The 281929-nt window shown below is 43.8% G+C and overlaps 1 protein-coding gene across 10 annotated transcripts; it reads right to left on the minus strand.

Moving 5' to 3' along the window:
* Nucleotides 1–137133: 137133 nt before the first annotated feature.
* Nucleotides 137134–235292, minus strand: BCL11A (BAF chromatin remodeling complex subunit BCL11A). 10 transcript variants are annotated; one of them, XM_032497597.1, is made up of 6 exons: nt 235170–235292; nt 234789–234895; nt 234148–234319; nt 227003–227332; nt 152627–152728; nt 142163–147389 (listed from the first exon to the last, which is right to left on the minus strand). In XM_032497597.1, exons 3-6 carry the CDS (start codon nt 234200–234202, stop codon nt 145369–145371), a joined length of 2508 nt encoding a protein of 835 aa, XP_032353488.1. In that variant the 5' UTR covers nt 234203–234319; nt 234789–234895; nt 235170–235292; the 3' UTR covers nt 142163–145368. The 10 variants fall into 10 exon arrangements, with proteins under 10 accessions (XP_006191386.1, XP_032353492.1, XP_032353490.1 ...); XM_006191324.2 differs by lacking the exons at nt 234789–234895; nt 235170–235292 and adding an exon at nt 137134–137645 and having other exon boundaries at nt 145647–147389; nt 234148–234764; XM_032497601.1 differs by lacking the exons at nt 234789–234895; nt 235170–235292 and adding an exon at nt 137134–137645 and having other exon boundaries at nt 145495–147389; nt 234148–234763.
* Between the last annotated feature and the right edge of the window lie 46637 nt (nt 235293–281929).

The following is a 281929-nucleotide window of genomic DNA, read 5'->3' on the forward strand; positions in this document are numbered from 1 at the left end:
GGTGACTGGGAGTCAGAGCTTGAGGCCCAGAGTAACTTTAAGTCTTAATTCCATCTCTGCTATATGGGTAGACAAAGGCCTGGTTGCTTTTTTGCAGGCTGACGCCAGGCTTGAATAAGAAAGTAAGGTAACTACAACCCTCTTCGCAGTCACTGCAGGCTGAGCCTATGCATGAGTTCTCTCATTACCTCCTCACTGTGTGGCCTAGCACACACAAGAAAACTCTGTTAGCATTTTTAAAAAGAAATCTTACCCAAAGACATAAATCTAGTTAAGTTACAAAGCTTGGAGTACAAACAACATCTGTATTAACAGTGTTTGTGCTTTAACCATTAAGTCAGTCTTCCATGGAAGACTTAAGGGGAAAGAATAGAAAGCACAGGAAACCCAACTACATTTGAATTTCAGATAAATGACAAATAATTGTTTAGTCTAAGTATGTCCCATGCAATATTCTGGGCATACATAAGTTAAAAGATTATTCGTTATTTGCCTAAAATTCAAATATAACTGGGTGTTTTGTACCTTACCTCGAACTCTACCTGGAGATCCGCTTTATGAATGTACTTGCAAAAAGGCAGAGTGCTACACAGGGTAAAGGTCTTTGGTTCTTAGTCTTCACTCATCTAACTGAGGATCTGCACTGCTCCAGGACATTCATATTCACAGCTATAGGATCCAGACAAGTGCCCAGCCCGAGCAGCTTTCCATGGCCCTTGTGGAGATCAGGTAAGCTCTAAGCAGAAAAGATACTTGGAGAAAGTTCACTGAGATTCAGAAAAAATATTAACCACCTATCTGTCCTCTTCCACCACCTCCAAACTCCCCTTCCCAATAGCTGGGGGATCTTTTCTAGAGCCTCTTTTCCTCCTTCCTCCACCCCTTCGATACTCAGATGGCAAGATCATCCCATGTGCCGAGTTTCTGGCCACTGTCTGCCAGTCTAGTCCTAGGGTCTGGGGAATGGTACTGTAGATACGGGCCCTGCCCTCAAGGTATCACACTGAGACTGAAAAGACAGGGTACAATTAAGTGTAGGAGCCCAATGAGACAGTTCCCACCTATTGGGCACCTTGTCCTCATCAGGCACTGTGCTAGTTACACTCCCTGAGATGATCTCATACAATGCACCCAGCACCTTGTCCAGGAATCGCAAGCATCCTGCAGCCTGTCTGAGCAGGTGGAAACCACCAGGGAGCTCCCACCCTGCTGTTAGAGGTGCCAGACGAGGCACTGGCTTCTCATTTAATGAATAATGAAAATCACCAATTTGAGTATATTAGGGTAAGAGGCCCTGCTCTTTTCCATTTCTTACTTTTCTCATACACATTGCCTTAAACTGATTAAGATGTTCACGCCTCAGGGACATTAAGAGTGCCAAACTGGACTGGGTCCCGAAACATGACCCCTGTCAGAACAAATGGCATGGCCAGGACAACAGCAGAAGATGTCTCTATGATCCTTCCTTTGTGCACAGAGGGGAAAAGACAGTGTCAGAGTTTCCTTTCCCTACTAAAGATCAGTGTTGCTACCAGCACAGTGGGCCACCACCTCCCAGATCACTTTCAGAGAGACTTTCACTTATGTCTGGTGAATGGCTGCCCTGCCCTAGGTGACAAATGCCCTCCTTTTGTTTCATTATGGATTCCTAACCTCTTCTCATTTTTCTCCATGATTCCAGTTGATAATAGTCATCAACTTTCTCTTGCTGTAGAAGAGGCCTTGGAGATAATGTAATCCCTTTGATTCATAAGCTGTTGAAGGAGACAATTCAACAAGGTTTTCCAATGTCTAAGGAAAACAGAGCAGAATCTAACAAGTTCAAAGAGGCCGTATTGCTCCCAGCTTCCCACACCACTTTTTCCAACTCAGCCTCAGGGTACACTGGAAGCATTGTGCCCAAGCTCTATTAATGGTATCAACACTGCCAGCCTTCCTAAGAACAGTTTCTGCTCATCTTTTCCCAACAAGTTACTCTCCCTTGTCCTGCTTCTCAGCCTGGCCTCACTCAGGCTTGGCTACCATGACTGCAATTCACCTCTCATGTAGGGAGTGCAATGGAACTCTTTGTAAGGTGAGCTGAAGCCAAGGGGCCAGAGAGCCGCCCACCTCAGATGCTGCTTATGTTGGGTTAGGCTTTGGAACGACCTAGTTTTATTATCCAGGAAATACGATCTTACCCCTTGGATAATTGGACCCAGAAATGAGAAAACAAGATCCTACTGGACCTGTATGTCCCACTCTTATCATCTTCTCTTCATTTTCTGGAATCAATCATTGCTTCCATACTAAACATTGTATCTGCTTTCAGTCCCAAAGTCTTCAGTGCTTCATAAGGGATGCTAAGTATAAGGGTTTTCTTGTTTCTCTTCTCTTGTTTCACTTGCTCTTTCAAGGTTTTCATTTTACACCACTAACTTGTGGCCAAAAGGACTGTTTCGTTGCTGTTTCTGTATTATCTGTTTGGGAGATTGTTTGTTTGTTGTGTTTTATTAGTTTTTAAGATATCCTAGGATCTTGGTTCCAGTATCTGACATTTGACCTCATTCTTAGCTTTTTGCTTCTAATACTTCCTTTTCATCACCTAGAATATTCCATCTTACCTTGGGCCTCTCTGAAATGCCTGTCTGTGTCCATATTCCTTCCCAAATCCCCCATTACTTCTCCCTTGATTGTGAGTTCCTAAATAAAAGGGTCAGTAAAAAATATTCCCCTCAAAATGAAATATATTCAACCAATTCCCCTTCACCACTTTTACGGTGAAACTCAACTTACAAATTATATAGTTTTTGGAATTTTTCTTTCAGACTTGAGGTCATGTCAATCACGTCTGTGCTCTTTACAGAGGGATGGCTGGTCTTGCCTCACAGTGACTTCCCATCTCTAATCCTGTTCCCAAAAACGTTTTCTCTCTGTCAGCTCACCACTGACTCTCTGCAAATCATCCTGTGATCTCTTGTAGAAAGGACATGATACACAAATAAATTTTAGTGTCCTATGTTTGGGGTTTATCACTGAAAACAGATTGATAAGTCAGAAAAAAATGATGTGTGTCTAGCACAAATATTTTATATATATATATAAAATGCTACATATATGGTGCATATGTCAATAGCCTTAAATCCAATATGATAATCTGCCAAATGAAACACAACTTCTGCCCAAACATCCAAAAATCTTCAAAATGAAACAAGTGTCTTGTGGATGATAAAGCTATTCAAAACCCTAATTGTACTTCATCCATGTGTACAGTTACATTCTGTTTGGTACTTTACCTCAGTAATCATCTCATATGTTGCTACTACCAGGGCTAACATTTACTGAGTGCTGTGTGCCAGCACTCTGTTAAGCATCATATATGCCTTAACTTTTTTTTTAATGTGTTTGGGGGGGTGGTAATTAGGTTTATTTATTTATTTGTTAATTTTTTAATGGAGGTACTGGGGATTGAACCCAGGATCTCTTGCATGCTAAGCAAGCACTCTACCACTGAGCTATACCCTCTCACCCTTGCCCTAACTTTTAATTCTCACCAAAATCCCATGACTTAACTCTTATTATCATTCCCATCTTACAGATGAAGAAACCAAGGCTTAAAGGAAATTGGTAACCTGACAAAAGTTCCCATAATTTGGCAAGTGACCGAGCGAGAACTAGAATTCAAGCTCGTCTAGTTCCAGAGCCCATCTCGGTGGCCACCCCCATGTACTCCTCTTCTTCAAGGATTCTAAGGAGGGTTACATTTTAAACCAACACACAAGTCAGGAGTTTGAGGTCCTCCCACCAGGCTGCTCACCATGAGACTGATCAGTCAGCACTGCTGTAGTAGGTCAAACTTTGCTCCCCATCTTTTATGGAGTATAAAGATGATTAATTGCTTACACAGGAATTGATCTAACCACTATTTTATGAAAAATGCAGGATTTCCACATCTTTAGAGGAACTTCTCAAAGAAATCTGAATCAGGGAACAAAGTAATTGAATTTTTCTGTCTTTCCTGGCATTTTTTAGCTACTGATTAATGTACAGTCTGAGGTGTTGGAAAGACTTAGGGAGATCAATAATAATATTAACCCTTATGAAAAGGTTTGCTATGAGAAGGGATTGTAGCTCAGGGTCTTCGATGGAAAACAGCCAAAGGTTAGAGTTGGTGGATGCCAGTGCTATTGGCAGGGGGTGGGGTGGGAGAAAAACTTTCATCCTACTGCCATCTTTAACATTTCCTCCAAACCCAAGCTCTCTCCTGGTCCAAGGTTGCTAATAATCCCCTCCTGTAACATGCTGAGATCAGGAGGAAGAGGCAACAGTAAGCAACGCAGCCAGGCAACAGTATCAGGTATAAATGGCCCTCCTTCATCACCCTCCCAGCCAGGCAGACTAATCGTCTACGAACCAGCTCTGTCCTAGTAAGAAGACCGCCTCTTGTCTCTCAGGCTGCAGTTGGTCATGAGGATTAACCCCTCCCACCCCTCACCCCCCGCCCCAGCATTCCCCCTCCTTCCAGCAGTCCTTTGGGCAGACATGACTGAGAAGAGTACCACAGGCGATGATGTCACAAAGAGAGGGGGCAGTGTGCCCTGTTAGACCATCTTTCACTCCAGTGGACTCGCCTTCACAGACAAATTGATTTGCAAAGGTTCAGGCTGCCAGCCTGGCCTGCTTTGCATACAGAATGCTCCCTGGTGACACAATAAAAAGTGGCCAGGCTAACAGAGGAGCACAGCGGGGTCTGGCCGGTTCAAAGTCCAAACTCCACACCCCCTCACCTCAGTCTGGTTTGAAAGGTCACTGTGTGTCTGGGAAAATAGTCGCAGGATACAATCCTTTATTAAAGGTCACTATTTTTCAACAGCACTTAACACACACTTACACACAAATTGAGACTGGAGAGGGGGGAAAAAACAGGGGCTGCATCGTATTGTATATTGTGCTTGCAAGATTTATGTCTTGTGGTCACCAGCAATAAATACACACTGCTTCAGTATTAAAGTTCACATTAATCCACTGATTCTCCCTCCCCTGGAAATCAGCCTCTTCTTTGCCAGGCAGACAGGGGCAAACAAGACTTTGTTCATCTCTTTTGTTCCTTCCCCGTCTTTCCCTTCCCTTGTTGCAAGTTTTTTAAATTTAGTTTTCTTCTTAATTATTGTGGATATTGTTATTATCACTGATGTTATTATCACTGATGTACCACAGAACTTCACTCTCAGTAGTTTCTTCTCTTGCACTGTGCAGGATGTGTGCCTAGCATTTGAATCCAAGACCACACGTACTCACCACGCCTGATACTCAAGTGTGCGTCTATGGATCTGTATGTGTCCCAGACCTGAGGAGGCAAAAGTCGAGTTCTCTTCTATGCTACTCGTGAAAATCCAGGGGAGCACTGTAGCTAAGCCAGTGGCCATAAAGCCATCAAGGAGACTGCTAGTCCTGCCTTTCCATTATGTTGTATATTTTGTTTGAGTAAATACTTCCGATAGAAGCAAAAATAGAAACTGTATTTTCCTCCAATAACAGACAGTTCATGTTTGGTTCCCAAAGAATGTTAACAATAGCAATCCCTGCATTCATAACAAAAGAGATTTTCAAAGAAGTCAGCCTGAGCTGTTAGATTAATTTAGGCAAGAATTGCAAAAGGAAATATTTAGGAGAAATTCTATGAATTTCAAATAGCCAGCAAAATATATAATGTTGAGGATTCCACTCTGCTCTGTAGCACATTTTTTTGCAAAGCTCTTGCTAGTGATAGATTTCTGAGCTATCAAAAGCACATTAATTTTTTCTGATTAAAACAGCTGTGAAAATATACAAGTGTAACTGTGAAAAATCCAGGGCTTATTGTAATACTTTAAGCAAAACAAGGATAAAAGATTTTTAAATACGGACTTGCCAAAAGTAAAATATCTAACACGGGAGAACTAATTCTGCGTGTGCTTCTAATATTTTGGCATAAATACTTTAATCCTCTTGTCCATCCCGTTGGCACCTCATCTACAGTTGACTTGTTAAGGGCGAGTTCCTTTGTAATGTCGTCAGCACCTCTCCATAGTTATTGACTGTGTTCTCATTAAAACAGCAAGATCACAAAACGGCAGAAGTGAGAAGAGGTGGGGAGGAAGCCCACTCCTCATTACAAAGGTATTCAGTAAGGGGAAAAAAACCTAAAGAAGAAATGATAAAACATGACAGAAGTGAAGCTGTCTGACAAGGAGGAGGGAGACTGGAGGAGCAGAAGGAGGGAGGAGGAAGAGGGAGGAAAAAGGGGAGGAGGAGAGAAGAAGGGGAGACTTCTGGAGGTTAGCAACTCTGTTTTTATGTTTCCATTTATTATAAAAATAGAAGGGATCACAAAGACCAAGTTCAAGTTGCTTACTGCGTTCACACAGAGTTATGCCATGTTACGGTCCATGGATGATGCTCACACACACTCACATCCACCCAAGGCTTGTCTTCTTCTCATTACTTAAAAATAAATCCTTTCTGGAGAAAGATGTCAGCTTCTCTTGCCCACACCCCTGATTTCGGCTTGACTAGTAATGATTTCACTGTGGACCTAGACTCTTCACTGCATGATCAACTGCCTTGAAAGGAGTGACCTCATGAATAAAGTCACTGTGTGATTCAAATGCACTAGGGGGAGAACATGCCTAACCACAACAAGGTGCCTTTTGAGAACCACCCAAAATTCAGCCCCCCAACTCTGAAGATAGTATAAAGACAGAGAAGAGAAGAGAGAAAAGAAAAAGAAAGAAAGGAGAGGAGAGGAGAGGAGAGGAAGAGAAAAGAAGCTCTTTCCTCTCCCCTCTGCAGGGATCATGCTATGTGCTGCAGTGACCCTCTGCCAGCTCCCAGCCAAATAGGAGTTCTGGGATTGGGGCACCAGGTCAGATAGTGAGGCTGCCAACCAAGAGCTCCTCATTCCCATTGTAGAGTCCAGACCCAGTATCCCCTTGATTCTGAGGCAATGACACAAATGCCACTACCCCTCAAAGCTGCTAGGAAGACTCTGCTGTCCCACTGTAAGTTTAAGTGCATGGGATTCCAACCTAGAGCCCCCAACATTTTCAAAGGCAATGCACTAATGCATAAAACATCTGGACTTGGCCAAGGCATTGAGTCCGGCTCCACAAATGAGGCTTTTAGGACAGCAGAGGATGAAGCGCCAGATTCTGAGGGGGTTTGGGAACTGCTGAGCTGGGATAGCCCCTCTCTCCCCTACTTTTGACTTGCTCTCCCTCCAGCCTCCACCTCTCCCCCTTCCCAGACAGGTGATTAATTCTAAGCTCTGAGAGAGTCTCTAAAAGGATGCATGTTCAGCTGCAGTGACACCCAGTGCTGGAGGAGAGAGGAACAAGCAGAGGCTTCTCTGCTGCCAGTTGTGGACAGAAGCCTGCAATCCCTGGTCAGGCTGTGGGTTCTAGTCCCTGGGCATCTGGACACTCTGACCCACCTAGGCTGGGGTACTGAGGGCCACAGTCTTGGGCTTGGTAATGCTCTGCATTCGAGAAGGGCACCCCATGTCTTTTTCCCAGCACAGTGGTGCCCTCAAGCCCTGGCCTCTTCCTCTACATCCTTGTTGAGCCTCCTGTCCAGGATCACTCCACCCACACCCATGTCTGTGTTCTATGCCACCCTCCCTTCTCTGTCCTGGGAAATCTGTGGTCAGGTACTGCCCATCAGGTACCTTCCAGGGAAATGTCACCTCTCACTTACTGTAAGAAGTGGACTTTTCCATGCACTACAAGTCCCTGTGATTGTTCTTTCAAGTGGACAGAGTCTTGCTCACACAAATGCCTCCCATGGCACAGCAGACAATCAGGCTGAAAAACTAGCATAACTTTTCTCCAAGGCTCATGGGTTGGGGACATTTTAGTTTTTCACTTTTGCAGGTCCCAGGTATTATTTTCTCACCCTTGCATTATTAAAGCCTGTGATGAGTGCATGCCTGTGTAAGTGTGTGTGTGTGTGTGTGTGTGTGTGTGTGTGTGTGTGCACGCGCAAATCACATCAAGGGCAATACTGATGGCAGTCATCCTTTGGTTACAGGGGTTGGGGGTCTCAGCTGCTCACAGACTTTGAAGACAGGCATCCAGAATGTTTTGGGTCAGTGCATCCAGAATATCAGCTCTATGTGGGCAAGGGCTTGGTCTCTTTTGTATACTGCTTGAGCCCCAGCACCTAGAACAGTGCTAGCTGTCACTTTATGCTCAAAAAATATTCACTGAAAAGTTTTACATGCTGCAGGATGTGAGACTGTAACTCAGTGGTTTCTGGCATTTCTTTTATTTTTCTCAGATTAAAAAGCAAAATCACCTGGGTCAGAGATCAACACACTCCTTCATGCTAATTGAGCCTTTCTTTTGTGGTCCTCTGAAAGGAAGACCAGACAAAAAGAATGCATGTATCTGTGCATGCACACACTTAAGTGCGTGCGTGTGCAAGTTTGCTGGGGGCAGGTAGCATCTATAGGTAGTTTTTTCCCTTTGTTACATCTGGTCCAATCCTTCTGCTTCTTCACTGCCCAGGTCGTGCACCTGAGCTCTGTTATAATAGCAATTACAATGCTTTCGACAGCCTTTATGAGTATAGTTGGGAAAGCAGCTATCACAGAAATTAGACAGTTTTGCCAACAACTCAGCTCTGAGGTGGTGGGAGCCCAGGCCGGGACAGGAGGAGTTAACCAAGATGAGTGGGGTGTTATGCAAAGCCCCAAATCCCTAAACTCCGCAAAGATCTTTGATGGCCATGATCAATAGATTCTCAGACCACAATGACATAACCTTGTCGGGGCTCAGCAAGGGTACAGCGGCTAAAAAGGCATGGGGAGGTGGAAAGGTGGGAGGAGCGGGAGACAGTGTGAACAGAAGGGGATAAAGAGCTCATGCCCTCCCCTCACCTGTACCCCCTAACACCTCCTTTCCACACCCACCCCTTCTTCAGCAGGCATCACACAGCATGTGATTGGTAATGGTTCTTTGGCCTTGTACAGCTTTTAAAATCCTTCAGCTGAAGCATCTCAGCTCCAATCGCTAGCAAAGCTTGAGCACCCTTGAGACCCTGGTGCAGATAATCATCATCCACTCAGTGACAAGAAGCTGAGCGCCGCTTCGGTACCAAGGAGACCAAATGTGGCAGGGCACCAAGGTGCCATCTTAGACGCATGGAGGCAGCCGCCACAGCACCCAGGGAGACGTGTGTGTAAGTGTGTGTGTGCGTGCACGCAAGTTGTTCCCCCTTCTCTTCTTCTAAATCATCTTCTTCTCCCTCTTTCCTCTCAGACTCCTCAGAGAATCCTTTCTCTAGAGGGATGCTGTTAACACAGTAGCTCTTAGCAGCCTTCCCGTTACCCAGCGCCTGCTGGACCAAATTGAATCCTGTAGTCAATACTGCTGGAAAGGAAAATGACATTAATTTGTGTAAAAGTGTAATCAAAAGGTGGTTGGGTGATTTTTCTTGCTTTCAGAGCAATGTGGGTTTGAGTTTATGATTATATAAAGAAAAGCCAGCCGGTCAGCAGCTTCCTGCCTTCCTCCCAGCACTTCCCAAGCGCTCTTTCTACCGTGTGACAGCATTATAGCTAATGGTGTTGCATTATGTATACAATACACTGTGGATGGTACAGCTGGCTAGGATGGTCCTGCAGACCAGGGTGCTGATGGGTATTTACATGCCGAAGGATGTTCGCTGTTGGCAAAGCTGAAAGGATGAAGAGAAAATATCTAGAAATAAAAGAAGACCCATCCCTAATACAGACAGAACTCAAACCCCCAGCAGCCTGGAACAGCGGGTGAATTTCCAGATTGTGAGGGCCCCTGCATTTATATTCCCTTTTCCACCTCAGGCCTTTGGCTCACATTTTCCATTCACAGAGCTCCCTGGCAAACTGAAGATGGTCTAAACAAGGAATACCACATCCCTTGCACATATTAAAAATAGCTCTCCAAATAGCCTGAAATATTTTCATTCCATTGTCAACTTTCCATCTCGCACCTTAACAAGGGACAGTCCGTAGAAGGGGACAGCTCTGGTCAACTGTCCTTTGCAGGTATGACTTTAAGACTGAGTGACCAGGCCTCAAGCTCCTTCCCAGAAGCAGATCAATTTTCCTATTAAGCAGTCATACAAAGGAGATGCAGGCGCTGGAGGTTTGTGAAAGGGAAGACGCTGTTCCGTTCCCGACTCTGTGAGGATAGAGGTGGGCATTGCATATGCAGCACTGCAATCCCCCAGGGGCGCATGAACATTAGGCACTGACCACTACACTGGAAGAGGTCACAGTAATGAAGCTGGGGGCCTGGGAGAGTGGAAAAGGAAACCATCTTTGTCCTGAAAGTATGGAAAGTTTGCCAGGAACCGAAGCAGAGGATTTTAGGATCCCAGAGAGCCTGACAAAAGAAAGTTACATCTTTAAACAGTTATTTAAGGGATTGGCCTTATGCAGGGGGGTCTGAGGAGGTGGCAGCCTGCATGTGAAACACCAGAGACAGCAGGGGTGGCCTCGGACCTCTCTTTCCTCAGTCATCACATACATACCCCAACAAGGAAAAGCTGTCCCTGTGGGCTGACCCAAATTTGAATTCTCTCAGTTGATTCATTCATTCAATAAAATGTATTGATTGTCTACTCTATGCTGCGTACTGTGCTAGGTCTTGGGGATACAACAGTGAACAAAACTAACAAAACTAACTGTCCCCATGGAAGTTACATTCTATCCCTCCACGAAGGATGGAGCCTTTAAAAAGACAACAAGAGATGTGAACAGTCTGAAGGGAGATAACTAAGATGTAAGTGATTAAGGTCTGTGTTCTCTATGGGATTTTCAGTGGAGGAGGGGAAAGGAGCACAGGACAGAGGTGAGAGGGAAGAAGGAAGTGAGAGGCCTGGGAGGAGTGGGTGGGGCATGGAAAGAGGGAGGAGAGTGCAAAAGCTAAAGGCACCAAGGCAAGATTTACCTACTTTGCAGTTTTGCTGAGGATTAGCACTGGTAATGAAATGGTGATCATGCAAATATCCACAGGGTTAAATGCCAAGATTCTGAGTTACTATTATATTTGTACGAGACAAGAAACTGGCAAAAAATCTTCTCTGTTTAGCTGCCAGTAAGCCTGGGTTCCAGAACCAGTTCTAAATGCAAAACTTCAGGTCTCTCCAATATTCAGACCAGTAGAGAAATGCCCCCTGGTCTCTATCAAGGCAACTGGCCTCCTCCTGCTTCCTCAGAGCTTCCTACAAATCTCTGTAATGACAGGCGTCCGAGCAGGTTAACCAGCACCCCATTCACTAAAAAAGATCCAGCAATTGGTTAAAAAAAATTATTAAAAAAAAAAAGTTATTTCCCTAAAATTCTGGTGTGCCATTCAAACTTATAGAAAAACTTTACCTCCATCCTCAACCACTGCAGCACCCAAGAAAGCCATGGATTTCACTCAAACCACATGCCATGCTTTCCCCTGGCATTCAGGATCATTCAGCCCTTGAGTCACAGAAAAGCTGCTTTGCATCTGAATCATCCTGAAGCTTGTGTCCAGCAGCCTCCTTGCTATCCTGCTATTTCTAGCCCTGACACAGAGTCACCATCTCTTTTCTCTGCCCTGATTCCTTTGATCCTCTACCTGCATCAAGACATAAACTTTGGCACTGCCCCCACTCTAGGAAGCCTCACTCTTTTCCTCAGTAGCAGGAATTTTTGTTGCCAATTTTCTTCTCTCATAAAAAGAAAGGAAAAAAAAAGCTTTCAAATTACTTCATAGGAATTAAGGAATTAAATAGCATCCCCCAAATAAATGGTGCATGCATGCACACACATACACACACACATTCACATGCAACCATCCCAAAACGACTGGCCTGAAAACTTGGCTATCCCACAGATGCCCCTTTCTACATAACTACATAAAAAGAGGTCAGGTCTCGGTCTGCAGCCTGAGCTCAGTCTGTGGTCTGCCCAGGGTCACTAAAATAAAAGAACATCCAGAGAGCTGAAAGAACCGAAGTCACTCAGCGTGCACACTGCCTAGGGGTGCCGAAACAAGGTTGAAAATACAACTTGGTACGTGACGGCTGTGTGGAATGTTAGATCGTGGCTGGCCCAGGGTGCTGAATGGCTCGCTGATGTATTGGGTACCGTTTGGCTATGCAGAGAATCTAGCTGACGAGAAAGACCCAAATACACAGAAAGGAAGAGAGACAAGGAGAAAGGTCTAGAATGAGACCAAGTGGTGGAGGGAGACTGGGTGAGTGACAATGAGACAAAGAGGCAGGGAAGACAAAGGCGGTGCCCTCTTTTCGTCGATGTTCCCAGAGATTAGAAATGAAACCACAATGAATAAATTGCTATCCTGGCTGGTGATGATGGAAACTCGTTTTTCCTTGAGGGGAGGGGAAGCAGATGATGCATTCTCTTCATCCAATTTTTAAATAGTCTGCAGGGAGCTGGGGGTGGAAGGTGGGGGGTGAAGTGCAGACCAGGGAAAACCACCACAGCAACAGGAGGAAGAAAAGACAGTGACCAGGCTGAGAACCGACTGTGAACGTTCCTGTGGCCATCGAATTGTTGTGGCATTATGACTCTGATTTCTCCCTGCCAATAATTTTTTTCTTTTCTCCCCCTAAACTTGTTCCCTTAGGCCCTGTTTTATTGAACCTTAGACAATAGTGACCTCAGCACAGAGACATATATCCAGGCAGCCTCAGCTTGAGGCAGGAGACCAGGACGCAAAGGGCAAAGGTTTGACCCTAAGAAAAATTTCTCATGGGGTCGGATCACACTGCCTGGCCAGAGGGATTATTTTTCCCCTGATTTTGTTTTCTCTCTTCAAGTGACTGATTTTCCCAGCCAAATCTTTGACTCCCATGCAAGAGGAGTGATGTTTGCATCTTCTGGGTTTGGGTGTAGTTGTCTGCCTGCTGCCATTTCCCATCGAGGCCACCACTTTTTTTTTTTTTTTTTTAAGCTACCATATCTCCAAGTCTCAGCCTGGTGATGTGGGTGTGGACTGCACCAGCTCCTGCCTCCCTGTACCTCCCACCTCCTCAGGGAATCCAGCATCTTTCAAACTGACGGGTTACACGTGGTCAATGGGAAGGCATTTGTTAGTTGCAAATGTTCAAATTAACACTTACTCCTGTCTCTAAGTCTGCAGGGAAAACCAAGTCTGACTACTAATTACAGCTTTGGGGGTGAAAATAAGCGGGAGTGTGGCAAGTTGAGACCTTGGTGCAGAAGAGGAACGTTTTTATTTGGTTGCAGCATTTTGACATTTGAGGCCCAAGAGCTGGAGAGAAGATCCTGGGGGCAGAAAGAAGTCTTATCCCACAAAAGCACAGTGTCTTCAGACATTGCCATTATACCCTGGGCCTCAGAGTTCCAGGGCTGTGTCATTCATCTTTGCAGGCTTTTGATGGTGGCAGAGGTGGGGAGGACATTGTCCCAGAGGCCAGTAGAAGGTCAGTGGAAGGCACAAGGACACTATCATGGCTGCCCAGCACAGCTGGTCCCTTTCTTCCCTCTGAGCCCAAAATTTTCTCCACTGCCCCAGACCTAAGCAGAATTTCCCAGCCTTGCCACCACCACCTATAAAGAGTTTTCTGACTACTCCAGCCCCTGCAATCTCTTGCCCTTTGTTTCACTGAAGCAATTTTTTTCACCACTCTTTTGCCAATGTAACTGTTTTGGAGAGTTGGCTAACTATTTATAATGCTCAGCCCTAATGATATTTTTTAATCCAGGAAATACTATCTCTAGTCTCAGGAAATTCTCAGACATTATACCCTCAATATCGCTTCTGCATCTTTTCCTCTATTTTCTTCTCTTGAGACTCCTATTAAACATTGATTTGTCCTCCATCTCGAGTTTTTTTTTGTTTTTTGTTTTTCATGTTTTACTTTTGATTAGGTCTTTATGCCACATTTTGGGACATCTCCTCAGCTCAGTCTTCCAGTTTCATAATTCTTTTTTTTTTTTTCTGTGTGCAATATGCTATTTGGTCTATTGTGTGGAGCTTAAAATACACCTGCAAATTCACTGATAGCTTTTCTTTCAAGAGGTGGGAGTCTAACTCCTCTCCCCTTAAGTTAGGGCTAGTTTTAATGACTCTCATCTAATGAACAGAATATGCTGGCAGTGACAGTGTGTAACCTCCCAAGACTTGGTCATAAAAAACATTGTGGCTTCCTTCCTCTATGTTTTCTCTCACTTGCTTTAAGAGAAGCCTGCTGCCATGTCATGAGGACACATCAAAATGCACTATGGAGAGGCACACGTGGGGAGGAATGGAGGCATCTGCCAATAGGCCAATGAAGGAGCCACCTTGGAAGCTGCCTGTCCAGCCTCCGTCAGGCCTTCAGATGACGGCAGATCTGGTTGACCTCTTCACTATGGCCTCAAGATAGACCTTGAACTAAAATCAACCAGCTAAGCCAGTCCTGAATTCCTGGCACAGAGAAACTGTGATAAAATAAATGTTTATTGTTTTAAGCTACTAAGTTTAACAACGATTTGTTAACTAATCCACTCACAGACTCAATTTTTCAATTCCAATAACTATTTCTTTATTCCTGAAGTTTCTAATTTTTCCATAAGCCACCTGTTCTTACTTCACTGCACTCTGTCTTTATTTCATTGTTTCTATGCCCTCTCATCTTCAAAAACATTCAGATTATTTATTCTAAAAGTTTTTTTTTAATTGTTCTATTATCTCCTTTCTTTGGATGTTGATTCAGCCATTTGCTGAGTTTGTTATTTGTCTTTCATGGTATTAGACTTCCTGGGCACTGTGTCATTTTTGTTTGTGAAATTATCTTTCATGAGAATCTCCTCCTATCAGTATCCAGAAAACCCAGGGCAGTCTTCAGGGGGATTTGATACTCAGGTTCAGGCTCCTCAGTTCAAAGCAGTCTGCTTACTGGCCCTGGCCCTGAGCATACAGCATGGTCCCAAGGTCCTGTCATGCTGGGTGGCACCTCTCAGGACCTGAGCCACAATCCCAGGCAGGAAAGCAGGGGTTTTGTGCTGCCTCTCCCCTATAATTAATGGGGAGAATGTGTTTCCAGGCCTCCCACTTTCAGGGTAACAGGGTTCCATCTTATGCCATTGATTAGCCAGTCCCAGTCCCAGTTCCCAGCTAAGGCCTCGAAACTTTAGTGTGACCCTGTATTAATTTATTTTATGGAAACCTTTCCATTTATGACCTGGAAATTTCCTCTCTTGATTTAAGCATAACTGGGTGCTTGTTAAATTTTTTTCCCCCATAATTTGTAAGTGTTCAAGGTAAAAAGGGGAAGCTTCAGCCTGTGGTCAATATATTTTGCTCTGTACCAGAAGTCTTACTTGCTAACCTTTCACATTTATTTTTCTTCTCTCCCCAGTCACACCTTAAGCTTCTAAAAGGCAGGGACAGGGTCATGCCCTTTTTTAACTTCTCCTCATTGGAGAGCAGAATGCCTTCAACATGGGAGCTGCTCTATAAATATTTGATTGACTGACAGGTGACAGGATGATGTGTTTGGAAGGAAAAGGAAATATAACTCCTCTCAAATTTCATTAGGATTTCTGACCCTTGGATTTGGAATCTTGCTAAGAAGGTGGTTCTTAAGCTTTTCTGGGTCATGGACACTTTAGACCCTCTCTGCAGAAATGTATGTATATGTATATGTCCAACACACAAACAAAATTCTGCCTTCTATTTCAGGAAACTAAGTAATTTAAAAAATTGATTCTAAAATATAAAAATGTTTCTTCTTTGTGTCCCTTAACAAAATTTCTTTTGGTGGTGTGAGTTATTTTGTTTCTTGCCACTTACCAAAGATCCTTTTTTTAATCTTTAGAAATCACCCTGCCCAGTATCTTCTATTGACAGACATGGAGGCTAAGGCCCTAAGAGCCTATGTGACTTGCCCAAGCAAATTGTGGTCTGGCCTCTGGCTAGATGCAGCTCTAGAACAGCTGTTTCCCACTGTCTAGACTGCTTCTCCTCATAACTTTGGGACTAGGTCCTCTCCTGTGTGGTAACACCACAAAAAAAGGTAGACCTAATCCTATCAATGATGGTATTGATCTGTTCCCAATATGGAGCCCATACTTCACCCTCCTTTACAAACATCCCATACCTGGCCTTTTGCTGTAGATGGCTAAAGTCAACCGGCACATCTGAAAATGGGACTTAACAAATCTCAGCCCCCTTAGCCAGTTCAGCTCATGTCATGCTCCCATCTGTCATTCAAGGTCAATTCAGCCAACATTTATTGATGCCTAGTATTTACCAGAAACTGCTCTCAACACTGAAAATACAGAAATGACCAAGGTCACGCAGGGCTCATTGGCTAATGGAATGATAGACATGTGGACACATAACTATAATAAAATGTAAATGCTGAACTAGGGGTATGCACAAAGTGGATATTCTTCTAAGAAATAAAATTACAGTTTATTTGAAAAAGTGGAAATTGTTTAAAGCACATCTTCAATTCACCATAGAATAGATCTAGAAATTATTAACAAAAATAATAACATTCTCAAAAATACCCTCAACTCCTTGAATTTTTTTTAATTCACTCATAAATAATTTCAGTTAAAGAGGAAAAAAAACCAGTGCAGTTCAGAACTATATAGAAAATGATAAACATGAACTTATGAGATGTTCTCAAATCTATAGTCAGAGGGCAAATATATAGCCTTAAATGTTTTCATCAATAACTAAAAGGGTAAATATACATAAACTAATATTTCAAATCACATGACTTAGAAAAAGTAAAGAAGAAATGATTGGCAAAAATAAAACAGCAATTAATGTATTAGAAAAAAAGAAAAGAATTGGGCTTAAAAATAAATTTAAGAGAATACAAATATCTAGAATTAGGAGTAAACAAGTATATAATCTACTGACATGAAAATACTTTTACTTATACAAGAATCTTATGTGCCCCAGTACAACAAATAAAAAATAAAATCTCTGTAAAATAGATAATTCTGTAAGAAAATGCAGATTACCAGAATTGTATCCAAAAGAAGTAGAAAAGTTAAACAAACAAATGCCACAGAAGAAATTGGAAAAGTCTGCCAAGGGATTAGACCCAGATGGTTTTATGGGCAAATTCTTTCAAATTTTCAAGAAATTGACTATTCTATTGCTATATAAAATGTTCCAGACCATATAATTTTTTGAAAGCTCCCTTGTTTATTGTGTGAAGTTAGTATAATGCCAATACAAAAATCTGACAAAGATAAAAACAGAACAATAAACAGTCTAACAAAACTTTGGCCAACCTCATATTAGTATAAGTAAAAAGATCAAAACATTTCAAGGGTGGGTTAAGTATGCTCATTATGCCCACTCTAGTTGAATTTTTTTTTCTAGACATTTATCCAATGCAGTAAGACAAGAAGAAATAAGAAAGGCAAACACTGAAAAGGAGACCAAATTAGCATTACTTGCATAAATTATAGTCACCAATCCAGAAAACTCAAGGTAGTAAATCACTGAAATAATTAACCACTTAACTATACAGTTACTATATATACATTATATATACACACACACATATATTTATAAAACAATAGCTTCTTAAAATACCAGCAATAACTACCCAGCAAATATAATGGGTAAAGGGTTCCATTTTCAATAGCAACAAAAACACAAACTATTTTGGAATAACTTTAACATGAAATGTGCAGGACCTTTATAAAATTAATGACACACTTTACAAAGACTCATAAAGAACAGCTGAGTATAGAAGGAGGTTATATATTGTGTCTGAAAGGTGAGATTTAATATTGGAAAGTTATGAACTCTCCCTGAGTTAATGGACTTTTACTCAAAATCACAATGGGAATTTGGGGAATCTGAAAAAAAATGGTTTTGAATTTCAAAAATTGTTTTGAAAAATCAAGAATAATGACAAGTTGAACTTCAGCTACCAAAACAAATTACAAATTTAGTAAATAAAACAATGCAGGACAGAACAGCAAGCACCAAAACAGGCCCAACCAAACAAGAAGTCAGTCTAGGAAATGTGTGACATTTCAAATGAACATGGAGGATAAAATCTTTAAGAAGCTACAATGAAGTATCACCTCACACCAGTCAGAATGGCCATCATTCAAAAGTCCACAAATAACAAATGCAGGAGAGGCTGTGGAGAAAAGGGAACTCTCCTACACTGCTGGTGGGAATGCAGTTTGGTGCAGCCACTATGGAAAACAGTGTGGAGATTCCTCAAAAGACTAGGAATAGACTTACCATATGACCCAGGAATCTTGCTCCTGGGCATATATCCAGAAGGAACCCTACTTCAGGATGACACCTGCACCCCAATGTTCATAGCAGCACTATTTACAATAGCCAAGACATGGAAACAGCCTAAATGTCCATCAACAGATGACTGGGTAAGGAACATGTGGTATATTTATACAATGGAATACTACTCAGCCATAAAAACCGACAACATAACGCCATTTACAGCAACATGGATGCTCCTGGAGAATGTCATTCTAAGTGAAGTAAGCCAGAAAGAGAAAGAAAAATACCATATGAGATTGCTCATATGTGGAATCTAAAAAACAAAAACAAAAACAAAAAAACAAAGCATAAATACAAAACAGAAATAGACTCATAGACATAGAATACAAACTTGTGGTTGCCAAGGGTGGGAAGGGATAGACGGGATTTCAAAATTGTAGAACAGATAAACAAGATTATACTGTATAGCACAGGGAAATATACACAAGATCTTACGGTAGCTCACAGAGAAAAAAATGTGACAATGAATATATATATGTTCATGTATAACTAAAAAATTGTGCTCTACACTGGAATTTGACACAACACTGTAAAACGATTATAAATCAATAAAAAAATGTTTAAAAAAAAAGAAGCAGTTGTAAGACAGCTGGGTGCCTATTTGAAATAAAATGTAAAATTCAACCCTTATCTTATATGGCATGCCAAAATTCCAAATGGTTTTTTAAACTACATTGTTCAAAAAATAATGAAAGAACAAAAATGGATATGAATGTTGACCTGATGGCGGGTACAGAAAACTTTTCTATGAATAAATTAGGAAGGGAGGAAGGAAAGGAAGGAGAAAGGAAGGGAGGGAGGAAATATTAATAGATTTAGCTACATTAAAGTTACTTCTAGAAATAAAAATGATATAAATAGACATTGAAGACAAATATTAACTTGATGAAAACATTTGCAACATGAAACAGAAAGAATTAATATTCTTACAATCAGCTCTTGTAACTCTATAAGAAAAACTAAAATGTCATTAAAGTGAGCAAATGAGATGGACAAGTAATTGACAAAAGGAAAAACACAGATAATACAGAAGTGTTTGAAATGTTTAACATCAATAATAACCAAAGAAATTCAAGTTAAATTAAAGCACTACATTTCATTTAATTTCAAAAACTGAAATACCGAAGGCTGGTGATGATATAGGGTAATGACATATATTCCATTGGCAGAGTTATAAATTAATACAACACTTCTGAGGAGCAACGTAGTAATATGTATTAAAAACTACACAAATATTTACCACTTTGACCCAGGATTTCCACCTCTCAAATTTTACCCTAAGAAAATGATCAAACTTGCTTACAAAGACATGCATACAAGAATATTCTTTGCAGTATTACTTCAATAGAGAAGAGTTTGAATCCTCTAAAATATGTAAGCAAGCCCTGATTAAGTGACTTACAGCATATCCACACACAAATTCATTAAAATTTTACCTATAGATTATCTAATGACACAAGAAAATGTCCAAGATACATTGCTAAAGAAAATATTACAAGACAGTATGCAGAATATAATCTTAGTGGTGTTTTAAAATTTTAATCATGAAATGTGTTATTTAATGTCTTTCTTGTTCACTCTCACACTGCTAGAACGTTCTCAGCCCTGGATGCACATTAGAATAGTCTGGAACACTTTTAAAAAATACCCTTGCCTGAGCGCCACTCAAAAAAATTAAAACAGAATTTCTGTGGCTGGTGTGTTTTGTTTTTTTTTTTTTTAATTTCTTCAAGTGATTCTAATGTGCAGCCAGTGTTAAAAACTACTGCTGTGTAGAGCAGGGATTCTCAACCTGGGCAGTTTTGCCCCCAGGGGACATTGGCAATATCTGGTGACATTTTGGTTGTCATCCCAACTTGGGAGTGAAGGATGCTACTGAGGTCTAGCAGGTAGGGGTCAGGTTTTATGGGTGGAATTTGTCCCTCCAAAATCGTAAGTTAAAGTCCCAACCCAGCATCTCAGAAAGTAACAGTATTTGGAGATAAGGTCATCCAAGGGATGATTAAGTTAAAATGAGGCCTTTAGGGTAGGCCTACATCCAACATGACTGATGTCCTTATAAGAAGAGAGATACCAGGGATGTGTGTGTGAACAGAAGGAAGGCCACCTGAGGACACAGGGAGAAGGCAGCCATCTGCAAGCCAAGGAGAGAGGCTTCAGGAGAAACCGACCTCAGTGACACCTTGTTCTTAGGAGTCCAGACTCCAGAACCATGAGAAAACAAATTTCTACTGCACAATCTCTAACTCTGCTATCTTGCTATGGCAGTCCAAGCAAACAGGAATGCTGCTATATATCATACAATGCACAGGACATTCTCCACAACAAAGAATTATCTGAACAAAAACATAAATAGTGCCAAGGTTGAGAAACTCTGCTCTAGAACCTAGCTTGGTGCCAAGTGTAGATAACCAATAAATATTTTCTTGAATGAGATATTTAACAGGTAAAAATCAGCAGGACTTGGTCATCAAATTGAATGGGAAAAGACAGTCACACTGAAGAGTCAAGGATGACAAACAGATTTCTGTTTGGGCTGACTAGGTGCATGGGAAAGGCAGAATTCAGCAGGACGGACAGGTTGGAGTAGGGAATCAGGTGGAAGTTGAGGGGGAGAGCTGGTGAAAGTGTTCAGAGGCCAGTCAGAAATAGGCTGTTGGAAATACAAACCAGGCATCACTGGACTACAGAGAGAGGTTCAGCTGCTGTGAGGAGACAAGGCTGCCCCAGAGGAACATCCAGGATGAGCAGAGTCCCAACAATGGAACCTTGAAGACCACTAATATTTAAAGGGCAGACAGGGGGAAAAGGAGCCTGCCCATCACATAAAGGAAGAAGAAAGAGGCCAATTAAGAACCTTCATCCAAGGGCAGCCATGGAAGATGTGACAGTTTTACTTGTCAACTTGGCTAGGCTGTGGTACCCAATTATTCAACCAAACACTTATCTAGGTGGTGTTGTGAAGGTGGTATGTGTGGTAATGTCAATCAGTTGACATTAAATAGAGTATCAACTTGGATAAAGTGAGCAAGACTCATCCAGTCAGTTGAAAGGCTTTAAGAGCTACACTGAGGTTTCCCTGAGGAAGTAGAAATTCTACCTCAAGACTACTGGAGCAGCTCCTGCCTGAGTTTCCAGCCTATCAGCCAGCTCTACAGATTTCAGATTTTCCAGTGCCTGTGATTGCATAAGCCAATTCCTTGTTTCTTCCCTAAAGAACCCTGACTGATACAGAAGCCGAGGAGGGGTCAGAACTGACAGATTCATTCTGCACCCATACACGCTGGCTTTGGTGTATATGAGTGAAAAAAAGAGGTCCCTCCACACGCAGAATGAGAACTCAGGAGGGGAGAAATTGAGAAAAGAGAGAAGAGGTCGGAGAGAGAAGGCACAGGAAGGTTTCGAAAATGTGTGTCTCCCTGTGGAAATGAGGAGGGGCCAGGATAGGGGAACATGGGCGGACCAGGTCAGGACAAAGGCACCCAGCTGTCCCACCCTACCCCTGCTACCATTTGTGGGCAGTCACCACACCTTCAGAGCTGCTTTAGGCCGTTTACACTCATTAACCCTTACCACAAACCTTCTGGGGGTAGTTTTCATCTTCATTTTACAAACATGGCAACTGCACCTGAGAGACACTAATTTCACTAGATCCTTCACAAGTACATAGGGAACCCAGATCCAGACTCAGTCCCCTCTGAGTCCACATTCTTGCTATTCACCACCAAGCTGTAACATTATAAGCCACTGAATGGGAACTTTAGGAATATGGAAAATGAAGTTCTAATGCTGATTCTGCCCTGACTGGCTGCAGGGCAACTACAGGTAGGTGGGGAGGGCTGGGAGTCAGACACCTGGGTCTGAATCTCAAGTCTGCCATTTATTGGTTGGGTGACCTTGGGCAGGTTTCTTACTCTCAACCTCATCTTTAAGACAAAGATTAATGATACCTACCTTTAAAAGGTTATATTTTCTGAGACAGTATACATAAAGCACATGGTAAGTGCTCAAGAAATGGGAGTTCCAGTTCATTCTCAATCTTTCTCAGTTTTCTCACCCATTGTACCTCCTTCTGGGGTTTGGGGCTGGTGGTCCAATGAGACAACAAATGCAAATGTCCTTGATAAATTTGGGGCCTCATTCTTATGGGAGGACAGGATGCAAACAGTGCACTTTATACAAAATTCAGCCATCAATGGTACAACCCTAGTAAGTCATGTAAACCACCTGTGCCTCAGTTTCCCTGTTTGAAATGCAGGCATAGTGAACATTTAGGCTTATGAGGACAAATGAGTGCAATCTATAATTATTGTAAGTTGAATTTCAGGCCATATGGTTGTTCTGGACTTCTAAACAGCCAGCTGACATCCCCTGCTCCGCCTGCCAATATACACACCTCCCATATCCTATGAAAGAGCATCACCCCCCTCACATCAGCTCGTTTGTCTCCTGAAGGACACACTGGCTAGAACTCTACAGAATTTTCTTTTGTTCTTTCCTCTCCTGACTCCATGCACATCTCGTGCCTTGCTCTTCCTGTCATCTCTCCCAGAGTTGACATACGGCTGAGCCGATATCCTTCCTCTGTTTCCTTTCTTGTTACTTCATGTCCAGTAGTATTGCATAAAAGTGCTCAAAGGGAAGGGTCAAGCTCGGTTTCAAGCCTGAGGTCTGGGATTACATCAAATCTGTAACGTTTATCTGCCCTTGCCATCAGCCAAATACTTCCCAATTTAGGTCTCACTCACATCAAGAGAAGACTGAACTGTCTGGGCTACAGCATGCCCTGCTCTCGCCTCCATTTTTCTTACTTAATTCCAAGGGTACAGCTCTCAAACCCACTTAGGCCCGTGTAATGGTCACAGACAGCATGGCTACTTGGGGCCAGGCAGCATTTCTACCTAAGGCAGCTGCAGGGGCTGTCATGAGAGTGAACAGACCACCTCTGTAGGGCTGGAGGGAGGAAGGACCACACAAAGGGAATTTTGTTTCAATTCAGTAAGAAGTCAATTTGAGCCCCACTTTCAAAGTGCCTCACTGTTCATGCGCCTTGGGCACACAGTGTACATTATTATTACCTGACAGAACTCCCCCATTATACCATGCACAGCCCTAACCTGGGGGTGGGGGATACTGACTTGCCCCAAACACCAGCATCCTTGTGGGATTCCACCTTAGGGGATAACCCCTGCCAGCAGATGTGGTGTCTTCCTTTTCTTTTGCCTCTCTGTGCATAAATTCATTTTATTGCCACTATCTACAAGGAATAATTGGGTACATCCCCAGTGCCTAGGGCAGTGCCTGAAACCCAAGAGACACTTTATACATATTTGTGTAGTGAACAAACACATGGATGATGCACAAATAAAAAGTTCAAGTGGGGGTTAGAAGGGAAAACAGAGTTTGGGGTTTGGTTTGGTTTGGTTTCATTTTTGCATTTAAATGAAAGAGGAGAAGAAAGAACTATAATTTGGGTTCCAAATTAGAAGGCAACTAGGCCCAGGAAAAAGTAAATCATTTGTTTGACCATTTGGAGTCCTAGTGGTAGACCAGCAGGTATCCGCCATTGACAGCTCAAGGCTTGGCTCTAGACATCTTCTGGGTCCAAGAAGTTTCATCTACCACATTGGGGGCATCTCCCCTGTGGACTCTGCGCCTCACCTCTGCCTTGTTTTGCTTGTCCTGCTCCATGTACACAACTTGAATGAGGTTGCTTAACCCTGACAGATTTCTCCAGGGAGCAATTAGAGTCTTTAAGATCTTACCTATGCTTCATCAAAAGTCTTCAGATTAAATAGTTACTTAAAATGTTCCCAGGGCCTAAGACATTAAGATTTAAAGGAAATAACTGACTGCTTTTTTCCATGCCAAATCAGACCGTTGTTTAACATGGTGAGAGCTACCACTGAGGTTACTGAAGTAGAAAAAAGGGGTCATATGTTGTTGAGGAAATGGAACTTAGTGGGGAAATTAAAACCAAGACAGGCTCAGGGATCAAATGAGTCGATGTGATGTCTTCAAGAATCAGATTTTGCAGGAGTTCTGCAGCCCAAAAGTCAGACCTAAACTGGCCTCTGAGACTTCCACAGCACCTCTGTACTGCATCTCATCTCGCCAAATAGTCAGGATGGAGCTGCCAGGAAAATGCACGCCTGAGCAGGAGGCTTCATGGAGGGGAGGCCCTGGCCTGCCTTGAAGGATGGGAGTGGGGATGGGGGGAGCAGAAGACAAAGAATAATGCTGTGTACAAGAGGGTGAGAGGCAGCAGGGCCCAAGTGAGGCTAGAAGCTTGTTTTGAAGCAGAAGATGAAGTTCTCCTTTCTGATCATGCCCCACCCTGCAGAGAGAATCTTGCCCTTTTGTAGGAAAGTGCTTTGGGAAACACCAATGTCATCTTTGTCTGAGTTATGTGGGGAATTCATTATTGAGTCATCTTGGAGTTCTGGCTCATGATAGTGATTCCAATTTATTAAACATTTATTCAAAATTCCTAAATGGGATTGGGTCAGATCCCAAAATGGAGATGGATGTCATCCCCTTCAAACCTAAAATGTATCAACCCAGGACAGGAAGTGGCTTTCTAAGTGGGCAGGGAAAGACCAACTCATCTGTTTGGTGTCCAGCTCAGGATAAGTGAAAAACATCCCTGGGTTCCTCTGAGCACTTATGGGCTTCTGTTTACCAGAACTTTCTCAGAGAGAATTCTTCACTCTTCTGAGGTGGGAGTTTATGCAGGCATCAGGATAACTCAGTAATTAGGTCCCCACACAAACCAAATGCAGATAATTTTTTGCTTTCCCCATCATTTCCCATGAAGGCCTTTTTCTCTTGGCAGGGTGGGGTACTGTCAGAAAGACCAAAGTGACATAAGCTCATCTTGGGCTCCTTCCAATTCCCTGGTAGCTGCTTCCATGTTCATGAGGACCCCACACCCAGCATGCCCCCTGCCGTGCCTTAGTGGACACTGCCGTCCTCGGTGATTACTCCACGGCAGAGGCCACCTTCCAGGGCACTGGTCTTCCCAGGAGACCAATAAGGTCATCTAGGTCTTCCATTCTAAATAAGATTCTAAATTTCTAAAAGGACCTTCTGTAGACATTGCCTGCAGACACCACTGGTCATATCTTTACCAATCCTTTCTATATTTGAAGAAATTCCCATGATATCAGCCCTGCCTCCACCATGTGGTCACAATTCAAACTCCCAGCTTCTTTTTAAACTGAGATGCAGGCCTGTGACCTAGCTCTGTCATTATACACATCCACATAAGATGATGTTCTAGAAATGAGGAAGTCAGCAACACAAGGAACCAGGTTCTGTCAAGGGAGTCCCTTCAGCTAACCCCAGTAGCAGCAGAGCATCAGGCCTTAGGGCACCAGGTCCAGTTCTAGACACAGAAGTTGCCCTAATGCTGGAGGCAGCAGGGCATGCAGTAGAGATGATGGGTTCCTTGCACTGAGTTCTCAACAGGTGCAATGGTGGTTTCATCTTCAGACTAATTTTACAGTGTGGTTGGGGCATTTTTCCTGGAATCTGCTGAACCTTGAACCTGCTTCTGCCTCAACTCCCAATGATTTCAGGGAGGTTGGGGTGGGGGAACAAAATATCATTTAATAAATCCATTTTCTTCTTGAAACAGTCAGAGTGGTTTCTGTTGTCTGCAACCAAGTACACTAACAATGAGCATTTCAGAAGCTGAGGGGGACAAGAGCCTAGGGGCACACAACCCTTTGATACTTGTCTATGCTCTGTGGGGGTGCTCTCTTCTGCTGGTGACAGGGTAGAGGAAAGGAGTCAACACTTACTGAGGATATAGGGAACTAATTCTTTCAATGCAAGGCAACCTTATAAGGTAAGGCAATCCTTCCTTTGAATCAGTGATGTGTGAAGATGTAAGTTCCTTTGACACCCACCTGAAGCTATGTAACACAGAAGAGCTTCAAAATGTGACCTTTGGCTAAGTTAAGCTTCAATGATCTCCCTTTCCCTCTCTTCCCAAGTCCTTGCTAAATCTTTACTTCATTCCTTTCTAGACTCCCAGTTACCTTCTGTCTCAAATCCCTCTCTCCCACCAAACTCAGTCAAACTTGCCATCAACCACTTGGAAGTATAACAACTAAAAATAGCTTAGAATATTATCCTTTGCCAGAAGTATTCACATGACACAGGAATCAAAGCCTTTGGACTAAAAGAACAAGATTTCCTGGTGAAATTCCAAGCATCAGCCCAGTCAATAAAGGAAATTTGTATTTGACTTGCTTCCATTTTTATTTATTGGTTTGTTTTTGCAATGAAGACTTCCTAGGGTGACTACAAAGCCATTATAGAGGAAGGAAGGATTCTAACATTTATTAAAAGGTCCCATGCCTGATGCTTTTTCCAACAGTGTCACACCAATCCCTCGCCCTCACCATTCAGCTATACCAACCAACTCGTAGCTCCTCCAACATGCCGAGCACTCACCATCCTCAGGTCTTCATATTCACTAGTCCTTCTGCCTACAGCACTCTTTGCTCAGATACCTGCAAGGCTTACTCCCTTACTATCTTGAGGTCTCTGCTAAAGTATCCTTAATTACAAGCACCTTCTCTGACCACCTGCCCCTAAAACCCCCTTACTCCAGGTATTCTTACTCCCCCTTACTGCTTTACAAGTTTTCCAAATCACTGATCACCATATGACATACTTACTTATTAACTTACTGTCTAGTTCCCTACCCCACCACCACCACCAGGATGTAAGTTCAATAAAGGCAAGGATTTTATCTTTTATCTTTCTTCCACACCTAGAATAACCACTGGCATATATTAAGTGCTCAATAAAATTTTTGAATGAATTAAATTCATACAGAATGATGTAAACCTTATTCTCATTTTCAAAAAAAAATAGTATTGTTCAGAAAAATTAAATGAATTGCTCAAGGTCTCCCAGATAATCCACAGTGAAGTCTGCACCCAAGCCTAACTCTGTATGCAACAAAGAACACCATGCTAGGCAGGTTACTCACGGAAATTAAAGACAGGATCAAGGTGTACTCTCTTAGTTCCTCAATGACTTTGCAACCCCTTCCTTATATTTCCTAAGGTAACACTGGTTACTTCATCTGATAAACCTTCACATCTAAGTGGATTAACACAATAAAAGAGTCTGACACTCGTATTCCCGATAGGAATGGTCTCCAAATGGTGAATCAGGAACCCCAGACTCTTTCTAACTTGTGGGTCTACCATCTTTATCACATGGCTAATAAGACAGCCCTGAGAATCAATTCCACTCCAGCCAGCCTGAAGGAGAAAAGAGCATGATGATCAATTTTGTGCACAGGACGGCCAGGGGAGTGGGGATGGGGATTTCTGCTCACACTCAGTCACATGACTAACCCAACTGCAAAGGAGTCTGAGAAATGCACTGTGGTTATGAGCCCAGGAAGAGGAGAAAAGAGTTATTATGACCAATTACCAGACTTAAAAAGGTCCAAATGTCATCTTCTATTAGTAATTCAGGTTTTAGAGTGCCCAACCGCTGAGTGGGGAGGCTCCATGCAAAGTGGTGAACCACCTAGAATTCAGGCAGTCTCAGGTTCAAATCCCAGGCCCACCACTAGCCATGTGCTTGAACTTAGTAAGGTTACTTAGCTCTCTAAGTTTTAAGTTCCTTAACTATAAAATGAGAACAGTAATAGCAGCTACTTCATCAGGTTGCAGAGAGGAAAAGCTGACATAATTCTTGATGGGTATGCAGCACAGTCCTGATACATGGCTATTATTAGGGGGAGGCTATTACTATTGTTCAGAAGAGGGGTCTCCAGCTTCTCCCAGTACTTTTACTTCCAAGTGAGCCAACGGTCCAGAGAGCCATTCTAGGTCTCAAAGCTTAAACGAGCAAGCTTTGTCCCCACTTGACAAGTGACCTGTGAGTCCTCTCTGTTGCATCCTATTGATGGTTTCTGACAAATCCCCCAGTATCAGCTTGCATAAGTAAGTTTGAAATGCCCTTTCCATTAACAGAGGAGCTCTGCTATTAACTAATTACACTTTGGCTTTTTCTGCATTTGCCACTGTGCCAGGAAGAAGAGGCCGAGTATGAAGTGGCCTCTAGCGTGGAGAGAAGGCTTGTGTAGATTGGGATGGGTTGTGGGCTGGGGTGGGTGTGAGGCTGCTGTTTTCTCTCCTTTCCTTCCTACAAATCCGGTTGTTGGGAGAGAGGCCTGCTGAAAAGAGGACCCCTGGAGGAGTTGCTCCAAATTTCCCAAAGGAGTTAGGGAAACTCAGAGTTTCAGAAAAATACAGATGTTGCAAAAAAATTAAATGAACTGCTCAAGGTCACCCAGCAAATACAAGGTTTGATTGTGGCGGGGTTCTTATGGCAAATGCCTGGTCTCAGACACTAGAGCCCTACTGCTGGGGCTAACGCCGTGCCCAGCATCTGCAGGAGTGGTCTGCCCATCCCATCTTCTGCTGTGCCTTCCTCCATGCTGATTTAAAAAAAAAAAAAAAGCCTCGATTTCAGAATGAGCCAGCTGTGAGTTCAAATTCCAGCTCTGCCACTTAGGCAATTTGTATAACCTCTTTGAATCTCAGGTTCCCTACACGTAAAGTGAAAATCTCTCTCTCAAGAGGAAACCACAAGAACTAACTGCGAAAAAGGGTGACTCAAAGTAGATACCAAGTAAATGCTAGTAGGTATGAATTTCCTACTCTAACCCCTACCCTGAGGTCTCTCTTACGGCTGTAGGCCTTGATGTCAACAACCTGTCACCAACCTGTCACCAACCTCGCATGGTGAGAGGCAATTATCTCTGTTACTCTGATGGGGTAGGCCCAACAGAAACCCATTTAATGAGGTCTGAAGAGTCTCTTGGGGGACAGCTCCTCCTGAGTTAAAGAGTTAAAAATTATGAGCTTCACCCAACTGAAAGCCTTTGACACAGAAAAGGATAGGGATTTTGAGTTGGAGTCACTCAAAGTTTCCCTATTCCAGCTGCATGGACAGGTATCTAGGTCCTGGACATAGAAAGTAACTAAAATGTAAAGAACTGTGCTCCATTTCCAGTTAGGATGCAGAAAATCACAAGGGATTGTTGCTACCATACCAACAATGAACACGACAGATAAGCCACAAATCACAGTTGTTTAAAAACCATCAGAGAGCTGAAGACGCAAAGAAGGGGAAATGAACTCAATTTCAGAAAGTAATGATTCCTTCCTGGCAAGAAGAGAGCCATGATGTTTTCATCACTGGTAAAGAAACAGAAAGAGGAATCTGACATGGATGAGGGTAAGGAGAAACCGCCAAACTTTTGACAAACTTAAAGCAGTGAGGGATTGGCATGACAAACTTCCAGTAATGAGTGGGTTGGCACAAAAGATTACGACCCTGAGGACCCCAGCCAGGCTGTGAATCTGAACCTACCCACCAATGCACTTCCATTGCTCTCCTCTAGACCCAGAGGTAGTATGCTGAAGGCTGGCGCGTAGGTCAAGAGGGCTGAGACAGATCCTCATGAGGTACCCAGGGCCTTCACCAAGTGCAAGGCTGAAGCTGAGGGTGCGGCAGGAGACCTGAGAAAAGTCCCTGAGGCACTCTGGGCCTCTAGCAAATACACTGCAGACATTCTCCAAAAGATGTGGGTGGGACATCTGGGTGGAGAAAGAATTCTCAAGACACAGAAAGCTGGGGGTAAAACTGGAAAGCAAAGAGAATACTCTCCATATTTATATTTTTCATTTCTAAATCATAAAAAACTTTCTGAAATCTCACCGGTGCTCAGATCACAAACCCTGCTAAACAGAGTCTTGATTCTTTCCTCAAAATTGTTTTAAGGCAGTGGCAAAATTAATCTAGCTTCAGCTGCAATCAAGCCCGGACTCAGCTGAACTACAGATGAGACTGACTCATCCCCCAGCACATGCCTTCAGAAAAAAAAGATGATCCCTTTTTCTGGAGGTAACTATTAGTTACTTAGTCTCTACTGTTACTCTACACAAAATGCCCCATACATCAAGATATATAAAAGGTGCAAAGAAGCAAGAAAATGTTACCCAAGAGAAAACAGTCAATTGAATCAGATCCAGAGATGGCCCAGGTAGGGACTTTAAAATAACAATGATAAATATTTTAAAGAAGTTAGTGGAAAAAAATGTATGCATGAACAGATTAGCAATTTCAGAAGCAAAAAGGAAACTATAAAAAAGACCCAAATGAAAATAAAAGAAATGAAAAATACGATATCAAAAATGAATTTATTTAATGGATTCAGCATCAAACTTGATGTAGAGGGAGGGCATAGCTCAATTGGTAGAGTGCATGCTTAGCATATACAAGGTCCTGGGTTCAATTCGCAGTATTTCCATTAAGTAAATAAATAAATAAACTCAATTGCCCCCCTCTCAAAAAAATAAAATAAAATATTATTTAAAACCTTGATAGAGCAGAGGAACAGATTAATGCACTTGAAGGCAAATCAACAGAAATTATCCAAAACAAAAACAAGGAGTAAAATAAGGAGAAAAAAGAAAAAAGAACTGTGGAATAACAAATGGTCTAGAATACATGTAATTGGAGTTCTAGAAAGAAAAGAGAAAGATAATAGGGTAAATATATTTTTTATTATTTTTTAAAGAAATAAGAGCCAAGTACTTTCCAAAATAAACCCACTGATCCAAGAAGCTCAATGATTCCAAGAAGGATAAATGCAAAGAAAATCACACCTAGACATGTCATAGTTAAACTGCTAAGGCTCAAAGACAAAGAGAAATTTCATAAAAGTAGCCAGAGGAAAAAAGATACATTACTTACAGGGAACAACAATGAGAATGAGGCCAGAGAACTGGAACAACTTCTTCAAAGTGCTGAAAGGAAAAAAGGGGAAAAAAAAAACCCTATCAACTTATTGTTTCATGTGCTGCAAAAACAGAGGCAACATACAGACGTTCTGAGAGAGACAAAAACAGAATTTGTCTCCAGCAGACCAGTACTATAAGAAATGTCCCCCTCAAAATGTTTTATATATACATTTTTTATTTACTTTTATATATATATTGTATATATATTTATGTATGTGTACAATACATCTTTTTCTGCATATGTATGTATGTGTATGCGTGTCTCTATATGGAAAAAGAGATCTATATACTTATATATGTAAGTATATGGAGAGATACAGATATTTCTCTAGATAGATAGATAGAAGTTATTTATACACTTCCGTATGTATTCTCTCTATATATATATGTATGTATATATGCACCTCTGTAAAAAAAAAAAGCTACTGACTTTTTAAAACACTATAAATAATAACATTAATAATAATGATAAACTATGGGATTTATAGCATAATAGAAGTAAAACGTGGGAAAATAAAAGTATAAAGGGCAAAAAGCAGGTAAACAGATCACTGCTATAAGGCTCTTACATTGTTCATAATGTATAAATGTATTTTAAGGTAGATTGTGATCATTTAAAGATACATAGTTTAATTTCTAAAGAGCATATTTTGTAAAAATTACACAAAAAAATGTAGCTAAAAAGCCAATAGAGAAGATGAAACAGAAAACTAAAAAATACTTGATTCATCCAAAAGAATACAGAAAAAAAAGAAGCAAGAAACAAAGAACATATGGTAGAAATACCAAAATGGTAGACTTAAACTCAATCATACATTTAGTTACATTAAATATAAATAGATTGAACACACCAACTGTAACGCATAAATTGTCAGACTGGATAAAAATGTAAGGCTTACCTATATGTTATTTTAAAGTAACATGTTAAATATAAAGACACAGATAGACTGAAAGGAAGAGTAGAAAAAGATATTCTCTGTAAACATTAAGCATAAGAAAACTAGTGTGCTATACTAAAATCAGACAAAGCGGATTTAAGACAAAATGTATTAACAGAGATAAAGAGAGTATTTCATAACTATAAATGGGGTCAATTCACCAGGAACACTTAATAATCCCAAATGTGTATACACTCACAACAGGGTTTAAATTCACAACGCACTAATTAACAGAACTAAAGAGAAAAGATAAAGTACACATTTATAGGCAAAGATTTTAATACCCTTCTCTCAGTTACTAATATAAAAAATAAACCAAAAAATTCAGTAAATATATAGGAGTTGAATATCACTTTTAAACAGTATGATATAATTGATATTTATAAAACACTGTTCCCCAAACCTACAAATATTCATTAATTTCCAAGTGCACCTAAAATACTCACCAAGAAAGACTACATGGTGCAACATAAAACAAATCTGAAAAATTTATCAAAGGCTCAAAATCATATCAAAGTATCAAAATAATATTCTCTGATTACAATAGAAATTAGTTAATTACCAATTACAAAAAGATAACAGAAAATATTGAAATATTTCAAAATTTAAATACTTTTTATCAAAGTATAATTGACTTACAACATTAGTTTCAGGTGTACAATATAGTTATGATATATTTATATATTACAAAATGATCACATTAATTCTAGTTACTATTTGTCACTAAAGTTATTACAATATTATAGATTATATTCACTATGCTGTACACTGCATCCCCAAGACATATTTATTTTATAACAGGAATTTTGTACCTCTTCACCTATTTCATTTATTCCCCCACCTCCTCCCTTCTGGCAACCACCAGTTTGTTTTCTGTATCTATGAGCTATTTCTGTTTTGTTATATTTGTTCATTTGTTTTGTTTCTTTAGGTTCCACACATAAGTGAAATCATACAATATTTGTCAGTCTCTGTCTGACTTATTTCACTTAGCATAATACCCTCTAGGTCCACCCATGATGTCACAAAAGACAAGATTTCATTCTCTTTTATGGCTGAGTAATATTCCTGTGTGTGTGTGTGTGTGTGTATAGAACATTTTATTTATCCATTCATCTATTGATGGACATTTAGGTTGTTCCATATCTTGGCGATTGCAAATAATGCTGCAATGAACCTCGGGGTGCATAAATCTTTTCAAATTATTACTTTCATTTTCTTTGGATAAATATCCAGAAGTGGAATTGCTTGATTATATCTAAGTTCTATTTTAATTTTTTGAGGAACTTCCATACTACTTTCCATAGTGATTGCATTAATTAACATTCCCACCTATAGCGCATGAGGGTTCCCTTTTCTCTGCATCATTGCCAACACTTTTTTCTTCTTGTGTTTTTGATCATAGCCATTTCTGACAGATGTGAGGTGGTATCTCATTGTGGTTTTCATTTGCATTTCCCTAATGACTAGTGATGTTGAGCATGAATTCATGTGCCTATTGGCCATCCATATGTCTTTGGAGAAACATCTGTTCAGGTCCTCTGCTCAATTTTTAATCAGATTGTTTATTTGTTTGTTTTCGATACTAAGTTGTATGAGTTCTTTATCTACTTTGGATACTAACCTTTATTGGATATAACATTTGCAAATATTGTCTCCCATTCAGTAGGTTATCTTTTAATTTTGTTGATGGTTTCCTTCATTTGCAAAAGCTTTTTAGTTTGACGTAGTCCTATTTGTTCATTTTTGTTTTTGTTACCCTAGCCTGAGAAGACAGATCATATGTATGTATCATATATATATATAGCTAAAACCAATGTCAAAGAGCTAACTGCCTATGTTTTCTTCTAGGAGTTTAATGGTTTCAGATCTTACATTTAAGTCTTTAATCCATTTTGAGTTTATTTTTGTATATGGTGTGAGAAAGTGAGCTATTTCTATTCATTTACATATAGCTGTCCAGTTTTCCTAACACCATTTATTGAATACTATCTTTTCCTCATTTTATGTTCCTGCCTTCTTTGTTGTAAATTAATTGACCATATAAATGTGGGTTTACTTCTGGGTTCTCTATTCTATTCCATTGATCTATGTGTCTGTTTTTGTGCCAGTACCATACTATTTTGATTACCATAGCTCTGTAGCACGGTTTGAGATCAGGAAGTATACCTCAAGCTTTGTTCTTCTTTCTCAAGATTGCTTTTGCTATTTGGGGTCTTTTGTGGTTTCATACAAATTTTAAGATTATTTGTTCTAGTTCTGTGAAAAATACCATGGGTACTTTAAGAGGGATTGCACTGAATCTGTAGATTGCTTTGTACAGTATGGATATTTTAACAATATTAATTCTTCCAAACCATGAGCATGGTATATCTTTCCATTTATTTGTGTTGCCTTCGACTTCTTTCATCAATGTCATAGCTTTCAGAGTACAGGTCTTTCATCTCTTTGGTGAGATTTATTCCTAGTTTTTTAAATTTTTTGATGTAATTGTATGTGGAATTTTTTTAATTTCTATTTCTGATAGTTTATTATTAGTGTATAGAAATGCAACAGATTTCTGTTTTTTACTTTTGTATCCTGCGACTTTACTGAATTCATTTATTAGTTTTAGCAGTTTTTGGTGGAGTCCTAAGGCTTTTCTTCATATAGTATCATGTCTTCTGCAAATAGGAACAGTTCTACTTCTTCCCTTCCAATTTGAATGGCCTTTTCTTTCTTTTCCTTGTCTTATTGCTGTGACTAGGACTCCCAATACTATGTTGAGTAAATGTGGTGAGAGTGGGCCTCCTTGTCTTGTTCTTGATCTTAGAGGAAGAGTTTTCAGCCTTTCACCATTGACTATAATGTTAACTGTGGGTTTGTCATATATAGCCTATATTATATTGAGCAATGTTCCCTCTGTACCCAGTTTGTTGAAAGTTTTTATCACAAATGGATGTTGAATTTTGTCAAATGCTTTTACACATTTATTGAGATGATATGATTTTTATGCTTCATTTCACATTGATTGATTTGCAGATGTTGAACCATCCTTGCATCCTTGGAATAAATCTTATTTGATCATGGTGTATGATCGTCTTAACGTATTGTTGAATTAGGTTTGCTAATATTTTGTTAAGGATTTTTGCATCTATATTCATCAGGGATATTGGCCTGTAATTTTTTTTTTTTTTTTGTAGTTTCTTTGCGCAATTTTGGTATCAGGGTAATGCTGGCCTTATAGAATGAGTTTAAAATGAGTTCTTTCCTCTTCAATTTTTTTGGAACAGTTCGAGAAAGATAGTTGTTAACTCTTCTTTATATGTTTGGTAGAATTCACCTACAAAGTCATCTGGTCCTGGACTTTACCTTGTTGAGAGATTTTTTTTTATTACTGATTCAATTTCGTTACTAGGATTGGTTTGTTTCAATTTTCTATTTCTTCCTGCCTCAATCTTGGAAGGTTATGTGTTTCCAGGAATTTATCCATTTCTGCCAGTTTGTCCAATTTGTTGGCATATAATTGATTATAGAAGTCTCTTATGATCCTTTGTATTTCTGTTGTATAGGTTGTAACTTTTCCTCTTTCATTTTTGATTTACTTTTTTGGGCTGTCTCTCTTTTTTTCTTGACAAGTCTCGCTAAAGGGTTATCATTTTTTTTCATCTTTTCAAAGAAGAAGCTCTTGTTTCAATGATACTTTTTTTTTTTTAGTCGGCATTTCATTTACTTCTACTATGGCCTCTATTATTTCCTTCCTTCTACTAACTTTTGGCCTTGTTCTTTTCCTAGTCCCTTTAGCTGTAAAGTTAAGCTATTTGAGATTTGCTTGTTTCTTCAGATAGGTCTGTATCTCTATGAACTTCCTTCTTAGAACTGCTTTTACTGTGTCCCATAGATTTTTGGAAGTTGTGTTTCCATTTTCATTCATCTCAAGGTATTTTTTCATTTACTCTTTGATTTCTTTGTTGACCCATTGGTTATTTAGCAACATGTTGTTTTTCAGTCACCATGTGTTTATGGTTTTTGTTTTCTTCCTGTAGTTGATTTCTATTTTTATATCATTGTGGTTGGAAAAAATGCTTGATATGATTTCAACCTTCTTAAATTTATTGAGGCTTGTTTTGGGCCTAACATGTGATCTACTTGGAGAGTGTTCTATGTGCACTTGAAAAGTGTTTATTCTGCTGATTTGGGATGGAATGTTCTGTTACTCTTTATTAAGTTCATCTGGTCTAATGTCTCATTTAAGGCCAATATTTCCTTATTGATTTTCTGTTGGGATTATCTATCCATTTAAGTAAGTGAGGTATTAAAGTCCCCCAGTCTATGTGTGCCTTTAGATCTGAACTGAGTCTCCTGTAGGAAGTATATAAATATATGGGCCTTATTTTTTTATCCATTCAGCCACCATTTGTCTTTTGATTGGACCATCTAGTCCATTTATATTTAAAGTGATTATTGATAGATATGTACTTATTGCCATTTTGCTAATTGTTTTCTGGTGTTTTTGTAGTTCTTCTCTGTTCCTTTCTTCTTCTCTTGGTCTCTTCCCATGTGGTTTGATAATTTTCTTTAGTGTTATATTTGGGTTTCTTTCTCTTTGTGTATCTACTGTAGGTTTTTGGTTTGTGCTTCATATATATTAATCTCTCTATATATAACAGTTCATTTTAAGCTGATAATCACTTAAGTCTGATGCATTCTAAAAGCATTACATTTTTACTTTCCCCCATAAACACATTTTGTCTTTGATGTCACATTTTACTTCTTTTTATTTTGTGTATCCCTTAATTATTTATTGTAGTTATAGTTGGTTTTGTTTTTTTTTTACTAACTTTGTCTTTTTATCTTTATACCAACTTTTTAAGTGACTGATTAACTGCTTTTACTATATATTTGCCTTTACCAGTGAGATTTTTTTCTTTCATACGTTTTCTCATTTCTAGTTGTGGCCTTTTCTTTTCTGCTTAAAGAAGACCCTTTAACATATCTTGTAAGGCCAGATTAGTGGTAATAACCCTTTTCGTTTTTGCTTGTCTGAGAAACTCTTTATATCCCCTTCAATTTGAATGATAACTTTGCCAGGTAGAATATTCTTGGTTGTAAGTTTTTTCCTTTCAGTACTTTAAATATATCCCACCACTCTCTTCTGGCCTACAAAGTTTCTGCTAAAAAATCTGCTGATACTACTGTGGGAGTTCCCTGGTATGTGACTAGTTGTTTTTCTCTTGCTGCCTTTAAAATTCTTTCATTATCTTCAACTTTGCCATTTTCACTATGGTTTGTCTTGGTGTGGATCTCTCTGGGTTCATCTTTTGAGGGGTTCTCTATACTTCATAGACCTAGATCTTTGTTTCTTTATCCAGGTTAGGGAATTTTTTAGCCATTATTTCTTCAAATTAGTTTTCTAACCCCTCTTCTTTCTCTTCTACCTCTGAGACCCCTATAATGAGAACATTAGTACACTTGATGTTATCATCCCAGAGGTCCCTTAAACTATCCTCACTTTTTAAAACTATTTTCTCCTTTTGCTTTTCTGATTGAGTGATCTCCACTATTTTGTCTTCCATGTCATTGATCCATTCTTCTGTATCACCTAATCTGCCATTGATTTGCTCTTGTGTATTTTTCACTTCAGTTATTGCATTCTTCAGCTCTGACTGGTTCTCTCTTATATTTTCTAACTCTTTGTTGAAGTTCTCACTGTGTTCCTCCATTCTTCAAACAAGTTCAGTAAGTATCTTTATGACTATTACTTTGAACTCTTTTCAGGTAGATTCCTTATCTCAGTTTCATTAGGGTTTTTTCTAGGGTTTTGTTTTGTTGTTTTCTTTGGAACATATTTCTCTGTCTCCTCATTTTGTTTACCTCTCTGTGACTGCATGTGACTTTGGCAGAGCAGCTATAGCCACAGCAGGAATGAGCTAGGGAGTCCTAGGGATCACCCTGCTAGGGCTGCCCTGGCAGGACAGCTGGAGATGGAGCAAGAGTGGGCCAGGGGGTCCTGGTGTGCACCACAATGGGGTTGCCTTGGTGGGATGGCTAAAGTTGGTGTGGGCCAGGGGCCTGTGATATGCTGGAGAAGCTATGGCAGGATGGCTAAAGCACTTTGACTATGTTCCTGCCCATGTTATCAAGGTGGAGGGGGAATGCAAACAATGGTTCTCTCTAGTGTCTCTGACCCCAGAGAGAGTTCTAGCAGTTCCCCACCCAACTGGCAGGTGCTCTAGGATTAGTAAGTGGATTACCTTCATGTATAGTACAGATGCCCTTTAAACTGATGATTTTTCTCTGTGTCCTAGGGTAGGTGAGTCCTTGTGCAGGCCCCTCAATATTATTCCTCTCTCTGTAGGCCATCATGTTACAGGTGGGGTTCCCATCAGTATCATATCTCCATCTCTCCTATCCATCTCTATGTGGTCCCTATATTGTTTACTGTGTAGAATGTATTCAATCAGCCCTCAATTATTCTTCCTGAGGAACTGCTCTATATACAAATGTAAATTTGGTATGTCTATTGGAGGAAGTGAGCTCAGGATCTTCCTATGTGGCCATCTTGAACCAAATATCCACTTCTAAATGACCCATAACTCAAAGAAGAAATCATAAGGAAAACTGGAAAAATATCTCTAATTGAATAATAAAGAAAACACAACAAACTTTGTGGGATGATGATAAAGCTGAGCTTAGAGAACAATTTAGAACTTTAAATGCTTATATTGGAAAAGAAAGAATTAAATCAAAGACCTAAATTTCTACCTTAAGAAGCAAGAAGAAAAGCAAATTAAAACCAACATTAGGTAGAAGGGAGAAAATACTAAAATTAACAGCAGAAATAAACAAAATAGAAAATAGGCAAACATTTTAAAAGTTAAAAATTGAACATTTGAAAAAATTAATAAAACTCATAAATCCTTAGCAAAACTGGTCATGAAAAAGAAAACACAAAATACCAAGGAGTAAAAGGGGAGATATTATTGAAAATCTTACATATATTAAAAGAACAATAAGGGAATATTATAAACAAATGGATGGCAAAATATCAACAACTAACATAAAATTGAAAAATTCCTTGAAAAATAAAACCTACCAGAACTGAAATAAAGAGAAACAGAAATTCTAAATGATACCCCCATGCTCTTGGAATGGAAGAATCAATATTGTTAAAATGGTCACACTGCCCAAGGCAATCTACAGATTTAATGCAATCCCTATCAAATTACCCAGGACATATTTCACAGAACTAGAACAAATCATAATAAAATTTATATGGAGCCATCAAAGACCTAGAATTGCCAAAGCACTACTGAAGAGAAAGAAAGAGGCTGGAGGAATAACTCTCCCAGACTTCAGACAATACTATACAGTTACAGTCATCAAGACAGCATGGTATTGGTACAAAAACAGACATATGGACCGATGAAACAGAATAGAGAGCCCAGAAATGAACCCACAAACTTTTGGTCAACTAATCTTCAACAAAGGAGGCAAGAATATACAATGGAATAAAGATAGTCTCTTCAGCAAATGGTGTTGGGAGAACTGAACAGCAGCATGTAAAACAATGAAGCTAGAACACTCCCTTACATCACACACAAAAATAAACTCAAAATGGATCAAAGACTTAAACATAAGACAAGATATAATAAACCTCCTAGAAGAAAATATAGGCAAAACATTATCTGACATACATCTCAAAAATTTTCACCTAGAAGAAATAAAAGCAAGAATAAACAAATGGGCCCTAATGAAACTTACAAGCTTCTGCACAGCAAAGGAAACCATAAGTAAAACAAAAAGACAACCTACGTAATGGGAAAAAGTTTTTGCAAATGAAACTGACAAAGGCTTGATCTCCAGAATATATAAGCAGCTCATACAACTCAATAAGAAGAAAATAAACAACCCAATCCAAAAATGGGCAGAAGACCTAAACAAGCAATTCACCAAGGAAGACATACAAATGACCAATAGACACATGAAAAAATGCTCAATATCACTAATTATCAGAGAAATACAAATCAAAACTACAATGAGATATCACCTCACACCAGTCAGAATGGCCATCATTCAAAAGTCCACAAATGACAAATGCTGGAGAGGCTGTGGAGAAAAGGGAACTCTCCTACACTGCTGGTGGGAATGCAGTTTGGTACAGCCACTGTGGAAAACAGTATGGAGATTCCTCAAAAGACTAGGAATAGACTTACCATATGACCCAGGAATCCCGCTTCTGGGCTTATATCCAGAAGGAACCCTACTTCAGGATGACACCTGCACCCCAATGTTCATAGCAGCACTATTTACAATAGCCAAGACATGGAAACAGCCGAAATGTCCATCAACAGATGACTGGGTAAAGAACATGTGGTATATTTATACAATGGAATACTACTCAGCCATGAAAACTGACAACATAACACCATTTGCAGCAACATGGATGCTCCTGGAGAATGTCATTCTAAGTGAAGTAAGCCAGAAAGAGAAAGAAAAATACCATATGAGATCGCTCATATGTGGAATCTAAAAAAACAAACAAACAAACAAACAAAGCATAAATACAGAACAGAAATAGATTCATAGACATAGAATATAGACTTGTGGTTGCCAAGGGGGTGGGGGGGTGGGAAGAGATAGAATGGAATTTCAAAATTGTAGAATAGATAAACAAGATTATACTGTATAGCACAGTGAAATATATACAAGATCTTATGGTAGCTCACAGAGAAAGGAATGTGACAATGAATATATGTATGTTCATGTATAATTGAAAAATTGTGCTCTACACTGGAATTTGACACATTGTAAAATGATTATAAATCAATAAAAAATGTTGAAAAAAAAAAAGAGAGAAACAGAAATTCTAAATGGTCCTTTGTCTATTAAAGAAATTACACTGATAAAAAAAAAACACCTACCAACAAAGAAACCTCCAGACCCAGATGGCTTCCCCAATTAATTATGTAAATATTTAAAGAAGAATTAATGCCAATCTTACATAAGCACCTTAGACAAGCAAGGTGCAAAATTTTTGCAGAGAGAACTTAAAAAGATAAATAAATGGACAGATACCATGCTTATAAATTGAAAGACAAAATATTGTTAAATGTCCATTCTGTCTAATGAAACCATAGATGCAATGCCATCCTAGTAAAAAATTCCAGCAGGTCTTTTTGAAAAGTTCACAAGCAAACTCTTAAAGTTATATGGTCAAAGAATATGCAAAATATTTGGAAAAGAACAGCAAATTTGGAGGACTTATACTACCTAATTTCAAGCTTTATTATAAAGTTATAGTTTGATATTGATATAAAAATAGGCAAATGATTCTATCAAATTGTGACTTTATTCATACTCACAGGCTGGTGGATCAGTTTACATCAGAGACCTGAAGATTCTCATTCACCCCAATGAGACTGCTCACTTTACTTTAATTCCCAAGCCACCACCTTCCCCCACCTCACTTATTATATTACCTCTTTTACCCAACTGATGACTACTAAAACTCATACCTGCTATGTCTTGTATATACACATACTATTATTTTTCAATTATGTATTTTCCAGAATGTATGTAGACACTCATTATTCAAATACAAATTCACCTAAAGGTATTACTGAGTTCACAGTATCTTCTCAAACAGTAAATACCAAAAGTAGAACTTCTATTTAGAGTGTCGATTATTTTTAATTAATAATTTAAATAGGGTTTTGTATACCTCAATAGATAAGTAAAGTCAGACAGACCTGGATTCAAATTCTGGCTTTGCAACTTCCTAGTTGTATGACCTTTGGAAAGTTAATCATCCCTCTGTCTTTCCATTTCTCATCTGAAGAGATGGGGATAATGGTGGGTTCACCAGGGGATTAAAGAACGATATCGAAGTTCTAACAGTGCATGACACATAGTAAGTGCTCAGCAAATATTACAGTTATTCAGTAGAGACTATAAGGTATTCCAAAAAAAAAAAAAAAAGAAAGAAAAGAAGAAGAAGAAGTCCAAAACTTGAAGTCAAAAAACCTAGTTCTGCTCCTATGTTCCCATGTTCCCACTTCTGTGATTTGAATATGTTCTTTTAAATCTTGGATCTCTATTTCCTTACATGCAAAATGAGAATGTTGAGTCTAGTTGTATTAGTGATATCTCACAACCATTGAGCAACTTCTCCATCAGTCAGTAAGAAGATGCCCAAGATGGAAATGTTTATCCTACCATCAACACAATCTAAACACAATCCAAACTGCAGTAAAATGCCAATAAACAGCAGGACTGAGGGCACCATGGCTGCCACTCCCTGCCAGTGGCACAGAGGAGAAATGATGCAGGAAAACATCTGACAAACTGAGAGCTTGGGCTAAGGATAATCTCTTTCCTCAGGGCTGGCAAATGAATCAAATCCAAGCAAACAGGACTGTAGGCATAGGAGAGGAATGGGTCTTTCTGGTGTGTCTGCCTCTTTCCATTCTCGTTACTGCCACCTAAGGCAGGCCTTCAATGTCTTGCCTTGAGACTGTAGAGAAAGCTTTCTCAGCAATCACCCTGCTTCAGGCAATCTTTCCTCCATTCTATCCTAGGTAGCACAGCCAAAACTCTTTCCAATGTACACATGCTCTTTCATGCTCAAAGTCCTTCAGCGGTGCCTATCAACACTGGACTCATGCTACTCCTCCCACTCAGAATGCTTTCTAAAATCTACTGATCCTTGAAGGTCCAGCTCAATTCCTACTGCTTCCAGGAAGCTTCTCCTCATGGATTCTTGGATGAAGTAGAGAGTGCTCTCTCACTGGAGAATCTTAAGAATAGCTCAAGCACATGCCCATAAATCTTTATTGGTTCCCTACTTTTTACTGAATTAAAAAAAAAATACCTCAGACTAGCACTCAGTACAGTCTGCTACATAAGCCCCACCCAGATTTCCATCCCCATCCCACTATTCCACCACACATGGCCTAATTTCTAACCAATCCTGAGAATTCCCTGAACAAACCCACCTCTGTGTCTTTATGTATGTTCTCTCCACCTGGTATTCCTGCCCTCTGATTGTCAAAAAGGGACCCAGCCTTTGTTATTTCAAATGCTATATTAACTCCACTGCTTTCATTCTCCTTCCAGGCCCCTTAGCACCTTGTTTTTTCACTTGGGACTCTTAAATTAAATCTTCTTGGTATTTTAGTTAAAGGTACACTTTGGAAGGAGCATAAGGCCATTGAGGACAGATGCCTCTTTGTACCTTGTGCTCCCTGGATCAGCACTGTCCATGCATATCATCGGGCTGAGGGATTATTGGGTGAGGGACAGTGGAAGGTCCATGTCTTGGCGGTTGTACTAGATATGCCAGCATCAGGTGGGAAGTCAGACAGAATGGCACCTAGAGTCCCTTCCAGTTCTAATCTTCCAGGAGCCCAAGAAGGCTCTAGGAGACCCCCAGAACTCTGCTTTTCCTGAATTCTTTTGGCCACTAGTCACCCAATTCAGCATGTGATTGAGCAGTTTTTTTGGTGTTGTTGTTTATACCCAATTTTTTTGTAAAGATAATACATTCACATAATTCAAAATATTTTTTGTAATCAAAAGTTACAAAGGACATCTCTTAACTGCCCCTTGTCACGTGACTGCTCATTTAACCACTTTTATTAGCTTTTTGTATCCTTCCAGATTTTCTTTATGCAAATGTAAATATATGTTCTTCTATTTTATTATACAAACAGGAGCTTGCATTAGGTGTTTTTTCAATTGACTTGGGAGTTAAATTTGCCTCGCCAGCTGCAGTGAAATTGCTGTGTGAGGTGTGTACCTTAAAGTTCCTCTATGTCCTACTATGCCTTGCTCAAGGCTGGGCACATACAAATGCTTAAATAAGTGCTTCTTGGTTGGCTGCCCTTCCACAACTTTCTCTGCCCTGCCTGGAGCTGAGAGCACGTGCTCCACCTACAGCTCCAATGTGTGAAGAGAAGCCCTGCATTCTCACTTCCTCTGACACATTTTTAGAGAATGGTCTGAGCCCCAGGGGGGTCAGTGCAAGTTTCATTCTGTGGTATGCCAAGCCTCTAGCCATCTTTCAATTTGGTGGAAGAGAAAGCACAATGGACTGGGAGTCAGAAGACTCTGAGTTAGCTGCAACTGTGTCCCCAAATGGCTGCACAACTCTGGTCGAGTCACCTGTCTTCTCCAAGCTTCACTTTTCAAGTGGCCTTCCAGCATCAAAGTGGTCAGAGTGTTCCAGCCTCGGCTCTGTGGATGTCATGTACTGTGGGTGGGACGGTGTGTTTGCACCCAGGAGTTTGTGGGAAGCACTTGGGGCACTTCCCCTTGACCTGTGTCTGCTGGCCTCCTGTTCTCAGCCATGATGATGCAGTCCTTACGGCAGTCACAAGACAGTGTGTGAGCATCTCAGGGCAACAGTTTCCTCCTCAGGACCATAGACAGCTGTCTACACAAACCAAGACTGAACTTTTTCTGGTAAGTTAAGAATGGCCTAAGTAAGGTTTCCACAGTTGTCCAGATACGGACACCAAGAAGCGTATGGGCACATCTGGGGAGGCCAAGCTACCCATCCATGCAGACTTCAAGGCCGGCACCCTTTTCTCTTGCACCCTCTGAGCAGGTGGCACCAGAATGGGGAACTGTGTGGTTCCCGAGAACCTTGCTGGGGAATTCCTCTCAATTCCTCTCTGCTCCACTGCTTTCCCCACCTGCCTCCATCTGCCTTTAGGGACAAGAGAGACCTGACCTAGAAGGGACCTCCAAGGCCATCTGGTCCACCTTCTCAGTCTACAGATTCAGAAACGGAGTCCAGAGAGAGGAAGTCACTCCCCCGGGGCTCACAGCTGCCTAAGAGGGAACAGTCTTCAATGATAAGCCACACAACCAGTCTCAGAATAAGCCATCCTGGGCTCCCTCCTGCCTTCCAGAGGCCTTGTCCCATGTCCACAGTGAGGCAGGTGCCACACCAAGGCTCTCCTCTCGGGGAACAGGGTGGGAAAGCATCTCAGAGGATGCAGCCAGGCAGACACTCCCCATGGTTTCCTGTTCTGGCAGGAACCCCAGTTGGTTGATTTGGTTCTCTGCACCAGTAGTGAAGGCTGGCTGGCTGCCTGCCTGCCTGTCTGTGGGGGTATAATGTTGGTTATAAACTTATCATGACTGTCATGAGTAGGAGACGCAAGGAGGAGAGTGAGCTGACAGTCTTGTCTTCAGCCAACCAGAGTTCAGACTGAAATTGGATGTCAGGCCTCAACTCAGACCAAAAAGCCATCACAAGGAGCCCTGTTCCTCGGAGCTCCTAGAATTTCCTCCCTCTGTTGAGTCATCCCACTTCTCTCTGCCTCTCTCTCCTTTGAAAAGCAGCTCAGGGCTGCCTCTTCCATGAAGCCTGACTACGACCCTGCCCACACCCCCCATACACACACTCAAGGTCTTCATCCTCTGAACTGGGCGCCCATGATGTGTCCTGGGCTGCTCCTTAGAATGTGCATATGCCTGCAATCGCCTGACCGAAGGCTGTGAGCATCCCCCACAGCGACTAGACCAGCAGAACACACAAAATGTGCACAGTAGTCACTTGCTGATCAGCTGATTCCAGTTCCTTTCACTGAAGGAAAGGGAAACCAACCCATGTGCCCAAACCAGCACCCCAGGCAGTGCCACAGAGAGGAGTACATGGTGACAAGTTGCCTCCAGGGTGCGAGGACCCGAAGTCAATGCATTTTGGCAGGCTCCACATTGCCTCATGGACCAGCTGCTGTGTAGCAGACTAGGACCTGTAAGTCCCACCTTCCATCCTCCCTCCAGTCATTGCAACACACACACGATGTCCTTGCATTTTCCCTCCTTTGCTACCCCTGAAGTCTCTTTTCACTCAATTCGTCCTGGAAGATGTTAGGACAGGTGTGATCCTGGGGCCCACAGGGACTTGAGTCATGCCCCAGTATACGTGCATTACCCATTAACAAACTCTCCTCCAGGGCCTCTTCCAGCTCTAGGAAAAGCCAATGAGAGCAGTTCTCCACGCTCGCTCTGAGAGGGCTCAGAGCAAGTAAAACCATAAATGGAGAAATAGCAGCAGTTAAAGCAAACACCACCATGTCGCTGGACCTCACAGAGACCCTTGCCGACATTGAGAAAGATCCTACAATTTCCAGGCTGTTCTGGGCAATAATAATCTGGGGATGAATTTAGTGCTTGATTCCTCTCTTCTTGTGATTTGTGGCTTGTGGTGCTCAAAATCCTTGATTCCAAAAAGTCATTTTTGCCTACCAGACAAAGTTTTAGAGCCAGGCAGCAGTGGCTTTCTCCAGCCTGCCCCCACCTGGCTCCAGCTTAAGGCAGAGGAAACCTCCTTAGCTAAGGGTCTCACAGTGACATTAATTCAGCCACATTCCACATGTGTAATATTGCTGAGTAGTAGTTAAGGCCATTATTTATGATGCAGAATTGCACATGTAATACATTGCAGATATGTTGGCATTGCCATGAGAAACTTAAATTGTCAATGTCCTTGTTTTGAGAGGTACAAATTTTACAGCTTTAACAATGTGTCACCAAATATTTCTTACATAGCTACTTCCATACCTGGTTCAAAGTGGCTGGTTATATTCAAATATAGAATTTCCCCTACCTGAATGTACCGAACAAATTTAAAATGGCCCTGTAATTTGCATCTAAGTTCTGGGTTTCTTACCATTGCCCTCGCTTCCTTTGTAACATTGAAATCAGACATTAACTGTGCTTGTGAAACAAAAACAAGGAGACCATCTCCATTGCAGAACAGAAAGTCATAGGCAAGCACCTGCATGTCTTTCTTTGTTGGTTGGGGGTGGGGTGAGGAGGAGAGATACTTCCATTTCCACGTCTCAACTTCAAGTCAGAGATTGGGGCACAGCAAAAAAAAAACAAAAACAAAAAACAAAAAACTACTTAGGAATAAACCTGACCAAGGAGGTGAATGAACTATACGCTGAGAACTAAAAGACATTGATAAAGGAAATTGAAGACCATTCAAAGAAATGGAAATGTATCCCATGTTCTTGGATTGGAAGATTAAACATTGTTAAAATGGCCATAGTGCCCAGGGCAATCTACAGATTTAATGCAATCCCTAACAATTACCCAGGACATTTTTCACAGAACTAGAACAAATAATCCTAAAATTTATATGGAACCATAAAAGCCCCAAAGTTGCCAAAGCAGTCCTGAGGAGAAAGAACAAAGCTGGAGGCATAACCCTCCCGACTTCAGACAATACTACAAAGCCACAGTAATCAAAACAGCATGATATTGGCACAAAAACAAACATATGAATCAATGGAACAGAATAGAGAACCCAGAAATAAACTCACACACCTATGATCAATCAATCTTAGACAAAGAAGGCAAGAATATACAACGGAGAAAAGACAGTCTCTTCAGAAAGTTTTATAAATATCTATCTATCTATATCTATATCTAATCTATATCTATATTTATATATATATGTATATATATATATATATTTATCTGAATCACTTTGCTGTACACAGAAACTAACACAACATTATAAATCAACTATACTTCAATAAAAAAAATTTCTTTTAAGTCAGAGATTCGGGGTTCCAACCTGTGTGTCCAGGGCTCCCACTCACCATTTCTGGGCTGTGATTGTCTGCTTTTGAAAACAGCTATACCACCAGTATGCTTCAGCACTGACAGAAGAGAACTATTCACAGTGACTAAGGCAAGTATACCTGATTATCACAAGCCTATCCCCTTTCTGAACTGTCGTTGATCTGGACACGGAATTCACCACCTTCTGGTGCCATGTTCCGTGGAGATGAGAATTCTAAATTCAAACCTGTTCCAGGTTGGTATGAAGATTCATGCATCAAGGCAGAAAAACAGGACATATTTAAGCAATTTATTAGCTTTATTTGTAACTTTAAAACATGTAGACACAGGACAGGTGGGCATCTGTTTCTACTCTTATAATATTCTTCTCTTGGCCATGGGCTGGCTTGCCATTTCCCAACACATACCCTTTGCTTCAGTCAGAACCACAATCGCACCAATTCACTGCCTCATCCTTAAACTATGCCACCTCCTCCCCAGCTTTGTTCTTCTCCATCTCTCAGCAGGACTGCTCACCACCTCATCCCTTCCAAATCCTTCCCAGCCTCCTGCAGCCCATCTCCTCTCTGAAGCTGCTGTAGATACCTTCCTTCCCTCAGAGACCTCCCCTCTCCCTGCACCCCTGTAGTGTTCCCAGCTATACCACCAGCCTTGCCCTGGGTAAAGTCTGTCTTAATCACCTGGTAACTTGTACTACTTGTTTCTCTACCCTTGCAGACATCTAGGAGGGCCCCAATCTCATTTGCCTGTGCATTACAAATAATTTCTAACAGAGTGTTGAGTTGAAAGTTGACACTCAGTGAATACTTGCCCTGTTTTGGAGGAAAAGTTGGCAGTTGCAAGCAAAATTTTAAATGCACTTGGCCTCTAACCTAGCATCCCCACTTCCAGGCATCTAACCTGTAGAAATACTTGATCATTCACACCAAGATGCTTGTTTAACAGAAACAGACTCACAGACATAGAATACAAACTTGTGGTTACCAGAGGGGAGGGGGGTGGGAAGGGACAGGCTGGGAGTTCAAGATTTATAGATACTAACAGGTATATATAGAATAGATAAACAAGTTTATACTGTATAGCACAGGGAAATATATACAAGATCTTGTAGTAGCTCACGGTGAAAAAGAATATGAAAACGAAGATATGTATCATTCACATATGACTGAAAAACTGTGCTGTACACCAAAAAATTGACACAACATTGTAAACTGACTATAACTCAATTTTTTAAAAAAGATGATTGTTAAGTGAGTTTATACATGGAAAGAGCTTAAAATGGGACCCTGCCCATAGTAAGCATACTGTTCAGGGTTAGTGGTAGCTGTTGTTGCTGCTACTGTTGTCAGAATGTTCCCTGCAATAGCAAAAATAGCAAAATCTGGAAACAGCAAATACCTGTTTATAATAGCAAAAATCTGGAAAGAAAACAAATGGCCACCAATAGGAGAATCATTAAATAATTGATGGTACATTGGTACGATTCTATGCAGATTTTTAAAAGGATGAAGTGGATTTATATATACTGACATGGGAAAATGTTCACATTTTTATTGTTTACCCAAACAAAAAAGCAAATTGTGGAACAACACGTATACTATGATTTTGGTTTTTTAAGTAAGAACTAAGTATATAATTGTGTGAATACATATCATATACATTCACAGGGTCAGCATAAACTCATAATTAAGAGCACAGATTCAGAACTCACACTGCTTGAGTATCAATCCTGGCTTCATCTCCTACTACCTATGTGGTCTTAAGCAAATTGTTCAACTTCTCAGTGCTTCAGTTTCTTCATCTGTCAAATGGAGAAAATAATACCTGCTTCATAGGACTCATGTATGGACTGAATGAGATCATATGGGTAAAGCACTTAGAATAGGGTCTGGCATATATTAAAAGTTAGTTGTCATCAATATTATTATCTGCAAGGGATAGGATACACATCAAACTGTTAACAGTGGTTTCCTCTGGAGAGAGATATTGGAGAAAAGGAAACATTCTGATTGTTTTCTGTTTTTGTTTTTGTTTTTTTACCACAAGCAGGTATAATTTACATAATATAAAGATGCAGCCTACTTGCTAATAGGTTGCAGGTTTGACTCATAAGGACAAACGCTACCTGAGATGTAGTGTGAGATGTCAGGATGCAGGACCACAAGCCACGGCTTCCCCATTTCTAAATCCTGATTCTAACTCCAACCCACAGCCAGAAAATAAAAAATAAAAGATGTTATCACCAGCTGCTGCCCCACACACACTCTGCCACCCCACAACGTTCTAAAAAATTGAGAACATCTGTTTGGGGGGCGGGGAGCATCAATTACTATTTTGAAGGGGAAGAAAGGGAACAGGAAGTAAATTCGGCAACCAATGTATTTTTATGCATACACTTTGACTGCCAAGGTAGGATCCAGTACTGCTTTAATAACCATCTTCCTGTGATAGAAGGTGAATCTAAGTACTACCTAGGACCACTGTCTCCACCTCACAAAACCCTCCTTCCTAGACACCTTCCTAGCTACCCCCAGTCTGCAGCATTCTTTACCTCCCCCAACTTGGAGAAATGCTTTGGCCTCCTGCCTCTCGGAAGCTCTCACTCTGGCAGCCCACATTGTGATTTGACATATGCGCCACCCAAAACCCAAGAACATTGAGACCAGAAGCCTCTACCTTGGGCTTCATTCATCTTCACCACTTCTTGGCACAACCTCCTTCTACTGTCCACACCATAAAATCCAAACTCCTTAGCCTGACCTCAAGGCCTCTCCCAGCCTAGCCCCACACTCCTTTTCCAGCCGCATCTCCTACAAATCCCTTACATGATCCTCTGTCTTTCTGAGGATGCAAGTGAAATCCCTGCCCTCCAGCTTGACCCTTTGCTTTCCACTTCTTTCTTTGGTGGACGCTATTCCTCTTATATTTACCATCTCTGTGCTGTTGTCAGCCTCTCGTCCCTTGCTCTTCACATACCCACATCTCACTATCCCTTCAGACCAACTTAATACCACATCCTGGTCCCTGATCAATGCATAATGATCTCTCTGCACTCTCTACTCTGCACCCTCATCTTGTGCTCAGCAAATAACTCAAATCACACTGGCTACCCTCTGGATGGGTAGAGCTTGTCTCCTTAGCCAGACTGCAAATTCCTGGAAGGGAGGACACCTGTCAAGATCTTTTCCTTTTTTACATTGGGCAGAAGAGTGGGGTAGAGGGAAGGTTGGGAATTGAGAGAAGGGGAGGTGGAAATCCTCCCCCAAAAGCTAAAGTGCAGTTTAATTTAGTAGAGAAATTTCCATTGACAGCTTGCTAACTTCACATGGCAACCTTTTCTTATTTGTCTTTTTGTTCATTTAGAAGGCTAAGAAAGGGGGAAAAAACTGTTAAAAATAAAATCCAAATCTTTCAGTTCTGATAAGATGAATTTTCTCAAATGCCAATAATTCCACATGGCTTGTCTAAAATTAGATAGAGAGAAGTGACCAGGATTTTTAATGGATTGGCTTCCATAGTAGATGCAAGATAGTCAAAATTTATTTAAATGACTTTCTTAGGGAATTGGAGCAGCAGGCAATGCATCAGATGCCAGAAGTCCATTTAAATATTATACTAAGGGAAAGGAATTTATTTGGTCAAGCTGCTAAAATGAACAGGCAGGGACAAAAATGCCCTGGAGAAGTGCTGGGTGTTTCATCTTGAATCCATTTGTAAAATAAACACATTTATTTACCAAGTTTAGTACTTTGACTATTTCCTGGAATCAGTATTTGCACAAATCTAGGCTGAGATGGCCAACTGGAATTAAGAAGTGACCAAGACTACAAAATTAATTTGACAATCCTCAATTTTCTTGTTTAGAAATACAAAACAAAATCCTAATCAAATTGGAAGTTTATACAATATTTCAGGCTACAGCTTGGAAATTGCCCCAGTGCACTGGCAAACAGCAGCCCTTAGCTCCTCCAGCCCCGATGTGCTTGCGATGATGGTCCAGGCTACAGCTGTTTATGAGCTTAAAATGCAAACATACCAACTCCTTTCTTCCGTAGGAAGAACTTGCATCCCCACTGACACCTACTGCTGTCTTACAGATGGGCCCAGCCCTGAGATTTCAAACATTCTGCAGGAAACACACTGACACACACCCTGCCCCACACTACCCAGACACTTTTTTAATTACTTTTCCAGTAGAATCCCAGGAAAGGTTCTGTTTAAATATCACCTGCACATGGCCAGGATATGACTGGTTTGACAATCTATAGCCTCTCTGGTCCTGCAGGGGTCCTCGTGGTAACTCTGCCCCCTGCCTACTTAATGACCCCTTATGGGCTTTAGATTGGGTGTTTGGTATCCTGAGTTTCCTGCGGCCAGCAGAGGCAGGAAGACCACACAGTATCAGACATAACATCCCACAAAATGCGGTATGGCACAACAGACCTACTCTACTGTGCTGGAAACTAGGGCTGGCCGGTGGGGGTATTGTTTAATGGCTTAGGAGTTCACCAGCCAGTGTGATTACTGCACGCCTCCCTCCTTGCCCCTGAGTAATGGAACTCCTGCAGGCAGGCCTGGCTCTTCCCCATAGCTCTCAAAGGTTTCCGAAGCCCGTTCTTCCCTTGCAAACTCTTTCGGCAATAGCCTGCCCTGCTCTCCCCATATTGTCAACAGTTCATGGCTGAAGCCTCGGCGGAATATCCCATCCAATTTCCTATTAAAGGGACATGAAAATAAACACACATATCGTATGTTGGTTTACATTTCCTGCACAGACCCAGCAGGGGCGACAGGAAAGACATTAAGGAAACTATTTCTAAAGCAATGGGCTACATTTTAGCAAGAATACTCTCACTGACCCTAAAAGGAAAGCCATTCAGATGGCTAAAATCCCATATAATTCTTTGAAAACGTTCTTGAACATTCCCATTTTAATTTCCAAAATCAATATGGCTTGCTGGTGTGCCATGCTCAATGACAACAATTCATATTGATGGGGAGGGAGGTATGAACATTTTTCTACTGAATGGAGAATTTGGTTATTTTTAAGGACATTATTCCAAGAGAGAAAAAGGTCTTAAGTCCACTGCACCTGACAGAATATTGTTTTGTTCCTAGAAGGCTGGTTTCTCTTGACATCTCTGCCCTCATTAAAAGAAAGCATATCACAGTTGTCACCTTTATGCTTTCAGTCATGCGGTTTCAAGACTCAAAACAGAATGTTGTCGTTTATTTTTCTTCCAAAGAAAAGGAAACTTGCTTGCATGCAAGCTCAATGCCAAAAATCTGAGACAACATTCCTGTCACACCTCTCCAGTTCAGAGCACCTGGCAAGTCTGAGTTAGTGAGGTGTCTGAATTAGAAAACAGTGAAGGTGATTTTATCTCTTTCAAGTGAACTCACTATTAATAATCACTGGCCATTAGCACACTGAAATCGTATGTAAGTGGTGCTACTAAAGTGCTAGAAAACAGTTTGTTCTCAGATAGATAACCAGTCCCTCCTGCAGTCTTGTTCACGCTGTTACTCTGCTCAGCAAATCCTCTCCTCGTGGATCGTGCAAACATGAGTGCCAGGTGCCCTGCCAGGAAAGCGCACACACAATCCAAAGCCACCTTGCGAGAACAATGCATCTTCAACAAGGGAGTCATTTTACCACACCTAAGAACTCAGAAAAACAAATTAAAAATAAAGGAGGCATGATTTGTAGTACCACTGCCTCTCTCAGCAGTGGTCTTCCTGTAGTGGGGGACAAAATGTTAGTTCCACACTCCAGCCATCAGGAGATACCTGACAGCTCCTTCCACTAAACTTCCCTCCACATCCTGCTCCACACTAGCCTGCCTTGCTGCCCTAATTCTTCCCCTTCTCGCACTCCCAGGCTTCTTGCTGTGATGAGAGAAGAGTGAAGAAGTGTGGAGTGACTGGGTCCGGGGCTCTTTCCGGTCTCATCTACTTATACTCCTCTCTCGTAGTACCCCTGTGCCACTGAACCTGGGCTCATTACCTTTGCGGGCATGTTTGATCAACTCTACTCTATCCTTAAAGAGAAATGTCCTCTTCTCTGGCTCTTCCTTGAAGACCTGTGTGTTTTCTCATCTCAAAAGGAAAAACTGAAAGACTGAGCTCAGAGTATGGGGCTACAGGACAAAAGAGATTACTAGACTGCTTTGGGGCCAGACCTTCAGCCACAAGGGCTAGAGGAGCGCTGTGACCCATGCTGGGCGCAGATTTCAGCAGAAACAGGCGTTCTTCATAAAAGCATGGGGCCAAAGCCCTGAGGAAATCAATAGGATGCCTTTGCGAAGCGTGCCCACTCTGAATATCTCCCTTGAGCCTGATCTAAAAGGTGATGTTTAGGATCTGGTTAAACAGCTTTCCAACTCATCATAACTAACTGAATGAGCAAATAAGTGGGAATTTGGAACATAGGAAGCTGAGATGACACACACAAATGTCAAGTCCCCAAATGACTGTGGGTCAACTATATGCACATCAAGACATTTTCATAAACCAAGAAGAGTTACAATTGACCAAAATCTTTTACCCTTTCTACACTTGCATATATCACAACTGCTAATATCTAGCACCATTATTAGGGGTGATTGAATTTGATGTTGTATGTACGATAAGATTCACGCTCCAAAGATATTAAGACCCACTGTCAGACAAATCCATCTTTCTCAGCTCTGATAAAAAGCTCAGTTGGGTGACTGGCTCAAGGGTCATGCAACTTCCCACCCCACCCCCAATACAAAAAAGAGTGAAATCACACTTCTGGGGGCCCTGAGATAGAGGATGGCATACAGAATTGCAAGCTAAAGTTTAAAGTTTTCTGATTTCATTTAAAATTAATGCAAATTTTGAATTCAAGTTTATAATGTAATAAGAATCGTTCCATGAATTACCTTTGCTTCAGAATTACTTCAGCAAAATAAAAACTACCACATTTATCCTACAGCCCCAAGGTTTGGCCAGCATACACCACCTCACCCCACAGACCCCAGCTTGAGAAGAAAAGCAACAAGGGAACTAAAGTACAATTCTGAATCTTTGAAAGAGAAGTGAAAACAATGCTTACCAAAGTAGGGGGAGACCAGAAAAAGGATACTGATTTTATTTTTTCCATAACCATTTTCCATAGCCACTGCTAGAAAATGATTAAAGTATTATGTTGGCTTGTCATGAGGTTTCACACTGAACTATGCTCATTTGGCACATGAAAAGTTTTCTTCCCTAGGGACCTTCAGGACTTGGCTTAGGAAGAGGCTCTGAGAACACCTTAAGAACTTCATATATATAAGCCAAACTCCTTAATCCCTTAATATACCTAAATTCTGATGAAGTCACTGAAGGTGTCAGAGCAAGACGTAAAATCCTCAAGAAACTATCATCAATTTAGCATTTCCAGTTCACATGGAGACATTAATTTCACTTATCAAAGAGAAGTACAGAAAGTCATTCATTATGAAAAGCAGAAACCCAAAATGAAGAATATTATGGGTTGGTCTCAGCTAGGTTTCCCTGAATTTATTACCTTAGAAAGTTCAACACAGATCTAAGTCTTGCACCCAAGATGGTAGCTAGTGGGAAGTAGCATCTGGGAGCAAATCCACAAGGTCAAGGTGAATCACCAAGGACAAGGTGGCCTCTTCACTGAGTCCCAGATGTGAAAACCCCTCAACATGAAGGAAGAAAGAAGAATCATCTGGGGAAAGCATGTTAAGGAAATCATGTGTGTAGCTACAAGACCACTTTAGATTTTAATATTATTCTTAGATAATTTAACATATGATGGAATGAGACCAGGAGGGAAACAGGAAGTAAGGAGGTCAGGGAGAAGGAATCGGTACTAGTGGGAAGGATGCAAGCCCAGAAGACAGAGAACAGAAAACACAGGAAGAGGCGAGATGGTGAGGATAGAGAAGGGCAGCTACCAAAATCCTGTACTCAGGAGGCATGCTTGTGCCATTTGGAGGAATAACTTTAATTCGTTTTGTCTTTTTCTTACTGTTTCAGAACATCTGTGGCTTAAACAGACAAACTTCTCATTTGCAAGGAGGAAAAGAGATCTCACTTTCAACTCACATAACTTAAATTTGGCTCTGACTTTAAAAGTTAACCAATTTGGGGGAAAGTTAACCAATTTGGGGGAAAAAATAGCCTAAGCCTGGAGTTTCAGAAGACAGACCTTAAATTTGATCTGTAGTTCAATCTACCTTTCTTGCAATGAAACAGCAATTAATATATTTCCATCTTGTGCCATGATTAAATTTGGGGGAAGACTCTACAAAAGCAGGATTATACCTAGGGAAAGTTACTGATTACAGTCAATGGATTTACCTGATTAGAGTCAGGGACACTGTTTTCTCTCTCTCACCCCAAAGTCAGACATCAAAGGAACCTCTCTCTCTGTCTCTCTCTCCTTCTACACCTCTATTACACATACACACACACACACACACACGAGCACATATACACTCTACCTCACCCTCTCTCACTCCAAATGTATTCCCGCTGGTAGAGAATACCAAAATCTCTTTTATCCAAGCTCCACCATCTTTCTTCCTCATAATCTTAGAGCCAAGTGTGTGACACACCAATTCAATTCTCACTTGTTGGGTCAAGAACACGGCTAATACATAGATTTAATTTAAAGAGCTTCTGGGTTGTTAAAATTTCAGGATTCAAAAAACTGAACTTTACTTAGAGGGGTTTTTTTTTCCCTCCAACTTCTTGATAAAGATACAACAAAATGGCCAAAAGGTAGGTAGACAATGGAGAACAGGTCCAGAAGGCTGGAAAATCCTCTGCTCTTGAATAATTGAAAACAGAGGCCCTTCTTTCTACGAACGCTCCACAATTAGAGAGTAGGTTGCCTGAAAAGATCTGAGTACTGGTCAGAGAACTCCAAATTCCAAGGGGGAGAAATCCCTTGAATAAAGAGCTCAACAAGAGATCCTCATTTACTTAAATTGTAAAGACACCAAAAACATGAAAATCTGCCTGCCAGTCCTGCTCTCATTCACTTGAGCCCACTGCATGAATGTGCTTGGATGCAGAAAATAAAAATGGCCCTGCAGTCCCTTGAAAAACTTTCCTTAATCTTGATGTTACTTTAAAGCCATCATAAATCACACAACCTGCCAATCTTGCCATGTTTTATAAACTGTGGGGAGAAGTAGAGCATTTCTGGCCCAACGATCTCCCAGTAACAAATGCCAGTTCTAAAGCTGCGGCATTTCCTCAATACTGCCTGATCTCTTAAACAAGGCTCTACAAATATATTAACTGTCATATTCTCAATTTCTTTTTTACAATGGGAAGCGATATCCTCTTAAGACTAGTACAATGGAGCCGTGGGCAGTGGCTGTCTGGGGACTGAAAAAAAAATACCCAATTGTGGTGGGCAAGGCTTTCCTGCCCACTAGTTACCACCCTTAATTAACTATGGGTTCCTATGGGTTCCCTGTTCCCTGTTCCCTAAAAGATCCCCCAAGGTCACACCCCACTAGCTCACCAGGTTCCCGCTCCATCCCAACCTGCCCCTGCAACTCGTTGCCATCCACATGGGTGCCAAAAGCAACCCCCACGGGGTAATACTCTGCATGGCCTTCAGTATCCATCGAAAAGGCTGAACCCAGGCAAGCCCAGGGCCTGGCTTGCCTTCAGGAAATTCCGGGCTGTCTGCAGCAGCTGTGGTTCGAGTAGTACAACAAATTCACTTACTGAATGACAACAGCTTTATTGGCAAGCCAATTCAATTAAAGCCCCTGCATCCAACAAAGTCTCCGGCAGCCCTCTCTGCATAAAGAACATGGAATCATGCCTGCGTTTCCCTGAGTGCCCTCAGCCCTCGCTGTCCCTCCACATTGGGGAGAGAGGGATGAATGAATTAGACACGGATGATGGTAATTAATGGCTGGCTGTCAGAGAGTCATTTTGGAGGCTCCGCCGTTGAAGGCTTCATATTAAAGACCGAATCCCAGCCCAGACTGACCTGGACGGGCTAGAAGTCTCTTTCTAAATGGTAGGAGTGTCACAGGCACCTGAGGCAGGAAGGGAGGGGGAGGCAGGGGAAGGTAAAAGAGAGTTGGAGGGAAAATAGAGAAGCAAACCATCAGGCTGCTTGCACTGATCAATGCTTCTTACACTATTGATATATAAATAATATGTTCATTTTTCATTTTTACAAAATACGTCCTTTAGGCTACCATTACGGCAAACTTACTTGGGAGCTCTGACACGAGCTTATTAGGAGGAGGAAAGGGAGGGCTGACTGCAGAGTTATAAACAAAACACATTTTCTTATAAAATATACATAGCAGATCATTTTTGCCCTCAGTAACAAAGATAAAAATCAGGTTTTCAGATCCCTAGCACAGTCTTGCCAACCAATCCTTCGACACTAGGAGAGAAGGGGGCAAGGGGAGGAAGAATATCAGAGAAGGCAGGAAGGGAAAGGAAAAAATGAACAAATCCGCTCCAACTGGCTCATTTACATGGAGATGGGCAGCTCTCACTTTGCCTGTCGCCAGTGCCACCAACAGAGCCAAGTCAGGTTAACCACCTAGCAGGAGATAACTTAGGTCAACTGGGCTTAATTATTCCTGATGGTAACAGGTTACTATATGCACTGTTTGGAGCAAAAACAAAAGACAGACATTGAGGGGCCAAACTGATTGTTCTCCAACAATGGCAGTCGGGTGAAAAACCAGGCTCCTGGTTTGTTACATCTGTCTAAATCCTAGTCTTAGAGGTCACAGGGCCTGAGTTGCCACCCACGAAATGTGGGAAATTCTGTAACTGCACCAGGATGAGTCTCTGGTCTCACTGTCAGAAAAAGAGGGGAGAGTTCCAGGTGGGAAATTTCATCTAGGGAATTTGTTTCTCTGCTCGTGGCAATCCTCCAGAATGTTTGCCTAGGACCTGACTTCAAAATTCCAAGTTCAGAGAAAATGCTGACTCCACCAGGAAGCCTCTCCAGATTCTCTCAGTAAGAATAAATTATTCTCTCTGCTACACTCCCATAGAACCCTGAATGTGCCTCCATCATGGTCTTTAATTCATTCTTCTTTATGACATAGTTTGCTGTCCCTGTGTGTGCCTTCCTCAATAGACAAGGGCTTCCTGAGGGTTAGGATCTGGGCTTTATATATAACTGGCACTCTGTAAATCTAAGTGGACTTGAATGAAAGGCCCTTAGGAAATGGATATGATTTGATAAAACCTCAGTCTTGAAGAATTATGTGGGGCCTTGTTATGACCCTACAGGCATCAAGATTTCACTGCTGTTTTCCTCACTAAGCCACCAAATTGGTTGCCCACTTTAATTAGAACAGAGGCCAGATGTCTGGCCAGCTCAGCTAGAGCCGGAAGAGCTAGCAAGCTGGTGGAGTGTCCCAGGTGGGGGCTTGAGAGGCTGGCTTCATGTGGTTGGGTCACCTTCCCTTGCATACTTCCTTCCCTCTTGCTTGACTCCCCTTACCCCCCCCCCTTCACCACCCCATCCTGAGGGCAGCTGTCCCTTTTATCAGCAAAAGCCCTTTCCTGACAACACATCTGTCCAGCACAATGTTTCACCCTGTCCAGTGATTCGGTTACCCGAGGCATATGCATCCTTGATCAGTGCAAGGGCATGAAACATTTGTGTCTGTAAAGAGCTGGCAGAGGCAGAATATCTCCTTTCAGAAGCCTACTATCCGCTATGAATGAAATCTAATATTTAAAGGGCGTGACACCCCGTTCATACTAGATTTCATTAATCAGTGTTTTCATGGAAAGGATAAATCCTTTATGCATGCCTTTTTCCTGATTTTTCCCCCATTTAAGAAATGCAATGCTTATTTTTCTTCCCAGCTATTAGCTCACAGAGACCCACTACCATGAACCCTGCTTCCCTGTCTTCCAAAACTCACCCTTTCACATTCACACTGAGGAGATGAAGTTCAGTCAAGAAAAGAGAGGTAGAAAGAGAGAAAAGTGTTCTAGTTCGTTTTAAGCATGTTTCATTAAATAAAACCACTGCAACCCTTGCGGAAAAAAAGAGAGAGAGACTGTCGCTGCAATTATAAGCCTGCACTTGGCATGTGAGTGACCAATACATTCAATGCCTCAGGAATATTAAGAAAGAGATCACAGCCTTCATTTGGACACTCACTAAGGACTATATACTGACATTGAACATGATAAGAATGGCATTGCTGTGAAAGCCAAAAAATCCACACCTTTAGGTGAAGTTCGGATAAACAGGAGTCTCTGGTATCCTCTCTGAGGGATGCTGACCAAAGAATATCCTAATTTTTTTTTTCACCCTTTCACATAGCCTCTTATGTATTTGCATATCTCATCAAAATTGCCATGCCAGCACCAACATATTTAATCACGTTGCTGAGAACAGAAGTCTAACAACAGCCCGGACCTCTGAATGAACCAGAGGTAATTTCAGGTGTCTAAACACCTATGATTGTGTTAATACCTTAATGCTGCATGTTCCTTTCAATTTATGGAGTAGTGAAGACCCAACAAATTGTTAAATAATGCCCCATTTCCCCATTAGCTTCAAATGTAATTCCCACTGTTGAGTAAATATCTTGGTTCCTGAATGACACTTTTTAAAAAATGCAACGAATCACACAAATATGGGAAAACAATATGCACAAAGATGCCCATCACATTATGCTTTATAACAGTGGGAAATTGGAAGCAGTCAAAATGGTAACAATAGGTAAATGGTTAAGTAAATTACAATGGACCATCATGCAGCCATTAGGAGGATAAAGACTATATAGTAACATGGAAAAATGCAAGTCACACATGCTAAGTGGGAAAGGGACTGGAAATTGTATTGCACTGTGGTCACAACTAGATAAAAGCACATGTATAAGAAAAGACTGGAAGGGAATAAACAAAAATAGTAATTGTGTCAGGGATTATGAGTGATTATTTTCCCTTATCTTTAATTCTCAAACTATCAGTAATGCTATGCGTCTTTTATAATTTAAAAAAAAATGGAAAACCCAGCCACTTTTTAAGAACTATTATTTTTTAAAGTAGCTATAATTCTGAAACAAAGAACAGTAATAGGCAAAATATTCTAACTATATGAAACCTGAATTAAGATGCTCCATGTGGAAACAGCAGCCCTAGCAGGATAAATATCACCCTACACTGCTGCTCGCACCCCTAACACACATCTCAGGGAGCCTTCCCTTCTGTAGACTTTCCTACTGACTCAGATCGACAGGCCTCTTTATGGACATTTTCACTCCACCTGAACAGTTTATTTCAGTATAGTCATTGGCTGGGAGGAAGCAGCAGCAGCTGACACTGAGGGCTGTGATGTCAGAAGCCTGCTTAACCACAGATGCTGGCGCCCAGGTGGCTGGCTGTTGGGGTTGTCAGCTGCAATGAGGTTGCTCATGGGTGGACACTGAATGGCCACACAAGAGAGAAAAGAGTCTGGGAAGAGTGAGCCTAGCAGTTTAGAACAAACCTGAAGCTCCTCAGGTCTGTTGAATAAGATCCCAGGATACTGATACAACTTGCAGCTTTTGGCCTTGAATCTGCTGGGTGTGATCTTTGAAGAATTAAAAAGAATGAGACTAGAAGCATCAGAACGCTGGCAGGCACCAATTTTACTTCTTTGCTCTAAACAGCACCCCTTACAGTTCCAGTGGATTATGCCCACTTCTTGACCAGAATTCATTCCCAAACTACTGCCTTCCAGACCTCACGGAAAAGAGTATACCTAAAATTTATCTCATAGGCAGCTGGTAATAATCTTTAGGCATTAAGTAATAATACTAAACCTGTGCATTATACAAAGAGACCGTGGATAACCAAAAGCTCATCTAGCAAGGTGTCCTACTCACTTGGCAACACTTCTTGTACTTCACATTAGATCATACAGGTCACACGTCTCTGAATCAAAAACCTACCTTTTCCGTAGTCTTGGGTGAGTAGGACTTATGTTCCCATATGAGCTATTAATGCTAATCCTTTTTAGAGACAATGGCTTCCCTTTAGGATTTGGCCTCTTGCCACGACACTTTTGATAACGTTATCAACCCCAGTGTATTAAAATATCCAAATTCAAGCTTGTAAGCATCAACTGTCCAACACTGACTTGTCCGTAAGTCTAAACCCCAAAACTAGCTCGTTAGGCTGTTACAGCTACTTTTATATGCAATCTGAGTACAAGACGTATCACATTCAGTTTGGAAGCCAGATCTTACAAAGCATGAAATCTTTTAACACACCGTAGGAGTGCACAAAACAATTATAATAAGTATTGCACATATTTTAAAATACGATTCTTTTGCTGGCCTTCCTCCTCATCTCAGTGCTTTTGGTCTCACTTCTCTGGTCAATTTACTAAGTCGTTTCAGCTGTGTTCTGCCCAAGGAAATGGAAGGAAGAATTTAGGTCTTCCTTTGGGTGCAAACCCTAGATATAGCACCTGAGTTAAGAGAGAGAGGCTGAGGCAAGCAACAGGCATCTCCCTAGAAGAGTGATGAGAGGTTTTAATGTGAGGCAAGACAGTTCCCATACATTTGCTTGGCATGAGCAGAATTTAAGCACTTACAGTAGTTTCTGAAACCAGCACAAAGGACATTTTCTCATACCACACATTGACCTGTACCACATGTTCAGTAACATTCCCCTTAGACTCTCAAGTTTTCACAAGTCTTTGCCTGAAACCTAAATCTACAGTTAAATCAAGTACCACCTTCTCCCTACAGGAACTTCACCACAAGTGAAGGGTCAAGGCAAAGGTTACTGCTGAAAGGACGCATGGAGTTGGAAGGATGCTTGGGGACTCTTTAGTCTAGTGGTGGCCATCAAATCACCAGAAGAGCCTGGAACCCAGCCAGTGGGACTGAAAGCCACCCAGACACAAACACACACACACACACACACACACACACACACACATACACACATACACACACATACACACATACACACGACTCTGTCACAAGTGGCCCAAGCATGGCACTTTAAGAAACAAGGATGTAGTTCAATATCCTCTGAGGCTCAGAGTAGTTTTCCAAGACACATAACCCATTGGCAGCCAAGTTGGGAGCAGTGTTCAGGTCTGTAGACTTTGCCACATCTTACTGCCCCAAGGAGCTAAAGGAAAAGCAATTGCAACTGAAGGCCAGGCAGGATAGGGAAGCACTACTCTCCCCAGTGGATACCAACATGTGCTGTGGAGTTTGGTACCTGGAGCAGGCTCTTTGTGCTAAGGGGTCTTAATGTCACCTTTAATGATGTCTGTGGCTAACCTTCCCCACAGAAGCCACAGCAACAAAACTTTTTTCCAGGCACCTGCATCTGAACTACTATCTAGACAGAACTGGTCATCTGGGGCTGGTTTAGCAGAATCAGAAAATCTAGTGGGCTTCACCAAGTGCCAGCCATGTATCCACGAGCAAGTCACTGCTCTCTCTCAGGGTTCCGTTTGCCTACCTAAAAATCAAGCCTAATGACTACCCTGCCTAGTTTTTGATTTGTTGTGAGAATCAAATGAGATCATGAGGTGTCCTCTGAAAATTAAAATTTTCTGGAAGCATAAGGTCCTATCTAGTATTCTCATACTCCTTATGGATCTTGTGCAAAAATAGAAGAAATAGACTCTCTTCTACAAGAATGGGATAGGACAGAGCTTCCCCCAAACCACCAGAATTGCTCATATTTTCTAGAAAGCCTGTGGGCTATAGCCATTCTACACAGTGTCAACACAGGTAGAAACGTTGAAGCCTTTAGAAGTTACTTGGGATGCATTCAGACTTGGACCCCATGGCTTTGTTGATGTCCTACAGCCAAGACCCACAGCCACAGAACTAGCATTTACCTGGTCCACTTAGCTTCAGTCAGAGCCAACAGTCCTAATGATTCTGGGGTCCTTCCATGGCTCTCCTCCCCAGTTATCTAAACACATGGTCCTGAAGGCACTTCCTGTGCCTACTACATCAGCACTCACAAACGCATTCCATGCAGGATTCCAACTAATCAATTTTCTGCCTACATTTGCATGTTTAAAATGAGGAAAATATTTTAGACCTCTGGTTTTTTAATTCCAGATGGATTCTGTTTGTAAAAACCCACAAGTCCCTTCAGGGGCCATTGAGAGGTGGAGGAAGGTGAGGGGTGGGGCTTCTGTGAAGTCTTTGGGGCCCCAACTTCCTCTTCAAGTAGAGCAGCTGCTCTTCTACCTAATTGGGCTTCCACAGAAGGCTTCCTTTTGTTCATTTTTTTAAAAAGTCATGAAAACTAGTCATCTAATCCAGTCCCCTGGTTTACAGGTGAGGAAATCACATTGGTGAAAGGTTAACTGATTTGCCAACTTCTTCCCTTTGCCACTTGCCCAGGCTGGAGAATGGTGGGAAATTCTGATTCCAGTGGAAGGGTTTCTTGCCAGGGTCTTCGAGACCTATGCAGGCTCCTACCTGTGGCAGCAGCTGGGAGTGGCTTCTCCTGTCTGTCCCCACATCTGGAAGCTTCCAGCAGCAGCCACCTCCAGTTCCATCTCATCAGTGCCTCCCTAGGGCCTCTCCTGGGGCACTCCAGTTAATACCCATGATGACATCCCCAGAGTTCATTGTCTTTTCCACCTGCTTGTCTGGCCCTCTGGTTTCTGGGTAGCACCACCTTTACAGAATCAGCTCTTCTCTAAGACCTCTGTCAAAGGACAGTTCTCAAAAAACAAAAACAAAAAAACTTATTAACGACTCTGTGAAGTGACTCCAGGAAAGCAAGTCCACATAGAGAACCCTGGTGTTACATTTAGTTGCCCTCTCAGGGACCAGGCCTGCTGGCTCTCCTTAGCGCAGGATATGTTCTCAGGTCTCCAAAGCTGTCCTCCCAAGGGTTGTAGAGGAAAACTTTCTGCTCTTTCTGGAAAATAGCCAAACTCATAGCTGAGGGCCTTGGCAAAGCTTCAAGTTGTTCTTCACGAGCTCCCACCATAATGCCCAGAGACACAGATGAAGACTGACTCCCTAGTTATCTAAATACATGGTACTGAAGCTGTAAGAGGTGACACTGGTTAGGACCTTAAACAATAGCTTGGCCATTGTGCATGGTGCTGGGGTGTTTAGATACAGGAAACTTTCAAAAACTCCTTCCTTATTTACTCCCGGCCAGCTCCCTGGTCTACTCTACCCTCACCTCACTCCGCCAGTTACAGAATGAATAGCCAAGAGAAGGTTAAGAGGTGTGCAGGCCAAGCTTTATTCCATGGAGCAAACTGCATCTAATACATGATGAAACATTCCCGGGTGTTGGCATCAGTGGCTTCCCTGGTACTCAAGTACCAAACCCAAGGACCTGACTCACAAAGGAGGGCATGGTGATCCAGATTCAACAGGATAATGTTCACCTTACAGAGTGTGATGTCTTAATACCCAGCAGGTGTTAATAGGTGTTTTCTTTTTGTAAGAGATCCCTGAACCAGGATTCTGGGGGTTGGGGGGATGACTGATTCTAGGTCTGAGGCCAAAAAGTACAGCGTGATTTTTTCCTTCTATATATGAATTTGTTCTTAGAATCTCCCTCCTTCCAAACTGTATGCATCGTTTCCCAAACATGTTGATCACACAAATACATACATACGTACATACATGAACATACAGACAAATATACGCAGCCTTTTTTTCAAAGTGACATCTTTTGGGTTTAGGGTTCCTCAGGACACATTTGGAAAACACTGCCTCAGAGCAAAGTTCCCCCTTTCTATTCACGTCTATTATGGTAGCTACACTGTAGCATTTGATTTCCAGGAAGACATTTATTTGAAAAGCTTATTTAAAGCAAATAAACCATATTTTTCATTGATCTAATATTTACATACAATCTGCTTTATACAGCCACATTCATTAACCCAGCCCATTAAGGCCCAAACAGCACTGTGAAGGAAGCAAGACAAGTAATAAAGAAGGATTTTCCCCAGGTCCCACTCTACAAACATCCACCCCCATCATTCCAGCCTCTGTCTGGCTACTTCAATGTCCACATTAGTAAACTGAGGCAAGGGGGCGCTGAGGGTAACTTTTCTTAGAACAACAAGGCATAGGATCTGGGCTTCCACTTTGTGGTTTACTGTTGAATTGGTAAATTATGTTAGCAGGCTCAATTTCTGCAGCCTGCTTGTTCTTTTACTTTCTGCATCCAGCGCAACCCAGGGGAGAGACACAGAAGACGAGGGCTCATGTAGGGGAGAAAGGGGAAGGAGCACGAGGGTTCACCCTTCTTCCCCCTCCCAAAGTGGAAACAATTCATCCTCACCCCCGTGGAAAAGGGTCAGCCTTTGACACCTCACATTATAGACAAGACCAAAGAGGTAGCCCTAAATGCTAAAAGAAACTTTCAGGAAGAAGGGCAGCTTGCAGTGGGCCCCTCCTCCTAACCATCCTGCCTCAGCAGACCACAGACCAGACACAGCTTTCTGGCCCATGAAGGAATTGAAGGGACAGAGCCCCATCTCAGTGTTCACCTTGCACTAACTTCTCCTGCTCTGACATGGAACTCCAGGGACAGGAAGGAGAGCCCCTCTGATAAGAGCTCCAGAGGTGATGCTCTGATCCAAAACCCAGTAAAAGCGACAATGACATCACCATCCTCATCAAATGGTAAAACAGCACCACTTATTAAGCATTTTCCCAGCCACACTAGACACTTTCCATGAATTATCTCACTCCTTATAGCAAACTAGCAAACATTTCCTCAAACACAGGTAGGAGGGTTCCATCAATTCATTGTGGTAAAGAATGCAGAGCATCGCTCTGCTATGACTCATGTCAATAAGTAGTAGAGGAAGTGGATCCCTACAGCTGGGAGTCATCCCCCCTGCCCCACCCTTCACCCCACCATGGTCCCTGCACTAAACACTCGAAGACCAGCAACATGAAGCCTCAACAGAACAAGAGGAAGGTGGGAGGGAAGAAGGAGGAGCAGGGCTGGGGCGGGGATGGTGAACTTGTGGGTTGTGCAATGGTCATGCCCAGATACTAAAGTTGACTAATAAGAAATAAGATAATTATACAGATGATACATTATGCATTTTCATATTAGTATTTAGACAGTATTGAAGTTTACACAGTTAAAATAGAAATTTACTCCTCACTTCCTCTCCTGCTACTGTTAGCAGCTCAGTGGGTGCCCTTCTGGATTTTCCATATATATGCATGTAAACAATATTGGCCTAGACAGGCTCAGAAGTCCTGCCTTCAAGATCGTGGTAGAAAAGAATGACTAGGGAACATTTCCAGAAAAGATAAAAAGGGTCAGAAATCAGTGTCACCACTTCATCCCTAATCATGGCTCCAAGGGATCTACCTCTGATCAGATTTCCTGGAAACAGACTCTACCAGAGATCTGGGTGCAGAGCAAACTGGGGCACACGCTTGGAAACAACACCTCGAAAAGAAAGGGAGGGAACAGAAATGGACAGGTGGGAGAGCTGAAGGGCTGAACAGTGTGATGCAGCTGTCACAAAGGCTTCAGCCAATCCCGTGGGGAGCTCGGGAGTTGAGATCCCTTCTGATCTGCCCCAAGTGAAAGCAAGGGAGCCAGGCTTTCCTGCTCTCAAGTAACTAATAACTGGATGCAGGGAGCCCCTGAGAGAGGGAGTAAGATTGGGCAAGGTAGCTTCCTTCCAACCAAGGGCTGGTGCCAGAGAGAGTACAGTTAGGAATCAGCAGTAGCCAACAGCCTCTTGGTCTTGAAGGTGGCAGGGGACTGGGGAGTCCACCACAGCATATGTTCTACGAGACCCTCAGATGTTCTAAAACATTCTCCTCTAGAAAGGATGGAGAGTAAGTAGGAAGGAAAAAAAACCTGTTGAGTGAATAGATAAGAGAATGCCACAGCCCAAATTTTGACACAGCTCCTGGATTTAAAATGCCAAGTCTCATGCCTAATGTTTCCACAATTTCCAAGAATACTGCACTATGCCATATGCTGGGCAACAACACACACCGGACCTCAACTACAGTTGCCAATAAGAAATGTCTAGGATGACATTTCCCTCCCTTTTGGCCCAGAGCACTGAATTCCACTGGACAAATTTCACCTATGTGTTTGGAAATGGGAAAAAAAAAAAAAGCCAAAAAAACCACACCTCTTTTCTTCATGAACAATAATTAAAAAAAAAAAAACTCTAAAAGAGGAGATAGGGCAATGCAAGGCTTTCTTGGAAACCTCATTGCTGCACCAGAAGCAAATACCCTGGGACACAAATTCATAGTCATGTCCCACCCCTAGTAGCCCTTCGGCAACACATAAGCCTAGAGCTTCTGGTGATCCTGCTCATCTGGTCTGTTTTCATTCCTTCTAGGCTCAGCAAGGACACCCAAGCCCCCTGAGGGCAGGACCAGCTCCAGCACAAAGCTGGGACCCCAGGCACCTGAACAGTGTTTTGAGTCCAACTACATCAGCCTTGGTATTCTTTGGGTGATACTGTGTCAGAAGTGTCATCTTGATTACATTTTCCTGCAAACACTCATAATGAATAACAAATAGCCCTTCCTAAACCAGGTCTAGGCAGCATGCTTCCCTATGAAACCCTCCGAAGTTCCTTCAGGTGGGATTTCTACCCAGTAAGAAGTGTCCAAAACTGTCACAACTAGTGTCAAAATAACACAACTATTATCAGTATTCAAGGTAAAAATAGCAAGTAAATGTACCCCTGGGTCTCAGGCTCATGGTCTATAAAGTAGGTAAGCTGCTTGCCTGCGCTGAACTTGGAAGAACAGATCAGGGAATAGACAGCATCCCATTTGGCTCTTGGGAAGACAGACTCTACGAATAAAAGGTAGAACTAACTGATCGACTTTGTAGCATGACCTTATCCATCAGTTTTAGAACTTGAGAGATTTCAATTGTGATGACACAACCACCACTGAACAAATCATCGCATGCATTAATTCAGCTATAAAGGCTTCTTTCCCCATGAGTTCATATCAATACAAAACTGCTTTTCAGCCTTTAGGAAGAGATAGTCAAGGAAGGTTTAATATTTAGGGATTTATCTTTAAACATTTTTTATCCACTTTTTTACAAAGATTGGCAGAGCACCTGACCAACTCTCCCCTTAACCGTGATTCACAGGACAATACTAAAAAAAAAAAAAAAAATAGGGTGTCCCAGACACCCCTGACTGATTTCTCCTGCAGGAATCTTACCTTCAAAGGGGACAAGAGCAGGCTCTATTCTGTAGTAGCTAACACGTGCTAGGCACCCACTTGGGCTAGACACTGTCGGAAGCCATCTGGCATTAAATCCTCACAACAATCCCAACTTACTACTGTTACCCCAATTTTCAGATGAAAAAGTTGAAGCACAGAGAAGTTAAGTGACCTGGTAGTCAGTGCCAGAGCAATGATTCAGATGTCTGTGCACCTAAATTCAATGCTAGCTTGCCTCCAGAATGGAAGCATCTTCCAAGAAGTGCTTTTACCTTTCAACCCTTTGGTTGTCTTTACTTTCCAAATTCCCTTTGAGACAGGTGGAATCAAGACTACCTATTTCATGGAGACACCAGACCTACATGACTTAATTGAATCACAGAATTAATCAGTGATTGGACACAGACTGAAACTTAATCCAACACATAGCACAGATCTTTACAATTAACCAAGAAGACAAAAAACCCACAGGGTCAAGTCTGTTCCTGGTCAGTAGACACTTGGACCCACATGCTGGACAAGTGTGAGAGGTGATTGCTAAGCTCAGCCCTATCAGAGCTCCAAAGCACATTGCCTCCTCTGTCTAATTCATCTTAGGCAAAGCTTTGAACCCATCTGAGCATTGCTCCCTTCTAGGAGCAATGACATGAGTCAATATATTTCAAGGACAAAACAATAATAAACATTTTCACTATCCTTAATCATTTCCAAAACATCTCAAATGCATCATCTCCTTTAGTCTTCCTAACAACACTACGAAGGAAGGAAGTTTTGTAGTATTCATTTTAGAGATGGAGAAACTGAAGACCACAAAGTTTGTGATCTATCCAGTCCCATACATACATAGCTCAGTCTTGATGTCTCATCCTGAGCTTTCTCTGCTATGCTCTTTCAGTTGTGTTCTGCTTCAAGGTCCAGCAGTTGAAGGCCAAAGTCAAAGAGATGGCTGGGGAAATCTGGACCTGCCATCAAACCAGGGATCGTTCATCCCCAACACCTCAATGTATCACTGCCAAATAAAAAAGAATGTTGGTTTCCATTATTTAACCAAATAAGATCCATGCCATGAACATTTCAACTGTTACTCACAGTTGGTGAGTCACAAAAGGACATTGTCCACATTTTTAATCTGTTCTGCTGGACTCCCAGCCTACTGGTGAGAACTTTGAGGGACCCCAAGATGCCAGTAGTCAACTTGTGCAATTCAAATATTTTGTGATAAAAAACTGAACTACTCTAATAATGTCGTTGTCTGGTTTTTTTTTTTTTTTTTTTATTAAAACACAACTGGCCGCCAAAACCTAATGGTTCTTTATATTATCAGGTCATTTATTCCTCCAGCAACCCTGTAAGGCACATACAATTGTTATCCCCATCTTACAAACAAGAAAACTGAGGCACAGAGAGACTGAGTAACCAGCTAGTCAGTGTTAGAGCTGTAATTCAGGACTCTGGTCTGGTGGACTCTGGAATGCTCAATTAGATAGAATTTCTTCAGTAGCAATTCTCTTCTAGGATTTGATTCGAGGATTTGGGGACAGAAGTGTTTTGCTTTGCTTTTTAAGTTTCACTGTTTATTGAGAGTTTATCAACATATCTTATCACTATAGTTTCACTCTTTTGGCTCATAAGGAGACCTCTCCTTATCCCAATTAAAATAGAAATCTTGGAAGGGGCAATGTCTAAAACCCTTATGAGTTGTCAAGTAGTAGAAAATAGGAGAAATAAGAAAAGATATAGCCTCTGGAGAGATTTGGCATGACAAAAGGAAGAGAAAGACTAGGTAGGAGAGTTGGAAGTTTTCCAAAAACAGACATCACCTCTATTCTCTCCCACAGCTCTTTACCACATTGCACATACCTCTATGAATGAACATTCTACTTACCAAATAGGAAAACATAGAAGCTGTAAGGATGACTGAGTCTAAAGACCCAGGACCTGACTCTTCCCCTCCAAGCCAGGCAAGTTGCTGTTCTTCTCTACTCCTGGCCTCCACAAGATTGTCCCCTACCTTTGATGTAAGGATGTGTCACCATGGCTCCAGTGGCAACTCTCCTGATCTTAGATGGCCAGGCCCAATTTTGCAGCCCATCCTTCAACCAGACCTGGTCCTCCTGGAGACCTCACAAAGAGGGCATCCCATTTTCAGATGCTGCTGCTGCTGCCAATTGCCAATTACTTCTTTTTCTACATCTTGGTAGTTTATTTTATTCGGCTATCTTACTTCCTTGTATGTGAGCCACTCGAATACTTTTTTGAACAAGGCAAAATGTTAGTAAGTATAAAAGTAAATAAGGCTCCTGAACAGCCAATAAGATGGCGGAAGTGGAGAAGACCTGCGCCAATTACTGGACATGCCTTATCAGCAGCTGATGCAGCTGCACAGTACACGACAGCATTCGAGGTGGAAATGAGACCTGCGGAGAAAGCAGCATGGCTGTGGAAACGCCTGCAAAAGCCGAAAAGGAGGCACAGCCCACAGAGACACAGCGGTGGTGAACGCATATCCGTGGGTCATATCATCCTGCCCGAGAGGGTGGGCAGCATGGTAGGCGTCTACAACTGCAAGACTTTCAACCAGGTAAACATCAAGCCTGAGACGGTGGGCCACTACCTGGGCGAGCTCTCAATCACCTACAAGCCTGTGAAACACGAGCAGCAAGCCAGGGGCAGTAGGGTGGGGGAGTGGGCACTCATGCCTCCTGCTTCAAACCTCAAGTAGCCTGCTGGGCCAACAAAGCCAGACTTCTCTTTAAAAAAAAAGTTAAGTAAATAAGTAAGTCACACCACACCCCTAATAAAGGCAGAAGTAATAACAGCAATAATTACAACAACAACCATGTATGAAGTGCTTCTGCACTTTACATACCTATTGCATTTCATCTTCTCAACATGCCTTTAAGGAAAGTATATTTTACAGATGGGAAAACTGAGGCTCAAATGCATTAATTAACGTGCCCACACTAATCAAAAAGTAGCAATGCCCAGCTCCACCTGCAGGTGTGTTTTTCTTCAAAGCCCAGGCTCTTTACTAGTATCCTAGACTCGACTCTACAACCAGGCAGGCTTTGCTTAAAGGAATTGATTTATTTCTTTGTTTTTCCCAGAGTTTTTGCTAAATTGACATATTGCTGTTGTTAAAAGTTCAACCAACTACAAAGTTTGAGAGAAGAGTCTCCATAAGACTGCACTTATTTTGGATACTAGCTGCAAGTTCAGGTGTGTCCAAGATCAGCCTTGCTTCAGACAGGCTGGCTACAAATTTAGAGGTCCCTACAAACACCCTCAGATTCAATAATTTAGTAGAGTGACTCACAGAGCTCAGGAAAACGCTACACTTGCAATGACAGTTTTGTTATAGTGAAAGGATACAAATTTAAATCAGCCACAGGAAGAGATGCATAGGGCAGAGTCCAGGAGGAATTTCAAAGCTTGCAGTTTACCTCTCCCACGGAGTCATGGACAGTGTGACCTCTTCCCAGACTCAGTGTGTGACAGTACTGTCATCTAGGGAGGCTCACTCAAGGCTTTAGTGTCCACAGTTTTTATTGGGGTCCAATCACCTACTGCCCACATGGTTGACCTTTAGTCTCCAGCCCTCCCTGGCGCTTCAGGCCAATACCTTTAGTCTCTACTTCCTCTCAAGGTTAGATCGGATATGGCAAGTCCCAAAGCCCCACCGTAAATCACACTGTTAGGCCATCCAGTGGCAAAAGCCCCCAGACAAAGACATTCCTATCAGACAGGACATTCCAGGGGCCTAGAGATCACCCCCCAGCAGCTGAGGGCAAAGGCTAGGCTTCTCTTTAGGTAAGGTTAATTCTTCAGTACTCAGCTGCACATATCATACCAAAGTACCCTGACAAAGACGAAGGTAGAAAAGGATGATAGATAGATAGATAGATAGATAGATAGATAGATAGATAGATAGATAGATAGATAGATACATACCTACATACATACATAGATACATAGATACATAGATACATAGATACAGAGAGAGAGAGAGAGAGAGAGAGAGAGAGATAGAGAGATAAAATCTATAATTTCAATTGTGGAGTCTCAAAATAAACTTTAAAAGAGCACATGACCTAGTACCAGGGTTCAGGTAGGTAACACTCTGTTCCTATTTTATTCGTGGTGTCTAGAGATGTTCACTCCCTTGCCCAAGGTCTCCTGGTGGTGTGGACAGAAACAGCGTCTCACATCCTCTGATTTCTACTAAAATCATCATTCCCCTCCACCATGATGCCATATACTCCCCTCCCTTCCCACTGGCCTTACCTGACATTTCCCACCTAGGGTTAAGGAGTCCACATGTCTCTCAAGAGACAACATGCTCAAAGTGCCCACCTTCCCATGCCCCTCTGAAGACCTGGAAGGAACACACAGTGATCCACTCCCATCCAGATTCACAGCTGCTGAGGCCTGCGGGCTCATGTCAAGAGCTCTGGGGATCCACATTCAGCCAGAGCATCTGGAAAAGAGCCCCTGCTCCAGGATTCCAGGTGTGGTCACAGTAGGATATTTTCTGCTAAGACCCAGCCCAGCCATGCCAGCAGCACCCATGTGGGGCCATGACCACACTAAGGACAAGAAGAAGAATTAAGTTTCTCCTCTGCCCTAACAAGCACCTTTAGATCTCTGGGCCTCTCTTTTATCCCTCTTAAGGCTTAGAAGGCTGCTCTGAGTACCATCCAGCAACCAGCCCCAGAGCATTACCAGGGAGCTTTTAGAAATGCAGATTTTCCAACCCCACCCCAAGACTGCTGCATTCGGATTCTGCACATTTAACAAGATCTCAGGTGACTCACCTGAACATTAAGGTTTGAGATACACCAGCTGAGACACTCTTCAGGTCCTTCCCAAGACCTAAATTCTGAGATTCTCAAAAGGCAGCTCATGGATCAATTTCCAGACCTCAGGGTTGAGATGCCTCTTGGAACTCAGGGAATTCAAGCTTCTAATCAGGAGTGGTCAGAAACAAAGTCACAGAAGGCGTCTGTGAAACCCAAGCCCTTGGACAGGCAACATGGGGACCGAGTAGCAGGCGGAGGAGATGGCTCATTTTTTCCATAGGCATGCTGCGTGTGCCAGCTGAGGTCTTTAATGTAAACCCTCCTGTGCTCCGACCTAAACAATGAGTGTAATTATGGGCTCACTTACCCCCTTCAGATGCAGGGCTCAGGGTCGGCCCTCCACAGGGTCCTGCAGGAGGTCCTGTTTCTGAGTCAGGGGGGCCTCTGGTTAACCAGAGCAGACCCAACTCCAAGGGGCAAAGTTGACATACCAACATAATTACACGTAGGTTGACCATATTTACTGCAACTCTGTTGTTCTAGAATTTCAAACAAAGATTGAACCCTAGGAAAACACACCACTAAAGAGAAGCAGATTGTCCTGAGTGATTTATTGAAAAACAAAAGCAAGGGGAAGAAAGAGAAGAGGATTATCAGAGACTCGCACATACTTCCCTTTCCCCTGCCTGGTTTAAGGAGAACACGCAGTGACCACTGCTTTCCCACCCTCTCCAACGGAAAGGGCTCAAAACACTGACATTTTGCTCTTTCTGAGGCATGTTTTCACGTGGCCACATCAAACCCTGTAAACTCATTTAGACTCATCAGAAGAAAGCAGGCTGCAGCACAGTCAAGGCAGAGATCTCCCCTCTTCCCTTGACTCACTTCATTCTCCTCGCACAACCTCCTACAGGACATACACCTACATCTCATACAGATCTGTTTCAAATGAACAGAAAATCAACCAAGGCTGGAATCTGGCTGTAGAGAAGTCAGAACAGCAGGTCAGGCATGTGACTGGCCTTTGACTCTGGGAGGTTACTGATAGGAAGGCTTTGAATAGCTGCCAGCACTATATGGCCTCAGCTCTGTCCCGTGCAAATACATGACTGTTATGGAAAGCAGTCGTATTTCCAATGCACAGTTCAGAGCTTGCATGGACCCAGCAATGACAGGAGGGGACAGCTTGGAAATCTGCATAGTTAAGAAATAACACCTCCCCTGCCCCAAATTAAAACCTCCATATATGCAATTTAGGTGACTCTGACAGATCAGGGCCAGAGGGATCTCAGGGTACTTACTTTTAGTTGCCACCCTCTTAGGGACTAAAATGGTCTTGTGTTGAAGTCCTAATCCCCAATGTGACTGTATTTGGAGACAGGGCCTTTAGGGAGGTAATTAAAGTTAAATGAGGTCATAAAGGTAGGGCACTAATCTGATAGGATTGGTGTCCTTCTAAGAAGAATAACAGACAAGAGATCTCTTTCTCTTCACATACATGCAGGGCAGAGACCATGCGAGGACACAGTAAGAAGGCATCTACAATCCAGGAAGAGAGGTCTCGTCTGAAATGAACTCTGATAACACCTTCATCTTGGACTTCCAGCCTCCAGAACTATGAGAAAACAAATTTATGTTCTTTAGGCCCCCCAGCCTGTTGCATTATGGCAGCCCTAGTGAACTAATACACACCCTCATCCCCATCCCAAAACACACACACACACAATTACAACTACAACTCCTCAGCCAAGGAAGGTTTATCAAGTGCCTACCATGTGCTTGGCAAAACGAATAGTATATAGGCTTCCTCTCCTCAGAGAGCTTACAACACCTTTTGACGAGACAAGATCAACCACGAAAAACAAATTGGAACAACACAAGAAGGGATTTGGCCAAAGCTCTAAACTACTTCTTGGGTGGAGCAGCGCAGCTAAAACACCACTGTGTAATGAGGTCACCAGGCAGGAAGCAGAGCAAGACTCATTCACTGTAAAGATAGTTACTAGAAGTTTCTTTGTTTTCTTATTTAAGTTGCTTTTAAAAAATATTTTGTTTAGAAACTTCCCAAACTTTCATCCTTGCCCATCAAGAAGAAGGAATGGGTTTCCTTGCCAAAGTTCCAGAGCAGGGTCTTGAAACTCCTAATTCCCAAGTCCCATCAAGGTGGTGGTTTGCCCTGTCTCACTGCCTGGAGTTCAGCAGGGGTGACATGCTCCCAGGCCAGGTGGTGCTATACAAAGATGAAGAAACAGCAAGTGATTGGGCTAATTACCCTATTTACACACACTCATAAAATTGTGAAAGAACCTTTTTCAAAACTACAGATGTTGCTACTGTTAAAACGTCAGAAAAAGAACACAGAATCAGGATAGAACTCAGGTCCAGATGGGCACAGAGGTTAAGTTCTGCTGCATGGAAAATTCCAAACTTGGCCAGTTAGAAACTCTATGGGCTTAATTCCCTCTCTAATCCTGCACTGTTCCTAGTGACACCACTTGAAATCTCCAACCCTGAGCAAAGAACAGGGTCTGATGTCAGAAGCCCTAAGACAGAATATGGACACCTACAACAAGTGACACCCCCAGTGGGATAGGGCACCCAGCATTGTTCTGGGCAGGGAAAGATCAAGTGGGATTGTTCACAAATTCACCAGAGATTAATGCTGCAACTTTGACTTGGGCTGGACATGTAGCTCAGACAAAGAAGGGAGGCAGGGTATGCAAGAAAAGCAATAGAAAAGGTCCTAGACATTTACCAAATTATCTGCAAAAACAGCAAATTTCTTTTTTGTGGGCTTCATCCTCCCCTACTTTGATTCTATGGATCCATCAGTCAAACACAGTTACATACCTCTTGCCAAAGAACTGGTCTTATAACCAGGGTTGAGCTAATCAGTTTCCCCATCCCTCTGACTGGCCCAAGGATTGGCACTGGACTGAGTAGGGAAATCAGGAGCCACCCCGAAGAAGAAGAATGATTTTCTGCTCTGGTCACATGAACCAATAAACATCACACATGTCCTTTCTTCTCAAGCTGGTCCCAGTGGTGCTTCTGTTACTTACAACCAGAGGACTTGTGACTAACACAGGAAGCATGTGGACTCTCACCAATTGCATTCTGGTTTGTATCAGATTCCCATTCTGGGTTAAGGTCCTAAAGGACACCCTAGTGGAAGAGGAGTCCTTGGCTGCAGGGTGATGAAACAGCAAGGAGGGGAATTCCTGCTGCTGGTTACAGTGACATTGTCCAAGGCATCATGAAGAAACAGTTGTGGGGAACAGGTCCAGTGTGCCACCCAGCAAGGTTGGTATTCCAGTTCAGGGGCACTCCATGAACAGAGCCAATGACACCAGAGAACTCCATGAACCTGTCCACTGGGAGCCACCATACCTCTCCCAGCCACCTGCCTGCCAGTAGAGCTGGTAGGAGAAGCCACAACTCCTCAGCACCTCCAGCAATCCCTAAAAAGGAGTTCAATATGGCAGTCAAGAGCATGAGATCTGCATCAGGGACACCTGTGTTTTAATTCTACTCCTTACCAGCTGTGGGACCTTGATTAAACAACAAACCACATGGAACCCTCCTACATTGTTGGTGGGAATGTAGTGAGACTTTTTTAAGTTACATTTTTTTTTTTGGTGGGGGGAGGTAATTATGCTTACTTATTTATTTATTTTTAGAGGAAGTACTGGGGAGTGTACCCAGGACCTCATGCATGCTAAGCATGCTCTACCACTTGAGCTATATTCCCTCCCCCTGGTGGGAATGTAGTTTGGTGCAGCCATTATGGAAAACAGTTTGGAGACTCCTCAAAAAAACTAAAAATAGACCTACTATATGATCCAGCAATCTCACTTCTGGGCATACATCCAGAGGGAACTCTAATTCTAAAAGATACATGCACCCTAGTTCATAGCAGCACTATATACAATAGCCAAAACACAGAAACCACCTAAATGTCCATCAACAGAGGACTGGATAAAGAAGCTGTGAGATTATACACACACACAAACACACACACACACACACACACACACACACACACACACACACACAATGGAATACTACTTAGCCATAAAAAAGAATAAAACATAATGCAGCAACATGGATGGATCTGGAGATCATCATTTTAAGTGAAATAAGCCAGAAAGAAAAAGAAAAATAACATATGATATCACTCATACGTGGAATCTTAAAAAAAGAAAAAGAAGAAGAAGACACTAATGAACTTATCTACAAAATTGAAACAGACTCACAAACATGGTAAACAAACTTATGATTACGGGGTTGGGGGGAAAGGGAGTGGGAAGAGATGAATTGGGAGTTTGAGATTTGCAATATTAACTACTATAATATAATTATAATATTAACTACTATAATATAAAATAGATTTAAAAACAAATTTCTTCTGTATAGCACAGGGAGCTATATTCAATATCTTGTAGTAACCTATAATGAAGAAGAATATGAAAACCAATATATGTACGTATATGTATGACTGAAACATTATGCTGTACACCAGAAATTGAGACATTGAAATTGACTATACTTCAGTTTTTTAAAAAGCCACATGAACCTCTCTTTACTCATCTGTATGATGGGAATGACAGAATCTAGTCCATAGGATTGTTGTGAGAGTTAAATGTGGTCATGTATGTTAAGCACTTAGCATGGTACCAGGCACAGCTGGAATTATTACCATCATTATTGTGGCCGTTATTATTAGGAAATGCTCTTAAAATGGTTCCTGTGAAATAAGTCAGGATCTGACCTTATAAAATCAAAAAGTGCATTCTCACTGGGAAATAGCTAGCAGCTCCTTCCAACCTAGAGTGGCAAATTCCAGGCTTGGGTCTATTTCTTGCCTTTGTATCATTTCACATTTATTTTTTGATTTATGAAAAAACATCCATCATTTTCTAAGGAAAGCCTCCAGACACATGAACAGAAATGATAAAAATGCACAACAAAAACAAATAAAACCATTCAGCATGGCTAACAAGTCAGGCATTTGGGCCCCAGTTGGGTAGATAAATCCAGAGCTGGGCTCGGCACTGGGACCCAGAGGTCAAGAGGCTGGGACTTAGCTGAAGGAATTAAAGAAAGGAGATTCTGAAGCTTCAACTAACAGCCTACCTCAAGTCTACCAAGAGCCTAAGAGCAAATTTTATAGAGACAGCCCCCCAAAGGGTCTCCAAAAAGCCAGTCCAGTAAACCATGAGGCAGCTGCCCTGTTGATTAGCTGGGGGATGTTTTCAGGGAGCCACAGACGTCTAAATCTATGCCAAGAACCCCTTTTACCTACAATTCCCACTTCCACGAGGGATGGGCAATCTTGGGGAAGGACACTCAGTTAAGAGATTTGGGGCTCCTTAGGGAATGTGTCAGGGTCACCCCTCTGTACTCATCTCCTTAGTCCAGAGACATTGCTCTACAGGGACTCTCTCTGGAGAATTTGCTTTGGGACCCAACATTTCTAGCTTCCAATATAGATATTTAATTCTTGCTCTAGACTGAGAACGTGTAAGAGGAAAAGTGAAAACAGAAGCCCAGTAGAGGCAGGGAGGGATGCTTGTGGTGTGCGGTGGAGACAGGGCCCTTACCAGCAGAGCACTGGTGTCGTCGCATAATCTGGGAAGGGTTCCTGATGGGTAACCGGACTCCCCAGAGTGTCACACTGAACAGGCTCTGCAAGATGCCTTCCTGAGCCCAGTCTGAGGGGGTTCTCAGGTATGGGTTGTCCTGGCCATTTCTGACTAAACAAGGGGCTTATTCATAGGCTGCCAGAAGGCCAGTGAGATGGCCTAGTGTGAAAACAGTGCCCAGCAGGGCTGCTCAATCCTGGATAACATCTGGCAGAGCCATCAGCTCTCCTCTTGGAATATCTGGCTGTGAGAAGGAAGCCATTTTCAGCAAGTAATGGTAGACGCAGGAGAACAGAAAAGTGTAACTGAATCACTCCAACTACCCAGTGCTGGAGTGGACAGTACCCCTGTTGGTAGAACCTGTCAATAACTACATGATTAATGGAGCCTCTGTCAACAGCAACCATGCTTGCTGAGCACGACTTTGTGCCTGTTAGGCCCTTGCACACCTGACCTCACTGAACCTTCACAAGGACCCTGTGGGGTCAGTACTATTGTTGTCATCATTTTGCAGATGGGGAAACTGAGGCTAGGGAGGCGACACAGCCGATAAACAGCAGAGCTGGAATTTGAACTGGACAGTTTGATTATGGAACGTCAGATTTCATTCACAAGATGATTCATCCTCCTGTTAAAACCCATGTGGCCGCAAGTGGTGTTCTGGTTCTCACTGAAGCATGCTCTCTGGCGGCTCTGAAGATTTTCTGTTTTCCTCACCTTCTTGTGTCCTTGCAATAATCCCCCGTCTCCTAAACTGATGGGATTATGTCATAGTTCTTTAAACTGGAGGCATCTAACTTAATAATAAAGTTTCTAAAAGGTGGCTTGTGGGAACAGCAGAGAATGGCAAGTCCTTAAAGAAGGTTAACTGGCCCCCATTTGCCCATCTGAGCCTTAAAGGAGGAAATACAACCTAAAGCATTCAGCACAGACAGCCCAGTACTGGTGACACCTTCAAAGTAACCTTGACTTATTAACCTCCTTCTTCTGGCCATCATAAAGAGCCTTCACTGAAGCCAACTAAATTCTTGGTCTAGACCAGGGGTCAGCAAACCATGCCACCTGTTTTGTAGGTAAAGTTTTACTAGAACACAGCCACGCTAATTTGTTTACATGGTGTCTATGGCTGCTTTCTCTCAACAACTGCAGAGCTGAGTGGCTGTGACAGAGGCCTCATGGCCTCAAAAGCCTAAAAGATTTGTCATCTGGCCCTTTATAGAAAAGGTTTGCCAACCTCTGGTCTAGACGGACCACCAGGCAAGGAGGACACCCCATCACAAGTAGGGACTCTGCTCAGCCCAACAGATTTGCTCCCCAAGAAACCCATGCCAGTGACTCAAGCCACAGAAAATATGTGCCATGAATTTCAACATCAATCAAGCAAATCAGCAGATATGTAGTGAGCATGGCTGTGGGCCTGTCCCTAAGACTTCCATGAGCTGATGTGGGGCTGGACTGGACAGGGGCCTGGGGAGGAGGCCAGTAATAAGGTGGGAAAAGGGTCAAGCTGGTGGGATTCCAGGCTCCTCTTTCTACCAGAACACTTCTGCTTATTCTTTTTACATGTTTTAGTTTCCACTTAAGACTTTATTTGAACAAAGAGTTCTGTTGCATTTTTTTTAAAAACTCAATCAACAAGTACTTCTTCAGCTTCTACTATCTGTCCAACACAAAGGTGAGTTCTAGTATGGGGGTAGGAAGAGGAAGGAGAAACCATGATCCCTGCCCCTCCTCCTCCACAGCTTAGCCCAGTAGTAAGAACACACAGGGGGTGCACATAAATAGAGAACAACATAGAAAAACAAGAATCAGGCAGTACAGATCAGAAATGCTTTTGAAGTTTGGATTATGAAGAAAGTCAGACTTGAAATGAAGCTGTAAAGGATGGAAGGAGGAAGGAGGGGAGGGCAGAGCCAGGGGGTGGATGGGAGGACTGGGGATGAAGACTCCTCCCTGCCACCAGGTGAGGAGCTGGGCTCTACTAACCAGCTTTCTGGAGAAGGGAAGAGCTGCATTAGTCACTACTCAGGAGACCAGGAAGATGTGGGGGCTGCCCTCTAAAAGGAAAGCTTCTAATTTACTCCAAGGGGGCTCCAGGTGGGCGTGACACAGTTAGAGGAGGAAAGTTTCCAGCCAGGCACAAAGGAAGGACACAAAAGACTTTCTGTAGCCTCAAAGCAAGATTTGCAAAGACTCGACAAGACGTTTTTCCAGAAAACGAACAGACTTGGCTGTTGATCCTGAGCCCTCCAAACTGCGGCAGCCAACAAGCCTTGAGTCACACGTGTAGACTCTACCCTGTGACAAAAGACCCCCAAAAGCCAGTTCTTGGACCCCTGTTTAGTATCTTTCATGTTCATGCAAAGGACCATCACCTGCTGAAGGAGAAAGAAGGGAAGGAGAGGATCTACCACAGGATGGTCAGAGCTCTTCCCCAGAGCAGCCCCTCCACAGTACCAAGTGAAGGTGGATTTCTCCCCAGGGCCCAGAGAGACAGTCTGTCCCCAGGGAACTCGGTTTGGAGCTCTAGGGAAAACCGTGTATTTTCAAGGTCTCTGTGGGCACAGCCCTGATGTACTGGGGCTGGGAGATCAGACTGTTTACATTCACAAGCAAAACCGAAGTTAGAACTCACCCCCTAACTCAGCCAAAAAGAGACAGCAGGGCAAGGAAGTCTCACAGAGTAACGGTGAGGTGGCTTAAGAATACGGATGAACAAGAACAGACAAGAACAGTTTCTTGTGTTAAACATTGAGTTTCCAGTGTTACAGATTCTGCCCATTTCCCCCTTTTAAAACAGCTTTAGAATGCGCACACATTTATATTTTCTAGTTTGTGTAGATGAGACTAAGGCAAAATAAAAGGGAATACACTAACCACTAAAACCATCCTCATTTTCATGGTGAGGTGGCAAAAAGGACCTGAGGCTCATTCTGCCCTGTACTGTGTAATAAATATCTCCTCTCCTAACAGGCAGGGCCAGTTTCTCATGACCAGTCAGCCAGACCCTCCTCCATAGAGAAAAACTTAATCTTCACATCTCTGCTGATAGCTCATGAGTTTGGGGCTGCCGGCCTCAGGGGAAAATGTCTGAGAGATGGAGAGTGAGACAGATCCCTGACAACCTGGTGAGGCCCCTATCCAGCCATACCTGCAACCTACGTTCCTCTGCACTCCCAGGTACATGAGCCAACAATTCCCCTTTTATGTTTATGACTAGTTTGAGCTGAGTTTCTGTCACTTGCAAACCCAAGAAGCCTGCCTGCAAATCCCAGCCAAGATGTTCACCTTAGGTGAAGCCCCTTTGAAGCACCTGAAGCTAACTGTTTTTGAACACCAAGCCCCTTGCTACATTTGAACATTGGCCACCCGAGAACACAAACTTATGGTGCACTTGAGCACAGCAAGTACTTCATCTCTCAGTGCCCACCCCTGCCTCTCTTTTCCAGCCCCCCTGGGTCTGGCCAGTCAGTCTCCGAACCATGCCAATCCCATCCCACTCCCCGGGGCCCACTTCAACCCCTCACTCCAGTGCCTCTCCCCACCCATCTTTGTTACAAGCAGCTCACCACAGAAAGAAAAGGAGCACCCCCATCCCTTCAAAAAAGAATAACTACCATGAATTGTGCACCAAAGGAAACCATGCCCACTTTGATAAATGCCCGGCAACTGCCACTTGGTAATGGTTGTCCTGCCCTGTTGGTTGGGACACTCGAGTTTCTGACATTTACAGAGGAAAGGCAGGCAGGTCCCAGTGCCCAGAACATGAGGCAATGGACCCCACACACAAAGCAGAGACACAGCAGGTTATTCTCTGAGACTTTAGTTCCCTATGGTTATGCTAGGAATCATGTAGTGTTACTGACCACCCAAGCTTTGCCAAAGACCAGTCATCCTGAACATGGCCAAGTCTTAACAATGATGAACAGCACTGTGGGGAGGAATTCCAGACTGGATTGGAGTAATAATAAAACAAAAACAGTACAATAGGCAGCATGTCGAAAGTCTCATCACATTCTAGAAACGGCACTAAGCATTTGACATGCATTATCTCATTTAAGCCCCACAACAGGCCGATGCAGTAGGAACTAATTGTTGTCCCCGTTAAATAGATGTGGCTCTTAAGGCTCGGAGAGAATGTGGGACTTGTCCAAGGTCACTTAGGTGACCACGGGGGCTTGCAGTCAGACTTCAGAATCCAAGCTCCTCAACGAGCCTCAGGGATATTAAAGAACTGAGCCCCGCTCAGAATCTTCCCTTAACTATCTCCACAATGCAGGCAAGAATGACAGCCTTGCTTCCTCCTGGGATTCCTGAGTCTGTGGGAATGACCTGAAGAAACAGAAAGTTCTCTAAAATCCTGGGTCTAATGACTATTTAGACAATCCAGTCCCAGGCGATGTTGCAGAGGGTGGCCTGTCTGCCTCACTCCTGTCATCCTCGGAAGATGCCAGTGATGTGGGTGGGAGATTTCATAAAATGGCTGTCACCTGGGGGCGAATGTTCAGCTCCACGTTAAGTCCCTTCTCCCCAGCTGGCCTGCAGACCCTGGCGGGCAGCACAGTCCCCCAGGGCTTGGGGTCCTTGGAACAGACATTCTTGAGCTTACTCCCTTCACCATCTCCAAGCCTTGCTTTCTTATCTATGAACCAGGAATGGTAATGGTACCTATTATGGAGGGAGGTGCTAAGGGGAGGTTCATCTCTTTGAAAATCATGAAATACCTTAGTTATTGAAAATTAATAATAATATACAACCCATCAGCACCTTAAAAGATAAAATGTTGTAACTGTCACTGCCCTTGTTACCCCCTCCATACCATTCCTCTTCCTCCCTTACCAGAGGTAAGCATTCCTTGAATCTAATATAGAGCCAGAGTTGGCAAACTTTTTTTGAAAAGGGCCATATAAGTGAGTATTTTGAACTTTGTGGGCCATATGATCCCAGTCACAAGTATTCAACCAGGCCCATGGAGCACAAAGGCAGCAGTGAGTGTGGTGGTGTTCCAAAAAGCTTTATTTGTGAACAGTGAAATTTGAATTCCATGTGATTTTCAGGTGTCATAAAATAGTTTTTCTTTTGATTTTTAATCATCTTTTTTCTTACATATTTTACAGCTTTGAGATATAACAGAACTTTTATCAACTATTGAAAAATGCAAAAACCATTCTTAGTTCATAAGCAATACAAAAAGCAGGTGTCAGGCTGGACATGGCCAGTGTACGTAGTTTTGCCAATCCCTGGTCTATATTCCCATGCACTTTTGTAATGCAACTCCATGTGGGTATGTCTAAACAGAGAGTTGTTTGGTGTGTCTTAACATTTCATGTAAATGGTACATTTGCTTCCACAACTGGTCACTCTTTTTTTAAAGTTGTTTGCTAAGATTTATCTGAGTCGTTACATGTAACTTTACTTTATTCTTTTTCACTGTGGTATAGCATTTCACTGTATGAATTTACCACAACTTATTTATAAGATTTCACTACGTGGATTTAACACAACTTATTTGTCTTGATGGACATTCAGGCTGTTCTCTTGTTTCACTATTACAAATAATGCTGCAGAAGCACCCTAACATTCCTCGCCCACGCCTGTGCCCCAGATTTTCTCTAGGGTTGCTCCTCGAAGTAGAATTTCCTGGTCGTGGGGTGTTTGTTAATCATGATCACATAAAGTTAGGATGGTAAAGAACTCAGCACAACACTAGACACCGACAAAGTGTCCAATCACTGGTTGCCCACGTTCCTCTGGATCCCCCTGAAATACTAGGTAGAGGACTTAACAGTAATTTTTAAAGTATTTTTAAGTGTGTTTTAAAAAATACTTCTTAACTTAATTCAAAAAGACTATCATGGGCAGAATGTGTGGGACAAACAATGGGAATTGTGAGCGATCAAGGAGGGAAACAGTCAGGTGGGTCAGATTTACCAGGAATGGCTTTTTTAAAAGCAGGGTTTGAAGCTGGGAAGGACACAGGGAGATGGATGCCTATGAAGAAGGTGATGACAAAGTAGCTCAGAGTCAGGAACGGGCAGGGTGTGTGCAGGGGGAATCCAGGAGCCCAGTCTGGCTGGGGCACAGGAGCTGCATGGGAGAGGAGAGAGAGAGAAATTTTGCAAAGTCCTTTTGAGGGGCTTTGAATGCCACACAGAGGGTATGGGGCTTGACTTTCTGGGCAGTGAAGGTCCAGAAAAGCCAGTCCCTCTGAGAAGGATGAGAGCTTCCTGCTGGGGGGTTAGCTCAGCCTGTCCTGTTCAGTGGAGGCTTGAGAGCAGATGAAGCCAAGCCAGATGCAAGGTCAGGGCACTGGATCCAACAATGGCAACCTCAAGGCTCAAAGTGACTCTTTAGAACTAGCCTGTATGAGCAGGTTTGGGGTCCAGTGCTACCAACACTCAATAGCTAGACTGGACCTTTAGAGAGTCTATAAGTGAGACACTTGGGCTGAGTGAGGCCCAGTGCTGCAGGTGCTTCCATTCACCATAATACAGCAGCACACACCCTCAAGTCAGTCCTGGCTGGGGTATGCTCACTCCCCATGTGTCAATGCTCTCTCTTCCCCAGTGTCCTGGTGATGTAGACCTACTCCCACATCCAGATCCGTTAGGGTCTCAAGTATGTTGAGTCTGTGGCTTATCGCCTTGCTATCTTAGGCAGATCACTTAACCTCTCTGAGCTTATTTGATGACCGTGCCTTCACTCACTCAACTGTTGTAAACATCAAGAGACAGTCCACACTGAGTCACTGTAAGTAGGATAAGGTCCTGCAGACCAGGGCCACCATCACATCTGTTGTGCTCACAGAACAGAAGTTGCCATGTGAACACTGGGAGTATAACCAGCTATGAAATCTGAAAGGATGTGATCAAGCCATGAGCAAGAATGACACTCCATTTAGAACACAAGCTCAAGCCACAGGTACCCCGGACAGCTGGGACCCTAGGTCTCATCACCACTTCCCTCTCATTGCCATGAGGACATTTGGAGAGTTGGTGACAATTGTTAAAGTTGTTACATCCAGAATTTACCATCACACTGCTTGGCACTTGGGCAGGACACCTCTTCTCTCTAGATTTGTTGTGAATGGCTCAGAAATACAGCCTAAAAGTTATCTCTGGATCTTTTCCCAGGTAGGAGCTAGAATCCTGAATGACAGTGGTTCCAAATGGTTTTCCCCACACCCCAAGCATTCACAAGATGAACCACTGGGGTGGAGGAAGAAAATATTAGAGCTTCTATGTACAGTTTTTCTAATACATAATTGCATTACCTTTCTATTGATGCCAAAACAAGTTTCCACAAACTCAGCAGCTTGAAACAACACTAATGTATGATCTCACAGTTTCTGTAGGTCAGAAGTCCAATTGAACTTGATTGGGTCCTCTGTTTAGTTTCTCACTAGGCCAACACCAAGGTCTGGGCAAGGCCACATTCCTTACTGAAAGCCCTGGGGAAGGATCCTTTTCTAAGTTGATTCAGGTTGCTGGCAGAATTCAGTTCCTTGTGGCTGTAGGCCTGATGTCACTGTTTCCTTGCTGGCGGTCAGCTAGGAGCCAGCTGTCTCATTCCTAGAGGCTACTTGCATTGCTATTCATGCTTCCTATGGGGAATCCTCCAGCCACCGTGGACTGAGTCCTTCTCACACTTCAAATTGCTCTGACCTCCAATTTTGTCACATCTCTCTGACTGCAGTCAGAGAAAGTTCTCAGGGATTATACTGGGTACACCTGAATATTCCAGAATAATCTCTCTATTCTAAAGTCCTTAACCTTAAGGACATCTGCAAAGTCCTTTTTGGGGGGGGGGCATTTTTTAAAAAACAATTTTATTGTGGTATAAATTCTATACAGTAAACTACAGATATTTCAGATGTACAATTTGATAAATTTGCAAAGTCCCTTTTGCCATGTAAGGTCACATGTTCATGCTTTCCACGGATTAGGGCATGGACACCTTTGGAGAACACACACCCTACCACAGTAATAAAGAAAATAAGCTTTACTAATATTTGACAGACAGATTGCTGCTGTGTGACAAAGGATCAGTGTCACATATGGCACTGGAGATGTCTTGATGGAAAGGTGGAAATCCCATAAAGAGGGATTGACAGTGACACCCTCACTTGTTTGTTTGCTGTAGCACTTTGGGGCAAATTAAAATTTATGCCTCCACAGAGGCTGGGATTCAGAAAGGAGAGCTCCAGTTCCCTTCTTCCACTTAGGCTTATGTATCTTCCGTATCTTTTGTAGCTGTTACAGCCCAGGTTTTGAAAAATCAAACCTAGAACCAGACTTTTGACTCACTATGTCACAAAGCATTACACTGAGATGCTCAAAAACAGTGAGCCTACCCAACCCCATTGCTCTCACTAAAAATATCATTACTGATAATATGTCTTAGAACAAAAAGATTTTTGTATTGTTAATAGATTAAAAATCACTATTTTTAAACATTTATTTCATCTGTATTAATTCTTAAGCTTTTATTTAGGGGTTTGTTTCTAAATATATGCAAACTGTGGATACAAAAGTGTGCGTATACATGAATTTAAATACATACATACATATATATACATATACATACATACATACATGTGTTCTGTGTACATTCTCAAAGATGTTTTTACTGATAAAGTTGCTAAAGCAGGGTTTGGAAGACAAAACGCCAAATCACAAGACAGAGACCACGCTGGGGTCAACACAAACCTTCTGGAATTATTTCAAAGTTCTTCAAACTCCCTAAATATGCTGCTTTTCAAAATATTTGGGGTTTGGGTTGTGGTTGATTTTTTTCAGGCAATTCGGAGAGTTTATTTTCCAAGTAGCCCCTCCCTTGGGCTCTTGTTTAGGCCCAAGTGTGGTAAGAAAAGAAAAGTTTTCTTTCAGGTACCATTTCCTAAGGTGCAAACTGAGAGATGGGGTCTGGGCCTCCTGGTTGTCTGTGTTCCGGGGTCCGGCGGGAGGCAAGAGCTCTGTATGGCCGTGCCGGGGGGCTTCCTGTACAAGACTTTACACATTTGCAGTCCCATCAATCCAACACCTATGGGACAGGAAGCCAGCAAGGTTTGTGGAGTCAGATAGCCAAATAAAAAGGGATCACTTTTTACCTTCCTGAAGTTAATTAATGCTGAACCAAGCAGGCCAAGTACAAAACCGATGAGGCTTTCTCTGAACGAAGACTCCACATTTTATCCACAAAGCCAAATAAACCTGACCCTGGGACTCCCACAAATGCAGGGCAGGCCTAGCTGGGAGGTACAGAGGAACTAACACTTTTCCCTTCACACTCCTTCTGGTGTTTCCCTTCTGGGTTTTATTTTTATTCATTTTTCCAGTTTATAAAACACACTCACCGATGGGCCCTTGGGGCACATGTGGAAAAGCTTAAAAGACACAAGTACAAAAACAGACTGACTTAGAGTCAAGAACGAAAAACATAAGAATTCTCCTCCATCTCGCCCCCACCCCTATTCCTGCCCCAGTTGCAGTCTGGGCCTTCCCCTCCCATATTTCCTGAAAGGGCCATAAACCTGGGCTTTTTCAGAAGGAAAAGGAGGTGGGTGTCAGAACTATTCTCTAATATCTCCATCCAAGTCTTGCTCTGGAGCCTGGTGTTGTAGCCCAAGGCGGTTTGGCAAAGAGGTTGCTTGAACAAGGAGTTCAGGCCTCAGCAATGGGCAGTGGGGCCTCTTCAACTGGTTCCAGGCCCTGGACAGCCTCCAGGACATCCAGGTCACTTCCAAGATCTCCAGGATCCAGACCCTGTGCGTACTGATTGGGAGCTCCAATTTCCCACACCAGGAAGGGAAAGAAAGACTATATTCTTTGAGAGCTGCCTAAAGAAGGTGCTTTCAAAGGCGCACTCATCTTTCCCTTTCAAAAAGGAGTGCTGGTGAAATTATTTTAATCTGCTCTGTTAACAGCTGACAGACAAGTTGAAGGGTGGGGAAAAAATAAAAAGGAGGCCAGATACTATTCCAACACAGACAGGCAGTGCCACTCAATCATTCTCTCTTTCATTAAACATGTATTTATTGAGCATTTACTAGATGCCAGAGGATAGATTCATCTGTAGATGGAACAGGCTTCCCCCTGCTCCTGTAGCTCTTACAGTTTAGTGGGAAAGATGGACATTAAGCAAATTATCATACCAAATACCTAAGTAACTTCAGTTGGGCCTCATGCAATGGAGAAAAAGTACCAAGCTCTATGAATGTGCATCTTGCAACACTGACTTTGTCTGTGGGTCAGGGAAGGCCCCCTCAGAGGACAGGTATTTAAGTGGAACCCAAAGGAAGGATGCGGGGGTAGCCAAGTGATACACAGGAGAAGCGCCATGGAAGCTGGAACCGCGGAGGAGACTGAGGGGCCCGCTGCCCCCTCAAAGAGCAAAGAGCATGAGATGTAGTGAGAAAGGTGGAGTCACAGAGGCCAAACTCTCAGGATGCAGTTTTGTTCAAAGTTCAGTAAGCATACTGACATGATCTGATACACATGTCTAGAAAGATCACACTGACTAAGGAACCACCGCCCATACCTGAGGATTCTCCTTGTCCCTGGAGCAGAGAAACACGGTTTGAAAAGCGCCCACCTGGGACGTTATGATCATAGTCTTCAGTCCCCTCAGTGCTTGACTTCTGTGATAAGAAGTTTGCTGAGACTCTTGGGCACATTGGACACAGAGAGGGTATAGAAAGAAGAGACAGGAATCTGGGGCAGCAGGGAGATGAAGCACACCTAACTTAGCAGCAAATCCTAGACAGGGTAGTCAGGGAAGAATTGGGAGTGACTCTGGGGAGACATTCTCTTCCTCGGGGGTCCAGCCGGCATCAACGGGATTTCCCTCCATCGGCCAACACTGCCTTCTGCCAGGCCATCCAGACTCCTCCACCACGAAAGATTAAAAGAAGATAAGGCTGTCCCATGGCATCTTAGTCAAGTAACAAAGCATGACCACTATCAGGACACTTTTTTCCCCTGAGGTCTGTGAACACATCCTTCTTGAGGCAAAGGAGAACAAGCAAAACCAAGCCATGTGCAAACCTCTGGGCGCACTCATCTGGAAATGTCATGGAGGACCAGGACCCTTGAATCCTCCTCCCGCCAGAAGAGGAATTCTCTGGAAGGACACCTTTTTCCGGTGCCTGTTGTGCTGTGGTATTTTCACAGGAAAGGGAAGTGGGGCCTCTGCATGTATTGGCTACATGGCCCAGGTCCCCCCAAAGTGAACATCCCACGTGTATCCTGCTCTGGCTTTCTTTACAAATACAGGGTTGGGGAGGCAGTCTTCTGTGATTTATTAATCCTGCTTCCACCCTTTATCCAGTGCATGAATAAATGAAAGAGAAGGTATACTCAGCTGAAAAAAGAAAAAAGAAGGGAATAAGAGACACCCCCGACCCTGGCCAAAACTTGAAAAAATAGGCCATTTTCCCAAAAAGCCATTGCATAGGTTAAAGTCACCCCAGGGAATGTTTAACTTGCTCCTTGGTCATTTATTTGAGCTTTAGGCCACTCCTGGGCTGTGGTGCTTAATGGAAAGAGTATTTACCTTAGCAACTACAGCAAACTGGGGATCCAGCAGGCATGCTGGGAGGAGATAAAATACCTTCACAAAGGAGGCCATCAGCTAAGAAAATGTCAGCCTTCCTATTTGGGGATGCCATCAAGGGATCTTTTAAAAATATTTTTCTGTTAATGATGGCTGAGGGTGGAGAAAGAGAGGGAGAAAGAAAAGGCAAACTCAAGTTTCCCTTCTATTTTTCACCACCACCCCCACTTCCCCTCCTCCTCCTCCTCCTTCTCCTCCTCTTCTTCCTCCTCTGTTGAATAGTATGCAAGCAGGTATGGCAGATGGCGTAAAAAGGGGTCATTTGGGAAAGGGACTTTAGAAAGCAATGCCTTTCTCACTGCCATCTTATTGCCAGTAGTCACTGGCACGCACATATGAAGCTCCCTATAATATCCCAGAGGTCATTTCCCCCACAAGCCAAATGGTAAAAGGTATCCACATGTATGCTCTTGAAACTCCCCATATCAAATTCTCCAATTCCCACATGTAAATAGATGACATTTTACTTGCCTGTGTCTGAGATCAGGTCCACAGCACGTGGACACACATGCAGGCACACACACACACATATACACACAAGACGCACACCAGACAGCCCTCCTGTTTTCAGGAGCACAAGAGGGCATCTACTATTTAGCTGCAGCCAATTGGACCAGATGACACAGCTGACTTGGAGTATTAGGGCCCAACCATGAAAAGAGAAGCAATGGACATTACCTTCTGGGCAGCTCCAGTGAGCTTTCTGTCTAGTGCCTTAGCTGAAAGCCAATGGCTAAGTCCTCCATCTTTTCATGGGGAGGCTCTATAACCAATGGGAAAAGGGGATGGAGAGAATAGTGGGGTATGAGGGGGAGTGGTGGGTGAGGAGGGAAAGACATAAAAGCACAGAGGGCAGCTACCATCCGGGAATCTGACTGCAAGCTCTGGGAAGGAGGAGCAAGCCAGCACCTCACTCTCCCCCCATGCATCATTTGAAACATCACCATTTCAAAAGCAGTGTTATCCAGTTCAGTGTTGGCAACAGAGTGGACATTTGTGCTCTTAGGACTAGATTAGCAAGTACAGTCTCTTGTTTGTTAGGACAGCCTAAGATGCAGTAACCCAAAATGCAGTGACTTAACTCCACAGAAATTTATCTCCTGCTCCTGTAAGACCTTGGGAGGGTGCTCTGGTCTGCGAGAAGCTCTCTCCCACACAGTCTTTCAAAGGCCTAGGCTACTTCTGTCGTGTGGTTCTGCCATGCTCTGGAGCTTCATTCCTCTAGGGCTGGTGGAAGAGGAAAAGGATATGGGACAGTCATGGCCTGGAAGTGGCACACACCACATCCACTCACGTTCCACTGGTGAGAAACTGTCACATCTCCACTGAGATGCAAGAAAGGGACAGAGAAATGCAGCATCTTCTCAGCGACAGCTCTACAGTGTGCAAGGGGAGACAGCTACCTCTTCCACAGTAACTCGGAATTCAGTATACTGCGATGCTCTCAGGAAAGATCTTGACATACACATAATGAGTTCAGTTCACTTTATTTCTAGTTTCTACTTAAGGTTAAGTAGGTGATCGAGGAAGAAGATCAGGTAACTTCCTTTGATTTGATTTGATTTTTTTCCACATGGGATAGTTTTTATTTTTAATTGAAGTATAGCTGATCTACAATGTTATGTTAGTTTCTGGTGTACGGCAAAGTGATTCAGTTATACATATTCTTTTTCACATTCTTTTCCACTATGTTTTATTACAGGATACTGAATATAGTTCCCTGTGCTATACAGTAGGGCCTTGTTGTATATCTATTTTTTATATAGTAGTTTCTATCTACTAATCCCAGACTCCTAATTTATCCATCCCCAACCCCTTTCCCCTTTGGTAACCATAAATTTGTATCATATTTTAGATTCAACATATAAGTGATATCACATGGATCTTTCTTTCTCTTTCTGGCCTCCTTCACTTAGAATGACAATCTCCAGGTCCATCCATGTTGCTGCAAATGGCATTATTCCATTCTTTTTTATGGCTGAGTAGTAGTTCATTGTCTATATATATCACATCCTCTTTATCCATTCATCTGTCAATGGACATTTAGGTTGCTTCTATGTCTTGGCTATTGTAAATAGTGCTGCTATGAACATTGGGGTGCATGTATTTTTTGAATTAGAGTTCCCTCTGGATATATGCTTAGGAGTGGGATTGCTGGATCATATGGTAACTCTATTTTTAGTTTTTTAAAGACCCTCCATGCTGTTTTCCATAGTGACTGTGCCCATTTACATTCCCACCAACAGTGTAGGAAGATTCCCTTTTCTCCACACTCTCTCCAGCACTTGTTATTTGTAGACTTTTTAATGATGGCCACTCTGACCAGTGTGAGATGGTACCTCACCAGTGTGAGATGGTACCTCATTGTAGTTTTGATTCACATTTCTCTGATAATTAGTGATGCTGAGCTTATTTTCATGTGCTTATTGGCCGTCTGTATGTCTTCTTTGGAGAAATGTCTATTTGGATCTTCTGCTCAGTTTTGATTGGATTATTAGGTTTTTTGTTATTGAGTTGTATAAGCTGTTTGTATATTTTAAAAATTAAGCCCTGGTGAGTCACATCATTTGTAAATTTGTAAATAGTCTTCCCAGCCTGTAGGTTGTTTTCCTCTAGAAATTTTAGAGTATCTGGTCTTACATTTCAGTCTTTGGTCCATTTTTAGTTTATTTTTGTGTATGGCATTAGAGAATGTTCAAATTTTGTTCGTTTGCATGTAGCTGTCCAGTTTTCCCAGCACCACTTATTGAAGAGACTATCTTTTCTCCATTGTATATTCTTATCTCCTTTGTTGTAGATTAATTGACCATAGATGCATGGGTTTATTTATGGACTTTCTATCCTGTATCACCTAGCTACATGTCTGTTTTGGGGACAGTACCATACTGTTTTGATTACTGTAGTAATTACTGTAGCTTTGTAGTACAGCCTGAAGTCAAGGAGCATGATTCCTCTAGCTCTGTTCTTCTCAAGATTGTTTTGGCTATTCAGGCTCTTTTATGTTTCCATACATATTAAAAAATTTTTGTTCCAGTTCTGTGAAAACTGACAGATATTGCACTGAATCTATATAACACCTTAGCACTATGCATGGCCCTTCTTTTAAAGTCATTTTATCTGATATTAGTATTGCTACCCAACTTTCCTGCCATTTCTGTTTACATGAAATATCTCTTTCCATCCCCTCACTGTCAATCTACATGTGTCCTTTGCCCTGAAGTGGGTCTCTTGCAGGTAACATATTGTACGCCTTTGTTATATTATCCAATCTGCTACTCTATGACTTTTGATGGGAGCATTTAGTCCATTGACATTTAAGGTAATTATTGATAGATGTGTATTTACTGTGATTTTAAACTTTGTCTTCCAGTTGATTTTGTATTTCTTCTCTGTTCCTTTCATTTTCTTTTTGTTTTTCCTTTTGTGGTTTGATGATCTTCTTTTGTATTATCCTTGAGTTCTCTTCTTTTTGGTTTTTGTGATTCTACTGAATGTTTTTGATTTTTGGTTACCCTGTTTTTCAAGGATGTTTACTCATTACTATATCTACTTGCTTTAGACTGCTAGTCATGTAGACTCAAACACATTCTAAAAAAACCTCTTTTACATCTTCATTTTTATCCTTTTGCTGTTCATTGTAGTTATCATTGCTTTCACAAATTTTTTAATTTAATCTGTGTACTGGCTTATTTAAGTGTTTTACTTTCCAATTGTAATTTTTTCCTTTCCTATAGATTCTTGCTTCTTTTCTATTCAGAGAAGATCTTTCAATATTTCTTTTAGGATAGGTTTAGTATTGCTGTATTCTTTTAGTTTTTGCCTGTCTGAGAAATTCTTTATCTCTCCTTCTATTCTAAATGATAATTGCTCAGTACAGTATCCTAGATGGCAGGTTTTTACCTTTCAGGACTTTGACTATATCTCACCACTCCCTTCTGGCCAGCAACTTTCTGTAGAGAAATCAGCTGATAGTCTTATGGGAGTTCCCTTGTAATTAACTCTTTATTTTTCTCTTGCTGCTTTAGAATCCTCTCTTTAACTTTTGCCATTTTAATTGTGATATGTCTTAATGTAGGTCTGTTTTTCATCTTGTTTGGGACCCTCTGTGCTTCCTGTACCTGGATATCTATTTCCTTATTTAGGTTTGGGAAGCTTTCAACCATAATTTTTTCAAATACATTTTCAATCCTCTTTCCTCTTTCTTCTCCTTCTGGGATCCCTATTATGCATAGATTGTGATGCTTTATATTATCCCATGGGACTCATATATTGTTTTCATTTGACTTTTTGTCTGCTGTTCTGATTGGGTGATTTCCATTATTCTATCTTCAAGATCACTTATTCATTCTTCTGCATTAACCAGTTGCTATTTATTGCTTTTAGCTCAGCTTTTGTCTCAGCAAATGTGTTTTCTAATTTTAATTGGCTCCTCTTTTATAGTTTCTAGTTCCTTTTTACAGTAGTCTGCATTTCTATCAATAGCCTTTCTTAATTCCTTCAGTATTTTCATTACCTCTTTGAACTTAGGATCTGGTAGACTGGAGATGTCTGTTTCATTGTTTGTTCTTTCAAAGGAATTCTCTTGATTCTTAATTGGGAGTGGTTCCTCTGCTTCTTCATTTTACTTATATTTCTCTGACTCTATGAATTAGGAGAAACAGTTATCTACTGTGCTCTTGAAGGGTTTATTTTTATGTGGGAATGTCCCTGTGTAACATCTATGAGTTTAATATTTTTGGTCTGAGGGCTATTCTCAGTATGGATGCCTGCCACATCTTCCCTCAGTGTTGATTGGCTGGTATCCCCTTGATAGGGGGTGTGATTGTTGTGCTGACCGCAGTCTGCACTGGATGTTGAGGAGAGCCTTCTCTTTGCTCTGTGGTTGTCACTGCCTTCTCGGGGGCAGGGTCTACTCCCCAGTACATGCCCCCAGATCTGTTTCTGAACTGTGATTCAGTTAGGCAGGACTGGAGTGCTCCTGCTGGGAGAGGAGCCACTGCATATTCCTCTGCAAAAGCTGTGCACTGGGAAGTGCACTCTGCAGTGCTGCCTGTCACCTATTGTGCTGGCTCATAAAGTACAGTTTTTGGCACTGCCCTGCCTCAACCAAAGAAATTCAAGAACTGTGTCCCTAGGGCACTGTGCTCATAAAGTCACTAGTGTAGATCCATAGGTGCAGAACTGCTGAGGTCAGGCAGCAGGATTGTCATAGTAGTACACCTGGACCTGCCCTGGGAGCTACTGAGTCAGCCCAGACCCGGCCCCACCTCCAAGTGTGCATACCTGCAGAGCCCACAGTGGGACCCACCCCAGCCACAGAAGAACCAGTAATCCACTCAAGATGTCCCACAGGCACTAAGTTTACAAAGTCATCTATGGTGCGTAAATCTGAGGATAGCCTAGCATCTGATGGGACACTCAGATTTCAGCCCCACTTAACGAAGTCATGGGGCCCCTGGTGATCGGCTTGGATTTCAGCCCCACTTCCACATGCGAGCAACCTGCTGTCTCTTGTACACTCCCTAAACTCATAGAGGCACAGCTGCGCCCATTGTAAGCACTTTGAGAACAAGTCTGCTATGGTAGTCCTCACGCCTCCTTTCACTCACTCACATTAACAATGGGGCTTCAATGGTGGACCCAAGCTCCTTTCTGCACACACTTGTGATTGCAGCCTGGAGCACACTCCAACCCCTTCAGGCTGTCTCTGCACAACCAACCCCAGTCCTCTTCCCAGGTCTGTCCTCTGAAGCCCAAGTTGCAGCACCCAGCCCCCCAGAGCACCAGCAGATGCATGTCTCAGGCTGGGGGATGTAGTGAGGTGGCCATGGGCCCTCTGTGTTGGTCTCTCTCTACTCTGCCTGCCACAGACTGGCTGCTGCGCTCTCCTTTGACCCTCTGAAACTCTCTTTCTGTCCCAGCTGATCTCCCTGCTGGTGAAGGGCCTTCCCAGGGTGAGGGAACCTTTCTTCTTTTACAGCTCCTTCCCAGGGGGTCAGGTCCCATCCGAATTCCTTTTTTTTTTTTTTTTTTTCATCCTACCCAATTACATGGTGATCTTTCTTGTAATTTTGGTTTTATGAAATCTGCCAGCATTCAGCAGGTATCCTGTGAGAATTGTTCCTCATGTAAATGTATTTTTGATGTATTTGTGGAAGCAGGTCAGCTTCACATCTGTCTATTCTACAATCTTGACCCAAAGTACCTGATTTGACTTGGCTTGGTTTGATTTGATTTGATTGGCTGATTAGTACATGAGCTGCCCACCCCACCTCAGGATGGACTAAGTATGAAGATCTTCATCGGTTCCAATGTCAGAAAAGGGTGTAGTCTGAGTGTTTCAATGACTGCAGGGTTCTCTTCCACCTTGTCCTTGACTGCTTTATTAGTCCTCTCCCCTGTCTCCTCCACCTCCACCATAATTCAGCCCACATACCAGCCACATCCAACTCTTTCTGTCCCAAGCCCACTGTGTTCTGTAATGCCTTTGCATCTTGCACACTCTTCCTTCTGTATACAATGCCCTTTCCTCTCTGCTGTGCCTGGCAAACTTCCACACACTATTCCAGGTGCAGTTCAAATGTCCCCTGTTCCCCTCTTTCTCCGTAACCCAAAGAGCATGCATCCATTAAAGCACATTGCTCTCTGTCAGGTGTGTCTGTCTTCAGTTAGACCAGCAGTTCTCAACCGGAGGTGATTTTATCCCCCAGGGGACAATGTTTGGAGACACTTTTATTGTCACAACTGAGGGTGAAGTGGGGGGAGAGGGAGCTACTGGCATCTAGTGGGTAGAGGCCAGGAATGCTGCTAAACATCCTACAATGCACAAGATGACCCCTGACAACAAAGAATTTTCTGGGCCAAAATGTCAATAGGGCAGATGTTGAGAAATCCTGAATTAGATGTGAGTTCCTCAAGGCAAGGACATTCCATACCTTTGGAATCCCCTTCACAATGTCACAGTGCTACATAATATACACAGTAAGTTCACTATAAATGTTAAATGGAAGGAGAGGCAGATACACAGATCAGCATCAGAGTAGACAGTGTAGACTGAAGAACAGCAAAACTAGGCTTATCTCCTGAACTGTCCTTGGCATGTAAAGAATCTCCAAACCCAAAGCTCCTGTGGTCTGAGAACAATTGGCCAAACTGCAGGAGCTGCCAAAAAGAGACCCCAGGAGAGCAAGGATGCTTCCTGGAGGTGACCTCTAAATTAGGCATTTGGCACAATACATGAGACAATATTTTAATACACAGTTCAAACTGATGTTTTGGGGTTTTCTGGGTTTTTTCTGCAACTCATATTCTGCTAATTGATTTGTATATCAATGTAAATAATTTGCTGGCTGAACTTGTTTGTTTTGCCTTATGCATCTTCACGCCCTTTAGTCCCTAGGAACCCTGAGGGACAAAGTGTTATATAAACTGGTTAAAAAGTGTATATTTAGCAATAACATATTTTTTTTAAACCAGACTTATTTAATTGTGGTTTGCCTGCTGCTACTCAGGAAAGAACTAAGTAGGTGATTATTGGACTCAGCCTGATGTCATTCCCAGGGTGTCCCCTCTCCCAGGCCCTGTAGAACTCTCAGACAGAAAAGCAGTAACTGCAGTGCACACCTGCAGCATGGGGGTAATCCCTCCCCTTTCCCCTTTTCGTCCCACGGACCCCAGCTGTCCCTCTTCTGTCACCAAATGGGTTTCAGAGGGCAGCCCCTGCCCACTGGCTACCCCGTGACTGTGGCCCAGGAACTCTTACAGATGCAAATTCAAGAGATCTGAAAAGCTCGCCTCCTGTGTGCACCCCAAATGACACCAGTGAAATCTTCAGGCTTTTGACAAGCATGGTCAGCTGAGTCCAGTTCAGGCCAATTCCAAAAATTTTTATTGAACAAAAGCTCTGTACCAGACACTGTTCCAGAAGCTGGAGACTTAAAGGGAAATAAAGAACAGAACTCTTGTAGGGGCGAGGGGGTGATACAGGCATGTTGACAAACAATTGCAGGGCTGTGTGTAAGTGCAGTGAGAGCAGTCAGTTTGCTGGGCTAAGTGAACAGAGCCTAGCCCTGGCCATGCCCATCAGAGGAGCATGGTGGCTAACAAAGGGAGAAGGGAAGGGGAGGGCAGTGCTGACCTACAGCCTTAACTAAGTCCCCAGGCTTAGGTTCCTGACAACTTTGATGACAGCCCTGCACATGGTCTGCCCCCTTGGACTTCAGGGGAGGAAGCTTCCTTCATACAAACCCCCATGATTTCATTTCACAGGAGGGGGTGGGGATGGATGGCTAAGTCAGGCCTATCAGGAGTTGAGCCCGCTGGGGCCTGGGGGTCTCATGCAGACTAAACATTTAAAACCCTGAACTCCCACAGATGTCAGTCTGGCTGGACGGCACAGTCGGACACCTCCGAAAGGCCGTCCACTCTCTGTCTGAGAATAAACAGGACCACGAACTGTTGGAATTTGTGCATGTGTGTGTGTGAGTGTGTGTGTGTGTGTGTGTGTGTGGTTTTTTTCTTTAAGGAAAGAAAGAAAATGGCATTTCCTTAACCCAGAGGTCAGAGGCTCAGCCCTTCCCACCTCAGCCCACACACACACATCAATTCCCTCAGCCCCACGAGTGACTGCAGAAGACAGACTTTCCCAGGACTCTGTTGCTCCTCACTCGCACCCATCCAAATGCTATCAGTGCCCCTGATCCTTCTCTTCCATGAAGACCGACCCTCACATGTCTGGCTGCCAGGACCTCATCCCTCCAGGAGTTATTATCTCAATGTTTCGGATTTGTTCAAAATCATACAGCTTGAGTTACGAGCTGCAATGACCATCACTGATTGTGCCTGGAGCCATGGTCTGTCTCTGCAACGTTACTCTGGATGGGATGGCCTTGGGAAAGTGGAGGGCTAAAAGTTTCCATGTGAGGCTAAAAAACTGGCCTCTTTAGTCCCTGCTGTGGCCTCCTTCTGTAGAGCTGCTGTCCAGAGGAGCCAGTGTGACTTTTACATGGACTTTTCCACATGACCACCCCAGTCCCAAAGAAATTACTGCATTAGTAATCCTTTGTACGCCCACATTACTCTCAGGTAAGGAGTAGAGGTCTGACAAACACGGACCCGGAGGACCCCGGATCCAGTAGCTCAAACCCCACCCTGCAAATGTCTGTCAGTCTATCCTATAGTTTCTTCCTCTTATTGCCACACAGCCACATCCACCTTGGCCCCAACCCAGTGCTCTCTCCTTCTCCACCTCCCCTTCCCCCAAAGGAGATGCTAGCCTGTGACAGCTTGGGAAGTTCAGGGGGGGCTCCTGTGATGCCTCCTTCTACTCAGTACCACCAGAATATCCTCAGTGAAGGTCTTAATTATAATGAAGGTTGAGTTCATTTTCAAACTTCCTGGAATTCAGAGGAGCCAGTGTGCACATCTTTAATTTAATTACTATTTATTATTTATCATCCCTTCATAGCCTAGGAGCTTTGAGCCTTTAAAGAATTAGACATGTGTACCACTCAGATCTGCAACCCAAAGTATAACAGATTAATCATTGGCCTTCTCCCTTTAAAAAAAAAAATTTTTTAATGTCTTTATCATTCCTGATTCTCCCGAAAATGTATTTACCCTGAATTAACCTTACAGAAAAAAATCCCTCCCCCAGGGAGCAAGACGAGGGCAGGTATATTAACAGTCAACTCAGAGCCAACCTTTAACCCCCAGCTCTTTCATCAGAAGATTGACCATATATTAAGCAAAAGGGCCAGACCGAGGGCAGCTGCAGCCGCCTTTGGCCTCTCGTCCTTATCACAGATCAGATGCCTCTTCTCCCAGGCTGGCTTCAGTCCAGAAGCTCAGCTTAGCCAGCGCAGACAGTTCCCCGTGTCCAGGGTGACTGCAGAATCTCCCGTTGCCTTCAAAAGCGGGACCATCACCAACACCCCAGACAGTAAAGCCAGCAAGGGCACTTGCTTTGTGTTAGGGAGAGAGGCTATGGGGAGGACAGACAAACATTTATGGGATGAGGTTGGAGCTGTTGGATCCTGGATCCTCCAGGTCAGTATTTATCAGATCTCTACCCTTTAACTGAGAGAAACGTGGGTATGTAAAGGATTGCTAATGTAGTGGAAGTGTGTAATTCATTTAAGGTTGGAGGAATTACATAGACAAATACATATAAATTAGCAACAGTCCTAAACTGCTCTTCACATAGGTGATGAAGCAGTCACACCCTCAAGGAGATATTAGGGCTCAGGGAAGATTGCCACACTTTCCTAATCCTCTCTCCCCAAAACATCTTTCTCGTCTTTCAATCTGATGCCTAACACCTCTTCTGTACGTTGGAAAGTATTTTATTCCATGATTGGAACCAAGGCTATAAAATGCCCCCAAGGTAACCCACGGCCTTTAGTTCATGCCTTCTCGGCCCAGATGATGTCTAGATCTGATCCCTGAAGAACTTCCAGGGGGAGGGTCAGAGGGCATGGAGGCAGTAACCTCTGATGGGGAGAGTCTGGTGCTTGACAGGCCTAGATTGAAATCCTGGCTTCACCCTGTACTAGCTGTGTGATCTTGGCTCAGTTAACGTCTCTGAAGGCCAGTTTCTCCATGTGTAAAATATGTAACTCACCAGTTTATCATAAAAAGTAAAGGTGATGGCCTAAGTAAAGTGCCTGGCACAGAGATGGTCAATTTTCTTCTGTCTCTTACAGACAGGAAACTTCCCAAAATGGGGGGGGGGGGGGACAAATAAAATGATACTTTACTTGTTTCCCCACTGAGCCCAGAACAAATATTAACTCCCCTGAGACATAAATAGGAATTCATTAGTAAAATAAGCTAATTAACCAGGGGAAGCCACACATTCGTAGAAGGCATGTGTGACATCACACTTTGATCTATACCTTATACTAGAGGTTAACAGATTTTTCCTGTGAAGGTAGTAAATATTTCTGGTTTTGAGGGTCACTCTCTGTCACAACTACTCAACTCTGCCATTGAAAGCAGCCACTGACATACGCAGTCATCGATCCTTTAAAGAACCAGCGTGGCTGAGTTCCAGTAAAACAAAAGCAGGCGGTGCTCTGGGTTTGGCCCCCAGGTTGTAGTTTGCCAACTCCTGTTCTATACCATCGAGTCCCTCATTCTGTGACTTCTTTTGAATATCACAGGGCCACCTCTGAAGAGCCTGTCATCTTCCAAACTAGAGTTTCAAAGAGGACCAAAGTCCTGGGCACGTTCACCAGTTTGTCAAGCCCTCCAGACTGCCACTGGGCAGCCTATGGGTGAGTGAGTCAAACCTCGTTAGGGTTTTTGGTGACTACTACTAATAGTCGGGAAAATATGGTTAAGTCCCAACCCCAGCCATGGAAAGCTGGGTTTAGCTTCTCCAAGGAAGAATCATAGGTTAGGGAGGCAAACAATATGCAGAGTGTTTTGTTTTGTTCCCTTCTCCTCCACTACCTCAGTGCATATTAAAACTAAGCCAGGAGACGGAGCAGGTACCATCGCTTCATTTTACAGATCAAAAAACTGGGCAGGAATAAGATTTACCGGCCCAAGATTTTATGACTAATTGTGGCTAACTAGTGTCAGAACCAGAGATGAAATCCAGTTCTTGGTTCTCTCTACCATATCACAATATCTCCCCCTGACCAATTTTTCCTGCTTTGTCCTTGATTTTTTAGGACATTCAAAATTGGCAGTGAACAGATATTTCCCACACTAAAAGGGACTGAATTTTCTAACAAATAAGGAAGTTCATATATATAGGAACTAATGGCTTGCTATGTGTGATTTGTGATGTCTTGGGCATAATTGCAAAGATTATATCTCATTTTGAAGCACAACCTCTGCAGCCTGGAAGCAGGGCTTGGGAGATAAGGGCAGGGGACAGGATGGGGTGGAGAGAGGGAAGGGACAAGTCTGGGACTTTTCTACATGGTGTCACTGTTCCCCCAAATGGTTCCTGGCATCTCGTTTCCTTATCCAAGCAGATCCTGAAGCAGGTGAAACTGACCTTGATCCATTTAAGAACAGCTCTTAAAACATCAGCTGGTCTAAACAGGGCATTGAGCCTTCATGCCCATCCTGGGGGTACCCACTTGGCTTCTGCATGGATTCTTCCCACCACAATGCACTGAGGAGAGGAGAATCCTTCAGTTCCCCCCAAAAAAGGAAATAGTGATTTGATCAGCAGTATTGATTGATCAAAGAATTTAAGCCTCATTCTTGTTCCCTTTCCCTCTCCAAATGCCCATCTCAAAACTCTGCCTTTGCCCCCACGGATTTATGTATAAACTGCCTCTAACTCTTTGAAATAAGGGCTAGATTTAAATCTTAGGAAATGAATAATGACTAACACAGATTGAGAGCCAAAGCCATGCCAGGCACTTTGCGTGAAATAACTCATCAATGCTCACAGTCACTTCACAGCTGAGTGATTATTATCCCCATTTTCAAGATGAGGAAGGAAGGACCTCAGGGGAGGTACAGCTTCAAGTGACACTTGGGATTTGAACCCAGGTCTTTGTGCCTCTGAAGTCTTCCTGCCTTGCTGATCTGTGCTTATTAATGGAGTTGTCTCTCATTCATAAAGCTCCTACAACATTTCACTGGGAAACTGCTATTTCTGGTGGCTCTTCTTCCCTCTGTCTGATCTTCAAACCTCTCTCTGGTCTGAAAGGTGAAGGGAGAAAGCAACTATAATATCTGCCCACATTGCCTCTTTTTATAAAGCATCCGGGGGGAAACCCAGAGACTCTGGACACAGAGAGGTATGTTACTGCACCATCCCAGCTAGGGCCTCATCTAGAGCAGGAGTGCTTATGCAGGGACCATAGTGATAGGGACAGAAGTCCACGGGGGCTTAGGTGAAGATCAAAGCCAGAGGTGAACTCTGGTCCACAAGGTGAATGGTAGGCCATTAGCCCACACTCCCCTGTTCCCCCCAGTTCCCCGCCGCCGCCCCCCCCCCCCATTACCAGAGCAGGGCAGAAGACAGCCCCAGAACCCAGAGCCGTAATCATCGCTCTCTGGGGCTGTTTTGAATGCGTCTGACTGCCCAGGTTTCATTCATCTCCTTTGAGGTTTCGGGAGATGACCTGACCCCAGGGCTGCAGACCCGAGGCACACCTTCAAGGTCGTGGGTACGAAATATAACACCACTCCCTCCCCTTGGCCTCCAGTCAATCCCAAGGCCTCAGACAGCCCACAGGAGCCCAGAAGGGGGATGCAGACAAGCCTGGCCAGTGAGAGAAGGGAGCACATGACCCTCCAGGGCTTCTCATGCCACCACATAAAAAAGCCCACGTGACAGGTCAAATTTCATTCATTTCATCTGGTTTACAGAAAGCAAGTCTGAGGGTTTGGGCAGGAAGACAACACAGAGGAAGGTCCCTTAGGTACAGAAACCCAGACAGCCTGTGTGTACAGAGGGGAGGGGGTGACACACTGTTTGACAAAGGTGTCATGTGATATTAAACATGGTCTCAGACCTGCGAACACTGACCTTCGCCCCATTCATCCCCACCCCCTTCTCCCCCCAGATCCCCCCCATTTCAAATCTGAAATGTAGATTTGGCTTGAATACAAAATACCTTCCACAGACCAGAACTGAACGTTTGCACACCCGACTGCATTGAAATGATACAATGCTGGGGTCAGAGTAACACAAAATACTAGGACCACTAGACATAACACAGACTCTTTATTTCTAAACACCATTCTAGCAGTTGGCAGCCCCCAACCCCCACCCTCAACCCCAGGCTCAAATGTAAGAGAATTTTCACTTTATCTCCCTGGGCTTGTTTTGCCTTCACTTTCATTATTCATTCAATGTCTTGGTGCTTTCTTTTTGCTTTTATTAAAAAAAAATCGGGACCTGATCTGGAGCTTTGGCCAGCCTTTTGAAAACAGCCCCAGTGCATGGAGGGGAAGGCATCTTCAGAAAGGGTGTGGAAATCTGTTTGCAACTTTCTAGAGTGTAACTCTAAACCACAGGGAAGAATATCCTTCCGCCCTGTGCAGCTCAAAAATTTAACAAACCACAACTGCCTTTCCCACTCAGTGGCAAGATATCCTCTCCAGCTGAAAAACTGGATTCTAAAGAGAAGGACTTATAGGAAGATTAATCACAAAGCGAGTATTTTCTCTTATTTTCTCCAAAACACTCACCTTGGAGTTCTGAGTGTCTGTGTGTGTGTGTGTGTGTGTGTGTGTGTGTGTGTGTGTAGACGTGTATGCATGAGTACATATTTGTGCAAGTATATATAAGTGAGTAAGTACACAGAGTGAATTTTGTGTGTGCAAGTGTGTATACATGTGGATACGTGTGTGTGTGAATGTGTATGTGTGGGAGTGTATGTAAGTGTATGTGTATACGTGTTGTGTGTTCACATATGTGAGATTACAAGTGAGTGTGGGAATGTACAAGAGTTCATGTTTGTGCCAGTGAGTATGTGAGTGAGAGTGCAAGCGTGTGTTTCAGTATGTGTGTTAGTGTATGTGTGTGTCTGGGTTTATAATGGAGTTTTAGCCCAACATCTGACTAGTCAGCTGGACTAGGGGTCTACTGGCTCCCCCTGGAATCTGGCCTCTTCCCCTTGCTCCTTCGGCGAGGTTGGGGTTGAAGTATCTGGAGATGTGTCATGGCCACAGGCCAAAGAAACACAAAGCAGTGAGCACTCTAGGGAGCCAGCTGTGTTGTTGAAGACATGCTGACATTTGTGGACTTGACCTGGAGTCCCCGGAAAAGCCTACCTCAGAAGGGAAAGCCTATCACAAGATGGGGCCACGCCCCAGGAGGAAGCAGTGGAGCGGGCGGGACTCAGCACAACTGTTGGCTTGCCAGTTCCTCGTTGGTCTATCTGCCAACTAAGTGTACGGGAACTCCTTCAGGAAAAGACCGCCCCTGAATCAGGGGAAGGATGTAGGCATAAAGCCTCCTGCATTTCTACATTTGTAGGGCAAGAGACTGATACATCCAGACTGATTCAGCCTCCTAAAACCCTCCTTATTCCACCTCTACCCAAGTATTTCCTCTATCCCTCCCTGGTCCCCAGCACTCTACCAACCAAGTGACAAAGGACTCTGGAATTAAATTTTCCCTTTTCCCCATAAATTTATGCTCTTCACTACCCCCTTATATTTCTAATCTCCTAAATTCATTTAATTATGTCCAGAGTAATTAAACTTGTTATCAGGGGGCATCTGGAAGGAAAGTTAATACATTTTAATTTGACTTATACAATGAATATTTGATCCCACATACAGTGTGGCGGGAGGTGCTTGTACACACACATTCTTGCATAATATGCTCCTGGGGCTCACGGGTTGCAGGAGGTTTTCAGGGTGGGAGCTGGGAGGATTCACCCAGACATGCTAGGAGACCGTAAACACCACAGTGTGGACAAGGCTTCAGGTGAGAAGGGATTAGTGGGGAGCATTAAAACTGGGTGGGGTGGGGCTTTTTGCATTTCAAACACTCTCTGGACAAAACAAAGTCCCTGAGATTTAAATGAGACAAAGATCTTCCTTACTAAGAACTGAGGATTTGTATTTCCGTTTAAAAGCAGAAGGGGGTGGGGCTAAAAAATAAAAAAATAAAAAGAGTTGGTTTATATTGAGCCTCCCTCCCAAATTGAATTTTTCATGGGGCTCTTTTCCTGAACCAGCCTGGCAGGGGTAGGTGGGCCAAAGCAGAGATCCCCACATTCCCCTCCTGAAAAGAGGGTGAGATGAAGTACCTGCTCACCATAAGTATACACCGTGTCTGTCTACACACGTGCCAGGCCAGCCCACACCCCTTGTAAACCAAGAGGAATGAGTCCGCATGACTTAGGATGAACCGTGAGGCTGGAGGCACCAGGTCTTGCTGACACTTAACAGGCTGTGTGACATTGAGCAAATCCCTTCTTTACCAGCTCCCTGTGACCAGCTAGCCTCGGTTTTGTTACCTGTGACATGCAGAGCTGAACAAGAAGGTTGCCCAAGTCCCCTCTAGCCAGGACATTAGCTGATTCCATACCTTCTTGCTTCAGACCTCCCCCGGAGAACGTGCCTCCTGGTGAGAAAGGGTTGTTGGCCAAGATCTGCTGGCAGTAGAGTTCCCCAGCAAGGGACATTAATCCACATGAGGACAGTTAGCATAACTGAAATTTAATCAAATAAATGGCTAAAACTTAATTGTTAAGTGGGAGCCTGCCTCTGCCATCTGACAGATGGCACACTCCCTAATCCTACACTTAACTGCACTGCTGCACTGAGGGACAGGGTGGGGCCCAAGCAGTTCCTGCTCACCTCCCAGTCGGCCCCAGACCACTCATGCTCACACACTGGTGAGGCCGCTCATTCCCAGAAGGCCCCATGATGCTAACATGCCAGACAAAGTGTGTTAACTATCTGAGGGGGCAAGAGATAGACTCATGGTAAGAGAACACACCTCCCTGGAAACAGATGTCCCGATTCCATAACACAAACTGCGGTATCACATCCCCAAAATACAAGCCCTCCCATAAATCATTCAGGGGAGCCTGTTTCGTTTTCCTGTTCTGATGAAAGTGACCCGTTTGTGGGGCTCAAGGCCAAAAGTGCTGCCACACTTGAGCACCTCCACACTTCCCCACAGCTTACTGTAAAGGGGCTGACCAAAACCACGGCGGCTGGAACCACCTCCCCACCTGCCCTTTAGAAGCTGGCATTCCCCAGGGTTCTGTCCCTCCTCTTCTCCTGTGCCAGCCCAACCGAGCCCTCAAGGCCCATCCGTGCAAGCCTCCTTTCTCCCCACCTTCCCGGGATGATCCCCCAAATAGCTGGGAGCTAGGTCTCCTCTTTAAACATATTTTCACTGTATTTTCATTCATCAACTTTATTGAGGTGTGATTTTACATAAATAAAACTTTCACCAATTTTCAGTGTACAGTTCAATGAGTTCTGACAAACATACACAGTCATGTACCCACCATCACCATCATGCGTGGAACATGTATTGAACGTGTACATTGTCGCTCACCCCTCTGCAGTCAACCTCCTCTCCAGGCCCCCTGACTCTTGGCATCCTGTGATCTGTTTTCTATCACAATTGTTTTGTCTTTTCTAGAACTTCATTTATATGGAATCAGTCTGCATTCACTCTTTTCGTGTCTGGCCTCTTTCACTTAGCATAATGTTGTTGAGAGTCATCCCTATTGTTGCAGCCATCAAGGCTTCCACATTTTATTACTGAATAACATTCCACTGTGCAGCTACATCACAATTTGCCTATTCATTAGTTGATGGATATCCCAGTTGCTTCCAGTTTTTCACTATTATAAATAATGCTGCCATGAATACTGGACTACAAGTCTTGGTGTGAATGTGGGCTCTCATTTCTCTCGTTAGCAGAATAATTGCTGGGCCATAGGGTCAGTGTATCTTTAGCTTTATAAGAAAATGCCAAACTCTTTTCCAAAGTGACTGTACCATCTTGCATCCCTATGAATGAGAGTTCCGGTTGCTCCACATCTTTGCCAAATCTTGATATTTTCTGTCTTTTTAATTTTAGTCCTTTGAGAATGTGTGTAGTGGTATCTCCTTAATGGTTTTAATTTGCATTTCCCTAATGACTAATGATGTTAAGCATATTTCCATGTGTTTATTTACCACTTGCATGCCTCCTTTGGTGAAATGTCTGTTGTTCAAATCTTTTGCCCATTTTATTGGATTGTTTGTTTTCTCATTAAGTTGTAAGACTTCTTTATTTATTCCAGATGCAAGTTCTTAATCAGATACAAAGTATGCAATATTTTTTGCAAATATTTTCTCCCAGTCTCTGTCTTGTCTTTTCATTAAGTTAACAATGTCTTTCGAAGAGCAAAAGTTTTCAATTTTCTTTATGCTAAGTTTATCAATATTTTATTTTATAGTCTGGTCTGTGTGTATGTGGGGGTGTGTGTGTCCTATTTAAAAAGTATTTGTCTAACCCAAGGTCACATGGATTTTCTCCTGTTTTCTTTTATAGTTTTAGTTCCTACATTTAGATCTATGATCCATTTTGAGTTAATTTTTGTGTATGGTGTGAGACAGAAACTGAAGTTTTTTTTTTCTGCATATGGATTCTAATTACTCCAGTTCATTTGATAGAAAGATTATCTTTTCCTCATAACTGCCTTTGCATCTTTGTAAAAATTCAGCTGATCATATGTGTGTGGATCTATTTCTGGACTCTATTATTTTCTACTGATCCACATGTCTTATCCGTACACCAACACTACAATGTCTTGATTATTCTAACTTTACATTGAGTTTTAAAATCAGGTAGTATAAATTCTCCGACCTTGTATCTCTCTCTCAAAATTGTTTTGATTATCCGAGGTATTTGCATTTTTATATGAATTTTAGAATCAGTTTGTCAATTTTAACAAAAAACCTTGCTGGGATTTTGATTGAATGTGCACTGAATCTATTGATCCATTTATCTCCCCATTATGTTTTAAGCTCCTGGAGGACAAGGAACCTGTCTTAATTTCCCCATGTTTCCTGAGTGATGGTCATTTATCTGCCTCTCTATGAAAATGTGGCTATGACTGGGGGCAGAAAGGGCTGAAGGCAGAATGGAAGAAGGTAGACCTGAAGGAACACAGGCAAGGAAGGGTGTGGAGTCAAACACAGACATGGGGACAATGAATGGGAACTCTTGGGTGGTGTCAGGAGTGACTTTTGTCACTCCAGTGTGTCACTCTAGGATTGGTACAAGAAAGTGGTGAGTAGAAAGAAGGGAAGGTTTCTTTCATAACCTAGGTCTCACTGTGTTTCACAGTCAGGGAAAGTTCCAAGATGCTTACAACTTGGAAATTCTAGAGGGAGTAACTGGGGTTCCAGGAGGCTGGGATCTGGTGATCAATCACTGAGAAATAGAATAGAAGTTGATAGCATTTTTGTATGACTTCCCCTAGAAAGAGTTGGAAAGGTCCTAGAGATCATCTAATTCATGTTTTACAAGTGAGCAAAACAAGAAGTGGAGAGACTGACGTCATAGAGTTAAATAGTGAATTAGTAGCACAACTAGGACTAGAAAACAATGTAGGTCTTCTGTCCCCCAGGTCAGTGACCTTTCCACTATATCCCAGTCTCTCTCTTTTTTTGTCATTTGGGGGGGGGGGGGGCGGAGAACAATATATATCCTCTCCTGCCAACTAACAGAGCCAGAACTGGAGCTTTAAGAAGTTAATCAGTTAATCATCTCTAAGATGTTTTAGAAATTCAGAGGCTGGTCTACAGGTCTCCCCCTGATGCTTCCTCCCTTTCTGTCCACTCATCAGCAGGAGCCACTTTCAAGAAACCTTAGGGCCTTCTCCCCAGAATCCCTCCTGGGACCAAGCTCCCCTTCTCTGCCATTCACTTCAAATCAGCTTTGGCTTTCCCAGGTACTTTGGTGAAATAAGAAGGGCTCTGAACCAGAAGTCAGATCTGGTCTCTGGACCATCCGCTCCAAACTCACCAGACAATCACCAAACTTCTCCAAGCCACTGTTTTTCTCCTCTGTCAAATGAGGATGATAGCACCCACCCTATTTGCTTGAAGGCATTGGGGGAAAGAGTGAAAATAGAGTAAAAGTACCCTCAAATGTCTATAAAGTAGCATAAGTCTATGAGTGGAAGGTTTAAGGATGGAGATCATATGCCTTTTCAAAACCAAAAGATATGCTTTTTTCTGAAAACTCATTGCCAGAAGCTGGAATTACAAAGGAGGTTTAGGGGCATGCACACTCTCTTCTCTCATTTAAACTCCCTCTCCCCTGTAGGAGAACCTGATTCAGTCCTTTCATTCCAAATGTGTGTAGAGATTTGGGGGTTGTGGGGGGAGTGGACATCCCAACCCTCTGCTAATCGCTCCATCTCCCTCTCTCCTGGAAACAGGCCTTTCCCAGAGGTATTTGAGCTCACCTCAGTTACCATTTCCAAGTAACAGTGCTGCTCAAGCCTCAACTTGCAGCACCACCACTCCATCTCCCAAGTCAGTCAGGACACTTCCTGGCCCATCTCTTGAGAGGCCTCCAATTGTACCTCCGATTTGCCTCCTGAACAGCTGTCTCAGACAACCCAGGGATAAATCCCCCATAAGCCTGCTGTGCCTAAACTGAGGTTGTTCATTCACTGAGCAGAGTTTTAAGCACCCCTCCCCCAAGTATTATTGCATGGGGAAGAGCCATAATACCATCAGTGATATCTCCTTGATACCAAACAATGACGACTCTAAAAAATCCAAGACAAAACTCCATCTGGCTCCCAAAGACATGCTCCTGTTGCTTGCCTTTCTCTCCCCAGAAAGGAGGCCCCCATCTCTGCTGAGACTGAGCACTGGTCTTGTGGAACAGCCTTCTTCCCGGCGATGCAGGATTTGATTCCCATTCCTGGAAGGCCCTAAATTCAGTACGCCTGAAAGTGACCCTAGGCTTTGCTTATCTCTCTGGCTTGGAGCAATTTAATTACTAAATTTGGGTAATATCATTGTTTTTCTAACCACAAATGGCGTTAAAATGATCTATGTCACTAATGGATAGCTGGATCTCCCTCCAGCCACCTTCTCTCCCCAACCTCCTAACCACCCCTTCCCCACCAAGGAGAACCAAACTGTCTCATCTTCTAGTGAGAGTGCCACATTTCCATGCAAATTGAGTGTCCAGAGTGAATGGGGTGGGGGCGGTGCCCAGACTTCTCTTCAGTTGAGTTGCTGGAGTATTTGCATAATAAAATCCGTTAACTGCTTGGAATTAATCATTGCTGCTACCCTGGATGGCCTAAAGAACTATTTTCCAGGCCCTAGTCTGTGAAAACTCTGGGTGGCATTTGTAGGTAATGGAGCCTCTGTATATTTTTCTAATTATCATCACATTTTTCTATCTGTCTCCAAAAATGTGCCCCCAACCTAGAATATCATAAAATGTTGTAAGTTTCTTAGGATATTTTTATTATATGACAATCCTTAAGCACTCAGTAAATTACACCATGCATGGCTTTATGCATGAGGATTACCCTGGGATGAGTCTAGAGGTTTGCATGATAGTGGACAGAGTATAGGCTTGGTTTGGGTTTTCCTTCATGAATGATTTAGGGAAAGTCACACATCCTTCCTAAGCCTTGGTTTCCTCTGCTGTAAAAAGGGGATGTGGTAGGTTGCCTATTAAAATGGTCCCAATGCTCTGGCCTCCTGGTATCCACACCCTTTTGTAATACCCGCCCCCTTGAGTGTGGGCCAGACCTCGTGAGTTGCTTCTAACAAAAAGAATATGGCAAAGGTAATAGGATGTCAATTCTAAGATTAGATTACAAAAGACTGGGACTTTTCTCTTCCTCCTTTCCAACTTGCTTACTCTGGTGGAGCTGGCTGTCATGTTGTAAGCTGCCCTATAGAGGCCCACGTAGCAAGGAACTTCAGATGGTCTCCAGCCAACAGCCAGTGAGGAACCGAGGCCCCCAGTCCAACAAACCACAAGGAACCGAATCCTGCCAACAGGCACTGAGTGAGCTTGTCCAGCTGAACCTCAAGAAGACTGCAGGTCTGGCCTTACCTTGATTGCAGCCTGTGACAGACCCTCAGCCCAGCTAAGCTGCACCTGGATTCCTGACTCCTTGAAACTATGAGATAAAATGTGTGTAAGACATGCAAAGTGTTGGGGTGATCTGTTATGTAGCAATAGATAACTAATCCAGGGGCTCAAACCATGTAAGCTACTTCACAGAAATCCTTCCTCCTATGAGATAATAGGATTTTAAATAGTGAAACACCATACAGACTGTATATTATCATCTCTTTCCAACCCAATAAGTAAGTCATTTTTCTAAATGCTTTATTTGCTTTGTTTGAACAGCCAGAGGAAGTCCTGCTCTCCTCCAAATGTCCCCATTTGTGTATTTTCCAAGAGGTTTTATCCCTGTAACAATTTCCATGTCAGGGCTTGGGATTTGTTTTGTCTAGATTGTGGGCAGTCCCACCTCACAGAAGACAGTGGGTAGACAACGGTGAATTGAGAGTAACAGGAAGGCTGTCCCCACCAAACTATTCTTACCTGATCTTTGTCATGGACAAACTACTACCACTAACAAATAATATTGATAAGAATCATAACCATAACAACTACTACCATTTATTGAGCAACCACTATGTGTAAGGAACTCTGCAAACATTCTTTCAGATCCTCACCACAACCCTGAAAAAAAATTTAGAGGGTTTAAATCACTTGTTAGCAGTTAGAACATGTCAAAGTAGAGGTCAGAAGCACTCTTGTTGTTTGTATTTATTCCTTGTCTTTATATATGTGTACCTAAATAAACTATTTTTTAATAAAGTGAGAATTTGTATTGTAGCCTTTTTTCCCCACTTAACACTTTATCTTGAACATTCTTCTATGTCCTAAAATTGGGGGGGGGGGCAAACACTATTTTTAAAGGCAGTATAGTATTCCATTATCAAGCAGACTCATTCTCTCCTTATTATTCAGCATTTAGGCTGTTTCCAGGGGTTTTGCTATCATAAGTTATGCTGTGACAAGCATTCTTGTACATACATCTGTGATCACATCTCTGATTATTTCCTTAGGATAAAGCCCGAGAAGTGGGACTACAGGGTCAAATAAGCAGACGTTTTTAAGGCTCCTGATGCGTGTTGCCAAATTGCTTTCCCGAAAGGTTGTACCAATTCATATTCCCTCGGAGATAAACACTTGACTTTGAAAGCAAAGGGAGTTTCAAAATGTGAGATAAGCCGGCACCTTGTTTAAAGGAACAAGTCCTTAGGTTCCCTGCAAAGGCCCTCTGAAAACCCCTGTAAACCACTGGCTGAGGAAACACTGTTCCACCCTCCTGACCGGCTGGTTAAATTCCCAATGTCCCAGATGTCATTTTATTCACTGTTATAAGAGGGGATTGGGTGGGGTAAGAGGGGAAATGGAAGCATTTGCATGATAATAAACCTGAAACTTAATAATCATGCTTTTACAAAACGTGTATATGGTCCTTTCTTGAGGCAGCTTTTCCAGAATTGGATGATCTTCTCCAAGGGGATAAGGATATTTTTCTCTGCCAGATCTTAAGCTAGGGCATTGAAATTATTTCTATACACATACACAAAAAGGAGGGAGCCCAGGTGCAAATATTTAGTCACCCAAAGAGAGGAGAAAAGATACCTCAGTGGCATTAATTATCTAGATAGTACTTAAAGCCAAAAGAAGATTCAGAAAGAATTTTTTTGTTAAAATTCTCCACCCCAAATTGTAATGCGCTGACATAACTAAAGAATCATTGGCCTATTTTAACCTTTGAACATTCCCATTTGCTTCTGTAAACTGGGAGAGCAAAAGGAAAAGACTATTCACCAAGACAATGGGAAAGACGGTTATGGAAAAAAGACAGAAACAGAGAAAGGGGAAAGGCTATTTCAATTCTCTGCAGTTACTTGGGTTTTCAAACCATAGGCTAGGTCTTAAGAAATGGAAGACAGCTTCACATATAGGCTATGTAGGGCAGGGCCTGGCTGGTGTGGTTTTAAGAGGCCAAGATTTTGGTACTCTGCCATTCTTTGAAATGCCTTGCACTGGTCAGGGCAAGCCAACTGCTGTAGCAAACAACCCCAATATCAGTGACCTAACACAATAAAACAGTATTTCTCACCTATATCACAGTCTGATGCAGGTTATCCAGGCGGTAGCAGGTGAAGGAGGGTCTACCCCACACTGTCATTCAGGGACCCAAGGAAACGTTGAGTTAAACCAAGACCATATCATTCTCACCCATTTGACCAAAAAAATTTGAACTTTTTTTTACAATAACAACAAAAAATAACTGTATATGAATTGTGTGACTCAAATAGATTTTAAAAATTATAAAATGATTGCTCAGAGTTCTGTGCCCCTAGAGCATATAGAGAAGGAAGGCCCTAGTGAGAAAAGCCAGGAGTAGAAATAGAATTAAATAAAAGGGAAGAGACTTGAGGGAACCACTTACGGTGCTCTCCAACTCAAAAGGTTTAGGAGAAGGGAAAATGAGTCCAAGCCCCAAAAAGAAGTTGTCACATCCTACAAAGAGGACCTATTTGCCACAGGGAATGGGCTCTTTCAGACTCTTACACCAGTGTCAGAACACCCCCTCCAAGAATAAATCACCTAAATCAGGACATCTTGGATCCTGAGCATGAAACATCCATCCTCACCTCTTACAGCTTCTGCTTTCTTATGGTCACATGTTTCTTACTTAGCAGCCCAGTCACAGCATCAGTTTTGGAAGGGAGGTTACTCATCCCCAGGCCCAGGGTAAGGATTGGAGGGTATGTGAGAACCGGGGCAGAGACCTGGCCACAGTCCTATTGGACTCTACAGATCATGCCTCCTGCACTGAGCAAGTGAATGCTGGACGAGTAGGCTGTGCTGAGCAACAGGTGGTTTCAGGGACATTTGGTATAAGACCAATTAGACCAGGGCCAAACTAGGCTCTAGGATAGGAAGTGTCTTAGTCAAAAGGCCTGGGGACTGGGGGAAGAAGACATTTCATCACTTAAATTTGTCTAACAGAGCCCTGAAGAGACTTCCAGGGAATACAGTAATTGCCAAGAGAAGTTGGAGCTTTCTAGAATGTTTCTACATCTCTCAATGACACCCTCACTGGCCTTGGTTGAGCAGCACTTCACACTAGGTGGGTGGATGCTGTCCTCATCTGGACAGTCATCCTAGTTTTCCCAGGACTTTGCCAGTTTTAAAACTGTCTCAGTCTCAGGCAAACCAGCCTAGATGGTCACCCTAGTTCTTCTACACAACTTTGCTGACAACATCAACCAGGAGCTGTTTTACCTAAAAAGACAAGAGATTTGGGCTGAACCACTCACATCCTCACCTAGAGGAGTCCAGATAAGGGCAGATGAGGGCCAATGACTCCTGCACAAAGCAGCATTATCTATCCCCTGAGGAGGGGAGACTAGATTTAAACTTTGGCCTCCAGGCACAGACTTGGCAGGGAGCTTAGAGATTACCTAGTGCAACTGTCTTAGATGGCAAATAAGGAAATGGACATGGAGAAAGCTTAAGGAACTCACTGAAGCCTAGACAGTAGAACTGTCCAGGTCCAAAGCTTCTTTTGCAATCTGGCACTCTTTCCACCACACCACATAGTCCGTCACTAGAACACCCAAGCAACCGAATTAATGGGCCCCAAGAGATGAACATGGACATCACTCCCAAATCCTATGAGAAGTGTTCCCAATAGTCACCACCAGTGGCAAAGGAGAGGGTGGTGGCAGCAGACTTCCCTCGGGGGAAAATGTGGTGGCTAAGAGGCGACACCACACCACCTTGAGCCTCCTTGTCCATCTGGGGCTCCACTGCCAGCCTCCAACCTCTCTTGCCCATTTTCAGAGCCCCACACCACCCTGTACTCTCCTCCCATCCTAACTCTTCCAGTTATACAGGGCTGATAAAGAGGCAGAAAGAAGGGGACAGGATGGTCATGGGAAGCAATAAGTCAGTCACTAGAACCGCCTCCCTGAGAATCTCTTTTAATGTGTATTGGCAAATTTTGAGAAGCCAAATGAAATACGTTGCTCAGGTTGACTCCACAGAAACATCATTTCTGTTTTCAGAAATCAAGCCAGCATCCAAGCAACTACTTCTTCAACCAAAGAAGCACCTTCTCACAAGTGTCTTATTTTTAAAGGGAACAGGAAATGTTTTGATCACACACAGAAAGGAGTCTGTGTAGCTGGTAATATACGCCCCTTGGGAACACAGGGCTTTTAAAATCATTCCTTTTATGGCTTTTCCCATTATTATCTCAGATTGATTAAACCTCAGCCATGTAGAAGTACCTGTAGAAAGGTAATTCAGATTGGATATCATTTTAGGAAGAATGTGGAAATCATCATCAAAGAGTAATTAGTTTATGTTCTCACTCCTCCAAGCTCTCTTACTGGACTTAGAGACAGCACTATTAAGGCAGGTGGGAGTAACACAGTGCAGGTTACTTCCACCCTCTCCAATAGTGGGGGATTAAAAGGCCTCTTCAAGTAGATACATTTCAAACCAAAAGGCTATGACATTGGGAAGGTAAACCATCTATTCTGGTTTACCTTTGCATCTCACTGTCCCCCAAGACACACCCTGTTCTAACTCTCATCTCTGTTCTTTGTCTCTCCAAATCTTTTCTATGCTCTGAGATCCAGCCTAGGATCTTCCCAAGACATCTTGCCAAGCCTCTCCAACCCACATCATTCTCCCTTCTCTGAATTCATATAGCTCCTAAAGTTGTACTTAATTACAAAATGTGTTGTACTGTGTTTTGTTTCATGAGTTTAGTACATAGAATGTCCAATGTGAAGGCAGCATTTTAATGGGAAATTTTCAGTTAATACGTGTTGAATGAAAACTACAATGAGGTATCACTTCATACCAGTCAGAATGGCCACCATCAAAAAGTTCACAAACAATAAATGCTGGAGAGGGTGTGGAGAAAAGGAAAACTTCTCACACTGAATACGAGATTGGTGCAGCCATTATGGAAAACAGTATGGAGATTCCTTTAAAAAACTGAAAATAGGCTTACCCTATGATCCAGCAATCCCACTCCTGGGCATACATCTGGAGGAAACTCTAATTCAAAAAGATATACACATCCCAATGTTCACAGCAGCACTATTTACAATAGCCAAGGCATGAAAGCAACCTAAATGTCCACTGACAGATGACTGGATAAAGAAGATGTGGTGTATTTATACAATGGAATACTACTCAGCCATAAAAACGAATAAAATAATGCCATTTGCAGCAACATGGATGGACCTGGAGGTTATCATGCTAAGTAAGCCAGACAGAGAAAGACAAGTATCATATGATATCACTTACATGTGGAATCTAAAAAAAATGACAAATGAACTTATTTACAAAACTGAAACAGACTCACAGACATAGAAAACAAACTTACGGTTACCAGAGGGGAAAGGGGAGCGTGGAGAGATAAACTAGGAGTTTGGGATTTTCAGATACTATTATATGTAAAATAGACAAAACAACAAGGTCCTACTGTATAGCACAAGGAACCATATTCAATATCTTGTAATAGCCTATAATGAAAAAGAATATGAAAAGAAATATATATGTATGTTTAACTGAATTTCTATGAAGTACACCAGAAATTAACACAACATTGTAAACCAACTTCAATTTAAAAAAAATAAAAATTTGTTGAATGAATGAGTGAATAAGAGCAAGACTTTTAGAATCAGAAAGATCTGATCTTACCTCTTACTAGCTAGATGACGTTTATCAAGTCACTTTACAGGTTCAAGCCTCAGTTTCTTTATCTAGAAAATGGCAATAATACTACACAGCTCAGAGAAACAAATGAAACGTACAGAAGAGGTGCCCAAGAACAAGAGCATGCTCTTTACCTTCACCAAGTGCCCAGGGACTCGCCATTCATTTATTGATTGTCTAAGCCAGTTTGTATTCCAGAGTCTTCTTTTTCAAACAGTGTTCATGCTGAGACACGTCTACCATATTTTGATTAGGACAGCCTATCAATTGTGCAAAAGTTTCAAAAAACCAAGACTAAGTCTTGTAGCCAAAAGACATATGGAAGTTTTGGTGCAGGTGTGCTGATGTGCCTTCTTAGTTGAGAAGGAAAACTCCCAAAACTTATTGTTACAATTTGGAAAATGTTTGAGTCACCCGCCATGGCCCTAGTGTAGTTCACTATTGTTTCCCTCAAAACACCTCCTACTGTATCCTGCTCGTTCGTAACAGGTGCTCCGTTTGTGTTTGTAAACTGAATTACAGCCGTGGTTGCAAAGTGTTGGAAATTTAACTAGTTGGGGTGGGAAATGTTTTCAAAAGCCATTTAAATTCTTTGTGTTCTAAACTATATTTCAGCAAAGCAGAACTCCAAAAGATCACCCAAAGCTGCAGCCAAAACAGCCCTGGGCCAAGAATTGTTGAATGGCGTCCTTTAAACCCTGTCTCATAAATACTCCCAACCTAATGAACCCATGCCCCCAAACAGCCCCAGAACTGGTCTACTAACCCCAATACATGTTAAATTTATGATTTCTAAACAAGATAAAAGACCCGATTGGATTTATTTCCTTTAAAAAAAAAAAAAAGGCATTCCATTCCTGACCAAGCTGAGACCCTGAGCTGGTTTATTTGCTACTAGCACCTACTTGCCCGTCACTGAGACAAAATCTCCTTCTATTATTTCCCTGGCATTTTTAAGAGTCACCTTCCTTCCCCAACTGGCCTGGGAATTGCTCACCACGAATTGCTCACAGCAGTGACTCCTCAGCCATTTGCTGATTCTTCCTATGGCTATGCCAGGTGACTTCCTGCCTTGCCACCAAGTAGTGTTACCCGCAACGTTCTCCCTCCCAGGGAGAGTCACATCGAATCTTAAGAGTCAGAAGAACTTTGGAATTCAGCTACTCATTTTACAGATGAGAAAACTAAGGCCCAAGGAAGAAAAATGAACTGAAAAAGCAGGGACTAGAGCAAAGATGTCTTGGCCCCGAATCCAGTGTGGTGCCACCAGGCACCTGGCCTGAAGACGTCCTCAGCAGCCCCTCCCCCAGCACACATTCCAGTCAGATCACTGGTGAGGTCCAGGGAGGTCGCCTTCAGTGCTGTCAACTTAGCCTCCAAGCCGTCTGTCCAGAGAGGCTCCCCATGGCTGCCACCTTCCCACCCATCGCCCCTCAGACTCCAGTCCTGCCTCAGCCGACTTCCCCACATCTTGCCTTCTCAAGGTCAGACTCCCTGCTTCTGGAATAGTTAAAGTGAGATGGACACAACATGACAAATTAATCCCGCTGAGCAAAGGAGACTAACGACTCCTCCCGGATGATCTGCAAATATTAAAACAAAAGCCTTCTGAAGGAATGGCTTTGCCGTCCTGACCAGCACAGTAACAGTAAAAGAAGGCACTGGAACTCCGGGGGTGAGGGAGCGAGCTGACCTTTTAGGGGCAAGGAGTGGGAGAAGAAGTGGCCCAGAGGATGCAGGTGGTACGCAAATCCACCTGCTCTCTCAGCCGGAATCCATCACGGCAAAGCCCATTAACAATTCCTGGGAAATAAAAATAGTATCTGGCTAATAAAATAAAGTCTAACCTTTTTTCCCTCTGTGTCACTTGCTAGTGTCACTTGCTCATAGGTATCGCGAGTAGAGGCCCCACACCCGGCACTTCAGACCAGAGTTCCGGGCGCAAGCGGCTGCATCTGTCACCTCTGTTGGATGGCGCACACAATATCGCAACCCAAGATGGCGGCGGCGGACGGCGCGCAGAGACGCTGCGCCCGGAACCTCGCTCTGGGGCCGTGAGCAGCACAGCACGCCAGCCCCGCGAGAACTCCGCCCCTCCCGGCTGAGGAGCAGCCCCGCCCACGGCCTTCCCAAGACAGCATGTGCTCTAGAGCATCAGCTCACCTCTCCATTCTCTGATCAAAGAATAAAACTTTCCTTTGCTTTTGGTCCGAACTCGGTCTCATTCTGTTGACACCAGGCGGGAGGACACTTACGGGGACCCAACTCAGAAGGATCGGCAACAAATGGAATCACTGAGAACCCACACATCGGTATCATGAGCCCGATGCTCACACGTCTCCCTTTCAGGGAAGTGTCGTCCTCAGTTCCCATTACCTCACATGGCAAGGTTAGGACCAGCTCCAGCCTGAGCACATTAGCACTTTGAAGAGACACTCCCTGCCCTGCACTTACCCCATTGCATCCAACAGCCTCCTACCAAGCACCTAGCATGAGTCTAAACCCAGACTGGGCATGTCCAGAAAGGACAAGATTGAAAACCCCAAGAAAAGTCTGCAGGGTGGGTCCTCAGCCCTGCTTGTTGGCCTAACCAGTTTGTTCTGTGGCTCCAGCAAACCACTGGACTCCTCTGTGCGTCAGTTTAATCACTGGAGAAATGAGGCTGATGACAAAACCTGGGTAGCATGGGGACAAATGAGAAATTCCTCAACAAAGGTAAAAATATTTTTCAAAGGTAGGATCATCTCATTACTAGTAATAATACAATTACTTCCTTGCCCTCCTCCCAGACAAATACATTTATTTGGAATCCTTTCAGGAAACTCTCAGATTTATCAGGTAGTTTATATGAATTAGCCTCTCCTCCTGCTTAAATTATCTTGCAGTTAAGCCCAGCCTGTATTAATTGACTTTTTTATAAATAAGATAAAAAGGGAAGATTTGACCATGACTCAGGACTCAGAAAACTAAATCACTTGGCAAAAAAACTAATTCCAGTCATCTGCCTCCATTGCCAAGCAAATTCATGCTGAATAACCACCTGAGAGCAGGTCACAGCAAGACCCCAAGGTGTGGGGTCCTTTGCCCTGGTCTCAGAATGTAACTTCAAGTCCCTTAAGTTCCTTTGCTTTGTGTGTGCGTGTGTGCCTCTAAGAATGTGAAAAGGAATTGTTATATATATAATATATACACACATTGTATATAATGTATATATTTTTAAAGCATACATTGACTTTGCCTCATCTTTTTTCTTTTTTCCAAGTGCAAAACATAGTGATTCAATATTTTTATACATTACAAAATGATCACCACTCCTTTGCCTTTGAGGCCAGTTCTTAGGCTTCAAGTTCTTAAACCCCAGTGAAGACCAGAGGAAACTCTTGCCTGTACTCTGTTTTAGCTCAGTACTCACACCTCTTCTGCCCACAGACTTGAACCTTCAGGGTCTGACAGGTGGGGAGTTCAGCAGACAAGGGCTGTGATCATACCATCTGTGGCTTAAAAGCAAAAAAAAAAAAAAATAGGGAATTCTAAACAATCAAGGAATAATCATACAAATTAACAGGCCAGGCACAATTTAGAATCTGATTTCCCTGGCCAGGCTGAGCGCATGTTTGAAAGCCAGATATTCCACTTTTCCTAATGAGCAGTATCAGCAATACAAAACTTTCAGAATGATAAACTAACAGTACAAACTAACAGTAAAGAGCCCAGCCCCAGTAGGGCACAGTTTACCTGTCTTTGGTTTGTCCCCATAACTTGAAGCAGCCCCACTTCTTGCTCTTCCTTAATTCTCAGAAATTATTCAGAGGTGAGAATATAATTAGACGGAGCAGCAAGCACAAAACTGGATGATTTTCCCCAGTCTCCCCTCCAGCAGAATTCTTCCACCAAAGCAAATGGCTCTGAGGGCGCAGTTCATCTGGAAACCACTCATATCAGCCACCAGCTTTAAAATGGACATAAATATCAGGTCCATTTCACAGCCGCTTATCCCACTCTCAGGATAAAACACATAAATAACCTGGAAGTGGACACGTCTCCCACCCCAGAGAGGTGATCCCAGCACGGGGTCCAGGCACATCGTCTTGTATAAGTAAAAGAAAGTCAGTCCTTTTCTGGCTGAAACTGGCTGGGACATTTCCCTGAGGTAGCCTCAGCTGCCCCCACCGGCTGCAGTTCCCTGAGCAGAGCACTTACTTCCGGGCCCTTCCCCTTCCCTCTGCCCTCTTCCATTTCCATGCCCTTGTCTCTCCCACACTGTGCTTTCTCTGCTTGCCTTGTCTCCTCAGGTATTGCCTCTTATTTTGTTGTTTGTCCTTTTTGTATTATATCTGGGTTTTGTTTGCTTGATTTTATTTTAACATTTTTTATTATGGTAAAATACATGTAACAGAATATTTAATATTTATCATTTTAACCATATGTAAGTGTACAATTCAGCGGCATTAAGTGCATTCATAATGCTGTGTACCCATCACCACCATCCATCTCCAGAATTTGTTCATCCTCTCCAGTCTAAACTCTGCGCTCATGAGGGGAGGGTACAGCTCGGTGGCAGAGCACATGCTCAGCATGCATGAGGTCCTGGGTTCAATCCCCAGTACCTCCATTAAAAACTAAATAAATAAACAAACCTCATTACCCACCCCCCAAATAGAAAAAAAAAACTCTGCACTCATAAAACAACTCCCCTCTCCCCTCCCTCTAGCCCCTGGTAACTTGTATTCTGCTTTCTGTCTCTATGATTTTGCCTGTTTTGGTACCTTATATAAGGGGAATCACACAACATTTGTCCCTCTGTGACTGCCTTATTTCACTAAGGATAATATTTTCAAGTTCCATCCACATAGTCGTATGTGTCAAAATTTCATTTCTTTCTATGGCCTGAATAGTATTCCATTGTGTGTACATACCACATTTTGTTTATCAACTCATCTGGTAGTGAACACTTGGGTTGTTTCCACTTTTTAGCTATTGTAATGCTATGAACATGGGTGTACAGAAATCTGTTGTGAGTCCCTGCTTTCAATTCTTTTGGATATATGCATAGGAGTAGAATTGCTGGACCAAAGGGTAGCAGCCTAGCACTGATACTTCTCAAGTTTGCCCCGGGAGAGGCCACTGAACCAACTTACTGTCTTGGAGGGAGGAAGAAGCAGGGAACTTGAACTTGCCAGAGAAACAGTGGTCTATAGATCACATTTTATGCCATCTTCACACAGTACTAAAACGTCTACCCTGGCTTGATTTCTAACTAGCTGTGTGATCTCAAGAGAGCCTCCAAAACTGCTCCGAGCCTCAGTTTCCCAGTCAGTGAAATGGAAGTAACAGCACCTGTCCAGCTTGTATCATACCACAGTGCTGCTGTGGGAATCAAATGAGAGAACGCTTGTAAACTGTTTTGCGGGCCAATAATTACACAAATATATACAGTAGCAGTAATAAGAAAATGACTGGGAATTTAAACAGAATTAAAGCCCTCCATGAACTACTCATGCCTCCTCCAAAAACCTGAGGCTGCTTCCCGAACAATTCAGCACTATCATTTAAGCATCTCTCTCGAGTGCACAGGAATCATTCCTTCTGATCTCACGTGGCAGAGTCAAGATCCTAGGGCTCTCCCTCCTAAAGGAAGCACCTGGAGAGATGGATTCTCAAAGACCAAACGGGAAACTGACGCTATAGCCTAGATCTGAACTATTGGAAAAACATGAGCATCTTAATCCATACACTTGAAAACATTAATTAGCAATCCCATTCCTGCCCTTGCCTCAATCTCCTGCCCATCTGAAAGCACTTAGGTCAATCTGATGGTAATCTGAACTTTTGAGTCTCATGAAAAAATATTCTCTTTGCTTTTAAAAAATAGAAGAGACCTGGATCCCCAGGGGCCGTCCTGGTGACAACAAAATGAGTAAAATCCACCCTGAGAGAGGAAATTATCCCACCAAAGGTTTTATTGGCCCTTTGAAAGGGCCACTTGCATCTGGGTACCTCTACAGAGAATTATGTGAGGGCACCGTGCTTGCTCCAGGGAAAGCCACAAAGTGTGGGACAGGGACAGGTGGAGAGGTAAGATATTTAAATGTAATGCTCTAATTAATAAAGCCCTAGGAGACAAGCTCCTGTGTATGAAATAACCCGGGTTTAAAAACAAACCAACAAAAAAAACAAAACCTTTATTGAATAATGCAAAGTCGAGCTGCGGCCTTTGTAGCTGCATGACTGAAATACTTCCCTACATGCTTCCACTCCTTTTGCTCAATATGAGGTAAACCGGGCCCTACTCATAGCTGAGAGTGGAGTCTTCAAAATTCATTTACTGCACCCAGCCCTCTTTTCTGTTTTAGTTGAGTTTAGTTGAGTCTGTTGGCCCAGCCAAACCAAAACAGGCCCGTCTCTTCACCTGTTCAGACTTGGAGATTGATTGGACAGTTATTGTTTCATTCATTCACATTTAAGTGTTCCCTCAACCCAGTCTTTGCAGTGTAAGTGTTTTCTCTTCTGATTGTGTTATGAGAAGATTTTCATCTTATTAAAGGAACTTCAGGTGTTGGCAGGTTAGTAGGAGCAGAGTTAGTCCAAGAAGCCCCTGCAAACGCTGAAGGCTTACCCCGCCAGCCTTGAGGTCAGCAAGTTTAATCATCCAAGGTGGCCTGGGCACCCCTGCCTTCCTCCCCTGTCCTCCCATCGCTGTCTCCCTAACTTAAGCTGTCAAGGAGGTTGCCAGCAGCCTATTTCTGGAGAGGGCTAGGCAGAGGCAGACCACCCTTGTGTCCATAGCTTCTTCTAGGGCTTCAAACAACACTCTTCAGAGCAAATGTATCCCCTCAACAGACCCTCCATACCCCCACAGGCTGGATGCCTTTTCCCTCCCCAACCAACATCAAGGTAACCTCGACAGTATCTAAGGTAGTATTTAATGTAGTATGTAATGCTCTGACAACCTCCAATGTGTCCCTATGCGTCCTATGACATTTTTCCCTCTAATCACAAAGATTTGACTCTTCCCCCACCCCCCAAAAATAAATAAATGTTTGGAGGACGCTTTCTTTATTATACAAACCCTAAATGGTAGATGCAAAATGAGTGGCTCATGCAACAGATCAGAGCATGGGGTTGGCCATACTTCTCAAAAGGTAATGCCAATCATGACTCAGTAACTCTAGGGAGGGGCTGCAGGTTGTGTGTTTCTAACAGTCTCCCAAGTGATGCCCACACTCTGTGACAGCATTTTGATCCACTGATAGCACTTTGAATCTGGAGGGGAGAGAGATCTTCCTGAAGAGCCCCCAGGTAAGGAAGGTGGTGAGAGCAGGGGAGGGCTGAGGGCCAGTTTTCTCATCTGTTGAGCCCCACAGGAGTGGCCACCTGGAGAGATGTGGGGTACGACCTCTCAATATCAGCCTGAGAAGGAAGCATAATTCACCTACTTGGTGGGTAGGAGGAGTGGCAGGAAGTCCAAGTACAGGCTGTTTGTGCCACCCAAGGAAAGAGGAACTGACCTTTTTCTCATGGGGAAGTGCATCTTCTCTGCTCCAAACCACAGGCTCACATCATACTAGTTCAAGTGAAGTTCCTGCGATGACCACTGGGCGTGGACTTGGCTCTTCTGGCCCCCACCCACAGCAGCACCCCCACCCAACACCAACCAGCTTAGTTGGCCCTTTCAGCTGCCCTGCTGCAGAACCCAGGCTCCCCACCTAGGAGCACAGCCCCACTTGCCTTCCCATGCCAGTGTTGTGCCTATAAACCCAAGCCAGGAAAGAAAGCTGTGTACACTGACCCTTAAATTAGATCCTTGCAATTATCTCTCCATCCTTGCTAGCCCTGTGCTTCATCACTTTTTTTTTATAGCTAAAGTTACTCACCCTCCTTTTAAGTACATTGTGCAAAAGGCATAGGCCAACTTCTGATATATTCCCACAAGCAAAATTAAATACCAGTAACATGTGTTTTAGTGAATTGGGTCCCTCAATTTGCATCTTATAATAAGGATGTTATCATACTGGTTTATGGCTCAGCTCTTTAGTTTTTATCTCTCTGGGGCTAGATTCCCCCTCATGAGTTCAATATAAGTCTATGAACTAATGCAATTTTTAAGATGCTTTTCTTCTGTGTTAACATTAACACCCTTATGAGTAAAAAGGGTTTTGCTCCCCAAAGTGTACAGAATGTTTGCACTCACTGGAGGATGGGGCAGGGTATTAGCTTTAGTGGTATTCATGCTGCTCTTATGTGGAAGGAGTTGAGTCAGTAATCCGGTCTGCCACTGCAAAAAAGCCTTTTTCACCTCTTTGCACTGAGACATAATCTCTGGTGTGTTCATTCCCTTACATTTAGATTAATTATAAAACATTGTCACCAGAATATTAAAGTAATGTTTAATACACAGAAGGGAATAAGGTATTCTGGAAAATGCATAATTTCTCTATGATGATTTTGCCAGTTGCATGCAATATGATCTTTTGATTGCCAGCTATAGAAATATTGTGACTAAGCTTTCACTAGCTTTTTATTTTTGCAACCATCCTGTCATAGCACTTTGAAAACTGTAAGCTTGGCCCATCAAAAAAAAAAAAAAAAAAAAACAAGGGTGCCCATGCTAGAGAGTTCTCTCAGCTTGCTTCCTAAAGTGGGTGGTGAAAGGGAAGGGTGTGCAGTATACAGGGGCAGCTTCCACTTTACCAGTGCTAACATGGCTAGGGGGAGTGAGGGAGTGACCCCCACCCTCGGTACAAGCCCAACACACACACACACACACACACACACACACACACACACACACACACACACACTCTGTGTCCCTTGAAGGTGTCGACATTCCTAAATGGAAATCTTAAGTCCTCTCGCTTGCTTCAGATTTTCCAAGCTCTACTGCCACCACACACCCAGGAGGGATGGTCTGAGTCAACACAGAGCAGCAGCAAGTGGAATGTTCCTCGCTGGCAGGGGCTGAAATGGGACCGACTCTCCTCGGGGGAACCACTCCTGGGGATTGGTTACCTCAGCCATTTCCCTCTAGGTCACTGGGCTCAGTCCTTGGCTGTGTTGGTTAACAACCAAGTGTGGTTACCAGCGGAGGTCTCCTGTCCTTCGAGTTCTCACTTCTGGTCTCTGAAGATGAAACTTTTCCACTTCGATAATGATTTTTTTAAACAATCATGATAGCAGGAGTGACACTCCTGCCCACACTCCTTCCCGTGAGCACTCGCCACACAAGGTAGTTCCCTCTTCCTCTGTCACACCATCGAGAATGCTGGTAGCATTCTTGGAGCTTTTTAAAACAGGAATGAATTTTTAAAGATGTGTTCTATGTACCCATACCATCTCACAGCAACATGCCCAACACCTGTCATCTTGTTTCCGTTCTCTTTAAGTCTTCCTAAGCCTTTCTGACCCCCCACCCTCTGCTCTTCAAAAATATACTGGATGTATGTATGAAAAACTAAGCCCTCTCACCCCAAAAGTCTCAGAGTCTGGAGGCTTAATTACCTCTCCATTTGCAACAAGGAGGTCCCTTGGGTCAGAATTAAATGTGATTTCCAGTAGGAGAGGGGATAGGTTTACTCCGCTTCTGCCCATCCCACATCTGTTCTGTAGACACAATGACTCCTTAGGCCAGGAAAGGATAAACTAAGCTTCTCTAGCCCAGGTTTGTCATCTTGACCTTTAACTCCTGGAGAAGAAGGGTGGGAGCCCAGAGTGAATACAATTTCTGAAGAGAAGACTCTAGAAACCAGGGGATGATGACTATCAAAAATCAAAGCCCTAGATATATAAGTTTCTTCTGTATAACACAGGGAACTATATTCAATATTTTGTATTGTAATTCATTGTAACCTATAATGAAAAAGAATATGAAAACAAATATATGTATGTATATGTATGACTGAAACATTATGCTGTACACCAGAAATTGATGCATGATAACTGACTATACTTCAATTAAAAAAAAAAAAGATCAAAGCCCAACAATGTCCTTAAGATCTTCATAGTCATTACAGACAAGGCGTGTTTTCCCGTCTGGACGTGTGTGTACAGGTGGCACACACAGGGCATGAACATGCGTATGTTACAAACAGGTGTATACATAAGGAGTTAGAGGTGAAACTGCGCATATATACACACTTTCTGTACGGACAACGTAATTCTGACTGGCAGGGAAAATGGAAAGGGTGATTAAATGCAAACTATTACATTAACTACTATTGTATGGACACTTGGGTTTCCTAACCAAGTATACATGATTTTCCGTGATTATCCTTTTGCTGCACTGTGATTGAGCCCTGTGCTGACGTGGAAGAGGGGGTACCTAGCTGGAGAAGGGAGCTTTGTTCTCTGCTCCACAGATTGCCTCTCACAGAGGCCTTGCTTTCCTCCCTGTTTCCCATCCAGGTCTGGAGGGAACACTTCACTTTTTCAGTGATACTTTATTCTGTTTCAGTCGGAGGGGAGATACAGGCCATACTGGAAATATCAAAATGTTTTCACACCTCAGGGGCATGTTTCCATGTATGTTGAACCCCTTGGGAAGCTCCCAGCCATTCACTTTTCCTTAGCATGTATTTATGACCTCGACAATCCTCCTGAGGAGTGGGGCCAGTGCTGCAGCTTGTGGCTGTGGACAGGGCCTGGGGGGGGGGGGGGGGCTCCGGGAGAAACTCGATGGTGAAAGGGAGAATTTGCAACCCAGTGTCAAAAATTATTCTTTGTATGCCTTAAATGTCCTGATTTATGACACTGGAGAATAGTGGACCAGTCCTGCTTCCAGGAGGAACAGAATGATAGGCAGGGGACATGAGGCATGGAAGGAGAGCAGATGATATGACTGCAATACAAAAAAAACAAAGGTCTCTGTTTTTGAAATGTAAACTCCAAGAGAGGAAAGCCCCAGCCGGCTCAGCCTTACTTTATGCAGAGAACATTCTCTGATTCCGTGTAAATATGCTTGCTTACTTTCAGCTCATGAGACTTCATTATGAAATTCATCTAATGTTGTGGCCAAATGACAACAAAATCATATTATTACAGGACATAGCATGTATCAACAAGCATGCTGCAAAGGAAAAAGCAACACAATATAACTTTTACAAGTAGTCAAGAGAATAAAACAATTTATAAATCTTCCCCCCAGAAAAGGAAAGTCCTTGAAGCCACTGAACTAAGAAAACTCTTGTAGCTTTCTGTTCTTTTTCCAGTTCAGTTCCAGTTTATCACTGTGCTTGAGACTTGGTGGTTAAGTGTTAAATGCTTCATGAGACATGATGTTTTCCCTTTGTATTGTAAACACCGTCCATCTCTAGGGACTAACCGACCTGCTTGGGCCTCAAGGTCTTTATCTGCAGGCTCTTCATTGGGTGGGCTTCTGGCAACAGTCAACACATAAGGAAGAACTATTGTGGGCTTCCACAGGCAGTCTGGAATGGCTCTAGACTAGGGCAAATGGGGAATTTACATATACCATTGAAAAATGGGGCTGTTGTCTGCGTGAATATGATGAGGATGACTACATAGTTTGACCCAAAAACTATACTCAGAGCAGAGCCGTTCCTCTAGGAAATTGCCAACACTTTCAAGGATCACTTCCTACTGGTCTCTTGGTCTTTTTTGAGTTCCTCTCCAATCCGTTCTATACCATGCCACACTCTTCCTAAAACTTTTCTGTGCACATGATTTTGAAAAACTATTTATTGACTATAATACAATCTCCTTAAGCCTATCATGAAAGGCCCTCCATTATGTGGTTTCAAATTAGTTTCCAACCTTACCTTACACGATTTTCTTGGACAGCCCCTCTCTTCCTGCCTTACTGGTCTAGTCATTGCCCTCCGAGCACCCCAGGACTGCCTTGAACTGGTTTGCCCTCATCCTGTCTCTTTATCAGCTAAATTCTAGCCTGCCTTTGATGACCAACTAAAAGCCCAACATCTCTGCTGGTCCCAAAGAAACTATCTTCTTTCGCATTCCTACAGCTTGTGTCTCTCACCTCTGAAATAATCATACTGCATCTTTTACTTGCTCATTATCTGCTTATATGTTTATAGTCTTACTAGACGATAGACATTAGGACCAACTATAATCCTTTTGAAGACAGGAGTGGGGTCTTATGCTTCTTTATAGTTGCCCACAGTGCCTAGAACACCACCTCACACACTGTAGGTGGAGAAAACAAACTTAGCTTATGCCGATGTTCTGAGATAGGTCATAGGCCTGCACATAGAAGAAGTAAAGATTTCCTTGTCATGTTCCATTCAGATTAAATTACAGCCAGGTAATCAGTTACAAATTAGCTCAGAGGGTTGAAATACATGGACTTATCCCCTGAATAGGTCACTTATCTTTGATCACAGGATAAGAACTATGTTTTTATTAATACCCTCCTTCTAAATTATTTGCTGTTATTTTTTTTCTTTCACAAGAAAGACTGGGCCAGATGAAGAAACATCAATGTGTACTCATCCCCACCATTTGTAACAACTTTTAGGTGTGCATCCTACTGATAAAGTATAAAGAATAGCATTCCTGTTCATTGGGGAGCTCTGAAGCCCCTTGCCTGGGACTGCTGTCTGCTTTGGCAAAGTGAATTATATATTAGCATTTTAAAAGGCCCACTGTTCTCACCACATCAGCTTAACTAAGACTAGTTATTTAGTAGGATTCTAATTAATTTAATTCTCCACTGGTGGCCATTTCTGACAGGCAATGACTGTGTCTTTTACCTCTTTGCATCCCTTCCCCAGCACTTAACTCTGTAGGTTGCATATAGCAGGAACCTAATAAATATTTGTTGATTGAACAAATGAATGAGGCTTACTGCAATTGGAGAAGACACACGAGTGAATTCCTCAGCTATGCCTCACAGAATCAACCTAGTCCTCCCAGCTCCAAGGACAGACAAAAATGCAAGCCCCGTGGGACATAGTGACACTGGCCTTGTTCAGTATTTAACAGGACCAGAACACAGTAGGCAAAGCCACTTTGAGTATACTTCCTAGTCACTTTCATTAGCACTGTTGTCACTTTTTTTTATATGATATTCCCAACTTTGACATTACATATGGTGACAAAACTGTAGAATGAGATAGATCCTGGAGGTCAGTACACAGAGGTTAAGAGCCATATCATAGTGGCAGTACCAATTGTATAATGTTGGACAGGTCACTTAAGTGTCTGTAAGCTTCAGTAAAATGGGAATAATAATAGTGCCTACCCCACAAGATGGTTGTGAAGAAGAAATAAGGACATGCATAGAAAACTCTTATGGTTGTGCTTATCACCTTGTAAATTCTCAATAAACACTAGCCAATATTATTATTTCTACTTTAACCTACATTTTGCTGTTTACCAAGCTCTGGGCAATCTGCCAGCTGAAAATGAGAAGGGTTAGGTGTTCAATGAGAGGTCACATTTCGGACATGGCCTGGTCCTCAATCTCCAGGCAGCAGAAGATGTGTGGTGCTTTGCAACCCTTGGTGAGGTGCTCAAGGGCCTGTGGGACAGAGCTGTCCTCCAGGGCTACCCTTCAGCAGGGAGAGGGATAGTGAGGCACCTCCAACCTTAAGGCGTACTGAAGTGATAAAATCCACCCCAAGCACTGCAAATGTAATCATTTCCAAAATCTGAACATTTAAAAAACACGATGATAGCTTTAGATTCCAAACAAAAATCCCTGCAGCTTTTTTGTGTGTGACATAATCTTATAAAGAAAATGGGCCCACTAATTGAAAGCAAAGGAAAACCCGCTCTTAAGATGGACCACAACTCCACTTCTGCAGTCATCAAGACTGGATGTCAGTAACCCCCGCCCTTAATAGAGTCCAGAGCGTTCAGATGACTCATGCTGTTGTGACAATTGTACACTGCTGGGTAATAGGAGGTAGGAAGCGGGGTGTGTTCTTCCTTTTTCAGAGGGAGAAATGGGCCTTGAATGGCGTCAAGTAGAGAGAGAAGACGCCAGGTGGATGAGCAAGGCAAAGATAAAGCCAGGATTACAACCCTGGTTTGCCGGCTCAGAGACCAGCACCATTCACCAGCCTGCACCAAAAACGCCAGGAGTCCATCCCCAGCCCATCAGCCTGTCAGAGGGAAAAGAAAATGTACACTCAAAGAAGCTGAAAAATAAAAAGAACTCCATGAATAATGCCAAGTGGCTACAGGCAAATCCATACAAAGGGGACCCCTTTAAAAGAAAATCACTCGAGTTCCTGCATTCTGAGCTTTGGCTGAGTTTCTGAAGAGGAGTATTTACATTTTGGTTTTTCCCCTTCGTGTGGGGAAGCAGGCAACAGGTTACACCAGGCACTCTGAGATAGGGGCCTGAGCGCAACTCTCCACACATCCCAGACCCAAAGGAAGGTAGTCTCCACATCTCGTCCCTCTTGAAGACCTTGCTTTCGGTGTGTCTGAGAAGACAGGACACATCAGCAGGGAGAGAGAAGCAGAAGGGACAGTGGAAGTTGCCTGTTTGCATTACAGTTTCAGGAAATTCAGGGAACTATCACCAGGGAGGAAAAAAAATCAGGCAAATTACTTCCTCTCAGACTATCCTCAACAGGGATGTTTGATTTGCTGTTGCTCTGTGAGGCTTCCTGCTGGCCTGCTCCTATTTCAGGGATGACTTTGCCCGTGCAGGCTCGAAACAGCTGCTGCACGCAGCAACTGCAGCCCCATCAGGCCCCGAGACATTCAAAGTCAACCCATGTCCATTCAAAGACGTAAATGTGAGTCAAAGGATGGTTGGCAAGAAAAGGAACGGCAGCAGAAGAGCCGAGAGCGGCAGACCTCATGAAGGGTAAGGCAGAATTTGTACATCTCCCAACAGAGCCAGGAACCCCTGATCAAAGTGGAAAATGACTAAGATTTCATCTTGCACAGAAAAAGACTGTGCAGCCTACATAGCACATTAAGTGGAATAGTCCTCACAACCCGGACTTGCATACTGTTTTGACCAACATTCCCTTTAGTTCATTGCTATTTCACCATCTTTGAACTCAAAATTAAATAGCCCCAGTAACAGGATTCCGGGCATGCTATTGGCTACTTGGATTCTCTCTCTGACAGGATGTGATGAGGCCTCAAAATGCAAATTAAGTGGGCGTTTCTCTTAAATCCTGCCCGGAGAATGGAACAGATTGTGAGATCTATTTAAGACATTTGAGATGAATTTGGTTTGGTGAGTAGCTCTTTTTTATGCCCTTTTAACTTTAAAAGCTGTCTCCCAGCAATTCTTGCTCCCTAAGTTCATTTCTACCATTGGACGGGTGGATTAAAGGAGGAACCGTTCCAGACAGCGACCTAAATGTGGCCTGTCATCAGGATCCTGCTTGGAAATCCTTGAAATGTGGGACATGCTTACATGTTCCCCACTAGGACTGGCACCAAAACAAGCTTTTGATTTCATTCTTAAATCCTTCTGTAATGCACACTTTTTCTGCCATTCCTGTTTCTGAATTTAGTAGGTCACAAGGGAGAGATTTGCAGCTTGAATTCCTTTGCACAGGAGCTGGAGGCTTGGGTTCCAATTCTGGCTCAGCCACTAACTGCGTGGTTTCGAGCTTGGCTCGCACTTTTTTTTCAAGCTGTGTGATCTTAGGTCCTGCACGTAATCTTTGGGCCTCTGTTGCCCCGATCTTTAAAATAAATAATTGCTGTGGTTCCTTTCAAGCTGTCGTCTGTTCTTGTCCTGCCTAGATTCTAGAATCACTAGGAAAATTGATTCTATTACATCTATAAAAGTGCTCTATAAACCTTAAGTATTTCCTGGGAGCACTTTTTAAGATGTAAAACAAGGGGAAAGATAATGTGATTTAACAATAGGTATCTTAATTTACACTAAGATAGAAAGGGAAAGAACGTTTCCAGATTTTGCAGGAATTGAGATGTTCTTTGGCTTACTGTAACCCTGGGGGACTGCAAACTGAAAAGTGCTGTCTCTGCTAGGGAATCAAAGAAAAGGAACGTAACATTATTGTTTGTCCATTGGTTGAGAATTCAGGATGGATCCTTGAAGAAGGAAGGTGTGCTTGCAGCATTCCTTGTTTTTGAACTTCTAATTGAATTTCATACTGACTTCACAACCAATATGTTAATTCCTCAAATCTCTTCCCTCGCCTGATACCCAAAAAGGAGCCAAAGCTATGTGGCATGTAAGAAGAGAGACAACAACCTACAAAAAGCTTCAGTTCTGATCCTCTCGACAGCTACTTTCTGGGGACGCTGATCTCTAAAGTAAGAATTCTTCATAGCAATAAACATTAACACTGGGGGAAAATGCGCTAATATAAATAATCATCTTTAACATTAACCTCACTATCTAGCCCTCAAAAAAAAAAAAAAGGAAATCATGTCAGCATACACAAAACTTGAAAGATGTTCCTTACCACTCTAATAAAACACTCTTGAAAACTCCAAGCAGAAATGCACAGGAAGCATTCTGCCAAGGTTTGGGGCACTCAATTTGACCACGGTAGGATCCATGTTTGCTCTCCTTGCCTAAGATTTTTCTTTCCCACTGGTTTTGATACATTTATTTCTTCAGCACCACCAATATTCAATAGGCCAGGTGCTGAGTGCTGTAGGAGCATCTGAATCTCAGCCATCATGGACCCAGACATCTAACAGATCTTTTTGTTCAGTGTGACAATCTGGACAGACCACAAAATAAATGTTCATAGACCAGGCTTGGGAGGGTAGGAACAATGTCCCATATTTGGTCCCTACCCTCTGAGTACCCAGGACTGTCCTCTAATCCAAGCTCGGTGCATGCTGGGCAACCAATTAATCTCTCTGCAACTTGAAGTTTCACTCTCTGGAGAGGGCGCACTGAGGACCCCAGTCAGATTTGTCAGTCCCTTCTGCTGCTTCCACCATTCATGGACAACCACGACCTTGACATATCACACAGGGAGATGTCGACCCAATTCATCAATCTTGCATGGGTTTTCAAAAGTTCTAGCCCTAGCATAACACCATCATTTCATAATGAATTTCATAAATGAATTTTTATTTTCTCTCAACTAAAAATTGTATGGGGAAGATATGTTTGGGGGGTTTTTTGTTGTTTTTTACTTGTTTGTTTGTTTCAATGAAGGATCTTTTTTCTCCAAAAGGAAGAGGAAAAAGACACCCTTTACTCACTTCCTCTCTCTTTCCCAACCGCCCCAAAAATCCCATTTTAGAGATATCCATTTATTTACAAACTGACTCCAAGAAGAAATAAAACATGGAGGTGGATACACAGACAAGAAACAAAAGTGTAGTGAACACCAAGGCTGAAGTCGTTCCAAAACGCAGGACTGTTTGTTCTGTTTCAGTTGGGCCTCCCTTTTGAAGCACAGTCACTCTTTCTAGGTATTAGCAAGGAACTTAGCACGTTCAGGGAGGATGCTGTCACAGAATCACTAATGGTTTTAGGTTTCAGTAGCACAGAGGCAGAGCACGGGGCTGGGAGGGTTCCTCCAAGAAATAATCCTTGTCTGGAGGTCCCATCTCACCTAGGTGAGAGGAGGTCCCCAGAACTCATCCAGGTCACCTAGTCAACCAGGGTTATTTGTCACAGAAAAGCCATAGGGGAAAGGAGATGACAAGAAGGGATGCTTACTCCAAGCTCCCTCCTGCAGTGTACACAGCTGTTGGTAGGAAGAGACACTGTGTGCCCTTACTAACAGGGGGCATCCTTGATCTGTGTCTGGGAGCCATACATGTGTGTGTTCACGAACAACTGTGGCTTGTGTGCTGCCATAGGGAGAGACACTCCCTTTGACCAGTAAGGTACACGAACGCCTTGCTTCTTTGCTCTCCTCACTGATATGGCCTTGGGCAAGCCTTTAACCTTGGTGAGCCTCAGTCTCCTCATCCACAAAGTGGAAGTCTTGAGATCTGTCCCAGTGAGGATCAGATGAAATAATGCACATGAAAGCTACTGTATAAACTGTAAGGCAGCACACGACTGTGAGAAGTCATTAATTATGATGAACAAGCAGGAAAGAATCCAGATGCCAATTATTTTGCTTTCTCACTAGGCTAGGTAAATCTAGCCAGAGGGTGAGTGGGTAAGATTTTCCCCACTTACGTTCACAGCCAGTATGTAAATCTATAATACACAGGTGTCTGAGTTTTATTATTTATAAACCTATTTTAATATGCTATATTGTTTCCAGTTCTCTTCTGGATCTCCAGGCAATAGAAAACACCAAACTGAGAAAAGTTCCTTGCAAATTAACTGGGCCAGAAGGAATTTTTATCACTAGTTTGTAGACCTAACTTATTTGTGTCACTAATTTCTAAGGAATGGGGCACTGTTACGATTATGATAGTGTGTTCTGATATGAACTTCTTTCCTCCTATACTTTTTCCCCTTATAAAATCTGTCACAAATTTCCTGATATGAGTAATAAAGAAGTTTTATGTTTGTTTAGTTGTCTACATTCAGATATATTTGCTAAAGTTTTGGGAACCTAAAATTAGAATATTTAATAAGCAACTACTGACATTTATCACCTTCTCTGGGATTTACCACTAACCCAGTGACGTTATCTTTCTTGGGCTAAATTAAAAGACAAATTCAAATCCTGTATGGTAGCCACCAAAAGCATATATTTGAAAAACAGAATTCAGCATGCCATATTATGCATTATTTAATGGTATGCAAATTATAAGTCAGACAGTTAGGGAAACCACACTTCAGCATTAATAAACAGCAACACTACTACTACATTAATTATGATATTGCTATGATTTATTCCCAAGTTTTGCATTTTGATTCTCCTTGAAAATTTATGCCATCTGATAAGCAGTAACCTATTTCCCCTCTTACACCTCCTACTCATTCCTTAAATCTGTTCCTCCTTTCCACCCGATGGGTGTCTGCAGGTAACAGGTACAAAAATACAGTCCTAAGCAGTGGCATCGTCTCATCAGCATTAATAATTAAAGAACAAGCAAACACCACCTAAAGCTCCAACATTTATTGTGTCAATGTTAAGCACACTTTTTAAAAGACAACATAGAATGTATAGAAACAAGGGGTTTGGGGGACTCATGCTCATTTCCACAATACGGGGAATTAGGTTTGGCTGGTCTCAGCAGGGCCAGGACGGCACTCGGGGCAGTAATGGTCCACGGGCCCTCTATATGGGACTGATTCACGGTTCCAGTGTGGGTCTGTTTTTTTGTTTTTGCTTTTTATTAAAAAATATAAATAAAATGGCACTGCAGGCCCGGGCAGGAAGGACTCTGCAGGACTCTGTCTTCGCACAACGGCTTCTTGGAGGCTACTGTCAGAAAACATCACAAACTAGCAGGATGACAGACCACGCAGATGTCGGCTGGGCGGCACGCGTCCACCCCGCCCCTGGGGGCTTCAAATTTTCTCAGAACTTAAGGGCTCTCGAGCTTCCATCCGAAAACTGCCACACATCTTGAGCTCTCTGGGTACTACGCCGAATGGGGGTGTGTGAAGAACCTAGAAAGAGGTTGGAGACAGAGGAGGAGGAGAAAAAAAAAAGTACAGGTGTGACTTGGCCCAGTGATTTTTCTGTTCTCTAACTAGCTTCTTAAAATTGTAATTTAAAGCAAGCACAGGTTGAGCCACCGGCATCTTAAACACGATTTCAAACTCAATCTCCCGCCTCCCCCAAATCGCTGACTTCTGAGTGCCTTTCCCATGCCTCCCTCCCTGCCTTCCCCCAAAGGACCCAGACCCCCTCCCCGACCCATCATAGGATAGGCCTAATAAGCTGGGGACACACCTGGAAGGAAACACTTTCCCTTATGACTGAGAAAACTGAGTAGGAAACAGTCCTTTGGTTGAGGAGAACAGGGGAGGGAGGAGGGAAGGGGGACATTTCCTTAAAATAATAACAAAATTATAAAGAAACAAAAAAATCAAAATTGATGTAAAAGCAGCACAACGAAAACATGAAATGTCATCAAGTTCAACGTCAAAGCAGCCAACGATTTACAAGAGGCGAACAAATCTCTGAAGAGGAAACCAGAACTCAAAATAGTTGCTCCCAAATGGCACCAAAAACTGCCTGTAGTTTCTTTCAAACATGCAGTTTTCTTTTCTTTTTTTCTCTTTTGTAAGGGGGCAAGGCAGTGGTGAAGGGAAGAAGGGAGTGGTTATTTTCCTCCGGGGCTCCTCCCTTGCTGTGCACATTGACTTGAAGCAGCAGAACTGGGAGTCCGGACGTGCAGAGGAAGAGGGCTACCACTGTGGCATTCCAGGCCTCGTTGCCATGGCGACCCGAAGCAGGGGCCTGGGGCCTCCTCGCCCCTGACTTGGCGCTGCAGGAGGCCCAGGGTCTGGAGCTCAGCTGCTCTCTCGACTCCCCCCCTGAGCAGGGGAGACCTGGGCTGAGGGCCCTGCTGTGTCCAGGTGGGCTCTGGGGAATCCTGTTCCGGCCCAGCCCTAAGTCACTGTCGTTGAGGCCCCTTTAGCTGAAACCTCCATCAAGCCCCTTTGTTAGACCTGCTACCAATGTTTAAAGCCCTAATAAAGTATAGTTAGCATGGGCGTGTACCACGTCCATCGTTATTTAAAAGCACAGCCCTCTATGGGTTGAGGGGGGTGGGTCCTGCTTTAGAGGACAGACTTCGGGGAAATGGCTTAATTTCCCTTTTCTGCCAGCTCGTAAAGACGTGATAACTGCTCCCTTTATCACTTTACAGAAAGGAAAAACAGTATTTGGATCAACCATTGAGTTGTGTTCGGCCAAGTTTAGGTTCTTGAGAACAATGACCCACATGAACAATACAGGTCTCCTTTCCCATTTGTAAGGAGGCATTAATCGCACCCCATGATCATGGGATGACACTGGGAAACAGAGAGAGAGAGAGAAATAGACCCATCCCCCTAAAGGCTGATTCACTGGCCATGTGTTTTACTAAATGAAACAGCGGGCTACTGGGATAACAAGACAACAGCAAGCAAAAGTGCAGACCCAACCACCCACGTCTACAATTTGTAGTTAAAGCAACCCTGGAATAAATGCACATAATCCCAATTCCATCTATGTGTTCTGATGTCCATGTCTCTGAAAATGGGTTTATTTATTCCTAATTGGGAAAGTTGCAGGGCCTTAGGAGACACTTAGGAAAATTTGCTAAGTGTCTAATGCCTTTTAAAAGTTAACAGTCTTTTTAAAACAACATTTTTCCAAGCAGGTTTAAAGAGCACTGCCAATCTCATCCTCATACCAGCAAAATTCCCACACTTTCTTTTTTTTTTTAGTGGGTAGTTGTCTGAAAAAAAGAGCATAGGAATATGTACATTCTTGAACACCAGGCCCAGGGACAATGGAGTAACAGAATCATAATGAAAAACACACGATTACAACAGTCCTAAGAAATCATGTTTGTGTATGTAAGGAACAGGCGAGGGTTTTAAAGAAAATGAAAACGCTGTATTTCCTCCCTCACTCTCTGAGAGTAAAGTGTTTGAAGCAGGACAGGATGGGGCCTGAGGCTTCTCAACTCCTTTTCAGGACAGGGCCTGAGGCTTCTCAACTCCTTTTCAGGAAGGCCTGAAATATCCCAGTACCTTTTAACAAACTTTTAGTGTCTGTGAGTAAACCATCTCATTTCCTTATTTCTCCAAATGAAATGATATCTAACCCCCACTGCCACTTCCTTTCAAGTTCTCACTTCAAGCATTATAAATATATACAGTATGTACTTATTGCATATACAAGAATGGTATTTAAATAAACAGTTCCATCACAGAATGCCCTGGGAAAAACTCAACTACTTCACACTTCCTGCCATTGCTGGTACAAAGGAAGAACCAAGCATTCACCTCACTTCTTAGCAACCATTAAAATGTGTTAGTCTCAGTCCTTTTGTACGTCCTTAACAGAGAGAGGATAGTAAATGGTCTCAGGATGAAGGTGGTACGTGTACTGGAGAGGTTCTGGGTTAACATCTGTAAGAAATGGTATGACTGTATTCCTGTTTATTAAATTGTTCTTGAAGATAAAAGGGAACATTTTAGGCATCGGGAGTTCAAGTATGTAGAGACCATTGCATTCAGGGGTGTCCCATAAACTTGAGAATTTTGAAATGTGTTCGTGCCCTTAGTATTTCTTTATTTTAAAACTTCATCATGAATTCATCCTACTGTTCAAAATTTTTTTTTGTTATTTTACATTAAGATTTTTAATTTTAGGATTCAGATACAAGATGTCATTTATAAGTTATATTCATGTTGCCTAAGTTTTCAAGCTTCTGTTGTGCACGCAGCCTCAGGAATAATATTTTATAAGAGGGCTTCAATAAGTCAGGAGACTGAGAACCCTGAAGTACCTGTCTCCCAATAAATTTATTTAACTTTGGGACCATGTAAATCAAACCTAATCTGTGATTTATCACCAAATGTTTGCACCCCTCCCCATTCTCCATTTGATTTAAGGAATCTGAGCATACAAGCATACAGTATCCACTATTAATTCTGTCGGGATGCAAAACCTAATTACACTAAGAGCATCATATACTGAGAAATTAAAATGAATACTGTACATAAAACCTGCACAGTTGTACTCATTCTTCCTAAGAAAAGAGGAATAGAAACACACAGCGGTTTTATGGACATTTAATATGGTTGAGCAGAAGTCACTATGTCCGAAACGGCATGGCCACTGAAGAATATTTCTGTCTTAAACAGCATCCTGGACTCATCTGTGAAGTAACCTCATCTAAAACCTATATCCCCTCTCACTCCACTGCCAATTATCAGTTTCTGCAAGTGCCCCCTCATTCTATCCCAGCTCCTGTACAATGCTCTCCCAAATCCTCTCTTACTGAATTCCTGTCTGCCTCCACTCTGCCTCCCACCCAAATGGGCTTTAAAAAAATACACCTACTTTCTCTGTATTTTAGAACGATAAAACTATTCTTGCCTCAGATAAAAGACATTCCGTGAAAAGGCCACCTCACAAGGCACCAGGGCATAAGAACTGAGCAACAGAAATGCTACCACAAGACAACAGAATGGCTTTTGTTTTGGTTTTTACAAAAATAAGAACAATGTCGTATCCACTCACCTACACTGGAAACAGGGAGACAGTATCACAGAGGTATGTGATAAAGCAAATAGATGCTGCAACATGCAGTATTTATAAAACTGACAACACAGATTTTTAAGGAGGGTTTTTTTTAAAACAGACCTAACTAGCTTCTCAAAGATGTTGCTTCATTTCACACATCTGTTGGTTGGCCCAAAGATAACTGAAGGGTACCTCCACCCTCATTTGCTATCAGCGAGTTAGATCCTATAAAAACACTTAAAAGATTCGTCCCATCTAGGGTCCTTAGGATCTCAGAATCACAGAGCAAACCACCATGTATCTCAGGAAATCAGTGGCTGATTCCACAGATTTGGCCACATCTGGCTAAACTCCTGCTTTCTTCCCCCCCTCCTTTTTTTTTCTCTCTCTCTCTCTTTTGCCTGATGCTTTCATTTCTGGATTTTTGGATGGCGGGGATGGGGAGGGGGCGGTTATTTTTGGTATGAGGAAAGACTCACTCTGAAACAAAACAGCTGATTTAGAAAAAAAAAACTTTTTTGCATTATGTTCTAAGATAGGGTAGGGATGGGAGAACAGAAAAGAACTTTTACACAACAAGAACAGCAAAAAATCCAAAGGGAATAAAAGTTTAAGATGCTATTACCAGTAAGCTTTTCATTTGTATCTGAATGGATTACTGCTAAGAGATGGAGGGAAAGTTTTTAACATCAGACTGAAAACACTTTCCATTTCTTCAAAATTATTCTAGAACTATAAAGTCTAAAAACTATTTCCATTATTTGAGATATGTCTATTTTAATATACTACATACTTTATGTTCCTTTAGGTATAATACACGCATCAAAATGCCCATAGTAATAATCCTGAAAAAGACTGACTGGCCTTCTCTTAAAACCTGTTATTTTCTTGAAAGTAATTTACAGAGTGTGTCAAATGAGGACACAAGAAGCTTACATTGTGTACTTTAATTTTTTTTATTTTTTTCAATAAAGGGACAAAATGGGTGTATGAACAGGTTAATGCAGACAACTGCCAAAAAAACACAGACAGTGGTTTTTCCAATAGAACTTAACAAAGACCAGAAACAAATACAATAAAAAGCCAGGTTGTAATGACCTTTGGTCATCCAAATAAAAAAAAATAAAAACAAAGAAAAATAAAAGATCAAATTAAGTGCCTCTGTTTTGAACAGGGCACATAAGCAATAATAAATAGTGACTCCCATAGTAAAAGATAAAATTTCAAGTTACGACAAACAGCTTTCATTACAGGAATAGAAAAGGCCAATAACAAAATATTCTGCATTGCCATTTACAAAAAAGTATTGACTAAAGCGGGCTTTCTCTTTAATATGCTTTGCATATGAAATTCTTTCCAATCTAAATATAAAGCACCATTTAGTTTTTGGCAATGAAAAAAACTGCAAAACATTGGTGTTTTTTTTTTTTCCTTTTTTTTCTTTCTTTCTTTTACTGCATATGAAGGTAAGATGCTGGAATGTAGGGTGATAGAAGGAAAGGGACAAAAAGCACACTACATAACAAACCAACGTTATTAGCTTGCAGTACTGCATACAGTATGGCAGCAGGAAAAAGGAACGAAAAAGGATATGTACAACCCCTATGACAGCCATCCGTGTGACATTCTAGCAGGCTCCCCCAAACTGCCATTATATGGCTTCTCATCTGTACAATGTCACACTTTTTTGTTTCTCTCTCTTTTTTTTTTTTTTTTGAAGCATACAAATAATTTGCACTATATTATCCTGCCAAATTAAAAAAATATACTGTGGCAGCCTGTCTTTTTTTTTCCACTACCAAAAAAGGTACATTGATACCTTTTAAGAGAACAAGCAACAGTTAAAAATACAAGCTTCAATATAAATACTATAGTGCCTAACACTAGATGAACATTTAATTCAAATACCATTCTAGAAATACAGAAAAAAGACCATAAATGTGTTTTAGCATAGGAATCAACATGAGTGTGCATTTTCCTATATTTAAGTACTATATAATCTTAAACCTTTCCCCAATGTATGTTTTTTTACAACCTGAAGAGCGGTGTGTATCCAAGGCATAGAATTTCCACTACCATTTTAAAATGGATAACAAGTCTTGTAACACCACCAAGACAATGGAACCCTAAAATGCAGTTCCCCCCTAAACATAATGAAGTGTTTTTTTAAAAAATTTTTTCTTAACATTTATATTTAAAAAAGTTTTGTACAAAAAAATCCTTGCACTGTAGAAGCGAAAGCAATCATTCATTTCTATGTTAAGTGTATTCTGTTTTCCATTCACAGCGCTTGCAATGTTGAGTCCAAGTAAGTATTAGTCAAGTAAATGGCTGGCAAAGGTTTTTTTAGTTGTTTTTTTTTTTTAAATGCTCATCAATGAGATTGTGTTCAAATTATTTTTTTTTCAGCATTCTTGCAACTTTTCCCTTAAGTATAGACCTGTAAACTGGGAAAATTGTACAGTGCACTTAATTGTCCTATCTGAGCAGGTTTATTTTATACTCAACCTCTGTATCTCTGATTAGAGAAAAGATACAGATATTACAGGCAGAGTCAAGTGCTATTTGAACACCAACTGGGGCAGATGCTAGCTTAATAAAAAAGAAAAAATTAAAAAAATAAAATAAAAACAATGAATCCTCTTCCATGTTAACACAAATAGCACACAGTGTATGGAAAAGAAATGAAGTACAACTTTTAGGGAGCACAGACATATATACTGCTACTCTTAAAATTCTTTCTCTTTTTTAAGAATGTCACATTTAAACGCAAGTCTTAAGAATTCATAGTTAATCATCATTGTATCAATATTAGCTTATACACCTGTTCTAGTTTAAAATGGCAAATAGTACCATGTTGTGCTAATAAATCACATATTTTTTTCCTCTGTTACCCTCGGTCAAACCTTATTGTCAGTCTCTTCTCTTAAATATGCTATACGATCTTAAAGTTTATCATTTGATTGTCCGTTTGACAACCAAGTAGATCTGGATCTATTTCTTTTGGTGCCAGAATTTTTTTCAAAAGATGTTATTTAAAACAAGTTATCTTCATAAAATGAATTCCTTACTAACGTAATTAATCATGTTCCAGGGGTTTTGCACGTTGCACATTCAATTAAATCATCATTTAAAAAAAAATAAAACTTTGGGCAAAACAGCCCATTTCTTTTAAGCTCTCACCAGGAGCAAAATAGCTTTTATACTGGTATAATCAGTTTTGCTTACAAGATTAAACGAAAGGGAAAATGATGATTAACTAGGACATAATGGGTCATATTTTTAGGTAGCCATTGTTGTGAGAAACACAATATAGAATTATACGCTAGGTCCTAAGGTTTATTACCTCACCCAATGCTGAATTAAGCTACAAGTTTATAACAAGTAGAACCATCAATGTGGTTTTAATAGATCCAAGGCACTCATATTTTAAAACCAAATGATAGAATAAACTTGTTTTGTTTTTCTGTTAATTTGTCAATTCAAGGCCTTTTCTTCCTCTCCAATTGATACGCTTAACCCTTTAGAGACAGACATTTAGCTTGTAGAGATTTTCTTTCAGTGCCATCCATTCTGTCTATAGAGGGTTAATCCAAAGACTGTTTTTCCTCGTCACGTTATTAAAGAAAACTGTACATGATATGTATTACAGAATGTATGCAGCATGGTCTTTTTCTCTCTCTCTCTCTTTTTCTCTCAGAACGGAACTGGAAACAGCAACATGTTTTCTCAGCAACGAATTGGGGACAATTTAAAATAGCCATAACATACCATACATGCTGTCTAAGTTTAAAAAAAAAACATACACAACATGTAAATTATTGCACAAGAGAAAGGCTCAAAGTTTGCGTAAAATGCAATAGTATTGCCCCATACAGATCATGCATTCAAACGGTGAGAACATAAAGGAAAAAAAGAAAAAGAAAAAAGAAAAAGAAAAAAAAAAAAAAAACAGGTGTGCTGGTGACAAGCACTCTCATATATTCTTAGCTTCCGTTACTTCTGTTTGTTTGTTTGTTTAAGTCACATGGGACTAGAAAAAAATCCTATAGGGAGTGGGGCTGGAGGGCCATGGGGAAAAGGAGGGGGGTGGTGAAAAAAGGAGGTGTCAAGTGGGAGTGAGGGAGGGGTATTAATATACCTCTATTCAGTTTTTATATCATTATTCAACACTCGATCACTGTGCCATTTTTTCATGTGTTTCTCCAGGGTACTGTACACGCTAAAAGGCATCTTACAAATTTCACATTTGTAAACGTCCTTCCCCACCTGGCCATGCGTTTTCATGTGCCTGGTGAGCTTGCTACTCTGGGCACAGGCATAGTTGCACAGCTCGCATTTATAAGGCCTTTCGCCCGTGTGGCTTCTCCTGTGGACAGTGAGATTGCTACAGTTCTTGAAGACTTTCCCACAGTACTCACAAGTGTCGCTGCGTCTGCCCTCTTTTGAGCTGGGCCTGCCCGGGCCCGGACCACTAATATGGGGCGTGCTCCCTCCACTTCCCGTGCCGCTGCGCCCCGAGATCCCTCCGTCCAGCTCCCCGGGCGGCGTGGAGAAGCGCAAGCTCCCGTTCTCCGAGGAGTGTTCCGACGAGGAGGCGAAAGGCGATTGTCTGGAGTCTCCGAAGCTAAGGAAGGGATCTTTGAGCTGCCTAGAGGCCGCGTAGCCGGCAAGCCACTGCGAGTACACGTTCTCCGTGTTGGGCATCGCGGCCGGGGGCAGGTCGAACTCCTTCTCGAGCTTGATGCGCTTGGAGAAGGGGCTCAGCGAGCTGGGGCTGCCCAGCAGCAGCTTTTTGGACAGGCCCCCCGAGGCCGACTCGCCCGGGGAGCAGCCGCGGCCGTTAACAGTGCCATCGTCTATGCGGTCCGACTCGCCGGCCACCGAGTCTTCGTCGCAAGTGTCCCTGTGGCCCTCGGCCTCGGCCAGGTGGCCGCGCTTATGCTTCTCGCCCAGGACCTGGTGGAAGGCCTCGCTGAAGTGCTGCATGGAGCTGAGCACCATGCCCTGCATGACGTCGGGCAGGGCGCGGCCCTCGTCGCCCACGCCCACCACGGCGCCCCGCGAGCTGTTCTCGTGGTGGCGCGCCGCCTCCAGGCTCAGCCCGAAGCCGTAGTCCACCCTCTCGCTCTCTGTCAGCTCCTCCTCCTCCTCTTCCTCCTCTTCTTCCTCTTCCTCGTCGTCCTCCTCTTCCTCCTCGTCCCCGTTCTCCGGGATCAGGTTGGGGTCGTTCTCGCTCTTGAACTTGGCCACCACAGACTTGAGCGCGCTGCTGGCGCTGCCCACCAGGTCGCTGGTGCCGGGTTCCGGGGAGCTGGCGGTGGAGAGGCCGTCGTCGGACTTGACCGTCATGGGGGACGACTTGTGCATGTGCGTCTTCATGTGGCGCTTCAGCTTGCTGGCCTGCGTGCACGCGTGGTCGCACAGGTTGCACTTGTAGGGCTTCTCGCCTGTGTGGCTGCGCCGGTGCACCACCAAGTTGCTCTGAAATTTGAACGTCTTGCCGCAGAACTCGCATGACTTGGACTTGACCGGGGGCTGGGAGGGAGGAGGGGCGGATTGCAGAGGAGGGAGGGGGGGCGTCGCCAGGAAGGGCGGCTTGCTACCTGGCTGGAATGGTTGCAGTAACCTTTGCATAGGGCTGGGCCGGCCTGGGGACAGCGGTGGGCTAGACGTGTTCCCTGCCAGCTCTCTAAGTCTCCTAGAGAAATCCATGGCGGGAGGCTCCATAGCCATTGGATTCAACCGCAGCACCCTGTCAAAGGCACTCGGGTGATGGGTGGCCAGGGCCATCTCTTCCGCCCCCAGGCGCTCTATGCGGTGGGGGTCCAAGTGATGTCTTGGTGGTGGGCTAAACAGGGGGGGAGTGGGTGGAAAGCGCCCTTCTGCCAGGCCGGAAGCCTCTCTCGATACTGATCCTGGTATTCTTAGCAGGTTAAAGGGGTTATTGTCTGCAATATGAATCCCATGGAGAGGTGGCTGGGAAGGACATTCTGCACCTAGTCCTGAAGGGATACCAACCCGCGGGGTCAGGGGACTTCCGTGTTCGCTTTCTAAGTAGATTCTTAATCCATGAGTGTTCTGTGCGTGTTGCAAGAGAAACCATGCACTGGTGAATGGCTGTTTGCAAGTTGTACATGTGTAGCTGCTGGGCTCATCTTTACCTGCAAAATAATACAACACCAACATCAATGTTTAATCACCGACGAGGGCATCAGCAATTGCTTATTTATGTTCCACCTCCAGCCTTCCCTGCCTCCAGCCCTCCACCCCAAGGCCTGAAGCCCTCACTGACCTCATCCCCTGGCCTAGATGGTGCTGGCATATCTGGAGGTTGGTGCCCAGTAAGTATCTGTCATATCAGTCTCCCTGCCATTTGACACAGTTCTAAGAATTTTAAACCTAGTCTCTAAAGCAGAAAAATCTAGACCAATTCAAGTTTGAGGATAAGGGTCCCTACATTGAAACATCTTCTTAACTTTCCCTTCTTTCACCAGCTGTGGTTTGGGGCAGGCCACTCCATCTCTGTGCCTCTGTTTCCTCATCAGTTAAGTGAGGGACTTGGACATGTTGGCCTAATGGAAACTTTGCTGCTTCCTAAATCCCCCTGGGTGACAGAGGAACATTCCAAATGGGCAATCATTTCATAGAGATACCAAAAAAGAGAAGGTCAACTCAGTACAATTCTCTATGGCCCTAGAGATGCTTTTAATCTTAGCCTGAAACACACTAATTGTTGCTATTGTTAAAAAAGAGAAGGTACTCATGAAATAATTACATAAAAGACAGACTAGCAATATTCTCACATCCCAGCCGGTGTGAAAGTCAGTGAGTCCCAATTCTGGTTCCACAGCACCCCACAGGGACTCCCATTTTTATCTTAAGGGATGCTGCAAAAATCTCAAAAGAGAAGTTTAATTCAGATTTAACTAACAGGCTGTATCAAATCTTTAGGAGTTATGCCCCCCCCAGTCAAACAAATGCAAGTCTGGAGAAGTTAGGTGGAGTGTCTGGTGCCAACTTAAGCAGACACGGCATCCTAGTTTAAGAACAGTTAAAGCAGCCAGTATCATGATGGGCAGCAGGCAGAGAAATGCTACACTAGCCTCCTCCTCATTATTTTGAGAGGCTAACAACGTGAACCAAATTATACGACATCCTGTGCCCTCGGCTGAGCCTCAGCTCCAGTTGAGAAAGAAACAGAAAGATACAGTTCAGCTAGTCAACTCTCTGGCCAGTAGCCAAGACGTCTGGAGAGGGGCCCTGCTTAAGTCACATTATTTCTCTCTCACTGAAAAGAATCCGAGAATGGGAAATGCCGCTGTGGCAAGGAGGGGCCAGTTTGACTTCCCAATCATTCCTCTTTGGAGATAACTAAATTAAAAAACATACACAACCAGGGAGCAACTAACAGTTTTCCAGTCAACTCAGCATTAAAAAGGGTGCAAATGCTGGTGGCCAAAAGACTAGGATGAGAAAAATCACTAACTTCCCAGCAATTCCAAAAAGACACTGTATAAAACACAAATGAGAAATACACTTCAGCACCTCTTTTAAAAAAGTGGGGGAAGACGAGTTCCTTAAGGCCACAGCTAGTATTTGCCAGTAACCTTTGAAAAAGGAAAAAAATTCACCGTGGAGTTAAAGAGTGAGAATGAGAAATTAATCAATTGATGATTCCTCCATTTAGCAAGTCAGAAAGAAAAGCTGGCAGCGTCTTAACAGGAGCCCCAAACACTCCTGTTCCAAAACAAGCCAGCCTCACTCAAGCACTTGTCTGAATAATGGACTCCCTGCCCTGACCTTGTAATTTACTTTACAATGCATTTATAATCTCACTCAATATATCCCACTCCTGGGTAAATCTCTTTAACAAGATTAGATGATAAGATACCAAAATTAGGTTTCAAACATTTGCCTAATGTGGAGGAGAAAAAAAAGGCAGAAAGATTTTGAAAGAAAATGCTGACATTAGTATCACATTATCTGCCTATTTTTGTTTGCCTCCTCTCTTCAAAGGGAAATAAAAAGCATCATTGAGAGTATTTTCATAAATTTTTTTGTTGTTGTTGAACAATGACTTGGGTCCTAAATAGGCAAGAAAAAAACTATCTGGTTCCAACTACCGTGACCCTCTGTGGCTTTCTCCTTTGCCTCTCTAGAACTCTGTGTTATTATCATACATTTAGCCTGACAATCTGAATTGGGTAAGTAAAAAGGAGATTTGTCAGCTGAAGCAAGTCCTTAACACTTTCATCACTACAAATGCCTTTAAATCATATTTTACCTTATAATATTCTATTGAAGCCCAGGCCTGGACCCATAATTAGCGATGCTGGTTTTGCATGCACCATGAATGCAGCCATTGATAAATGCTGAAATCTCTAGCACTACATCAAGGATCTCATCTGTATCCTTTTCAAACAGACTTAAATGAGAAAAGTCCATTTTATTTTGCTGCCCTGAGCTTCCTAAAATTTTGTTTTCAGAGCCAGTTATATGATCATGCCACAATATGTTAACATTGTGCTGTTACCCTCCCCTCTCTCTCATACATCAGGTCAGAGAAAATGGCATTTTATCTTATAATGAGCACACAACATACAGTTTTCACTACCACATTTTAGTATTCCCATCAACTAGATATTCTAGATCATGAGGGCAGCTAGTGTAATCATAATGTCAATGAGAAGGGCTGTTACGATTGAGACTAAAGATTACATGGAAAGAACTGCTTTGAAACTGGTAATTATTACCAGTCCACTAATAGCAAATGATGCATTACGGTTTCACCATATAATCTGTATTTCACTCAGCTCATGCCAGTGCACCATATTATATTACAGTGCTCACAGATTCTAAATTCCTAAACTGCAGTCATCAATAAATGTGTTACTTGCCATAATTTGTGAAATTACTTTGTTCATAACATCTTTGATGGTTTAGAAAGACCAGAATTGATTTCCTGCGTGGCAAAATTAGGGCTACATTGATTTATTGACGTGTAAAATATAATAATATTCTTCATTTACTCTGATGAAAATCAACTTCTCAATTTGAGAGCCTCATTGGGCATTCGAGGGGATTGTTTTGATTTAGAGCAATAAACGGAGACCCAGCCCCAAGCACAGGAACTTGAGGCATCAAAACAGTTAAAATCAGCTATTAGCTCACCTACGGCTTTTACTTCATTTTATTGTATGGGAGGGAATGACCCCATTTCTAGTTTGTCACCAATGCTCAAGAGTCATGTGATCTAAGCCTGGAAGAGCAAGGTCTGATGCAGGACCCCTGCCTCTACTGTTTACTAGCTGGTGGCTCTGGGACAGTGATTTAATTTCTCTGAGGCTTAGGTTTCCTACCTGTAAAATGAAGGTAAAAAACAGTTCCTTAAAGAATTGTGAGGCTCAAATGACAAATGTATATAAAAGCTCTGCATAAACTATCAGGTCCAACACGAATGTGGGTTTTTTATTACACAAGGGCTTCCAGGGAAAAGACTGGAATGCAGAATCCAGGCCTCCCCAGGCCAAGAGGAGTTCTCAGTTAGGGGAAGGCAGGAGGGAGCAATTTTTTTAAGGCCCATGACCCTGGTGCACCCAGCAGGGAGGCCACAAAGCAAGTGCTAAATGCTCTGAAGGTCGAGGACAGCTGGTCGAGGCAGCTGAGTGGGGCCGGGGTCAGGTTTGCTAGAGAGCTTTTTGGAGCCCTACTACCCATTTCCACATACCTTGTTCTGGTCACTCCTAAATTGGTCCTGCCAGCATGGGTATCAGCGAACTAGGCTCCCTCCCACTGCTGGAAGTGGGAGAAAACAGGGGCTCCTAATCGGGCTCCTAGTGTCCCACCCCTCAAATCAAAACTCCCTGCCCTCAGGAGGATCGGGAAGAAGACAGAACTAAACTGTTTCCCAGGCAGCAGCCCTTGGCCACCTGGCTCCACCCTCCCCTCTACTGCCCTACTCCCTTCCTCCTTCCCTCCAAGGGTGGCTCTGTTCCCACAGCTGGTGTGAGCCCCAGGCACCCCCAGCGAAATGCGGAGAGCTCTCCCCACCCAGTCAGCATGTAGGGACTTGAAACCATGAGTCCACCCCCTAAACTCTGCAATCGGTGACCTAACCCAGGCTTTGGCCCAGCTTGGGGTTGGGGGGAGGAGAGGGGCAAAGGAGATGCTTTTAACCCCTGCACCACCCAGCCCTCAGGACTTGAGGGCTTGTGAAATTCACACAATAACTCTTTGTTACCTAGGATTACCTAGGAGTTAACAAAAATAAACAACGAGCTTTGAATTTGGTCTCAGGGAGCAGGCCCTGCCCTGCAGACACCATTCACCAGATGGTTGGGTCTAGTTTGTCTCCCATCCGAAAACGAGTCCCCTTTAAGGCCCCAACTCCAGCATCTTGCTCTTTATTATTCTCTTTCCATGATAATTTCCCTTCCTTTTTTTCTTTCCACAACAGGTTATTATTTTTTTTTCATTTACTTTCAAGATAAAAATATTTTCCTGAGATACAAATTAGATGTCACACTTCTTTTTTTCTTGAACCTGGTTTTTTTGTGTTTAGGGTGGAATCAACCCCACTGCCCCCTGCCCCCGGCCCCATTCAACTTTTTAGCTGTGCGTGACTCACGCCATTTATTCCTACAGAGAGAAGCAAACTGTATTACCTTCTAAAACAACATCTTTCAAAAACATTTTTATAAACATACAAATCTAAATTTCATAAAAAGCTCCCCACTATAAAGGTTGGCTTAGACAAGTAACTGGATGGTGGTAGTGATGGTGGGGGTGGGTGGGGGTGGTATCTTTGAATTTTAGCAACATTACTGTGCATTTTTCTCTAAATCTAGGAGAAAAACAAGTAGAAATTATGTATGTATGCACATATGTAATGTACCATGCATATATAAAAATACACCATGTTTAAATATACATGTTAAGTGCATATACAACATGCATAAGGACAGCTCTAGAGTAACTCTAAACTTGACTCCTTTTGGTTCTGGCCTCTGCTAAAGACGTATGCCATGCAATAAATTCAAAGTCCCAAACGAGGCCACGGGAGTGAATGTCCGACAATAAAATGGGCCTTGAACACACAGTGTATGCAGTCACCAGCCATGGAGCCACACAAGACCCTGGGGAGGAGACCTGCAGGGATGAGTTGTTATGGGCCCCATGCCTTCAGTAAGGAAAGAAAGAAAAGGGGAGGAGAAAAAAGCCACTTGGGGCAGAATGGACTAGGGGAGCAAGTGCCAAGTGAGTAATGGAATAATAAATATGCAGATGCCAATACATTTTGAAAGTAACTCCTTTCAGTACTTAAAAAGTAAGGGTAATTTCCAGAAACTCTCATCTCTACACATATAAACATTTGTAGAAGAAATAATGTTCAACTTACAAATACCCTGCGGGGCATATTCTGCACTCATCCCGGGCGTGGGGATTAGAGCTCCGTGTGCAGAACGAGGGGAGGAGAGGCCCCTCCAGTGCAGAAGTTTATCTGTGAAAGAAACCCAAAATCAAGCACTGAAGCTATAAACAACGTGCATCATAAACCACAGGATATCACATTTCAATTCCATTAAAATAGATTAACATCATTACAACAGCCTTGCAGATAGTTACCAGGCCCAAGGCCCTGTATCAAAAGAACAGTGGTGAGTTCTTTCCCACAGTTCTGTTTGGTTTTTAATTTTGGTTTTTTATGACAAAAGGGAAGGGGGGTTTATTCTAGGTATGGGGCAGTGGGGGGAGGGTTCTTCGGTTCATTTGTTTGTTTGTTATTCTTTGATTATTGTCTTATAAGAGATGTGTAAGCAGCAAGGGGAAAATTGATCGTATGTTGGGAAGGCTGGTAAAACAGGGGGATTTATCTGCAAGGCCAGTTTACATGCATATTTACTTTTCTTATAGACAAGTTCAAGCCAAAAACAACATGCTAACCAGAAATGAGTGGATTTGTGTATCATTTCTTCTAGAACAGAGTCCCGCTCTGCCTCCCCTGTCCCCCGCCCCCTCTTCCAACACTGTATTTATGACAGCACCTTCAATGATAGGGGAACCTTGGGCATTTCAGGACTTAGTTGGGCCACACTCTAGAATTCTGTCAATGGAGTACTCCACATAGACTTGGTTTCTTACAACACAAAGCAGTGGATGAAAAGATTAGGCCGGGGTTAAAATAACTTTGGCCAAGTCCTCACTGAAGGGTGAGGAATCCCACCACTCAAAGACAAGGAGAGACCCAGCATCCCCAAAATAGAAGCACCTAGAAAACGTGGCCCACCTTCTCCAGGCTGCACTCTGGTGAGGAAAAATGACTTCTCACACTAATAAACATAAATCTAGCAGTAAATCAAGCATTTCTAGCACTGAGATTTTTGTGAGAAAGGAAATATTTGGTTTGTGCAACCTGGGGATTATATGGCTTATGTGGTGAGTTCCTAGCTTTTCCAAGTCCACCTTGAGCTAACCAAGCATGTAGAGGTCAACCTGGAGACAGAGGGGAGGACAGATGGAGCAGGGACGCTCCGTGTGCTCTAGAGGCTTGGAGTCTGTGATGATTGGGGGAGGCGGGAGAGAAGAAAAACAGACTTTGATGGTGAGTAAACAGAGCGTGTTTTCCATTAGCTTAATACTAAGAGCACTTAGAAGAGTTGTTGTTATACTCTAGGATAGTAGGTCTCAAGTGTAAAATACATCCTGTTCTCCTTCGATAGATCACGCTGCCAAGAACAGCCAGGGCAGTCGGCACAAGGTTTCCTTTCATGAGGAGCCTGGTGGGTAACAATGGTGCGTTGCTCATGGAAGCTCTCACACACAGGCATAAATCTGTTGTTACCCGGCTGCACAGGGAGGCTGCCACAGAGACCCCGCCCAGCCCGAGACCATCTACAGAGGCATGTCCTCCTCTCTAATCCCAAGCAAAATGAACCAGCAAAAGTGGGAAGATTGGACGTAAAAAACAAGTATGTCTTCATGTGACTGCTTCTATGTACCATGAATTGAGAGGAGAGGGTAAAATTAACTACAGATTTAGTCATAGTGCTTTTCAACGAGAAATCTGAGAATCCATTTTTACACTTGTTCTTGCCTCACCTATTTAATAAGTTCGTTTGTCGCCAAGACTGAAATCCTTATCTTTGGAGATCCACACAACTGAGGTACTGTGACCCTGGCCTAAAAGCAACAAAGTACATGGACTCTCACAAGGGGAGAGTCTCATTTCAAATTCTCTGCCTCTTACTCTGGGAAGAGACCCTGACGTGCCTCAGAGAGACCTCTGGCAAGAAATGGGAGAACCGTTAACCTTGTCCAGCCTTGACCACTTGCATGCATCTCCTGTTGGCAAATTGGCCTACTAACCTACTGGCCTGAAGCAAGCTGAGCTTCTGGGGACAGCAGCCCTGCCCAGTCCGCCACAGCACTAGGTCATGGGGCAAGGCAAGGGCTCATCAAGGAGCGTATCTGAGTATCTGGTTACCATGATTTGGTTTTGGTTTTGGTTTTCGAGTTGTAAAAAACCAGAGATCATCAAGTCTGATGCCTTCATTTTACAGGTGGGGAAACTGAGAAATTAAGTGACTGGCCCACAGCCACACACTTTGTGGAGTTAACCACAAAGGGAAGACCAGAATTAGTCTCCTGACTCCTCGCCCAGTGCTCCTTCCTAGAATATCCATCTCTTTCCTTCTCTCTGCCATTCCTGCCCTGGTCTGTACTGCCCAAGAAGTGCCAGTGAGGAGAGGTCTCTTTCCCTTGACCCACACAGAGGAATGACCTCTCCTGGGGGAGAGTCCAGCCCAGAGGTGTTGAGTAGGCCTTTCAAATGGTCCAAATGAACTGACTTGGTTTCAAAATGTGAAAACAACACCTGATGTGCTTCCTAAGTCTCTTGGCTCACCCCCAATGTTTTCATCATCTACCTCTGCTTCCCCTGCAGAACCAGACAGCTAGAGAGAAACTATTCCTAACAGCCTAACAAGCCACTGACATTGTCTTCGTGAGACACTCACGCTTGCATTTCTCTTCCTCCAGGAAGAGTGTCAAAGCAAAGGCAAGAGGGACCTCAGCTGACTGCTGCCTCTCCCGCCGAACACGTCCCTGAACACGTTCGCGTTGGTAAGAAGAATCGACATTCCCACAGGAACTGGAAATGCTAAATTGTTAATAGCCTCCCTAGGGTTTAACTTCTTGCTATGATGCTTTCAATTATTTCATCACGGTTTAGGCAGAGTCGAGTCTCACAATTAATGCCTCTAAGCATCGCCCTCAACCAGCAGTTCTGCCCTTCCAGGCTGCCCCTGACTGAGGACCTCTTCTCCTCCCACTTGCATTTTCATTCTCCCCGGGGAGAGGTGGGCTCGGACAGCTGGCAGGGAGGCGGAAGGTCTGGCTATGCTCTCTTTATTTCCTTGGTGGTACGCTCAGGACAGTGGTTCTCAGAGGGCAGAGCCAGGCCCAGCATCAGCATCACCACCACCAGGGAGCCTGGGGGAAACGCGAAGTCTCAGGCCCCCCCTTAGTCTTCCTGAATCAAAAACTGGGTTTCGGGGGTGATGGGCAGGAATCTGTGTTTAGCAAGCCCTCCAGGTGATTCGTATGCACAGTCCAGTTTCATAAGCGCCACCTTAGGGTCAGGGGAGGCGTGGAAGCTGCAAGCTTTGATGTTCTCCTGGCAGAGGTCCACTGGCCAGGAGGCCGTCGTCCCTTCTGTCTGGGACTCACCTCCCATAGGATCAGAGCAAGCTTGGGAAATTCCTAAGGATCACTCCGTGTGGAACCCAAGATTCCACCCTCCCTCACTGACCAGGACAGGGAGCAGGAGCAGGCTCTCCATCAAACAGGGAACGCTCTTTGCATAACATTCAGACCAGTTTATGTCAGGCAGATGGTGTCCTCCCTGCTTCCACAAAAGCGGAAATGTTTGCGAATGCAGATGTGGCACGCTGCACGGACGCAGCAAGAATGGGACTCCTGCTTCCCTTTCTGGACTCTCAAAATGTGTTGCCCTCTTCTGAATTAATCTTTTCAAATGCCTGTACGCCTCTGATGAAAGGTGTTTTAACCTGTTTTGCTTCAGAAAGTTCCCTCCAGACCCAGCATTAGGGCCTCAGAAACCTAATAATGCAATGTTTCTTTATGGCTGAACAACAAAGTAATGAATCTTGTTTTTCAGGTCTTATTAAAAATCTGCAACAAATTGGGACTGGTTTGAATTGAACATTATGCATTGGTCACTTTACATTTCTATATGGCCTGGGACCAACTTTTGACTCAGATCTCTATAAGCCAGGTGGGATATCCTTGGAATTTAAGATCATTAAACTGAGTGTTAGGGTTCCTCAAGTACATCTTAAAGATTCCTTTATTAATGACATGCTATTTGTCTCTGAAACTAATCACTGAGTGTGTCATACAGCTACCAATAAACCGGCTACCAACCAATAAGTAGTACCGCTGATCTACAAATGTACTGAAACGGCTGAGCACAAAGCATCATTTCTGACACACTGAATGACTCCTCCGGGAGCCGGACTTTACCCGGAATGAAAATCTCTCTAGATGAGCACATAGACGTATAGATGTTTGCTGTTCACTAACATGTATATGTGCATTTGTGTATTTTTTCTCCTAAACATGTTTTTGGATAACTTCCCTATTCTTCCAAAGAGATGGGGCACAAAAGAAGAAAAACTGTCCTCAAGTGGATGGGTTACCCCGTGAAGCGTGACCTCCCACTCTCCTTGGGTCTTCAAGAAAAGAATGGATGACAGCTCACCATGATGGGGAGGGATCTCTATATTGGTGACAGGCCAAAACAAAGGGCCCTTACTGTCCCTTCCAGCTCCAAGATTCTCGGGTCCCCCCTACTCTCCAGCTAATAGCCAACTTACAGGCTACACTTAAAATGCATCCCTGAACAAACTAATTCCAATTCCGTCAATATTACTGGATCCAAATCACAAAAATAACAGTGCAGGTAGTCTAGGAAAAAGGCTTCTTTATCTAACTGGAAAGCATATCCACTGAATGTCCTTTAACTCTTGACCCTGTTTATAGGGTCAGATAGCAGCCCCCATCTTTCAGGTTCTGTGACTTATCAGAGTATCATGGAGTCAACATTAGCAACGCCTGTGTCTCGAGCTGTGTCAGTCTGAACTGAAATGTGCCAACTTTATCATCCCTCACAGACTTCTTAATTAACCTTCTGATATTGTCAAAATCTCATTCTCTTTTGTTCTAGAAATGAGCATTTACATGAGCATGTTTCCCATCACTATGCTTTTTTACTAGCTAAGATTTTACCAAATCGTGATGCTTTCTATAAATGAAAACAAGCAAGAATTCTACAGACATCACACTACAGAAATTTGTTGCTGAAACTTGTTCATGGCCCCCATCAATCACTCATTTTAAAACTCCTTTTTCTCCCCTTTTTCAACAAATTCTGTCATCTTGGAGCCTTGATTATCTAAATAGTATGTTACCAATTTCACCTTTTAAGAGTTCTCACCCTAGGCATCCTCTCTATGAGTGGGGAGAAGAGATGACATCTTTCATGCCCCTTTATCTATAAAAATGCAAAAAATGCAAGCCACCAATCTGTCAGGCCTAAACAAAATTTTCTGCAATCTGCGTCTTTAACATAAGCAAAGCATATAATTCAAAAAAAAAAAAAAAAAAGGAGCTTGCTTTTCTGAAGAATAAGTAAGCCAAAGACATTGTGTTCCATCTTTGTGTTGAAATGCAGATTTCCCACTAAAAGGCAAATCCTTCATTTCAAAAGGTTGAATAGGATGGTACTTAAAAAAAGAATTCCCGCTGGTTAAATTTAGGGTGTTGAAAAAAGTTCACTCCAATAATATTCTTTGGCTCTGGGCCCAAAGTATTTTCACTTGATCGTGAATTAGATAAATTTTTATTACATTTTAAGCTCTTGCCTTAGAATGGTGGAACTTCTTGAGGAGACTGGAAGGGCAGCTACATAAAAAGACAAATTGTCTTAGGATAGTTTTTTTTTTCCTTCGTTTAACTATGTATCTCACTATGCAAAACGTGTGTGCCCAGGATAAATTCCATTCATTCATTCTTTCACGCATTCATTCAACAACTATTTACAGAGTACTTATAATGCCCAAAGTAATGGACTAACCTCTGTGGGCAACCAAAGAAAACTCAGACACAGCCTTCCCTACAGGAGCCTTCGTCTAGTAGAGAAGACAGGCCTGGAAAGAAATGGCTCTGCCCCAAAGTATAAAGTGTGCCATAAGAGAGGTACAGATTAAATGCAATGGAAACTCAAAGGAAGACAAATTACTTCCATTTGGAAGGGAGAAGAGTGGCTTTAGGGAAGAGGTAACTTAGGAACTGGATCTGGAAAGCCAAGAGGAAGGTCTTTCTAGACAAAAGAAAAAGCAGGAATGGGTACCCAGAGAGAAGCAAAGCTCGAGGTGTACACAGAGCAAATGGGGCCCAATAGGTAGTACATTTAAATGAAAATATCGCACACCAATCCATTCGGTTGACAACAGAGCATACAGTCATCTAACTAAACCTTCTGAGGACTTCTGTGAAGTCTTCAGCTTTCACAGCTTCACATTTTCAAACATCACATTTTCTTTCAATAAGGGACACAGCCATGCGTACGCTGGTGAAACTATGAAAGTTCACCTGTCCTGCCCCACCCCACCCCGACCTGGATTGTTTGTCTCCCTGATGAATGGTGCATGGTCTGCTAAGGCAGAATTCACTGTGTTTTATTCCTCTGAGTCAGACAAACAAGTGTTGATAGCCATGTTCTCCCTTGCAATACTACTTCCCTGGCTTAAATAATCTATTTCAGATGTACTGTTGCCAGTTTAAGATGGGCTTGTACTTGCTGACACATTTTCAACAAATGACTATGCGAGAAAGGTGGAGATTTTCCTATACTGCTATGTCTCTTCAATCGTCAACTTGACCTTCCCTCCAAAATTCCCCACTTTCTTCTCTTCAAAGCCACAGGGAGGGCAGGGGTAACCTAACTCCTGCTCTGAGTCCTCACCAGAGGATTTCATGTGTGCGGTGGGGTGTGAGGGAGCATATGTGTGTGTGCACAGGCCTGCCTCCACCTGACGTCATTTTTCAGATTATTTGGGGGAATTTGGGAACTACTTTTAAAGAGGTCTTGCCCAATGCATTCATTCATGGGTCCCACTGAACCTCTCTCCAGGCTCCTTTCTTCCTTTGGGGTCTCATTCCTCTGCAGAGACTGTTAGAACAAAATCAGAAATTTTAGTTCTTCAATCCCAGCTCTGCCCATTCACCAGCTATGCCTGACCCTGAGTAAACCTCTTCCCCTTTCTGGCCCCACGTTTTCTCTCTTTAAAGAGAAGACTGGATGAGATGGGACCTCTCTCTCCCAGGCCAGTCTGAGTCTCCTTGAGACCAACTAGATCAAGGGCAGGAGTCTTGGTTGCAGTTAAGAGACCTACTATGGGCCATCCTAGAAGCTGGTCAGGATGAGCCTATGCCCCTTGTGACCTTGCAGGAATAAGAAGAAACCTACAGGCCAGTGTGGGCTGGGTCTGCTATCCAGGCTAATTCTTAGACTCAGAGTGTACGCCTGGTGGTAGATTTTGCAAAGCTCACCTGTCTGAGCTTCAAGGAGGAAACCAAGGTGGGTCCTGAGCCAAAAAGACTGAAGGTCAGAGAGAACCAGGAAGAAACTTCCCACAAACTCAGGCTAAATGTCAAGGGGAAAGGTCACTGCTGCCCGTGCCAGAAGGCTGGTGGCAAAGCTCGGCCTCATGCCAGAGCCTGGCACCCACTGGCACACAAGGGCACGCACAGGGCTCTAAGAAAAGCCAGAGTCCTCTCCCAGCCACCCCAAAGGAGGCAAGGCCCCAGAGTCCTGTGGTCCCTGCCTCAGCCAACTGAAGGGTTCCTGGAAAGCCGTGTGTAAACTGAATTTCTGTAAACTGAATCACATTTGCTAACGGACGTAATTTCAGGGATGTTTCATCACCCTTCCAGGCTCATCGAAAACTGGCAGGGCTTCTAACACTTTTACCTTTCAAGTGCTTCTTCCTCCACCCCCCTCCCCAACCTCTCTGTCAAGTAGTTAATGATCTGTAAACAAACACTTTAAATTCAGTGGGGGAGCTCACTATTTAAAGGAACCCCGTGGCGGAAACCTTTTGAAAAGTTAACAATCTTTCTGTAATGTGAAAAATCACCCTCTAATTTATCAGTTTCCATTGATGAGATTTTGATGTATCTTGGGCTTTCTTAAAATGGGGCTCAACCGCAGTACCCCCCCCCCGTGGTTAGAAGAAGGGGTGAAGAATGAAAGAAACTGAAGTCCTGAACACGTATTCACAGACCCCACTCACACCTCCCTACCCCAAGGAGAAAAGAAGGAAAGAATGGAGAGATCATAGCCCCAGACACCTGCAAAGCTTTGACAACTACACTTGAGTTCCTCCCGATCTAAGGATTCAGTGACTGGAGGAGAGTGGGATGAGTATCTTAACTGAGGGCAGAAAGGCATTTGAGCTGCAAAGGTGGACCCCAGGAGACTGACCATTTGCTCAGCAAACGTTTAATTCTGATAACACCAGCCAGGGCAGAGAAGGACTTCTCTATCAAAGCAAGCAGAACATGCAACTCCCAAATTACTCTGAAGAGGCCACCCCGAGCCTTTTTATCTGTCAACTCACAACAAACGTAATTTATGCCCCCATATCACCATTTTCATCAGTCTCAAGAAAATAACAGAATAGGCTTAAGAAAACCAAGCTTGGCACTTACAAGAAGACCCCTAATGTTTTCAGGCGTTCCTGGGCCTTGCGAAGGAGGAAGTCGGTGGGGTGGGGGCAGTGGTGCTGCTGGATGGGAGAGGCGTGGTTAGTAGATGTGAGCAGGCCCAGAGAGCTGGAACAAGTTTTTGGACTGCTGTGTGCAGCCCTTCAAAGGAAAACGGCCCAGAAGTATGGGTATCCCCAGGAAGGCCCTGTTAGGCCTCCAAGACTGGTCCTTCTTAAGAAACTACATCCCGGCCCGTGAAGGACTTTATCTTCTTCCCAAAGCCTTCTCCTCACATTCTGACTCCCAGTCACCCTGTGGGATGAGGGAAGGTGTTCTCTTCACCTGCCCAGGTGATGGAAGATCTCAGAGGCATCCTGCAGCAGGTAGTGAGGGCAGGGCTGGAACTCAGAGTCCTGCCCACCTTCTTGGGGACCAAGCTTTGCCCTCCTCACCGCTCACCTTGGAAGCCCTCCAGGTGGGCTGAGGCAGAGTGTCTGGGCATAGTCCTACAGCAGCTTATAGGTAACCACTTGCCTTCCTGGGACTATAAAGTGACGTGTGAGCGTCCGGAGAAGCGGGGGAGGCGCACGCTACAGGCCTAACACTCTGTGACCATCTTGGCCAAGAGATTCTTAGAACCAGAACTGGCCATTTTCCAGAATTAAAACCTATTATGTCTTATGGTTAATACAGAACTGCTCGGAAATTATGAGAACTAATTTAAGGCTTCAAAGCTCTACAAACTTAAAAAAAAAAAATGGTCTAGCAGGTCAGGCTCTGACATTTCTTCAGGAACAAAACTAGGCTGCCCTCTCGCCTGAGGTGAGATTGAATCAAGGAGAGCTCTGGGGCTGCGAGGCCAGGCCTCGTCCCACAGCAGCAAGTTCTTCTTTCAGAAACAGGCCTCTGCCCGCCCACAGGCTCCTCCAACTTCTGCTGCCGTCTGCTCAGTCCCTCAGCACCTTCCTCCTCTGAGCTCCTGCCTCGGCCCTAACCTCTCTGACAGAGCCCCACACAACAAAGGAGAGGCAGGCACAGCCTATTTACTGGAGGCCTATTTTCTTGGCTTCAGAGTTATTTTCCTGACATTTTACCCAATTTTGAATCCTTCATTTATCCCGCTGACCAACCTGGAAAGAATTTCCTGAATTAACAAGAGAGAGAGAGAAAGAGGGAGAGAGAGATGCCCACATGTATAATCTGCAGTCATTCATGAGGCCCCAGTCCAGCCACAGTGTGGGTGCTGCTGGCTGTTCTCAGGTTTACTAATTCTGTGGATTCAATGGGGGTAATACCCAAAGTTATCAGACACCTCCAAGCACCTCAAACCAAGAACGCACCATCCTTTCCACCCTCTGGGCAGGTCCACTGTGTCAGCTGGTGGAGCCCTGGCCTCTCTGGGCATGGGGGCCATAATCCCCTTTCCCCTCTACATAGGCATCAAGGAGGCCCCCACACTACAGGGGAGTCCCCAGGGTCGTTTCCTGTTCTGAATCTAAGGCTGCCTGGGAAATGAGTTACCAGTGACACTCTATTTCCATGCAGTCCCAGCCGTGAGACCGACCCAGAGCCACCCAGGTCAAGGTCCCTCAGGTCCACCAGGAACAGAGATGCTCCCCTCTCCCTAATAAGCCCCTCAGGCTGAAATCCTTTTGCTTTCAGAGCCTCAACTTTCAACTGCTGGGCAGAAAGCTCCTTCTGTCAGCAGCCCACAGATCTCCACCACCATCACACTCCAACCTTGTCAGGCGGTGGGGTGTGTGGACAGCAGGGCTGAAGTGGTTTCAAAGAGGCCGACCAGGCAAGAACCATCCTGTACTCCTGCCCCAGCTCTAACGCAATAAAATGTCTTTTATCAATGTAATTCAAGGCAAAGAGTCAAGGGTCTGTCACCATTTTAAAGAGGCTTATTACATGGCCACAAAAATTTGCCTCAGGCTCAAACCTGGCGTGTAAGGTATCAGCGTGGGACAGGTTCTTTTGATTTGATTTTATTTTCTTACAAAATCTGAAAATGAAACGCTTCTGTCCCTCCCTTCCACCAACCGTTTTTTGATTTATGGGGAGGAGGAAAGAAATCTGAAGTTGACAGGTTGGGACAACTCCACTCAGCTTTCTCACTCAAAAGCTGCTTTTGTTAAACCATACTTTGCATTTATGGCCTGCGGCTCTTGGCTGACACTGCGGCTCCTCCAGCGTGGAGCGGGCTGCGGACTTCCCCGGAGGAGGCCCCACCGAGATGCCCGCCCCCTGCACCCAGAGCGGAGGCAAGGAAGCTCAGGGGGCCGGGGGCAGCAAGGCCCCAGGTTAGACAAAGGCTGGGATGGGGAAAGATGTCCCACTCTCTGTCCCCAGCCTTACACTACATTTGGGTCCAGGGCTCCATGTGACCACCACCACTGGGTCCCCAACTAAAGTCCAAGCCTTTCGAGAACCAATACCATACTGTCCACCTCTCATCACCCAGCACCATTCTGGGCAAAGGGCCCCTCCATCAATACTCATAAATCAAGTGCTGTTCAGTGGACTTTTCTTCCTCGAGGGCAATTCTAAATGACCTGGCTGGAAGGAGCTGCCATGGACCCGGCAGTGACCAGGGGAGCTTTCCATTCCCGGAGTCACTGAGGTCTCTCTTGTAAATGATTCACTAACCAAGGTGCCTCCAGGTTAGCCTTGACCCAGGAGATGATTACAGCCCCTTGAAAGTGGCTGCTGGCCCATCGGTTCACTGTACAATTTTGACAACCTGTGATTGTATATTTATTCAATGGTCGTTATGGACAATCAGGTTAATAATTCACTTTCCAAACACTGTGTAATTATACAGTTAGAAGAGTTACAATAGATGTCAAATTTCCTTAAGTCTTCTCATGAATTGGTCCCAATTACCTAGTCTGGGTCCCTTTCCTCTCTCTCTCTCCTTTTTTTTTTAAAGTAATCTCCCACACTTTCCTCTATTCTCATCCCCCACCTACACCCCCATCTTTCTGTCCTGAGAGAAAGAACAGTGTGAAGTCCTTCAGTTCAAATAAACCTACTTAGAACATATAGTTTTGCTCCATTAAAAGGCTTAAAAATAAGGCTAGGAAGCTAGCCACGGAAGGTGCGTGGAAGGCTGGTTGGGTGACCTCATCTATCTCCCTGCCTCTGATGCAGGAAAATGCCTGCAGCAGCCCACACCTCATCCCCCAAGCTGCACCAGACCCTGGCACGGCCCGGTGGAGGCCCAGAGAAGAGACAGTGTGAAGCCTTCCAGAACAGGGCTTCCCAGCTGAATGACTGGCATGTCGCTGCCCAGCCAGAAGCCCAGGCCCCAGCCCAAGCCCAGGCCCCTGCCGCTGCTTGGGACGTGCAGGAGGATGTGAGGAGAGAAATACGTACACTCTGAAAACAGAAATGAGGCAGGGATTCCAGGAAAAGCAAAAACATTCAGAACTCTGCCCCCCCCCCCCCGTCTCCCAAGAGCCAAACCTGGCCCTTCACACCTCGGTTTTGTGATCATCACACACTTCACCTCACTCACCAAAAGCTATAACCTGTTTTCAAGGCTCAAAGCAATTTCTGCCCCTTAATAGGACAGTGTGGTCAGTTGACCCAGGTCACCCCAAGCTGCAGGGCCTGGCAGGGAAACCCACGCAAGGTGAAGAAACTTAGCACGGCCACTGAAGGAGAGGGACAACGGTGACAAGGGATGACTGCAGCAGAGGCAATATTTCTTCTCCTTTTCAATGGGTGGTGATCTTTTTTAAGTCATTTTTTTGGTTGCTCCAGCCCCTACATCTTTCTGCCACACGCTCGGGCACATACAACCTAGGGCTCCTATGTTACAAAAGTTCTTCCTCCTCCACCCCAACAGATAAGATTAATTTTCTAACAGATTCTCCCCTCCTCAAAAATTTTTATGTTATGCTGGGAGAGCCTTCTGAACACCACGGAGTTCTGGAATCATAAGAGCTCAGCATAAGAGTTCTTTGGGAATAGAACTGGGAAAAGCCCCGTAGAAAATTCTTGAACCCATGAAACCCATCTAGATAAAGAAAACATTTCCAGAACATCTAGTTGGTTCTAATCTTGGTGTCAAAATAATAAAAAAAAAAAAATGGGGATGGACTGTTTTCCAGCTGAGGACTTGCTATCACTTTCAGATCTACCATCCCGTCCCTCAGGGGTACTCCTGACATCCAGAGAGGAGGGCAGACCTGTCAAGGGGGGATTTCTTTAAGTTTAGAACATTTGGAATCATTCTAAGTAGAGAGTTTAGTTTGGTTGGAGCTTTTTTGTTATTTGTTCAGGTTGTGGTTTCTTTTCCTCCGTAAAAAAAAAAAAAAAAGAAAATTTGGAGCTGTATTTGTTTCCTGTTGGTGGTGAGGACAGAAGGAGGGTGTGTGGTGGAGGAGGTGTGTGGGGAGAAGGCTGATGGATGGAGCAGGGCCGAGAATATCCGGAATTGGAGAAAAGTGAGAAATGGAGCTTTTTCTTGGCTTCCAAACAGTTGTAATTTCTACTGCCACTGCTTAGATCCTGGGCACCAGGCAGAGAGTGGGAAAAGGGGCATGTGACAACTTTGCCACAAATCAGGATTTGGCATTTAAATCCACAGGAAGCAAGAAGAATAGAGGGACTTCTTATTTATAGATTTGCAGATGAATTGAATGAGATAACCAAAATGCACTTCTCATGTATCTGAAGGAGCAATTCCATTTTCAGACTTGGAAAGTTTCCCATAATTGAGTATCACCCGACCCTGGCAGCACAGCTGCATCCCAAGGTTAAGATCAGCTTCCTGAAAACCGGGCAGAAGGCTGCTGCTTCGGTGGTAGCTCAAGAATTCTACTTTGAAGGACAGGTTGGTACCACACTACATTTAACTGGATTCAGTTCATCTGATTATACAGTGCCTCGCTTTCTGGAATATGTAATCATCTCTTTCTGATGACATTTTAAATATCCAACTAGACAAATAATTGCAGCAATAATTGATAGCAGAGTCAAGCTGGAAGATCACTGATTGGCAGCATCCCCACCGAAACAAATCTTCTTCCTTTCAAACATTACAGGAATGATGCTTAAATCTAACTTTTGCTGATAAATGCTCAAAATCTGATTTACTGATAAAGGCATGGCAAGAAAACCTGCACTTCAGCCTGTGATTACTTTGTGAACTGTTTGAGAAGAATCAGGCAGCATGATTTATATTATTTTATTTCCCATGAATAACTGCAAGGATCGTGTAGGTGGTTTGGGGAGAATCAACGGGAACAAGAGAAGTGCTTCTCCTCATACTGCACTTCCTGAACAATGTCGGCCAACCCTCCAAGTTTAAAGCCCCTCCTCCTCTGATGTGCATCCCATGTAGAGAGATGGTTTTGACGGGGGACCCAGAAAAGAAGACACGCAAATGACTGGCTCCCCTCAGGGCTTTGAAAGCTGGTTTAAATCAATGCCTCAAGCCAGGACTTAAATTCCCCTGCCCTGTGCACAGAGCCCTGGACGGGGTCAGGAGGCCTGAGCTCAGACAGACCCCGAGGAATCTCAGGCAAGTCCCCGGGGACAGCTGTGGTCCTCTTCAGCCCCTAGTCGGTTTCTCCAAATCAACTGTTGTCTATGTCACATGCTTTGATTGTAATATTCAAGTTGTCACGGTTTGGGTCACTGCTTTCAACAACTCAGACCCTGTGGAATGCTGCAATGGTCAGAAATAACGCACAGAGGAGGCTTGTCTCCGGGAAACACCAAGTGAACGAGCTGGCACAGATTACAGTAAGGAAAATCTAAAACAGAAGATGTATCTGAATGTTCCGGCAAGCAACGAAGCCAAGAATTCAGGGATGGGGGGCCTGAGCATTTGCCAAAAGCGCTAGTGTGAAAATCTCTTTTCATCTCTTTCCCCCAATTTTTCCCATTTTTTCCCTATTTTCTTTTCTTCTTGTTGACCTTTCTTCCTTCTTTTTTTAGGGCAGGGGGAGCTTTTTTTCCCCTTGAAACTGAACCATTATAAGTGAATTCACCTCATAGCTTCTGTTAAAAATCAGGCGCTTGTTAGATGTAATGATTATCTGCGCCGTGACACTTAGCGCGTGTGAGGGGGCTTGTCGAACAGCTTTACTCTAATTTGGATCTCCTCCGTTAATTAGAAAGCCCTCAGAGTTTCTGCAAATGCAGGTCACTATCGACAGTGCGTGCTTTTGATGCTTCGCCTGTGACAGTTGTAGGGCTCTCCTTCAGGAGCTGGCAGGGTTGTCCAAACTATGACAGTGTCAGAAAAATTCAGTCACCAAGGCCGCTTCGCAGGAAGTTACGGGCAAGGTGACTGTCCACACAGCCTGTTTTCCCACCGCCAGCAAGCCTGATGAAATCTGCATTCACTCCAGCTGAAAATAGCTCAAATGTCACTCTTCTTTCCCCTGATCCCTCCTTCCTTCTCTCTTCCCATTTTTCTCCTGCTTTCCACCTGTCTCTCCTCTTTTCGTCCTCTCTACATCTCCCTTCTCTTACCTCCCTCCCTTTTCTTCTCCAACAGAGTCCTCTGCCATTCAAAACAGTCACACTCACCAGAAAGGGAAGTAGGTTTTATAGATAAACCAGGTTGCTTTTTATTGAAACAGCAGTGATTGTGGAACAGAAACTACATCCTCCCCCCCCCCCCCAATATTTCCTATTCTACTTTGCTGGTCAGCAGCTGCACCTGGTGAGGTGGAGGTCAAGTCTATACTTCCAGCATGGCGCATCTGTTTTTTCTTAAGAGAAGGAGGATCTTGTAGGGGAAGAAAAAAGGAAGAGGAAGGAAGGAAAGGTTAACAACTCAAACCAAAATGCATGTGGGGCTGAGGTCTTCTGCCCTTATCACCATGCAAAGTAAGAACTTTAGGAAGTCTCACTTAGGAATAGCTCGTTATGGGATATGTGCTGGGGCAGAAGGGGGAGTGTGTGTGTAAACCTGTGTTTATTTCAACAAGTTCATCCAAATTTCATCAAGTTCAAGCCAAAAAGAAATTCTCTGTGGCACTTACTTAAGACTTGGCCAAAAAAGAAACCCATATTTAAATATAAAAACATAAAAATTATTTGCACACCCTCACCACCACCACCAAGGGCCAGCCCTGGAAGAACAGCTATCTGTTGCCACCAGAGTTCCCATGTGGACTGGTCTCAGGCCAAAGCCCAATCCTCTAAGTAGACCCCATTCTTCACTTTTGGTCCTTGCACACAAATGCAGGAGGCTGGGGGTAATGGGAGCCTGGCCTTGCAGCTGACTTGTGAAATGCAATGGGATGGAACGCGGTAGGATGCCATAGGCCAGACTGATGCCTTCACACAAACCCAGAATGAGCTGAAGTCGCAGCAACCAGGCAGGGTGGAGCGAGGGAACCCCAGCAAGAATCCCAAGGCCATAGGGCCCCCCCCCATGCTAACCCCACTGGGGGTCCATGCTCCCCAACATCCTGCTGCTGTCAGCTGGGTCATCGGCCTCCAGACACCAGTCCCAGGAAAGTCCCTCGGTGCCTTTAAGTTAACTGAAAAACACCACCAACAACCACCAGAATCATTTAGATTCTGCCTGTGAGGAAAAATTAAGAAAAAACCTAGACCTGGGGAATAATGTGAAAAGTGTCAAAAACAAATCAAGTCATTTGAAAAGAAAAACCCTCCATCCAACGTCACAAAGCTGCCGCCATATTAGGTTCTGAGGAAGCTGTCCCAGCAACCTAGATATGAGAAACAACGTTTGCTCTTCTGAGGTGAGAAGTGAAGTTGTCTTTCACTCGGGACTGTCAAACATGGTCTATAAATATCAGCAGTGCCCTCTGTGAACAATGGGCTGAGCTCAACCCAGAGAGGGCAAGTGTTTCCCTAAGGTTACACAGCAATTCCAGGCCCCCTCCCCCCAGACAAACCCCTGTGCCCAACAGATGACTTTGTTTTCTCTTGGAAACACATATTGCTACATCAGATCCTCAAATTCAACAGGAGAGCTGGGGAATGAGACTGCACATTTTAGTATTTCTTTCCCCTATTCTCTTTCTCCAACTTCTGCTCTGGTTCTCTCCTTCCCTCTCCTCACCACCCCCTGCCCCCCACCACACACACACACACACACACATAAGATCTGTTTTGTATATTTAGGGATCTGTTTCCATATCTACTCAAAGTTTCTAACAGCATTGTTCTGTCAGTAGGTCAAGAGGAGTGGATAATGCCAAGCTGTTCTCCATTCTGAAATGGACTTGACTGAAAGGCCCGCAGGTCAAGACATCCTGGGGAGGTTGGTCCTGGGGCTTTCAAGGTCACTGCTCTGCAGGCAGACCATGGCTCATTTGCAGAGAACGCCTTGTGACTCGTGCTCTCTCCCACACATCAAACGAAGACACCAATCACAGCTCTACCAGCCTGCCTCGCCCCACCTCCAATTTGGGCACCGTGCCTTCCTCCCACACGATGAGAGAGAACACAGTGGCCAAATGCTGAGAGTCCACTTTAGGGACATATGTGTAGTAAAATACTGAAGTAAGTGAGAAATTCAAGAAACCTATGCTTAGACTACACATGCACGCTCGTGTGGGTGCTCTCACACACACACATTTTGCAGAGAAATGGGCAGTATGATAGATTAGCTGGTAGATCATTATCAGACACATGAAAGGCCCAACCCAACATCAGGACTGTGTCTGGACTTTCTTTCAGGAAGAACTTTACAGCATTAGATGGTTGACCAAGGCATCATGGTATGACAGAGAAGTAGCCCATAGACTCAAAATGACCACACCCCTTCGCGGAGCGGCATTTCTATTCAACGCCACTGTGAACGCCACTCACGGGCAGCCTGAGATGGTCCCCTGCCTCTCAAACCTGGCCCAGCATTGCTCCTTTCATGTCTTCGCCCCTTTCCCTGTTAACAGAAATGAAATCAAAACAAATTAATATTTAATTTTAAGATTACTATTCTATCAGAATCAAAAGGACTCAGGAAATTCAAAGCTCAGGGAAACGCCCCTCCCATAAATCTTACTTAACTATTCAGACATTGCAGAGTTCTGTGAACAGGGCATTGCCAGCCTCCGATCCGTCCCTGGTCCTGGGCCTCTGCCAACGGCCAGGAGGGGGAAAGCCAGGCTATACCTCTAAGGGTATGAAGTTATAACCTTTTCCCCACATAATGATCTACTTAATATAATATTTTGTTTTTAATCAGAGAAAGAGTAAAATAATTTGGTATCCCATAAAACTCCCTAACCTATATTTTGCAAGTCAATTAGGCAGTCCTTTTGCCTAATGTTAAGTTAACGTCAGCACATCCCATGTTGCACCTCCAGTCAGGTTTTCGGGTGTCTGCAGCCCACAACGCCATACACAGAGAGTAAGAAGAAAACTCAGTGGGGGCTGGGGAGATGGCGTGCAGTGGGCAGTGACTTATTCATCATCTGTATAGAAATTGGGAAATCATCTTCTCAAATGGAGATTATCTTCCCTTGGGATCCTTCTGGAGGGCTATAAATAATAGAACATACTAATCAACATTATATATTTAAAAATGAATACAGAATCAGATTAAGGAGAAACTAAATTACACCGTTATAAAACCCAAAGTGGAAAAAAAAAAGGCATGAAAAAGACGTCTTAGCCCATTCCCTTCAGTTTAGCCCTATTCTCTGGCAGCCAAACCTGCCTTAATAAAGGCATTCAAAGTAACCATTTTCTCACTCCCTGATTTATAAGCAACGGAATGCAAAAAGCAAGAGGCTTAATTTCAATGCAGTAATTTCCCCATCAACTGGTCTACCTAAGAAAGCTGCAGAAAAGTGAAGACTAGAAATTTATGAACGCTTTATGAGAAATCTGGATAAGAGAATTTGGTCTAAACATACGAGAGGAACATGGACATATGGCATAAACACAAGATAAGAATGTTTCTGACTCCAGCTTCCATTGACGTCTACCTCTAGGAGTCTATGACTCAGTTTTCCCATCTCTAAAATGGAGTCCCGTAAGCAATCTGAGGAAACGTCATCAAGATCAACTGAATGTTAAACCCTTAGCTAGAGCCCTCTCTCTGCTGTTACTTTTGACCTGGTATTAAAAACACAATAACGATACTTACAGCACATTCTCACTATGCAGAAACATTAGCATTACCCTGGGAGAGTCTGTCTCATTGGCTGTTAAAAGAGAACATTTCTTTCTTTCCTTCTAGGAACATGAGGAGTAAACTTGGCTATTTCATCAAAGCCTGTAAAAGACACCTGAGTCATCATTTAAACTGAACAATTTCTCCAAGAATTCAACCTGCGAGAGAGGGAAGAAGCCCATCTCTGCAGTGTGTCGGGAAACGCCATTGACTTCTCCCTGATTCCTCTCCTCTGTCCTTGGCAATCCAGTTACGATTTGACAGCATTTAAAGATGACAGTACTTGAGGTAATAGGACAATGCCATAACGGGATTACAGCAAATGTGAAAGAAAGGACACACGTAGGGACTGTCATTTAGGTAATGTCATCTATGATCAGTTTTTGTTTCGTTTTTTGCTGACACAGAAGTCAGTATCACTTATACAATTCAGTGTAAACCCTGTTATGGCTGTAAATAGTTCGCTTCTCCAGTGAAAGGAAACACATTGCAGGAGGGATTCAGTGAAACTTTCTAGCTTTGGCTGATGTGAAAATAATAACAAAAAATATTTTCAAACCAATAGCCAAAGATCAAAAACAGCCTGAAGTCCACACCACCCAAAATTATCTTCAAAGAAAGAAATAGAAGAAATTGCTGTTGGTCATAAACAACAGGTGACCAAAAGGTTGTAAAGGATGTCTTGGACTCCAATGAAACTGGTGTTTAGAGAGTTTGAGGAAGATAAAGTGGCAATACCTAACTACATTCACTTTGGGGAGCTGGCCAAAAGCTCCTTGTCAGTCACACCATTTCTCATTCCATTTCCTTTCTGTCATGTGGCCCACAGCACATCCAGATCCACATCATGCCAGTTTTTTGGAAGTCAGTTCTATCCTACTTTCTAATGAATTTCTGCCACTGTGAGCTCTTCCCCAAAGCCACCAAGTCTCCTAGAAGCTGTTACTCTTTTGCAGGGAACACACGGCTGCCCTGCCTGCTGCTCAAATGGCCTCCTGCTTGTCCGGGACAAGAAGCCATGCTGTACGCCGAGTGACCAACCACCTGTCTCAAAAGAAAATTCTGGCTAGAGAAGACAGTACCATGAAGGAGGCTGAAAAGATATTCTGACCATTTCAAACCCTAACAGAGGCTAGTTCTCCTCTAGAATATCCTGGGTTCACTAGGGCCTCTGTTTTCCTTTTGACTTTCTGTGCCTCCCTGGCTAATCTCATGAGCCCTAGTCCTCCTCCCCGCCCCCTCCCCAAATGCCTATCTACTCCTTTTATCCACTCTCCTCTTACATCATCCAGAAAAGTTTATTCGAATTCAGACTAGCTTTAAAAATCCCCAAAGTAGGAGGGTGCTATTATAGAGAGTTCATAAGGATATGAATTTTGGTGCCTGCCTTGTTTCATCACACACCATTTTAATGATAAAGGCCATCACGAAAAACTAACCAGGTCCTGAACAATTCCCCACATGGATGGTCTGGAGGAGAGGGACAATGGTCCTTTGTGGAACCCAAGAGCCTCCTGATTCCAAACTTCATTCCTGTCCGCTTCCCATTCATAATGTGGGTGAGATAAAAACCTTCCACGACTCTACATTAATAACAGACTAATTTGCTAGTCTCCTGCAATGTTTGGTTCCATTCTGCTTGTGAAAACCCTGCAGTCAACCACTCCATCCTCTAGAACGTATCTGTCAAAGGGAAGAACTCTACACGAAGGACGCTACAGAGAGAATTCCAGCAACCCGCCTCATCCTTTCTCTGGACAGAGTCCTCAGTTGATATTGTCCTAGAATGTTGCCTTTGTCCTGTGCTCAGAACACTGACAGCCTCCCATGGTCTACAGGCTATGGTCTGACATCTTTAGCCGCCATTCCTGAGCTCCACAATCCCACCCTGAATTTCTGCTCCAGGCTTAGCTCCCTTTACTCACCAAGGAAAATGCTCAAGAAAAACCCCTTCCATTCCCATGTCCTTTCAGGCTTTTCCTCTTCCTCTCTGACTTCCTGGAATCCTGTTCATACTTCAAGGCCCAGCTAAAGTTCTACTAGTCACCTTAGCACAAAGAATCAATCTCTTCCTTCCCCAACCTCAAGGACCACTCGTTTCCTGTACCACCCTGGGCTCATGCCCAGTCCTTACATCACTGGTTACCTCTCCATGCCTCCACTTAATTCCACATCTTCCCAATGTGCTTCTTAAATGCAGGGATGCTGTCTTCTATTTATTTTATTTCAAAGGACCCAGCATAGCATGTGATATATGATATATGTATATCCCAGGAACTCAACAAATAGTTATGGTTAAATGACTGATTTGCCTTCTTAAAAGGAAAGTTTTTTTCCCAAGTATCATTTCTGTTCATAATGGCGATTTTAACCATCTCTGTAGCCACAAACAGTTCCCTTCTGATATCTGCTTGAACTTCCAGATAAAAAAGGGCAAATGGTAGTAACCTGTTATGCTACACAAAGATTAGCATTAATATCCACCCTCTTTAAACAGCCACCCCACACCCTAAGAAGAGCAGAAGTGAAGTACATCTGCCCACCAGAGTGTGTGCCAGGTCGACTGAGCCTGGCTGTCAGTTACCAAAAAATAACATCTTCTTTATGGGAAACCTGACTTTAAAGGTTGTACAACCCTTTAGCTCTATTTCAACCTTGGTCAGCAGCAAAGAAGTTAGACCGAGCAGGAGCCCATCCTGAATGCAAAATGCTAAGCTCTAAAAAACATGTTTTTAATACTCTTTTGATTCCAGCACCACCCAAAAGGGCTTTGCTTTGATGCCAGAAAGCAGTAAACATAGACGTTCTTGGCCACTTTATCTACTGGGTGTGGTAAAGAGAAGTCCCCACAAAAACGGAGGCAGCAGCTAATGTACTATTACTTGAAATGCTGCCTGCAATTCTCCAGGCTGGGCTGACTGTTCATATCAAAGCACCCAGGGCACCCTCTCTCCACAAGAGCCAAGACCTGGAGTCAGACCGTGTGGCCAGGTGCGACTGAACACTACACACGCACAGAGGTTTTCCACGTAAGGACTCAAATCTACATAGCCTTAAAACCGAGCTGGGCTTAGAAAAGGCACTCCCCACAAGTCTCCCAAGTGAACGGGGAAAGTCCAGATATCAGGTGTATGCTGGCTACCTTGGAGAATGAATGAGAGACAACTTGGAGAGGAAGACAGATGTTAAAAACAAAAACTCTCACTTTACAGGAATTCACCAGACAGTCAGACAGTTGGGATCTCCACCCAAGGAGAAGATATATCAGTGAGTAAGACTGACTCAGGCATGTTCTCCCCTTTTATCTTTTAAAGCCCTCTGGAATTCTATGAAATAAATCCCCTCCCCTTACTGTCTCTTGCCTCACACGCTCGAAAGTGCTCACGCATTTCTCACACAAGTGCATGTGCTCTGCTCGTGGAGGAAGACATCATCTCAGTCTGCTTCTGCCTCTCTCACACTCATTACCAACTTCTAGGAAATCTCCTCAGAATCCAAAGAGCATTCTGAGTTCCCTGAAATGTACTTTGGTGCCCCATCAAAGACGTCTGGAGTCCTGAGGAGACGCAAACAGCTAAAGGCTAGAGATAAACAGACAGTCTTCCATGATGGTCCAAATCAAGTTGTTGCTTTTTATTTTTTAGCTTTATTGAGGCATAATTTACATACAATAAAATCACTCATTTTAAGCGTACAGTTTGATGAATTTTGCTAATTGTATACAGTTGCACAGCCTCCACCAAAATCAGATACAGGACATTTCCTTCACTCAAAAAAGTTTCCTCGGTGAAGTGGGGGGTAGGGTATAGCTCACTGGCAGAGCACATGCTTAGCATCCAGGAGGTCCTGGGTTCAACCTCCAGTGCCTCCACCACAAAAAGAAAAAAAGGAAAGAAAAGAAAAAAGTTTCCTCATGCCTCTTTGCAGTCAGTCTCCTCCCCTAATCCTCTGACCGCTTTTAATCACTGATTGACTTCCTACCACTACAGTTCTGATTTTTCTAGAATCTCATGTAAGTGGAATCATACAGCATTCAACTTTTTCTTGTTTTCTTTCCCTGAGCAGAATGATTTTGAGATTCCTCCATGTGGTTACGTGTATTACTATCTCATTCTTATATTGAACATTCCATTGTATGGCTGTACTGTGTTTTTCCATTCACTTACTGATTGGCATCTGGGTTGTTACCACTTTGTGCCTATTACAAACGATACTACAATGAACATTTGTGTATATGTGTTTGTATGAATGCAAGTCTTCATTACTCTTCAGTAAATATCTAGAGCAACCCAAGTTTTGAGAACAAAGTAAAGGCTTTGAGTTTGAGAGTCCAGGGAGCCCCCGTTTTGTCACCCTACAGCCTGCCCCACTTCCACCTCACTCCCTGAGCAGTTCAGCTCCAAAGGCTGTATCCCAGGCATCTGTTTGGCTCAATTAGCAAATGTCACCTTATTCCAAGCAGAAACCTCACTACTATTCTAATGAAGTGATGGGAAGTGACTCTAAAACGTCTTTTACAACGGGCATTCATTTGGACTGAGAGCCCTCTGGAGTCAGGGGTAACTCTTACATGTGGTGTTGTGAGCCCTAAGAGCCTCCCTAGGTCGGAGAAGCGGGTGTGGGCCTCCCCCATTAGCTGTGTAGTTGCACAGCAGCCAAGGGTCCTGGAGATACGTTCACCTTGCCAAGAGGCCTTGGGAAGTAAGACAACATCAAGGCCCTCCTCCGAGGGGCCCCCCAGCTGCTGCCCACTGATGTGGACAGCAGAGAATCCAGGGAAGACATGCAGAGCCCCGTCCTCCACCCTCCCTCCCCCTCACTGGCTATGACACAGCAGTGCTGGCGGACAACCCGAGAACAGGAAGCAGAAGGATCCATGGAGGAGCTGGAGCCTGGGGACCGGACCTGCAGTGGCCCCAGGTGGTGGCAGAAGCAGGCTCAAGGAAGACATGGGGAGTGGAGGGAAAGGGGACAAAAGTGGGGACTTGCCACCTTAAATAGAAAGACAACACTCCAGGGGAAAAAGCTGAAGAAACCAGGACAGAGACTGCTGCTGGCAACAAACAGACAGAGAAAGTGAAGCCCCATGACTGAGGTGCACCTACATTACTAAAGACACTTGAACAGCTCCTTACTCCTGGGACAAGAGATCTCCACAGACTGAGGAAGCGTGAGGCAGGGAAGAAGATGGCGCTGACAGGGTGGTGAGTGGTGCGGGAGCGTGGGGAGACGTGAGGCTGGGAGCTGGGAGTCCCGGCTTCTCATTTGTGCACTGCCACCACCTGCCCGGGTGACCGTGCCAGGTGTCGTCACCTCACAGTAAACACGGATGTGGGAATAAATTATCTTTAATTCTCTAATGTCTCTTAAATCTTGTGCCATTTTTTCAGAGATGGGAGCACAGGGAGGAGAGAGTAGAAATGGCCCAGGGCTGGTGGAGATGAAATATTGTAGAGGAAGAAGAGCATTCATTCCAATCACCTAGTCTCTGATTGGCAAAGCCAAACGAGGGGAGAGACACACTGGTTCTGTGATGACAAATACTCCTGGCTCACTCCTAATGTATCACCACCAAGCTTTATTTCTCCAGCTAGAATTTAAAAATTGTTTCATCTGTAAAATGGGAATAATAACAATATCCACCTCATAGGGTTGTTATGAAAGTAAAATGACTTAATATTTGTAGAGTACTTAGAACAGAGTAAATGCGTACATTTTATCATGGAATAAAACACATGCCTCCTGGTATTTATTAAGTCACACCTCAGCAGCAATGAGGTCATCAGCCCCTTTCCCAAGAGTAAGCTGGGATCAGTAGAAAAGGAAAGAGGCAGAGAACAAGAGAACAGAGGAAAGGAGCATGAGGCTGGGGGAAAGAGAGCAATTGGGACTGCAGACTCCAAGCTACTGTGCTGATAGGCACCTGTATATGACTGATGGATGGGCAGATAGATGAAAAACGGATGCATGGTGAGGAGGAGGGGAGAGTGCAGACAGGGAGCCCTCACGTCCTTTACAATTTTGGGAAGAATGATCTAGTCCACCTGCATGACATACAAACTGTTCTATTCCCATTGAGCAATAAAATCGAATTCTCCACCGACAAGAGAGCCTCTTGAAGGAGGCCACCTGAGCGAACAACCATAGACCCAGAGATCTACCACTCCTCTCCCACCCCACCCTCACCCCCACCCTAATCAGAGGCCAAACCCTTCCCCGGGGCCTTTGATAAAAGCAACTGTTGGCTTGCTCCAGACCAACTTTTAAAGCTGTGCTGACGTGGTGGGTTACAGCTAAGAGTGGATGCCAGGGCTCCTTCCCGGCCAGTGCTGAGACCGCGCTGCAGGCAGCAGCCTGCTCACACTTGTGCACGCCAGGGGCACAGACCCAGCCGTGTGGCTCTTTTCAGCCATATCACTCTGGGTAACTCCCAAGGCCTGCCTAGCTTCCTTTCTTATCACAGGGATGGTATGTAGGCTCCATCAGTAACTCAGGGGGAACCCCCTAGAAACAAGTCTGGTTTGGCCAGTGGAGGCAGTCAGGTTGTACTCCAGGTTGGGGTGCAGAAGTTATTATGATCCCTGTGGTTTGAGAGTTTGGGGTTTCCCAAAAGTACCTTTACATAAAAGACATTTGGCAAATTCCAATTCCCTTCCTGCTCAAAAACAGGCAATTCAATCTCCTCCCCCAGCCCAAGCCCCCTACGATCATGGGAACCTAAAGCAGAGACTGCACACTGAAGGCAACCTGCAACTCCAGGCTCTAAACAGCACTGCCCTTTCTCTGAGAGACTCTAAATTTTAAGGATATTTTCTTTTTCTTGAAATTTTTTTTTAAATTTTATTTTATTTTATTTTTTGAGGGGGGAGGTAATTAGATTTATTTATTTATTTACTTACTTACTTACTTACTTAGTGGAGGTAGTGGGAATTGAACCCAAGACCTCGTGCACGCTAAGCATGCGCTCTACCAATTGAGCTATACCCTCCCCCCTCTTAGAACATTTTTGAAAACACCTAAGAAACAATCTACAAATCTGGGAAAGATTGCCAGAAAATGGGAAAACAAGCTAAAGAGGAGGGGACCAGGGCCACTCTCACATGTGAAAATTCATGATGAAGGCTTTTAGGATAACAAGAAGGAGGATGATTGAAAGCTGCATATACAGAGGAAATGGATTAGGGGAATTAAGGACTTGCTCGTGAAATCCCAGAATACTAGGATTTACTGGGTAAACAAACTAGGACCTATACAATGGAAGTCCAATAAACCCATTTACAGGATGCCTTGCCTGGTGAGGTGGGGCAGGCTGCCACAGACGGGGGCCAGAGTGAGAGCTGACCATCCCAGAGGTGTCAGCTACTTGAGGAGCAAGTGGCTAGCCCACTGAGCCAAGTGTCCAGGCCACAACCAGGAGCTTTTGGAAAGTATTTCCCAGCAGAGACAGAGCTGATGCTGACCCTCTGATGCCAGGTCTGCCATTGTCCTCTGGTCAGCTCTGACACACGGCAGAAGTGAGCTCAGAGCAGCAGCCCGCGGGAGAGCAGGAAGAGAGAAGGATGTTGTCCATCCTCCACTTTGCCGCTAGCATGAGACACAGACTCGAGCTAGTTACCCCTCCTGGAAGTCTGATGAGTACACCTCTCCCTCCTGTACAACCCTCTTGCCTTGCAGACGTCTCTCTCCTGGCATCCATCAGGGACCTGGGCCATTTCTGGGAGGCAAACACTGATCACATAGAATTAAATTCCAGGACAGCCAACCCTCTGCATTCCATCATAAACTCTCTCAGAGCTCCCTGAAGGAGTCTTAGGCCAACTCTTTCCTCAGATCTCCCTCACCGTGCGTGCACCACAGCAGTATTCCCGAAAAGCAGTACGTAAACTGATTTTTTTTGTAAAGCACAGCCCATTTTCCCACCAATAAATCGTAAGAGATGAGTGAACACAACTTAGCACTTAATTTCTGTCTTCACGACACTGTCTTCCCAATTACTTCACGAGACTACCAGTCTCAGAGGAAGGAAGCATGCTCCCTACTTCTCTCCCAGCACTGGACGCACGGAGCGCTTAGCAGACACCTGTCAGCCAACAGATTTGAATTCTCTTTAACTGGCATCCTCTAAGCTAGAGCTCTGAGTCTATCTTCTTGCAGGCTTCCTTTTCTCTAGCAAAGTCCTTCCGAGGAGCAGTTAATGACCTGTAAACACTTACTGAGCTAGTCAAACATTCTATGGAAAAGGAATACCGCTGAGGATCCTTTTGTAAAGTGAAGGAAAAAAAAACTTTTGTAAAATGAAGTATCACCTTTTCACTGCTCTCTGATAAATTCAGATTTTTTCACAATATGGACCACAAGTATTCGAGGACATACAAGCTGTCTTCAAGTCACACCCTAGAAGCTAGCCCTCAATTTAGTAAGCCAGGGAAATATCAAAGAGCTCTGAAGTCTAGACTCAAACCTCAGCTTTTGAGTTGAATTGGAATGTTCTAGGTAGACAAGTTCATGGCCTCTAAAATCAGGAAATTAGCTGGAAACTCAATCAGTGCTTACGGTTACCACCTACCTCATCGCCATATCCTCTCATGGTGATGATAATGTCCATGATGATGATGATAATAATAATAACAGCCCCCACTGAGTAGCACTTTGCAGGTTACACAGAAATTTAACAAACTGCCCTTCCTCTGAAGGCTGTCCAGACCAGCCTTCTATTCCTCTTCTCTGTGCTGCCACTTATCTCAGGCACGCATTTCCCTGAGAGTACTGTGGCCTCTTTTGTTCCATTTTTCTCTTTGCCAATGACAGGACAATGGTCCAACACAGAAATTCTCAAAAGGGTCCTCTGCATGGTCCTAAATGAAACCACTTCATCAGCCAAGGGCCACCACAAGAACGAACACAGCTCTGGGTGTTGCCAAGATGACAGCGGGCCCAAGGAGGCAGGGGACTGGGGGCCCCCAGGGCAGTGGGTCTGGTCTTCGGGGGAAGGACCCAGCTTTGAGCATGGCTGGGGTGACTCAAAAGTCCCTGGAAGTGGTGGGGGGGGGATTGGGTCAGACTATTAAGCAAGAAGGGCCTCTGGGTAGATGGGTGTGTGGTTCTCCAAGGGGGACACCACAGCCCTGGGCACAGAGGTGGTGAGTGCAGATAATGCCCAGGGTGATAATCAGCAGGGCCCTGGCAGAAGAGGCCCTGGACACTGCAGGCTGGGCACAGCCTCAGAGACAGCTCAGAGGACTCGCGGCAGTGTGCTCCAAGAACTCCTCCCCACCAGTGACCCCTATCAGTGCCGACCAAGCATGCAAGATGCACACCCAGGCTGGGCTGGATGCAGGGGTCCCCCCAGGGTTGCAGGGTGTGCATGGAGGAGGTGGGGAGGTGACAGCTCCAAGAGTGGCATCATGCCGGCACCAGGAAGGCACCACAAAGCACCGGGCTACCCCAAACCCACTTTCCTTCCTAGAAGTGGCCTGGGGCATTCATAACACAGCTCCCTCTGGCGCTTGGCATTTGTTTTTCAAATTTTAATGGCAAATGGATTTAGTGTGCTAAAGAGAAGTGAACAGGGGTGATCTGATCTACCCAGCTACTCACCAACATGCACAATCAGGAAAGAGAGGGAAGCAGGCTGATAAGGAAAAAGGAAGCCAGGAGCCTCTGGCCATCAGCTTCTGCCGTCACCTGCAGGTCCAAGGTCAGCCTGGACTCACCCCATTGTTTGCCAGGCTGCTAATTCCCTGTCACTAAGGGAAGCCTCCTGAATTTATGTACTAAGAAATATGTATCTTATACATATATTTGAATCACCCATAAACCTTGATCAACCTCAGACGATTGTCCTACTCACAGAGAAACTTCATTTCTCTAATGGAACAGGAAGCACACAGGGTGAGGGGTGTGAGGCAGGGGCAGCGGCTCTTCCCCGTTTTCCCTTCCTCTGACTCTCCCTGCACATGGGCATCGAAAGGGAAGGATGCCACAGTGGAAACCCCATCTGGGAGGCAAACCTCTGGTAACTCAGGTTCCTAGGGCAGCCATCATCTTTCCCCATCTTTGGGCCCAAGCCAATGAGCTGGAGGACTATGTCCGGGCACGGAGCCTGGGGCGGCCAGGGGGAGTCCGGGGCAGCCAGGCAGAGTCCAGGCCAGCCACAAGTGTGGGACAAGGTTGGCAGACAGCACCCTTCGGTGGGCCTCCAGGGGCCCAGGCACACCTCTTCCCCTGCCACCCTTTCAGCCCACAACCCAGAGGCTCAAGTCCAAAGACCACCATGCCTGATGCCTTTTGGAGAAACAGCTCTGGGAGAAGACACACATTCTATGACACCTCTGGGTGAGTGGGAGTCAAGCAGAACATTTCTTCCCAGTGAAAAGGAAAGGTAAATAGCCCCATTTTACAGGTAAGGAGCCTGAGGTTCAACGGGGTTGGGCCAACTTGTTTCAAGTCACCCAGCCAGCAGGTGAAGAAAGTCTGATGTACCTGGCTCTGCAGCGTTTCCAAGGGCTGCCTTCTCAATTACAATGTCTGCCAAGCGCCCTGCACCTACCCACTAGCTCCAGGGACTAGGAGACCCCCAGGACCACGCTATGGATTGCAGTGAAGAAAACCGCTCAGCCTTGAGGGGAGTGGCTGCCGTGAAACAGCTCTGGGGGCCACACCTGGGCCGCTGTGTGGTGGGAGGGGCAGAGCCGCAGCTGTCTGGTGCTCTGCCATCTCAGTTCTCTTTCTTCTCCTCCTCCCAGCGCATAACCTTCTAGACTCCAAGACCCTGCGTTTACTGCCCCACACCCACTGCAGCAGCTGGCCGGCCTCCAGCAAGACTAAGACTCTGAGGGAGCGGGCGCCGACCTGACTCCTCCCAGGCAGGCCAGCCCGGGCCAGCCCTCCCCGGGCACCCCTCACCGCCCGAGGCACCCCCACCGCCAGGCGGCTGGCTCTCGAGCTGGCTTTTGTCTCTCGTCTGGTCTGCGGCAGCTCCCCTCGCACCTTCTCCTCCTTTCTGTCCTCTGCCCAGGCCTGCCTCAGGCTGCTTGCCAGAGCCGTTGCGTGTCAGGGCTCTGCCCAGGGCACTGAGGGCTGGGACTCCCACAGCCCTGCTTCTCTGCCCGGGATGGAAAACCCAGAGGCCCAGACAGGTCTAGGGCAGCACCTGGGGCAGCAGAGGGGCTGTGTTTAGAGAGGCAGTCCTGAGCATGAAACTCCCCAAGTCCAGCCCAGGTGGGGAGGGGGAGGGGTACAGGTGAGGTTCCCTGGGACCAGTCCCCTCAGGCTGAGCCACCTCTGACTTCTCCAAGGTGAACCACACCCCTGAGGGCTGACAGACATGCCTTCAGAGCAACAGGTGGGGAGCGGCTGTGTCCTGGCCAGAGCAATAATCCCCAGCAGGAATGCACATCAAAGCAGGCAGCCTACCCAAGAGCCAGGCAGACAGTGTCTCTGGTTAGGAAGGAAGGTGAAGGCCCTGTGAAAGATGGGGGAAAAGTGAAAAGGACTAGACTCACTCCTCCCAAACCCACGGACCGATCCAGAGCCAGACTGGAGGCTGCTACCTCTAGAGACCTACCTGCCAGTGGTCCAGGTAAAAAGCTGACGGGCCTGGAACTTCAAACCCAAAGCTCAGAGTGAGACACGTGGGTTCAAGCACTGGTGGGTCAGCAGGGTGAGCACTCAAGCTCCTGAATTAGATTCTGAATTCTTCTCTTTTTTTTTTAAATTTCCAACTATTTTATTTCGCTCCTTAAAAGTACCAGGCACTTTTGCTCTTATAAAATTAATAATATTTTAATGTAATGTTATATTAATGATATTGTATTAATGTTATTAGTAAATTGTAGTGAGAGTAATAGCTTTTTAAAAAACTTTATTTAACATTGAAATACAGTGAGTCAACAATTTGGTCCTAAGTTCCAAGTATTTCGATCTTTAGTTCTTTTTTTTTTTTTTTCCTTTTTTCTTTTTTTCCCTTTGGAATCTTCATCTACCATCACTTCCTGGCGTGTAACCCATCACTGCTCTTTAACCTCTCTGAACCTCAGCTTCTTCATCAGTAAAATGTGCATGACAATATTGTCCTGCCAGCCTCCTGGGGCTGCTATGGAAACTGATTGAAATAATGTCTGTGAAACACTCAGACCAGAGCAGGAACTCAGGACCTGCTAGAATTCAATAACCTTGCCCTGCGGGCTCACGAGCACTTCTGGGTCTCCAAGTCCTCATCTGTAATATGGGAAAAGCCTTAATTATTTGTCCCAATCACAGTCGACAGAGGTCTCCGACTACCACATGAGCCTCTCCCCAACAAGACACCCTTGGTACATCTTCCAAAACAAGACCTGCTTCTGGAAAGGTGCCGGTAAATATCCAATTTTGCACTTATTAACATCAGCATTCCAGAAGTACTACCTTCATTCCACTCTATATGTAATGGCAACCAATTTCACTCATTTGTTCCAAATATGTATTGTTAATGGTGGGGAGAACGAAATGAAACGAGCCTCATTCCTGGGCCTCAAGGAGCTCACAGTCTAGTAGCTCTAATCCTTAATGATCTGTAACTAGACATGTAAGTGTCCCAGGGAGCCGTGAGTCCTTCAGGGAAGTGAAGGACACCTTTGCAATAGGATTAGTCACTTCCAAATGGTTTACAGGTTCTCTTTCAGGTGCTCACCTGAGTGGCAAGAGATAAAGGCCTTTCCAAAGTACTCTACTGCTTCCTTAATTACAGCAACGTGCTCATCTCACATGAAAATTTAAGAAGGGGGATCAGGAAGACACACTGTGAGAAGTTATAGCAGCCTCTCTGCATTCCAGGATGGCCTCTTCTTCTAGTTATTTTACTAGTGAATCGTTGAGCGGGGTAATATTATTTTTCTTTCTATACAACTTGTGTTGCATTAGGTGAAATCACAGGCTAACAAGGTTTCAGGGAGGAAAGGCCAGATCGAAAAATAAGCCTCACGCCATGGAGAAGCTTTACCATCAGAAGTCCTGGAAACCTGACAGCTTTGCATGTTGCAACAATGCAACTCAAGACTATCAGAAACATATAAATATTTGTACAGACACTTATCAAAGCAACAATCAGCTATCAGGTCCCTCGAAGTGAGCTGATGTGCTTACAGTCTATGGTCCTGATTTGTAAAAGTCGGCGAAACAAAGCCACACACAGCAGATTTGCTAAGTTCCAAAGTCAGAGAGTAGGTAAATAGTGCAAACGTGTTGGCTTCCCTCCCTGGCTCTCTTCTATGGGCTGTGAGCAAACGGAAAAATAAATCATCGGAAAAAGTCTCAGCCTAATAAAATTACACAGACAGAATGACTTCTTCGTGAAATTCAAGAGCATAGCACAGTGGGTTCTTGCTAGCACACATTTGTGATCTGCTGTGATCGCAACTCCTGGCTCTCAGGTACTGTCCCCAGTCAGCTTCCTGCCCTTAACCTGCTCCTACATCCAAAAGCATTATTCACATCCAGTCCCATGATTTCTTACAGTAAAAGTATGCATTTAAATAATACCAATCACAGAAAACCAATTGAGCTCTGATCACGGTAATACAGCAGAGCAGAAAAAGCACTCAACAGGCAATCAAAAGACAGAGTTCTGTCACTAAGAAGCTACAGGACCAGGAGGAGGCACTTCATCTCCAAGAGAATCGAGTTTCTCATGGGTAAAATGAGACGGGGGGAGGGGGAGCCGGAGAGAACACTGGTCCATCCAGGGCTCCCAGAAGAAATGAAGAAACAGTGAGGCTTGCTGCTTACTCTCTTCCAAACACCTACTGTCTTTAGGGCCCATCTAGGGTGGATGGCTACTTGCTTGGAGCAAAACCAACGTGTCTGTCATCTTAATACACATGGAATGTGTTTAAATAAGGATCAAAGCCAGTCAGGAAGGTATCTGTGGGGAAGGGAACAGACCCAGATCCACTCACTGCATCTGCATCCGGGGCTGGAGCAGAGCAGAGGGCCACCTCCTGCAAACCCGGTCACCCCCCGTCCCGGGAGAGAGGGGCCACATCACCCCTGATCCCCTGGGCCCCATTTTGAAGCCCCAGCAGTCTCCAAGCAGGTGGAAGGACAGACTGAGGACCAACCAGGAGACAGAAAAGGGGAGGCAGCTGCAAAGGAACTTCACTTCTCCAGGGATTTTGACTTCTTATTAAAACCCTCTCCCACGCCACCCACCACCGACTGGGCAGACGTTCCAGGACCCAGACTTCCACCTGTGAAACAGGCAGCTCTTGCTTCCTTTGCACAACATCACAACTTCCTCTCTACCCTCCTCTTCACCTGTCCCCAGGATGGGGAGAGAGCCTCCCGCCTGAACTCCCCATGCACTACCTGAGGCCAAGAAGGATTCTGTGGCGCTCAGGTCTGAGAGCTGTCCCAGCTCCAACACCAGTGACTGTCTCCCGGCTCACAATTGGTGGCTTCCACACCCCGCAGTTCCTACTCAGCCCTGGAAAGCCTTCATCAAATACCCAGATGGCCCTGCCAGGAAAATGTGACATTCTGTGAGGGATCATTTAACCCACTCTGATGATTTTTGGAAGACAAGATACAAACCCAATGCCCATTGAGATGGACAGTATCCTGGCTCTTTTGTCAGAGTTTAATTCTTTTTGTAAACTTTTAAAAATTAAACAATAATTTGCATTCATCTAAACCTTCTGAAAATTGATTTGAATGTTTTATTGATTTTTAAAAGGGAAGGAAAAAAGGAAGGAAAGAAGAGAGAGAATGAATGACACTGAGTGTCAAGGCTCAATCAAACCAAACAAGGAAGGAACGAAGGAGGGAAGGAAGGGATTTTGAGTGTCAAGACTCAACTAGACCAAAACCCAGAATTTCCCACTGCCTGCTGGAAGCGTTCTCAGCTTTGGGTGGCAGTCTGAGAACCCTGAAACTCTCAGTGAGCCTTCACTGCCCCTGTGCCATAGGGCCCTGGTCTCCTTTTCTACTCACACTTGCCTGGCAGAGCTCCCCAGTCAAAACAACAGAGGGGCCTACCAAGCCTTGGCACAAAGAGAACTAGGGCCCGGGGCTCACACTGCACGCCTGTCTCCCCAGCCATCCATGCACAGTCGCCTGCTGGCACACATGCAGGAGCGATGATGAAGTTTCCAGAGGTCTGTCAGGTCCACCCTTCCCTTTCTAAGCCGCCTCGGGGCTCACCCAGCCCAGCCACCCACTGCAAAGGCGGAGGAGGCCACCAATCTGAACGCCAGAATATTACACCCTTGAACCTTCCACCCCACCAGTTTACTCTCCCAGAGAGAAAACATAGAAGAAAACAAAGGAGTCACCCTCCAACTGCCTGTGGTTTTACATTTACACTAATGTTCTCCTTGAAATGGGACCTCAGCATCCTGGAACCCAGGAAAAGTCCAGTCTGAAGCAAAAGGCAAACGGAAGGCTGAGGGTGCTCCACGCCTGTCTCCCCTAAACCCTCCTCCTCAGAGCCTTCACTCAGCATTGCAGCAGGTCGGGGATAAGCCCAAGAAACAGGTGCTGCTGCTCCCCGGGAAATGTGCCTGAGGTATTTACTGAGACCTGCTCCAAGTTAACATTGCCCCTGGTGCTTTGGGACTATGGCAATAAATTCTTGAAATTATATAGAAAAGCTGAATGTCAGGCACATTGCGGTCCCTGAGAACCCTCAAAGATCAAACTATTTCCTGTTACCTGCCTCCCCTACCAGTGAGCACCCCGGCACGCTCCCCTGCTCCAAAGCCTTCCCAGCCCCCCGTCTGCCCTGCAGGTGGGCTGCGGACTCAGAAGGCCTGGGTCCAAATCCTAAGTGTATCCCTGAAGCTGTGTGAGACCAGACGTGCCCTTTAACCTCTCTGGGCTTCAGACACCACCTCTCCCTCTGTCTCTTCACAAGGTTACTCAGGAGGGGAGACTCAAATATGACGAGGGCTCACCCAAGGGCTTATTCCAGAACCATAAACACATACCGTGATCTTATTTCTGGCCCCATTGTTAAGAGCACAATATATGTTTGAAAGGGATGGGCCCAATGCCTCATAAACCAAAAAACCTAGAGGGATGGCAAGAAGGGAAGGAACAGACACTGGGAGATTGCTTCCAGGCCGTCCTTTGCAGCCCCATTCTTCCAGATTCCTCCAAATGCCTGCTGCAGCAGCAACAGCCCCACAAGAACACACCACTTTGTCAGGACTTGCAGGTGAAATGTGCTGGAGCAGCTGTCAGCTTGGGGGAAATCATTCATCAGGTAGTCAACCGAGTGGGGCTGCTTTCAGCTGGACAAACACTGCATCCACCTCTGAATGAGAGCCTTCCTGTCCTTCCCTTGGGGGCCAAACCCACCCACCTTTCCCTTTGTGTCCCAACCAGCAGGCCTCCTTTCCCTTAAAGGCACACCTCCCACCCTTCCTTCCAGCTCCCTCAGCTCCCCTTCAAGGGACAGAGACCTTCAGGCCACCAAGGCAAGAGTGTTATGAAATCAGAACCCCGCCCGCCCGCCCCCACCTCCCAGAGGTGGTGGACACAAGGCTGCTGCTCTGTGATGAGGATGGGTAATCCTCCCTCTGGGTCTTTAATTTCAGACCAAGTAATTCAAGGCTGTGGCTGACTCCTAAAGAGAATGGGCCAATTACAGGTATCACCAAGAACATCGCTACCTGACAGAGGGGGACAGTATTCCCAAAACAGCAGTAGGTAGAGGAATTTGCCCCCAGCAAACAAACACCCAGGAGTCACAGCAGGTGTACCTGATTTATCCGCAGCAGCTGGGCGGGAGGCACGGGACATTTGGGGAATAACCCACGGAGGGTGTTGCGCAGTTCGGGACACCACACCAGGCTTCACAGCCTGAGTGAAGCCAGATGGTGTCAGAAGACAATGAATTACTCACAGGCAAGGGATCTGTTGTCAGCACACCTAAATTCCCATTTTGCTAGTCCTCATTTGACACCCTCCGCACTATATCACAGGGAGACGGACCGGGGCCCAAAGAGCTTGTCATATTAGCCCAACGCTTGTCATTTTGCCAAGGGCATGGAGGGAAGGTGGCTGAGCAGGGGCTGGGGCTCTGGCCCCTCGTTTAAGTCCCCCTGCAGCAGAGAAAGTCACCTTCACTGGCAAGAGCTGTGGGCGAACTTGCCACATGGATGCCCCAGGGCTCTGGCAGCGGCTTCCATCCTGGGCTGTAAAATGCCTTAAACCTCGGGACAGCCCTCCTCGGATTCCGGACGAAGCTGGCTTGGAGTGCCACAGAGAGAGAGAGACCCAAGTGTGCCAAGCCTCGGCCCTCCAAGGTGACAAAGACCTCACGAGAATGCGTCTTGCCTTTTCAGGCTCAGTGAGCTGGCCCCAGGCTGGCCGGCTGCCTCCCAGGAAAGCCCTGGCTGTACAAAACGCACCCAAGTGCCTCTGCGTGGCTCTGCTCAGAGGACTAGTGATAAAGGCAGCTCACGAAGGAAATGGCCATGCCCGGCAGCCTCCTGCATTGGGAAGGCAGCGTCTACCACTGATGAGAGAGCCCCCTCACGTTTCCTTCTAAGTGCCTGATATATGTCCATTTTCCTGTCAGCCACCTCAAATAATGTCTATAATGCTGAGATTTATACATGTGTACTTATAAATGTTATTTCATTATAGCCTCTACAAAACTACCTTTCCACCTAAACATTTAATTAATGTAATTAAATTGCTACCTGATGGCATTATCTAATTTAACTTAGGAACCAAACTATTGAAAAGCATGTGCCTTTTAACACCCTGACTGGTAAGGCATGTGATGAACGAAGCTATAAACATGTTGGCATAACTGAGCTGTTTAAAAATAAATTAGCAAACTATAAAAATAAACAGTTACATACATATGTACTCAATTATGAACTAACTCTAATTTTTGTTCTGAAATACTGTCTTTGACCTTAGTCATAAACAAGCACTATTAAAAAAACATAGTATCTCAACAGACAGAAGGCCAAGGATTAAATGCTCTTCCAGTTCAGCAGAATGCAAACAAGGCAAAGAAGGAAAGGAAGAAGGTGGGGGTGGAAAGGAAAGAAGGAAGGAAGGAAGGAAGAGGGAGAAAGAAAGAAAGAAAGAAAGAAAGAAAGAAAAGAAAGAAAGAAAGAAAGAAAGAAAGAAAGAAAGAAAGAAAGAAAGAAAGAAAGAAAGAAAGAAAGAAAGAAAGAAAGAAAGAAAGAAAGAAAGAAAGAAAAGGAGAAGAGACAGAAACAGAAAGAAAAAGAAAAGAAAAGTCTTGTCTTTCTTGAAAAGCTAGAAAAATGTGTACAGAATGTACAAAGACTGCTGGGCTCATGTTGATTTGAAGCTGCTTCTGTTCGAGCCAGAAAAGTTAAAACCTAGTGAAGTGCTTTGGCATTTTCAGATGTTTTGGAGTCTCTCAAGAAAAGAGGGCAGGCAAGGGGGAAGCACTATTTCCAAATGCAGCTGTTTCAACAGCTCACTGTCTGCATAACAGTCCCTGTTAGACAGGGCTGCCTCCCCACCTGAACTAAGCTCGCCGTCCTAAGTCTGCTACTGCCTCTAAGTCCTGAGCTTCTCTAAGACATATGGCAGAAATGTGGAAACTGTCTTCCAAATAGCACAAGACAGAAAGGGGGGCGGGGGGAAGAAGCAAAATCAAGCTGTTGAAACTGTATACAGGACACGTTTTCACACTAATCCAGTGCTCCTGTAACAAAGGACAGCATACTATGGGATAATTACTATGGATTATTATTACAGTTTCTAAAGCAAAAGAACAAAAAAATTTCACAAAAGACATATTATACATGCAGATTTCTAAAGCTTTAAAATCATATGGCCTTCGGTCTTCGGTGTGGGTTCCTGTGGGTTTACGGGTAATGCCCTAACTGAGCAGGACAGATGCAAACACAAAAAAGAAATCACAATAAACCTGAAATTCTCTCGTGTCATGGTGCTTACTGCCCTTTATTTCACAAACAAAAGTAGTTGCGCAACAGCTAAGCAGTTATTCATCTCAGGGAGCCAAGAGCCACCTAACGTGCTGACTGCCCCAGGGTCGTCTACCCTCTTCCCCAAACAACAACTGCAAAAAATTATACACATAAAAAAAGTAAGAGAAAACGCAAACTCAGCCACACTTGTTGTAGAATGTGGTGGAGAAGGCTTGAATGTGAAAGAGGAGCCAGAGAAAAGCTTTTTGGGGACACAGAATTCTCCCCAGACCACTCTCCCTGCAGCGGTTAAGTGGGCCACATGCAGCCCAGTTACTGAGTATGAGATTTACAAAACTGAGGAGGTTTTCAGTTGCTGGGAGACAAGCATCCCCAAGACACATTTCTAAAGGAATATGGTGAGAAGGCATGGAATGGCCAGCGTGGAACTGTGTGGGACTCTTCCCTTTCTGAAAAGGACTTTGCTTTCCTCCAAGGTGGGAAGGATATGATTGCTGGGCAAAGGACAGAAACTGGTCTCTGGGAATTTCCACTTCAGCAAACTGGTCACAGACAGGTGTGGCTGAGAGAAAGATGTCAGGAACTGGTCTCACCTTGGCTCAGGAAGAAGCTGGTGCTCGTACACCTGAGGCCATGGGAGTGGCTAGAGGCCCTTGGGTGTCCCTGAGAATCTCTTTGACAACAGGGCTAGACCTCTGGGCTGGAGGCCTAGACTGTTCTATGAGCTGTCCCTTGGGTCTCCTATGATTCTAGAATAATTTGTTCTACGTGTAGCAAGGCCAGCGCCATAAGGGAGATTGAAAACTAAGGCCTGCCTTGAGGGTTGTTCAACTCGGGCTCTGAATGCTGCCATTTAAGATCTTCCTGGAGACTTGAGGGCAAAGGAGCTCCTTGTATGATAAGGAACCTACTGCTAACAAAAGATGCTCCCCTGTGAGCCCTAAAACCTCCAAGACCCCCTCCAAACAAAGGTGGCTCAGATAGAAGCACTGGCTCCTATTTCTCATCAGACTGCTAAAAAAATCACCAGCTTCTGGACTAAACATTCAAGCGGAGTCCAGGGCAGAAAGCAATTTGTTTGATTCAGGCCGTTGCAAATTATCTCCAAATAATTTACTTGGTCTCAGCCTTGGCCAGCTTGGGTGTTATGAGGATTCCAAGAATTATTTTACTTTTCCATTAGAGGGCTCTCCACTCTCCTTTCAAGGAAAAACACTCTATCTGCCAGCCAACTTCTTTCCAGGAATGGGGAAAGGGAGGAGGAGGACCTGAGGAAAGGAGGACAATGGGTTTCCATACGAAATTCCAAACCCCAGGCTGACCAGCAGACCTGAGCACAGCAAAGACACAAAGATGTCTTCGGAAAAGGACTCTCTGGAGGTGCAAGACACCACGGCAGTGGATTCCTGTCGCACTTTAGGCACCTGGAGAGGGTGATGTCCAGGGCAAGAGGCAGCTTATATACCTAGTTCCAAATCCCATGGTCCACAAGCAGCCCTGATGATTTACCTGAACTCTGAGAAAACAAGCTCAGGGAAAGAATTAATGCAAGAAGCAAAGCACACATTTCTGAATCAAAAGTTGTCTCTGGAAGCTGAAGAAAAATATAGAAGGAAACTGAGTAAAAAGTTCAGGAAAACACCTTCCCTGACAGACTACAGTTAGAGTTTGATGTGCGTCATCGTGGCTACAAGCCGTCTACTAGAGCTCTCCTAACTGTCCCATGAGGACCACTCTCCCTTCCCTCCCAACGCTTCCCCAACAGGGGAAGTCTACACCCACAGCCCTAAGCGGAAGAGGAGGAGAGAGAAGAGGAGGAGGAGGGGGAGGCGGGGAGGAGGGGAGAGGCGGGCAGAAGTGGGAGGAGGGGAAGGGGAGGAAGGAGGAGAAGCCGCCCCACAGCTTGGGCTGAGCACTCCACCCTCCCAAGTACCTCCAATGCCTTCCACCCTAGAAAACAGCGACTCCATCCTTCCAGTCACTGAACCAAACATCTTAGGGTCCACCTTAACTCCTCTCTTCCATATACAATCTGTCAGCAAATGCTGTTGGTTTTATCTTCAAAATATGTCCAGAATCCAGCCCCTTCTCACATTCCTACCACCCTGGTCGAAGCTGCCAGCATCTTCCCTGGATTTTGGTGAAGCCTCCTGACTGCTTCTGCCCCACCTCCCCACACTCAGGTCTCAAAAAGCAGCCCAAGTGACCTTCTGAAAACTAAATCACACGATGTCACTCCTCCAGTGGCTTCCATCTCTCGGGGGGTCAAAGCCAGAGTCCTCACAATGGCCTACAGGCTGGCGCTGGTCTCCTTCCCTCGGACCCCAGCTCCCACCCCACTCCTTTACACCTTCCACTCCTGGGCCCCTCCTCCTCAACAGCCAAGCAGACTTCAGATCCACTGTCCACTCAGCTAGGAACCCCCTTTCCCCAGAAAACCACAGGGCGGTTGCCTCACTTCCTGGGAGCCTTGCTTCTCATTGTGGTCATCCCTAACTATCCTATTAAAAACATGCCCACCACACATTCCCCATTTTCTCTCCAAAGCAGTGTGGCCATCTTCTTCTGATGCTCACTGTAACTCACCTGTTTATTCATTTACCGTCCGTCTCCCCAGCTAGGACAGGAGCCACAAGAGCAGGGCATTTGAATGCTTTGATCATTGCTATATGCCCAACCCCAAGAACAGTTCCTGGCATGTGGCAAAGTGTTCAAAAAAATTGTTGAAAAATGAATGAGTGAACCTCCCGAACCCCAAACTGCCAGGAGGCCACTCAACACTGTATCTATACACTGTATCTATACACTGTATCTATACGAGGCCACCAGGCAGCCTGACCTGGGCGTACTTGGGCTTTGGAGTTTGAGTTTGAGCCAAGTTTCATTTCCCCCAACAGCCTTGAGGCCCAGGGGGAACAGTATCTCACCTTGTAATATAAATGGAGGGGTTCAGCTGGTTTGGGGAGAGGAACAAGAATTGGTGGTGGGGGGGGGACTCTTGAGAGGGGCCAGTCAAGACCAAATGAGAGTCTTTCCCCTAAGGCTTATGAGAAGTCTCCAGAAGGGAAGGAGGCTAAGAACCTGGGGAGGTGCCAGCCTTCACAGCTACCCCAGCTCTGTGGTCCTTGCACACATTCCCTGCAGCAAGCCCCATGCCCAGGCACACTGAGAGGCAGCACGTACACCAGTGCTGGGCATGGGCCCCGGGCCAGGCACAAAGCCCAGAGGAGCCAGCTTCCTGCACGGGGTTATTCCTCCTCCACGTGTGCCTTCAGGCTCTCCCTCCTCCTGGTAGGGAGGGCGTGGAGGGGGCCGTGGTGAGAGGACAAATCCCTCACACCTGAGAGCCCGGGATCAGCCAGAAAAGTGAAAGTACCTTTTCCCACCCGGGCGTACATTTTGACAGGTGAATAAATGCTCCCTGGTAGGCAATAACAAGGAGAAGTCTGAATTTAAAGAACTTGCCAATTTGAAAAGTAATGCCATTCTCTGTGACTCCACTCTATTCTGTTACCAATAAAACACTTAAAGATGCTATTCATGCAGACATAAAGTGCTAATGGCCACTTGTTAACATGTTTCATAATGCTAATATTTCCCTCTGATTTCCGACAGTTCTTTTTCTTTCCTTCTTTCTTCTTTTTGGGGGCTAATTTAAGTTAACAGAGCGCTAATCTGATTTGAAACTGAAGGCTTAAAGAGCTACGGTCTACGTAACTGCACTATTAATGACAACCATTGCTTTACATGTTGCACCGTTTCACGAAAACAATCATCACTCAGTCAAGGGATTTTCTGAGCCATAGAAAAGCCGCAATAAGTTGAAAATGCAATAGGCATAGAAGAAGCTTGTAACGTAAGACATGGTGGGGGGGGTGCCATTAATTCTCTAAGCTTTGTGCACTCTGTTTCCAAGAAGAAGAAAGATGGTAAAGCAAGTGGGTATTTTTTTTTTCTTTCCAAACAAACAAGTAAGAATATGAGGTGCTTCATCTGCTACACCCAACTTACCAAGTTGTCTTTCCAATAATCAGGATAAGTGTTCAAAGGCAAAAGATCCGGCTCAGTACTTAGTACTAACTGGGCCAAAGATACAGTAACTCTCCAGAAAACACAAGCATCTCAGCAACTCCAAAAGGAGTAAGTGTGCAGCCATCTGGGCCTCCAGCTTTATCCAAACAACTTGGAAGGATGAGACACACTGGCTTGAGGAGTCTGCAAAGGCAGCTTTGCATGTAGCTTCCCTGGAGAGCTGTGGGAAGAGGAAGCCTGCTGACCTGGGACGCTTTAAAGGGGGTGATTCAGAAGGCACCTAGACCCCACATCTAACTCTGCTGAGCTGCTAAAGGCGGTTGCCTGATGTGCTAGAAAAAGCATGGGTTTGGGACTCAGAAAAACCTATCTGGGTTGTGGCTGAGCTCTGCTAAGTAGCTGGGTGGCCTGGGCAAATCACTTCACCTCTCTTGGCCCAGGTTCTTTAGATTTTCCAGCTGCGTGCCTGGCTCTCAGCTATAAGGGATTTGCCCCCCATGCATGCAACCCCCCCCATCACACACGTGTCTACCAGATGAGAAGTCTTCAAGAGAGAGCACCTGCCTGGTCTCGCTCACCTCTGTATCTCCAGCACCCAACACAGCCAACACAGTGCTGGGCATTAAATGTTCAATTAAACACATGCAAAATTTTAAAAATGAGATTAATGGCATCTGCTTCTCTTCTCAGCTCTAATTCTTTGATCCTGTGGAAATAAAAACCTCCAATCACTTCATGCTGCTGAGCTCATTTAAGAGGCTTCCCTGATGTAGACACCAGGGCATCCCCAGGTTACCTAAAATTGGTTCGGAGCCTGGAGAGGTTCACAGTCGGTGAAGTCAGTTTATTTTCTTTCAGTTTCTTAACTATGAGTCACCTTTAACGAGGGGTGGGAGAACAGGCAGGTTTTACTGCAACACGCATCTACAGCGAAAGCACACACTTGACCACGCAGCCCACCCACATGGCAGCCACTCGATGACACACAGAGAAAGGAGTTCTACCCGTGAGCCATCTCAGAGATGAATCTCACCCAAAAACGAACACCCAGGGCAACAGCTGATGAGTCACATTTGACCACACCACCAGTTCTGGTTACCTCTGAGAGAGGCAGAGAAAGGACAGCCCACAGGACAGTCACCTTTGGGGAAGAGTTTGAGGACTCACCCACCCCCGACCAAAATCCACATAGCATTGTTGAAGGGTGGTGAATGACTTTCTCTTTCTCATCCAGCACTACTCTTTACAAGGCCCTTGCCTGGGAGGAGGATGATCAGAGTAAGGGACTCACGTGCTGCTTTAAGTAGGTTTGAGGCTCACCCCCACCGGCCCCAGAGTCCAGGCAGTCAACACTGCTCCAAGATGGGAGAATGTGGGACAAGGAAAGGACAAGGAATCTGGTCCTAGGAGAGGCACTAGATGGAGTTCCTGTCCCCAGGGGCCCACTCCTCAGGTGCGTTCACTGCCAGATGATAAGCAAGAAGCTGCTTCCATGTCCCCCTCTCGGCTACTCTGCAGCAGAGGTCACTGCCCACTGCCCTGGAGCCAACCACCCTGGGGAGCACCTTCCACAGGCGTGGGTGCTAGGTCGGCCTCTGGCAAGAACGCCTGCTTTTCCTCTCTTTTTGGAGCATATCTTCAAGTCCTGCTGGGATCTTCCCTGTCCTGCCCTCTCCCTTCTGGATGCCCCCACCCTCCAAGGGCTGGCTGCCCACTCCCACCTACAGCACAACTGACTCATCCCTGGCCAGGATTGGTAAAACGTCTCCCACCACAACTGACACCCCCACCACGCAGGTATCGGGAAATCAGAAGCAAGACTCAGCTTTAGAATGAAGCACAGCTGGGCCAACACCTCCAAAGGGGGCGCGTGCTACCAATACCTTGGGGCACTTCCAGCCAGCAGCGCTCCCAATGGCTCTCCAAGGGGAATGTGCTGGGCCACCCCTGGGGTGCAGGTGGGAGTGCACGAGAAAGACCACAGCTGAACCAGAAGGCTGCGGGCTGCCCTGGCCACTGACAGGGCAGCGAGCCCCAGCCTGGCCCTGCCGAGCAACCCACTACTTCTGGACAGTCCTGGGACTTGGAGAGCAAGCCACTGACACCACAATTCAATTGAGATTCTTTCTTCTTATGAAAGAAATCAGAGTCGTGCAAATACATCTAGTTGTTCTGGATGACTCTCTGCAACACACTGATCAGGGTAACCGGAAGAGAGGACTTCCCTACTCAAATATCTAAGGTCTTGCACACACATACACGAAACAAAAATAGAGAATCGCCCTTCAAAGCCAACCCAGCGTCAGCCAGAGCTGTGAGGAGGGCCGTACTCAGTCCCTCTGAAGGCAGGCCATTCTCCCTCCTGGTAAACTCCAGGCTTCTGCAGCGGGTGGCTCCCAGCTTCCCACACCCCCAGGGGGCCCCCAGCTGCCTTCCCCAGTGTTGGCCGCCCTAAGGAGCCTCCCCATACCCACTCTCAGGTAAGAAGGAGCTGGAGCTAGAAGCAGAGGGCTCACTGCTTGGCCAAGAGAAAAGGCGGCTGCGGAGTGAAGGCCGTGAAGACACCATTCCTTACCCCAACCCCAAGCTTTCTCATTGTCTCCACAGGGAGAAAGGGGGGGAATAAAGTCGCCCTGCCTCAGCACCTTTCCACGTCAGGGAGCCAAGGCATCCAGTTCAAAGTCGGGCCTTTCAGTTTCCAATCAATCAGCCAGAACGAAGTATGAATTAAACAGCATAATGAACCAGCATTACGTGGGGCATGAAAACACACAAAATAAAAGGCGATCCCTGCTCTCAAAAAGGTTATGGTTCAGGGAGGAGAAAATACCAACACCCACAAGACAACACGGACCCTGTGGCTGCCTTCCCATGAATCCCAGAGCAATGCTTCCTCCAAAGAGCACCAGCCAGGCCTGAGCCAGGTCCCCACTCAGATATTCTTAGTTACCTGCAGAAAGGGCTTTGGCAATTCAGTTCAGGGGAAGGCAATCCCGAAACAAGCCCTCAACGCATGTATGTGGGACCAGGCTACTTCTTTCCTCCTCGAAACACAGCACAGTGCTTTCAAGCAAGGAGAATGTGGCGGTGCACAGAGGGGCAGATGGAACCAGGGTCTGACACCGACTGAGGGGTTTCCAACCGACTTTTCATCACCCAACCTCCCAGCTGCCCCATTTCTGCTCCTGACTTGAGACCGGAGGCAGAAGTTCCCAGACCACTGAGCCCACCGTGAGTTCATACTGCGGGGATTACCAAGTCACCTCTGGGCTGGGCAGAACTGGAAGTGAGTAAGTCAGTCTGAGAAAGATCCAATCAGGGGATGTTCTCTGGTCTCTGCTGGGCCCACACCCACACAGGGGTCCTGGGCTGCAAACACCTTGGAGTCTGAAGGATGGGTGGTCCCTCTTCTCATCACTTCACTTCCGTCTTCACTGACTGAACTGGGGTACAAAAAGGGGAGGCAGGGACAGAAAACGCAGCCTTGTGGCTATACGCCTGCAATTACTCATGCCATGTCTGTGTGCTCCCAGATGCTTTCCCACGTCTGTAATGCTCTTCATATCATCCTACACACTCATGACCACCTTTCCTCACCCCAGCACACAGAAGATGTGCCTATGACGTGCACCTGGGCTTTGTTTTACTATTAAACACAATGACCAACTCCTATTATCACAACACAGGTTGTGCTGGAAACTCAAAAAAAGAATTGGCTCTGCTGGCTCGCGGGGAATCTGGGCTCTGCTTCTCCAAAACCTATGTTCTCCAGATGTCAGCGGAAACTTATGAACAGCTCTCTCCCCAGCAGTAAGTGAGGCAAGAAAGGCCACTCACTGTATTTCTCAGCCTCCATGAAGTTGTCACTGGGAGAGGAGCCAAGAGGGAGGAGGCACCTTCAGAGACAGCATCATAACTCTCCGTCACCTGGTGAAGCAAAGAGGTGGCCAGGGAACTTGGGACAGGAGCAGAGAACTAAGTTCAATGTGGACAAGGACAGAGAAGGGGGTCTGGGAAGAGAGACTTGTGGCAACAGTACAGTTGGGCGTGAAAGTTTAACTGCACTTGAAGGTGGCTGACGAAGGTATGGGATTCCTAGTGGACATCCAGCTGAGTGTGAGTCATCAATGAAGTGCTGGTTCTTTAAAAACAAGCACGATATCCAAGTGCGGAGGTAGGAGTAAGGAACGTGGAAAACACTAAGGCATCTTGTCATTGTACTCGGCAGTAATTAGACTAATGTTTGAGTAACAGATCTGGGAAACTAGGAAGTTCTTAAGAGAGGTACAAAAATAATAAATGGGTTTAAAGATAACAGTTCAAGTTTAGGGATTAGAGATTATTCAGGAAGGAGCAGTGGCAGGGAGTAGAGGCAAAATTCTAAAATAGGAGGGATTTCAGCCCAAAGCTGGTGATGAGATACTCCATCTTCCCTGGAATGAAGAGGAAATGGGTTTAAACTGAAGCATGAAGGATTTAAGGTAGACAAAGGGAAGGATTTCCGGCTATTGAGAAACGTCTTTAAAAATAGAACCCGTCTGGTAGAGGAAGAGGTTGGGCCCATCAATTCTCAAGAACCATCTGCCCCTGAGAGAGGCACCACCACCCCAATCCCATCTACACCATATGCCCAGTGATCTGGATAAAAACGCCAAGATGTTCCACGTGCACCTGGTGTGAACTTTAGGACAGCCACACTGCGGGAGCCCTATCAGGAAACATAGCAGGAAGGCCTGCTCAAAACAGGGCAGAGGACATGAAAAAGAATGAGGCAAAGCAACCCAACCATCCTCTGCAATGGTCCAGTTGGTTGGTTGTTGTTTGGGCTTTATCACAGGATCCCTAGGTTAGCATGGCCCAGAGAGCTCTGGGATCTTCCCCACCAAGCTCCAACTCAGACATTTAGGCTGTCGCACATAAAAGCACTGGGAGCAGCATGAGTCTCTGAGAAGAAGTCAGGAGGGCCACCCTGGGTCCTGCTGGACCAGGAGAGGCTGTATGAGTCGGGACAGAGAGGCAGGGATGAAAGTGTGAGGCCCCGGGCTTGTCAGTTCTATCACTGCCTGGTGAGTGACCTCTGGCACCTCGCTCCCCTCTCAGCCTCAACCTGTCTCATCTGCAGAATGAGACGGGAAATGACAGAGCTTCATGATTCCACATCTACATGGAAGATGCTCAGTAAACACTGACTTCCCTCGCACGAAGGAAAATGTCCACACTCAAAGACCTGGACTGTCTCCTGCGATTCTGCAGATACTGGTCAATGAGGAACAAGAGCCTTGCCCTAAAAGTCAATTTCAGGGAAAGAGAGAAATTTTTTAAAAACCACTTTAAACTAATTACTGAGCCTTAGCTACCTTAATTTCAAAAGGCAAAATCAGGCCCAACGTTTCTGTATCCAGACTCCCTCCGACCAGACTGGGCCTGGCATCATGTTGTCTGGTTCCCTCCAGCAGCATGTGCTCCCCCGCCGCACACGGCACCGGAGGTGAAGGCGACACTGGATCAGAGTTTTAGTTCCATGTGGCTGTGTTGCAGCTGGTAGTGAAGTGAACCCAAAGAACTCTGTTACCACTCAGTACTAATAAAATGTATTTATTTTGTAAGTGTCTGTGTGAGAGCGGACTCAAGACCATGCCTGTAAAATGACATTCCAACTCACCTGCATTTCAATTCACTTACTCAAGTGGAGAGTACGAGGTGGGGACCAGCATGGGAGGTCATCACCCATGCGGGCGTCAGTTCTCACACGCATGGACCTGGGGGACGAGGTGAGAAGCACCACGCTCCATCTGAGAATCACCACACACCAGTCGTGGGGGGGAGGTGGGGAGCTCAGAGACAACACTCAGCCCGTCAGAGAATGCTGAGGAAACTAAAAGCCTGCTTATCGTTACAGAGTTCCCTTAAAAGCCCCTCCAGAACAGACGTAAGAGCAGGAGCCACAGGGTATCCTGCGGACCCAGCAGTGACAAGGCAGGCTCCAGTCAAGTGGACGGACCCAATCACTGTGCTTCTTGGCAAAAATCAAGGCACAGTCGTCCATAGCGGCACTTGACGCGGCTGCTTGTTGCTGACCTCCTGTCACTCAAGGTGAGACCTGAAGTCACGGCACCCACCAAGTCTGTCTCCCCACCATCCACAGCAAAAGGAGAGCTAGGGCAGACATCTCTCCACCCTGGAGAAAAAGTGGAGAGGAGTGGGATTTCCCAATCCTGACCCTCTGGGAGGTAATGCCAAGCCAAGGAGTTTCTTATCTCCCAAGTACACCAAGGGCCCTTTCAAACACAGGCTACAAAAAAAAAAAAAAAAGGTAGATGTGAAAGTGGGGCAAGAAGGGGCCCACGCGTATTCAGTACATGGGGATCAACATCTTTAAGGCATTTTGCGGCCTTTTTGATACTATAACCTCCATATTGAGAGACATAAAACACAAAACATTACACCTGTCAGGTGCTGTGCCCTGAACTATCTCCAGGCAGCTGAAAGTCAGTACATCAGACTTCTAAAGACGTGAAAGTTAAAGATTAAAAACATGTTGGAACGCTTACTTCACACAGTGCCAAAAATGTGTCTATAACCTGTTAGGAGGGGTGGGTGTGGAGCGTCGTCCAAGAAAGATGACAGCACTCGCGCCACAAAGAGAAGACCAGGCCCCCACTTGCTTTCTTCCCTTTCTGCCGTCCTTCCTTCCTTCCCTCTCAGGGAAATTCCTCCGGAAACCTGACATGTTTTGCAATAGCAGTAAGTGAACCGCTCCAGAGAGTGAGGTGGGAACCGCTGGAATTCTGGGCAGATGTCTCAGGCCAATTCCGTTCTGACGCGTGAGGTCAAAGCTACTGGCTCAGACATTCACGTGGGCATGGGAACGTGCTTATTCAGAAAAGGGCTCCAGGTCACATCCTGTATTCTCCTGAATTACTCCAATGAGAGTAAAAACCCACTGAAAGCTAAAAGACTTTCATAGGGCATTGCCATTTGCCAACCTATAACTGAAGCATTCGTGCCTACGCTGAGTTAACTCTCTCTTGACATTGAGTCTAAAAGTTTGCATCTACTTAGTCTCCTTTTCTCTCTGGCAAAAACCTCATGTGACTGGTAAGCAAGTACGGTACCTCCTTCAAGTAACTCAGCTTAAATTTTCACTTGCGGCTCTACGTATTAATGCACAAATGTGTATCGGATGTAGTGTTACGGCTTCTTTTTCCAAAAAAAATTGAAAAATTCAGAAAGCCAAAGGAAACATATTATACCTTGAATGGCATGTCCTATGGGTAAAAGACCCCTCAAAAAAAAAACCTGCAAAATTATTTATGCAGGAGTATTAAAATTTTCCTCAAAAGTTCCCAGGCAAATGGGTGCCTCTTTAATTTTCACCCTTACAATAAACTCTCCTGCAGGTTTTGTTTATTTTGAGGAAACATTTCACTTTTTTTTTTTCCAGACATGAGGTGTGAATGATGCAAAACAGTATTTGGATATGTAAACTGAATTATTTGCATAATGTATTACTAATCAGTGAGTATAAATTCTGGAGTCTGAGGAACTGAAATCAAGTGCCACAGAATTTTTTAAGACCTAGATTATAAAAGCAAAGAGCATTGCCCTTCCGTGGAATAACGTACACATTTGCATTCCGTTTATAAGAGGGAGAAATTATCCCCAGAGAGTTTTCGGAAGCATCTTTAAAAAGTGATGTTGATGTGCACTGCTTTGCTCTGACTCAACAGGATGAGGCATAAAGGTCCTAAATTCACAGGCACAACTACACCGAGCACAAGCACCAAGGAGGAGATATTTGTGTCTAAAAGAACAGACCTCCCGCTAACCCCCGTGTGGGTCTGCCTACTGGACCTATAAGAATCTGAGACATAAAGCAGGACAGGGACAGCCAAACATTCTGCCTACACCACCCATCAGGTCAACTTGGTCACCACATAGCAATGAGCCAGAAATCATCCACACCCTTCCTCTGTTGGTTTCCATTGGTGTCTTCATGCAAGCTTAGCCCCTTTGCAGAAAAACACGGATGTGCAAACAGTAGAAAGATTATTCCAGCTTCATACCCTCCCTTTGCTAACCAAACACAATCCAACTAAGCTGGAGAAACTATTTGTCTAAACACTGCTGTGAAGAAGGAATGAAATGCAAAGAAGAGGAAAAGGAGGTGTAGCCCAGTGGTCAGCCCCAGACAATGGCACCTTTCCCATCCCCCCCAACAGGGGCCAGTCAGGTCCCTTATCACCCAAGGGTCACCGGCATGCTCTGAACTCCCACAGGTGCACCTCTGAGCAGACACACAGAAAAACACACATACATGCACACACACACACCAGTCCTGGAGGGTGCCAGGTTACATTTCTACAACAGCTGCTCCTATTGTCTCCTGCCAGTGAAGCCAAACTAGCCTAAAATTTAATTTAATCTGCTGTAAACCCAAGTGTCAGACACTTAGATGGCAGCTAAATGCGCCACTCTCAAGATAACTGAGTGACACTTGCTAATAATAGCCACCACATGAAGGGAGCAGGAGCAGACATTTTGTGAAACCAGGGGGACCTGTGCCTGGGAACAGCTCGGAGAGGCTGGTCTCAGCTTCTAGGTAGCAGATACGGCAGAGAGCAGACCCACCCTGGCTCCGATGTGACAGGCTTCACCGAGACCACTGGTGACCTCACTTTCAAGCTACAAGGCAACACGCCTAGATGTTGCTAAATAGGAGAACACAATGCCCCTTTGCAACTGTGCAACCACTGCACCCCTGCCTTTCATCTGTCGAGGGTGTGGTCCACCTCCTCTCAGGCAAATCAGCCAGGGCTCCAATGGCCACAGGAATACCCAAGAGCCTTGTCTTCCTCAACACTACCAGGGTAGTAGGCACTGCCCACTTGCTTCTTCCTAACACCCCCCAGGATGAAAAGAGACACCAGTGCCAAGATTCAGTCAGACTCCATCTCCAACTCTTCTTCATGCATGGAAAAAAAAACCATGGGCTCTCCCTTCTACCAGGAGAATGCAGCACCATGCACAGTGCAGACCCTAAGACAACCCCCTTAACAGTGAACCTTCCCGATACAAGACTTGGGCTCACAGGTACTTTCTTTCCCAGAGGACACCTGCCTCCTCACTGCCTCTGAGCCAAACCACTGACAAAGAAACAACACCCACTGCCGAACAAGGCCATTTTGCTCTTTATCATCAGGCAGCGCCTTCATTTTTGGGAAAATCTCACACATACACAGAGGTAGAGAGAATGGCAGAAATCACCTCCCAAGTACACATCACCCAACTTCAACCGTTAGCAACTCGTGGCCAATCTTGTTTTATCTATCGCTAACCCTGCCCACTGATTATTTACACTAATTCCAGACATCCTATCATTCCATCAGTAAATACTTCAGTATGCGTATTTTTAAAAGATAATGATTCTTTAAAAAAAAAAACCACAAAACCATTATCACACCAAAAAATAAATAAAGTGGAAGTAATTCTTTATCATTAAAAGAAAATAGAGAAGTTACTTTAGACTCTGAAATACTTCTTTCCATCTAGGTTATGCCTCAGAGAACCCCTTCCACCAAGGTTTAAGACTGAAGCTTAGGAAAAGCCAAGGAAAGCGCTGGGAGAATCACGCTCTCTAAAAAGGGTCATGGACTCTGTTTAAAGCTATCTTGCACTTCAGCCCAAACTCCTGCTCCTGCAGTCCGTTTTCATACTTGGGGCCAAAGGCACCCTCCTGAAGTCCTCTCTGAGGGTTCTTACCCCTCACATCAGCCTCCAGTCCCCGAGTCTTCCTTACTCCTCACCATGTGGCCCACCCCCACACTGGGCAAGCAGGTGCACTCCCCGTATTCAGAACCAGTATTTATTTTCCTTTGGGGAAAGTGTTCTGGACGGTTCTGCTCAGAATTCATTCGCAGAGCATGTCTTGGATATACAGCTGACTAGATATGTCAGTTATGTTCCAAATGGGTTTTCACAGGTCAAGGTTCTGAAAGCAAGAGCAAATACTATTTTTAGACAGGATAAGGTCACAATGCTTTTAGAGACAGTGAGGTCTACAATAAAACCTATTGATCAGCCTCTGGAACTACTGCTCCAGAGAGACACAGAGATTGAAACAAAAATTGCCTGGCCGTTTTCTCTACACTCAGTGGGTAAAAGCTTGTTGGACTTAATATCTTTCAGGATATAAAATAAGTAAGAAGTAACTGTGTCCAGATTACTGAAGTCCATTTAACCAGATGCAGAGGTGGGTCACGGGAAATAGACTCATGGCAGAACTCTGAAGAAGGGACTTCCAGGCAACAAGTGTTACAGCCACCGCCAGAAGGACCAGACTTCTCAACTCTGTGAAGGCAAAAGGTACAGGCAGCCATTTATAATTTCGGCTGGAGACTGTTGTCCCTAAATCTGCAATTATGCCCCTCAATCCAGGGCTATGTGAATAACAGACCCTCAGAGACAAATAGCATGAAGATGGATTTGCCTAAGTTAGAATCTGAGGAAAAGAGGTAGTTACATGAACAATATTTTAAACTTTTATATTAACTTAATGGAATCTTGGTAAATCTAAAGACCTTCCTACTTTCTCTCTCAACCTCTCTTTCTCTATATAGAGTGTGTGTGTGTGTGTGTGTGTGTGTGTGTATACACTATATACATACACTATGTATATATACATAGTGTATGTATATGTGTATTCATGTAGTATGTACATATGTATAAATTATGTGTATATATATCTGCTATGTCTTATGATGAGTGTTGCTGTATTTGGGGATTTTTTTTTTTCCAAAAGAGATCACAAATCTTTTATAGGTGTACCACACAAGGCTCCAGTAAGAAAAACCATTCATTGCATGTGAAACTCGAGAAATAAATTTAGAAATCATACACACACACACACACACACACACACACACACACAGGAGCCCAAGCAAATGAATCGTCCAGGCACAGAAAGCCACTGGCAAGTTATTTAACCAGCCCAAAGGTTCATGAATTTACCAAAGTTTTAGCAACAAACCCTAAATAATTTATTTAGGGTTTAAAATAGGACCTTTAAGTAAAGACATTACCATAATGGACCATCACATCCTAAACTTCAGCCAGAGATCTGAAACTTCAAAGTCAATTATGCTCCCATAAATACCTCACCATGCTCAGCAGTGCTTGGGATTGTTTTGGAGACTCAGGACCACAGAAACTAGTGTGAAAACTGTAGGGTATCTTCATTTATCATCTGCTCCCATCTCACAGCCCCACTCGCAAACAAAAACGTGCCATGGTAAACATAATCCATACATCACACTGTGACACATTTGACCCCATTAGTGAGCCAAGGCCGTCCTAGCAGCAGCGTCGTATCACACATTAACAACACAACAGCTGATATATTTGCACAATGCAACTGGAGGAGGGGAGAGAGACTATCAGGCTGTGAAATCCTAAACTTCATATCTGAATACATATTTTGTCTCCTACCTCTTTGGCATGAATGTTATCATGCTTTCTCTTCAGGTAATAACCGAAGGAGAAAACAGTGCCTCGAGGTGGCTGCCATTCATTCAGTCTGCCCGTTATCTTCCTTTGGCTTAAGTTGGAGCTAAACTTTTTCCTTTTCCCTGTTGGGTTTTTGGTTTTTTTTTTTTGCCAGAGACAGAAGAGCATGCAAAATCTGAAATAGCTGATTATCACTGCACTTACAGAACACTCCTAACAAAAATCCCCGAAACATTATAAATTAAAGAGGCAGTAATTTAAATAAATTACTTTTTTATTGAAGCTATAGATTTCAAGTGTCTAAGTCTTACAAGAAACATGGATTTCACAATTGTTTCATTTCCTCCTTATTCTTAGTACATGGCATAATAAAAGAAAGTTTCAGATAATCATTATCCAAGGGCTAACTTTGAATGTTGTTTTTCAGTATGCTTCTGAAAACATCATTTTATAGCTAATTTAATGCCATGTATAAATGGCATTTGCTGGACAGCATGGAAAACGGAAACGTCCATTCTAAGAGTCAATGGTAAACACCGAGTTTAGAAAATGTATTGCAAAGATCACATGTCCCTAAAACGGCCATATGCTTTTACCTACATGATGAATAAAAAAAGAACATTTTTCCCTCAATTTATGCTGTCTTCAACACTAACAGAGGGAGAGTTCTTCTAAACATGTTGCATCGGATGCCTTTAACAAGCAAGAATTTGTAACTCCAAGAACTCAGCATATGTAGGCTATGTCCATACAGAGAAACCAGCTTTTGGGGAAGGAAGAAGGAAAATATCACTGAATTCAGTCAGTTAATTGAATTTAAAATACCTGGTTGTTTGAATTCAACTGATTTCTTTGTCAAACGTATTTCTATTTTGACATAGTTACAGTTGCCCAAAAAAGCAAACTTGGAGAAAATACACATTACACTCTCTAGAGTTTATGAAAAAAACAGCTTGCTACAATTAAAAGATGGAGAAATCTTGTAAGGCTGGAAACTTCTGTGAATTATCACCATTCCATTATACCACGCTTCAATTTTGCTTCCAGCAATTTGAAAGTTGCCCTTAATCTTTCTGCCGAGGGACCAGGAGTCCAAGCCTTCATCTCCAAGGTAGCTTCCATCTTTGAGGCAAATCATGAAAATATTCTGGCCTCTTTGCAGGTGAGTCCTATTCAGCAACTAGATTCCAAAATGAGCAGGAAGGAGGGGGAACTTGGGAACATGCCTGTGGTGTTCAGAGTAGGCTAGTATATGACAGGGGCTCAGAGACCCAGCTGGTCCAAACTACCCATTTTACAGATGAAGAGACTAAAATGCCAAACCTCAAAAAGAACCTCAAGGTCTCACAGCTCAGGATCAGATCCAGGCATACTGGTTCCCAGACCAGTGTCTTTCCACTATCAATAAAAGTCAAAGTAAACCTCAATTCTCACCACCCACCAAACCAGTCTTGGTAATTTTCCCACTGCCTTCATGAAGAGTAAATGTCCAGTTACAAGGCCTTTACAAATCTGTATTTTATCTCTCTCTCTTTTTGTTTTTACTTCATTGTTTGGTAGTCAAAAATAGTTCACCATAATGCTCTCAACTGGACTGTCTTCCTTTATAAGCAGATACTGTAGCTTGCTAGGAGTGAATACTAGCAAGGCTGGAAACCAGGATGTCATTTTTTTTTAAAGATCATAGTTTTTCTATAACAATGATTTCACATTCTAGGGCAAAACAGGTATGTTTTCTCTCACCCTTAATTTCTGCGAAATCTAGACCAAATCAAATTTAAAAATTAGCGAAAATCCCATATTTTAGGACGATGTGTTCTAACAGAAAGCTCAGGTTGCCTTTATTGTGCTTTTTCTTCCCCCAAAAGATTTTTAAATAGTTTTCATTTTCAAAAGGATTTCAACTTCAGATTGTGTGGATGCCAAAATCTCTATACATCTAATCAATCAATAAATAAGACAAACAAAGCAGCATATGTTTATCCTTTACCATTTGGGGAGTGTACATTAATTACCACAGATTGTCTCCTATGCATCTCCCCGTCCACCATCGCAGACAGCAGTTCTCCAAAGGGTCCACAAAATAAAAATGTATGGGGTAATTAAATGGATATTTATAATTAAAACTTAATAATTTGCATCAGGGACAAATGAGCTCTGATTTTAATCTGCAGCGCATTTAGATTAGCCCAAAGATAGTGTAATTTGGTGGTTTATAGGCCTCCTCTCAGATTAGGAAATAATACCAAGCCTTCCAAGACAGCACGCCTGTGTCAGGAGTGTGTTAAGGAAGAAGATGCAATGAAAATGTTTGACAACGTGAAAGCAGCCATAAATTACATGACAACTGTGTAAAAGTCATGATGAAACAAATAAAGGGCTGACCTATAATGCGTCTGATTCATTGTGACACACACAACTCTCTGCACTAATCTCTGCCCAGCCAACGCACTCTTAAGCGGGGAACTACTTAGCACCGGGAACGCTGTAAATTATCACTAGTCAACAGCATTGATTTTTAGTCGACATTTCAATCAGGTTGAAGTAGAAATACTACCCAGCTCATCCAACAGCCTCTTAACCAGTCCGCTGCCCCTGTGCGGTCTCCTCAGTTATGGCTTTGTTAAATTTCCATTGCTCTCACCATTCAATATTTATTATAGCGTTGCCACATCCAGGCACTTGGCCTGAAGGGTCACCAGCCTGCCTCTTGGGACATTAAATTCATGTTACCTTAACGAAGGCAGAACCAAAAAAAAAAAAAAAGAAAAAGAAAAAGAAACAAAAGGCCACCGTCAGAGAGCTGGCCAGATTTTCAAGAGAATGGAGAGAAAACTGGGGGTGGGGTGGGGGGGTACACAAAATAGGGGCCCTGAAGCTATGATATTCTTTTTTTTTTTTTTTTTTTTATCATTTCAGCTTTTCAGTCTAGGGACCCCAGCAAACAAAACTCAGAGCTTCTCTTCTGGGATGATCAGTCCTGAAGACGCGGCATGTAGAGACACAGAGAGCCTGGGGAAGAGGTGAGAGGGGAGGAAGGAAGCAAGGACTCAGTCCCAGGGCAGAGTAAGAACTGAAATGGAAGGTTTGGCGTTGTCCACCCACATGTATTCTCACCAGCCACCTCCATCCCCACCCGCAACTCAGAAGACCACTTGCATCCACGCCAATGACAACATCTTCGTGGAGCATCTATCTAAACGATCTTCCATGGCTCAAAGAGAAGGGTTAGCAAATGAGCAGAGCTCCCACTGACACTCTTCAGTCCTGAGGCCAACTTTTCAGCTTCCCTATGGGACTTCAGCACACAGTAGGCACCTCCTGACTACCCAATGACTCTGAAATTATATAATGGTGGTCTATGGTGGCCCAGCCACTCCAAAAGGGTGGGTAATAAAAGGAAAACCCTGACATTTGGTTTTGGAATACATTATGTAATCCCTCTGCAACGAACCTCAGGTCTTGCTTCAGCAAATATTAATGGTGTCAGAGCAGCCTGCGGAGTGACTCGGGGAGGCCACCATGCAGCTGAAAACCCGCCTCAGGGAAAGCCACATGTGGATCGTATGGAGTTGTTGACTGCAGTTTCCATTCAAAAATTCCCCCAAATCTCTGAGCATGCTTTCCGGACTCGCCTCACCACAGCGCTTGTTCGGCCAGAAATGAAAACCTCCTTGAAGCAGATTATTACCCCCAGGACCCCCTACATACACACACACCCACATGCACGCATGCACAGACACACACAGACTCACTCACTCATGCACTCTCTCCTTCACAGTGTAAATCTGATTCTCTCATCCCTTTAAAGGTGTGGTCAGTGAAGAAAATGCCAAAGAAACAATAGAACAGAACTGCTGAAAGCCAGACTCCACCAGCCCTTCCTTAAAAGTCCTAGCTGAGTTTCTTGGTCAGCCTACTGCTGTCTCCCAATCAAGTCACACACATAGTAAAGCCTCCTCCCTTTTCTAGGACCCTCGCCCCACTTCTGGCTCACTCTGGACAGACAGAGAAGTGACTACTTGCAAAGCAGAATTCCTTACATTGCTGCTCTTTCCAACAGCTCCCAGGCTCCTCCAATACAACCAGGACAGCTGCCCAGGGACTGGATGGGAACATTCCTCTCCTTCCCCGAAGACTGAAAACTTGACCACAGAACCCATAGGAGGGCCAACCGTCCAGCATCAGAGCTTCCCGCCCAGTTGGTGCCCAGCCCCACTGCAGAAAGCTGCAAACCTCTGAGGAGGTGGCAGACGGTAAAGACTGGACATCAAAGGATGGAATCCATAACCGTGAGCCCTTAGGGAGGGGAGGGTTATTTAACCCTTGGTGAGCCCCGATTTCCTCCTCCACTAAATGGCACCAACAGGACTTGCCTCCTGGGGTTGCTGTGGGGTGGACTAACAATGGGCTGGACCCACAGTATGGCAATGGCAACTCTCGGCGTACATCCTGTGTGGCAAGTAAGTCACGCTTTCTCTCATTGACTCATTGCACCAACCCTGGAAGGGAGGTTCTTTGGGGTGTCTCCATTTCACAGAGGTTAAATGGTTCCCCCAAACCCTCTAACCAGTCAGTGGGGAAGCAGGACTCGGCACCCAAAGCGGCTGTGTCACTCACGCAGGCACATTCTCTGGGTAAGGCAGCATATGCCTGCAGGCAGAGAGGCCAAGCGGCGAGGGAGCTGCCAATGGCGAGAAGCCCCCCACCTCACCAGATCTGCCAGGGCTACTGAGCTCTCTCCACCCAGGGGCCCCTTCCCACAGGAGCCCCTCCTGAGGCAGAAAGAGGCAGTGAGTGCTTGAGAACCATCCCTGCCCTATTCTCCTCCCATCCCAGCCTGCTCACCCCATGCAGGAACAAACTACCTTGAGATCCCAGCTCTTAAAGGAGAAAAACGTTCTCAGCCGTGAGTCATAATCATAATAGTAACTGGTTTTTCTCAAGTATTTACTTGAGAATACAGGCACGTCTCCTCATCAAAATCTCACAACGTCCCATGAGGTAGGTCCTGTGATGCCCCCCACATTACCGAGGAGGAAACTAGAGCTTGGAGAGACGAAGAAATCTGTGCAAGTTCACACAACTAGAAATGGCGGCAATTCTTCGCCATTTCATTCCATGTACTCAAAGAGGCGGAAGAGGAAAAAAAATAAAGGAGACACACTTAAGAGCTTATTTCCCCTCTTTCAGACCCTCTTCCCTTTCTCACCACGCAGGTTACAAAAACAACCTCGGTAGGAGAGAAGACAGCATCCCAGAGCTTGGCTGAGTTTGGGGTTACCTGTAGGATGAGCCCAGAGGCCACCCAATGTCCCCAGTTTCTATTTGCCACTAGGTAACTGGGAAAAAACTCACCTCCCTTGTGAGGCTTCAGCCTGGAGAAGTAAACATGATTTCATCATATTTTACATGGATGTTCACGACAGTGCCTTTTCAAGTCCATGATGGGAAAAAATGTTTTTTATTGTGTGAACTGCATTTCAGACAGGCCTCCAGACCACTTGGAAGCCCCTGGTGTCCCCTAGGTGGAATTCTCTGAACCCTGTGTTAGACCCAGCAGCCCCTCTGGTGGGAGCCAGAACATGCCTCCTGCCAGTGAGTAACAGGGAAATTCAATTACCTCGCCACTTGTGGCAGGAGGGCAAAGACTGCACATTAAAAGAGCCAAAAATGTCAGGAAGTTATTGGGCTGATGACTCTTGCTTGCCAACACTCATAAGTGAATGCATAATGTCACAGTAAACTAAAAAACACAGAAGCAGACCAAAGAAGATAATCGAGAACAAAACAAGCCCAGACACATGGATTTGCCACCAGCCGTGCACGGAAAATGCTGTGCTTCCAACGAGGGCACTTTTTCCCCACCCCAGCCTTTCCTGGACCTTGCTTGGTATGATCTTGCTCAGCCACCAACAGATTAGTTCACAGGTCCTTTCCAATGAGTAGTTTAACTTCAGCCAATTTAAAAAAAAAATTTGATTTCCAGCGATTTCCTACCTGAGCACGTCAACCCACTCGCCGTGCCCCGCCCTGGCTCTGCGCACGGATACTCGGCGCATGCGCTCACACACCCTGGTGTCCCAAACAAACCAACCCTTCCGATCCAGGGCCCTCCGGTTACTGGCGTTATCACAACCCTATTTCCCAATGGCAAACCAGGAAAGATGATAGATCCTGTGTATGTAGCCAAACGACTGGCCTCAACTGGTTCATAGGGGGGAAAAAATGGGATGTGTATCTTTTTTTCCCTTGCTTTTAGCCAAAGATCTGGGAGCATTTGATGTACAGTCAGCAGATATTAAAAAAAAAAAAAAAAAAAGGAAGAGAGAGAGAAGGGAGAGAAAAAAAGAGAAAGAGAAAGAAAGAAAAAAAGAAAGAGAGAGAGAAACTAAAAAAATAAAAACAAAAAACAAAAAACAAACCCCACCGCTGAAAAGGCCTGGCTGCACTGGGGCCCTGACACGCTCTCATCTAAAGCTTGGCCCTCGGCCAAGTTCATCTGTTAATGGACAGCCACAACCGGGGCCTGCACCTCCCCCACCTCCCCTACTCTTCTCTGTTCTCCTACCTCTTTCGAGCTCCTAAAAACTAGACATCGATTATGTCTGCGCTTTTCCCTTTCTATTCAAGATAAACAAAGTGCTTCAAGTTCAGGGCACACCCTGGGACCCTTGACAAAACAATCTATCATTCTGTCTGCTAAACCAGTCTGGCTACACCACGACCGGAGAGCAACGCTCCCAATGTACAATTTTCCCTTTGTGCTCCTTCCCTCTTGCCACTAACCTCTTTTCTTTACCACCTTCTCCGGAGCAGATGGACTTGACCACTTTGCTTAAGCCCCTCCCGGTAACCTCAGACATTAAAGAAAAGGAGAGAGCTCCTGGCTGCCCCTCCTCCTGCCCAGTTTTCCTTCTCCCTCTGTGGCCCCCACTTCCCTCGGACACATACATGCATCCTGTTAGACCCACACAATCCTTTCGACCCTCTCACCACAGACACTCACCCAGAAAATAAATTAAATGCAGGACTGCCCCCTCTTTTGCTCCCTGTAAGAACATTTTAAGTGAGTTTTGTTTTAAATCATATCCATTAATTTATCCTGACTTGCAATTAAATGTGAGTATACTTTTTACAACCAGTACGGAATGTATTAATTATAACTACAAATGGTCAAACAAGAGCACAGTCCGTCCTAAAAATATGAATAAAATACATAATAAATAATATTAATGAAACAAAAATAGATTCATAAGCCTTGGCCAGGGTTTTTATTATTTCATGCAAAGGAAAATCCAGCCAGTGAAACTTGCTACACATACTTTGGCAGGACCCTGGCCAACCACCACCACTGAACACTAAAGACTGTTGGGGGTACGGGTGCAGCAATGCCCTGGTGTTGGGGGCTTCTGTGCAGATGCCACCTTGAGAGGCTGACTGATGGCTAGTGCACAAAGCAGAGCCCATAATATCTCACGCAGCTTTCCCATGTGGTCGGGAAAAGTTACCCACAGGCTGCTTCCCCTTCCGAACGCAGCCCAGGCTGTTATTTCAGTGCCCACCCTCCCCTGGAAGGACAAATGAAATTCTCTAGACCCAAAGGGAAATAAGCCCTGCTAAATTAAGGGCTCGGGATTTGGGCCCCAACAGCACAGTTTACTACGCTGGGAGCTGCCTTTCCTCTTGCCACACCACCAGACCCCTGCTAACCTGTCTCCACTTCCCACAGCCCCTCGCTTCACCCCAGCACTCCCTCCCCCCTCCCCTCCCCCTCAATCTAACACACCCACTACACAATTGAATCTAATTAAGATCAGGAAGAAATTTGCATTTTCTTTTCACTATACCCCCAGTAATCACAGAAGTTCTTCAAATTTTGAGAATTTTGTTCCTCTGCTAATTATTTCCCTCATTTTGCATTTCAAGGCACAAAGACAGTCTATCTCACTGGTGGTCTATTAATAGTTTGAAGTTTTGAGCATCAGAAGGTAGGGTGAATTTTTTTTTTCCTTTTAAAACTATTCTGTCATTTCCAGTTTTGTAGAAAGGGTTTTTGTTGTTGTTGTTATTGTTAGTGGTGGTGATGTTAATGTCTCTTCCAAAAGACAGCTTAGCCATGCCATTCTGTATATTATGATTTGGTCTCCCCCTTAACAATAGTTACTCTCTGCCTGATTTACAGAAACTTGGTATGTGAATGGCAAAAAAAAAGAGAGAGAGAGAGAAAGAGAGAAACAAGAAAGAAAGAAAATTCCTTGGCATAAGTATATGTTTGCTGATCAAATTTCAGATCATGTGTTGTTCATTATTATGACTTTACTTGAAAAACAGTTTGCCACAGTGAGATGGATTTGCTTTATAAGCTTTCTACCCCTCCGCTCCCTTTAAGTACTTTGAAAAACAGTACACTTTTTTTTAAGGTACATTTAAAGCATGAACTGGTTTGGATTAAAACAATGTTTCAGCATCCGTAAATTCCCTCAAAATACATTTTTAAAAGACTTATGCAAAGCCACACATGATTTGAGGGAGCTAATGAGATTGTCCCACCAACAAAATTCAATGGTGATTTAAGAAATTCTAATACTTTTCATTTACTTCCTGTAGAATTATTTGTGTACTTGACATTTATACAGTCTCTCCATTATATAACCATCTACTCTGGGTACACTAGATGATGCCAATCTATTAGACTGAAATTTGTACTCCATATAAGCAGAAGTTTCCAGTCCGTTTTGACTTACCATTATGTTTCAATGTAAAGTGTTATTATAGCTGAGTATAAAGCACAGCTACTCCACGCTCAGGGTTTTTAACTCTAATACTGTAATCTTTCTTGCTGCTTCTAGGGCTGTGTCAGTGTTTACATTCCTGGAAGTTAAATAAACCGACATGGCAAAACTCCTGGATAGACTGAATAATAAGGCTTGTGATGACTAAATTGTTTACTTTTTACCTTGTTAGGATCCCTTTCTTGTAAAGTTTGGGGGAGAGACAGACAGAGGAGGAATGAAGAGGGGGTGTGATATGAGATAGAAAGAGAGAGATTTACACACTGGCTTCCATATGTCACGAAGACCTTCCTACCCATAACCAACGAGAATGAAGCAGCCTGTCTAAGTTAGCTTTGCTTTTTTCGATCTGTTTTGTTTTCTTAAATACTGGGTCATCTGAATACCCCCTTGTCTACTAACCCTCCCCCCAATAAAAAGTATGAACATTTTTTGCCCATTTTCAAATAGCAAATTATCCATTAGATTTCATCATATCTTAGTAAAGCAATTACATCAAGAAAATGATAGTGCGTGTGGAATCAATTATGCATGCAGTTGGCCGGAGACCAAAGGCTGTGAAGTCGGAGAGGGCAGAATCGCTCGACACACACAAATAAAAAGCCCCTGGATCTCACAGATGGACCCCATCAGTTCATCTTACTGCCTAAAAAGTTCATGCACTTAATAATTTATTTGTGTTCTGGATACTGTTTCCCAGCTGAATATTAACAACTTTGAACTGAAGCATGCTTTTAGCATGGTATGGATGGAAGTCATGGTAGGGCAGTGCTAGGGTCCCTCGGAGGTTAAAATTGTAGTTATGTTCCTTACACACTGTTCATTTTCCATCACAATTTATTTTCTTTCATTAAACATTCCTTTTAATCAGAATATCAGTTTCAGTGTTCTGATTCTGCTTGTTAACCAGCGATAAACTCATAAACCAAAGATGAGCATCAATAATACAGCACAGGCTATTCAAAAGCAAAGGCAAACACCAAAATCACAGGCACTCAAAAATCGGAAACCGTTCATTAGCACCTTGTTTTCACAACCAGGGCACTTGTGTACCTTGAGGGAGGCACCCGAGAGCCCAGAGACCACGATTTACTTCAGTGACTAGAGGAGGACACAGCAAGAGCAGAAGCTGAAGAACGAGGCCCCAGGAAAACTTACTTGAGCTAAAAGATAAAGAAGTCAGCCAAACCCAGGCCCAAGACGTGGAGGTGCTAGCCATCTATCCAAAGCAGAAACCCAAAGCATTGTTAGAAAGGTCTGTAGTCTGTAGCCATCTCTCTTCCAAAGGAGCCTGATGTCTTAATACAGTGAAATCTCTCTGCCATCAAACTGCTAACAGTGAAACTGCCCGACAACTTCCATGGGGGAACAGGGGCAGGCAGGACATATTTCTGTATGTATCTGGATGTGCCTCAATCATACACTTAAATTTTACTGTCTTCTCCCCAAATGAGAACAACTTCCAGCCAACACTTCCACCAACTGTACTTAACATTAAAAGAAAACGGATAAAACATATGTCATTACTCAAGGTTAGACTTCTAATTCCTCAATTCACTAAAGGAAACTTGGCAAGAAGATGCATCATTTTGCTCCTTTCTACTGGGGCATCCGAGGAGGAGAGCCACTGAGGCAGCTAATACACAAAACATGATCAAAAGTGATTAACAACAGCTTCATATGCAAATTGCATTAATGAAGGAGTGCAAAGTCATCATGTAAATTAAATATGTCAAATCTCTTGGTGAACTTTCAATCTTGAGAAGAAAAAACACGGCTTTAATTTTTTTACATCATCAATTTTGCAAGATTGAAAATCTAAGAATCTTGGTGCTATAAACAATTTTCACCTTTTTTTTCTCCTTCAGCAGGCTGACAGGCCAGCCTGATGTGCACCGAATGTACATGTTAATAGGCCAATCAAAAATGCAAAACAATTCGCAATTACTGGAAGGACCTAATGGTCATTAGAATTTACAACTAGGTAATGAACTGAAGTCTGCCCACACCATGCATATTCATAAAGCAATTTAGCCTTTGAAGATTAAAGAAGTGCTTAAAATTCAAATGAGCTTTAGCAAATTATCAGTAAGATTCATCCAAAAAGCAAAGGGTTTTTCTTCCTATGATTTCCTCATTTTTTTAATGCAAAATTGTTATATCTTCCAGACTGAGCTTAAACTAAACATTGAGCTTCTAGTGAAGCCAAGGGGCTAAGAGACAAACAGAGGCTGCAAACATCGTTACGGACTTTGTTCATAAAACTAAGCCCTTAAGAGCCAAACCTATCTCTAAACATGGTAATTTATCAAAAACAGCCTAGAGTTGCTCATAGGCAATACTGCACAGTCCTCCAACAAAACAGATTAACGAGAGTCCCACCACCCTCCCAAAAAGCCTTTTTCCCCTCAAGTTGAGTCTCCTGTGTAAACATCCACTATGGTATAAAAACAGCTTTTTCATCGGCTTGGAGTGGCATTCATTTTAGAAGTTGCTGCTTCCAAAGGGAAAAGAGCAAGAAAGGAGAGGATATGAGGCAGAGGAGGGCGATCTGGTTTACTTCTGAGGAGTGAAAATCTTGTCACTGGGTATTTATCTTCCCAGGGGTTCCCCCACCCTGCACTGGCAGCATTTAATCCAAGAGGAACAGGTCAGGCAGACATCAGCTGACATTCAGAAAGTTATGGTGTCCACCCACCACAGCACCCCACCCCAGTTATTAGAGAGCGTCATGGGAATTTGGATTTTCACGCTTCCCAATTACCAGTCTGGAGAAGAATCTAACTTACACCTTGAATGCTAACTCCACACCTTACTAACCTCCTGACATTTAAGAAATTCTGGTGATAGAATTTCCAGTGAACGCCTCCCCCACCCCCATCCCAAACGCTCAGTCCAGTGAACACAGGGAAGTAGGTGTAAATCCTATCTCAGCTAGTGTACCAGTCAGACTGAGAATAACAGCTTTCAAAGGGCTGTGTGCTCACTGCTCGGAAGCTGGACCCAAAGGGCCCTCCGCTTTGGTGATTGTGTTTGAGCCCCTCTTGAAAATATTCCAGTAGCTTCTCTCCCCCCAGCCTTCTCCCCATCTCCAGCCCCCAGCCCCAGTCTCGGATGTTTTCCTAGAGATGATCTTACCTGAAATGTAGGTATATCAAGGACGTGAGAAAGAGGAGGAGAGAGAAGGGGGAAAACCTCAGGTGCTGTCCCCAGTTCCTTGAGTCTCTTATCCATGGGCCCTGCCCAGAAATGCGCCACATTTTAATGTTTATTAGAAAGAATAGGATGCAGAGCTGCATGGAACCTGCATCCACGACCATCTGTATGAGCCACAGGTCCACAGTCCTGACCAATTCCGTTTGACACTAATGTTACTCTACATGAGTAGAGTTCAATGAGGGTTGATATGGGATGTGACAGAGTAAATCAGAATTAGATTAAAAACAAAAGTTTAGAAACCGATGCTACACTGCAGAGCAAATGGGACTTGAAGGCCAAATTTCCCCTAACTGCCTTCAAGTCATTTTCCCTATTAGAGTGTTTGCCTGCCACCCCCCTGCTGGCAATGCCGCAATCACACCAGAAAGTAGAGTAGAATGCATATAGGAAGGCTCGAGATATTCCTCTTTAAATACAATACCTATATATTTAATATATAGCAATTAACTTCTGGTCAGGAGTCTGCAGGCAGCAAGCTGCCCCAAGCAGATAGTGGGGGAGGGGGCCCAGAGCTGGGACACGCACAAAAGACAGGTCCAACAACAATGCCTGCTGTCAGCAGCTGAATTATTTTTATACAGGAATTTTTATCTCTATTGTACAAACAAGTACGTGTCTGTGCAGACTTGTTAAGCAATCCACTTGTATGTAGAATAAGATTTTTTTTCTTTCTTGCTACCAGTCACACAGCTCCAAGATCAGAAGAAATACATAGTCTTTGAAGCTGCTCAAATGTTTTAGTTAAAAGGATAGCAGTTGTTTTCAAAGATCCAAGAGTGTCTTTATCAGAATTAAATTTTTCCTTATTGATTTTTCCCCTTAACATAACAAAAACATAACATGAGAAGGTTACGATTTACTATTAAAATTTTTCTCAGCCTTTAAATCATTCTTCAGTAGCCAATGTTCACTTTTAAATGTAAAAGAATAATTTTTTTTAATCTTAGGATGGGATGGAGTAGGAGAGAAAAACTCATGAGATTTAAAATTTAACACTGGTTAATGCATTGTTTTAACTATGAACTCGAAGACTCGGGGAGGGGGCTAAAATGAGCAGTAAATGGCTCATTGTGAGCTGCCCCTAAATGTAAATAAATCATGAAATCATGGTGTCCCCTGAGTCTGTAAAAGGAAATGCTTTAGATATTTTTTGACCCAAAGAGAAACTCTATATTTAAAATGTAAAAAATCAGACCTGACATGTAGTGCCTTGTGCTCCAACTAAGGTAAGAATCCAAGCTACACCTTATTTCCCCTAAAAATTAACAGATGTGATTTTTTTCTGCAGTTTTTTATGCATCATTACATATCAAGAAAATGAACAACTGATGAATATAAATGTAACTGCTTCAATGCTTAGCAGGCTTCCTCGTGTTTTTTAGAAAGTTCAAAAAGAAAACAGAAAGCGGAGGAAGGCGGGTACACCACAGCACCTGTGTTCTTCCTGAAAGGACCTTTGCAGATTTCACAATAATTCCATTCTTCATTTTAATGGGAGTTTTTAATCAGTGGGCTCACCTCTATCTAAAAGTAAGATCAAATTGTAGGTGTAATTGTTCATTGCCAATGCTAGCAACAGTGAAGATACAAACAGAAACTCATTGTGAGTGACCACAGGTCCCTAGGTATCCCCTTCATCAACATGCCTGCTCCAGGTCCCCAGTGGGAATTCCCTGGCAGGGCCGATTCAATTCTGAATAACAGGCTGCCAACCCTATCTGGAAAAGGGTGTGCACGGTGTCTTCTCGCCTCTTTTACAGAAAGTTTAAACCGGATCACTTCACCTTTAGTGGGTATAATTTGTTGTTTAGCCCTCCAAGAACTTGGTATTTTATCTATCTAAACAGATCAAAAAGAAAAAGGGAGGGCAGAGAGGGAGCGAGCGGTGGCCCTCCTATCCCCCGTGTGTGCGCTAGCTCAGAGCGGCAACCTGTTCAGGTAAGCCTTCCAGCAGCATTGCATCAGATCCGCTCACATCAGTCTCCAGGGTGAACCAAGAGAAGAAACACTCTGGTGCCCTGTCTGCAAACTTCTCACTCGCCAGCTCTTGGCAGCTTATTTTTCCGAGTGTTTTGTTTCAGGAAACGTGTGTATTTTTCTTTGTACGTTTTGTGGATTTACCACAACTGGTTCTGACAGCTGTTGATTCTGTTAAATGAACACATTATAAAAATCCTCTTTAAAACCTCAAGCAACAGTGGACTCAAAAATAATGGTAAAATATTTTAATGGAGTTCCAGTTGAGAGTTGTAAAAAAAAAAAAAAAGTACAAATGAGGGTAGAGAAGTCCTTTAAGTCAGCCCTAGATTTAAACTGAATGTGTGCACGTGTGTCCGTGTGTGTGTTTAATGGGGAAAGAGGGGTGTTGCAAATCACCACAGATATTTACACTATACTCCCTTTGTTCAAATCACATACTTTTAACAGGAAAAGCTGGAACTGTGGCTATTTAAAATTTTAAATATTCAAACGCCTGTAAGTAACCATATGAAACAAATTATGTCGTATTTCTCCATACCAGCACATGCAAAAAATTCGGGTGGGGGATTGGGAGGTGGCAGAGTTGGGGAGACAACTCCAAGAGAAGGAAAGAATGATGTTTTCATTTTGCTATAGATCAAAGGAGAACAAGAATGGAAACTGTGGCATATCCAGCATTTTCACATCGCTGTCTTTCACACTGGGCTATCTAAGTTTACACAATTCCCCAGACTAGCTGCATATTAAGCTTGCTGTGTACAGCTTTATTATGGTGCGCTGGTGGAAGAAGCATTAATATTCCGTCTCCGCATCTGACAGGGCATTTACATGCGCCCATCTGAGCGGCACCTGAGAGATCTTCCAAGGTGCAGTAGCTGTGCGCCTATTGTAAAGGCAAATGAAGCTCACCTATTCCCTGCTGGGGTCAGAAGTGACCTCACCACCCTCCATGCCTCAAATCCTTCCCTTGCCAACCTAACTCAATGCCATCGCAGAATGACGAATGAGCTCAGAAATAGACCCCAAGTTACTAACCCTGCTAAGAACAGCAAAAGCCTTTGCTGAAATGTTTTAAAAATGCATAGAGAGTGCAGCTGGCCAGTGAAAAGCAGACAGACAAATTCCAGTGAACCCAATATGGAATATGTTACATTCTAAAACCGATTAGAAATACAGTCTGATGTTTACTGGCTTCAAATTGAGTTTGGCATCAAGCATACTGGCTTAAATAATGCTGGCATTTTTTTATTATTATTATTTTAAATCTGCCTTTGGTCTCTCGGAGCACATGTGGAGAGCTAAAGCATTCTTATTCGTCAGGTTACATTTCCTAGAAATTAAGTTTGTGACAGAAAATGACTCTAGTAGCAATAATATGGTCCATGCTCAAATTAATTAGGTCATTGTTGTAAAAACTACATGGCAAATTACAAAGGTAAATTTACTGATATTGGCCAGAGCTCTAGCCCCTGGAAGTAAAGAGAAGAAGCAATTCAAGGGTGCTTATTTACCTAGGTAGGAGGAAAGAACAGAGGAAGGAGGAATACAATGGCCAATTTTCTGTTGGTATTACAAATAAAAATACTAGTTATTATCCATTAAATTATATAGTCTGAACATATTTTATGAACTTTATTAATGTCCTCCAAATTGACACATAAAACAAAAACTTGCTTAATATAAGATAGTGTTTAAAATGGGCACTAAGTTTAAATTTTTTTTTTTCAATCTTTGTAATAACAACACTGCTGACATAACCATGACCCAAATGAAATCTGAACAAGCAGAAAGGTACTAAAGATCCTTGGTGATTAAATCTCTTGCTAAAAAAGTGGCAAGATGCCAGACTGGGTCCGGCTTGATGCTAAGTGCCTTTTATTGCACAAAGCCGGTACTACTGTATGTAAAAACAGACTTGGGCTTCGGGTAAATTTTGTCAAATGATTTCTTTGTGCAATAAAGGGTGTGAACAGACCAAGCAGAGTAGATTAAATTAACATCAAATGACGCAATCTCGGTGCATTTCCCTAACTGTGCTACTTCAGTTAAATTTCATATCTTCCCCCAAAGCAAAGCCAAAACTTTCTTCCTTTCTCCCTGCCTAGTGTGCAAGGCCACCATTCACCTATTCTCCTTTATGAAACACTTTCACTAAGAAATCACAAACTGAAAAATGCTTCACTAAGATTTGCACATTTGTTATATACTCCCATTCAGCACCCCCACATTAGCCAGACTACACTGAGGCTGCAGTGTGAAATTAATGACTTTCCAGGACTCTAAAATGTGCTATCAGTATGCATCCAACTCGCCTCTCCCTGAGCTTAAGTTTCGCTGTCCTGACATTGCCTGCACGTGTCTATACCCAGTTGCATTTTCCAGCCCATGGGCAGCTCCACAATTAAATGCCACATTCACCAGGAGAAAGGTGTGCAAAACAGATTTCAGATCCTTTAAAGTAAAAGGCACAACTTGCAACACAAGGAATGGGGTGATTTAAGAAATTACAGCACTGTTCTTTTAAGCTTTCACAGAATAAACACAGAATGGGAGGGAAACTTTCCCCCTCTGCTCCTGTTCTTGAAGTGAATACATATTTGTGTTTCCAATAAAAGGCCATTTTTACATTAACTGTCTGTAACAGCAGGAGACAGAAAAACTAACACAATCTCCACATCACACACAGGATGATCTTCATATCACGTGGCTCTATTCTCAAAACTATTATTTATAAAAGGCAACCAGGAAAATGCACAATGCATCTTTTCTGTGTCACCGAAAGAGTAACATCGGAAGAACTTTGGGATCTTTGAGATCTTCCACATTTTAGACTTTTTTTTTTCTTTTTGGCTTGCCGAAGTAAATTTAGCAGCCATGAGGGCCACTGTGTTTAATTAAGCTTTCAAAAGTCCTCTGACAATGCCAACAATTGTAAGACACTTCTGTGGCTCAATCATGCAATCGCTGTGACAGTTCTATTTACAATTTGTCTTAGAAAGAGTTTCTCTGACATTGTACTTTGACAAAACATCCAAGCTGCCAGTTCACAACCTTTCTCTGCCTTATTTACAAATACATCCTGTATATAGGACTCCTAGTCTCATGAACATGAGCTTTTGGGTAACAGCCTCACAAACATGGGCTCCCAATGAAAATCCTAGGTATTTCTTAGGAAACAATATTCTCTATTCTCTGGATGCTAAAGGAAGGTAAATAAAATGTTCAACAGCATACTGAGGGGTTTTTTGTTAGTCTTTTTGTTTTTTGTTTGCTGCCATTCTACAAATTCACATCAGAAGTCAGTGGTTTTTATTCAGAATCACACAAATAAAGAGAAATGAAAAATAAGAGGTTATAATAGGATAGTGTAATTTATAGCCTCATTTACCACTCTACTGTAAAGTATATTGATACATTCTCCAGTTTAGTCTGAGACAGGAAAGAATTCAAATAGACACCAAAAAAAAAAGGCAAGCTGAGTTTCTATATTCTGAAAAGCGTAAGTATATTATACTTGATTTATCTTTAAGTAACATGCTTATGTATTTCTGGGTTGAATTAATATTTCTCCCTTCATTAGAGTACCTGTCTAGAGTATTATTATCTAGGCATGAGGTATATTGTCTGGGCAAATAGTTTTTAAATACCCTGATATCGATGTCTATGCCCATGATTTTAAAGAGAAAAAAAATATTGTATATCAATAGTACTTCACTATGCTTTCCAGGACTTGTCATATTTTCTCCCATTCTCTCAAAAAGCTAACTTTATGACAACCCAATCCTAATTTAAAGATTTCTATGTGCAATAAGCCAAAACCTAAAAGCTAATACCATGGGATGGTATTTTTTGGCCTTTTCTATAAGTGAACAGCAGTTCCACAGTCACTAATCTTCAATGAGTATCTCCCCCCTCACAAAATATGAAACTAGAAAGCAAAACAAAACCCTAATGAAAAGTCCTGACTGCCAGTCAAAGACTGCTGATATCTGATGGTGGATATCTGAAACACAAATTAATGAACTGGGCTCTGCACAATATAACCTACTCGTTTCCAGCTAAATTAATGCTGTTTCAATGGTCTCGATGGATCACAATCACACAATATTTTGAATATCTGAATAAAATGAAAAAAAAAAAACAACCTGACCAACATATGTGTGTAGTCAACCAGGTAAAAATCATCCTTTCTAAAAACTTTCTAAAAAATACTCAGCTTTGAGAGGCCAGTGTACAGCCAAAATGCATACCATCTCACTGAAGGCTTAAAGAACTCCACTCATCCTCCTATGTGAAAGCCCCGAATTCTAAGCTTTATTTATCTCAGGAAGAAGATCTGTCACTGCTTTATTCCAGCTTCCTGCCCATAAAACAGCACAGAGCACACAGTAAGCTCACATCCAACTTACATCACTTTAATAAAGCCTTTCCTACACAGCGCATTTAAATGACTACCTTTTATATGGTTGCCAAACATATTTTTCTAGAGATTCATCAATATATCTCTTTCCTAATACAGAGCATTGCCTCTCCTTTCTTTTTGTGACACAATTCAAATATCTACTGAGTGATTACTCTTATTGTTTCCTTCCTCACCATAAAAAGAAAAGCAGACTTGGAATTGTGAAGACGTGCTTGAGAGAAATGGGCTGGGGGTACACAGCCGTTTCCAGAACTTCGCTTCAGAGGCACCTGAGAGCCAGGGCATCTTAATTTATGTGCAATGGTAGAATGTTAATTTCACCATAGGAAACTCTTAATTCATTACCATGAATTATGAGAAGTCGTGATTCTAGTTACTGACATATCGCTTTGAGATGTGACCACGCTATTTATGTTCAGCCAATTCTAGGGTGGGAACAGGTGATTAAACACAATGAAAGGAATCAAGACTTTTTAATTATTCGTGCATGAAAGGTTTACCTCACCTGCGTGGCAGCGCTGGTGAACCCATTGAATATCTTAGATAGCTTAGGTAGCTTTTCATCTCGGTGAAATTACTTAGCATTAGCTCTATAAAATATATTTTAAACGTGCTTTTTGTGGGGAGCTTCTTTGGGCTCTGTTACTGTCCTACTCCTTTAAAAAAAAAAAAAAAAAGAATCTTTATGACACCCAGAGAGTTAGTTGAGAAAAATATCTCCTTTCCCTATGTAGATTTACAACTGTGACAGTAAAAAGCCTTCACTATAGGGCCTTCCCCCAGCTTTTTAGATTTCTCCTCTAAGTACAGAGGCACAGAATTTTCAAGCTGGTTAATCAGAGACTGAATAACCTATTTGGAACCTCAGTAAGAAGTGTGGTTTTAATTCTTGCTTGACAGACACTGTGTTTTGTCTTTTAAACGAGCAGCTCAATATGTAAATACGATGTTACATCACGCAAGCGTTACTCCATATTTGGTGATTTAGAAAGGCTTTGGATCTCCGAAGACGACAAATCCCCTTCCGCTTGCTCTTGCTTCATTAATCATGCCTTACACTTCTGTTCATTTTCCTTCCAGTCACAAGACAGCACATGGAAATGGTCATTGCCATATCCTACTGGGGGGTCGGGGCGGGAGATGGGGAATAAAATCCTAACCTGCATGTCATATAAGCTACATGTGGTGGATTTGAGAAACGTATGTTGTAAATGCAGCTTCCCTGGCAGCAGATTTCTTATATCACTAAAGGAAAAGTATCTAGTGTTATTGCAAGCAGCATTAAAAAAGAAAGAGCAAGAAAGAAAGAGAAGAAAGAGAGCAAAAGCGAGAGCAAGAAAGAAAGAAGAAGGAAAGAAGGAAGGAAAGAAAGAAGGAAAGAAGGAAGGAAAAAAGAAAGAAAGAAAGAAAGAAAGAAAGAAAGAAAGAAAGAAAGAAAGAAAGAAAGAAAGAGAGAGAGAAAGAAAGAAAGAAAGAGAGAAAGAAAGAGAGAAAGAAAGAAAGAAAGAAAGAAAGAAAGAAAGAAAGAAAGAAAGAAAGAAAGAAAGAAAGAAAGAAAGAAAGAAAAGCCACATTTGATTTTAATGATCAAATTCCAGAGGGGGAGAGGAGAAATAATACGACATTTAATCCCCTCTGGACCACTGACCCACTGCAGTTCAACTCTGTGGTCAAAGTAGGTTGGAGGGACAAGTTCCAGTGAATCAATTGATTAAATGCACTTCCCTTCCTAAAACTGAACAAACCTTCTGCCTTCGGGGGGCAGGGGCGGGGGAACAGAGGGAAGTCATTCACTAACAGGCATGCCTGTTTTGTCAACACAAAATCGGCATTCACTTCATCTTATGTGTTAAATCACTGTTGTTTCATTTTTTAAAACATGTGTTAAGGGTCACTATATAGTGGTGCTGTTTATCTCTTAGAGTAGGGATTTAAGTCCCTCTGTTAGCCGTTAATTCCTTTTCCCTTGAGCTGCTGAGAAACCCACACCCCTAGCTACCTCTCTGCTAAATTTAACCAAAGGAAGGAGAACTGTTGAATACATGTATGTATTTTTCCAAGGGAATTTTAACATTGTGTTATAGCAGAAACAGTGGAAGTCTGGACTGGACATTTGTAAGGGTGACATGCGGTTGTGTAAACCACAAACAAAATCAAGATACATCTGTCAAAACCACATCAGAGACAAGAGAGAGCACAGAGAAGCATTTATCATTTAGCTGAGGAGGCAGGCTGCAGGGAGCAGCCGTTCCTGTCAAACCAACCTTTTGAAATTTCCAACATGCCCTTAAACTTTTCGAGTAAGCATGTCTGTGCGCTTCAGCAACTGCCCTCTCTACTCTGGCCTGGCCAGTCGAAAATGGCATCTTAAAGTCAAGGTCACGGTGTCATCCCACCACGGGGCTGTGTTTAATTACAGCCCCATACGGGCTGACAGCCAATATGGATCCAAGGCTAGCCCCGTAGCACAGTTAACTCTTTCCAGCCCCTCCAAAATGCCCTGCCAGCCCACCCAACTTCACGGAAGCCTCGAAAACGAACTGCATCCAGAGAGAGGCCTGACCAGGCATTCTGACTCAAACAGGTCATTGGCTGAACTATAAATGCCCATATGGCCACTTTGCCTCTGACTTGTCACCAAGGCTGGAAGTGGACATCGGAAACTGGGCTGGGTGTAGTAAGCTTTAACACTTAAAAATGAGAAAGGGAGAGAAAAGGAAAGAAATTTAGAATCAGCAGATCCAGAGAGAGGGCATCAGGTGTGTGTAACCTATTCTGCCTACATCTGACTCAAGTGAAGTGGAAAATATTTATTTTTGTGTGTTCTGGACATAGGCAATAGGAATGATTATTTTAACATTACAGGGCTGTCATGGACAGTCACATGGAGAAAGCATTTCACCACTCCTTAGTGCTTGGCTACAGCGCCTCTGAAAATGAAAAGAAAACATGCAAACAGCTTTTCTCCTTGCTTCTCATTTACCTGCTATGTGTTCCTGTTTGGGGCAAATTCCTCTAGATGACGTTGATAAACAATCGTCATCCTCTGGCGTGACCTGGATGCCAACCTCCACGGGATTGGATGCTTTTTTCATCTCGATTGGTGAAGGGGAAGGTGGCTTATCCACAGCTTTTTCTAAGCAGAGGCTGCCATTGCATTGTTTCCGTTTGTGCTCGATAAAAATAAGAATGTCCCCCAACGGGAAGTTCATCTGGCACTGCCCACATGTGAGGAGGTCATGGTCCCCTTCTGGAGCTCCCAAAGGGCCGTGGTCTGGTTCATCATCTGTAAGAATGGCTTCAAGAGGTTCGGCTGTGGTTGAAGAAACAAAAGCACAATTATTAGAGTGCCAGAAAGGAGAGAAATGGGGGAAATACATTCTCAACCCCATCCCACCCCAGCACATTATGTAAAGGGTTTCTAGGCTCCTCCATTTAATGCCCAGAAAAATGTAAGCACCTAAAATGCACATGGATGTCAAGGTTGTCAACAAGAAAGTAAATTTATCAATGAGACAAATCGTCATATATTTAAAGAAAATTGTCTGACTTGCACACTTACAGAGAAAACACACACACACACCCCGTTCATGAGTTTAGAAAGAATATAACTGTTAAATAGTTAATGAGAAACATGAAAGAAAGCTTAAATAATAACTACCCCCACAAAAAAACTGGTAAAAACATGGACTGAAACCAAATTTGTTTCTTTTTCCCTATAGACTAAGTTATCTATTGTGCCCAAGAATAAAAGGAGAGGTAAATAAACACACATATACCCTTTGTGTGTGAATGTATATGCTCCTAAATATACAGAGACATGGCTTCATAAATTAGAAAGCTACTACATCACACAGAAATGTGCCACGTTTACACTGCCGTAATAAGAAAACGACGGCATTCACCTGTGAAACAGATCTAAATAATAATCATAACGCAGCGTAATTCACACTGCCAAAAGCCTTTCTGATCTCACTCTCAGCAGTGCCACAAAATCAAAGAAATACCAAATTCACTGGCAATTCTTCTCAGACACATTAGCTAAATGGGATACTTTTGAGTACTTAAGAAAATAAGCCAATTAGTCATTTTTTCATTCTGAAGAAAGGAATGCCTAAAATATTCTAAACATGTTTGCAGTTGGTGGCCCCCAACACATAAAAATCAGAATGGTCAAGCAAACGCCACATTTCAGAACAAGGCTGAGAAGTCCTTTCTTTAGACTTGAAATACTTTGCCTAATGTTGTCAAAGTTGACTAATTTTCTGAATGAGCTCCAAAACACTTCATTATGAGACTATTTCTGCACACAAAATCACCAGCGGATGGTATAACAAGGTAGATATGTCTTTCATTCCTGTTTCCTTTTTTTAAATTTGCACCCAAATACTCCAGCATCTATTTGAACAGTTTCTCTCATTTTTTAACCTTTCAAAGGGGAAAAGAGAGTTGGTAAGTCTCTGCTCCTGAAACCTTATGCTTACTCTATCACACACATACACAAAATATCATAAAATACAAAACACATCCAGGATGCTGCCAGTTAATAAAACTGAAGCAGAAAATGTACAAGTCTTAAACAGTTAATCAGTCTGACCTTCTTTAGCAAGCTGCCAATTTCACATTTAATGAACTTAAAGCCACAGAGAATCAAAAAATAGATTTTAATTTGAGTGTAGAATATTGGAACAGATTTTGATAAAGTGCAAAAATCCAGTGAACTCAGGTTAAATTTATTTCAACCCTACCCAGGCTGAATATTGAGGGGGAAGATCTGGAGTAACTCCCAGATGTGCTGGGTGAAATAATATTGAGAGAGCCCTGCCTAGCTGCACCTGTGCTCAAGTAGGACATGTCATAATTTCTAGCCTGTGGTACTCCTCCTAATTTAACATAAGGTCACCACAGGAATATGAAGGTTATATCCCTACTAATAAAGACAGCAACGTAAGCACTTATATTACTTTGCCCAACATACTGACCAAAAGATAAATACAGAATACATATGCATACTTCTCAAATAAAAGAAGACAAACAGAAGTGCTTTTGCATTATGCTTCTATGTCATTTTTCTCCTACATTTGCTTTCATTTTGACCAAGTGAGGAACTGAATAGGGAAGTCATTCTCTAAGATCCCTCCTATTTGAATTAAGGAATTTAAGTACACATTAACGAATGTGGCCTTTTTTGTTGTTGTTCAGCATTAACTACAAGTCCTGAGGTTTACAGACTGAAGATAGACTCAGGGAAAATATTTTATTAAAGTCAGAAGTACATAGAACCTTTGCAAAAAAGCCATTTTTTAAAATCCACCGTTAAGATTTGTTTTTTATTCCCGAGGCCTGAAACATTTCTGCAAATGGAAATATTATTTAGGAGCAAAAGGAAATATTCTCCTAGGTATCAAATAGTTAAAGGTAATGCAGTATAAAACAGACTTGGTTAAAGTCTTCTAAATGTAGTGACTGAACTGATTTACAATCAAAACCAGGAAATGAAGTGGTAATTCAGAGGTTGCTGATTACACCTCCACATTTCACCTAATTAATTTTATAGGAGGCAAAGTTCTTGAAAATAACAAGATGATCAAATGTACAGATATAAAACCTATAACCTCAACATTTTCTATGCTCTTAACGTAAATTATTGCTAATTAACAAGAATTATATCCTAATGTATGAAATACATTTAACATCGGGCTCCCTGCTAAACATTTGGCTAGTGATGTTCAGAGAAATACCAAAATGTGTTCTTATCATTGCTGGTATTAATGTTAAAAATCAGACGAAGTGGGGCACAAAGAAAATATGAAAATACAATTCTCTTGGTGTAATCTACTGATTTGCATTGACATCTTTTCTCAGTGGCAATCAACATTTCCTTTCTGGGCATCTGATAATTTCTCTGTATTTTAATGCAAATTTCCTTTTCCCTAAAAACATTCCTAACCTCAGCCATTTTACCCCCTCCCTCAGTTCAATTCCATCCTCCTTCGCCCCCACAATACCATCGTTTCTAAGCTGCGGCCTAAGCTCTGGCTACAAAGCGGGGAGTCCAGGATTGAAGTGGAAGGGAGTGGGCAAATAATCATAATAATTAGCCGCGAATTCTCTACAAGGGGAAAAAGAAATAGAAAATAAAATGCTTCTGCGTTCAAACAGCAAGACTGAAACGTCTCAATGCCCCAGCGGCTGACTGAGATCTCTTTCCTCTGCAGTTGCAAAGGAATAAATTTAAAAAAAAGCCTTAGAAGAAATGTGGAGAAGCAGCAAGGGAAACGAGGGCTGCTGGGGAGGGGGAGGGGAAAAGAGCACTGCCTTCAAGTTTGCTTTCCAAGTCCTTCCCTTTGATTGTCTTAACAGGGTAAGGAAGCAAACGGAGGCTGAAATGCAGAAAGAAAAAGCAAAGAAACAAAAGCGAAGGCAGGGGCGACAGGCCCAGGGCAGGGGGCCTGGCGGAGGTAGGCTTTGCAGAAAGTGAAGTTGGGCGCCGGGACTCTGAAGCACAAAGCGAGCAGCGTGCTGGCCGCAAGCTTGGGCCGCGCTCGCTGCAAACACGTGCAGCGGCGGCCGCAGGGCCGTGGGGCCGGAAACCGGGGGCCGGGGGCGGTGGGCGGCGGGCAGCCTGGGGCCCCGACGGCCGCCTCCATGCCGGTCCTGCCCGGCCATCGGGTGACGACGGTTTCTCTGGCCCGCCAGTTGAAGAAATGGGAAGTGAGGCTTGGAAAACTCGGCTGGTTAACCTAGTGCTGTCTTGGTATCACCGCATACACCCCAAGCGCGGGTCTTGAAATTGATTCTGTGTCCACAGGCTCACACTTTTTACTTTGGGGGATCTCTGCAAATGCGTTTCTCCCGCAATTCCGGGTACCGGTGAGCGCAGCGCAGCGGCGGCTGCGGTTATTCATTATTAATGACGCTGCTTGCCCGCATCATTATGATGATAACTATTACTATTGTTGTGATTTCGGGCTCTAAGGCTAGAGCTGTAGGAGGCGGGGGAGCCTGGGGTCGGGCTGCAGAGCCGCCTGCAAGCCCGCTGTGGCCGCCTCTGTCCGTGCTTTGCTTGGAGGCGAGAGGGTGCAAGAAGAGAACCTGGAGACTTAAGTGCAAACTTGCCGGATCCCGCCCTTTGGCCTTGCCCTGAAGCCAGAGCGCGCACACTCCCCTTTCCTCCCTACCAAAAATACCCGCCAGAAAGAGAACGAAAACTGCACCCAGCTCCACTCCCGCCGCACGGGGGTGTCGGCCGCGCGCCCGGGCGCTGCTCCGCAGCGCTGGCCAAAAGCATTTTTAAAGTCAAAATGAAGAACAAAGACGTAAGGGGTGATGGGGGTAGAAAGGGAATTCTGCCTAACCGTCCGTTTCCCCCACCCCCACCCTCGCGAAGCTCTTCCCTCACGGCCGAGAACGCAGAGCGGGGGTGGGGGAGGCTCTGGTACAGGTTCAAGTTCGCTGAGCTTTCTTGATCTTGTTCTGCCTCCTAGCGACCGAATGGCTCATTCAGCCCAAGAGGAGGAGGATGGGGGGGGGGGGAAGAAAGGGGTCCTGAACACCAGAATGGCTCCCGCCCCCTCTGCGAACCCAGAAAATTAGAAAGGAGCGACCCCCGCACCCCCTCCAAGCTGGCCTCTGAACCCAAAGCCCGCCCTGAGACACTGGGAGAGGGGGGAACCCACCCAGCCTAGAGTGTCCCAGGATGGACCCGGGGTGGGTGGGGGACGGGGGAGCAGCCCGGACTCCATGCTTCAGTCCGTCCTCTGAGCCCCCAATTCTTCCTTCCGAAGAAGGGCCCGGCTTTCCCGAGTGCAGCGAACACTGCCCTTCCTTCCCGCCGGTACCTGGCCGGGCTGTAACTTCACACCGCCGCGCGCCGCGTCTGCTCCGCATCCGGCGCGGCCGGGGGAGTGGGGGGCGGGGGAGAGCTGCGAGGGAGGGATGCGCGGGGGTGGGGAGAGGGAGGGCCCCGCAACGTGCCCGGGCGGGGGAGCTTTCGAAGTGTGTGACAAGTTCCAGGGCCCAGTGAAAAATTCAATTCCCTATGCCCACCCCACCCCCCAAGCACATACACCCCTTTAAAAAATACAGAACTGGGTATAGGGTGGTCCTTTAAAATTGCAGCAGAAATTAAAATAGGGGTCTAGAATGAGGAAGGGGAGGGAGGTGGGCCTTCTCACGCCTTTCTTTCCCTCGCAGCCAAACTTTCCTAAGTGCCCACCGCCCGCCTTTCGGCGCATTCTGATGGCCCGGAGACAGCCATCCACTCACCCACCCCATCCTCCCTTATATAGACTCACAATGACCCCCTGACTGAGCCAGGACCGAGGTTGAGGGCAAGAACTCAAGGGTGGGGTGCATGGGGGTCCTGGGACCCAATACTCCCAAAACGCATACTCGAACATACTACTCCCCTACCCGCTCCCGACCCCCATCTGACTCGGCCGCGCTTCGGAGCGGGGGGCTAGTGGCCAGTCCCGGTGGGAGGGGGTCAAGGAAAGCACGTGGTAACCTCTCCGACGCCCCGAGCCGGAGGCAAGAGACATCGAGGGGAGGGGTGGGCAGAACACGCTTTCTCGGTTGCTTTGCAAAATAAAAATGCTTTGCAAAGCCGAGTTTCTCCCCAGCCGATTTCGCAGTAGGGTTGGCCGGGAGGAGGTCTGGGCATTGTGTTGGGGGGCCAGAGTGGACTCTGGACCCGGCTGGCGCGGAGTCGCGGCACGGCATGCAGCTGTGCAGGCAGGCGGGCGGCGGGCGCCGGGTGGGCGATACCGGGCGGGGCGGGGGCGCGGCGAGGCCCGGCGAGGCCCGGGCGAGGCCCGGCCGTAGCCGCCGCCCGCTCCCGGGCTGCCGCGCGGCGCTCGGTCCTCTGTCTGTTTGTTGGCAGGAGGCTCCCGCACACGCGGTGCTTGTAAACATTCAGACACGAGATTTTTCCCAATCAAAATCCACTTCCACTTTTTTTGAAAATCTTCCAAAAAATAGTAAGAGGAGGGAGTTCCTCGCTCCCTCTCCGTGCCGCCGGTGCTCTAAGTTTACAACTAGAGGGGTTTTGGGGAAGGGGGGTAATTGTATTTCTCCCCTGTACTAGAGATCGTGAGATTTTTGCAGGGGGGGGTGGGGGAGTCAAAGACAGCGTTGCAGAAAACGGACGGCGGAACGTTTGGCGTCTGTTTAGGGGCAAGAAATTTCACTTTCTCTTGCCCTATTTTATTTTATTTTATTTTGCACGTCTGCTCGCCGTCACTGAGGTTCAGCCGGGAGGGGCAGGCAGCTGCAACCCCGGCGGCGGCGGCTCGGGCGCCTTTCCTCCCTCTCTTGCTCGCCCCCAGCCCTGCTCCTGCCCTTCGGTGGCGGCGGCGAGGGAGGGCAAGCGCGAGGAGCCGGCACAAAAGGGAGCGGGACAAACACCCACCTCGGGCCGGAACAAAAGGAGGCAGCGCCGGCCGCTTCTCCTGTCCTTCCCGGTCGCTTAAGCTCTCCCTGTCGCCGCGGCCCCTCTCCAGACTCCGCAGACTCCAGAGCGCCGGGGGCCCCCTACCACAATCCCACTTTCTCACTATTGTGGAGATGACTACTTTCCTTTCGGTGCACACTTGATCGAGAGCGCGCTGGTGTCCGAGGGCCAGTCTCACCTCGTTTCTTCCTGGCAATTGTTTTTTTAGGCTTGGGCTCCCCACCCCCCGTTTTCCTTCCTACCGTGAGTGGAAGCAACCCCCCTTGCCCCTTCAGTTCCCTCCCTTAGGTTTGCACAAGAGTTGTCAGCATCCAAATCATTGTTCATTATTTTGCAAAATCGGAGGGGAAATCATTGCATTCCTTTTCGAAAAGCGAAATAAAGCAGCGGAAAGCAGGAAAGAGGAGGAGTCAAATTTTTGTAAAATTAAATAAAATTAAAAGGTTCATGCTATCCCAAAAGTGTACACACGGTTATGGTTCGGGATGGGATGAGGTTGGGTTTTTTTTCCCCCTCTCCCTTTAATCTCTTTTATCCTGACTCTCGGAGGTTTTTCTCGTGAAAAAAAAATTTAAATGCATGCACACACCCCTCTCTCCCCCTCTCTCTTGCTTCTCGTCCTGCGCGCTCTCGTGATTATTAATAATTATTATTACTATTATTGGGTTACTTACGCGAGAATTCCCGTTTGCTTAAGTGCTGGGGTTTGCCTTGCTTGCGGCGAGACATGGTGGGCTGCGGGGCGGGCGGCGGCGGCGGCGGCGGCGGGCGGACGACGGCTCGGTTCACATCGGGAGAGCCGGGTTAGAAAGAAGGAGACTCCAGAGAAAATATCTTCATCAGTGCCTTTTGACATCCAAAATAAATTAGAAATAATACAAAGATGGCGCAGGGAAGATGAATTGTGGGAGAGCCGTCATGGCTTTTTTTTTTTTAAGCAAAAAAAAAAAAAAAAGAGAGAGAGAGAGAGAGGAGAGATAGAGAGAGAGAGAGAGATGAAAAAAATGGCAAAAGCCCCCCTGAGCTGCAAGTTCAAGTGCGGACGTGACGTCCCTGCGAACTTGAACGTCAGGAGTCTGGATGGACAGAGACACACAAAACATGGGCAGGGCGAGCAGGAGAGAAGGGGAGGAGGGAAGGGGAAGCTCACACCAATGGACACACATCAGGGGCTGGACATGAAAAAGAGACCAGGACAAGCCAATGGCCAGTGCGGGGCGGGGGAGGTGCGGGGCGGGGGGCTCCGCAGACGCCAGACGCGGCCCCCGGGGGAGGGGCAGGCAAAGGGGAGGGGGCGCTGGGGCCGCGGGCTCACCAGTGGCCGCAGCGAGCGGCGAGGCGGCGGCGTGGCCGGGAGAGAAGAAAGGGGAGACGGGGGGGGGAGCAAGACATGCGTCCTGTTCCCCCCCCCGCACGCGGACCCTAAAATGAAAGATTATTTAAAATTAAAAAAAAGGAAAAAAAACCCAGAGTGTACGGGGAGGCTGCAGGGGCCGGGGAAGCGCGGGCGGAGGGAAGCCAGGTAGAGTTGCTCCCGGACACCCTCCTGCGTGCGCACACCCACTTCCCCTCTCCGCCGCTGCTGCCGCCGCGCTCGCTCCCAGCGTGTGGACGCCCGGGGCCGAAGTAAAAGCCGTGAGCCCGCGGCTGCGCTCGAGAAACTTTGCCCGAGCAGAGGATAGCGAAGGAAAATCACCCGAAGTTGAGAGCTGAGCCTCCAAGTTACAGCTCCTCGGCGGGTGAGGGGAGGCGGGAGGGAACGCGCGGCGAAGCTGAGTCCAGCTCAAGTTTGGAGGGTTGCGGGTCAGGAGGGGCAGCGCGGGGGCCTCCAAGAGCCTGGGCGGCCTGGAGAGAGAGGGCAAGGGCGAGGGAGACGGTGCAGGCCCCGGCCAGAGGGCCGGGAGGGCGCCCCCAGGCCGAGCCGGGGGGCCGAGGATCTAAACGCCCTGACAAGCGATCGGGTCTGAATGCAACTGGGAGCAGAGTCGAAGCTCTTTAGGGTTGCGGAAAGAGAGAGAAAGGCCGAGGAATAAAGAACGGGGAGCCAGACTCAGAAAACGTTCCAGCCCCCGGAGTGGAGCGCCCGGACCCAGGGCGAGGGAGGCGCCGAAGCGTCCACCTCACGGAGCGGCCGCCGACCACAGGACAAAGCACGGGCAGTCCCGAGAGTGCCAGTCCCTGGGAACGTGCTCCTCGCGCCGCGGGAGGTCCCCGAGACGGGTCCCAGGGAAGGACACACCCCCTCCCACTACAAGAGCAACTGCAAAAGCACTGAGGAATGGCAAGAAAATGTTTCTTACGGGGAGAGCATAACTAGTCCTGTACTGTTATCTGGGGAAAGAAAGTGAGGAATAAAGGGAGAGCCACTGGCAGCGGGGAGGCCACATTGGTGGCTCAGACCGCCCCGGGTCAGCACCGCGCTCCCCAGGCACCCTTGGCGGAGCCGCACACCCCGGAGTTCACGGCCCCCTCTGCAGACGTTCCCGGGGAATTAGGGGAGACCTGTTGGAAATAAACCCCTGTCTCTTTAATGCGCACACACACACACACACACGCTGCTGCTGCTGCTGCTGCTGCTGTCAAAAAGCGGGCTTCACTCTGGCGTGGGATACTTTCAGTTTTACGTAAAATGTACAGCAACAGCACCCCCTGCGATTGGAAAGTTTATTCAGAAACGTGCCTGCAAAAGTCCCCCGGCGTCTCCCGCCTCCCAGTCTCCCTGCCTGCCTGCGCCACCCTGTAGCCTCAGCCACCGCCACCGCAGCCACCGAGACCGCGCCGCGATTCCAAATCCGGAAGGGCAGGAGGGAGAGGAAAATGAACTCAGGGTCCAAGGAAGGCGCGGAGGGTGCAGGGTGGAGGCGGGTCGCCCTAGCCCGCGAGGCTCCGTGCTGCAGGTGGAAGTGTGTGAGTGTGTGTCCGCGGAGCGAGGAGCCTTCCTTCACTCTCCTCCGAGCTGCTCCACAACCCCTCTTGTCTTCTTTTTCCCCTCCTCAGTCTAAGGGACGTCGTTTCCGTAAATCCACCCACCCGGCGGGGGGCTTTATTGTTTTAAAAGAAGGCCCCTGGCTTACACGCGCGCACCCACCTCCCAGCCGCGCCGGCCAGCGGCTGTTTATTCATGTGCTATCTTACTAAAGTTTCAAACCCATTAGAAAATGACTGGCTTGCCTAGCTCGACGAAGCTTCGGGCCCCTCAAAGGAAGAAAAGAAGGTTTCGATGCTCAGCATTAGGAGAGATGAGGGCTAGACTGGTTTTGTGTAAATGTAGTTTGTTATTACTGTTTTCCTCCAGTTTAAGGGGGGAAAAACTCAAATCCTGTTTAAGAAGCAGGAAGATTCACTTGCAGTAAAGCTCTGTAGCGTTACGTTACACCATTTCCCCTTGTTCATGAGTTCTTCAGAGCATCTCGGCATCTCTTTCCTACTACTTTTTTTTTTTTTTTTTTTTTTTGTCTTGTTCAACTAGCCTTAGAGCAACCAAAAGAATGTCATTGCAGAGGAGGGGGATGGGGAGAGCGGTGCGAGGAGGAGAATGGTTGGATGGAAGGTGAGGAGAGGGAAGGAAAAAGTACAACTGGGAGGCCTTTGAAAAATAAATAAATAAAATAAAATCCCCTTCAGGTAGCAATAGTGAGTCAGATTCTTTCGGAACCGAGCTTTTCAAATTTAAATATTTTTCCCATCCATCCATAAAAGTATATAAATGAGTGAATGTGTGTTGTAGAAATATATATATATGATTTATATATAATGGCGTGTATAAAGCTTTTCAGGGTTGGCTGTAGTGTAAAAAGTAATGACTTTATTACCTCTGAAAGGTTCTGTGGTTCACATTTAACAGTCTTCTGAATTACAATTCATTACACAATTGTGTGCTCTCTAAAACCGGCACCCTATCAGGGCCACTATCCGTGGTTATTTCCTATAAATATCTGGCAACATTTTATTGATTTTCTTTTTTAAAAAATCATAGGAAATTAAGCACTTAGTTACAAGTAGGTCTGCTATGTTATTGCACTTGTTTCAGCTTCCAGGGGGTTCCTTCCAAAACCACATTTTAAAACATACATTTAAAACCCAGTTTTGCAGCTGCTTTCCCTGGGTGCCCAAAGAGAGGTAAGCAGCGACGTTCCCACCATTAACATATATTTAATTTCACCATCGTAAAATGCCCAGAGTGAAATAGGAACTGCCTTCCACTCCCGCCCCTCCCCCAGCCTGATTTCATCCAGTCCAGGAAACCAGGGCTGTGTATTGGCATTTGATCCTTCTTCTTGCGGACCCCCACTCGCGGACCCTCCTGCTCACCCCTACGAGCGACGTCGCCTCCCTCATTGCTGCTGGATGCTCGCTAAAGCTGCTGGATGCTCCCCCAAAAGTGGGGGAGGGGGAAGGTTTGTATGTGTGTTCAAAGAAATAAAAATGTGTTGTTTTAAGAGCTTTGAAAATATTACATAAGTATTGATTAATGATGCAGGTGGGCTTGCAGAGGGGTGAAAGGTCACTTTAAACGCTCACACTTGAATACACAGCAAGTATATTTACCTTTCCAAAAGGAGCTTTTAGAAAGTAATAAATTATGACAACGTTAAAATTATTTTCTGGCCGTTCAGTTAACTTCATTTGGAGCTCTAGATACTTTGCTGATTCCACTGAGGGACTAATTACACTCTGTGGGCTCTTTCCCAAACCTTTGGTGACGACATTGCGTGTAAACTCCAGGCCAACAGACGACCCCTCCCCTCCCCTCCTCCTCCTTTCTATCTTGCCCGCGGAGGAGACTCCCCAGGACTTCCTGCAGTATATATTCTGCCTCTGATCTCCGTACTTAATAGCCAAGTCCTGGTTTATGCTTTATAATGTGTTGACAAGTTTTCTAACAGACTTTCTGAAATAATGCACATATATTCACGTCGGTTAGAAACCCACCGTATTTTTAGAGTCGAGCAGATCTATACCCTAATGCAGTGAGAGAGTGTAAATCATAGAGGATTTCATAGTCCTTTCAGTAGTTTTCGGTATGAAGTATGAGCCGCGTGGCCTCCAGACGTAACCTTTTAGAAAAAAAGACAGTGCTTTTATTTTATGGTGTAAAGTGCTTTTAGCTCCAGGGCTCTGAACGTGAATGTGGTCAACAAACAGCTCCAAGAGGGAGACTTAATACCGTCCCAGCCCTTGAGCCGAGGATCGCCTGGCACGGGAGAGTCGGGCTGAGCTGGGGAATGAAGGGTTAAAAGATCTGTCTCGATGGAAACTACAAGATTACAATAAAATATTCACTGTCTACCTTTAGCGGGAAACACTTTTATAGACTTAAAGATAAATAAATGAATGACTGAATGAATGGTTAATACAATCGCTTCCACCTTGCTTTTTACTTAATTCTTCGTCTTTTCCCCCCCCCCCCTTAATGGCAATTCAGAAAATAGAGAATGGGCAGTCATCTTGAAAAAAATAAAACTTAGATTTGGATTCATCATCTGGCATAGTTCGGGGGGTTCTTAAGGGTGGGAGTGCTAAGGTGTTGTTAAGACAAAGGAAAAATTAATTTTAAAAAGATTAGGGGGTTGTGCTTGAGAAATGGGGGTGGGCTTTGTGTAGGCACCCCAAATTGAAAGGTGAACATGAGGACTACAGTCCCCTCTTATCCCCAGCCTCCTTCAGACCCCACCCCACTATAACATTTCTTCCTCCTCTGCTCCCAGTATGATCCAGAGGCTGGGACATAAGGAGGCCCCTGGAGGGCAGTGTCTACACCTGCAAAGGCAGATTTCTCCCAAGCAGGTTCCTGGAGGAACTGTCAGTCTGGCATTTCTCCAGAGACTCCCTGGGCCTTTAGCTAGCTAGCAGGCTACTTCACATACCTGGATGAGCCTGTCCCCCAAAAAAAGGAAAGGAGGGAGGAAGGAAGAAAGGAGGGAAATGAAAAGCTGGATCTGCTCTAAATACGTCCATACTTCCGTCTAGACTGGGCTGCAGCATGCTGAGTCAACAGTGTATTGGGGCAGGGTGGGGAGGGGAGTAGGGGCAGTAGTCTCATCACTTAAGTAAGAGGTCCCTTTGAAGACAGCAAGGAACTCTGGTTGGAACACTGAAATACTCGATTTAGCTCCCTAACATTGACATCAGGGACACATAGGTGCTGGGCAGTGCAGCCAGTCCAATGGACCACGTTGGAAACATCCAAGTACTATATTCAGCACACAGTAGATTCTCAACAAATGGCTTTTGACTAAATAAGTGAATAAATTTTATAACCACATAAATGAAACCAACTTAACCATCCAAATGCTATTACTTTCCCCCAGATCTAATAAGGCTTTGGTCAGGCAACTCTTTGTAAGAGTACATTTTAGCCTAAAAGTGATTCCAAAGATGGTGAGCTGAAAAAGATTAACCCAAAGATCAGAATAGCTGAACAATTAAGAATACAATTCAAGATATCATCACCTCCAACAGTGCACATTATCAAATATCTTCCAAATAAACCAGTATCAAGAACCCAGTATCAGAAGATTCATTTTTTTTTAACATTGCTTTTCAGATATGTTCAAATCTGGTTTTCTAAATGAGAGTACTTCTAAAGGGAAAAACACAATCAGAACAACCAAAAATAAAAAAATCTCAAACTTCATTTTCTGTGTGCCCTCCCCCCATGAATCTTTTGCTTTTAATAAGGGAATACTTTTTTCAGTACATGTTTTTCACACCCAGTGTTAAAAAATGATCTTCACCTATTTGCCTCTTCTGGGGAGTAGGGGATAGAGTAAAAAAAAAGGAAAAGAAACAACACACATACATACACATACACACACACACACACACATACATACACTCACACACACACACACACACACATCTGGCCTGACATTTTGTACAGCAAGTTTCAGCCCAATGTGATTTAAAACAATGTGAGTTAAAAATCTCTTAAAATTTGGGTTTATAATGGAAACGCTGACAGACTCTTAATTACAGCAGCCCTGCCAGACACTGCTATAATGAAATAGTTGTGCTTTCATTACTATAGAGGCACTATAGTTAAGGGTCTGTCAGTGTTTCTGTTATAAACCCCAAGTTTAAGAGGTTTATAACTTGGGCTATTTAAATGGCACTGGGTGGAATTCAAGTTATCAGTCCAGATGTGAAGTTGTTTTATAAAAGAATAATAGCAGAGGAAGAGCTTTTGGAGACTCTCTCTCTCTCTCCCCGCCCCCCACCTTTTTCCCCCTCCCTCCAACTCTCCCTTCCTCCCTCCCTTCCTTAACACAACATCACAGAAATGATTTTTACTGATTTCAGATGTTCTTATTGCCAACTTCTAGCTATGACTTCACTGTCTAAAAGGAAATTTTATAGGCAGTTAGTTCTTTATTTGGACAAGTATTCTTTGCCATTATTATAAATTTTTACTATTTTATTATCCTGCAATACATATACACAACACACACACACACAAACTAAAAAAAAATCAAGACTGTATGTCAAGGAATGCGACCTTATACACAGAGGTATATATTTTATGTTACATTCTAATGAAAAGTCTAGATTTACTGAAGAGGAAAAATGAAGCACCTGAGATCTTCTTTATCTTGTCTATCAACTGTGTGGTAAAAATAAAAGAGGTATTATCAACTTATTTCAAAAATTTGTAGCTCTCCTGATATCATTTGGTTTGTTCAGAAAGCAACAGCTAGCCCAGTGCAGTCAGCACTGCACTATCCAAGGACTCAACACAAATACCATGTATGTCTCTGCTTGACGTTGATTGTTGACAGATGGATGAAGAACTCATCTTGGATTATCTAATGGATCAGAATTTTGAAATATGTTCTATTAACCTGGTATACCACCACCATAATATATAATGTTTATTAGTGGCTGATGCTGATTCTATCACAGAGAAAACAAGGATGGTGGTGGTGATGGTGATCACGGTGGTGGTGATCATGGTGATAGAGGTGATGGTGGTGGAGATGGTAGTGATGGTGGAGGTCGGAGTTGAGGGGGGTGGTCTCCCTAGTTAACACATCCATCAGAGGGCAGTAGACATAGGATGAAAGATAAAACTAAAAAAAAAGCTCAAACCCTTGCTTCTTCAACTCTTGTCCCTTTAGAAAAGCCATTCCATAAATATGAGATGGTGAGTGAGTTAAAATGAAGTTTTCAAATGCATGCTGCTCTGCATCCCTTCCCTACACACCAAAATGTGGCCCTTGCTGGGTGTTTTTGGCAGGCCCTAAGGTCACTGACTTCAAACAGAAAAAGACCCATCAAGAACAACCACATCGGCATTTAGAAACCTTCTCACTTCCAGAAGAAAGAGCAGCTCCTTTTCTATTCTCTGACTGGAATCAGACCTCAAAATTTAGCCATCAAGGACCATATGGCCTTGATCATTCTCACTTCACAATAGTTTTAGTTGGTCTCCTCTAGAATCAGCTAGGTGACAAAAGAGAAGCAATCATCAAAACATGTTACCAGGCTCAAGTTCCTTTTCTGCCAGCTTCTCATAAACCCCACAAATGCATAGCTCCACAAACTCTCCAAGTGTGTGCCAGTCATTCTCAGAGATCACTGAAGAGCTGGGGCTATGCTGGTCCCTTTTCCAGAAATTGACACCTTTTTTTTTCCCTGATAGTTAATCATCAGTATTTTTTTTTTCCTGCCAAATTCAGCAAAGAAAACTTTTCCGGTAGAAAATGTCTATTTCTATTTCATCTTTTTTTGGCAGCTTGGTAAAAGATAAACAAATCTCTCAAGTCTCCCATTCCTCATTATGTACAATTTGCCTGTTTTCTCTTTCTCTTAAAAAAAAAAAAAATCCCTGCCCAAGGTCAGTTATCTAAGCCTCCAGGTTCCTATAAAATGAAAGAATCTGGTCCTAAGAATTGTTATTCTTTCTTTCTTTATGGAGCACTGCACTGAGTAGACACGAGGTGTGGTCCCTATTCTTGGGTGGCTTTCATTTTTAAGACACTAAGATATACACTGGCACAAGCATGTCACATAAAGTTCATGGGTCACACGTGCCAAAGCCATACTGATGCACACTATTATCCTCGCTTTGGGTAGCCCTGGCTTCACATTGCTGTTGTGAACAGTTCCAAGTCTTTAGCAAGGACCAGTTTGAAGGAACACAGCTCTGGTCACTTCTGACATCAGTTGGAGAGAGAACTTGGTTTCCCAGAAATGAAAATGATAAATAATGAGGTTTGGTCATGAATGTATCTGTGATAATCTGTTGTTTTCAGTTTTTATGACATTATTAAATAGCTTAACTACTCTTGGGAAATGAGCTTTCTGTACTACATTTGTTCTGTAGGCAATTTTATAGACTATTCCAACATGCATTTGTGAATGTATCATTTTTTAAATGACATTGTTTCACTTCCCCAACACATAGTAGGCATTTAACACATTTGTTAAATCAAGGAATGAATTCCACAAATGCATTTTCTATTGCTACTGCAGGTGGAAAAGACACAGGTATTTGTGTCTGCTCACTAATAAATTAAATATGCATATAGTGGACAATTACATTATTTCTCTTTTTAAATAGTTAAGAACTATGGGCCATTTGCACTGCTATCTAATCTATACATTATAAACTGCAAGTCCATTTGCATCAGATGGAAACAATTGCATGTCTCTCTGTGTATATTTCATATAACTTATGTCATAAAAGCCATCACCTGACAAGTCCTGGGTTGTCAGTGCTTCTAGGGCAGAACCCCTGTCCTTTTCATCTTTTTTCCCCTCAGCGCAGAGTAGGACCTTAGGAAATGTCTGGTACATGAATAAAGACTTATGAAGTAGACCACTTAGATTCTCAGGAACTTCAAAATCCAATCTACTATAGATTAAATGTTCTTTTATTGTTCTCAATTCTCAGTTTGAAATGTAATAAAATATTCCAACAGCCAAAATCCAAGTACATTGCAACACAGAGTAACTCTGAGAGATTAACTCTGGAGCCTGATTCTCCAGATACTACCTTCTTTAAATATCAAGGCTTGTTCTAGCTGGTTCTCATTTGAAAGAGGCAAGGCTCATGGAGACTGATAATGGTAACTGCTCTCCCACCTATCCCCAAACAGTGATTTTGGTGGCCTTGCTCAGGGAACAAGGGAAATATCGTATGTGCTCTTCAAATATGATGGAATGAGAATCCCAACACTTTATCAAAAGAATGAATTTGAACTCTGAGCTTAATTAGTAGGAGAAGACACAAGATTAGTGGATTTTTCAAAATAAACTTGGTTTCTGCAAGTAAATATGAGGGAGAAAAAAGCAAATATGTTAATTATTCAAATATTAAGCACATAAAGGGGTTTTGCTAAAGACTAGATCTTTTGTACATGTTGATTGAAAGATTCTAGAAAAATTTAAAATATGCTCATTTTAAAACACATGTTTTACAGGAAGTAAACTCTGCTTAATGGGTACTTGCAACTCTCAATTGTTTTTCTTTATTTTAGAATAAATAAATCAAACTGAAAAGCAGCCTCAAACCAAAAAGGAATTAGTTCTTTTTTTCTTTTTCAGTTGATAAGATTTTAGCTTTAGTAACATCTTTAGAAGTTTAGATTTCCATCCTGGATTGTTGTATTTCCACTTATCTTTATATTTAAGGGTTTCAATCTCTTAAAATTAATGTGACAAAGAGAAAATGTTAAATGCTGAGCCTAGGTCTGTGTTTTCATATATTTTACCATCAGTAAGATTAATTTCTGGTTTGTAGACATGTTCAAAATTAATACATTTCTGACAATACTGGGAAGTTGTGATTCAGTACTTACAATTTTTAAATTCTGAAAAGAAAAAGCTTTTCATTATGGGAGCTGAAAGGGGTAAAAGAGCCCCTGATTTCGGACAGTATCTTTTCTTCCTTTTTTTGGGACAAGAAACTGACCAGCAGCAAGAAAATAAATATTTATCCTGAGGTATATATATATATATTTCAATATAATACCAAATGCCTAAACGTTGTGAATAAACTTACACCGTAATAATAAAATGATGGCAGTCATTATTTTAATGAGAATTTCCCTAGCCAGAATAACAAACAGATCTATGCCTAATGTTACCCTGAAAGGTAGTGCATAAGTACACAAACAGCGGTGGTGACTAATGTGTGATAAGAGAATCCTTCTGCTCACAGTTTGGGCATTTATGTCACCACACATTATTGATAGCATGTATTATTTTTACTACCCGGTGTCTTTATTATGTAAAGTCTAATTGCAGGAAAAATTCTCTTCATCCTCTTGATTTTGATAGGCATTTCCACAGAAAGGACGGGATACAGAGAAGGCTGTGTATTGTGGAATTCCACCATCGCTAAGAATCTTCGCTGATGATTGCTGATAGCAGTCCTATGAGCACTGTATACTGGCTTTTTAGGAGGGATGGAAATTAAGTACAATAGGCTTGTGATAAAATAAGGATAAGGTTCTGGTGAAGACACAAGGAACCTGGACCACACGGAATTAAAGCTCCAGCCCTCGTTTTCCTGCATTCAGGTATTGCCAACTGCAGAGTGTATGAACTCTCTCCCTGAACTAAAACCCCTGATAAAATATCACATTGACAGCGCCTTGGTCCTGAGGTGGAGATAAGAGTAGATTTTTCTGGGTGTAATTTCAATTATGAGGCTTGCTTTGGTGGAATGTTTTTCAAGAGAGTAAGCAGAATATCAAAAATCTGGCATCCAGAACCAAACAAGCCTGAGTGTCTGGCCCCTGTACAGTTTCCACAAAGAAGGTCAAAAGGGGCTGAGAGGAAAGGTGTATCAAAGGTATCCTTGGAACTCAGAGCCAATAAAAATGAAACTATTCTCTTCTGAGACCTAATTAACTTTTATATCCAAAGCTACACTGCACATTTGTTCATTGCTTATGACTAGGAGATATATATATATGTGTGTATATATATATATATATATATGCCATGGAACTAGGCTTTTAAGTGATCTATTGGGTGGCTTTTCCTTGTCTGTAAGGAATTTTGTTCTTTAGAGGTATTCACTCAGTGAATAAGTAAGTCTATGCTAATTTTTTCTCTCAAAATATTAAGTATTTTCCTATATCTTTCTTCAAGGAATCAGACTTAGTCCTGTAACTTCCAAAATATTCCCTTCAAATTCTAAAACAAAACCAAAACAAAAATGTTCCAGAAACAAATTTCATACTACCGGCTTTGCAAGGATTAGTCTCCTATTAGAGTCACTGTTCCTATATGATCCTTTTTCATGTTTTAAGGGAGGATATATATTTTTCTGTTACCTTTCCTGACTGTAAAGCAATCACAGAAACCTGCAGGAGGCACCATAAATATGCAAATTTCTGAGAGATAACTGTTTTCAGTGGTTATGCCTCCAAGTAGTCGGGGAAACAGGAGAGCCAGAGCTTCCTACTTCTAAGTAATTCGTATGTTGGTAGTGCCCCCTGCTGCAATCACAGGTTGTCCACGAAAGGGAGAATAAAATTCAGAAGCATTTAGATCCGGTTAATATGTGAAATAAACACCGGATACCCCTGCTCCGGGAACAGCCATGCTCAGTTCAGAGTTCCTCCTGCCCATCACAAATTCACTTTAAACATTTTCCTCAGCCTAAAATTGGAGAAATCTGCTTTTAGTTCAAAACCTTTAAATATGCAGGTTACACAGAGATAGATTTTATTTCTCAAAAAATATAACACATCAAGATCCAAAACAGCACTTTTAAAGAACAGAGTATTTTAAGAATTTTTTAGAGGTTACCTAACGAGGTAAAAGAATATCGTGCTTACCCACTAGGATATTAGAGCAAGAGGGTTGAAAAGTTAAAGTGTTAACGGCGTGTAGAGCTATTTTTCAGTTTTAAATGGCTTTATTTATTAAAGGAAAATTTTGTGGGCCATTAGCTCATGGTGTGGACTGGACATTTTGATATTCAAAAATAAAATGAAATAAAATAAATAAATGAAACAACCAAGTTAGGAACATTGGAAAAGTGATTGCTGTAGCTCTAAAGTCACTCTATTAGAGATTTCCATATAAAGATTTGGGCGGGGGGTGGTGGGTGGTGATAGAACAGAATAACATGATACAATTCAGACCTGTGCCGGTCTATTGAATACATAATATGCATTTTTAAATTGCCTGAATATATATTCACATGACAGAATCTAATGGGTTTAGGAGGAGCCCTTGTTCTTGATCAAATCATAAAAACTGTTATAAACTTGTCTATCATATCAGGTAATACACACTTCTATTAAAATTGTTTTTGTCTTCTTGTTTAAATACTACTAGAGTCTGAATAGAAAAAGGAAATTAAACCTTAAAAAAAAAAAAAAAAAAGCTCAGTTAGGTGTCAGAACTCTAGATAGGGCCACCAAAGCAAGGCCTGATGACACAGCTACTCTTAACTTTTCCTGTTGGACCCTCCCCAATCTTCCCCAATGCCCCAATCCATGCCCTGCTCCCACCCAGTTTCGCCATTTTTTAACAACTGTTTCAGAAATGTGAGCTCTCCTAGTGTAAACATCTCACTGTGGCTAAATACTAGTTTGAATTTTAACTTAGCTTTCACACTTCATTTCCATATCCAGATCTAAAAAGCTAGAGCAAAGTAGAGGACTGAGGAAATTGCCTATATAATTTCACCAACTAGCCTGCCTTTACCTGCATCATCCAGGAACCTTGATTCCTGTCTGTAGATCCCTGACCTGAGAACCTGTGAGGAGAGAGAGGGAAGGGAACTGGTGGATATTAGTTACCAGGCACAACTAATTAGAAATAGATCTTGATATTAAAGGTATCCATCTTTTCCTTACTCAAAACTTAAGCTCCCATTACTCTATAATGATAAGGAGAATTTTTAACCACCCCCACTCACCCCACTCCAGGTTTTATCACCACAGAAGGTGAACTGTTAGAAAAAGAAAACCAGTGCACAAAACAGCAGTTGGGAATTGAAGCTCCGTTTTACCAGAACCCCTGCCATATATGTTCTGTCATTCACCTTCTAGACACTCAGTACAACCATTCAATCTATTGAATCAAGAGACTGTTTGATCTTATCTGCATCTGTGAGCTGACTGTCAACCTGCTTAGGCTGCATATTAAATCATCTATAGTAGCTGTATCAAGCTGAGATGATCTGTTAATTCTAAATTTATTAACCCTTGGAGTGCAGTCATCATGTTTAATCTAGTGTAGCCCGCATTTATTTTACAAGACTAAATCCTTCTTTAAGATATGGCTGTGCTGTAGGTTAAAAACAGCTAATGTGGGTTTCATTATGATAATTGGGGAGAGGCCATCTGAAAAACGCTTGTGTGACTACCCTAACAGTCGATGTATGTATGTCTGGTCCCAGGCACTCTCCTAAGCTGGCGTTTGCCTGTGGGATGAAATTTACTCCAGAAACAGTTTTGTCTCTAAAAAGAATGCAAAAGGGAAAACAGGAGGGAGAAGAAGAGGGAAAAAGAGCAAGGCCTCTGACAGATTTCCAGTGGTCCAAAGCCAGAAAGACTGATTTCCAAGGCAGTGTCAATGCCCAGTGTAATGCCTGAGGAATGAATTTCCAAAGGCACATATCTGGTGAAAGATACTAACAAAATTCCTTAAGTGAGTCAAACTTCTCAATCAATAAAGATCACCCATCTCTGGATTGAGTCATTTTTTTTCCACTTCCCCCAACCAAAGAATTCCACACAATTCAAAATATAAGGTAGACTTCCTAAAAAAAAGAAAAACATGTTCATTTAATATGTTAATCTGGTCTTCAGACCAAAAAAAAAAAAAAGATATCCATCTCTTCTACTTGCCCATTACTGATGTTATCAACATATTCATAGCTTTTCTTTCAGACACAAACTGCTAGGCATGCTCCCTTTTTTGGTAACCACGTGCCTGATATCTCTCTAATGTAGCCTAATAACAATTTTAGCATTCAGATGAAGCGATTTCATTCTGTGACTGCCTTTTCTATTAGATTTGATTTTGAGAAGCCCCAGTGGGTGCCTTCGAGGCAGAGATCTATCTGTGAGGCTGCTACCGACTCAATAGCAGCCTGGGCTAACCTTGACCTTTCCCGAGACCCCGCTCCATCTGGTGCCAGCCTGCTTTCCACCCCCCCCCCCTCCTTTCTTGCCTCATAGTCAACATTGATCAAGGCAGAACGGAGCGCCTCGTCTCCTGGAAGGGCTGGGCAGGCTCAAGAGGACAGCACATTTCAGTATATGGAAATGATCAAGCTTCTTATGCAATCATAAATCTACATAGGAGGCTTGTGATTTGATATTTCATTCACCTCCAAAGATTTTTTTTCTCCCTCCCAACAGGGATTTATAAGCTCTGTAAGAGCTCCCGGACAACGGCTTTCCCCAACACCTGGAAATTATCAAGCTTGCTGCTTGCTGAATGATGCTAACAGCTCTAATGCTGCAAATTCATTTTTAACAACTCACTGGCTTTTATCTAGGATTTGTGTGTGTGTGTGTGTGTGTGTGTGTGTGTGTGTGTGTGTGTGTGTGTGTGTATGCCTTTCTTTAAGAAAAATCTACCAAAGCAATGGATAGTACCAAAGACATCAAAATAAAATCTGACTTGAATATCCTACATCTCCACACCCATCTGCATTATATATTTGTAGATTGATAGATTTTTCTACCTTGGTATTCTGTCTCCTTTCTTAACATCTTAAGAGAGGAAGAGAAAGGAGGAAAAGAGGAAAGTGAGGAGAAAGAGAGAGAGAGAGAGGAGAGAGAGATGGAAAGATGCTAGAGAGAGGTAACTGGATGTAACACTTGAATGGAGCTTGAAACCTACCTCTCCCCTCCCCAGGCCACATTCCTTCTTTCCCAAAGACCCATACAAACGTCTCCTTCTCCAGATCACCCACTACAGCACACAGATGCCTCCTCTGCCTCACACTCTTTCTTTCCTCTTCTATCTGTTTCAGGGGCTGAGTGGTAAAGAGGCTGACTGAGGGGGAGTCACGTGGGCAGCCCGTGGGCAGCGGCGGCAGCAGCTCAAAAGAAATTGACTGACTGGCCGCTTGGGCGCATTTCAATATATGGAAATGACCAGAGGCTTCTGCAATAAATCAGCACTCAACACTTTGTCATTTTTCTAGTTCTGCTTCATTTTCCTATTTTCCTCTTCTCCTCACAGAAGCCTCATTTCTTTCCTCTTACCCTGCTGCGTCTCTTCCCACCTCCAACCCCCATCCTCTCCAAATTTTGCTTCATCCTCGCCAACCCCCCAACCTTTCTGTTCTCTGGCTCCTCTGTAATTGGAAACATCCGGTCGAGAACGATTCTTTTCTTTTTTTCCCTTAAAAATCTTTTTTTCTTACAAAATCGGGCACTATTTGCTGTCGTGCCTCAGATTTCCTCCGAAGAGAGGCGCCCGGGATGCGCTCACTTAATCCCTAAGACGGGAACTCAAACCCCTTGTGATGAAGAAAAGAGAAAAAGACCGCGGTCCTCATTTCACCTTCCCCCATCCCAGCTCTCGCTCTCACCCTCGAGGAGTTTCCTTAGCAAACTTAAAAGAATATCAGAAGCAACTCGTGCTATGAAATACCCGGGATAGCGCTGGGTGGGTACCCAGAGAAAAGGGAGGGACGTAGTGGGAATCTAAATGGGTTTGCGGGGTCTCGCTTTTCTTTCGCAGATCCTCTGTGCCCTCCACCTAACCCTGCCCCTGTGCTTCGGGTCTTTTTTAACTAAAGCTGAGCGTCCCTGCAATCTGCAAATACTCTGGATGTTTCTCGGGAACTCCACGCAGCCTGAATTTCGTGGCGCGTGCAAAAAGCGAAATTAGCAGAACCCCGTCACCGCGCTGTTGGGTTTTTGTTTTTGTTTTTAAGTTCTGTGAGGAAGCAAACATTACCTAGCTTCCTCCATCCCCTCTCCCTGCTCCTACTTGAGATTTCTAATCTTTTAACTTGGGTTTCTCTCTTGTCGACTGGGCAGCCTTTTTTCTTTTGCTTGGATCTGGGAACAATAGGCATGTAAAGGGTCAGTGGGCATCACCCTATAAAGCTCAGAACCTAATTAATTTTATTAAAGGAGGATCTGTTTATGCAATATGACAGCCTGGGGGAATTAACCATTTGAGGACGCAGACGCTGTTCATACACCAGAGATTCCTACCTCACATCACAAGCTTGTATGTGTACTTCCTGCCCCTTTTGATCCCGGGCGGCATCAGGATCCGGGTCTGGTTTTTTGTTTGACCTTGTGAAGAGCTTGTCTAAATCCTGGGGTTCTGCACAATTCGAGGGACACCCAGAAAATCCATAGATTCCTATTGCCAGATGACAGTTGAAGTGCCCACCCATTCACAGTTTGTTGTAGTGACAGCTCAGAAGGTCTTACTGTGGGGATGGGGGGGGGGGGTGAACCTCTCACGTGTCCTAAAATGGGTGTTTGGTGCTCACAAAATTCTGCTTGGAAATCATATCGCATGAAACCAATATGCCATCTCAAGAGCACAAGAAAATGTAACCATTTTTAAGGTTTTTTTTTTCCCTGCCACTCTGGTAATTTGAAATACATTTTTAATAACCTCCTGGAAAAAACAATTTAATAGTTCAGACATACTGTTCTTTGACTTAATATCCCAGTGTAATCCTTAATTGCCAAAAACAAAGTTTATTTCATTTACAAGGGCTAACTTTATATCTCCTAGGAATTCTAATGTCATCTTTTTTTTATCATCACCTTGGATTTTGTTCAACAGGGATCTAGAAATGTATAGCATATGTATAGAAATAGATATGATAAAATATTCAAGAGCTCTCTGAAGGAAAATGTGCTTGAAAATAACCCCCTCTTTTATGGAATTTGTTTTGATTTAGATCTATAGATAGTAAAAAGAATGAAAGAAACTGTGAATTACACTGAATATAAGATGTTTATCACTTTAATATTACACTTCCTAGCTTCCATATTACAGAGCTTTAGAATATTCCCCAAACTTTCAGATTGAAGCTCTGCCTTGTATGGTCTGAGGTTTGTCTGGAAAGACCTGCCAGCACATGCCAGCTAAAAATGAGTGTCAATTAATAATAATAAAAAAGCTCCCTTATTTCTACACTCATGTAATTTAACAGGTTTGCAGAGGAACACAGGATGACAACAGTTGTGAGAACATTCCAATATATGCAGTTCTAACAGCTTTCATTCTAAGATGCCAAACCTTCCTAAAATAGAATGGCTTAACATTTCTTTTTTATATTAAAAGTCCAATCTACATTTCACATAAAATGTTTTTTATCACAAAAATATTTGTCTCTAACAAAATGCACTTTTTGTTCTACCAAAAAAGCAAACATCTTGAAACAGATTCTCCCAGCTTTTTACAGCTCCCTATTGCAATTTTCTGTACTATTTTCATCTGCCCCTCCCCCATGTGAGATACTTTGAACACTGGAATAAAAATAATGACAATCGAAATACTGACCTAGAATGCCTTGTTTCCCAATATCGCTAACAAAATCTCTAATTCTTAAACTGCTCTCTGATGGAACTAGGCGAATTGGGGAACTTACACTGATATTTCTAAGTGCAGTTTGTTGTTTTAAAAACATATTGTACTGATTAATAAAAATGTGAAATAATTTGAGTTACAAATTTTGAACTACAAATCGCCATCTGCTCAAATGGGGGAAAACCAAAAATTGCCGAATATATTTTCTCACCTCTTTTTTTCATGATAACATAAACAACATTCCTGAATAATTAAAAAAAGAAACTGACTACACTTAATGCATTTTTATAGTTCAACAACTGCTTGGTGAGTGCACCTTTTCAAACATGCAATTATTTTTTGTCTTAATTACTTACATATGTTCTATCAGAAGATGCAGGTTCTAGTGCTTTTCCTGTGTATTGTGTAAATCTGTTTAGTTCTTTCTAGTAGATGATAAGCCCCTGGACTGATATGATAAATTAGATGGCAATGTCCTGTAACCCCAACTTGGTCATAGGTGTCAGCTATGTCAGAGAACTGTGAGACCACTCAGAGGATCCTCTGGGGCTGGAGAGAAATTTTTTAAACTTCTATGAACCCAGATTTGGAGGGAAAAGCACAACCCATCCAATAGATGCAAAGAAGTATGATTTTTAAAAAAATTTAGCTTATCATTTGTGGGAAAGAAGGTGGGTCGGTAGATCTGCCATCCATGGCTACTGAAAACAGTGTTGATGGCCTGGCAAACTGGACCCCATGGGATTCACTATTCCACCAGCAGAAATAGTGAAAAATCACCTAGGATGTACCAAGTTGTTGGCAGTCAAGCAAGGAAGGGGACAAACCAGGAGTCATCAGGATAAGGAATCTAACAAGAGATCCAGTCCAGAGTTGAATAGACTGCTTTTTAAACAATATCCTAGTCTCATACATGAGAGATAGGTACGTTGCTTTTTAATCATCCTGAGAATAAAGAAATCTCACTCTATTCAGTTAATCCTAGAATAATATGATGTATTTTTTTCTTTTTGTTTTTTCTTTTTTTAAAGCCTAACTGTTTTGAGGGGGAAAGGTGCCCTATTTCTTGTAGAGAGACACATGCACCATGATCAAAAAGCTGCAACTTCACAGATCATGTCTGCATTGATGAGGCTATGCTGGGGAGAAGACTGGGCCAAATCATGCTATACTCTTGCCCCCCACCATCCCTGTCCAATTTCAGTGCAGGTAAAATTAGGGTATGACTCCCCGGGCCCTGAGAGGGATATGGGAATTGCTTTCATCACTTTGGAATGGGGTAGAAGGGAAAGAAGAAGTGGCTGAAAAATGCCTCCTGATGACCCTGGACATCAGCTGCTTTCACCCTCTTTCTACTCAAAGTGTAATTCCTTGAATGTAGCAGCTATTGCTTTTTTGTTTTGTTTTTAATTCATAGCTGATCTTGCTAAACTTATAGAATATTGAATACCATGCATAATGGGAAGTAGGCAGGCCTCTTATTAAGAGTCAATGTAATGCCAAGTGCTTTTGAGTGTCTACCATATCCAGGGACCCGTACCAGGTTTGGAGGGGACTGAAGAAAAGTTGGGGAAAAAAAAAAGTTCCATGTCCCAGTATTCTCAAGTGGTACACAGTCCAGGGGAGGAACTTGCACACATCTGACTACAAAACCAGTCAGACTGAGGTTAGGAAATAAAGAAGAGATTGAGCAGCCACCCCAAGGGGGAAGATTCCTCAGTGGCTAGGGAGGGGTGAGTCGGCTTTGCTAGGTGGGAAGATGTGGGAGGAGCACTCAGGGTGGAAGGAATGAAGGACCTGAGTCAAGACCAGGCACACAAGTGGACTTGGTGAGTGCCGGGGCAGCCAAGTCGCCTAGTGCAGCTGAAGCACAGAGCGGAGCAGCAGGAAGATATCTGGAAAGAGAAGTTGGGCAAGTCTGGGAAGGACCTCTAAGGTCAGGATTCACAGTCTTGACAAAATTCTGCCAGCAGTGGAAAACCATTTGAGGTTTCTGAGTAGGGAAGGTGACATACTCTTTGGAATAATGAAACCTAGAGGGAATTTGGAGGATGGCTTGAAGCAAATTGTTCTCTGCCGATCAGCCTGTTTTCCTGTTCACCAATATGCCAGAGAAGTGGTCAGTGTGAAAATAATGTGACTCGGACCTTACTAGGGATGAGATGTTCATTGCTTCCACCTCATAACTGAAGATGATGCCCCTGACAGTGATTTCTATTCGCATGCACAGGATGGCTGACTTTTGGAATCTTCACGTATAAAATCTGTTCATTGCTGGGGAAGGGTAGTAACTCAGTGATAGAACACCTGCTTATCAGGCACGAAGTCCTGGGTTCAATCCCCACCACCTCCGTTGGGAAAAAAAAAAAATCTATTCATTGAATGCTTCTATGTTTGAAATATTTATGTCTAAGAATCTAATTTGTCCTTCCCTGTGTAAGTTCCAAACATTTTTACCTCCAACCCTTACCTCTTCTCCTGACCCATTATTCCAAAAGGTAAGACCCAAACTAATGAAAGAAACCCCTTTTCTACCTCTAAAGAATAAATACTTGAAGATATCTAAGCCTTCTTTTTTTCAGCATCCACTATATATGCACAGCCCTTTGCTGAATCCTCTTTCAGAAAAATGAACCCAAACACAAATATTAAGAAAACAAGGATGAATAATACATGTTATTATAAATTTCAAAAATAACCTAAAATCAAATAACTGAAGAAGACAATTGTGGATCTGTTAACCAGCTGGATGGCGATCTGGTTGTTAGCACAACGCTCCTAGTGCAGCAAAGCTAAGTTCTGTAAATTAAAAACCCTTTAAAATTAGATTCTGTCTTTACAGGGCTGGAGAGACCAATTTATAGAACTTTGACTATGAGGTTTCATGGCTTTTGTTTTACTTCTCTAGTTCTATCCAGTAGAAAATAACAGTATGAAAAATGGGACACCATGCTGCATTTCAAATAGCCTTCTGCTAATTAGAAAATTACCCTGTATCATCGTAAGGGCTGCCAGCATTGTTTTAATATGGGTCTGCTAATATTCCATTCTGAAGGCCCTAATTTAAAAATCTCGTATCTTGGCTGCTAAAATCACTGCAGGCTGAATCTTGTCAAACAGGAGGAGACTTTGTTTTCCAGTCCTGGACATGGAGCATAACAGTGTCATTTTAAAATGCCTGGACTGTGTATGTGTGGAGGTGGGGGGAGAGACAAGAAAATTGTCTTTAAATGCTTTCTTTTCAGCACACCTTAGCTGTGATCCCAGATCAGAACCTAGTTCTCCTGAGAATGACAACTGCTTTGACATTTTTAGTGAGGAAAATCTCAAGTAACCCGTATGGATTTCTCCTACAGGATTTAGCCAAAACATATATTTATAGGAGATTTCAACAAAGCAGTTTCTGTTGTAACATTTACAATTATTATCTGTTTCTCTGTTAAATTAGTTGCTTCCCTTTAAATTAAATCTGCTCTCAATAGGAGGGGTAAAAAGTATGGACCCCAACTATGTAAACTCATTGATATGTGTATCAGCAAATTTAATGTAATATGTAGAAGCATACAGTATGTCCACTTTAACTAATATCAAAAGTGAACATTTATGATCTGATTTCAGAAAAATGCTCAGGAAAATCAGACTTACATCCATAATTTCATTTTTAACTATTCCATTGTGACTTGGCATTATTTTTATACGTTTCCCTATTTCAAATATCAGATAGTAAAAGACTTCATTCATCTTACGTATCGTATATACCACAGTGTCGAGGCCAAATGCAAAAGACTATAGCATAAGAAAGCATTCAGCCTGAACCCTAAAACATCAGGTTTCACTTTATCTGTTTAGGGTATTATTTCAATGTAGATTGGTGTATGGCTATGATGTTATTCAAAAGAAGTGATACTTATAAAAAGCTATATCCCTTGGCAACGATTTAACTCAGAAAATTAGTCTTGGTCTTGTCTTTTTCTTTTTTGCAAGCTGCACTTTCAAAAGTGTTATATATTTCAGGCAACTTCTATTTAAATGTAAAAAGTGATTAATCCCTTGAGTTATTCTTATTTAAATTACAGACCCACAAGGGTTGCCTTTCATCATTGGCAAAAATTAAAAAGTATCAACTTAAAATTTAAACGCATCTCTATCTAAGAAGTAAGTTGAATAGTTTACAGTATGTGGCAATTTGAGTATGATGACTACTTGGAGCTCTGTAAGCATTCATTAGCTTAGTTTCCTCCCGTTAGCTTGCAATAAAAATGATAATATTTGCCATTTAGTAGAGGCTTTTCGCCCTCAAAGTGCTTTACAGGCATCAAGTGGTTTATTTATTAATAATCTATGTTTCTGCTTAATAAACTAGATTTGTATTTACAATCAAAGAGAAAATTAGAAAATGTTCTGCATGTGATAAGTAAAAGGAGTTGCTAACAGACTATCAAATTACATATCTATTTTGCCCTGCCCATTATTTTTAAATAACTTTCTACTAGCCAATTAAAAATTTCAAGGTCCTGGGCAGTGAGACATTGATGTCTGTTTCATGTCTGTTTTTCTGATTTGGGAGGAAGCAGGTTATTTTCAAAGTTTTTACCCTTCAATTTGCTCACGCAAAAGGAAACTGGGTGTTAGATACTACAGATTAGACACCAAAGAGATCTCTTTTCATTTGTGTTTGTAAGGACATATCAGCAGCTTCGTTCTGGAGAGGGGGAGCCCCTGGAAGTCCTAGGGTGTCAGCTCAGAAGTGCTCAGTGGGTTCTGTTCCAACCAAAGTAGGAAATGCAAGCAAAAATTCTAAAGACCCAAGGCCTCGAGAACATTTGAATTTTGCCCCTTCGGCTCTGGCTTTTGGACAGTGAGTGAGTGAGGGCAGTGGTTAGCATGGCCTCTTGGTAGACAACTGGTCTGAGGGATGATGTGGGGGTTTTAAATGACATCCATAGACTCAGACATTTCATCTCAAGATATGCTGTTCCCTAAAAATGAGGGTTTAGTCGAAACTACTCATGCTTCAATTTTGACTTTACCATCCAGAGTTCTCATGAGGAACATCTGAGACGTTCACAGGCTTCTGGAGACTCCTTTGAGGAGGCACAGCATAAAAGGAAGGTACAGACTGGTTTACAAAGAAGTGTAAATAGCTCACCATGCCACAACTGAAATATATAAATACACAGGCCATCAGACAGCCCCATTCACTGGGAGGGCTGCACTCGCTCGAAAGACTTAGAGATGGTTCTGCTAATAGGGTATTACTTTCTGTGTGGTGACACTTGACAATTTTTACAGTATTTTCACATACACTCTCTCTTTCAATTAAGCATACTTTCATCTGTTTTCACACTGACTTTTGCTTGTTTGCTCTTTAATATTTTTGTTGTGTTTCTTCTAACTGGTAAGAATGGGGTAGTGTAAACATCACCCAGGCATGTTTGCACAATGCTACCTTGTTATAATTAAGTGTATTTTTCAAAGGTCTCTAAGCAGGTCATAAAAATCTGCTCAGAGCTAAGCGTGGAATGTTCGGGTCTGATCCTACAAGCAAATTCTTTTAAACACCATAATAACCTGAATTTTGGTCATTTAAAAATATACACACGTGAAACAAACTCTCCAAGACAGGGTTTCTGTTTTACAAAGTGATTGGGTGTACTTCCCACTCCTATCTGTGTAAAGAATGGATATGTTTAAAAGTTAATTTTGGTCTTTTTAAATGGTTTAACAGAAGCGCAGAAATAGGCCTTGTGATTCACCTTCAGTTTAAAAGAGCTAATTTCTGCCTTCTGGATGCTTTTGTAACAACTTGTCCCAGTCTTTGGCATCAGAAAGCCACTTTCCAGTGACAGGGGAGGAGAGGATACAGAGGCCATCCCCCTCACCCTGCATGTCCGCCTCTCCTCTGACTGTCCGGGAAGGAGGCAGAGAACAATTTGCGAACTCCCTGCAGGCAGGACAGAAGTGGAGGTGCACCACTGTTTAACATTCCTTCTGACTGAAAGCCCAGCAAGGCCTGTCTCCTGACGTACTGGGGCCTTAACACACCTTCACCAGCCCCTCTGAAGACTGAAGACTAAGTAGGTGAGAAGGCTCACCTCTCTCTATAAAAAAAGCCATTTTCTGTCTCATTCTTCATCGCTTTCCAAGAGCAGCATTCATATAAAACAGAATTGCAAAGTTGGCCAGGAATGGGAACAAAATTGCAATTCAATGGCTTTTTTTTTTCCATTTTGTAAAATAATGGCAATAAATTAAATAATCAAAATATTTAGCTGTGCAAACTGGCTTCTGCCACTTGTGCAGTTACTTCCTTTCATGAGGAAGGTTGCTTTACATACCAATAGGTGTTTTTAAAATTACCTCAATCTCTATTTAGACATGCTGCTCCAGGAAGGTCTTTCGGTTTTTTCAGTTGAAATTAATATTTGCTAATAAAAGAACTGTCAGGACTTTGAAGTAAACATTCATTTATGTACCCAAAGAACAAGACTGTTTCCAGTTCATTTGTGTGGTGTCCCTCTGCCCCAGTCAGTCAGCAAGCCAGCGTGGCTGCAGCTCTGATCAGAGCTGGACATCATGCTCAGGATGACAGAGAGATACCTCCCGAAACAGGGGACATAGAATATTGAATTAATTCGTTTTACCAGCCCTGTATGCTCCTGGCAAAAAACAAAGACAGTGTGTGGGCTGGATTCTGTATTTACTCATAAAGTTTAAGGTGCTGGCTTTAAGAATGACTGTCAAAAGGCGACTGTACCATAACCCATGAGGATAAGGGTGGCGGGGTGTGCGACTCCAGAGGAATAACTCAATCTAATACCTACTAAATTTTCATATCTATTTCAGGCATAAATGGATTCTAAAATTTTGTGGCTTAAAAAAAAAATTTAGGGAACACAGCAGAAACTGCAATGCTGAGACATTTCAATAGGCAGACCTAGAAGCACAGATCTGATTATAGAGCCGACCTGGGTATGTTTATGATCAGAGTCCGAATCAAACCCACAGATGGGATTATCAGGCAGGAGCCACGCCCCAAAGGGACCTGGACCTCACATTCTCTTCCCAGGCCTTCTCTTCTGCCCTTACCCTCCTTCCTCAGGAAAGCCCAAGCAATAATTGAAAACACTGAGATTTTCTAAGACTTTTCAAAGATTACTAAGTCAATTACTGAGAGGGAGAAAAAGAAAAGGGAAATAGTTGAGTGTCGCATGCTAGGGCACATTCAATTCAAACAGCTCCCAGAGAGTTAAAATTCTTTCTATAGGATGAGCAGTGGGTGCCTACATGTCACTAGCAAGCCCACCACTGTTTAAGGTAATATTTTGGTCAGCAGGTGTAGACCCCAAATGGACAGTGGTTTAAGACCTGGGTTGTGAGAGGCAGACATGTGCCGAAATTAGAAAAGCATTCTCGGGCTATTATTTAACATTCTACATATGTGAGATACAGAATGAGAGAATGAGAATTATCTTAAAATCCCTGCTAAAGCAGGGCCTGCTTTCTCAAGGCAATCTCAAGCTTTAGTAGTTCAGACAGATTCTCTAGCTGACAATTAATATTAATGGGTAGATTTCACAATGTGGCATTATCACACGGGAGATGGGTGGGCACACCATCTGGGTTTTGGCAGGTATTAGATGTAATCAAAGGGATTACTTGGCTCAGGGAGAAATAGAAAACCTTGGGTTTGTTTAGCCTCTTTCCTCTTTTGTTTGGACACAGCTCTAGGTGTGCTTAACTACTTTCCCCCTTGTCCTTTATTTGTGGTCGGGAACATCTCCAGAGAAAAACAAAACAAAACAAAACAAAAAGGGCTGGACAACCCGCAAAGATTGTTTGGATATGGAATCATGACTCATTTTCCCTTCTCACTAAAAATTCACAAAATATTTATTGAGTGCCTACTGTGGGCGAGAAGCTCTGCCAGGACACCGTCATCGGTTTTAGTTCAAACAAGACATCAGTGTTCGCAGGTCTATTACTTTAGAATAGGTTAAAGGACGCACTGAATCCCCAAAGATAATAACAAGATTTCTTGGTCGATCTTTGCATACTTCCCTCCATTTACCTCCACCCCCAACACACAGAGACACACACACATACACACAAATGTTATTTAGAATATTGAAAGGAAGCATCCACTTCAGATTTTAGAAAATAGTCACATAATTGGATTGCTTATTGAAAACATTCAATTAACTAGACCAGGGACCCTACACAGGTGTACATGTTTATTTTCAATAAAGAATAAATGGAAGTCGTTGATGGGTTAACACTCTTGGAGGAGACAGGTGATTAGGCAATCTTTAGGTACCAGAACCTTGCTGATTGCTGCTGCAGGTAACTTGTGAGTTTTACGTTTAACTGTGCTCTGATGATGAGTGAGAAGATGTCTTGCAACCTAAGACATTCTGCTTAGGAAGAGCACAAATCCTCTGGTTTCCCTATCCTGGGCTGCCTTGCCTCCCATAGATACACACCCTCTTGACCCACAATGATACTATCTTTGCTTAATAATTATCACATGTCCAGGGAAGACAGCAACACCATAACCCTAGTCTTCTGGCCAGTGACTCAGACCCAGGCCCTCCCTCGCACCTCCTCATAAGCACCTAGGACCAAAGGAGAACCCAAGTTCTGTCAAGGTTGTTTCTGAATCTGATCATCTTGTCTCAGGAAGCCCAGCACATGGGATGTATATACTTAGCCACTTAATACATGATGGTGATTATGCTCCCAATTTCTCTCTAAACATAGTTCAGAGCTGGGACGGTCCCATTTGCCAGAGTAGCAAGACATTGTAAGGACTCACTTCCTCTTCACCTTCTTTTCCATGTCACCTCACCCACAGACAGCTCACCCACTACGTATCTCCCCAAACAGCCAAAATAAACTCAGCTGACACCACTTTTCCTTTCTCCCTGCCAGCTACTTCCAGGCATCTTTTCAGGTGCAACAGGCACGCACTCCACACTTTAAGCGAATTTCTATAAAACTTTGCTCCTAACAACATAACTACATTTTCAACTGCCCAGATCAACTTGAGCCTTTAAAGCTGCATGCCCAAGAGGGTAGCCATGGACCTACACACATGCGAGCACCAGTGTCTACTCAAATTTAAGTTCATTGAAATCAAATACAGTTAAAAATTCAGTTCTTCAGCCACACTGTCAGGTGCTCCATAGTTACATGTGGCCAATGGCTACCAAATCCTGGGCAGGGAAGATGCAGAACATTTCCATCACCACAGAAAGTTCTACTGCACTGCTGGACTAGACGGTGTGAGGGCAGAAGAGAAGGTTTCCCGGACCCTGCAGAGACGAGCCTGGGCGAGCCAGACCCAGGCGCTCATGGTTTCCACTCAAATCTGAATGCCAGTGTCTCCTCTGCAGACTTGAGGCCCTAGAGCATTCCAACTCGGGGTCGGGGCAGCGGTGAAAACCTCCACAGTTCGGAATTCTGGGGCAAATTCTTTGCTAAGGAGTGAAAAGGGAGAGAAGCTTCCTGGGCGGGCGTTTGGGGGCCGTTAGCACTCCGGAGCTTCCAGCTTCTGGACCATAACCCAGGCTCACGGGGCCGAGCTGCGGGGTGTGGGGCCGGCTCAGGACTCCCGGTGGATGCCCGGCTGGCGTCGCCTCCGCCCAGCAGCCACTCGCCTTGTCCTTTAGCACAGGGCAGGCAGCGCAGGACAAAGGCTCAGGCAGGCGGCAGCTGCCCGGCTCGGCGCGCAGGGGCGGCCGCGGCCACCCGGGGCGCCCGTCGCCTCTGCGGCCCCGCGAGGGAGGCCGGGCGCCCGCCTTTGTCTGCGCCGCCGCCGCGGGCCGGGTCCGCAGGAAGCGGGCGCCATCTTGCGACCGGAGCCTGGCACTGCGCCGTCGGAGGCGCGGCGCGACCCTCGCGCGGCCGGAACCGCGGAGCTTGGTCGGAATCCTGGCGGGAACCGCGGTGCCATCGCGGCGGCGACTGCTTGTACTGCTACGGTGCGTTCTTCTAGAAATGCTGTGTTGGGGGAACACATTACCACTCCTAGTAAAGGCAGCTGAGCTGATGTCAGCAGAAAAAGTAGAGGGAAGGGGCCATACTGGTCTACGCATAGTGATTTAAAATATCCACGCAGCCTTGACCAAGGTTATTTATCAATATAGCTGCTTGCATATGCATGGAATATCTCTGGAACGTCACAAAAGAAACTAGTTACAGCACTTGCCCTAGTGACCTGAGGGACTCGAGTGTCTACGGGACAAGTGTGAGGGTGGCTTCTGATTCTTTGGACCTTAATAGTGTGTACGTATTTCCTGCTCAAAACTAAAGCATTTAGTAATATAAAGATATATTAGATAGAATGTCTCTGTGGTGTGCATCATGTGCAAATGTTAGTGGAGCCAAAGAGAAGTAAGTACGTACAGTCATTAAACATGCCAGATCCCTGCCCTCTGGGGACCCTGAGTCTATAGGGACCACCCATCAAGTCCCAGAAACAGAATTAACCATCATTTTCGATGTCAAGTACAGATTTTCCCAGCTTGAACAACCCTATTCAACAGGTGAGGCTCTTGCAGTCTTAGTGAGGATGCAAAATGTGTCTGTTGTCCCTTACTTTATTGACCAAACTCCACCTACGTGGTTTTTGTCTCAGCAAATGCTCAGTGGGGAAGCTAAGCAGAAAGGGAACATTTACGCTCTGGTTTATTTTAAAAGGCAGGAGTAGAGTTGAAGCTTTCAGAAATGACACTCCTATCTCCCTCCAAACCAACCAACCCAATCTTCCCTCCTAACCATCTAACCCTAACTTCCAGCATGGATTCCAACAAATTAAAATTTTTAAAAGGCCACTTACCAAGTTAGAATTTGTTGTGCTTAAGCTACTCCCCACGGCCTTGACTCTGTGACATGGCTGCAGAATTGGGCCTTGTGAGATAGACTCAACCATTCCTGGCCCCCTAAGAGCATTCAGTCTAGCCAAGGAGCCAAGGCATTTGCACCAGGCCTGGTGCTCATCCAGGCAGGGACCATGCCATCACCCTTTTGGTGACCCCAGGGCAGAACAGTTACGCTTTGTTGAACTGAACTCTGCGCTGGTTCTTTACTTACCCTGGAAATGCTCTGTGAGGTCACAGAAAATAATGTGACAGGAAGATCGGCATCCCTGCAGGTGGGATGGAAGGTGAACGGCCGCAGGGCTGGCTTCAGAGTCTGGAAGAGTCTCTTATGATCATAAAGAAGACTTAAACTGCATGCTAATGGGATCAGCTAGAGTCCTGAGAGCAGGGAGAGCAGAGCCAGGAAGGCTTCACTCGGAAGGGAATCCAGCTGGGCTGGGAAGGCACGGCCTTGGGCTGAGTAGAGGGAAGTGTGCGTGCACACGTGTGTGTGTGTGTGTGTGTGTGTGAGAGAGAGAGAGAGAGAGAGAGAGAAAGAGAGAGAGAGAGAGAGAGAGAGCGAGAGCGAGCTTGCACAGGCTTAAAGCAGGTGAGCTGATCTGGGGAGCTGGTGAGTGAGAGCTTCTTGAGTCACTGTCTCTACGGCTCTATTTCTGTTCCCCAGATACAAGTTCCCAAAATGCAAAGCCTAACCCCTGACCCTTCCCTGGAGCTCTGACAGCACTGGCAGGAGGGACTTGGCAGGACAGCGAGAACTTGATCAGCATTTCCTTCATGGTGCAGAAAGACGCTTCAGGTGTGTCTGAGAAGTGCGTGAGACAGGAGGTGGGTGATTCAGTTTTCCTGTTTTCTCTTTAGAACTCAGGGTGGGTTCATCCCTCCACATTCTCTGCTCCTGCTATAAAGTCTCTCTTGGACCTGCCTTGGTCCTGCCTCTGGTGGGGTAGACAAAAGAAATTGTCAGGAGCCCACTGCCTGGAAAATCTGCCCAACCAACTGGAATGTACTTATAATCGAAACCCTCCACTGGGAAAGGGGCCAAGTCCATGCATGGTGGATTCAAAGTCAGATTCAATTCTTGAGCACCCGCTCAGAGTCCTGCACTGTGCTAAGCATTTGACAGCAGGTGTCGTCTTCCATCTTGTTTTATTGGGATCCCTGTGACCTAACAAGGGTGGCAGTGGACCCCACTCTCTCCATAGCTCCAGAGAAGACAGCATGTCCAGAGCACAATCAGTGTTTGGATGGACAGTGTCCTTGGAAATCACTCACTGGTCAGGTCTCCAGCCTTGATAAGTGGTTAAGTTGCCTCCTGCCTCAACCAAGGCTGATGGGACTTGGCAGGAATCAGAGACATCCTCCAGCTCCTTAACCACCCCCATACCGCCTTCCCTTCTCTCCTCTCAAAAAAGAAGATTGTTGTTGTTGGCTCCTTGAGGAAGACTTGGGCCTCAGTGCCTGTCTTCCCAGTGGGGAAGCCCTTTGCCCTCTCAATGGGGGAGCCATGAAGCTTCCAAGCCTTGCCTTGGGCTCCCCTTGGGCTCCTGGCTCGTGGGAGGCAGAGGTTGGTGAGAATTAATTGTAAAGTGCATTGAGAGGCACAAATGAAAACCAGTCCCGCGGCGGAGAGATTATTACTGTTGGCAATTTGGGTTTTCTGAAATAGCTCTTAGGATTATGACTGTGGCAGCCCAAACCCCAGAGGTGAGCTCAAGGCTGATAGATTTTCAGAGTGGCCCCGTTTCGCGACAGCCTTCATGCCTCCCCTCCCTGAAGGTGAGCGAGATGGAGAGGGGCCCAGGCTGGGCTGGGAGCATCATCCCCTCTGAAGGCTGCAGATGCGAGGGCAGCTGAAGGCTGACCCCACATTCTTGAGAAAGGGTCTCCAGACTTCGCGGCGTAATTTCCTTCTCACTTCACCGTTCCCTTCCCTGTCTGAAATGGCAGGTGACCTACGTGGGAGCGGTGTGCAAATTGATTTGGAGGCGATCGATGGCCCGGGGCGCAGCCCTGGCTCGCTGCCGTGTCACTGATCCTCTCCAAATCGATTCACACACCACTCCTTCTCAGCACACCTGCCACGTCGGATGGATAGGGATAAGTGAAGTGAGAGGAAAATTACGTGTTCGTTAGGCCTCCATTGTCGCCGCAGCCGCTGACAGCGCCAGGGGGCCGTCTGCTCCCCGCTCTCCACCACGTCCCAGGCCGCCACCACTTGCCACCGGGATCTGGGGCGCCCCTTTCCACGCACATGGAGAAAGAACCCAGGAGGCCATGGAGCTGCAAGGATCCTGGCATTGGCACCACCCCATTGAGGACTCTGAACCAGGTGACTGCAGGTTTGCCCTCTCCCACCACACAGGGCTCCTGAGGCATTTGCTCAGAGCTTTTTGTTTGTTTCTCCTCTGTAAAGACCACTGTGGACCAACTCATAAACAGACTACTTACTTGGTAGGCCCAGAGTTATTCAATATTTAAGTCAGCTAATTTAAATTAATTCACGCATCCATTCATTGCCTCAACAAGCCTCCGTAGGACCTCCACTGAGTGTCTGGCACTGACCAGAGAGCAGGCGGGCTCCTCAACATTCTGAATTATCACCAACACCATCTGCTTTGGAGAAGACAAGAGTGTACTCACCGGAGCACCCAAGAATAGCCCAAACCAGCATAAATAAAGACAACAGGTGGGGGAGGGTATAGCTTAAGTGGTAGAGCACATATTTAGCATGCATGAGGTCCTGGGTTCAATTCCCAGTACCTCCTCTAAAAATAAACAAATAAACCTAATTACCTTCCCCTGCCAAAAAAAAAAAAAGAAAGAAAGAAAGAAAGGAAGAAAATGAAAGGAAAAATAAAATAAGGACAACAAGTGAAATAATGGAAAGATTCCTGTGGCTGTTTAACCCAGACCTCGCCAACCTACTGTAGTTCCGTCAGTCCCCTGACTGTTCATCACTGGTCTGCTGGGCCATGAGGAGCTTGTGCCCAAAGGGAAATAGATGGTGCCACTATGCACAGTTCCTTCAGAGCAAGACTTTCTCAATGAAGGAAGCAGTGCATTTTACGTTCGGGTACAAACAGTTCCTTGATTGGCACCTTGAGTCAGGACCAGCTAATCCGTTAGTCACAGCAGGCACAGTGCCTGGACGCCACAGCACGTTAGGGACTATGGCAGGCTAAGTAATGCCCTCCCCTAAGATGTCCATGTCCTAATTCCCAGAACCTGTGGACATTCCATGGCAAAAGGGACTTTGCAGATGTGATTACACTAAGGGTCTTGAGATGGGGAAATTATCTTGGGCCCAGAATAATCACAGGAGTCCTTATAAGAGGGAAACAGGAGGGGAAGGGTCAGAGAAGGAGATGGGATGGTGGAAACAGAGTTCAGAGAGTCAGAGGGAGGTTTGAAGAAGTTAATCTACTGGCTTTGAAGACAGAAGAAGGAGCTACAAGCAAAGGAACGTGGGCAGCCCCTAGCAGCTCAGCGAGACTGAAACAGATCCCGCCTTGTGCCTACGGGAGGAACCAGATCTGCCACCACCTTGATTCCAGCCCAGTGAGGTGAATTTTGGACTTCTGACCTCCAGAGCTGTAAGATGATAAATTTTTGTTATTTGAAGCTGCTAAATTGGTGATAATTTGTTACAACTGCAGAAAACTAACACAGGGTTTTAATTTCTTTTCAGAAGAAAAAAAATGAATTTAGATTAAAGAAAATGTTTTAACATATACTCTGAATATAGTCATCTTTATACCAATGCTGTTGTAAAAAGGAATTTTTGTTTTGTTTTCTCCAGGGGGAGGTAATTAGGTTTATTTATTTATTTATTTATTTATTTATTTATTTATTTATTTCAATGGAGGTGCTGGGGATTGAACCCAGGACCTCCTGCATGCTAAGCACATGCTCTACCACTGAGCTATACCCTTCCCCATAACAATAGAATTTTTTAAATGGAGGAAGGGGCACACAAAGGCAAAAGTGCCCAGGACTCACAAAAGCCACAGTGTGATCCTGCTTCATGTAGCAATGATCACAAGTAGCCCCCTCTTTTAGAAATTCTAGAAAAATAAGAAAGCACAGATCTGATGCAGAACTTAACAATCCATTTGGCCACAGATCTTGAAACAGCCATTCTGACTGTTTATCGTAAATCCTTCAAAAACCAATATTTTAAAATAGAATTTAAAACTGAGCTATATTTGTTTGTCACAATACATCCAAGTGACTTATTTATAATAAAGGAGGCTGGGTCTGCCTCCTCCTTTTTCATACTGTCTTCTGTTGTACAGAAACGGGCTCCCTTTAAAATTAATGGTGTTCCCACATTTGTAAGTGAGGATTCCTTTTGTTTGAGAAGCCCCCTTGGAGATTTCTGGATTGCTTGGAAGCTGAGTAAACTGAAAGTCTTTTTTAAAAATCCTTTAATCCTGCTTCTGCCTGTTCTTGAGCCACTGAAATCAAGATTCTCCCACAGGCAGAGAACCAAAGTGATTCCTCTCAGCAAACTCTTTGACTTACTGTCCAGGTTCTGACACGTTCCTCTGCCAACAGCAAATAAGTGAGAACTCTTCCAGTGAGCAGTGGCACCTCTTCTCATTTGTAGAAGGGAGTGTCAGCCTGAAAATAGTGGCCAAGTGTTTTGACGCAAAAAGCAAGAATTTCAGGCCAACTGCAGCCAAGTGGGCTATTCTTAGATGTGCATAGGAGGCTGAGAGGTCTCTGTGTGGGTTGCTGGGAAATGGTTAGGGATTTGTGACTTTTAAGTGGCTCTTGAAAAGTGTTTGGAGATGCACAAGCCCTTGCAGACCCCATTCATCGCAGACGCTCCGGTTCCCCTGACGTTCAGAGCCCTTCTCAGACAGCACCTGGTTTCTGAGGTCTTCCCCGATCTCTCAAGACCAGTGTGGCTTGACCCTTCACACTCCTGGACCACCCACGATCCCTTTATTCTGTGAAGTATTTGCACAGTCCATTTGGGCTGCTGTAACAAAGTACCATGGACCAGGTAGCTCACAAACAACAGAAATCTACTTCTCACGATTCTGGAGGCCAAGGAGTCCAAGATCAAGGTGCCAGCATGGTCGCATTCTGGTGAGGGTCCTCTTCCTGGTTCACAGCTGACACCTTCTCTCTGTGTCCTCACGTGGAAGGGGGCTAGAGACCTCTCTGGAGCCTTTTAGAAGACATTAATTCCATTCGTGAGGGCGCCACCTCATGACTTAAACACCTCCTAAAGGTCCTATCTCCTAATGCCATGATCTTGGGTGGTTAGGATTTCAACAAATGAGTCTGAAGTGGGCACAAACATGAGGACCGTAGCAGATGACATCCTAAGCAGCACCTGGACGTTCCCTTTGCAGAGTCATATTGACGCAATCTTCATCCTGCTTGAGTTTTCAGAGGGCACTGATGTGGCTGACTGCTCTCTCCTCCTTCCTTCCCTAGACCTCTGTGCCACCATACTTTTAGTTTTCCTCATACCTCATTGGCTTATTCTCGTTTTCACTTGCTGATTCCTCCTTCTGTAACAGGTAGGATTTTACTCTGAGCCCTCTTGAGTACTGGCTGTGTAACTCTGGGCCGGTGGTGTTTTGTGGACCTCAGTTCCTGTGAGTCTGAAATGGGTCAGGGCCATGTGGGATGTGAAGATGTGACAAGAGGTGGGGCATAAATCAACACAGAGTGGAGAGCAGCAGGGGACTCGAGACTGCCCGTGGGCCCGACTTCCTTTATGTGATCTCTTACATCCATGCAGGCTTTTACTTCCTTCTTGCCTTCTGCCCAGACTGGACAGGGCCTTTTTGCTATTTCTTAGTTGAGTTATCTGCTCCAGCAAGATTCCGCAAGTCCCACTTCCTCCCTCATGTTCTCAGGAACTGCTGGAACCCTCAATCAGTGCCTACTCTCGTGAACAGTGCCAGCACCTGACACATGGGCCACCCTTTTGGACACCTGCTTCTCTACTCCCCTGTAATGCTGCTTCTGCTCTGGTTTATAAAATGGCAACAGAGGGTGGAGAGCTAAGGACTTGGGCCATCTCCAGACAACTCAGGGCAAAAGCATCATGATGGAGGGGGAAGATTTCTGGCTTAAACTACTCAAATAATTGCTCAACAGCACACTTCAGAATGTAACAGCAGAAGTATTTTGCCTTACAGCCTTCAAGACATAGCTATGAGATCATCATGGCTCAAAGTCCCTCAGAACACTTACTATTTGCCGAAAAGAGGCGGCAGGATGAGCAGATTAGGGGTGGGGAGAGGAGCTGCTGTTCTATTTTGGGAACTCCTGTGTTCACGAAGAACCGGGTCTCTGAGACGCAGCTGCGGATCTGATGTCCTCATGCCTTTGACATCTGAGCAGGAGCTGCTGGAGCTCTACCACCCTGAAGAGCCACTTGAAAAGGCCTCGTGGTTTGGGGATGCTGTGCTTCCTTTCACAACTGCATCCAGTCTGTCTGAGGCTCTTGTTGGCTTAAAGGCTACCAGGACCCCTGAAGGTGTTTTGTCAGCACCTCCGGGGCTCAGTCCCTAGCAGACTAAGCAGAGAGAAGGAGAGATAAGTAAATAAGCGTAACAAACAGCTCAATGTGGGTGCCTCAATCAAGTTGCTCACCATCCTGCTCTGGAAACAGTGTCTTTTGGGACAGGCTGGGAAGAGCCATGGCTGTCCCCTTTTTGTGACAGGGATGGAGGAGTGTCATTGAGTAATTCCAAAGTAACATAATTTCCCTAACTATGCAGATGAATTGATATTGTTAATTCCATGATGTGTGTTCACAGTAACACAAGGACAGGAGGTGAGCTGCATAATGGTGGCCCATCATGTTCTTTGAGGGCTTTGTCACTCTTACGTGCCAGAGACTGGACCAGCTGCAGTCAAAATTTGCATTTCCTCATCACTTCCTTTGAAATTTATCTGAAGTCAAAAGGAATGGGTTGCTCAAAGAGAATGGGTTGCCCAGAGCTGTGGTTGGTGCAAAAGGAAACTGAGGAGAAAGAATCTGAATCTCCACTGGGGTCTGCAAAGACCAAAATGCCCCTTTTTATTAGGATTACAGAATGCTGGAGCTCACAGGGGCATAAGAGATGGTATTACGTGTTGAATTGCGTCCCCCAAAATTCATATCAAGTTCTAGCCCCAGTGTTTCAGACTGTGACCTTCTTTGGAAATAGAATCATTGCAGATGTAACTGGTTAAGTTGAGGTCATACTGGAATAGGGTGGGCCCTAAAGGCAATATGACTGGTGTTCTTATTAAAAGGGGGGGATTTGGACAGAAACATGTACACAGGGAAGACACCACGTGAACGTGAAGTCAGAGATCAGCCAAGGAATGCCAAAGATTGCCAGCAAATCACCAGAAACTGGGAGAAAAGCATGGCATAGGTGTTCTCTCAGAGACCTCAGACGGAACCAACCCTGCTGACACCTTGACCTTGGACTTCTAGCCTCCAGAACTGTGAGACTTAAATAAGTTTCTATTGTTTGAGTCACCCTGTTTGCGTTGCTTTGTTATGGCACCCGTAGCAAACGCATACAGACTGCCTGGGTCCCCTCCTCATTTTAGAGCTGTAGTGCCCACCAGGGGACTTTGCCCCCAACCCGGGAGCATCTGGCAACATTTGGAGACATTTTGGGTTGTCACAGCTGGGAGGCGCTACGGGCACCCAGTGGGTGGCGGCCAGGGATGCCACTGCACTTCCTGCAATGCACAGAACAGCCTCCCACAGTGAAGAATCATCTGGCTCGAAATGTCAATACTCTGAGACTGAGAGATCCCCTTTCAAAGTTGCAGAAACTGAAGCCAAGAAAGTTTAAGTAATTCACAAAATCACTAAGAAAATCAGGGTAAAACTAGAACCAGGATCCAGGTTATTGGCTTGGTGAGTGGGTAAGAAAAGAATAGGCCTGGAAAGAACCCTGGGCTAACCATGTTCTAAGATACAGGCAGAGGAAGCAAAGAGGGAGAGACCAGCTGGAGAGGGAGGAGGAGGCCACAGAGGATGTCATCTCCATGCCAGCAGAAGAGGTGCTTCACTGAGGGAGGAGGGATCCACGGTGTCCATGGCACAAGCAGGAACTCTGCATGGAGCTCACAGAGTTTAGGACAAGCAAGTTGCTGAGTGGCCATGAGGAGAGCTGCTCCAGGGGCCCGAAGCGCAGGAACAGAGTGAGACTGCAGTCTAACTGTGAGTGAGGTGGGGGAGGCAGAGGATTCTGGAGTAGACAACTCCTAAAAAGACAGTGGCTGAGGAGAGGACGAGAGAGGTACATGGATAGCTGCAGGGAGACATAGGGTGGAAGGAGGGATATTTTGGCTTAAATAGAAGGTGAGCATCAAGCCCGTAGAGAGATGGGGTTGGAGATGCAGGGAAACATTGGGGCAGGGGGTTACTGAGGAGGGAGGACAGGATGGGGTCCAGAGCCCAGGGTGGAGGGATTAGCTTAGACACAAGGAGGAGGGCAGAAGGAATGAACAAAAGTTGACTTTCAGAGGGAATTAAGTTTTCCCATTCTATTCTATCTTAACCTTAGCTTGTTAGAGTTTGAGGATAATATTTGTCAATAATTCATTAATGTGGGAGAACACCCTGGGCCTCCTGGATGTACTGAGGGATATGATGGGGCCATCATCTGAGGAAGGCTTGCAGTTTTTCTCTGAAAAACTACTGCTACTTCCTCCGAAGCATGACACATCTGCCTTCACAAGTCTCCAAAGTCTGGTCCTGCCAAGACTGATGGATGCAGAAACAAAACAGTGGGGATGGTCCAGATTCCATAGGAAAGGATTCAGTAGTATATGAATAACTGGCCTGGCTGGTTTCATGAGCTGTGACCAATACTGTCACAGCGCCCTCTGCTCAGAAGGCTGGCTTATGCTCTGTGGTCTGCATCTTAAAACGTCAATAGTTTCATCTTTGGATCTGTGACTTGTTAGTGAAGTTTGATGGGACAATGAAAATGCACAAAGAGGGAAGGGTAATAGCTCAGTGGTAGAGCTCGTGCTTAGCATGCACAAGGTCCTATGTTCAATCCCCAGTACAAGAAGAAGAAGGAGAAGGAGAAGGAGAAGAAGAAGAAGAAGAAGAAGAAGAAGAGAAAAAAAGAATGTGCTTCCTGCCTCCCTGGGATGGGTTCTTGGCTCTCGCTCTTACCTCCTCTCAAAAACTGCTGCCCTGCTCAGAGGAGGAGAGTGAGGAGCCACAGGCATGGGAACAGTCAAGGCTGAGTGCACACCCTCAGGTGCCTATGAAGGTCTGCATTCTCCCTGTAACTATTTCCATGCTTAGGGGTGCACAATGTTAAACTGCGAATTAGAAACACCACGGTGGGTCAAGAGAGAAGGAAGCATAAAAGAAGTGGCTTTTTTCTGCTTTTTCTTTGTGTGTGTGTGTGGGGGGGGGGTAATTCGGTGTATGTATGTATTTGTTTTTAACAGAGATACTAGGGATTGAACCCAGGACCTTGTGCATGCTAAGCATGTGCTCCACCACTGAGCTATACCCTCCCCGTCTTCTGCTTTTTCAACAAGGGTCCCTTCATTTTCAATTTGTACCGGGCCCACAAATTGTGTTGCTGTCCCTGATAGCTGGTATAAAAGAAGCCAAGAGAACTGGGAAGTAAGGTTTCCCAGAGCTTCCATCACTATTTATCCAATTCTTTATTATCAAGCACCAAACAGACCCTAGGGATAAGTAACTAAAGAGGCACAGTTCCTGATTTCAGTGGACTTAGAGACTGGTGAGGGCTGAGTGGACATATATGTGAGCAGATCATTGCAGGGCAGTGTGACAAATGTCATGGGGAACTTAGCCCAGGAGTCCATGGAAAGAAACACCAGGAGGGGCCTCAGCCTGCCTTTAGGAGATGAGAGAAGGCTTCTCAGAGGACATCTCTTTTGAGCAGAGTCCTGAGTGAGGACATTCAGACGAAGAAAAGGGAGCTGCTATTCCGAAGAGGCAGAGACTACATGGCCAGTTTGAAAGCTGCTAATTGTTCCACGTAGCTGGAGTCCAGGGGAGAGGAGATCTCAGAGGGGTAAGCAGGGCCAGACAGCAGACAAAGGGCCTTGATCTCCATGTTGAGGAGTTTCAACTTTATACTGAAGACTGCGGGAGCCACCTAGGGGCTTTAAACTGGACTGACCTACTCAGACTCATGTCTTAGAAAGACGGTGCCAGCACTGTATGCAGAAAGCTGTCAGGGACCCAGATTGGAGCCAGAGAGAACATGTAACATTTTATATGTAAAGTATAAATATGTATGTATAAATAAATGTAAATGCATACATATAAATATGTAAAGTATAAAATAAGTATCTGCTTTAAAAAAAAAAGGTAGCCATGACCAATGTGTCAGGCACTAGCGAGCAAACACACAAGAAAAATACAGGACATTGGATCAACTTTCCAGAAATTTCCAATCAGGTTGGGGACACAATTGTTTATGATGATCTCTTTAAATATCCCCCATTCTCTGCCCAAGAAGATATTATCTAATCTTGACTAACCATGAACATTTTTCATTAGCATGAAATTTTCCCAAATCTTTTGAGATACAGCCAGCATGCCTGTCCTAACATCGAATTTCCCAGCCTTAATACCTGCAGAAAACAGTGGTTTCTCTTTTCCTTTAGCTTATATTCACTGCCCTGTAATTTGAATCTTCCTCTTGACTCCTGGGCTCTGTCCTTCCTTCTCAAACAAGAGGGCCTGCTTTGCATTTGACCAAGCCCTTCATCTTCCTGAATTTCTCAGTTAAATCGTTTCTAATGCTTCCCTTTTTCCAACATAAACAGTCTTTGCTCACTCTTTGTCCCACCCTGCCTCACCTCTGGCTCCAATTAGAGCAATATTTATTTTTCCTTTTTAAGAATCTCTCTAGCCTCTACTCCTCAGAAATGAGGCAACCCAGCTCGTGTTAAAAGCCCTTATTATGGTCACAGAAAATCTGCTCTGACAAGATCCACCTCGACAAGATTGTGTTCCTGGAGATCCTTCCCTCATTTTATCTGTCATCTCACTTTCTAGGTCATGTCATTTCCTGGCATCTAAAGCATTGTCTGTTTATATATATTTTAAAGAAACAGAGGCGTGGCACGTGGAGAGAGTGCCTTGTGGTGCTGGAATGTAGAAAAATCTCTTCTAACTTCCACGTAGGGCACTCCGCCATCTTCTGAAGCAGGAAGAGGAACAAACACATACATAACCGTTCCTCCAAAGAATCAGTCGATTTCAATGGGGACTTTGTTCTTTGAGACAGCCAATGGCAGCCCAAAGCCCAAACATGGACTCCAGTTTCTCAAACTGGAACTCAGGCAGACCTTCAGGGAAGTGAGTGTGAAGATTTGCTGGATTCCTCCAGAAACACAGACGGCATGGATGGGCTTGGGGCCTGGGATAACCCTGGGGTGACCCTGCAGGTCCCACCCTCCTAGGAAATAGCCAGTCACACAGTAGGTCGGTTTCTATCAGGTTGGCCCAATATCATCTTATTGATGTCTTGCTCCTCAGCCCAGTCTGTCACTCCCTTATAATAGTAGGCATATCTCAGAGATTTTGTGGGTTTGGTTCCAGACGACTGCAATAAAGCAAATATCACAATAAAGTGAGTCCCATGAATTTTCTGGTTTCCCAGTGCAGGTAAAAGTTATGTTTACACTGTACTGAGGGGGAGGGTATAGTTCAGTGAAAGAGTGCGTTCCTAGCATGCATGAGGCCCTGGGTTCAATCCCCAGCACCTCCATTAAAAAACAAATAAATAAACCTAATTACCTCCCCTCCAAAATAAACCTTAAAAAATACATTAAATAAATACACTATACTGTAATCTATTCAGTGTGCAATAGCATTGTGTCTTAAAAAATGTATATACCTTAATGTTAAAATACTTTATTACTAAAAATACTAACCATCCTCTGACAATGCAGAATTGCCACAAATCTTCAATTTGTAAAAAACACATGAATACTTTTTGCACCTACTCTAAAAGGGACGTTCTGTTACTACCATTCCCACTTACAGCAAGGAAACTGAGGCCCAGTGAGCTTACATGACTTGCCTCAAGGTGCCAAGTGAGTAAAGAGCAGAGTCAGGATGTGAACTTGGGCAGTGAGGCTCAGAGTCCAGGCTCTCGGTTCAGCTTGGCTAGTGTTATGTGTTGAATTGTGTCCTCCCCCCCAAAAAGATACATTGAAGTCCACCCTCGTATCCCAGAATGTGTCCTTATCTGGAGAGGGGGTCTGTACACAGGTAACCTAGTTAAAGTGAAGTCATTAGGGTGGGTCCTAATCAAATGACAGGTGTCCTTGCAAAAGGGGAAATGTGGACACAGAGACAGACATGCCCAGAGGGAAGATGATGTGGAGAGACACAGGGAGAAGACAGCCTGGAACAGATTCTTCCTCGCAGTCCTCAGAAGGCACCAACCCTGCTGATACATTAATTTCAGACTTCTGGACTCCAGAACTATGAGGCAATACATTTCTGTTATTGAAACCTCCCAGTTTGTGGTCCTTTGTCACCGTAGCCCTAGCAAGATAACACAGTGATCCTCATTGTAAAAGCAAAGGCACCCTAAAATTCATTTAGCAAAAACTCTTGCTTTCTCTTTCAGTGTGATCATTTGACCCTGGCTGGGGTTCATTCAAATATTTTTAAATCCTAGGACTGCAGGGTATAAACTAACAGGAGTTAAAAGTATTCTTATGCATGAGTAACATGCACCCAGGTCCTGTGCTTTGGCAGCAGGGCCCAGAGCGAGCCCGCAATCCCACGGAGACAGGGTGGAAGCCTGCCCAGGTCCCACAGAACACACTCGCCTCCAGTTAAGTCTCCCAAGTTTGCATAAAAGAGAATAATATCTCCATTTAATCTTAGAATCAGCACCTTGGTGGACACTCAAATCCTCCTCCTGCCTACCAGACTCGGGCCTGGGTCTTCAAGAGAGGGGGCTATGGGTGAAGAATGTAAGAATGATGCACATGTGGCATCTAAGTAGTACACTGCTTACAAATAAAGCCCCTGCTACTGAGACATGTTGACTGTCACTGGCTGGTGTTTCCATCCACATGTATGTTCCATCGGCTGTGGATTCAGGGCCAGATTCTTAGATGAGCTGATGAGCCTTAACACCTTAACAAAGCAAAAGCTGACATCCTCTGATTAAACAGTATTGGCCAACTAGACACTTGTTCTTTCTCTAATCCTTCCTTTCTTTTTCCTTTCCTTCCTTCCTATTTGTCTATCTACTCTGGGTATATACTTTTCTTATTTCCATTCTGATCTGCATATATTCATAAGAAGGTGTATTTGTTTTTGAGGGTTGCCATAACAAGCTACCATAAAACTGGTAGCTTAAAATCATAAGAATTTATTCTCTTGCAGTTCTGAAGGCCAGACATCCTAGATCAAGATGTAGCATGGTTGGTTCCCTCCTGGCGGCTCAGAGGGAGAATCTGTTCAATGCCTCTCTCAGAGCTTTGGGTGGTTGTCAGCAATCCCTTTGTTTTGTGGTAACAGAACTCCAATCTCTGCCTCCATTGTCACATGGAATTCTCCTTGTGTCCAGATTCCCCTCTTCCGGATTTAGGGCCCAGCCTAATCTAGTATGACCTCATTTTAACTTGATTACACCTACAAAGACTCCATTTTCAAATAAGATCACATTCACAGGTTCCAGGTGGACATGAGCTAATTTGGGGGGGACACTAATCAACCCAGTGCAGAAGGTGGCTACCATCAAGCATGAAGTCAGTCTCCTTTTCTCCTCACCACGGGCTCCCTCCAGAAGCCTTGGATCAAAACGAGTGTCATAGAAATAGATAGGCAACAGGGTCAGATGGCTTCTGGATTATGTTGGTTCCACAACTCAGAATCAACTTATATCAGGGGATGAAACCTGAGTCGGGAGTTCAAGTCCCCAAACAACAATAAAACTTTGATTCTCTTTAAGAAGTAATCCTACCATGTTGTCACCCTACCACATCACTCGACTTTCAGGGGGCATTTAAGCCTGCCCTTACGCCCCTTGGACGCTCCTGCAGAACAGTTGCCCTCTGTTTGCTTGGGGTCCGGTTGCCAAGTCAGCTCACAGAACCTGTGTGCTATTTTTTTTTTTTGTTCTCTGTGCTTTCTGATCTGTGTGCCTGGGATCTGCAGGAGAACGAGCTGGTGAATTTGTGGCATTCATTTTCAAGACTGGTTTGAGTCCAACAAATATATAGTATAATCTGCTTTAAAAAAAATATATACATTTATAGTTATTAACATGGAAAAGTGTCTGAAAGCTATTATGTTTTTAAAATAGTAGGTGACAAAAGAGTATATATAACTTGATCCCAATTGTGTGGAAAATAAATGCGGAGACACAGTCACAAGTAATAATAACAACAACAATAAAAAGCAAATATTAAACACTCTGTGCTACTTTGTTATGAACACTATGCATGTTTTAATCCTCACAATACTCTATGGCAGTCCTATTTTCACCCTTTACCACTTTCAATAGAGTTTGCTAATCTGCTATATACTAAGTGTGACAATATTGATATCAGAGGGGAAGAAAGGAGTTTTGTTAAAATATTTTAAAATAGAAATTAAATCCAATGACTCTATAGAAAATCACAAATTATATTAATTTTAAATAAGCTCTTACGTGTTTTTGCTTTATTGTACTAGGGGGTTTGGGGGCATATTCGATCCTTCCCCAAGTATAAACTATTTTCTCCAGGAAAGTTTCTTGGTTTTTGAACTTATATTCCTATCCTTTGATTCATTCAAATTTTGGCCATTCTTTCATCAGGTTAAAAAAAAATCTCTTGGGGATAGAGGGGTTAAGAGCAACTCGGAGTTTCGTGGGGAACAGCCAACTTCATTTCCAAGATCTGCTGTGTCCTTCCTGCTTCTCTCACTAGGGGCAAATAAAAAACAGGAGATTTAAGAGACAAATTATCCCTGAGAAAGCCCCCTAGAACAGAGTAAAAATAATTGAAAAATGATAACAAGTGGCTGAAATGTTTGGGGAGATAAATGTGATTTATCATGCAGCACGTAAGCACAGACGTGGAATTGTAACTACAGACCTTCCCTTAACATCTGTGTGACCTTCGGAGCATCCATAAAACTTCCACCACACGCAAAAACCCACGTATTTCTGGTTGGAGATGAATCCTGGTTTGTGTTCCACTTTCTCAGGTGCACCTTTTAATTTTTCTTGTTTCATATTTTAATCCATCTTGAGAGGCATTTCTTAAGAAGTTAAACAAAAACTTGAAAACAAAAGCAGTCTGGATCTATACATTGTGAAGGCAAGGCTATACATTTTTGAGTCCTCATGTGTGGAGATGTGAAAGATTGTTTCATGTAAGACATTTTTTTTCTTCTCAACATATTTGCTTAAGAAAGAGGGTGGGAAAGAACATATGCTTATTGCTACATTGTTATCAACGAGTTAGTTTTAAGTTTCTGCCGTGGCAGTGTTTTCCCTTCTTATAGCTGATTTTCTCACCATTCTGTGACAGAATAGGAGACAAGCACCGCCACTAAAGAGATAAAGGTTTCCAAGAAGAGCCTAGTGCTCTTTGGTATGGAAATGGAAGGTTTGTGCTTCTTTGAGGTTTTTTTTTTTTTTTTTTTTTTTTTTTTTTTAAGTTTAGCAGCCAAGAATTCAAGAGTTAAGGCTGATAAAACTGCATTAAGATTATCTCACCTGCCCAAGTGTGGGAGAAAACATGAGTCCAGAATAAATTGCTTTTCTCAAAATAGAAAGACTTTTCTGGTTTTATTTGGCCTGGGAACAAAGCTGAAAGGTAGGCCAGGCTTCCCCCTCCAACATCTGCTTCTTGGATTGCTGGGAGCTCAGAAACTGGGAATCCCCCAAGCACCTTAATGGATGAAATGAGGACTTGAGCTCCCCAAAGAGCAGAGGGCAGGAGATGGGGCACAGGCAGCCACAAGGCCGCTCCTGCACCCCTGAAGCTCATAGACTCACGTAACATCAAAAATCCTGATTCAAGACCTGGAGCCTCGTCTCAAACAGAGTAGGGCTCCAATTGGTATCTACTGAATTACAATCTAACACGTATATCTGTAGTTGTTTTAAAGACATCGTACTTTCCACAAACAAAAATATTTTACAGGTAAAACCAACACAGGTCCTTACAAGTATGCTGAGCGTACATGTCATCCTTTATAACCAAGTGCTGTTGCTAACCCGATTACAATCCACCATACACGTATGTCCTGGGAAAGACATGCTACCAACCTATAGTGCTGATTTTCTCTCCTGTCCGCACACCAAACCCAACTGCTGTTGAACATTTTGGGTTGTTCTTATCCAAATCAACATCTTTAAATTCTCTAACTGTGCTGGTCACCCAATTTCTCAGTTCCTTTTAACATACATCTTCCAAACCCGCCAACTTCCCAAATCAGGCCTATTAACCAGAAATCAATTCTGAAACATTGTTTGTTTAAAATTTTACATTACCATTTAACTGCACACGCCCTGGGATCATGGACCAAAAGCCCAAATGGAGAATAATAATTTTTTTAAGACAGCTCTGGGTAAGAATGACCTTGTGAAAATGTATTTTGCACATGTTCCATTGGTGAAGTTTTGCCGTTCTTTTTTTTTTTTTAATGGGAAGCTGTCATTTTAGGAGATAATATAGTAACCTCAGTTAATTCATATGCTGCTGTTCAATCGGAGTCTGAAAGCTGAAGGCCACGAGGTTGTGCTGTAATGGAAAAAAGCTTTTTAACTAAAAGCCAGGAGACCTGGGTTCTATATCAGCTGTGCCACCGCCTGGCCATGAGACAGTGGGCAATTCGCTTAACCTGTCTGTGTCTCAGTCCCTTTATCTCTAAAATGGGGATAATGGCCCTGTTCTCACACCTGGGGTTTTTGGAAGGATGAAAAGCAGTGATGGAAGTAGAAGGCTATCACGAATCAGGAGCTTGGTGTATTTGTCATATGTTTGCCATTGTACAGTGTTACCCGTGCCGTCTTCAGACACCAGGCACCTGGCTTTGCTTCAGGAACAAAGCTAAACTCAAGGCTTGTGAGCTGTGCTATTGAGTCTGGCCAGCCTGGGTTTGAATCCTGGCTTCGCTATGTAAGCTGAGTAACCGTGGGCAACCATATAACCTCTCAAACGATCAGTAGCTGCATCTGTAAAATGGACATCATGAGACCTATACCTACCTGTTGGGTTGCTGTGAGGCCTAAATGAGTCACAGGGACTAAATGTACATAATGAGTGCTTGACGACACCATGAACATATTTCCTGGGGCTAGACATTTAAGGAGATATTCTCTTATGGAAATTATACTGAGTCATTATTATGTCCCAAGTCTGTTCATCAGGTCACTAATTGTGTTTAAGTAGCTCACCGTTGAGTAAGTTTGAAATAATTGGACACCAAAACTTTAACTGTTTCCTGATCATGTGATCCAAAGAATTCAGCTAATATTCAGCTGGAAATTGCTCCCTTCCCTCCAAAAGCCAGCGGTTCCTTAAGAGAGAGAAGACAGGACATCAGGTAGAGGTGATTTTGCAGAGCATGCAGCAGACTGGAAAGGACTCCTTAAGTTCCAGCACTGGACAAGTCTGTGCAGTTTAACTCAAAACTGGGATCATCTGGAGCTGCCCAAATAGTTGTTAATGAATCTGGGTTTAAAACACAAATACTAAAATTTTGAAGACAGATGAGAATTCTTTGAAATTGCCTTAAAATTTTGAATATAGTATATATTCAATTTTGTGATAAGTACATATATATTCTTATTTTAATATCTATATATTATTTATATGCTTAATATACTACTAATATATATACTAATAGTATAAGTATATACTTATTCTTAGTAAGCTATATATTCAAGTTTAATAAACATTAAATATAGTTCAGTGCTTCATCTGTTTCTTGCATGCAATTAATTTTAAAATTTCCATTTAAATCTCCAACTTAGCCTTCTCCATGAAGCTCCAGAGTGATAGCCCCAGTTCACTACTAGAAAACAGTTATCACAAATTCATACAGCAAATATACATTGAGGGCCTCCTGTGTGCCAAGCAAACATACGGAGAGCTTGTATTCTAGTGGGAGATTTAGAAAGATAAATGTGTAACTAGGGCATGAGCAAAGCTACAAGGTACTTGGAGCAGCTACAGGGGCTACCCACCCTGCTCTGGGAAGTAGGGCAAAGCCCTCTGGAGGAAGTGAGTTCTAGGCTGACATAGGAGGATCAAGTCAACCAGGTGTGTGGAGGGTGTTTAGAGGGGCATTCAAACAGAAGGAGCAGCGTGTGTGGTGACCCTGAGACAAGAAAAGGCACATTGAAGTGACTGGAGAACCGGTTGTTCAGTATGGGACACCATGATCAGATTCACACTATAGACCATGGAAACGATATGGAAATCTCTCTGGAAATGATATGTATTTGAGGGAGGCAAGATTGGAAGTAAGGAGACCAGTTAGGAGGCTTTGAGGTAGTGCAGGCAAGAGATGATGGACGGGGGTAGTTGGGAATCAGAGAGTGGCAGTGAGGATCGTGAAAAGCCAAGGATATAGAGTTGTGAAAGAGTTAGAGCCAGCAGGAAATGGAGATGGATTGAATGTGGTCTTAAGCAGTCAGGATTGGAGGTAGAAATTTAAGAATCACCATAGAAATCATGGAAATAAATGAGACCACCTAGGGAGAGTATACAGGGAGAAGAAGGGTCAAGGATGGAATCCTGAAGAATGTCAAAGTTTAATTGACAGCAGAGAAAATGGAGCAAAGGTGTGACTGGAGAAGTAGGACGAACCCAGAAGAGGGTAATTTTCTAGAAGCCAAGGCAAGAGAATTCTGCAAGAAAGAAGAAACATTACTGTCAAAAACCCAAGAGTGGGGAATGAGGGATTTAGGGTGACAGCTAAGAGGTGTGAATTTTCCTTTGGAGGTGATGAAAATGTTCTAAAACTGATTATGATGATGAATATCCAGAATATATAAAGAACTCCTACAACTCAACAACAACAACAAAAACTCAAACAGTTCAAAATGGGCAAAGGAGTTGAGTAGACGGT

Source organism: Camelus ferus, chromosome 15, assembly GCF_009834535.1.
Source record: "Camelus ferus isolate YT-003-E chromosome 15, BCGSAC_Cfer_1.0, whole genome shotgun sequence".
Classification (NCBI taxonomy): domain Eukaryota; kingdom Metazoa; phylum Chordata; class Mammalia; order Artiodactyla; family Camelidae; genus Camelus; species Camelus ferus.

What these genes read in the sequence shown, in the direction of transcription:
- BCL11A (XM_032497599.1), bottom strand. Translation starts at nt 234,202, where the DNA reads ATGTCTCGCCGCAAGCAAGGCAAACCCCAGCACTTAAGCAAACGGGAA. An exon ending in AAGCAAACGGGAATTCTCGC is followed by an intron (nt 227,333 to 234,147) that starts GTAAGTAACCCA and finishes CTTCAACCACAG; the next exon opens with CCGAACCTCTTGAAGCCATT. An exon ending in CAAACAGGAACACATAGCAG is followed by an intron (nt 152,729 to 227,002) that starts GTAAATGAGAAG and finishes TTTCTTTCACAG; the next exon opens with ATAAACTTCTGCACTGGAGG.